Raw genomic sequence first — 288,358 nt, 5'->3', positions numbered from 1 at the left:
TAAATCTGAAATCTGTCCTTTACCCTCAGCTCCGCTGCCAATAAGCAGATCCACTATGAGACAATGCCCAGTGGAGTATCTCAACACCATGAGTCTAACAGCAGCCCCTAGTGGCCTCCATCTCTAACAACACTTTGAACCCTGCAGAGCCAAACAAATGTCAACAACCAACCACCAATACTATCAATCCTCATTCTTATCATTGTATCTAGGAAATAATATCTCTTCTTTCAAGCTCTGTCTATTTATCAGAAAATGTACTCTCAATGTTTTCAAACAAATGTCATAATTTCATAGTTTGTGCGTGTGCATGCGCGTGTGAGATAAGTGAATCCTGGAATCAGTCAGTGCTGCTGTCAACCATCCACACACTAGGGAGCCTAGAGGGAAGCAGCGTCACTGCAGAAGTGTATGTTTGTGTGTGTGTGTGTGTGTGTGTGTGTGTGCAGAGTGCAGAGTGTATTTGTTTTACCACCTCACATGCTCAGGGCACAACACACGCAGCCTTCTCGCCTCTAGCCTCTTGACAAAGCGGCAACATTCTTTTTCATTTGTGTGTCTTCCAGATGTCTTGTCCTCTCTGTCACCCCTTCCTTCCCCGCTCCGTTACCCCCCCCCCCCCCTCCCCCCTTCCCTCCTCCTCATCCTCCTCCACCACACACACACACACACACACACACACACAATCCGCCACCACCCCGCCCTGAGAATTGTCACAGCCACTAACCGTATCAGCAGCACTGCTAGATTGGAAATAATACAAGAGCTCTCCCTCCATCAATAGAGAGATGGGCAGAGAGAGGGGAAGAGAGAGAGAGAGAGAGAGAGAGAGAGAGAGAGAGAGAGAGAGAGAGAGAGAGAGAGAGAGAGAGAGAGAGAGAGAGAGAGAGAGAGAGAGAGAGAGAGAGAGAGAGAGAGAGAGAGAGAGAGAAATAATTAAGTAATGTATAGGTTAGGTACTACAGTGCTGTTTTGGCCACACTGTCAAGGTCAAAATGAACAGCCTTGATGGACTGCAAGGTCTCAGCAGTATACCTTTTGGTCTTTGTTCTACTTCTGGCTGCAGGTGTGCTGAAATTAGCTGTATCCCAGGGATTTCTATGAAATGCCTAATTTTGGTATTTTTGCATCTAAACTCCTACCGAGCAGAGAGCTGTAACACACTGGCCGTGTTAAAGCACCTGTAAAATGGGCCTATATAGGGAAACCCTCAGGGGGGTGGTAGGTAGCTAGCTATGAGACATAATGTGGTCTGTAGCAGCAAGCTGAAGGATGGGCTTGGAGGCTGTGCAGGTGTGCTAGCTTAGCTAGGTGTTTTGTACATCATATTATGAGTCCTTCTGAACCACATTACAAAGTGATTCCTTTATAAATGCACATGCACAGAATTAAACACAACACCTCTATATTCCCCTGTTGGATGCACTTGAATGCTGACTAATAGGAATAGCCTTGTAATAGTAAACACATATTATGTGTCATACGTCCAGTGTTTTTTTGGCATGGTTCATTCTCAGGTTGGCTTACCACTCTCTCCGTCTTCCCATCTGTTGATGTGCCTCTCTATCTCTCCTCTCTCCCACTTTCTCCTCCCTTTCTATCTGTCTATTTCTTCTCCTCCTATCTGTCCACCCTTGCATCTGTACATCAGGACCCCCACGTGCAAGGCTGCACATCTCTCCTTCTCCTTCTGCCACTCCCCATCCCTTTCTCCCCTCCTCTCTCTGTCTCTCTCTCCTCTTCCTCCTCCTGCTCGCTCTCCCTCTCTCTCTCTCTCTCTTCTCCTCTCTCTCTCTTTCTCTCTCTCTGCTGTGCTGTCTGAGTAATAGCCTTCCCCTCCTGGTGAACTCGGCTGATAATCCTGGGGAAGCAGTAAGAGCTCATTGATCAGCCTTGCCGACAGGCCCTCAAGCCTCAGCACAGAAACAACAAGCTTACAACATAACATACACACTGCTACAGGCTCTGCATGTATTGCATACGTGTGTGTGTGTGTGTGTGTGTGTGTGTGTGTGTGTGTGTGTGTGTGTGTGTGCGTGTGTGTGTGTGTGTGTGTGGGAGTTGAATCACATTGCATACATAAGTCTACTGATGTCTATGTTTGTAGTGCTTGTTTAATGTAACATGTCATCTGCAGGTCAGTAGACTACCGTAAGTCTACTGATGTCTATCTTTGTACTGTAGTCAAGTGCATGTTTAGTATTGTATGTCATCTACGGAGGTTAAAGGCAGGTTAATGCCTACCTTAAAGGAGCAATCTGCAATTGCTACATACATTTTTGGACTTTTAAATGAATGATACAGTGCCTTGCAAAAGTATTCATCCCCCTTGGCGTTTTTCCTATTTTGTTGCATTACAACCTGCAATTTAAATTGATTTTTATTTGGATTTCATGTAATGGACATACACAAAATAGTCCAAATTGGTGAAGTGAAATGAAAAATATTACTTGTTTCTAAGAATTCAAAAAAATAAATAACGGAAAAGTGATGCGTGCATATGTATTCACCCCCTTTGCTATGAAGCCCCTAAATAAGATCTGGTGCAACCAATAACCTTCAGAAGTCACATAATTAGTTACATAAAGTCCACCTATGTGCAATCTAAGTGTCACATGATCTGTCACATGATCTCAGTATATATACACCTGTTCTGAAAGGCCCCAGAGTCTGCAACACCACTAAGCAAGGGGCATCACCAAGCAAGCGGCACCATGAAGACTAAGGAGCTCTCCAAACAGGTCAGGGACAAAGTTGTGGAGAAGTACAGATCAGGGTTGGGTTATAAAAAAATATCTGAAACGTTGAACATCCCACGGAGCACCATTAAATCCATTATTAAAAAATGTAAAGAATATGGCACCACAACAAACCTGCCAAGAGAGGACTGGTGGAGTTATGTCGCACATGCAGCTAACAAAAACGTCTGCTCTACCCAAAATGTCTGCTCTACCCAAAATTACATCAAATAATTGCAGAATTAACGCAAAAATGGAAGAAGAGGGGGGGAAAGTAAGGAACTTGTCTGTCGGCCTTGCATTAAAGAACATAATTGGTTAAAGAAAACTGTGATAAACAAAAAAATATACCAGTTTCATTTAAGGACCAAAGGATTGACAGCAGTCCCATATAGATTGCAAAATAGTTGGGAAGAGATTTTTGACGTACCGATCCCATGGCATAGTGTTTATGAATTGATATGCAAAACGACGCCGGATTCAAAGCTCAGAATTTTTCAATTTAAATTATTACATAAAATTATTGCTACCAATAGAATGTTATTAGCAATAGAATGTTCTGCAGATTTTGCTGCGAAGAGACAGAATAATTAGATCATTTGTTTTGGTACTGTCCATTTGTAGCTTGTTTCTGGACACAGGTCCAGGAATGGCTAAAGGATTGCAATATTTACCTGGAGCTAACCCTGCAGATAGCATTACTGGGTGATCTGAAAAGTAATAGTCAATCGATCAATAATATAATAATACTTTTAGCAAAAATGTATATTTTCAATTTACAACCTGTAGAAACAATGAGAATAGAAAGGTTCAGAACTTTTGTAAAATATCACAGTACAGTTGAAAAAGATATGGCAAATAGAAATCCAATATGGATGGTGTTAAGAGATAGATGGGTGGTGTTGAATGGAGTTGAAGGATGGGACTAATAACAACTAACAACAACTAATAACAACAAGATAACTAATAATGTAAGCATAGTGTGTCCATAATAAGTATATAGGTTATAGGTTGAGAGCTTTTGTGAAAGAGCACAGTTAGAAAGATATGGCATATACAGTGGGGAGAACAAGTATTAACGGGCGGCAGGTAGCTTAGTGGTTAAGAGCGTTGTGCCAGTAACCGAAAGGTTGCTGGTTCTAATCCCTTAGCCGACTAGGTGAAAAATCTGTCGATGTGCCCTTAAGCAAGGCACTTAACCCTAATTGCTCATGTAAGTCGCTCTGGGATAAGAGCGTCTGATGAATGAAATGTAAATGTATTTGATACACTGCCGATTTTGCAGGTTTTCCTACTTACAAAGCATGTAGAGGTCTGTAATTTTTATCATAGGTACACTTTAACTGTGAGAGACGGAATCTAAAACAAAAATCCAGAAAATCACATTGTATGATTTTTAAGTAGTTAATTTGCATCTTATTACATGACATAAGTATTTGATACATCAGAAAAGCACAACTTAATATTTGGTACAGAAACCTTTGTTTCCAATTACAGTGATCATACGTTTCCTGTAGGTCTTGACCAGGTTTGCACACACTGCAGCAGGGATTTTGGCCCACTCCTCCATACAGACCTTCTCCAGATCCTTCAGGTTTCGGGGCTGTCGCTGGGCAATACGGACTTTCAGCTCCCTCCAAAGATTTTCTATTGGGTTCAGGTCTGGAGACTGGCTAGGCCACTCCAGGACCATGAGATGCTTCTTACGGAGCCACTCCTTAGTTGCCCTGGCTGTGTATTTCGGGTCGTTGTCATGCTGGAAGACCCAGCCACGACCCATCTTCATTGCTCTTACTGAGGGAAGGAGGTTGTTGGCCAAGATCTCGCGATACATGGCCCCATCCATCCTCCCCTCAATACGGTGCAGTCGTCCTGTCCCCTTTGCAGAAAAGCATCCCAAAGAATGATGTTTCCACCCCCATGCTTCATGGTTGGGATGGTGTTCTTGGGGTTGTACTCATCCTTCTTCTTCCTCCAAACACAGCGATTGGAGTTTAGACCAAAAAGCAATATTTTTGTCTCATCTGACCACATGACCTTCTCCCCTTCCTCCTCTGGATCATCCAGATGGTCATTGGCAAACTTCAGACGGGCCTGGACATGCGCTGGCTTGAGCAGGGGGACCTTGCGTGTGCTGCAGGATTTTAATCTATGACGGCGTAGTGTGTTACTAATGGTTTTCTTTGAGACTGTGGTCCCAGCTCTCTTCAGGTCATTGACCAGGTCCTGCCATGTAGTTCTGGGCTGATCCCTCACCTTCCTCATGATCATTGATGCCCCACGAGGTGAAATCTTGCATGGAGCCCCAGACCGAGGGTGACCGTCATCTTGAACTTCTTCCATTTTCTAATAATTGCGCCAACAGTTGTTGCCTTCTCACCAAGCTGCTTGCCTATTGTCCTGTTGCCCATCCCAGCCTTGTGCAGGTCTACAATGTTATCCCTGATGTCCTTACACAGCTCTCTGATCTTGGCCATTGTAGAGAGGTTGGAGTCTGTTTGATTGAGTGTGTGGACAGGTGTCTTTTATACAGGTAACGAGTTCAAACAGGTGCAGTTAATACAGGTAATGAGTGGAGAACAGGAGGGCTTCTTAAAGAAAAACTAACAGGTCTGTGAGAGCCGGAATTCTTACTGGTTGGTAGGTGATCAAATACTTTTGTCATGCAATAAAATGCAAATTATTTATTTAAAAATCATGCAATGTGATTTTCTGGATTTTTGTCTTAGATTCCGTCTCTCACAGTTGAAGTGTACCTATGATAAAGAAATTACAGACCTCTACATGCTTTGTAAGTAGGAAAACCTGCAAAATCGGCAGTGTATCAAATACTTGTTCTCCCCACTGTAGAAGCAAACCGGATGGACATCACGAAAATGATCGGAGAGGTTGAGGGTAGAGGAAGTTCAGGAGTAAAAACAAACAAAATAGAATTATTGTAAAATTGACTGTGTCCATAAAATGTATATAGTATGTATAAGCTGGAAGTAGAGGCCTAAGCATTGTTGTTCACTAGTTTACTCCAATTAGGGAAGGGGTGGTGGGGTTGGAAAGTAATAAAGGGAAATATTTTTTTTTTTAAAGGATATGTATATGTATGTGTATATATGTATGTATGTGTAGGTATGTATGTGTGTGTATATATATATATATATATATATATATATATATATATACATATTTGCGAGAGAAAAAAACATATGGGGGATTGGAAGTGATGCAGACAATTACATTGATGGAAGTTACAATCTATCTGCAATATTAAAGCTGATCTACCCCCTAAAAAAAAAAGAAAAAAAAAAAAGAAAGAAATAAAAGAGAGGGTCGCCCACCAAAACTCACGAACCAGGCAAGGAGGGCATTAATCAGAGAGGCAACAAAGAGACCAAATAATAACCCTGAAGGAGCTGCAAAGCTCCACAGTGGAGATTGGAGTATCTGTCCATAGGACCACTTTAAGCCATACACTCCACAGAGCTGGGCTTTATGGAAGAGTGGCCAGACAAAAGCCATTGCTTAAAGAAAAAAATAAGCAAACACGTTTGGTGTTCGCCAAAAAGCATATGGGAGATTCCCCAAACATATGAAAGAAGGTACTCTGGTCAGATGAGACTAAATTTGAGCTTTTTGGCCATCAAGGAAAACGCTATGTCTGGCGCAAACCCAACACCTCTCATCACCCCAAGAACACCATCCCCACAGTGAAGCATGGTGGTGGCAGCATCATGCTGTGGGGATGTTTTTCATCGGCAGGGACTGGGAAACTGGTCAGAATTGAAGGAATGATGGATGGCGCTAAATACAGGGAAATTCTTGAGGGAAACCTGTTTCCGTCTTCCAGAGATTTGAGACTGGGACGGAGGTTCACCTTCCAGCAGGACAATGACCCTAAGCATACTGCTAAAGCAACACTTGAGTGGTTTAAGGGGAAAAATGTAAATGCCTTGGAATGGCCTAGTCAAAGCCCAGACCTCAATCCAATTGAGAATCTGTGGTATGACATAAAGATTGCTGTACACCAGCGGAACCCATCCAACTTGAAGGAGCTGGAGCAGTTTTGCCTTGAAGAATGGGCAAAAATCCCAGTGGCTAGATGTGCCAAGCTTATAGAGACATACCCCAAGAGACTTGCAGCTGTAATTGCTGCAAAAGGTGCCTCTACAAAGTATTGACTTTGGGGGGGGGTGAATAGTTATGCACGCTCAAGTTTTCTGTTTTTGTGTCTCATTTCTGGTTTATTTCACACAAAAATATATTTTGAATCTTCAAAGTGGTAGGCATGTTGTGTAAATCAAATGATACAAACCCCAAAAAAAACAATTTTAATTCCAGGTTGTAAGGCAACAAAATAGGAAAAATGCCAAGGGGGGTGAATACTTTGGCAAGCCACTGTATGTAGCCATTTATGCTTGACGAATATAACTTAGAAACTGTCTAACCCCATCAGAACCCAAATATAAACTTGATTTAGGCCCTTGTTTGTAAACAATACATTTGTAAACAACACTGTAGGCTATAGCCTCAAAACATGGTTAAAATTATCATTTTGATATCATGTATGGTCAGCTCTGTCTATGAATTTGAGAGTGGTTACATTTCCCCATCCCTATCCCTCAGCTGTTTACCAAAACATTGTTTGGGTGTGCGCTTTGTTATTGTTTGAATTGCAGATTGCCCCTTTAAGTATACTAATGTCTATACAGTACTTAGTGTAGGGTCTATGTTTAGTTGTGTATGTCAGTGGCATGCTTAGCATAATGCTGTAGATTCCCCTCTATGTTCATCCCTCCTCCGCACATGATCTCCCCTCTATATTCCTCTCCTGCAGTGACGTGCATGTGTGTGTATCTATGTGCATGCATTTGTGACTACAGGGTTAATGTGTGTATACAGTAAATGCCAGGGTTCCCCAACCCACGGGCCGGATTTGGCCCGTGGGTGGTTTTATTTGGCCCCCCCAAGTTTTTTGAGCAAGAAATAAATATATATTATTTTTTTGTGTGTGGAATTTTTGTTGTACATAAAAGACTGCAAAAAACACCACCAGGAAATCAGCTCTAAGTGATTTTAATTTAAGAAATCTGTTCCCAAGTATTCCCACGCATAATAGAGAGACATGAAGTGATCGTATACAAATGTAAGCATGGTTTGAAATGATTATGTTTTAGTCAAACATTATATCTGTTTGGGCTTCTTGCGGTAAATTTGCAGTCTACAAATGATTTGTAATTATGTTCCGGCCCCACGACCATCCGCTCAAGAAAAAATTGGCCCCGCGGCTAAATCTAGTTGATGATCCCTGGTATATGCTCTGTGTGTTATGCTGCGTGTCTGAAATTCAGGGACTCGAACACTGGTCCAGCAACAGACAACACCTTAATCGTTACGCCAACAGATCCTAACCGCTTGACAATGTCGCTAGGTGTATGCTAATATCTTCTAGAACCCAGGAAGGAAAAGCTCATGCTAAAGTTAAACCTTTTGGGAGACCCAACCAAATTCATATAGAAATGTCTAAGAAATGGTAGATCTGTTCTATGTGTGCTATTTCTATGCTGACGGTTCTTAAGTTTCATTTTGGGGTCTTTTACTTTCGGTTTTTACACCAGCTTCAAAAAGCTGAAAACACTATATTTTTGGTTATAGAAAATATATTTCACAGCAGTTTAGATGGTACAATGATTCTCTACACAACGACTGCTATTTTTGTCACACAAACTGAAATTAGGCAAACTATTAGAATTTCAGCAACCAGGAAATGGCAGAGCGATTTCTGCCTATTCCATCTTTAAGGATGGTGACACTTTATGTAGCCTGCAGGTATGATGTTTTATTACTTGTTATAAGCTTGTCTGAGCCTTTAAAATGTCTTGTCATAATAATATGTTATGTTTCTGTGCCACTGGTAGAGCATGGCGTTTGCAACGCCAGGGTTGTGGGTTCGATTCCCACGGGGGGCCAGTATGAAAAATAAAAAAAGGTGACTCTCTGGTGTCTGTATTGGTGTTGCCCGGGATCCTACAACCTTTATAGTGAAATAAATCGTTTTCCATTACAAACCTGTGACACATAATACCTGCAGGCGTTAAAGTATTACCCTGATGATAAAACGCATCTGGGATTAATGAGAGGAAGCTGGATGTAATGACATAAATTAGGCCTATAATGTAGGTATTGTAGGCTACATATACACTGATCTATGCAATCCCATTTGTCTCTTTTTGGACACAACAATAAGCAGCCTTCATGACCGATCAGAGTTAGAAGGCAGACAGAATAGCCAGCTATAGGACTATTGTAAACTGTGATGCTTTTTCACTTAGGGTGTTTCACTTTTCATATTTTATAATGCATTATTTTGGTGCTGGTCTTTTTGTGAGTCGTCTTCTGATGGGATTTTCTCTGCTGCTTTGTTCCTAATGTACTGTACCATGCTGAGTTCATTAGGTCTACGCTGCCTGCAGCGAACACATTTATGTCCCTGTTTTCATTTTCTACATTTCATTTTGCCAGTGATACACCACCGCACTGCCGACAGTGTGCAAAATAAAGCCAAGTCAGTCAGTGGTGGCTCTCTCCTCCTTGTGAGTGAGGCCTGAGGCGACACCTTGTGGGACAAACAGGAAACTGCAACCACAAACTAACTGCCAAGAATTTCCTATGGAAATTCCTGTAAAGACTTACTGACACGTGGTGGGACAAACTCCCACCATTACTGTCTGTTTCCAACCAAAGTAATAAAGAAGACAAAACCACCCAGAATGGCGGTCGATGAAGATGCACTATTGAAGGCCCTTGAACACGTGAAGGTCACACTATAAGTCAAGCAAGGACCAATAGATTGAGTCTAACCAAGACAACATGGCATGACCACAAACTGACTAACCCTAAATGAAACCTGCAACGGGTATTTGTGGTATCTAGGAGGTATGAGAAGGTGTTTCTAAGTGGTGATTCTTCAAATTCTTTGAGTGTGACTTAATCGGAGGGTGCGTGTGCTTTCTTGCGTGTTTGTGTCTGCCTCCATGTTTGTGTTTTGTATGTGTGTCTGCCACGTGAATGCGTTCTATGTGTGTGCACCCCATGTGCTTACTTGCTTGCATCCTGGTGTCGGTTTGTGTGTTTTGCAAGAGTGAAGTGAAATGCAGTGTGGACATTGACAGATCACAGGCGGTTGTACAATTGCAGGTTGCTGCGCCCTGCTGTCACTGGACTCATCTGTCACTGAGGCAGGTTTAGCTGGGAGGAAGGAGCCTACTCCTCCTCTTCTACTCCTCCTTTTGTCTGTCTGTCTGTGTGTGTGTGTGTGTGTGTGTGTGTGTGAGAGTGTGTGTGTGTGTGAGAGTGTGTGTGTGTGTGTGTGTGTGTGTGTGTGTGTGTGTGTGTGTGTGTGTGTGTGTGTGTGTGTGTGTGTGTGTGTGTGTGTGTGTGTGTGTGTGTGTGTGTGTGTGTGTGTGTGTGTGTGTGCCAGGGACCAGGCCTGGTCTTGCTCCTGTGGTACCTTTGAATTGTGATCGTTCTCAGTCACTTCTTCAGTGAAATAACACTGTATCAAGACATTGATGAAAGAGAATAGAGAAGAATTGCCAGATGTGTAAGGGAAAGGAGACAATATATTTTATTGGCTTGGCCATGGTGTTGTACTGACTGGGGGATCTTTCTGGAGCTGAACTTGGCACACAGGAGACGACAGACAGAGAGCTGGATCATCTTCAGACGACTGCTTTATCCACCAGCACCTCCTTACAGACACACACACGCACAAGCGCATACACACACACACACACACACACACACACACACACATCACTACAGACCCTCCTTAGAAACACAACAACCCCCTCCTCCTCCCCTTCCTCTCTCCCTCTCGGTCTCTCCCTCCCTCCCTCTGCATCCCTCTCTCTCAATTCAATTCAATTCAATTTAAGGGCTTTATTGGCATGGGAAACGTATGTTAACATTGCCAAAGCAAGTGAAGTAGATAGTAAACAAAAGTGAAATAAACAATAAATATTAACAGTAAACATTGCACTCAGAAGCTTCAAAAGAATAAAGACATTTCAAATGTCATATTATGTATATATACAGTGTTGTAACAATGTGCCTCTCTAACCCTCTCAAACTACATTAGCAACGTCGCCCTCTGCAGGTAGTTCAATGTTCTGTTGATCAGCTGAGGACAGAAACAGGAAAAGTCAATTACACCAGTAATTAATCTCTCACAGTCTGACAGGAACACAGCACCAGAGAATGAATATATGACACAATATCATCAATTAAAACATCTCTCTATAACTAGCCTGTCACCTGTTATGATAAATCAGAAGTATAAAAGGAACGTATTTGAACATCTGGAAAGAATGAGATCATTTTGCGTTTAATTTATCACTTTATTGACTCTCTAGTTTAAAGCAACACAAATATGACACAACTTGAAACATTAAATATAATCTGTATGTAATTTGCCTTAAGTGTCAAACACGACTTAACTAAACGGAACAAAAATATAAACACAACATGTAAAGTGTTGTTCCCATGTTTCATGTGCTGAAATAGAAGATCCCAGAAAATGTCCATATGCACAAAAAGCTTATTTATCTCAAATGGGGTGCACAAATTTGTCTACAGCCCTGGTAGTGAGCATTTCTCATTTGCCAAAATAATCTGGCATATCAAGAAGATGATTAAATGGCATGATCATTACACAGAGGCACCTTATGCTGGGGACAATAAAAGACCACTCTAAAATGTGCAGTTTTGTCTTGTCACACAACACAATGCCATAGATGTCTCAAGCTTTGAAGGAGCGTGCAATTGGCATGCTGACAGCAGGAATGTCCACCAGAGCTGTTGCCAGAGAATTGAATGTTTATTTCTCTACCATAAGCCGCCTCCAACGTTGTTTTATAGGATTTGGCAGTACATCCAATCGGCCTCACAACCGCAGACAATGTGTATGGCGTCGTGTGGGCGAGCGGTTTGATGATGTCAACTTTGTGAACAGAGTGCCCCATGGTGGTGGTGGGGTTATGGTATGAGCAGGCATAAGCTACGGACAACAAACACAATTGCATTTTATCGACGGCAATTTGAATGCACAAAAATACCATTACGAGTTCCTGAGGCCCATTGTGAGGCCCATATTTTAAAGGTATCTGTCACCAACAGATGCATATCTGTATTCCCAGTCATGTGAAATCCATAGATTAAGGCCTAATGAATGTATTTCAATTGACTGATTTCCTCATATGAACTGTAACTCAGTAAAATCTTTGAAATTGTTGCACGTTGCGCTTGTATTTTTATTCAGTATAAAAATCAATGCTTGTTTGAAAAGAGAGCTCTACAATTTAAAAATATGATTTAATAAACCTTTTTATAAAAGCTCGACAACATCTCTAGAAGACTCAACAATTACAACTCCTTACTCCCTATAGGCTAGCAGCAGCCGTCTCACCCTGAGGGCTCCATTGCTATTGCAGATGCTTTATGACCGGCAATTTAGACTCAGCTGCTATCTGAGCCATCTCTGGAATGGACACACTAGAATCAAGTGCAATAAAGCACAGAATGCCACATACTGCAGAGAAAGAAGGGGGGGGGGGGACAAGCTCATCTGGACAGCCATTGACAAAAGGAGCGAGGTGGGGGGGTTCCAGAAATTCTCACACACACAGAGAGAGAGAGAGCGAGAGAGTGAGAGAGGGAGTGAGAGAAAAACGAAAACAGACAAACACACAGACAAACACACAGACACACACACAGACACACACACAGACACACACACACACACACCCTTGCCCCCAGCCAGTTTTCTCAGGCTCCAGGCTAGACAGGCGCAGCGGTTCCAGTATCTCAGAAACGTCCGGCCTCCTGGGCTATTCACGCATGACAGTGTCTAGGATTTACTGAGCATGGTGCGACAAATAAAAAACATCCAGTCAGTGGCAGTCCTGTGGGCGAAATCAGCTCGTTGATGAGAGAGGTCAAAGGAGAATTGCAAGAATCGTGCAAGCTAAAAGGCGAGCCACAAACAGGCAAAAAATGGTGCAGTACAACAGTGGTGTGCAGAACAGCATCTCGTAAAGCACAACTCGTTGGTCCTTGTCACGGATGGGCTATTGCAGCAGACGACCACACCAGGTTCCAAAATGCCACTGGAAGCAACGTCAGCACAATAACTATTCGTCGGGAGCTTTATGAAATGGGTTTCCGTGGCCGAGCAGCCGCACACAAGCCTAAGATCACCATGCGCAATGCCAAGCGTCAGCTGGAGTGGTGTAAAGCTTGCCACCATTGGACTCTGGAGCAGTGGAAACGCGTTCTCTGGCGTGATGAATCATGCTTAACCATCTGGCAGTCCGATGGACGAATCTGTGTTTGGCGGATGCCATGAGAATGCTACCTGCCCCAATGCATAGTGCCAACTGTCAAGTTTGGTGGAGGAGGAATAATGGTCTGGGGCTGTTTTTCATGGTTTGGGCTAGAACCCTTAGCTACAGTGAACGGAAATCTTAATGCTACAGCATACAATGACATTCTAGACGATTCTGTGCTTCCAACTTTGTGGCAACAGTTTGGGGAAGGCCCTTTCCTGTTTCAGCATGACAATGCCCCTGTGCACAAAGCGAGGTCCATACAGAAATGGTTTGTCGAGATCGGTGTGGAAGAACTTGACTGGCCTGCACAGAGCCTTGACCTCAACCCCATCGAACACCTTTGGGATGAATTGGAACGCCGACTGTGAGCCAGGCCTACTCGCCCAACATCAGTGCCTGACCTCACTAATGCTCTTGGCTGAATGGAAGCAAGTTCCCGCAGCAATGTTCCAATATCTAGTGGAAAGCCTTTCCAGAAAAGTGGAGGCTGTAATAGCAGCAAAGGGGAGACCAACTCCATATTAATGCCCATGATTTTGGAATGAGATGTTCGATGAGCAGGTGTCCACATACTTTTGGTCATGTAGTGTATCTTTATATTCCGGACTCAGACATCTCTCCTTCTGATATTTCTTAATTTCTTTCTTTTTACTTTTTGGATTATGTGTGTATTGTTTTGTATTGCTAGGTATTACTGCACTTTTGGAGCTAGAAACACAAGCATTTCGCTGCACCTACGATAAAACATCTGCAAATCTGTGTACGCAACCAATAAACGTTGATTTGATTTGACATGGTATGGTTGCATCGTTCAAGATACTCCAGAAGCTACACACTATCTTTATTTCCCGTCTCTCTGTCCCCCTCTCTCCCGTCTCTCTGCCCCCCTCTCTCCCGTCTCTCTGCCCCCCTCTCTCCCGTCTCTCTGCCCCCCTCTCTCCCGTCTCTCTGCCCCCCTCTCTCCCGTCTCTCTGCCCCCCTCTCTCCCGTCTCTCTGCCCCCCTCTCTCCCGTCTCTCTGCCCCCTCTCTCCCGTCTCTCTGCCCCCCTCTCTCCCGTCTCTCTGCCCCCCTCTCTCCCGTCTCTCTGCCCCCCTCTCTCCCGTCTCTCTGCCCCCCTCTCTCCCGTCTCTCTGCCCCCCTCTCTCCCGTCTCTCTGCCCCCCTCTCTTTCTCTTCACATACACAAAGTCCTAGTATTTGTGCCAGTGATAGGTAGCTGCTGGGACACAGACATCAGACTCCAGACAGTCCAGAGCTCTGCTGTGTTTGGAGCAGATGTATCACCACTACCTGCCTCCAGTACAACAGATAAGGGCCAAGGTCCCCCTCTCACTGTTTCGTTCTCTCTTTCTCTCTCCTTTCTTTTCTTGTCCCTTTATCTCTCACTCTCCCTCCTTTTTGCTCTCTCTCTCTCTCTCTCTCTCTCTCTCTCTCTCTCTCTCTCTCTCTCTCTCTCTCTCTCTCTCTCTCTCTCTCTCTCTCTCTCTCTCTCTCTCTCTCTCTCTCTCTCTCTCTCTCTCTCTCTCTCTCTCTCTCTCTCTCTCTCTCTCTCTCTCTCTCTCTCTCTCTTCCCTTCTCTTCTGCTCTCTCTCTCTCTCACTAAGGGCCCGCCACTCACCCACTTAAGGGAACAGAACGATACACCAGAGACCCACTCAATGTTGAGCAGGACAGAGACAGCCAGGGGGAGAAAGGACAGACAAAGGGGTAGATAGAGAAAGAAGACAACACTCACACTATAGACAGGGGCAACAATAGTAACAAATACAGGGAGTATGTAACCTGTTTGCGATCCATCACACCATGACAGGTCTGAAAGGCTGCCAACTGATACCTGAAGACCTGTCCTGAGGTGGCCTCAATGCAGTACACGTCTCTGTAAAACTCAATTACTATTATTACAAAATACTTCGGATAGAGGAACAGTGCAGACCTGGTTTCAAATACTATTTGACATCCTTTAAATACTTTTAGCATTTTCTTTAGCTTGCCTGAAGTGTCAGATGGGTAGGTTTGCACTTTTGTGACTATAGTATTGGTTCCATTGCACCAGGCAAGCTCAATGAAGTCCAGATTAAGTATTTGAAATTTTTTCAAATAGTATTTGAACCCAGGCTGGGTACAGCGCTGCAAGTCGGTTTCAAGTCGACTTTCTAGGCTGTGTTTACACAGGCAGACCAATTCTGATATTTTTTCCACTAATTGATCTTTTGACCAATCACATCAGATCTTTTCACATCAGATCTTTTCCAGAGCTGATTTGATTGGTCAAAAGACCAAAGAGTGAAAAAAAACATCACAATTGGGCTTCCTGTGTAAGCGCTGCCTTAGAGGCAGCTGTATATATAGCTTTTAGTGGGGCCTATAAAAACCTGTTAATGATTCTGTTGTTATGTCTGTAGCAATGGACTAGACTAGACTCAACCATGCTATCTCTAGATCTGTGTTGGTGGCCTCACCCCAAACCCTCACTGTTAGCCCACACACACACACACGCACGCACACCCACTTCTATCTAGCTTACACTTTCGTATGTTTTATTTTTATCTGACCTAGTATTGATTCTGTGCTTTTTGTCAAATATCTATACTGGATTTTCTTGATATTGAACACTAAATTGTTGAGGAAGAGCTTGTCAGTAGCATTTCGCTACTCTTCCTGGGGTCCACACCTGTTGTATCCTGTGCACGTGACAAATAAACTTTGATTTGATTTGATACACACACATAACATAACAGATGCACGCACACGTAAACACACACTCTTCCCTCCGTCTCTCTCAGAATGGCTCTGTGTACTTCTGATTTACTGCAAAGTAAATGCTTTTAGCTGCACATCTCACTCCAACACCTAAACAACTGACAGGCTACTCATAAATAAAGCTTAGCCAGAGCCTGCTGCATGGGTAATCTACACCTGCGCTATCTCTTAAACTAACATGTTACATGTCTCCACTCCATATTTCATCACCCAGGAGAGAGTCACTTGGAGGAGGGAAGATCAAGGAGCCAGAGAGGGTTGAGGGTCTTGGGTGTGGTTTTGAGGCCCGCAGGGGTGTTGGCTCCTCACAGACGGGGCCCATTGTGGGGCGGGGCAGGACTGTGGGAGCCAGTGGTGTGGTACAGGCCTGGAGCTGGGAGCGTCCCTAGCCTCTGGCCACAGTCATGTACAGACACAGACACAGTCACACACAAACCTGGCCACAGAACCAGGCAGCAGTAAACCAAGCGGCTGGAGAAAATCAAGGGAGGAACACAGCCTCAAGCTCTTCTCCCCCACTTCTCCCTCCATCATAAATCGCCCTTCTTTGTCTCTTATCTCTTTCACTGGGTAAAAACTTATCCTCTTCCATTAAGATTGATGGATCTCAGGCTCTCAGTGCTGTAAAAGAGCCTCTGGGGTTACTGGTCATTCAGTTAGATATCCTTTCTACAGAAAGCAGGAGGGAATAGCCTCCAAAAATATTGCCTCTCAAATCCTAAAGAGCACCCGCATCTATTTCTGTCCACTTCAAGCACTCTCTTCACAGAGAGCAGCAGGGAAAATGGCCTACACTTGACCTATACACTTTTTGTTTTCTCTGCCTCAGATCGTATCACGTTCAAACAAAAATTGAAAAAAAAAAGGAATAATTGAAATGATTTGGCTTGGACTACTTGTAACATTTGCATAGCTTGTGGCTGCATATAAAAATGAATTTACATAACCGTGGCTTTGTGTTTCCAACTGTAAGTAAATACGACGCAAAATGCAGGAGATGTATCTCAATCTAACTAGATTTGACAGCGTCTTGCTCCCTCTGGTGGGCATTTGTGGAATATTTCGAAATATGATTTATCAGATCTCTAACAAGTCTATCCAGTAGCCTACAATTGCACTGCATGAAAAATGCATTTTGATGACACAGCTGTAACACAAACACACCACTCAACATTATGTCCGACATTAATTTATTGAATAGTAATTTGAAATGCTAAGAAGAGTGAAGTACTGCAGCTAACTGGCTCTGATATGTTTGAAATTAATGGGAGAACAAAGTCTGGCAGAAGATGTTAGAGTTTGCACATGTTACAACAGCTATCTGAGTAGGTTACAACACCTGTGGCTATGAGTGTGTGCGTGTGTGTTGTAATGGGGCGGTGCAGCTGATCAAGGTGCTGTGACTGAAGGAGATGGATGGCTTTGCTTGTAGCGTGACACTCAAAAGAAATGGTCAGTGCGTTGTGTTCTGGTACTCACTTAACCAATCAGGGCTGAGGAATGTAGCCCGACCATTGGTGCTCCAACCTCCAACACAGTCCACTGGGGGGGGGATGCCCTCTGGTGGTGATATTATGATATGACAATGGCCAGAGCCCTCCTTCAGCAGCCTTGCAGGGTGAGCCAATCCTTTGAATTATTTGAAAAGTGATTCATCCACATTGTGTTAATACCCACTTCATGCTGAACCAACTCGAATAAATGATAAATGTGCGTGTGTGCGTGCGTGTGTGTGCAGGTATGTGTGCATGCAAATTTACGTACGTAGCCTACGGTACGTGTGTTCAGTCCATACATGCATGGTTCCAGTCAGTGTTGGGGATGCTAATCTGAAAATATAGTTTACCAAACTACCAATTAGTTCAAACTGGAAGAAATTAAGCTACACTGAAGCTACCATTAAAACCTGTTAAATATAAAGTCCCCTGTTTTGGGGACCTGCGTGGTTCTGGTACCGGATATGTGGACCCCATAGATCGAAATGCCTTGCATTAGGCACTGCATCTCAGTGCTTGAGGCGTCACTACAGACCCCGTGGTTCGAATCCAGGCTGTATCACAACCGGCCGTGATTTGGAGTCCTATAGGGCGGCGCACGGGTTTGGCCGGTGTAGGCCGTCATTGTAAATAATAATTTGTTATTAACTGACTTGCCTAGTTAAATAAAGGTAAAATAAAATAAATTGAGCGGTAGCCCTGATTCTCATGGACAAAAGAGAATGTATTTTCTGCTTGTGTAAGTCAGATGTGAAATCTGACACCACTTGAAGCTGGGATGTCCCTCCTACCATTTACTTCGCCCTTCCGACTGTCCATCAACTCCTGGCTGAACCCTATGTCACACCCACTAACAACGCAAATGCCTGGAATACTACAACTCAGCAATTTATTTTAAAAAATACCAGAACGGTGAGATTTTAACCTTTCTTTGAGTATGCAGCATTACTAGTTATTGTTTATGGCCCTCATGATAAATAATTACTTTAGGGGATTATGAAGATTACATTTATGATTAAATGTAGTTACGTTTAAGAGGTTAAAGGGGCAATCTGCGGTTGCTACATCAATTTCTGGACTTATAAATGAATGATATGTACCCATTGATTCTTGAAGAATATAACTTATAAATGCCTCATGAGCTTAGTTCAACTGTCGTACCCCATCAGAACACAAAATATAGCTTGTTTTACTCAAATGTTTGTAAACAAAGTAAATGTAAACAAATGACTTACAGCCTCAAAACATGGTTAAAACTATACTTTTGGTATCATGGATGGTAGGTCCTTGCATCCATAGTCCTGTTTATGAACTTGAGAGTGGTTACATTTATCCAGCCCGTTCCCTCAGCTTTTTACCGAAACAGGGGTGGGGAGCCCTCTTTGTTATTGTTTCAACTACTTATTGTCCCTTTAAGAAAATTTTAGTTTACTTAACTAACGTTACTTTGAAAGTAGTTCACTACATCCAAACTACTTGGTGAAAAATGATATGTAACTCTGAAATGTCAGACTACATATCGCAAGAACAGATCACTTTGGGGTCACATGTTAAGAGAGTGTGTAAATTAGTCTACTAAACACAAAAACTATATTTAATAGAAAATTAGGCAGGTCTGATGCTGAAAAAGAAAGGAAATTATTGCCTACTTCACCCATATTTTATTTTATTTTAGCTAAAGTAGGGTGTAGATCCAGTAGTTAGCTACACCGCTACATGGTAATGACAACAACAGAAACTACTGAAAACACTACCTAGATTTCAATTGATTTCAACTACCACCAAGCTACTGGAAAATGTAGTTCAATTACTAGTTGAACTACATGTAGTTCACTACTCCCCAACACTGGTTCCAGTGCACTTGTGCTGTGGGCACACCTATGGCTCCAATGCGCTCGTGCTGTGCTCCACCCACTGGACAGTGAAGGCACATAAATTGCAGGAGGGTAATAAAACAGCCATAAAATGCCAACCACAGTACATGAATCAATCAGCAGAGAGCGCAGGATGTACTGTGTTGAGCTGGAGGAGCTGGTTGAGCTGCTGAGAGAGAATTCATTTATAGGGTTTATCAGCTCAGTAGCTGCAAATCCCATGCTGAGGGCCAGGGGGCAGTGTGGGGCCGAGAGGGTAGGGCTGTTCCCTTCCCACCACTCATGAACCTCAGCAGGCATGATGTGATCAGCCCCACTGCCACTGTTATATTTTAAAGCTATGAAACAATGATTAATTCAAGCTATGATTAATTAATTTTCAGTGTACACTGTAATTTCACAATTGACAGTTAAACAAGCATTGAGTGGTAAAGTTATAGGCCTACTCTCAGCGGTGGGAATAGGGATCCCCCAGCTTTCAAAACATTGGCTTTTTTCTGCTGAATGGTGACTGGGGCATTTTAAGAACTCATAGCCCTTGCCTTCCAGCCCACACCCTCCATCCCCTCTCCTCCTGCCTCCCGCTTCCCTCCCTTCCTCCCTCTTCCATCCTTCAGCCTCCCTGTGGCGGCTGCAGAAAGAGACGCCTGTTCAGGAGCACCTGGATTTATGTAGGGGAACCAGACGCAGCAGGTGTTGTAAACCCAAGGCCCAGTGGGTTGGCAGTCAGTAGAATGGAGCAGCTTCAGGCGGGGCTGTAAGTATACCCAGTGGTCAGACTTTATTACAGACAGAAATACTCCTCAGCAATATCTCTCAATATCTCTCTCTCTCTCTCATACTCTCTCTTTCTCCCCTCTCTCAATCTCTCCCTCTTTCTTTCTCTCTCTCCCCCAGCCAATAGGAAACAGATGAGCTACTTAGTCCGAGGTGGCCCTCCTTTGCCCTTCCTGTCGTCAAGGCAACACATCTGACATACATTTTCACATAATTTGGAGTAAAGTCTCCTTTTTAGAGCTGATCGTTGTAAAGTAACAACACACTCTGGAGAGGAAGTCTATTCAAGTTGAAAATAACATGTTAGGATTACGTTCTTCAACCTAGATATACTGTTCAGTAGCTCTGAGATGTGAAAGTGGTGGATAATTCCCACCTTTTTACCTGGATCAATACTTAATCTCAGGGAAATAAAGCCTTAACCATCCATGTTGTATCACTGACCAGATAAAAGATGAAACCCTAGTATAAGGGGGTAATAGGCCTACATGCTTATGACAAGCCTTACAATGCATTATAACTGCATCATAATGCATCATAATGCATTATAATGCATCCTAATGCATTATAACTGCATCATAATGCATCATACCTGCAAGCTTTAGGTAAAGTGTTACAGATAAATTCAATGTTTCTTATTCTACTCTAGTTTAAACTGATCCTTTCCAAAATTGCATGATATATTGTACCTTTCCCATATGGCGTCTGCCTTTTTTACAACAACTCACTAAAACAAACCAGGTGGAGGCATGCCATAGAGGAGAGGTCAGTAGTGGAAACACATGATGCTGTCTCTCCTCTCTTTGCTCTTATCATGTCTAGTAGTTGGTCAAATGCTACGTGGTAAAACTGACCATTAAACCTTGCCGTATCAATATTGTAACATGTACAGTTGAAGTCGGAAGTTTACATACACCTTAGCCAAATACATTTAAACTCAGCTTTTCACAATTCATGACATTTAATCCTAGTAAAGATTCCCTGTCTTAGGACAGTTAGGATCACCACTTTATTTTAAGAATGTGAAATGTCAGAATAATAGTAGAGAGAATGATTTATTTCAGCTTTTATTTCTTTCATCACATTCCCAGTGGGTCAGAAGTTTACATACACTCAATTAGTATTTGGTAGCATTGCCTTTAAATTGTTTAACTTTAAATTGTTTAACCACCTTTCGGGTGGCCTTCCACAAGATTCCCACAATAAGTTGGGTGAATTTTGGCCCATTCCTCCTGACAGAGCTCGTGTAACTGAGTCAGGTTTGTAGGCCTCCTTGCTCGCACATGCTTTTTCAGTTCTGCCCACACATTTTCTATAGGATTGAGGTCAGGGCTTTGTGATGGCCACTCCAATACCTTGACTTTGTTATCCTTAAGCCATTTTGCCACAACTTTGGAAGTATGCTTGGGGTCATTGTCCATTTGGAAGACCCATTTGCGACCAAGCTTTAACTTCCTGACTGATGTCTTGAGACGTTGCTTCAATATATCCAAATAAATGTCCTTCCTCATGATGCCATCTATTTTGTGATGTGCACCAGTCCCTCCTGCAGCAAAGCACCCCCACAGCATGATGCTGCCACCCCCGTGCTTCACGCTTGGGATGGTGTTCTTCGGCTTGCAAGCAACACCCTTTTTCCTCCAAACATAACAATGGTCATTATGGACAAACAGTTCTATTTTTGTTTCATCAGACCAGAGGACATTTCTCCAAAAAGGACGATCTTTGTCCCCATGTGCAGTTGCAAACCGTAGTCTGGCTTTTTTATGGCGGTTTTGGAGCAGTGGCTTCTTCCTTGCTGAGCGGCCTTTCAGGTTATGTCGATAGAGGACTCGTTTTACTGTGGATATAGATACTTTTATACCTGTTTCCTCCAGTATCTTCACAAGGTCCTTTGCTGTTGTTCTGGGATTGATTTGCACTTTTCGCACCAAAGTACGTTCATCTCTAGTAGACAGAATGCGTCTCCTTCCTGAGCGGTATGACGGCTGCGTGGTCCCATGGTGTTTATACTTGCGTACTATTGTTTGTACAGATGAACGTGGTACCTTCAGGTGTTTGGAAATTGCTCCCAAGGATGAACCAGACTTGTGGAGGTCCACAAATTTTTCTGAGGTCTTGGCTGATTTCTTTTGATTTCCCCATGATGTCAAGCAAAGAGGCACTGAGTTTGAAGGTAGGTCTTGAAATACATCCACAGGTACACCTCCAATTGACTCAAATGATGTCAGTTAGCCTATCAGAAGATTCTAAAGCCATGACATCATTTTCTGGAATTTTCCAAGCTGTTTAAAGGCACAGTCAACTTAGTGTATGTAAACTTCTGACCAACTGGAATACAGTGAATTATAAGTGAAATAACCTGTCTGTAAACAATTGTTGGAAAAATGACTTGTGTCATTTACAAAGTAGATGTCCTAACCGACATGCCAAAACTATAGTTTGTTAACAAGAAATTTGTGGAGTGGTTGAAAAACTAGTTTTTATGATTCCAACCTAAGTGTATGTAAACTTCCGACTTCAACTGTATGCCAGAGTTGGCATGGGTTCGAATCCACCCCACTGCCCTTTGACTCACCCTTCCCTGTTTTTTTTAACACATCTCTTCAATAAAGCTACAAAATTACAAAAAATACTTTCAACATTTTGTTAAATGTATTATGGTCATGTGGCTTGTGCCACCTCTTCTCAATCACTAGAAATGAATGATCTGATGATGACACACTGTCTATGATCAAATACATTCTCAACGTAATCAAAGATACTTCCTACTTCTGTCCTCTTCTGATATAAAGGGCTTGGAACTGTTGTGAATGCATTATGCATGCACACAATCCGGTGCATGCAAATATCCAGAGCAAGAATGATTGGTAATCTACACCACACTTAACCTATGAGCATCAAAAGTCCACTGTGCTTCTTAAACCTGCTTCCTCTTGTGGAAAGGATTCTATTTTGAGTCAATGGCACTTAAACTTTTTTGCCAGATCCAACTCCTTGCTGAATCAATTAATATGAGATCGACATTTTGTGATGAAAGAAATATCTCAGTTGGAAATCCAGAGGATTCTACAGGCTCTCTGAACCCTAAGCCCCCATTGAAAGAGTGTGTTTCTTTCTAATGGCCACTTCAGTTATCGTCTGACAATCTCCAGTTGAAATTTATGAAGTGCAGACAGAGCAGACCTGGGTTCAAATAGTATTTGAAATCTTTGTGCATTCGATTGAGCCTGCCTGGGGTGCAAGATGAGCAGTGTTTGCACTTTTGGAACTTTTCCATTGGTGCCATTGCACCAGGCAAGCTCAGTCAAGCATAGTTAAATTCTTTGAAAGTAAAATCAAATCCTATTTGAACCCAGGTCTGGTGCATAGTTTAACATCAGACAGATGTGGCCATTTGTTTTTTCTCTCCACTGCCAAATGTGGCTTCTCAGTTCTACAGTCACAGCCGTGTTTTTCACTTGATCCCCGATAGTGAAACCTCAAGCATATAATACCATTCATTGAGAGAGTGTAACATTAGATACTTCATGGCGCAGAATTATGCTCGGATAGAGGGATACGCAGAAACGACTCTCCGCTTGGCTCTAGCATGCCTTGGTCAGTGGTGAGCGGTGAACATGCAGCACCCAGTCAGGGGTTTGGGCAGGGCTAAGAGCCAGAGAGCCAGAACGTGTCTGGGCTGAATGTGAGCGGATTAATGCTGACCACACATTCCACCTCTTTAGGAAATACAAGCCGACTTTTCAACGTAAAAGGGCGCCAATAAGTCTCTGTAGTAAAATGCAGGGACACATGCTTTCCGAAACGGCCCAATAGTCAGGCAGCCGTGATTCCTTTGGGCCAAGGGAGGACAGGGGGCGCAAAGCTGAGGGAAGAGGCAGGGGGCCTGAGGCTGGGTGATGGAGGATAGGATAGGGCCAGGGAGCACTTTTGGCTGTCCTTCCCCTTATCGTTTAAGCCTCAGAATATCTACACTGGCAGCTGTGTGTGTGGACTCACCAGTGAGGATATCATGGGATGCAGGTATCTGTTCAGTTTTCCACCCTGTAAGCACATCTCTATCTCCACTCTGGCTGATGCTCTGTTTCCTTACCCACCCTGAAACACTACTTAGAATTAAGCTATGTATTGGGCATGTATTCTAACTGCTATTATAAACTGGGTGGTTCGAGCCCTGAATGCCATATACCACAGGTATTTTTACTGCTGTAATTACGTTGGTAACCAATTTATAATAGCAATAAGGCTCCTAGGGTGTTAGTGATATATGGCCAATATACCACGGCTAAGGGCTCCGCATTGTGTCGTGCTTAAGAACAGCCCTTAGCCATGGTATATTGGCCATATACCACACCTCCTCTGGCCTGACTGCTTAATTCTAGGGTAGATATTGGACAATGCAACCTCCAAAAGGATCCCATTCAAATGGCTGATCTACATAGCCTGTTTGTGGTACTTCAAAGTCCCTGCTGAGAATGCATTTTTCACCACAAGGGAAGCTCATTATATTCCTTAATTAGCCTCTGAATCACATTGTGCAGCTGCTGGGTAACTTAGGCTTGTCTAATAGGAATTTAAACATGGCAAAGAGAGCTCCATCCCAGAGTAACTTCTTCTAACAGCTTCAGCTGTTGTTATAATGTTCAGGCAATCCATTGCGACAGTCCCAATCTCCATGTGTAATTTACCAACAGGGACGATAAAATTAATCAGGATTAATTTGGTTCTAGAGCTCTCCTCTTAACTGCTGCATTGTAAATCAGGAGGACCTGGATCGTATTCATTAGGGCACACTGTATTCAAGTTCAGGTAAATCTAGTCGTTAGTCCCTCCCTGATGAATACTACCCATGGTTCAGTAGTTGTACTGTGGTCAAGAGGAGTGCACTGAAAAACAAATTGGTCAATCCATAGTATTTGTTACAGTCCAAAGAGTCACACTATTTAATATGATGGATACCATACCTTTTCTTCTAACAATGTATTATGTTCTTATAATGTAGTGGTACAAAGAAACCCTTTTAGTTTATAACAATGTAATAACACTTGTTATAACAATGAGCTATTTTCAGTTATTTGTGCCTCTTATTTAGCTACTCACAAAATTAGAAATTTATCATCTGAAGCTTGCGGGAATATAAACTTTTGTTGTATTGGAATATTTTCATCAAATGATTCCATTATACAATTACTAAAACATTGGAATCGTTGAGTGTGTGCATGCATTGCATATCAATTCATTTTCCGCCACCAACCATGAACGGCATACTTAATGCTTTCAATCTTCTTTCTCTCCCATTCTTTTGTGCAAATTAATTTATGATGTAATTACCGGACAAACCAGAGTTACGAAGGAACACAAATCACCGTCCTTAACAAATGGCAGAGAAACAGAGCTGGATAATTGAAATCTAGAAGAGGATCAATATTTAGAAACCCATGGTTCCACTGAGTATGACACTGGCTGTATTAACATGGACATATCATGCAATATCGTATCATGCAACATCTTGCATTATATCCAGTAATTAGGCTAGTCTTTAATTCTTTGCTGGTTTCATGGGTGAGAAAGGAGAACTTGAATGAACCCAGTCCCACCACATGTAGGTTACTCAACAACAACATAACAAAGACATGCCCATAGGAACCTTTCCTCCTCATTTCTCCTTTACTGGATTCCCCCTCTTCTCTCAGGACTAGTCAGTCGTTTCACACTCTGCCTCCAGCATGTAACTCTAGCTAGCCTGTTTAAATTATATCTGCTCATAGGGGCCAAGCATTAGCATTTACATTTTATTGGAAGCATTGAGATTTAGAGCGAGGGATATATCAGCTCTGAGCAGACAGAATTAGTTAACAATGCATTACCTGCCTTTTATGGTAGCTATAACTCTCTGCCTTGGTCAGGAGAAGAGATGAAGGGAGGGAGGGAGGGAAAGAAGGATGGAGGAGGGAAGTGAAGGGAGTCGGTGGAAAAGGTTGGTCGCAATCCCGCCAGGGGAGGGGGACACAATGGTTGCGTCCCAAATGGAACACTAGTCCCTATATAGTGCCCTACACTACAATCGGAGAAGCTTTGTCTCTCTCTGCTGCCTTCTTAGTGCACATTAACCATGATAGTAAGTCAAATTAGAGCATCACGCTGCAATCACCTTCATACGGATCAGTGATCAGTTCTTTACTGCACTGTGCTGTGAGAAGCTGATGCCAGAGAATGGGTTCAAATACTATTGAAAATCTTTCAAACACTGAGCATTTGCTCTAGCCTGTGTGCCAGATGGGCGGGGTTTGCAGTTTTGGAACTATTTATTTGGTCCATTAAGCCAGGAAAGATCAATCAAGCACAGATAAGGTATTCAAAATTATTTCAAATAGTAATTGAACCCAGGTCTGGTTCTGTGCTGTGAGAGGCTGTTACAGAAGCCATCACTGACCCACAGAACAACAGCTGGAGGACAGCTGTGCAGACCTGATCAGAACACCAGTAAGACCACATGACATGGCATTGGTCTCAGAGATATTCAGACACACAGCCCCTATTGAAATACAGTATCATTATAACTTATACATTTAACAGCAAAATACAATAATATATTCTGTATAAATTCAGTTGCAGTGTGGGTGTTGCTGAACAGCCCAAGCAACATTGATCAAGCCCACTGCAGTCGTCCTTCCCTTCCCGACTAACAACCCCAGCTGCACAGTAGCCCCCTCAACACTCATGTGTGATGATGTGTAGCAAGACAACCAACCGCTTCCACAGGCAATGCCCTCTGGAACTCATTTACACTGAAAGTTACACAAACACACTTAATATACAGCATGGGTTATGCTTGGGGAGGCTGGCGCGCACGCTTTTAATGAAAGAAAGCAACCCACACACACTTAATAGTACCTGTGCTCAGTCAATTTGTCAGGTCTGCTCACACTCCATGACATCAATGCAACAATCCTCACCTGAAATCCATATATTGTATTTTAACAGTACACAACAGATACACACAATACTGGGGTGTAATATCAGTAATGTCAGTAATATTAGTGCCTGATTTAGCTAGACAACAAATTCTCGTCCGTAGTCCCTCCCTGATTGGTTTGATTCAACCCTCTCTAGAATGCTCATATTCTTCCAGAGACGCCTCAGCCTTGGGGCTTATTCACCATACACATCATGGACAGAGAAAGCTCCCCTGGTCCTGACTAAGGATGCCTTCTGATTCTCTACCCTTCTCCATAAGTGTGCACTCCTTCACTCCCCTTCATGCATTTGATTGGCGCAAGCATGGCTGGAGGGAGTTTCCAGTTTATTCCTTACACCAGTCATTCCATTCCTTTTAAATCCATAAAGGCAGGTGTACAAGTGCACACTTTGGGAGAAGAATAGCCAATCGGAACATAGAGTACTACAGATCCTCTCCCACTGCACCACTCCCAGTTCTTCAGTAGAGTGAGCAGACTCCTACAGGCTCCATAAAATCCCCTGCTGTTCACTCCCTCTGCTGGGTTTAATGGTCCCACAGGCTGGATAATTTACTGGTGACCTTTGCATTCCATTTGGAGTGGAAGAGCTTTTTCTTTTTTTTGCTTGGAAAATTCTACCCCCCTAAATGTAGCATTCTAAATAGATAGAGAGAGAGATAGAACCAACAGGCATGGGCGGATTGTCCATCTGGCAATTCTGGCAATTACCAGAAGGATTATATTTTAATAGGGTGGGCTGGCCCCCCCCAAAAAAATATACACTACCGTTCAAAAGTTTGGGGTCACTTAGAAATGCCCTTGTTTTCGAAAGAAAAGCTATTTTTTTGTCCATTAAAATAACATCAAATTGATCAGAAATACAGTGTAGACATTGTTAATGTTGTAAATGGCTATTGTAGCTGGAAACGGCTGATTTTTTATGGAATATCTACATAGGCGAACAGAGGCCCATTATCAGCAACCATCAGTCCTGTGTTCCAATGGCACGTTGTGTTTGCTAATCCAAGTTTATCATTTTAAAAGGCTAATTGATCATTAGAAAACCCTTTTGCAATTATGTTAGCACAGCTGAAAACTGTTGTGCTGATTAAAGAAGCAATAAAACTGGCCTTCTTGAGACTAGTTGAGTATCTGGATCATCAGCAATTGTGGGTTCGATATGTAGCCTAATATTTAAAAAAAGAGAAAGGGAGAGTCTACCAGTTCCTTAATGCAGCCGTTGGCTACAGCCAAAACATTAAGGAACTGGCAGTCTCCCTCTCTCGGTTATCTTCTATTGAATTATATGTAGCCTAATATTTAAACACTTATCTAAAGTGGGCAGGGGGGGACAATTGAAATATGTAGTTAGGCTGTTATATGGTATTATATGAGCAAATGGTTATAAGGCATTCAGTGATTTTCTTCTATGTCTAATATACAGTATGTGCTTATTCATTCACTACCAGGATGGGTAACACCTTATTTTAAAGGTCCATATTTTATAAATTGTGTGTTCACCATTTACTAATAATTACTCCCACATTAAACCATTTAATGATTACTAAAGTATTTTTGCAGTTCCTTGATTATTAAATGGTGAGTAAGCACTTTGTAAATGTTCGTGATCACCATGTAATCGAAGCAGGAATAACTCTAGGGCTTAGTTGAAGACTTCCCTATATACAGCTGTTTCATACAGGCCAGGTGGAAGAGAATATTCCATTGAAATAGTTCATATATATATATATATATATATATATATACACACAGGGTTGCATTAAAAGGAGTCAATATTCCATCTGTCGCCTACATTGCACTCTTGAATTAAACTGGTTTTTTTTTTAAGTCTGACTTGACAGCCTAGCCCATGAATAAATCTACTATTAGTATATCAATCATTGAATCTCTCGATAAGATACAATGCGTATTCTCTGTAATGTGGGCAATGAGATTAGATTACGGGCAATAAATACTCACAATAGGTCCATTTCAGGATTTCATTTCTGATATGGCCAGTGACATGCCAAATGGCTCCATCTACTGGTTCAATATGACTAGTGCACAGTACTCTAGTAGAAACATCACCAGTCCTTTGAATGTTGAAAACAGTTTACTACAATACATATAAAACCCAAATTTGCAGAGCATTTAAAAAAATTGTAAAATACACCAAATGCAGAACATTTTGAAGAAAAAAAACCATGATCAAAAATGGACTTCAAATGAAATCTGAGAGTAAATTTGTGAATAATAATAAACATGAAAAATGGACAACCGTTACATTTGTCCTGAATAGGGACGTTTCTGAAGAGAGAAGGATATCTTTCATTTGTTTCTATGACTACAGTGACAAGACAACTCAGGACTCAGTTGCTCCTATATAAAAATAAACATCACAAATTGAAAAAGAGTATATTTGACCACAATACACAGCAATCTGTCCATTATCAACTCAATGATATAGGCTCCACCAAATATACTGGAATACTTTGCCTCTATTCTGTGACTAAACAACCTTGCTCTTTGTTACCACACATTTGGATGTGATATCATGGGCAACTAAATATAAAACGTGAACACAAAAGCAAAGGCAGTGAATACAAACTCAAAGCTCTCGTTACTACATTCAACACAAAGACTGGATAGAATAGGTAGTTTAAAAAAATAATCTAATATGAAGCAAATTATGTGGATAACATTGTCTTCCCAATTTATTTTCATTATTTAGCATTAACAAGAAAGATAAAACTATAAATTCAGGTCAGGACAAATTATCTTTCTACAACTCCCTTTAAAATCAACTTACAGTGATAGCAAGTGGAACAAATACTCTGAAGGTTGTGTGGATTTCACCACTTAATACTCAAAAGCACTGAAAGGGATCTTAAAATGTTAAAAATAGATCGATAAGCATTCCCATGAAGGAACACTGTCTGGAAGTAAGCCCAGATCTGCCTTATCCCATTCTCCAACTCAGGGCACTGAGCAGAGCACTTTGGCTGAGCCATTTAGCCACAGGGTGGCATACCTTGATGAAATCATTCAGTATGCTGGTTTGGTTTCACTTTCTACTGCAGAGCATGTGGCATGCTGATTGTCAACTGACTTCTGAACTAAGGAAGGTTCGGGTTCCAATTAAGCAACGCTGTGATAACGTGTTTACTATATATATATATATATATATAGCAATCAATGGTCATTCACATTTGCAAATAAAGATGGCTTGAAACATTTGGTACAACTTTTGAAGTGGCCCGTCTGTGCATCTGTAATATTTGCTTATTTGTGCTTGTGATAAAATTGTTTGATAAAAAAAAAAAAGGTAATCAGAAGAATCCAATTCCAAGTTATGAAAAAGCAGATAATCTGACTAAATGTTCATGATCTTAGCAATGGAATCAGACCTACATGATTAGTTGACCAGGGGAAGATAAAAAACAGAAGACAATGGATAAAAATAAAATATTAAATATTGAAATGTAGGTGATACCAGCGAATATTTTGAGAAATAAAACAAGACATGGAGTCCTTACAGAGACCATATTGACCTTAGAACATCAAAGTTGGACTAAAACTACTGAACAAAAAAAGAAGCAGGGGAGATTATTCTACCAAGGGGTCCTAGTAGGTGATCTGATGACGATAAAACTGTATTTTTTCTACCGCATAACTACTGTTATGTTCGAGGTTTGTTAAGACTTGCAAGGCTGTCATCTTCCCTGGGCAAACATGTCGAGGGCTCATTCAAAGTTTCCCCAGAGTGCCTGATCCAGGATCTATTTTTTTACCTTTTAGATCACAATTAATAAGAATATATGGACAGGTGGGACCTGATCCTGGATCAGCACTCCTACTCCGATGAGACGCTTTGTGAATCCTCTATGAAAGTCCCACCTACTTCCTGGATCATGTCCCATACTGTTTTTGAATGGGATTCAAGAGTAGATCAAATTCATGAAAACACAGTCATTTAAGATGCATGTAAAATTATATTAATAGATTAATTTACTTCTGACTGATGGCTTTCATGAAGGTTTTTCAATAGTTTTTTTCGTAATCGAAAAAACTTAATAAAAGGCATTGGGTAGAAGTAAATTAATCCACTAATAGGAATATAATTTTAAATCTTAAAATGACCACGTTTCCATGAATTCAATGATATACTCTTGAATCCCATTAAAAAACAGGCCATGATTCAGGAAGTAGGCAGGAATTTTATACAGGGCACTGGATCATGCTTTTATAGACGTGGCCATTTTAACGTTAGCCCTCAGTTAAGACTACTACCTTCCAAGTCACCTTAAGATGGCTGCCTGTACCTAGACAGGGTACCACAGAATCTAGAATCGTACTTACACAATCATATCCCGTGGTGTAGTTTTTCAAACAGCAAAAATAAAAAGATATACAGAAAGGGAATAAAGCAAGAGGAAAGAAAAACCACAAGCGTCCCCAGTAGTGAGTGCAGCCCGCCTGTTTCACCACCTCCAAAACCCCAAGTCCTCCCTCATCTTTCTCAGTTTGTGTGTAAAATGGCTAGGTTGGGCTCTTTGTTATTCAGGGAAATTAACCTGTACATTGGGAAATGGAGGTGGGTATCATGAAGAAGTGGGCAATGTCCTCCATCGTTGGTTTGTGTGGTTTTTGTTATGGTCATTGCAAAGGGGTGGGGGGGTCAGTTGGTCCCAAATCGCTCCCAAACCATCCATTTTGCCATAAACCTTCAATGTTATCAGAGCTGTAAGGTAGAAGCAATGTGGTGGAAAAATGTACCACTACACTGCTTATACCTATCCAGACAAAAAAAAAAAGCCAACATATAAAGGTTAAGGCCAAGGGGAGGAATAGGGTGCGATTTGGTACTGGCTATATGAGTCTGTCTCTAGGTCGTCCCAGCAGAGTCAGGGGGGGGGGGGGTGACACTTCCTGCTTACATGCTTACAGTGCCCTTCTCCTTCTTGTCCCCGTCTTCGTGCCAGGTGAGGCGCTCTTCGTAGAAGGCTATGACGATCTGCGGGCACTTGTGATTGGCCTCCTTGGCCAGCACCAGATCTGCCTCATCAGAGTCCTTCCTGTAGCGAGAGGAAATAAACATGCTTTATTTACAGGCCTGTTACTATGATGATAGTGATGTAAAGATAATATGCTGTAGCAGACTGCTTAGGAAACAACGACAATTTAAGATTTGTCACAAGACTGGATCAGGAAAAGCAGAAAGTTCTTAAGACCCACTGTTTTAGAGGTGGAATAGTTAACAAAATCAACTTTAAGTGAGCAACCACTTCAGTTAAGCAGTTTCCGGTCACCATTTTGAAGACATTCTTAGTGGCATAATCTAGTGGACAACATATGAAGGCCAACAATGTCTAAGTACTCAACACTCACCACTTCATGAGGAACATGAGGTCTCCACAGGAGTCTGTGGCTCCAATAATCTTCTCTGGTTCCAGACCTCTCTCAAAGCCTCTCGCAATCAGGACATCATCCTGGAAGACGGGAGAAATGACCAATTATACCTCTGATCATCTCTGTTGTCATTACAAGTGAAACTTTGGCACCACAGCAGGAAACAAGCACAGAAACCAGAGAGAACAGTTGTATTTCACAAAGTCTTTGTCATTCTAGTGAAAGTTGAGCAGTTGGGTGTTGCTTACCATTTCAGTTTAAAATGAGCCATCTTCAGTTGGTTATAATTATGCAAATGAAGTTATCCAGGGAGATCAAGCTTTTGTTCTAGCCAACAATAACAATGCTGCAGCACTTGGCTGGACACCGAAGAGGTTGTTAAAAGTGTCGACTGACCTATCAGTGGGCTGCAAAAGCTGGAGAGGTAACGAATTGCAATGCAAATCACCCCCTTTCAGAACGTGATGATCTGGTTTGTAGAGTTGCATGTGGCAGTCAATTCGCATAGCTCTTATCTAGTGTAAACAACCTAGCATGGTCTATATTTTAAAAAACCCACCCTTGTTTTTGCACCAACTCATGCACTGGCTCTATGAACACTCACTGGACTCTACCCATGCATACTACACAGACCCTTCAACAAACGCACGTTCCATACGCTCACACGCATATCGACGACAGACACTTTCACACACACGCTGCTTCTGCTCTGTTTATTATCCTGATTGCCTAGTCTCTTTTACCCCACCTACATATTACCTCAACTACCTCGTACCTCCGCACATTGACTCTGTACCGGTACTCCTTGTATATAATTTCCTTGTTATTTTAATTGTGTTAGTTTCCTTTTAGCTAATTTTTCTTAGTTTTTAACTCTGCATTGTTGGGAAAAGTCTCGTAAGTAAGCATTTCACAGTAAAATCTACACCGGTTGTATTCGGCACATGTGGGTAAGGCTTTATCTACACCAATTCATGAGGTAGGGTACGCACCTCTTTTTTCCGTTTGGCCTTGTTGCTGCTCCCCTCCTCATCATCTTCAGAGTTCCTCCTCTTGCTGCTGCCTTCCTTGCTGCGGCCTGATGATCCCGCGCTGGACTTGGCACCTCCACTGCTGGGGGTGGTACCTCCGTTACCACTGCTAGGCTTCTTGTAGGTCTTCATGAACTCAGCAATGAGCTCAGGGCAGCCGAGATTCTTCTCTGGCTCCCATGTGTTGTGCTTTCTGCAAAGAATAATGCAATGTCAGAGCAAGTGCAACAAAATATTCGATAGGAGGTACACACTGCAGGGGGGGGGGGGGGGGGGTTTCTTCAGTGTAAATGTAGTATGTAGAAAATGATGGACCTATTTTAAAGAAGATCTTTGAGAACTAAAATAAAGACTATGATGAAACCATGCCCACCACCTAAGCCCCATTTTGACCCAGAAAACCCCCTGCACTGGCCGTTTCACGAGTTTCCAAATAATTTCTTTACACCCAACCCTCTGTGTGCACGAATCAGAGCGTTGTATAGAGCATGAAGGTAACCAAAACATTTCAACACTGGTTGTGAAACATACTGGAAGGCATGAAAAATAAATACCAATATGAATTGTTAGGGGTAGAAATGAGCTAGCTACTGCTACAGGAACCATATTCATGTTGCAAACATTTTTTCAAAGTAACAGCAACACGAAACTAGACCACCACAAGACCATTTTCTTTTGGGGATTTTCATCAAAATGTTATCCATGGAAGGGTCCTTTGGAGGAAGTATTGTTGACATATATTTGACATTTGTTTCTTAAATCATTATTGAGACAATTTCATTTTGGCCTTACCCAGGCCTCCTTTAAAGACGGCATGTTTCGTCTGTAGGTGCTACAAAGCAAAGTGTCAAATGAAGCTTTACGGCTTGTACTGTAACAGGAGTAGCATTTTCATTTGTTAATACTGAAAATATAAAACATGAATATTGAAAATATATACAGTACCAGTCAATTTTGGACAATTACTCATTCAAGGGTTTTTCTTTATTTTTTTTACTATTTTCTACATAGTAGAATAATAGTGAAGACATCAAAAATATGGAATCATGTAGTAACCAAAAGTGTTAAACAAACCAAAATATATTTTATATCCCCTGTAGCTCAGTTGGTAGAGTATGGCGCTTGCAACGCCAGGGTTGTGGGTTCGTTTCCCACGGGGGGCCAGTATGAAAATGTATGCACTCACTAACTGTAAGTCGCTCTGGATAAGAGTGTCTGCTAAATGACTAAAATTTAAATATACTTGAGATTCTTCAAATAGTCACCCTTTGCCTTGATGACAGCTTTGCACACTCATGGCATTCTCTCAAACAGCTTCACCTGGAATGCTGTGAAGAGGCGACTCCGGGATGCTGACCTTCTAGGCAGAGTTGCAAAGAAAAAGCTGTATCTCAGACTGCCCATCTTAACCTTTTCTTTTTATAGGCCAGTCTGAGATATGGCTTTTTCTTTGCAACTCTGCTTAGAAGGTCAGCATCCCGGAGTCTGTTGACATTGAGACTGGTGTTTTGCGGGTACTATTTAATGAAGCTGCCAGTTGAGGACCTGTGAGGCGTCTGTTTCTCCAACTAGACACTAATGTATTTGTCCTCTTGCTCAGTTGTGCACCAGGGCCTCCCACTCCTCTTTCAATTCTGGTTAGAGCCAGTTTATGCTGTTCTGTGAAGGGAGTATTACACAGCGTTGTACGAGATCTTCAGTTTCTTGGCAATTTCTCGCATGAAATAGCCTTCATTTCTCAGAACAAAAATAGACTGACGAGTTTCAGAAGAAAGTTTTTTGTTTCTGGACATTTTGAGCCTGTAATCGAACCCACAATTACTGATGCTCCAGATACTCAACTAGTCTCAAGAAGACCAGTTTTATTGCTTCTTTAAATCAGCACAACAGTTTTCAGCTGTGCTAACATAATTGCAAAAGGGTTTTCTAATGATCAATTAGCTTTTTAAAATGATAAACTTGGATTAGCAAACACAACGTGCCATTGGAACACAGGACTGATAGTTGCTGATAATGGGCCTCTGTACGCCTATGTAGATATTCCTTTTTTTTTTTTTTTTAATCAGCCATTTCCAGCTATAATAGCCATTTACAACATTAACAATGTCTACACTGTATTTCTGATTAATTTGATGTTATTTTAAAATGGACACTTTTTTGCTTTTCTTTCGAGAAAAAAAATGACATTTCTTAGTGACCACAAACGTTTGAACGGTTGTGTGTGTATATATATATATATATATATTCCACTTACCCTCACCTTATGCCCTTGGGGGAATACCCACAGCCATCTTTGCCGTCGGTCCAAACAATTAACCAAGCATGGGAAGTTGGCAACGTTAGCCGTTCAGCCCTCGTTTGTGATCGAGTATGCGAGTGTACAATTCTGTTCACTCCGGGGCCTGAAACACCCCATAATTAAAATTTAAGATGATCCACTAAGAAAAGTCTGCCAAAACTTAAAACCAACGTCAATATACAAGTGTAAGTAAAAACAAATGTAAATAAGTTAGAAACTGTGCTACTAATGCACATGACGGCACAAACATATCGTAAAAGTTTGTTTAGTTTGCTTTTGAAAACGTTAGCTAGCGCATACAACTTTCCCTGACATCACACTCATACATTATAATTTTCGATTTTCCTGGTACCATCGGATGCATAATATTCGATGTCCGCGGATGCGTGGTCTTCTAGCCAAGACACGAATTGCAATCATAATTGACTGTAGCGCATATAAAGCACACACAACAGCTACCGGTGGTTCCATGATGACTGAAAACACAACCGTGGGACGAACGAGTGACACATTTCTGCAAGTGTCAACTCATCTTACGTCATGATGCGTCATCAAAAGTGTCCATTTAATTTGTGGGTTGAGGGTGTGTCTTTTATGGGTTTGGAATGCAGCCATTGTTGAACATAACATACTATTTGCATATACAAGTTCCAGAGTAGGATCTCTGCTAGTTTTAAAGCTATGGCCCATAACTACTTAGATATGGAAAAAAAATACTTCACACGTGCATATTAATACACACTTTTCAGGCCTCTACAGCGTGACCATTTTACTCACATATGCGCCTAAATATTTTGCTGTGTGACCTGAAATTAAGGATTCTATCTTTATTACCTCAATTATCTTTCCTTGTGCTCCTAAATGTCTTTGTGTGCGCCTATGTGTGAAGTAGTACATATACAAGCACCCACCAAATTATTATATTATGTTCAACAATATATTGAAAAGTGAGCCAAATCAAGCAGTAAAGCTTTATATGACACCAGCTTTTGCTTTGTAGCACCCACTGATGGCCAAAAATGTCAAATATTCCAACTTCAATTAACCATTCCTCACTTATGCTTTAAGATACAAAACTCAAACATAGATCAACAATACTTTCTCCAAAGGACCCTTCTATGGATTTACACTTCGTGAAAATCTACAAAATCATGGTCTTGTTTTGTTCTAGTTTTGTGAGGAATCCCCCAGATGGACTTACTCTGAATAGCCTTTCCACTTAAGGAAGAATTCAACTCGGCCCTTCACCGTCCTTCTATCCAGAACCTTCTCCACAATAAATTCTTCCTCTTCTGAAGATGAGCCCGAGGCATCATCATCATTTTCACGAGTCTTCTTGCCCATGGTTTGGTAGCAGTACCTCAAATGAGTTAACAAGGGGCACGTCCCAACTTGGAAATGGAAAGTTTGAAATAAAACCTATTAAACATAGAAACAAAAGTTAAGAAATGCGTGCAATTTATATTGGTCAGCTGTTCATTGGTACTAGTTAGTTAGATAACTAGCTAGTATAAAACCATGATACAGCTAGATGATCGTCCGTTTAAAGCCAGGGAATCACTCGAATTAAAAACCATGCTAGGTTAACATTTGCTAAGTTAGCCAACACGGCTAGCTGGCAAGCATATGTTTTGCTTCATACAACACATGGCCATGTCCTCTAAAATAAATAGGGGTACATTAACTAGTTAGCTAATAGTTTTAATTTGTTCCAGTTCGCAAACGATAATGTAACATTTACAGAGAGGCATTCCAATCTAGCTAAATAGCCGTAAGCGCATGTACACTTGTGTTTGTCCCAACCCCCGCCCGGCTAACATTAAAATGAGATAGCTAGCTGTTCACCACCGGCTAAGTAGCTAACGTTAACAATTTATCAAGCGTTATCCTCAATACTTTTTACTTGAGTCTGATTGATTGCAATGTGTGTGTTGGTGGGGGGGTTGTAAGTAACTAAGATGAGTTAAGTAGCTAATAAATTGCTGTATGTATTTACTCACCCTTGCTAGCTTGAGCAGTTTGCTGGTTCGTTTTCTTGATGCTGTTGCTGGGCTTTTCGTTTCCCCTCCCCACACGACTTGCTTGCTTGCCTCGCTGTGCAAGAAAGCGAGCGCCAAAATGCACAATGGCAGAACGTGCACACGCACGAAACCGTCAAGCCAAATAACTAGAAGTTAATCAGTAAATGTTGTAGCTATGTTCGTTTAGAAATATGCTTACGTATTTTTGGTATTACTTCTATCAAATAACCTATTTGCTTATATTTATACAGACTTGCCTGGGAATGGAATTGTAATTGAAGTGACGTCTGCATAAAATGTTGATATAAAACGTAAGCCCAGACCCACCTCCGGCTGGTATCGTTTTGTTATTGGACATTGCTGATAATTGACCGCAAAATACCCAATCGGAGTTGCAGCGGAAGTGAGAAATCGAATGCAGCGTCAATAGCTAACCAATCGCTGAATCCAAGAGGTGTGTCCGTTCTATTTATTGTACTCTTTGTTTCAATTCAAGCGTCGTCTCACTCTGTCGCAGATAGTCTGTCCTCGAATAAGGCAAACGAATCGTAAGCTACCAGCCACAATGTCAAAGGAGGTACGTTTTTCCTAACGAGTATCTACATAACATTTTATGTGCTTTTAGCGTTTAATTTAACGTGTACGTTGACCAATCTAACCAAAATGGCTTTCCACTCGCGAGTATCTATTACAGCCATAGCTCATGTGGGGACGCCGCCATCTTGCAGGCCTCATGGCCTTTTATTGTTCGTGCGTTTTGCTCAGCCATTTTGCAATAAAGGACGTACCATTTCTCATTGTGTTGTGTTTAATGTTAGTCAAATCATGTAATCCATGATTCACCCATCGCATATTACCTCGTTTCTTGTTTTGGTTCACATTTGCCGAATGTACAACATGGCGCTGTCGACCCCATGTTAACGGCATCTGATATTACTGTTTGAACTCCCCAAAGTGTTTGTTTTGACGAATTTTAACTGCATGAAAATTGACCAACTGTTGGGGTAACCAATATTTCGAGTTCGCCACAATGTAGCGCTCGCTTGCTGATCTGCGTCTTTTGTTCTAAATATATATTTTTTTTTTTTCCCTCCAGGCCCCACGTGAACCCGAGCAGCTCCGCAAACTGTTCATCGGAGGTCTGAGCTTCGAAACCACGGATGAGAGTTTGCGAGAACACTTCGAACAATGGGGATCTCTTACAGATTGTGTGGTGAGTTTCTATATATTAAAATATAGCTAGCAATATTATTAACAGATGCAGGGAGAACTGTACAGGAATGGACTACAGTGGCACACTGGTTTCCATTGCTTGTGAATGAATGTTTGGTGAACCTAAATGGAACATCTGTCGATTTTAATAATATTTTGCGTTAAACTAAATCTCATCAACAGGTCATGAGAGATCCAGCCAACAAACGCTCCAGAGGTTTTGGGTTTGTCACCTACTCTGGTGTGAATGAGGTTGATGCTGCCATGGAAGCACGCCCCCACAAGGTTGACGGGAGGCTGGTAGAGCCCAAGAGGGCAGTGTCCAGAGAGGACTCTAGCCGTCCAGGTGCTCACGTCACAGTGAAAAAGATATTTGTTGGCGGTATCAAGGAAGACACAGAAGACTCCCACCTGCGAGACTACTTTGAGCAGTTTGGCAAGATTGAAGTTATAGACATTATGACCGACCGCACCAGTGGCAAGAAGAGGGGCTTCGCCTTTGTCACGTTTGATGACCATGATGCTGTGGACAGGATTGTCAGTAAGTAATTGTCTCAACACTGAATCTCTTTTGTATTGGAATGAAAATAGCTGACTTTCATGAGTTATCTGCTGGAATTTAACACAGCCATTCTATCTCCAGTCCAGAAATACCACACGGTAAATGGTCACAATTGCGAAGTGAGGAAAGCATTGTCCAGACAGGAGATGCAGACAACAGGAGTGGGAATGAGGGGTGGTAAGTACATTTGCACACTGAAAGGGACAGGAGTATTTCCTGCTTCAGGACATGTGGTCTGACCTGGAAAAACAAACACATTATAATGATGCGTCTTATTTGAGTACTGATCAGTCACTTTGCGTAATATAATTGGCAAGATTGATTTAGTAGTTCAATCATGAGTTGTTTCTATTGCGTTGAGCTGGTACTAATTGTTTGAATTTTCCTTTCCAGGCCGCGGAGGTGGCGGCAACTATGGCAGAGGTGGGGGATATGGAGGTAATGATTTTGGTCGTGATGATGGATACTTCGGTGGCAATGGTATGTTGTGGTCCTGCACCACTCTCTCCGCTTGAACCTGTAAGCTTTAACCCCTTGTGACTGTTTCAATATACTTTAGGTGATGCTGACTCGTCTGTTTCAGGAGGCAGAGGGGGTGGATATGGAGGAGGAGATGGTGGTTACAACAATGGTTATGGGGGAGGAGATGGTAAGATTTGGATTCTAGAATGGCCATTCAATAGCATTTATTTTTTATCAGGGTGGCAATTTTAGCTGGTATACAAGTAAACATGAGTCGTTACAGCAGGAAAAACCTACCACAACATACATTATATGAAAACCCACAGCAAGACTAGTCCATGTATATATTTTTTCAGATTGCAGTGTATTTAGACTAGAACTTTCCTTTCTATAGGTGGTTATGGTGGAGGCCCTGGTGGTTATGGCGGTGGTAACCGTGGCTACGGCGGAGGACAAAGTTATGGTGGAGGACAGGGTGGCGGCTACGGTGGTGGAAATGGTTATAACGACTACAACAATGGCAATGGTGGAAACTTTGGCGGCGGTAAGTCCATGGCTTCACCACAAGAAGCAGCCCCAGTTGGTGGTAAGTGGATGGCATCATAGGCTGAATTAATTCTCACACTACATTCTGTTTGGTAAAAGTATTGATCTGCTACATACTGTATGCAGCAAGCAACAAATGTTACCATACTACATCTTAGATTTCGCATGCTACAAAATCGTATAATTGTAAATTCAAATAGCCTACTAAATGGGAAGTAGTATGAGAACTCTGTCATGGCTGACTACGTTAAAGTGACGTACAAAATACACTTATATCACAGCTCTACATTTCCGTGGGCCTGTAATGTCCAGAGAACCAATTTCAGTATAAGTAATGTGGCTGTTGAAAATGTGTTGCAGGAAACTTTGGTGGCGGTGGTGGTGGCGGCAACAACAACTACAATGACTTTGGCAACTACAACAACCAGGCTTCCAACTATGGCCCAATGAAGGGTAACAACTTTGGAGGCAGCGGTGGTGGGAGCAGTGGTGGGAGCAGTGGTGGTGGTAGCAGCAGTGGCAGGAATAGTGGCCCATATGGAGGTAGGTGGCACCGACTGGCTTTAGACCAGGCACTGGTTATGAGCTGTTAACACATGTTGGTTTTGCACGCCTTCAGAGAACTTAAGTTATATAAGAATGCTTTGACTGACTTAACACACCGTAACTTGTACTTTCTGGTTGATTGTTCAGCCTTTGACCTTTTTTGTATGTTTTGTTTCCCTGTTCTTTTCAGGTGGATATGGAGGTAGCTCAGGTGGTGGTGGTGGTGGCGGCGGCGGATATGGCGGGGGCTCCGGTGGACGACGATTCTAAATGTTCAAAAGGTATGCATTTTAATGTGACAGTTTGCAACCATAACAACCAACGTGTGTAGCTGAGACTGGAGCATATTCTAGGATTTGTCTTTAAAATGTAGTGTTCAGAAACTGGGGGGCCATTCTTGTACCCTTTGATACATACAATCCTAGTAGTTGTGTTTTGATCCAAGTGTTACTAATGCTGGATCTCATGTAGTAGGTTCTGGTTAATCCTACAGTCAGTGCACAGTTTAACTTAATGTTGTTCCGTATTGTTCAACAGGACTCAGTACTTAGGAGAGGAGAGCGAGACAAATGACAGGGCAGCTGCAGGTTTACACCATAGATCTGCTCAGCCAAACAGTTGTGGCAGGTTACAGCTGCTACAAGAAGAGATGTGTACAATAGAGAAATCATGGAGGGGCTTCATAAATTTTTCTGTACTGTCAAACAGGATTCTTTCATGTTTCTGGAAAGCAAGCATTCCAATTAGGTTTTATGTAGATTTTGCGTCTGGTTTTTATTTGTGTAACTGCAACAATCAAGTTGAAATAAACCACCTTTCAGTTTTTTTAAACTGTTGTTCAGTCTTGTTAGCTTCTTTTAGGGGATTGGGTGGAAGGGGGAGGTTGTCTTCTGGTTTGTTTTAACACATTTGACTGTACACAAAACCACACTTGAATGATGAGGTCAATGACCATTCTTTAGAAGAAAGTACCAATGGAGACTCTTTCTAGCCCAATATGCTTTATTCCTTTTTACTTGAGACATTATTGGTCTGTTCCAATGCGCATACTACAGAATATAGAAAATCTCATCCCGGCACAATGGAAGGTTTGTGACAAAGTAGTGTTACCATAGCATTGAAGTCCTTGATGAACTCTAATGGATGAAGTTATGGTAGTACAAATACTCAGTCCACACAGAGCCAATCTCTTTGAGAACTGCACCAGAGACGTGAGTTGGATGGCTAGATCAGACTCGCCTGTCAGACAGCACAGCTTCCAGCAGAAGGCTAGCTTACATGATGCAGTCTTGAGGCTAGCCAGCCATGGAAGCCAGCTGAGGGAGAGACGTAGCAAACAAACCATCGCCTGGCAGGAAGGAGCAGTGTGAAGCAGGAGAGTGAGTAGCAAGAAGGCATGTGAGACTAGCAGACAGCAGCTACCAAAGCACTTAGATGCCGCCTGTAGGTAAGAAGACTTTTCCAACTACTGTTAGTTTGAATAACATGTTCTGTAGTTGGTACGAGCAAACACTGTAGTTTTATTGTAGAAATAATAGTATAGCATTAATGACCGTGTACATTTTATTTGGATGTGCAGAGTGTTTTATTAGAAACCAATGCCCCCTTCGTCTAATACAACGGCCTGGACCTTCTGCGTAACATGGTCTTTACCAGTGTCCCAATCTCATAATGCATGCTGACGTTTGCAGTCAAATGATGAAATATGATATCAGACTAACGCCTTTCAATGGTTTATCTTCTGTGATACTCATTTGTCTCCTTTTCCTCTGGTGCTTTCTAGGAAACTGACTGATCTGAAGGACTGCTACCAACGCATGATTAAGCTGAACACTGTTACGTTGCATAAAGTAAGCTACAATAACCTTTTGATAACTGTTTGGAAATATTAATAGAGATTATGTAAGGCTGTCCTGATTTTTAAACAAGGTTATGTTCTCTTCTAGGGCGACAGGAGAAAGATGCAATTGGTTATTTTTATACTGCGAAGACTGCTGTGCAGCATTTTAACCTGTTTTTACCCATTTCCTGTTTATCAATAAAATATTTTTTACAAACATCATACTTTTCCTCATTTTTATAAATACTTTTCAACTACCACATGGTAAACAATTTTCATGTTCTCTAATGTACATGGACTGTATAAAATTAACATGGAAATTTTTATAATAGAATTCCCAAATGTACATTTTGATTGAAATAAGCATTGTATCCAGAATGCGCATAGTCATATGACTGGTTCACTCGCGTCAGTGACTACAAAGTATTCACACACCCTTTTTCCACATTGTTACAGCCTGAATTTAAAATGGTTTAAATTGAGCTTGTCACTGGCCTACACAATACCCCATATCAAAGTGGATTTATGATTTTAGAAATGTATCTAATTCAATGAATTGCTGACATGTCTTGTCAAGTATTCAACACCACCCTTTGTTAGCGCAAGCTTAAATTTCAGGAGTGGAAATGTGCTTCGGTTGCATGGACTGGGCAGTAAGTAAAACAATTTTTTTTAATGATTCCGTAAGTTGAGCAGGGTATTTCAAAACTGATTTTTACCTCAAAGACCAGGGAGGTTTTCCAATGCCTCGCAAAGGGCACCTATTGGTAGATATTAAATTAGGAAAAGCACACATTAAAATTCCCTGAGCATGGGTAAGTTACTAATTACACTTTTGATGGTGTATCAATACACCAAGTCACTACAAAGATACAGGTGTCCTTCTTCCTCTCTGGCAACAGAGTAAGGGAAGCCATTCAGGGATTTCACCATAAGGCCAATAGTGACTTAACAGTTTAATGGCTGTGATAGGAGAACTGAGGATGGGGTCAACATTTTAGTTACTCCACAATACTAACCTAAATGACTGACAAGGAAGCATGTACATAAAATATTCCAAAACATGCATCCTGTTTGTAATAAGGCACTAAAGTAATGTGGCAAATTAACTGTCCTGGTTTTATTGGTGCTATCACAATGGTAAAATTATCAAAATTAAGCCTAATTGTTTTTACAATTCATTGTTCAAGGTCACATTTAATATTGGTATGGTCACTCAAAGTGGATATGGTGGTAGGATGTAATCAAAGACAACAGTACGTACTCATACATATCAGTGATATGGGAGTATACATTACATAATTAGGACAGAAATGACCATCCTGATTACCACTCCCAGTTTGTTTTGTAGAGCATTTCAGTCTCATTAGGATGCTGGTCTCTCTCTTCTCTGTATCACTGAGTGTACCATTCCTCTCTAAAACTCTGTGATTACTCTCCTTTAAGGAAAACTATGAAAACAGCCCATTAAGGATTTCCATACTCTTAACAGCTCTCCTGGGACGATTTGCATAAGTTCACATTTAACGTATGGGTTTAGATCAGTGAAGATTGTGACCGCAATTGCTTAGTAATCAAAACAGAGAACTTGACAGCCACTAGCTCTATAATAAACACCTGTTGAAGTCCAGAGGTCCTAGATATTCTCTTGAGCTTTTTCTGACCCAAATTGTTAGATAAAAAAAAAATGCAAAGCATTTTTCACACAGGTGTTTGCAGCAGCATCCTGGTAACACATGTATACCTATTTTCTTTCTTGTCAGTTCTTTTTCCTTTAAAGGGACACTTTGTCTTTTATTATACATCATAGTCCCTTGTAGCTCAGTTGGTAGAGCATGGCGCTTGCAACACCAGGGTTGTGGGTTCGTTTCCCACGGGGGGCCAGTATGAAAATGTATGCACTCACTAACTGTAAGTCGCTCTGGATAAGAGCGTCTGCTAAATGACTTAAATGTAAATGAATACAAAGCATTATGTTAGGGGCAAATCCAATACCATATTTTCAAGCATGGTGGTGGCTGCATTGTTATGTGTATGCTTGTCATCGGCAAGGACTAGGGAGTTTTTCAGGGAAAATAGCTGTCTAGTAATGATCAACAACCTACTTGACAGAGCTTGAAGAATTTAAAGTATAATGTGCAAAATGTATAATGTGCAAAGCTCTTAAGACTTACCCAGAAAGACTCTCCGCTGTAATTGCTGCCAAAGGGGCTGTAACGTGTTGACTCGGGTGTGAACACTAATGTAAATTAGATATTTCTGTATTTCATTTTCAATGCATTTGCAAACATTTCTTAAAACATGTTTTCACTTTGTCATTATGGTTTATTTTGTGTAGATGAACAAAAATATAAACGCAACATGCAAAGTGTTGGTCCCATGTTTCCTGAGCTGAAATAAAAGATCCCAGAAATGTTCCACACAAGTGTATTTCTCTCAAATATTGTGCACATTTGTTTACATCCCTGTTCGTGAGCATTTCTCCTTTGCCAAGATAATCCATCCACCTGACAGGTGTGGTATATCAAGAAACTGATTAAACAGCATGATCACCTTTTGCTGGGGACAATAAAAGGCCACTCTAAAATGTGCAGTTTTGCCACAACACAATGCCACATATTTCTCAAGTTTTGAGGGAGCGTGCAATTGGCATGCTGACTGCAGGAATGTCCTCCAGAGCTGTTGCCAGACTATACCAACGTCGTTTTAGAGAATTTGGCAGTACGTCCAACCGGCCTCACAACTGCAGACCCACGTGTATGGCATCGTGTGTTCGAGCGGTTTGCTGATGTCAATGTTGTGAACAGAGTGCCCCATGGTGGGGTTATGGTATGGGCAGGCATAAGCTACAGACAACGAACACAATTGCATTTTATTTTATTCTGTGCAATTTCAATGCACAGAAATACCGTGACAGGATCCTGAGGCCTTTTTATTTTTTATTTTACTGTATCTATTCTCAGTCGTGAAATCCATAGATTTGGGCCTAATGCATTTATTTTAATTGACTGATTTCCTCATATGAACTGTAACTCATATGAACGGTTGCGTTTATATTTTTGTTCAGTATATTTAATCAATTTTGAATTCGGGCAATAACAACAAAATGTGGAATAAGTCAAGGGGTATGAATACTTTCTAAAGGCACTAAGTATTGATTAGTTTGTATAACGGTGTCATTTTAGCTGCCATTTTATCTGATCTCTACATACACTGTTCCATGGTTTTGTATATAAATATACTTAATGGCACTTATTGTACTGTAGATTTATCAACAATTTCATATTGGTATATAAACTGAGGCAGTATACAATAACTGTCCAATAGATTTCATCTTTACATTATTCTCCATCCAACACTTCACTACGAGGCACCAAGTATACATTCCCATCAGGGGTCTGCTGTAGAGAGTAGTCATCTATAGAGTAGGGATGCCCATCCTCATCCCGGAGCTGAGAAAAGACTTCAACATACAAGTCTGTGAGGCGGTGTTTAACAATAGCCAGGTTGCGTTGGAAGTCCAACCTCTCCCTAGCCAGGTGTTCCCTCTGGGTCTGCAGCTGACCCAACTCCCCCTCCAGGTAAACAATGTTCTCCAGCTTCCTCTTCCTGCAGTTCTGGGCTGCCACCTTGTTCTTCCCCCGCCGCCGGATGTCCCTGACGAGGGATAGCTGGGTGTCCGTGAGGGTGTACTGTGTCAGGAGCTCGTTGAAGTCGTCCACAGGTAGGTTGATGATGTTCTCTAGTGGGAAAGGGATCTTGAGGGCGAGGGCTCTGCGTTCATCCCGGCTCAGAGGGACAGGAAGAGGGTTACCTCTGGGTTTTACATAGAACGCCTGAGGAGAGCTCTCTCTGGTGGCAGAGCTGTTAAGATGACGGTCGTTCAAAGCACTGGGTAAACCCTGTTTATGTTTCATTGACATGGGAGGCAGGAAGTGAGGCTGTGGTTGCATTTGGGATGGTTGCGTTACAGGGAAGTAAGAGGAGTGCAGCCCTGAGTAGTGGTAGGGGTGATTGGGATGCTGCTGATAGTCCACAGAGTAAAGGAGGCTAGCTCTCCTACCTTGCTCACCCATATTCTCCATCTCCCTGTGACTATAGTTCAGACCAACCTCTGTGCTTGAATAAGCAGGTACACCAGTAATGGCATCATCTGGTGAGGCTAGTGGTGGGCTGGACCCCAGAGATAGGCCAGAGTCAGACTCCAGATCATCTACAGTGCGTGGTGGGTGTTTGCTCTGCCCCTGACCTGTCCCTAGCATGTACTGACCCGGGCCCTGAGAGAGGCCAGCATTGTCGTTTCCAACAAGCCCCTCGCCACCGACACTCGGCAGATTCAAATGTTCTAGAAGGCTCATCGGCGGTGGCTGCAGAGGGTTCAGAACTCTGGGGTTCAGCTGGGCTCCAGAATGTCCGTACAGTGCCTCTTCTGCTGCTGCCCTGGTGGCCTGATGTTGGCAGGCTGGCATTACTTTAGAGTAGGATCCCTCATAAGCAGCATCAGGATTTGTCTCACCACCACATGGGAGGGGCTCTGTATGAAAGTGAGACTGAGCCATGCCATAACCTCCCAGAGAGATGGGCAGCTCCATGGGATGGTACTGAATAGTTTCATATGGGCTGTCATGTGGGACCTCAAACTCCTGAAATGAAAAACAAGGTAAGGATCATTGGCTGACGCTTTGTCTATGGAAAACTATGCATCATTAGTTTATCATTACTAAACTCAGCAAAAAAAGAAACGTCCTCTCACTTAACATGTGTAAATATTTGTATGAACATAACAAGATTCAACAACTGAGACATAAACTGAACAAGTTCCACAGACATGTGACTAACATAAATGGAATAATGTGTCCCTGAACAAAGGGTGGGGGGGGGGGAGGTCAAAATAAAAAGTAACAGTCAGTATCTGGTGTGGCCACCAGCTGCATTAAGTACTGCAGTGCATCTCCGCCTCATGGACTGCACCAGATTTGCCAGTTCTTGCTGTGAGATGTTACCCCACTCTTCCACCAAGGCACCTGCAAGTTCCCGGACATTTCTGGGGGGAGTGGCCCTAGCCCTCACCCTCCGATCCAACAGGTCCCAGACGTGCGCAATAGGATTGAGATCCGGGCTCTTCGCTGGCCATGGCAGAACACTGACATTCCTGTCTTGCAGGAAATCACGCACAGAACGAGCAGTATGGCTGGTGGCATTGTCATGCTGGAGGGTCATGTCAGGATGAGCCTGCTGGAAGGGTACCACATGAGGGAGGAGGATGTCTTCCCTGTAACGCATAGCATTGAGATTGCCTGCAATGACAACAAGCTCAGTCCGATGATGCTGTGACACACCACCCCAGACCATGACAGACCCTCCACCTCCAAATGGATCCCGCTCCAGAATACAGGCACATTGTCGCCGGTGATGTCTGGTGAGGACCTGCCTTACAACAGGCCTACAAGCCCTCAGTCCAGCCTCTCTCAGCCTATTGTGGATAGTCTGAGCACTGATGGAGGCTGGTGTAACTCGGGCAGTTGTTGTTGCCATCCTGTACCTGTCCTGCAGGTGTGATGTTCGGATGTACCGATCCTGTGCAGGTGTTGTTACACGTGGTCTGCCATGTGCAGGTGTTGTTACACGTGGTCTGCCACTGCGAGGACAATCAGCTGTCTGTCCTTTCTCCCTGTAGCGCTGTCTTAGGCGTCTCACAGTACGGACATTGCAATTTATTGCCCTGGCCACATCTGCAGTCCTCATGCCTCCTTGCAGCATGCCTAAGGCACATTCACGCAGATGAGCAGGGACCCTGGGCATCTTTCTTTTGGTGTTTTTCAGAGTCAGTAGAAAGGCCTCTTTAGTGTCCTAAGTTTTCATAACTGTGACCTTAATTGCCTACCGTCTGTACGTGTCTTAACGACCGTTCCACAGGTGCATGTTCATTAATTGTTTATGGTTCATTGAACACGCATGGGAAACAGTGTTTTGAAGCTCTGTGAAGTTATTTGGATTTTTACGAATTATCTTTGAAAGACAGGGTCCTGAAAAAATGATGTTTCTTTTCTTGCTGAGTTTATATGAGTTGACAACAAATAAAACAATTCTACAAGTTTGCAATTGAGTTTTAAAGAGCTGTGTGTATTTGTGAACATGCAAAAGTATATATCATAGAATAATTAATAGATCAGCTATGGGGAATGGTTGAGTGTACGAACTGAAGCTGCAAAGTGTATTAGTATGGTGTGGGGGGCCAGGCTACCTTAATAATAAGTCACCTGCTAGCTATAGCACACAGTTCACCTCCACCTTGGTATACCACCCATAACTCATGCAGGTCTCTCTTAGGTGTGTTATCAGGTTTCAAGTGGAAACAGGTGGTCATTGTACTGTGCAGGGAGCTGCCCAGATGCTTGCAGCGTACAGTACTGCGCTTGCCCCCTCCCCCTGCCTCTTTATCCTCCCTTCACTCAATTGGCCCATTCTTTTGTGTGTGTTATCTGAGTGTGTTACTTTTTAGGTGTGAATACTCAGCATTGCCTTAGATTAAATGTATATACATAAACGCGACGCTACTGTGGTTGGTTTGCAGCATTGTGTATATCGGTGTATTCTGTCTGTTTGTGGTTGCCTAATTCATCTCACACAGTAAGGATATCGTAAACAAATAACTATAGTTTTTCAATATGGGACAACCAGCTGGGTGATGTAAGCAGAAGATGAGAGAGAGCCTCAATCAAACTCAAATCAAATTTTAGCTATATGGCGACGTAATTGTCAGGTTATTGAATACTCATCCTCCTACCTGAAGCTCAGTGATGGCCATCAGTTCCTGCCAGGCCAAGTCCATCTCTTCGTCGTGTGGGTGGGGGGCTCCATGTGACCGGGCTCCAGGGGCATGGGTGGGCATCGACACCCCCCCACACAGCCTGCCAGGATTTGCCACGCCCTGGAGAATAAAAATGAACTTATAGCAAATCACCTTAGATATTGATAGTGGCTCATAACAATTTGTCCAATTTACGTGCCATAAGAAGTGGAAACGACAGGTACTTCCTGGTACTTGCTTCAAATAATTAAACACAATCGGTAACAACCTGTCATTAAATCATATGTACAGTCGTTGTCAAAAGTTTTGAGAATGACACAAGTATTGGTCTTCACAAAGTTTGCTGCTTCAGTGTTTTTAGATATTTTTGTCAGATGTTACTATGGTATTCTGAAGTATAATTACAAGCACTCCATAAGTGTCAAAGGCTTTTATTGACAATTAAATTAAGTTTATGCAAAGAGTCAATATTTGCAGTGTTGACCCTTCTCTTTCAAGACCTCTGCAATCCGCCCTGGCATGCTGTCAATTAACTTCTGGGCCACATCCTGACTGATGGCAGCCCATTCTTGCATAATCAGTGCTTGGAGTTTGTCCGAATTTGTGGGGTTTTGTTTGTCCACCCGCCTCTTGAGGATTGACCACAAGTTCTCAATGGGATTAAGGTCTGGGGAGTTTCCTGGCCATGGACCCAAAATGTCGATATTTTGTTCCCTGAGCCACTTAGTTATCACTTTTGCCTTATGGCAAGGTGCTCCGTCATGCTGGAAAAGGCATTGTTCGTCACCAAACTGTTCTTGGATGGTTGGGAGAACTTGCTCTCGGAGGATGTGTTGGTACCATTCTTTATTCATGGCTGTGTTCTTAGGCAAAAATGTGAGTGAGCCCACTCCCTTGGCTGAGAAGCAACCCCACACATGAATGGTCTCAGGATGCTTTACTGTTGGCATGACACAGGACTGATGGTAGAGCTCACCTTGTCTTCTCCGGACAAGCTTTTTTCCGGATGCCCCAAACAATCGGAAAGGGGATTAATCAGAGAAAATGACTTTACCCCAGTCCTCAGCAGTCCAATCCCTGTACCTTTTGCAGAATATCAGTCTGTCCATGATGCTTTTCCTGGAGAGAAGTGGCTTCCTCGCTGCCCTTCTTGACACCAGGCCATCCTCCAAAAGTCTTCGCCTCACTGTGTGTGCAGATGCACTCACACCTGCCTGCTGCCATTCCTGAGCAAGCTCTGCACTGGTGGTGCCCCGATCCCACAGCTGAATCAACTTTAGGAGACGGTCCTGGCGCTTGCTGGATGTTCTTGGGCACCCTGAAGCCTTCTTCACAACAATTGAACCTCTCTCCTTGAAGTTGTTGATGATCCGATAAATGAAAAGATTAGGTGCAATCTTACTAGCAGCAATATCCTTGCCTGTGAAGCCCTTTTTGTGCAAAGCAATGATGACGGCACGTGTTTCCTTGCAGGTAACCATGGTTAACAGAGGAAGAACAATGATTTCAAGCACCACCCTCCTTTTAAAGCTTCCAGTCTGTTATTCTAACTCAATCAGCATGACAGAGTGTTCTCCAGCCTTGTCCTCGTCAACACTCTCACCTGTGTTAACGAGAGAATCACTGACATGATGTCAGCTGGTCCTTTTGTGGCAGGGCTGAAATGCAGTGGAAATGTTTTTTGGGGATTAAGTTAATTTTCATGGCAAAGAGGGACTTTGCAATTAATTGCAATTCATCTGATCACTCTTCATAACATTCTGGAGTATATGCAAATTGGCATCATAAAAACTGAGGCAGCAGACTGTGAAAATTAATATTTGTGTTATTCTCAAAACTTTTGACCACGACTGTAGTTTTGCTTGTTTTAATGAATAAATTGTATATCTTTGTATGTATATGGTCTATTACACTACATGATGCCACAGCCCTCCAAAATAGGAAATATCCGAGCCAGGACAGTTTATTTCGGTTTAGCATAATAGTGTGAAAAGCGTATCCGATTCACCTCACTGTGTCTCCTCAATGGGAGCACATAGTTGGCTGCTGCACACATTCAGGACAGTCTGTGGTAGCAGCGCCCCCTCCTGGAAGAGACAGACAGTGACAAAAATTACCATCAGCTATTCAGCCATCAGAATATGTTGAACTCTAAGGATTCAATGCGTAGTTGTGAACAAACAAGGAAAACACTCATCTAGACGAAGTCTCCTCAAAGCAAAAACATTGCATGTTAAAATCATTATAGAAAATCATGCTATACTATTGTTATACTATTTGCCCTGCAGAAAGATGTACATACAAATAATAATAATAATAATAATAATAATAATATGCCATTTAGCAGACGCTTTTATCCAAAGCGACTTACAGTCATACAAAACTGTAGACCCACTGTGACATGTAACCTACTATATGAGTGTTTGGTTGCTATTCTGTGTTGAACTCTTTGGGACATGCGACGGCCAGGCACACAGAGTTCCGTTGGGCTGGATCCATCCTATCAGCTGAGCTGTGGTGCTGCTATGCCAGACACTGATAAGGCAATCTCCCGGGAGACAGCACAGCACAGCGTTCCCTCCGCAGCAGCAGCAAACTGGGGCTGGGGCCTAACCGCAGTCATGCTCCATATAGTAAAGTGAAAGTCAGAGAGGGCTTTATAACCTTTATAAAAGGTTTAACCTTAAGTCTGGGACAGCACATTAATAAGTCCTCATTTGAGAGTAGCAGACAGTACATTGTCCTGGTTTTTATAGTAATTATACCATGCATGAGTTCCATATTTAGTTATGTGGATTGAAGTTGGCACTATAGAATGCAAGGTATTGACTAAGATACTCTGGATGAAGAGAGTTCATGGTCTAACTTTTGCATCATCCAGCATTTGCTCTCATTCCTCACTGGCTTTGTTTGGATCTCAACAAATACTCAGGAACAGAGCAGGAATTCTCTGCAACAGCACAATTATGACCATTCCATCTTCCATGACCACAATTGTTTATTTACTTGAGGGGATCTTTCCTATTTTTTCACTTTCTATCTCCTCAGCAACACAAAATATTTTCAAGCAATCTGGATATGCCAAGTTTCCATGATTAAAGATCTTGGTGATAGAGCATATCATTTACAACATAGGATACATTGCTGCTTCAGAGTAGAACACTTCATGATGAATCACTTAGTCTCTCACACTTGCACTCCACTCTACATGTATCTCTCACAACTAGCAGGTGATGGCTCTCACCTGAACACTGTTGCAAAGATGTGACATTATCCCACAAAATACCCACTCACCTAATTCATCAAACCAACTACACGTTCATCCATCGTTGTATTTCTACTATGTGATCTGTAGCTACAGGTTCCCATGCATAGCGTAACCAACATGGATGGGCTTGTAACTCTCATCATATCCTGCCACAACCACTGTTATGTTTGTGGTGATGCTTCCTAAGGCTGTTTCCTCTAGTACTGAGGGGACAAGGTTACTTGGCCTGTCTAACCAGAACTCTTCTTACGTCAGGTGTTGCATAAACAAGAATATCAGTTGTGAGCACATTGGCAGGGAACCGGGATCCACTAGACTACATTTCATATTTTAAGAGAAAAATACATGTTCTATATCTGTATGCAAAACCCATAGACAGTAATGTGGATAAGATTAAATGATGTAATATGCTATTTGTATGGGTAATCCTTCTTAACAATGGACAGTGTGGTAACTTTAACATTAATTACTGAAGAGGGAAAAAAAAGGCTTGTGAGTCAATGGTTCACCAAATAAATGGCTACAATAAGTGCTCTGGCCCAAATGCTTTCTACTCTTGAAGATGACAGTTTGATTAGAATGATATAATATACCTGTCCTTCAGCTTGAGCATATGATTGTCATACTTGTTTGTGACTAGTTTTGAATTAGATATAATGGCAATTCATTGTCAAATGTATGTTTTCAATTAAGTTGCATTTGTTCTTTGAATAACCGCTTCTTAAGTTTGTAGGACCTGTTTTGTACATTAATATGACAAAGTAACAATGAGTGCATTCAAAACTGATAATATTTTACACTGGAAACAGACCTGAAAGAGGCAGCAAAGCAACCTTATCTGGCAATGAAAAAATATAAGCTGCTAAAAAGCTGTAGAGAAGGGGGTTGTGAAAGAACATACCTGAGCAACATGTCTCTGTGTCTTCAACAGGTGTTCAAGAGAAAAACATCTTCAGAATGACACATAAGAAAAATAATCCTGGTGGAGATTTTTTATTTTTATTTAAAAAAGTGAAACAGAATAAAAAAGTGTTTCTATTCAGTTTAGTGAGGACGTCCGTGAATTTGTCCTCTTTTAACCAACCATTATAGGGAGTGCATGTGATTTCACTCTCTCTCACTCTGTCTGTCTCTCTGTCTCTCTCTAGCTCTCTGCTCTGCTTCACAGACAACCCCCAGCATAAATGGGATGTCTCTGCCTGCAATGTAAGCAACCTTCCTGTAAAGCAGCAACCAATGTCCCTTATTTCCCCAAAAGAGAAAACCACAAACCAAGGGCTTGACAGACCCACAAGCAACCCGTTGAATCACCTTTTAAACCAAGGCAAATAGCTTAGCTACGATGAATAGATGTTTACATGTTGACTACATTCTGTGACAAATTAACCATTAAATGATACAAGATGATGCACAAATCTTTACACAAATATAGCAGGTCAGGACTCATCTTCCTATAACTAACCAAACCCTTACAAGAAAATGTCCCTGAAGAAGTCCTCTGAAAGGAGAGGTTTGTGGAGTGTAATTTGGAGCACCTGGAGTTAAACCAACCTGGTATTGCTGTTAGAGAGGGCCCTGTGCATGTGGGGGCAGGGGTGGGTTGCGACTTAGTTTAGTAGGGATGGAATGTACACCTCCACCAGGTAAGAAAGGCCACATTGTTCCTTTATCTGGCAGAGCAACCACTAAGGGGGAGAGAGGAGCAGGCAGAGAATGGAGGGAAGCGTGTCTTACATAGCAGGTGACCAGTAGAGTCCTACTCCAACACATGGTGTATGCATAAAGACAAGCCTAACCATCGTAAAACTAACATTAGCACTATAGACATTTCATTAGCCTTATCAATACACAACCAGGAGTTTGTAATAAGCCAATTTAACTCTTATAAATCATTTGATGAGCTTGGTGGAGTAGTTGTACTTCTGTGCAACAATGGATATACAGTCAAAAGGGCTGGTGTGATATTCTCATATTACAAATCTATATTCATAGTAATGACATGCAACATTTATGTTTATCCCTAAAACAACATGAAAGGGGAATTATATGATGGGTTTATAGAGGTGGGGTTCATATTTCAAAAACGTTGATTAAACAACAAAATACATCTAATGACTTTTAATCATGGGGGAGAGTGGGGTAAGATGAGCCACCCTTGTTTCTATGAAACCATACACAGCGTTTATAATTTGACCAAATATTTAGGAAGAGCCTGTGAAGGAAGAAACCATATGCAAAGTGGTAAGCAAGTTAGGTAATTTAAAAATATATATTTTCACCAAGTCAAATTAATGTATTGTGTTAGAGGTTTTAATGACACTTGTATCTAAACCAAAACATATACTTTTAAGATTGTTCTATACATCAGTTGGTGTCTCTATAAGCTTTAATATGAGGTCCTAAACCTAGCATCAAAGTGCATCATTGTAGCTGTGTGGGTAATACAGTAAGTTGGGTTGAGCCATTGGCAAGTTGAGGAAATTGAAATGTTTTCTTCCCAGGGCTAATGCAAGGCATTATTCGCTGGGATATGAGGTAACAGCAGGGCCTGGCCTATGTTAAAGTGTTAACAAAAGTACAAAGTGTTTGTTAGGTGTTAAGCCTGTGTTAAAAGATGCTTAAAATTATAAAAGACAAACAAGTGATTGTGATTGTGTTGAATTGTGCTTAGGAAATAAAAAATAAACAAGGTTTTAAAAGGGTAGTAGTAATATTTAATTCAGTACAGAAATGTGTAGGCGGCCTAACTTAGCCTGTCCCGCAGCTCAATTTACCCCATACAAGCTAAGTTTTGTGATGTTTACAATGATTTCTGATTATTTCCAGGGATACACAACATCCTGACATATATGTAGATACTGTATCTTTGTTAGAAAGAATACTGTATTTCCCTTGACAGTGATGCTGAATGTAAAAAAATGGCTCAACTTACCCCGTTCTCCCCTACACATAACATAACAAGTTTGAAAACGTCCTATTACAAAGACAGATCCCATCTCCAAGCCACAGCTTATTATGTTTTTGTGTTCTCTAAACATGGGAAGAGTAGGAGGCTGACAGAGTCAACAGAGGTGGGTGTTTACCAGGAATCAGAGAGAGAAGGGACTTCCCAACTTCCTAGCACCCAGACCCTTACTCACCCATCTCCTAAGGATGCCAGAGAGCAGGCTGTTATTACCCCGACCACAATGGTTTTCACTCTGGCTGCAGTTCCCAGCTCAATGTCCCCTCTCCATGGCTGTGTTTGTTTGCTGCAATTGGTCTTTGATATCTTGGGCAAGTACCTTTCAATTTGTTCTCTTAAAGTATCTCATCCATTCTCATGATTTTTACCACATCTCTGAGAATAATCCCCCAAACGCACTATTGTCTCTGTCCCCCGAATACCTAAGAAGTTCCTTGTAAAAGTAGGTGTAAGGACCAGATGTGCACCCTCAGCCTTTTGCATGGCACCCTGCCCACACTGCCCACATCTAAACCTGTATTCTCTTGACCTACAGAATATGGGCAGCAACCAGAGCCATTTATATACATTTATGGATATTCACAAAGAATGGTGTTTCTGACATAGCCGTATCCATATACACGAGTGTACAAAACATTAGGAACACATTTTTATCATTTAGCAGACACTCTTATCCAGAGCAACTTACAGTTAGTGGATGCATACATATATATATATATATTATTTTTTTCATACTGGCCCCCGGTGGGAAACAAACCCACATCCCTGCCGGCCAAACCCTCCCCTACCTTGGACCAATTGTGCGCTGCCCATGGGTCTCCCGGTCGCGGCCGGCTGCGACAGAGCCTGGACTTGAACCAGGATCTCTAGTGGCACAGCTAGCACTGTGATGCAGTGCCTTAGACCACTGCGCCACTCGGGAGTCAACACCATCCTAATATTGAGTTGCACCCCCTTTTGGCCTCAGAATAGCCTCAATTCGTCGGGCTATGGACTCCACAAGGTGTCGAAAGTGTTCCACAGGAATGCTGGCCATTGTTGACTCCAATGCTTCCCACAGTTGTGTTAAGTTGACTGGATGTACTTTGGGTGGTGGACCATTGTTGATGCACACGGGAAACTGTTGAGTGTGAAAAACCCAGTGGCGTTGCAGTTCTTGACACACTCAAACCGGTGCGCCTGACACCTTCTACCATACACCGTTCATTGGCACTTAAATATTTTGTCTTGCCAATTCACTCTCTGAATGGCACACATACACAATCCATGTCTCAAGGCTTAAAAATCCTTCTTTAACCTGTCTCCTCCCCTTCATCTACACTGATTGAAGTAGATTTAACAGGTGACATCAATAAAGGATCATAGCTTCCACCTGGATTCACCTGGTCAGTCTATGTCATGGAAAGAGCAGATGTTCCTAATGTTTTGTAAACTCAGTGTATATGGATACGGCTATGTCAGAAACACCATTCTTTCCACAGATAATTCTAGAATTAGAACTAGGAGTCAGGTGCATGTTCTACTAGTTCTACTCCATGATTAATACATTGCTTCTTTCTCGACAGGTATTTGTATTATTGTCACCATTTTGTAATTGAAGAAGTGTGGTATTGGAAGTAATGCCTTAACAACCTGAAAACATGATTTATACAATTTGAGCGGAAAAAATACCTCACCACCAAAAACATGAGAGAATTTGTTTCCCCTGGTTGTGGTCTTAAGAAGGGAAATTCTCTGAGCCAGTAGGCCCACAGCTGTTGGGAAGAGAGAGTAAGAGAGACTGCATGGACAGGGTGAAAAGTAGTAATAGTAGTAATAGTACTTTGTTGATACCATTGAAGGAAATGTATACTGAACAAAAATATAAATGCAACATGCAACAATTTCTAAGATTTTAATGAGTTACAGTTCATATAAGGAAATCAGTCAATTGAAATAAATACAATAGGCCCTAATGTATGGATTTCACATGATTGGGAATACAGATATGCATCTGTTGGTCACAGATACCTTAAAAAAAAAAAAGATAGGGGCGTGGATCAGAAAACCAGTCAGTATCTGGTGTGACCACCATTTGCCTCATGCAGCGCGACACATCTCCTTCGCATAGAGTTGATCAGGCTGTTGATTGTGGCCTGTGGAAAGTTGTCCCACTCCTCTTCAATGGCTGTGTGAAGTTGCTGGATATTGGTGGGAACTGGAACACGCTGTCGTACACGTAAATCCAGAGCATCCCAAACATGCTCAATGGGTGACATGTCTGGTGAGTATGCAGGCCATGGAAGAACTGGGACATTTTCAGCTTCCAGGAGTTGTGTACAGATCCTTGCGACATTGGGCCGTGCATTATCATGCTGAAATATGAGGTAATGGCGGCAGATTCCTGCCCATACCATAACCCCATGCCACCATGGGGCGCTCCGTTCACAACGTTGACATCAGCAAACCGCTTGCCCACATGACACACGTGGTCTGCGGTTGTGAGGTCGGTTGGACGTAATGCCAAATTCTCTAAAACGACATTGGAGGTGGCTTATGGTAGAGAAATCAACATTCAACTCTCTGGCAACAGCTCTGTTAGACATTCCTGCAGTCAGCATGCCAATTGCACGATCGTTCAAAACTTGAGACATCTCTGGCATTGTGTTGTGAGACTAAACAGCACATTTGAGTGGCCTTTTATTGTCCCCAGCACAAGGTGCACCTGTGTAATGATCATGCTGTTTAAATTTTTTACATTTTAGCAGACGCTCTTATCCAGAGTGACTTACAGGAGCAATTAGGGTTAAGTGCCTTGCTCAAGGGCACATCAACAGATTTTTCACCTAGTCGGCTCGGGGATTAAAACCAGCGACCTTTCGGTTACTGGCACAACGCTCTTAACCACTAAGCTACCTGCCGCCCCAAAATCAGCCTCATATCTTACATATTTTTTTATTTTAGCAGACGCTCTTATCCAGAGCAACTTACAGTTGGTGAGTGCATACATTTTCATACTGGCCCCCCGTGGGAAATGAACCCACAACCCTGGCATTGCAAGCACCATGCTCTACCAACTGAGCTACAGGGGACTTAATCAGCTTCTTGTTATGCCACACCTGTCAGGTGGATGGATTATCTTGGCAAAGGAGAAACAGGGATGAAATACAAATTTGTACACAACATTTGAGAGAAATAAGCTTTTTGTGCATATGGAACATTTCTGGGATCTTTTATTTCAGCTCATGAAACATGGGACCAACACTTTACATGTTGCGTTTATATTTTTGTTCAGCGTAATTATCACCACAAGCATCAGCAACGCATAATGTTCAGAGACAGGACAAGGGTCAATAGCAATAACAAACAGACATGTAAAGGAAAACATGTTTTTTTATGCTTCATCCAGCATCCCCTATCTCTATATGATGATGTTATTCAAAATATAACCCATTCCCATTCCTAAGTTAATATCGATGTGTGTTCACATTGCATGGTAAATGCAAGTTAGTGGTGACAGTAGTGGTGTAAAGTACTTAAGTAAAAATACTTTAAAGTACTACTTAAGTAGTTTTTTGGGGTATCTGTACTTTACTTTACTATTTATAGTTCTGACAACTTTTACTTTTACTTCACTACATTCCTAAAGAAAATAATGTACTTTTTACTCCATACATTTTCCTTGACCCCCAAAAGTACTCGTTACATTTTGAATGGTTCGCAGGGCAGGAAAATTGACAAATTCACACACTTATCAAGAGAACATCTCTGGTCATCCCTACTGCCTCTGATCTGGCGGACTCACTAAACACAAATGTTTAGTTTGTAAAGATGTCTTGAGTGTTGGAGTGTGCCCCTGGCTATCCGTAAATAAAACATGGTGCCGTCTGGTTTGCTTAATATAAGGAATTTGAAATGATTTATACTGTTACTTTTACTTTTGATACTTAAGTATATTTGAGCAATTACATTTACTTTTGATACTTAAGTATATTTAAAACCAAATACTTTTAGACTTTTACTCAAGTAGTAGTTTACTGGGTGACTTTCACTTTTACTTGAGTCCTTTTCTATTTAGGTATCTTTACTTTTACTCAAGTATGACAATTGGGTACTTTTTCCAAAACTGACGCCCAGTGTGTTAGTCCAGCATTGTGCAACGGACGGTGCAAGGCAGGGAGGATGGAGGGACAATGCGATAGCATGGGCTGCTCCCCTTCCCCATCTCATGGTAAAAACCACAGCAGTTAGCAGCTGCCTTCATAAGCACCCAATGCTGCTTTTATCAGCACCCAGCAGAGTTTCCGCTACCCAACATCCTCCCTTCTCTCCTGTCTTCCCTCTCTCTCTATCTCTCTCACTTTCTCTATGCATACACACACACACCACACTGCAACAATACACATTCCTGTTGCACTTCATTGAAAAATTCCAGATGATAAATGAAATCTCATTATTGTTATAAGATAGTCATAGAACATAGTCATAGAATAATTACTTTTCAAAATGTGAGGTTTAAAAAGGTGAAATACTCTGTATTGTGAAAGATCACAAGTAGGCTAATCTGAACATCTTATCATTGGTCATATTGAGGCATTAGCAATGAATGCAATGATAGTGCAGGTTTGTGTTCCTCATTTGCTGTTAGTCCGGTGTAACGATTGGTCAATGGTAAACATTTTACTCAACCGCAACACACCGTCTTCTGACTCTTCTGCAGAATCTCCATGAACATCAGGTTTGCCTTAATGATGAACATGATAGAACTACCAGAGAAAGAGGTTATTTGTTATACCAGTAAATGCTGTTGTTCAATTTAGTCAAGTCATATTGATTAAGCCGTTAATAAGCTTGAGCATACTTCAGAAGGGGGCATAATGCCAAAGTGTTGCCTTTTAACTTTACAGTGTCCACATCTTACGATTTTCCATTAATTACATGAAAACATTTGATCCTCTAGCTCAGGGTTTCCCAAACTCGGTCCTGGGGCCCACCATGGGTACACGTTTTGGTTTTTGCCCTAGCACTACACAGCTGATTCAAATAACCAACTCATCATCAACCTTTGATTATTTTAATCAGCTGTGTAGTGCTAGGGCAAAAACCAAAACTTGCACCCAGGACCGAGTTTGGGAAACCCTGCACTAACTCCCAATACAAAAAGTATTTTATTTTATTTTATTTGACAATTTAAAATACATAAATATGTTACACCAGGCAACAGATACATATACCAAAATTGCTGAGGATTATATACACAAAAAGTTAAAAGACTTGTTTCCATTGTGGTCCTTTATTGGCAGGCAAGGGATCTTCATTATATACTTCCTAAATCTAGTAGCTATGGTTATGGAGGTAGGCCCTCTTTCCTCTCTATTGAATGGAAAGGAAAACCCATTTGCCGATATTGTATAGAGGTAAATGATGAATACAATATGGGATTAGACATGTAAAGTGCTAACCGTCACTGTTGTCATGGTTATATTAAGAATAGGCTATACTGTAAAAACACAGGCATCAAGGATGAGAACAGAGGAATCTGTTAAAAATAAAATATTCTTATACTGCTATACTAAGTACAAGCAATATGGCATGCCAACATTATTCTGAGAAGCATTCAGCCTTTTGACTGTACAGTCTAAGGCTGCATATTGTGTTTCCTCTCAGACATCAAGGGTAATTTCGAAATATTTAGTGGTAAAATTGTGAAAACACACTGCTGCATTGCAAAATGTGTCGGTTAGCCACAGCACTGTTGCAAGTGAATGTTTTGATAATATGATCATTTAATGCAGGCTGTATAATATATAATATACATTTATATTTATATTTGGAAAAATACATTCTATGACAAAAACGAAGAACTTCAATGGCAATGTGTCTTTCCCCTGAAAACAATATCACACTCACAATACTCCTTGTAATAACAGACAGAATTGATGTTCCTAACCAAAATGGAGGTTGACACGTAAACATTGATGCCATTCTGAATAGAGGGGAAACTCCATCACTAGTATGGTTTTCCAGATTGAAACTTCCCATAAGAAACAACCAGGATAATTAGGTTGGTTAATGTGGGATGATTCTTTAAAAAAAACTTTTTCATACAACATGACTGACTATACTCAGACAGACAATAGGAATCAAAGGGAAGAACAGAGGAGATGAAGCCAGAGAGGAATACAGTTGGCCTACCTCCATTACTGTATGCCTACCATGTAGGTTATACTGTATAATGCTGTAATGTAAAAACCTAAGGTTTGCAGTGGTGAAGTTGAAGCCTTATTTCGGCTATGTGGGATCACAGAGCAAGCTAGTGATATACCACCACCACTGCTTGCTGGAAATGTTACTGCCCAACTGCACAGTCCCTCCCTAACTTTGTTTCAATTGGCACAGTCAACTCCTCCAACCACAAACGTTGGCCCCTGGCCCTCAGAATTAAATCCTGCATAATAAATGATATGAGCAGGTAACACAATTGTTTCATTTACAGTCACAGAAACATTACATTCAACATTTATTCACCTTAATGGTATATACTGGATGGCAAATGCCTTGTACCTTTGTACTCTTGTGCTCAGTCGAGAATGTGTTTTGACTGACGCGGAATATCATCCAATGGGAGATCACATAAATATTTAGCTAGGCTGCTAACTAGCTAGGAAGGTTGCTAGCTAGGAACTATTGGAAGAATATGGATACTGTAATGCTGGTAACGTTTATGTTTTTTTTAAATTTTATAATTCCTGATGTGACTTATTAAAGTAACTTTGGCCACGCCACGAGAGATAATGTGTTTGCTGCCTGTCGAGAGATGGGAAGGAGATGTTAGCTAGCTAACTCGCCGGATGTTTTAGCAAACTAACGTAGCCTTTACAACAGTGTAACGTTAGTAGCTAGCTAGCTAAATCAAAGACGGTACAGTATGTAGATTTATAAACTCTGTGGCTAAATCCTCTATCTCTGGTCACAGTGCTTAGTAATGACAAATGTTTCCCGTTAGCGAATGTCACAATTTCTTGCTTCCTTACCTGCTATCATAGCTAGTTAGCTAACTAGTTGCTAATGTTAGCTAGCTATCTAATTAGCTAGCTAGTGATGACGTGTAACCATAGACAGAGAGGAAGAGGCGAAGCGAGAGCCCAACTCGGCCAAAAATCTGTCTTCTCCAGCAGGTGGCGTTGTTTCGTTTCATTCGCTCACCAATTGAGGAGTTTTTGTCTGGAGGTCACAGTATCGAATTTGGTCAACAATAAATGGAATGGTTTATTTGATCGAATATACGTTTTGTATTGCTTAGGTTGTTACGAGGGTACTGATATAAGTAGGACATGTGACATCCCATAACTTTGTGAAAAAACATTATGTCGGAGTTGTCTCGAGCGGGCTATTCATGACATGAGGCTGGTAGCATAGCATCTCTCTCGATTGAATACAGGCGGTTGACGTCAACAACCCTATATTCAAATGTCTTCAAATAATTAGATGTATCCACCAATCCAAAGAGCGGAATAAGCGGGAGCTTGACAGCCCACCAATGCCGCTTTGTGGACAACGACTTCCATTGTTTGGGCAGAGAGACATGGATATTGCCAGTATATGCATCATCTTTCCCATAGAACAGGGATGGGAAACTCCAGTCCTAAGGGGCCGGCGTGCTATTGCACTTTTCCCCCATTCCTAGCAAACACAGCTGATAAAATGAATTGCATTCTAAACTAAAGATCATGATTAGTTGATTATTGGAGTGAGGTGTGTTAGCAAAAGTGTGACAAATCAGGCCCAGAGGACTGGAGTTGCCCATCCCTGCCATGGGGAGGCAGGTAGCTTAGTGGTAAAGAGCGTTGTGCCAGTAACCGAAAGGTCGCTGGTTCTAATCCCCGAGCCGACCAAGTGAAAAATCTGTCGATGTGCCCTTTGAGCAAGGCACTTAACCCTAATTGCTCCTGTAAGTCGCTCTGGATAAGAGCGTCTGCTAAATGACTAAAATGCAAATAGAGAATGATAGAGGCCTCTAGTGGCCAAAAGGCTGTTTTAGCATGGGCAGCGTCTTTGAGGGCTTCCACCATTTTAAAGTAGTCAACTGGGTGGGGATTCCTACTAGTGATGGGAAGTTCGGCTCTTTTTACAGATCATTTAGACTAATTTCGTTCATTTGAGTCTGTAATGCCCAGAGCACGCAGGACCCCCTACTGGCGAGCGATGATCTGAAAACTCGAAAGAGTCATAATAATAATAATAATAATAATATGCCATTTAGCAGACGCTTTTATCCAAAGCGACTTACAGTCATGCGTGCATACATTTTTGTGTATGGGTGGTCCCGGGGATCGAACCCACTACCTTGGCGTTACAAGCGCCGTGCTCTACCAGCTGAGCTACAGAGGACCACGCGTCATGATTATACGAGTCTCTCGTTCATGTTTAAACAATGTACAATTGTTGATTGCTAGGTATACAAATAAGATTATTTCTTGATACATTTGAAACAAGGTCTAGTTGTGGCCGCAATCAGACTAAATTGTGAACGACTCTTGGCGGAATGCATTGCTTGACTGCCGTGAGGATGATAAGTAGCTTGACGACTCACACAAAATTATTCCGTTGCTCTGTCATTCGTTACATACTTCTCATTGCTGAGAAGAAACTAATATCCGTGGGCGTGGCGTAGCATTTGCCCGGAGCAAGGAGGCTGGGTAGCCAGGCCTGGTGATAAGCACAGTCGTTCGCGAACTGCAAACCCCAAACGATTCGTTTTCAAGTTCGAGTTTGTTGAGCAGAGGCTGTGTATGTTTTGGTTCTACAAAGCTGTGTCTATTGAAACATTCAATAATCAATTAATTAACCTCCTGAGTGGCGCAGTGGTCTAAGGCACTGCATCACAGTGCTAACTGTGCCACTAGAGATCCTGGTTCGAATCCAGGCTCTGTCGCAGCCGGCCGCGACTGGGAGACTCATGGGCGGTGCACAATTCGTCCAGGGTAGGGGAGGGAATGGCCGGGAGGGATGTAGCTCAGTTGATAGAGCATGGCGTTTGCAACGCCAGGGTTGTGGGTTCAATTCCCACGGGGGGCCAGTATAAAAAAAATATGTATTCACTAACTGTAAGTCGCTCTGGATAAGAGCATCTGCTAAATGACTAAAATGTAATTGCAGTCATTCTTGCTCCATGCGATCAATTATCATGTCTATTTTCCTGTGTGCGTATGACAGACCATTGGTGATCGTAGCTCGTCTCTGGAGCCGCTGAGCCGGAGGAGTGTATTAATCCTGCTGTAGTACTCAGCACTAGCAGATCAAACAAACGACTAAAATGAAAGAGTCACTCAGAAAAATATGACTCTCGAGTCAGTAAAAAGAGTTGTTCAAAAATAATGAATAGTTTGCGAACTAGACATCACTAATTTCTATGGGTTGTAGTCTCAATGGCGCTGCCCATGCTGTCACAGACGTTATAATGGCACAGATATAAACATGAGTCCTCTATCTATCTCTATGTGTAACTTATCTTGCCACAGAGGAAGAGTATGCCCCCTCTCACTTATCTGCTACTCATGTCTGTGTACATCTGTCTAACAGGAACCATCTTTGTACACTGTGAAAGCAGTCCTCATTCTGGATAATGATGGAGAGAGGCTCTATGCAAAAGTAAGACTTTGATGATCAGGTGTGTTATACTGGGCTGGAACAAAAGCCTGCACACCCAGTAATTCAGGACCGAAGTTGGCAAGCACTGCTATGTAACTAATTATGTCATTATGTAATACCTAGCTGCATTAGCCTACCATTTGAAATGTACTAACAGGGTCAATCCATATGAATTCAATCACTTTTTGACAGCATCCCTTTTGATTTAAACAAAACTTTCCATACATCTTTGCCCATGGATGAAGTGGTCAGAAAGTGACTTGTTGGACCTGAATGCCAAAAAATTCAGGAGATAGAGGTGCTCAAAGTTTACCCATTTTGCATACCCCACCATACCATGAGACCTACATGTCTTCATCGCTGGAAAAAATAAACGGTTAAGTCTGATATCATTTAAAAGCTTACAAATAGGGTTGTCAAACTATTTTATTATTTCTTGAAAAATATTTATTTGAATACAAATTTAAATTGTTTAACCTTTAATGTAAATGATCTAATAACGCGTAAACTCCGATTTTTTTTTCTTCTTCATATTCGCATATGTAGCTTAGACCCTACTTTAAATCATCGGAGGTGTTTGTGATGTGCCCGCCATCGGTTGAGATACAACATGCTCTTGAATACAGGGTGGGTGGCATTTCTATCATAGAAATATAATTCATAGACTGTACCTATCCCTCCAGACCACTGCAATTTAGCTGGTACACCATTGACATTTAAATTGATTATAACAATTTTAACTTCTAATTACTACCACAAAGATGGCCGCCGGTCCACCCACCATTGAATGTCAACTTAAATGGTAATGTCTATTCTATTATCTATATTTCTATGATTTCAATAGGTTTCCTATGGAGGATTGACAGTATAATTTAAAACAATGGATATTCCCATTCAAGTCAACATTCTCTGATGTACCGCCGGTACCATTTGAAAGTAAAAATTTCAATTTTATTCCCATTTTAGGACACCCACCCTGTATTCAAGAGCATGTTGTGTCTCAACCGATGGCGGGCACAACACAAAAACTTCAGATGACGTAACATAGGGTCTAAGCTACAACAGATGTGAATGTGAAAAAAAAAGAGAAGATAGAGAAGACGTTTTTAGATAATTTAGGTGAATTTTTTTTTTTCAAGAATTCTAAATCAATCTCAACCGTTTATCTTTTCAAGACATGGATGTTTAATGGTATTGTGGGGTATGCACCTTTTATGTCATGAATGTTTTGGCATTCAGGTCCAAAAAGTCACTTTCTGAGCATTTCTACAATGGGCAAATATGTATGGAAGGTTACGATCAAATCAAAAGGGGTGCTGTCAAAAAGTGATTGAATTCAAATGGATTTACCCAACAACAAGAAATATTTGTGGTATCGATCCCCTCCTTCTATTCATGCTTTTAATGCTTTATTTACAGTATTATGATGACACATACCCTTCAGTGAAGGAACAGAAAGCTTTTGAGAAGAACATCTTCAGCAAGACACACAGGACAGACAGTAAGAAATGCATTTGAACACACACACGCACACACTAGTTATGTGCGGGTCAGCTTTGTTCACCCGCACCTGCCTGCAATTGCTAATAACCCATCCGCAACCGCCCAACTATATGTGATAAAGTGAAAAACTGAGGGCCGCACCTGACCCTAACCCACAAATATAGCAAATGCGCTGTACATTGACAGTGGGTGCAGGATTAGTTTTTACGCCTATTTTAGATAGGCCTATGTTTTGCTTATAATTTCCTACATTTTGGTAGGCTATTTGTCAGTCAACTTGTCTATAATTAGATACACATCTCTTCTGTCATTACTTGTTGCCCTAGAAGGCTAAATAAATCCTTGGTCACCAGAAAATTATTATGAGTCAACCCGCGCTTCACTAACACACACACACACAGGTCATTGTTTTACCTCTGTTTTGTTGTGTCTCATTGTCATGTTTCTGTGCCTACTCAGGTGAGATCGCTTTGCTAGAGGGCCTCACAGTCGTCTACAAGAACAACATTGATATTTTCTTCTATGTCATTGGAAGCTCACATGAAAATGAGGTCATCACATAATACATTAATTGTATGTTTCATTTCAGTGCACCCTGCCATGCTCTAAATAACTTTTTTGTTGTTTCTGTGTTTTGTTTCCCTCCAACAGTTGATGCTAATGGCTGTTCTAAACTGTCTGTTTGACTCACTTAGCCAAATGTTGAGGTGAGATCTAAAGCTTATTAAAGCACATATTTAGTCATCTATCATTAAAAGGCAAGCTTAAATTATTTCTCTGTTGTCTGTCTCTGTAGGAAGAATGTTGAGAGGAGATCTCTACTTGAAAACATGGAAGGTCTCTTTCTAGCTGTGGATGAAATTGTGGATGGAGGGTGAGTTCTATATCTTATACATTTACATTTGAGTCATTTAGCAGATCCTCTTATCCAGAGTGACTTACAGTTAATGCTTTCACCTTAAGGTAGCTAGGTAAGACAACAACATGTCATAGTAAGTACAACTTTTTCTCAATAAAGCAGCTAACAGTAAGGTCAGTGCTAGTAAAACAAGACAAGTGTGGGCAGTGGCGTGTATTCACGAAACAGCGCCCCTCTGTCTCTGTATGTGTAGGGCATCTATATGATGCTGTCTGGTCCAAAAGAGTATGACATTTTTGCCGCCCGTAGCATTGAATGCAATGGATGCCAGCGAGCATTTGGCGTCCTTTGATTAAAAAAAAGTATAAAATAATAGACAATCTGCGTTGAGCTAAACTGAGTGAGCTCAACAGTGAATGGTCCTGGCGCACCCAAAAAAAAAAGTGTCAAGGGAAGCCAGTTTGGATTTGGCGTCACTCCTATCGCATCGAGAGCATACCCCATTGACAGAAACAACTTGAATTGTTGCATCTCGTTGTGTTGTTGTCCTCCAGTTGCAGCTAGCTAAAATTGGCCCTTTCCTAAATTAGCCATGGATGGAGATAGGGATTTGGACTTGTGGTTTTAATTAATTAACCGTACTGGCCAATGATTATAACGGCGGTTCTGATCCAACCATTAATTCATACATTGCGCCCCTGGCCTGAGAGGATTTTAGTTCAATATGTAGTTATAACGTTGCCCATGAAAGGAAGTTAGGCTAGCGAGCAAGCATAACAAAGCAAAAAATAAAAGCGTGATAGACTGTTTCGTCAACATGAAAGAGAGGAGGATGGCATTGGCGTTTCTCTACAAGTAGGGTGAGTCAACATGTTTTTCTACTTGAAAGCACGCACATAAATCCGAAACATGGACAGCCAAATCATATTTAGCTGACGTTGACTGGACTAAATTGTTTTTGGTATGTTTTAGTTGTCAATGTATTAGACTAAGCAGAGGTGATTTGATTCTGTTGAAATGGTGCTGGAATAGTGGAGGCAGCTCCTGTTTTCTTTGCGACTTGCGGTAACTCTCGGTGGAATAGTTGTTTAGTGGTCCGAATATGTCGGAAACATTAACTTGCTTGACCATGTTGTAGGTCATGTAACTGTTTGTTACATGCAATATGCTTTGTCGACTTCACCGGACAGAGGTTTCTCTCCGGTTTTGTGATGAAACAAAGGTGTGGTTGAAGTTATTGTCTCGGCCTTTAGGCCTATATATCACGGTGGCAAGACATGAACTAACAGGTTATAGAGCAAACAACGCAATTATCACAACACAGGTTGTAATATGGCTTTTGTTTCTGGTTTCCCCAGTGATTTTACCCACACACCGCTACTGAGTGTGGGTCCAGTGTGGCCCTCTGTCTTTGCACAGTGTGTGAGTGATAACAAGCTTCTCCCTGCTGTTTCCTACAGAGTGATTCTGGAGAGTGATCCTCAGCAAGTGGTCCACCGTGTGGCTCTATGGGTAAGTAAAGGTCTCTCTCCTCTCCTCCCCTCCCTAGAAAGTACTCTTCACTCAACCTAGTGGACCCTAATGGAACATGTTCTGAGTATTGTTGCTGTTGTGTGACCAGGAGCTAAGGCCACCAGGGCCTAAAATGAACACCAGCCACCTGTGGGTAGATTTTGGCATCTTAATAGACATCTTAATGTACATTTCACCAGTCACATTGGCGGGTGGTCAGGGCTCCACAGTGCGAGCATTTCACCCGCATTTGTGAATAAAAAGTCAAGTATGATCACATTTATAGTAAAATAAATGCTGTAGTAGCTGTTTTCAAAGTATTTCTGCCGTTTTGTTTCATAGCTGGTAAATTAATCGCACAAAATCAAATAACTATGAATCCTATATAGCCTATCCCACCTTGCACTGCAACACTGCCTGGCTGGGGGCTGTGCGCAGGTGAAATGACATTTTACTGAAGTGAGACTGTCCTTGGTTTCTTGGCTATTTACATTGTTTTGTTCACAAGCTAGGTTGTTTTTCTATGTTTGAGTTTCAACTGCTAGGGAAGAGAAGACAATGCTTCTACTAGTCAGATGAAATTTCACAGGCACAAACATAACTTTTTTTTGTCTGATCTGTGATATTTTGGTTAAAAGACTCAGATCACAAAAAATAAACAATTATTCAATATGCCACATTAGTTACTTCTTACTAGTAATATTGTTTTAGAAACATTACAAAGCATGCTCATCCGTTTTGTTGGTATAATTTTAGCGGCAAAAAAATAGTGGTTGGTAGATTTTTTAAATCTACCTACCACAGTGGCTAGTGGACCAAAAAGTGAATGTTATGCCCTGAAGGCCACTATGTGTTGTGCTCTCCTACAGGGGGAAGATGTGCCTTACTCAGAGCAGACTGTCACCCAGGTAAGAAAAACAGCCCTAATTACCTCATTCATCTCAACATACTACATTGCTCAGTGTGGAATATGCTCCATTGCATTATTGACTCTCCACTCTCCTGAGACTTAAGGTGTGTCCCAAAGGGCACCCTTTTCCCTATGTAGTCCACTACTTTTGACCGGGGCCCATAGGATTCTGGTCAAAAGTAGTGCACTATATAGGGAATAGGGTGTCATTTTGGACACAAGCTTAGAGCGGGGCCCAGTGTCCTAGCTTGGAAATCCAGACTGAATCACGCTACATTTCACCTCATGTTTCATTTCACTAATTTAGTGACAATGGAGTGAAACAAAAACAAAAACTGTGCTGAATTCAGTCTGGATTTCCAGGCTACCAATGTCCCTCTCATCTACAATAAGGGCATGTTGATGATCAGCATACTTCACCTTCTCCAATCCTACTGTGTTGCTTTCACACTTCCTTAGTCCTTTTGGATGTAAACCACACAATTGGAAATGATTGGCTGGTGGTACGGTAGCCAGTGGCGGTTCCATCGTGTGCACACGCCTGTGTGTCTGAGTTTAGCTCCTCTCCTGATTAATGTTCTCATTTAAGAGGCCTGTGACAGGCTGCCATCCCTTCTCTCTCTCTCCCTGTCTACTGATTAATGGCTGGCTGTCTTATTCATGCTTTATGGTTATGGTTCTGCTTTCCTTCAATGAATTAAGATGATTAATTAATTCCTGCATATTTTCCTTTACTGGCATTACTCATCTTCCTCCATCCAGCCTTTGTGAAACGTTATGTTGAGGTCAATTTAATTATTGAATTTTTGGGTGAATCATATAGTCTCCCTCCACTTCCTTAAAATGGTCAATTGGTCTTCTTCTAAACCAAGGTGGATGGGATTAGATTAATTCGATGGATTAATTCGGTGGATTACATTCATTTTGTTTCGATAAGGACAGTCTCGTTTTGAAGTTCAATTTTTTAATAACTACTGTGTGTACAATGCAGGAGACGCAGCTGCTTGCACCAACGAGGGGTAGGGTCTACCCTATCCCTGTTCTAATATTTGTTGGCTACATCTGTGTGTCACCTTCAGCATTCAGATTTTTGTCAAATGGCTTTCGCAATATTAAATCATAGGCTTTATTAATTGAGGGACAAGCAATGTAATTTGCTGGGTCATTGTTACCAAATGCGCTGTAGAAAATTGTGTGTTTACGGGTGGCGCTGTGTATGCTACCGGAGTGGACACTTATATCTTGCTTATTGCACATCTAACTGCTGATTGGGGCTTTTCGATTGCCAGGTTCACCATACAAAATATTTTTGGTAGTTCTGCTTTAAACAGTCAGTGCATTTGGTCATTTACATGAACAGGGTAATGGTGTAATTTCATAACAAGAACAGCAATAATCTTTGCAAGCCTCACTGCTCTGAACTCTAGACAAGAGCAGCTCTCCTTAGTAAGGTTCCAATGGTCAAAACCATTTGGTTTTGAGATGAGGGTGAAATCCAAAACGGTTATATTAATTTCTAAAGATAGATATTGACATATTACTAGCTCAAAACATTTTAATATGCTATATGACAAGTTAATCAGTGGGTGATGAGGATTTCAGATTAAAAGTGTGGGGACAAAAACATAAATCCCCCCCCCCCCCCCAATCTGATTGTGGTAGATTCTCAGTCTGCCCTATGGCTCAGCTCACACACTACATCACACACACACACACACACAGGGCCACTCAAAGAAGTCAGCTCAGACAGATCCAGCTCCTGAGCTCCATCAGTATCAGATATTCATTTAGAATGGAAAATGAATGTGTTCATGCAACAATTGTTAGTGCGTCGACCCGAATCGCATCGATTCGTTCCACTAATCAAATCGCACCGAATTGTTTCAAACTAAACGTATTGTTCCTGTATCGTATCGGAGCCCATGTATCTAGATGCGTATTGAATCGTGCTTGTAAGGAGAGATGCACATCCCTATAAAATGGATGTCATAAACACATGTTGGAGGCTTATTACAAAAACAGGTTTGTTTGTATGTTTACTTGTGTTGGTATGATCTGTTTTATAAGGCCAGTTTTCATCCACAGGTGCTGCAGTCTGCCAAGGAACAGATCAAATGGTCTCTGCTACGATAGGACCTGTCGACTCCCCGGTTCAACTCCCCTCATCTAACACTGTACCACCATTATCCATGGCTCCTCTCTCTGTGATGACATCTCTTCCCCTGTGCTCATATTCACCATTCCTCCAATCAGGGCTGACGAGAGGATGATCTCTCAGCCAGTCAGACACTGCCAGGGCAAGGGATATCTTAGAGTTTTGTCTGTCTGAATCGATCATTTCTATAATTTGTGTGTCTTTACTGTAAAGGTGTATTCTTCTGATATCTAGCTGTAACGCTAGCTATGAGAGATATTGGATGGTAGTGTGTCCATACATTCCAGTTGCTTGGTTTGCGTTTTCTTCCACAGACCCTAACCATTTCAGTTGACAGCTTCATGCCCCTCATCTCTGATAACAATACATGTGTTAACAATAGTACAGACCATAGAAATAACTCCTTTCTAATTCTATGGTCCAGACATGTGGTCAGATCAGGCAACATCGTTGTTAGTCACTCTGTGCTCTTCAGAGTACTGTATAAACTCAGTCATTTAAATCTTTTGAATAAAAACATTTATAGACACTGAAGCTTCGACTACTATGATATTTTGTGGTTGGTTATGTTCTTGATCGCCCTATTGATCTTGTCACACATCGAAATATGTTAATGTAAGGTTTTTATAAAAACTACGGTAGCCACTATAAAATATAAATATGCTCCATTACACTGTATACGGTCTGATATACCACAGCTGTCAGTCAATCAGCATTTTCAACATTTACATTTTAGTAGACGCTCTTATCCAGAGCGACTTACAGTTAGTGAGTACATTCATTTTCATACTTTTTCATACTGGCCCCCCGTGGGAATCGAACCCACAACCCTGGCGTTGCAAACGCCATGCTCTACCAACTGAGCTACACGGGACATTTAAGGGCTCAAACCACCCAGTTTATAATACACTGTAGATTATGTGGAACTTCAGTCCACTTGAATCATGTACTGTTTCCTCAGTTGCAGCATTCCCATGTCAGACCATGTATTTCCAGAGAACTTGGCTAGCCACACAGGGAGGGACTCACAGCTAAAGCAAGGGCTCCATCTCCTGGTTGATGTGTCAAAACACATTCCTGAGGTAAGTTATTTAGATGTAACTGAATGCGTCTTTAATGAGACAATTTCAGGTAATGTTATGTATTTAGGTGCTGATGAATACTGTAAGACATGTTTTTACCTTGAGTTCCTTGGTACCTAGATTTCCCTTGGTAGTCTCACTGCACATCCAATCCATGTCAAATTGAGCAGTAGAGAGATTAATTGCATGGTTTATTTTGTAGAGCGCCCCCCCCCCCAACACTAATTTTAATGCAAATGAAAGATGCCCTCCAGAGAAATGGGTGTGGAATCAGGCACTATATCATGTTCTTTTAGTAGCTGCATTCCTCTAGCACTGCTGGGTTGTATTCATAAGGGCACGCAAATGAAACGTTGTAAAACTTTTCGCAATGGAAATCGATATTAAGAATTATATTAAGAAGTCCAGATGGTCCCTCCCTGTTTGTCTGTTTGGTGCCTATTGACCCTAGTGTAGTTACACGCGTTCTCAATCTGACTTCTATAAGGTATTTGATGCAAACTGAGATGTGCACCATGTTTCATAACTGGTTTACCATTTATGACCATGTCTAATGTGAACCGTATTGGATCAGTATATCATCAGTACGATAAGACAATGGCTTTAGTCTATCATATATATTTTTTTAAAGGCTTGAGAATGTTATAGATTTTCCCTCTGTGTCTTGAATGTACTCACTCACACAGCCTGTTGTATGTTGACGACCCCAGCGTGTACAGACACATCTTTAGGACAGAGAGCATGTACTGCTACTGCTAATGGACAGTGGATGGATGGCTGGATGAGGTTGCTGTTCACCTCGGGCTCCCTTATATTTTCGATTCTCTCTATCTTTAATGAGGATTTGGCTCAGATATCAAAGGCGGAAAGAGATGAAGAGAGAGAGAGATGAAGGGAGCGTTCAATTAATGTCCTAATATCCAGTCAGATCAGAGGAGTTTGACAATACCGACACTCACAATCTTCTTAAAGGAGAAGTAAAAATGGGGCAAGGTTGTGTTTCATAGAACAACAGTTCTCAAACCTGCTAGTGAGGTCTTATAAGCCTTTACCTAGACATAATTGTCCTTTTTGTTAAAATATTTGCTTATTAGACCTGCTCAGACACAATGCCACTGTTGTTGTCGATCAATTACAAGGCTCGAGCCCACCACACACCCCCTGACTGTTTTACGGCGTGTTATGTACAGCGTGTCAACCGTGGTGTTTCAAACTATTATACTCATTCCTGTATAATTAATATAAATTACCTCTATGGCGTTTTACGATGAAAGATAATTATCCAATGAAAGATAGTCATTGACTGCCCCAAGGTGCTGCCAGCCTGCCCGCCCGCCGGTGTAATATCTAGTTGGAAGTGAGCGGACGGCAGGACACATACTCAGTGACTGGGACATATAGAATATCTAGATGAAAACTATGTGAGTGAATGGCAGGACAGGAGGTACCAATGTGTGTTTGTGCGTGCTGGATCCATTTGAATTGTTTCCTTCCCTTCCTCCCCTGCTGGGCGAGGACACAGTGAGATGAATCGAAGCACTTACGGCAGTACTGCTGTCTAGATCTGCTGCTGTCTAACCTTGTCCTCTTTAACCTTCACATCTCCTGATTCCCCTCCCCTGAAATCACACACTGACTGGGACATATACTATAGGTTGAGCTTCAGTATCAGCAGACTGATTTGATATTGGAGTGAATAAATAGCATGGTACCAGTGATGGTAACACAACTGTCAGTCATGGCATCTTTGTATCCACTTCAACACAGTAAAGAGTGGTGGACTTGTCCTACTAGCAACACAATAGAGGATCTGACTGGAGGCCCGACAGTGGGTCCGCAGGTCAAAGCCCATAACTGTTTCATTACCTACACTTCCTCTTCCTCTCTCTCTATCACTGGTATACACCAACGCTCAAACATCCACTCAGCTGTTACTGCAGTGTCCACAATGTGATCATTCAGAAGACATTGTGTTTTATCATAGGATAGACAATGATGCATCACACAAACCAAACATTTGCACCCCTATTTGTCTGCCTTCAACAGAATAATGCAGAAAAATAGAGAATCATGAGCTGCATTTGCTCAATTTAAACCAATCCAAAAGGAATTTATTGGCACAGAGAGACTGTGTGAATGAGAGCAATAAAGGCTTGTGTGTATGCATGCGTGCATTCGTGTGTGTGGAGGGGAGCTGGTACTGAAAGCGTGGATGGAGGAGGGGTAGTAAAGAGGTCCTGGGCTGGTCTCTTCCTCTCCTCTTCTCAACAGCATCACATGCTTTATGGCTCTGGTCGCCATGGTGGCCCTCACAGGGCCTGTTTATGGATTCCCATAGAATAGAAAATCATTGCTGCTTTGCTCTGTGGAGTAGGCGGCCAAAAACAACAGCACCACCAGAGCACAGACCACAGCATTTTCTCTCTGCCCCGGTCTCCTCAGCCATAACTCAACACACAGTCTATGTTTTTGCGAGAGAAAACAATTATTGTATTAATATCAATGACATAAGATGACGATAAATCCCTGATGCAAATGTTTAATTCCGTGTTGATGTATGATGATAAATGTCACAAGGACTGCAGCTGGTTTATTAGCTGATGTTGATCCTTTCGGTGGGAAAGTTACACAGGTTTGTTAGGATAAAGCTATTTTTTTTTTCCATCATTGAATAACTTTGCTTTTGCACGAAGCTATTTATCCATCTTTCATCAAGTTTCATTTGTTTCTCAAACTGTCATATAAATATTCCAACACTTTGATAGGTTAATGACATGCATTATCCAGAGTGTAGTAAATGGACAAAATACTCCAACTTGGCTTGGCTTCTCTCCCTCTTTGTCCTTCCATTCCCCTATGCCTTTTGCAGTTCCTATGCCTTCAGCAGTTTACTTTTGGCAAAATGTTATTTCCTTGTTACTCACTGAAAGTCTGTTCTCATTTAATTTTTTTATAGTATGTTATGTCCTAACACGTGAAAAGTGTCATATGTGATGTGAACCCTCACATTTCATTCTGCACAAGGCTGTTGATGTGGGTAGAGGAGCTGGTAGAGCAGCTGGTAGTTTATCTCTGTCTCTCTGTCTCTCTGTCTCTCTGTCTCTCTCTCTCTCTCTCTCTCTCTCTCTCTCTCTCTCTCTCTCTCTCTCTCTCTCTCTCTCTCTCTCTCTCTCTCTCTCTCTCTCTCTCTCTCTGTCTCTGTCTCTGTCTCTGTCTCTGTCTCTGTCTCTGTCTCTGTCTCTGTCTCTGTCTCTGTCTCTGTCTCTGTCTCTCTCTCTCTCTGTGTGTGTGATTTAGAAGCATAATGAAATCCCTTCAGATCCAGGCCTCTGTCTTGCTGTGCTGTAGTACCCAGACAACAACCACTCTTCGTTTGGACCTGCTGACCGCAGACTGCTGCAGGGAGCTGGAGGAGGGACCACATCTGGTCAGCCAGAGGCCTCTCAAAGCAGAGCATGCACCTCACGGCACGCAGCCCCAGACCCTGACCCCCAGTCCCGGGGCAGTATCCGCCTGAGTCCAGCCTGCCTCCAGCCAGTCAGTCCCACTGTCTGCCCTCATGCCTCCAGCTTGTCCCACTGTCTGCCCACTGTTATTGCTGTTTCATGGCTATCAGAGCCTACAGTTTGGACTGGAGGAGTAGGCTAGTGATGCAAAGAGAGGGTGCTAAAATAATTCCCATAACTCATTTTCACTGCAGACATCAGACATACAGCCGTCCATGGTGGCAGTAAAGGTTTATGGGTGTTTTTCCTGGTGTTATTCAACTCCAGTACCATCCCTCGGGGACAGGGGGACGGACAGACATATGTTTCTCCTCTTTTGTGGCCGTGTTTGTCTTGTTTTACTCACATTCCTCTGTCTGCCTTCTCTATGCTCCTTACATTTTTTACTACGGTATGTTTTGGATGTGGCTTTGAACATGGCGTGGCTAAAGAATAAGAGAGGGAGAAAACAAGCGTTTTATTCTGTGGCATACCTCTGTAGCCTTCAGTTCACTCCCTCCCTCCCCTCCTCCCTCTGTCATCTATTCTTTCTCTCTCTCACTTTCTCCCCTCGCTTCCTCCCTCCCCACGGATTCCCCAACTACACCACGACCCCGTTAACAGACATACCCTTGACAGATTTACCGCAGCCGTCTTTCCATTGGCCGCCAGCGTGACGTGAGATTTAGTGCCGCGTCCTGATTGGCCCAGGCGTGACAGGGCAATTTATGGCTGTGCTGTGATTTGATGCCAGCTGCCTTTGAAGTGAGTTACAGCTCTGCCGCTTATAGGACACAGAAACAGTGTCAGGTTTCAGTCATAAAATATTATCCCTGAAGGGAGGTGGTGCTGCCTGCTGGATAACACTGCTGAGCTGACTGATGTCACCATAGGGGAGGAGGAGAGACCCAACCACTAGCCTACTAGTAGAGTCAAAGAGAGAAAGACCGATAAGAGGAGAGACCCACTACTACTAGAAAGAGTCACACAGAGAAATCAATATAAGAGAAAGTACAGGCAGCTCCAGTCACACACAAGTGCTCCACTATCATCATTGAATTGTGTGTGTGTGTCCTGTCTGTCTGTCTGTAGCGCCTTCCTCAGATCTTTATTTCTCCCACAGTAGAGACAGGTATCATAAGGATCAGTAACTGCCCCCTCAACCATCCACTCATCTTACCCCGTCTATCCCCGGCCCATACATCCTGTAATCAACGAGGCAGAATTATATCACTTATAATATATCAAAACCTATAATAAGACTTAAAGTGGCAGACTAAATCACTGTATCGCATAGCTGATCAACAGAAGCAAACTGCCAAAGTCATTTTGAATCCCTGTCTATCTGCTCACCGGTACAGTATCTCCTATCAGCAATAAATACAGTTTGCACACTACACATCATCTATCTACTGCCTATCTATGTCTCCATCAGCCAGACAGAAAGTCTATCCCGTGGAGATCCAAAAGAGCCCATGGCCTGTGTTCATAAAGCGTCTCGGAGTAGGAGTGCTGATATAAAATCACCCATCTCTCTGACTCTAATCTCTTTTATTTTTTATATTGAAACATACAATCTACCTGCAGTGAAGCCGCTCAACATTTATATTACATTCAGTCATCTAACCGTCTCCCGTCCAGAGCGACCCACAGGAGCAACCAGGGTCAAGCGCCCCACCCAATGGCACGTCGACAGATCTCCCACCAAGTCAAAATGGGGACCCGAACCAGTGGCCTCATCTTATTCATTATGATCCAAAAGACAAAAACGGATCCTGGATCAGCACTCACTACTCTGAGACGCTTTATAAATAAAAAATAATAGTATAAATAATAATAAATAAATAAAGTTATTCTAATTCTAATTTATGAATATGAGCCCAGAGTGCACTTCTGTACCGGCAGTGACCCGTGAATATCTCTAAGGGTACATAGCAAGGCCGGCCCTGTCTATCAAATCCCAAGGATTCATGCATCATTCACCCTGATATCAGATCCCTCCTCACTCCTTCACCTGACACTTATAGGTTAGGACAGTCTGCTCATGTCGGAAATTGCTGGAAAATAGAAAGAGAGAGAGAGTGAGTGAGTGAGAGAGAAAGAAAGAAAGAAAAACCCTGGACAACTGTAATGTAATTGCATAATTTCTTGAGAGAGGGAGAGAGACCGGGATATGAACTTGCTTAGATCGAGGTTAGTACATGGCAGATGCTGCGTTAAAGAGAGAAAACAGGCTCTGCGCCTAAACAGCATGGCTCCTCGCTTCTGTGAACTCATAACTGACATTATGACCACAGATGGGCAAAAGATACTTCTAAGTATCTTGTTACAAATACAAAATATCCGACAGACCAATGTATCAAATTAAAATAAGAGACTTTTGCAAAGTATTGTATCTAGATAAAATCCAAGAGGATTTTGCAAGCAAAGTATTTTATCTACATAAAATATATATATTTTTGTTGCTATTTTCATTCAAAATACAAAATATATAAACGTAGACACCTTAACTACAACATTCTCAGTAACGGTATCAAAAAAAAAACATTTTACTTGCTATGACTGTGATGTGTTTTTTAATATCTACCTTAGTTGAATGCACTCTGGATAAGAGTGTCTGCTAAACGACCAAAATGTAAATGTGAATGTAAAAATGAACAATTGCAAAGCACACTGGGTATTATAATTGGCCTTGTTTCGGGGGCGGAGTTCATTCGAATAATACCCAGCATGCTTGCAAGTGTTCATTTGTACATTTTAAAAAATTTTACATTTACATTTTTGACACTCATCACACCATGGTGCCATCAAACTTCTGATACCAATGCAGTGTGGAAGGGGGCCACAAAATTGTAAACTGCTATTTAAAAATAAAACATATTTTAGAAAATACAGGTCTCGAAAGTATCTTGTTACAAAATAAATTGGATTGTATTTCAGGCCGATGAAATAAAAATGACAAAATACTCAAAAGTAATTGAAATACGTATTTCAAATACACGTAACAGAAATACTGCCCATCTCTGATTATAATAAGACATTAACCTAATCATATCAAAAGCGTATAATAGTTATCAAGTGAGCATTAAAAAATATATATGTTGCCACTATGTGTAAGGTAAAGCGCTAAACCTTTTTAATATGCTGTTTTTGATCGCTCCCATCAGCCTCATTGGGTTAATATGCCATGATTGTATCATATCACCATGCGTATCGATTTCAGAAATGACTAAGTATGTCATAGAGGTTGATTACAAACAGGGCTGGAATATTGCTTTAATAAATCATCCACACGACTTCAGCGTGTCAGAGCAGAGCAGTCAAGTGATCAGACAGTCTCTCATACCAGGGCTGTGTCTCAAATGGCACCCTATTCCATATATAGGGCCTGGTCAAAAGTAGTGCACTAAATAGGGAATAGGGTGTCTTTTGGGATCAGCCCAGAAGTCACGCTGCTACAGCTGAGCCTAGAAGTTGAGCCTGGAAGAAGCCATGTTAAAATTCTCCTCTATGTACAGTAGGTGAGCACAGATTAAGGAGACTCATATTTCATGTGCAGCATATCTATGACCTGTACTATATCTTTCTTTAACTTTCTCTAACCTACTTCTTGGTCCTGACTCCTGACTTATGACATACTGTTGCTGTAACAGCTTTAGAGAGGCCCTTGGTGAACTCAGTGACAAAATATGTGAAGGGCCTCTTTAGACAAGCAAAATATGTGAAGGGATTTTTAGACCAGCAAAATATGTGAAGGGCCTCTTTAGACCAGAAAGATATGTGAAGGGACTTTTTAGACCAGCAAAATATGTGAAGTGACATTTTAGACTAGCAAAATATGTATTTAACTAGTCTTCCTGACTTATGACATACTGCACTGTAGCGAACAGGTTTAGGGCTGTATCCTGACTTGAGAGCCGGTGATTAGCCCAAGTCTCCAAATGAATGATTTACACACAAGTATTGCCTGTTTATCTCAACTCTAAATTGGGCCCTTGAGAGGCTTTGGAGATCTCAGAGTGACTTAGGTAAATACAGACTAGTTGTGCAGACTACAGCGTGCTGGCTGGGTGGCAGTGACACCCACCTGTGATGGCTTGGCTCGATATTCCCTGAAGAGGGACCAGCCCAGCCTCGCCGGCCTTGACGGGTCCCAACGAGCTGCAGATTAATGGGGTGGTGGTGGCGTGGGGCCATGGTGGGTTAATGTATCTGTCTGTCCCAGCTAAACGCCTATGACTCCCTCCGCCTCCTTCAGTCTGCAAGGGGCGGCAAACCACTCGCTGAGGCACCCACCCATGGTGTCTTGGCTTGGAGAGAAAGGAGGGCTGGGCGCCGGCCCGGATGTGGTGTCCATCCTATGCAAGGGATGTGAATGACTATCGAACCAATCCACCACCAGATCTCCACTCTCTCAGTATGGGGTGGACAGAAGGGGAAAACATGAAACTTTGTTCTAGTCTGTGAGTCTCATGGGTTAACACATGAATATGCATGATTTGGTGTGATAAACATGTAAGTAGGCCATTCGTGTGACTGTTTCTCGTTCAAATCCCTAGTCACTCATCATATGCTCTGATTGTGACAACTTCTCTCCCAGATTTGATCAGATGGGACAGGAGTGTTGAGGAATGGGAATAATATGCTTCAGCTAATTAATCTTCAGTGTTACAAAAAATGTCAAAAAGCAGCTTATTGGGTGGAAAACGAACAGTGTAAATTGGACGTGTCTCACATCTTTTGCTTATCGTCCCGTATAGAATCAATTCTATAGTATACGCTGCCAGGGGACTTTTAGTATGCTTTTTTTATCAAGTGATTGCCAATGCATAATAGAGCTGCTTGCTATCTGTTTTTAGTAGGCAAAAGATACATCTGAAACAGTGGAGGCTGCTGAGGTGAGGATGGCTCATAATAACCCATGTGTCTGATGTATTTGATACCATTCCAATAATTCCGCTCCAGCCATTACCACGAGCATGTCCTCCCCAATTAAGGTGCCACCAACCTCCTGTGATCTAAAAGTCTTGTTACATTTTTACATTTTGGTAATTTTGCTGATGCTCTCATCCCACCATAGTGCCATCAGAAGTCTGAAAGCAATGCAGGGTGAACGGGGGCAACAAAATTGTGAACCGCTGTAAAAACAAATGGTACACAAAATTATTTTTTCTTTTTGAAAATACAAATTACAGGTATCGAATGTATCTTGTTACAAAATACATGGGATTGTATTTTGGCCTCCTGTAGCTCAGTTGGTAGAGCATGGCGCTTGCAACGCCAGGGTTGTGGGTTCGATTCCCACGGGGGGCCAGTATGAAAAATGTATGCACTCACTAACTGTAAGTCGCTCTGGATAAGAGCTTCTGCTAAATGACTAAAATGTAAAACATTTAATTGTAGTTCAGGCTAGCAGTGAAATACAAAAGACAAAATACTCCAAAGTAATTGAAATACATATTTGACAGAATTACTGCCCATCTCTGCATTTACCCATGAAACCAAATTAATACAACTATTTGGAAGCCATTTTGTTTATCACCCTTATGCAGTAAGTCATATAAGATGGCTGCCATTTTAAGGGTCCATTCTTGCTTTCCTGTCCCAAGAGAGTACTTCACGCTCACTGACGTCTCAGGTCCTCCGAACAGTTATTTTATGGGTGTATTATGCTTCTGTGTTATATTGTGTATAAGGATTCATATATAATTAATTTCAGAATAATTGCATTCAGTATTTCAGAATATTATGTTATTTTGGTGTTCATTAAAAAAACATTGTTTTCACAATTTCTCTACGCAGAGCTGATGGGATTTCAGAATTTATGGAAAATGACTCCTTGTAATGGAAGTGTTTGGTATCTGTTTACTAATAGGCTGTAGTTTGAGAAGCCTTGGAAGGTTGTGGTTTACCTTGGGACCACATGATATAAACCATGCTTTACGAGTAGCTCCTCATTTATAAACCAATTGATCTATCACACTTTTAAGTGCCTAAACCTGAACTCTAGGTTTCAAGTGACAAGAACATTTCTGTATTAATATTTAATCACTGGGTGGCCACACCGCCAGTATGTACTAGGTAGTATTACCTGTGTGTGTAGAGGTGGTGTACAATGGGAGATGGGGTGAGGAGGAACGAGGAAGTTAATCTTTAATGAAGTGTGCACACACGTTTAAAAGGAACACCTAGCTCTGTCTGTATGCTGGCTTAAGTACCAGAGCTAATTAACACAGAGGTGGGCTGTCATGATGAATAGCAGGGAGGGAACACACACACACACACACACACACACTACCGCAGTGTTCACACAGAGCGGCTGTACTATTTATTAATCAAACATGAAACGAAGAGGAAAGGCTCTCTGGTCATGCACCTTGGGGTGAGGGAGATAGAGGGAGCTAATGTTGGGACAGAGGGTTTCAATCATATTGGCTGTGTGTGAGGTATTTGACCGTAGAGAGCAACCAAACCAGGGGTAAGTCAAGAGACAGAATCCTGGAAAAATACAAAATAACCACAGATATTTTTGTAACCTGAAAACCTCTTACAATAACAGAGACATTGACAGATTTACATTTGGTTATAGTTGGTCATTTGTCTTCAGACTATCCTTACTGTACAGGCCGCTAACAGAGCAATAGTAGCAGGAGAGGAGTGGCCTCTCAGTCAGGCCAGCCAAGCCTCACTCGTCTTGCTGACTGGGTGATAATGGATAAGAAAGCAGGTCTCACAGTCTGCGTCCCAAATGGCACCCTATTTCCAACATAGTGTACTACTTTTGGCCAGGGCCCATAGTGCTGTCTGTAGAATGATTTCAAACCTGGATGATTTCAACACTTTCTGTGATTATGGAGTGGTATCACCCCCTCTCTCCCCTCACTTAAGGCAGTCCAGTGTTAAGTGCTCTGGCCTGTGGGTGCTGTAAATCAGTGGTGGAGAGGGAGCCGATGTCTCCCCAGGGGCAGAGCACACACCCTGGACTGCAGCCTCCAGTTTAGGCTGATCTAATCCAGCTCATCTTCCTGGAGGTTTAACTACAAAGCCTGGTCAATAAGAGGTAAGGGAGGGGGAAGGACAGCTCCAATACGAGAGGAAGAGAGGTTTGGAGAGGAAGGGATGGCCCCAAACAAGAGAGGGGGAGCGGTATAGAAGGGACAGACCCAATACAAGACGGGCGAGAGGTATAGAAGGGACAGACACAATACAAGAAGGGGGAGAGGTATAGAAGCTCAGGATTTGTTCAGACAGTTGGTAGGCTACTCCTATTGTCTCAACACCTCTCTCCCATAATGTACAATGTTATTCTCACACAACCAACTAGGCCATCTATTCAATCCATGTAAGGGTGTTTCACTGTCTTTCCTCCCAAACCATCTCTGAACAAATGTAATAATCTCTAATGCTATCAGTACTAGATCATGTTGAGGATAGGATCAAAGCCTGACTGATGTTGGATTGCAATCATAGACATAATGGCTGGGGATAGAGCCTCCCCTAGTGGCGTCTAGCATGTATCACGGTCACAGCTATGCAATATCGTCCAGATATGATTTGGTGTCCAATTCAGATGAACCAGTACGCTATCTCCTGGCGAGATGGGTGAAACTACAATTCCCTAAATCGTATTAGAATGCGTGAACAGTACCCATATACAGTCATTGACAGTACCACATGTTTAAAAAGAGAAACACCTTTATTAAAGCTTGAGGCCCTAGTTCTTCATTCACTACAATGTCTTACTGGGTCAACAATGTACTTCAGTTTGCCTGTGGTGGGGACTAGAATCTTGATAATGGCAAAGTTATTATTTTACTTTAAAAAACAAAACCTAATATTATTTTTCATACAACATTTATACAATATCCCTTCATTTTGGCGATCACAAATGCATGCAAAACTACTAGTTATAAAAAGTTAATTAATTATGACTGCTACACTAGACAGGCACTAGTGGTAGTTCTGCCTCTACTCCTAATTGAATTTTAAAATATATATTAACTTAAATTCAGCAGTAGAAAACGAACTGCCTTTAATCTTCGTAAAGGGCCACAAACTCCTTTGACACGACTTACAGTCTGACAGTGATGCAATAGTAACTACTGGTCCTCTATCCAAAACCTTCTCGGTCTATACAGATAACTATTGTATCGCCTATATTTTGGGCTTCCTCAATCCAGTGTTTACAGATATAGAATGTCAATGATAGCTTGGTCCCAGATCTGTTTGTGCTGTATTGCCAAAAACCCCAGTGGAACTTCTGTTACCATGGATGTCCACTGAGTAGAAATATACTGAATTCCAAACCAACCCCTAGCACCTACTATTTAGCCATTCCTGTAGATCTGAGAAGATTAGACAGATGGTATTATCATAATACCATATTACCAATTCTCTCAGATCTACAGGAGTGCCTAGGTTGTAGGGGTCGATTTGGATTTCAGAAATGGTTATCTTCACTTTAGATGCCATAGGTGAATAAAGTCAGCTCCAAAAGTATTGGGACAGTGCCATTTCTGTTGTTGTGTTGCTCTTTACTCCAGCACATTGGATTTGAATTGATACAATGACTATGAGGTTAAAGTGCAGACTGTCAGCTTTAATTTTAGGGTATTTTCATCCATATTGGGTGAACCGTCTAGAAATTACAGCACTTTTTGTACATAGTCCCTCCATTTTAGGGGGACAAAAGTATTGGAACAGATTCACTTATATGTGTATTAAAGTAGTAAAAAGTTAAGTATTTGGTCCCATATTCATAGCACACAATGACCACGTTAAGCTTGTGACTGTAAAAACTTGTTTGTTTTGGATGTGTTTCAGATTATTTTCTGCACAATAGAAATTAATGGTAAATAATGTATTGTGTCATTTTAGAGTCACTTTTTATTGTAAATAAGAATATAATATGTTTCGAAACACATACATTAATCTAGATGCTACCATGATTACAGATAATCCTGAATGAATCGTGAATAATGATGAGTGAGAAAGTTAAGACGCACAAATGCTAACCTCACACCATTACAATAACAGGGGTGGTTAGCATTTCTTTGGGGGGGGGGGGGGGGTGCCTCTAACTTTCTCACTCATCATTATTCACAATTAATTCAGGATTATCCGTAATCATGGTAGCATCCACATTAATATACGTAGAAGTGTTTCGAAACATTCTATTCTTATTTACAAAAAAAGTGACTTCAAAATGACACAATACATTATGTACCATTAATTTCTATTAGGCACAAAATAATCTGAAACACAACCAAAACAAACACCAAATGCATCCAAGAAATGCGTAGTCACAAGCTTGATGTAGTCATTGCGTGCTATGAATATTGGGCCAAATACTTAACTTTTGACTACTTTAATACACCTACTGTATAAGTGAATGTCACAATACTTTTGTGCCCCTAAAACGGAGAAACTATGTACAAAAAGTGCTATAATTTTTAAACGGTTCACCCGATAAGGATGAAAATACCCTCAAACTAAAGCTGACAGTCTGCACTTTAACCTCATGTATCATTTCAAATACAACGTGCTAGAGTACAGAGCCAAAAAAACAAAAATAATTGTCACTGTCACAGCACTTTTGGAGTTCACTGTAGAAACATAACAAACATGGTATGATATTATAGAGGAAGCATTTGTTCACAAACTGTGTCAGAGCAGGTCAAAGTTGAGAGGTCAACTGTTCTGCTTCATATGAGATTACGCCTTCTTCAAAATAACACTAGAAATATTAAATATGACAAGATGGATCGACATACTCAGGACATTTGATAACAATGAAGGACAAAAAACTGTAGACACTCTTCATAGAGTCTGAATTAATATAGAACAGGCTTACATACACAGATGTCCTTTGGGAAAAAACACCTGATTATTCACTAAAAATACTACGAGATCACTTAGATAGAAATATAATACTAGAATGGACATGAGTAATTCTATTTCCATGGTCACTATCCCTAAACGGTAGCTATGAGAGGTTCTAGAGTTAAACAACATCTGACCAGTGTATCAAATATCTTTAAACGGTATTGAGTCAAACATAACAAGGACTGGAAGGATGTGTAGGACACTAACAATGGAGAACAAGAAATGTGCCAACAACCCAATGATCTCAACATCAAGGTAGGATCAGCTAGTTACACAGGTCTATTAGGCAACGGCCATTCACTAACAAGTCAGACCAGGAACTATTAAGCTAGTAGTAGTAGTAACAGAACCAACTTGAATGAATCTGAGTGGTTCAAGGCCACCAGTGTGTTCAACATTGTCCTTAAAATACTTAATCATGTCCAGAGTATGACGTGCTTGGCCACTGACCACTGAGGCTGCTTGTTGATCAGGAAGAGTGTCCTAGGTTACTGATCAGTATTGCCCAATGGTAAGCTTCCACAAACAATCAATGGTAAAAAAGCAAAGCCAGTTGTTCATATTGGTTTGACCAGACCAACCTCACATTTAAGGGCTTTCCAGGCAGGAAGCGCCGGCGGAATTTCCCATTAATTTTCAATGGAGCTAGGTGGGGGGCCAAATTCTATCCAGGCGGAGCGGTCAGCGGTGCACGTGAAAGCTGCCTAACGGAGGCGGAGATAATAGGAATCTATTTTGCCGAACTCCACTCCGAATTTCCACTTACTGTCTGGAAAGAGCTCAAGTCGCCATGGATCATTCCCAGTCAAAACATACTTGTCTTGAGGCTACAACATGTCAGTTTGTGAATTCACTATTGCCATAGTAATATGACAGCTTGCCCAAACTGCTCCGACCCCACCCTAGGTCTTCCCCTTCTGTTAAGTACCATGTACGTAACAATACAACAATTATTTTAAAAAGTATTACAAAAGTAGAAAATAATCCACTATCCCATCAACAGGATATGAGCTAGCTGGTGAGAACAACATAAGGTTTGGTGTCTTTGTCTTGTTTGTCTTAGCCAGGTTTATCTGGGCTGAGGCGGAGGGAGGATGCAGTACTGGTCTGCTCCAGTATGTGGCGCCACTGAGCTGAGGACTGCTGTCTGTGAGGGCGGGGGGGTGTCAGAGGTTAGAGGTCAGACAGCCAGACGGCTGTTCTGCTGCTGTAGGGGGCTCCAGGTGGCCGTGTGCCCAGGTGTATCCTGGGAATAGGCTCCTCCTCTGCCCTCGCAGGAGAATGACTGGTTCTCCTCCTTGGGGATGCTCCCCCCCGCCCCACACAGACGGCGATGACGTAGCAGACGGTCCGTCCGCGAGAAACTCTGGAACGGGGGCAGAGGGAAAGCATACATGTAACCACAAATGATGGGAGGCAGTGTAATGTACGTATTGAGCCCAAACCCTGGACCATGTTCAGTAGGCAAACGTTGTCGAATGTTGCAGATAGAAATGTCATGAATAGAGCTGACATGATTCCTTATTCTACATAACATATTTATATCTGAACGTTCCACAACGTTATGCCTTGCTGACAGTGCCCCAGGTGTGTGTGTACAGTGTACACAATGTATACTGAACAGAAATATAAACGCAACATGTTGTTTCATGAGCTGAAATTAAAGTTCCCATAAGATGTGTTCCATATGCACAAAAAGCTTATTTCTCTAAAATGTTGTGCACAAATTTGTTTACATCCCTGTTAGTGAGCATTTCTCCTTTGCCAAGATAATCCGTCCACCTGACAGGTGTGGCATATCAAGAAGCTGATTTAACAGCATCATCATTACACAGGTGCACCTTGTGCTGGGGACAATAAAAGGCCACTCTAAAATGTGCAGTTTTGTCACACAACACAATGCCACAGATGTCTCATGTTTTGAGGGAGCGTGCAATTGGCATGCTGAATGCAGGAATGTCCACCAGAGCTGTTGCCAGAGAATTGAATGTTGATTTCTCTACCATAACCTGCCTCCAAAGTAGTTTTTGGCAGTACGTCCAACCGGCCTCACAACCGCAGACCTGACTGCAGTTTTGGCGGCGTCACTGACTTCAGTAGGCAAATGCTCACCTTCCATGGCCACTAGCACGTTGGAGAAGTGTGCTCTTCACAGATTAATCCCGGTTTCAATTGTACCGGCAGATGGCAGACAGCGTGTATGGCGTCGTGTGGGCGAGCGGTTTGCTGATTAAATTTTGTACATTTCAGATTTGATGTCAACGTTGATGTCAATGTTGTGAACAGAGTACCCCATGGTGGCGGTGGGATTATGGTATGGGCAGGCATAAACTACAGACAATGAACACAATTGCATTTTATCGATGTAAATTTGAATGCACAGAGATACCATGACGAGATCCTGAGGCCCATAGTCCTGCCATTCATCCACCTGATCAACTCTATGCGAAGGAGATGTGTCGTGCTGCATGAGGCAAATGGTGGTCACACCAGATACTGACAGTTTTTCTGATCCACGCCACTCTCTCTTTTTTTTAAAAGGTATCGGTGACCAACAGATGCATATCTGTATTCTCAATCATGTGAAATCCATAGATTAGGGCCTAATGAATTAATTTAAATTAACTGATTTTCTTATATGAACTGTAACTTAGTAAAATCTTTGAAATTGTTGCTTGTTTATATTTTTTGTTCAGTGTAGATCTCTCTTACCTGATTGCAGCGATCACACTGGTAGGGCTTCTCTCCACTGTGAACTCTCTTGTGTCTGTCCAGGTGGTATCGCTGAATAAACCGCATGTCACACACGTCACATGCAAACGGCTTCTCCCCTAAACAACAACACAAAAACACTGTTCAAAACTTAGTGCTATAGATTTAATTTGATGGATTTTTACCTTTATTGTTGGGGGGCATCCACCAGCCCACCTCTTCGGAGGAAAAAAACTAATTTTCTTTCATTTTTTACAGCTTTTTCATTTTTGTTACATTCTACACACATGGCATTTTTTTTACACAGTAGTTACATAGCAAAATATTTATAGTTATTTGAGATACATTATTACATCTGGTTAGATAGAACTTAAATACATCCGGTATATCAACTCAGCAAAAAAAGAAAAGTCCCTTTTTCAGGACCCTGTCTTTCAAAGATAATTAGTAAAAATCCAAATAACTTCACAGATTTTCATTGTAAAGGTTTTAAACACAGTTTCCCATGCTTGTTCAATGAACCATAAACAATTAATGAACATGCACCTGTGGAACGGTCGTTAAGACACTAACAGCTTACAGAAGGTAGGCAATTAAGGTCACAGTTATGAAAACTTAGGACACTAAAGAGGCCTTTCTACTGACTCTGAAAAACACCAAAAGAATGATGCCCAGGGTCCCTGCTCATCTGCGTGAACGTGCCTTAGGCATGCTGCAAGGAGGCATGAGGACTGCAGATGTGGCCAGGGCAATAAATTGCAATGTCTGTACTGTGAGATGCCTAAGACAGCGCTACAGGGAGACAGGACGGACAGCTGATCGTCCTCGCAGTGGCAGACCACGTGTAACAACACCTGAACAGGTTCGGTACATCCGAACATCACACCTGCGGGACAGGTACAGGATGGCAACAACAACTGCCCGAGTTACACCAGGAACGCACAATCCCTCCATCAGTGCTCAGACTGTCCGCAATAGGCTGAGAGAGGCTGGGGACTGAGGTCTTGTAGGCCAGTTGTAAGGCAGGTCCTCACCAGACATCACCGGCGACAACGTCGCCTATGGGCACAAACCCACCGTCGCTGTACCAGACAGGACTGGCAAAAAGTGCTCTTCACTGACGAGTCACGGTTTTGTCTCACCAGGGGTGATGGTCAGATTCGCATTTATCTTCGAAGGAATGAGCGTTACACCAAGGCCTGTACTCTGGAGCGGGATCCATTTGGAGGTGGAGGGTCCGTCATGGTCTGGGGCAGTGTGTCACAGCATCATCGGACTGAGCTTGTTGTCATTGCAGGCAATCTCAATGCTGTGCGTTACAGGGAAGACATCCTCCTCCCTCATGTGGTACCCTTCCTGTAGGCTCATCCTGACATGACCCTCCAGCATGACAATGCCACCAGCCATACTGCTCGTTCTGTGCGTAATTTCCTGCAAGACAGGAATGAAAGTGTTCTGCCATGGCCAGCGAAGAGCCCAGATCTCAATCCCATTGAGCACGTCTGGGACCTGTTGGATCGGAGGGTGAGGGCTAGGGCCATTCCCCCCAGAAAATGTCTGGGAACTTGCAGGTGCCTTGGTGGAAGAGTGGGGTAACATCTCACAGCAAGAACTGGCAAATCTGGTGCAGTCCATGAGGAGATGCACTGCAGTACTTAATGCAGCTGGTGGCCACACCAGATACTGACTGTTACTCTTTTGACCCCCCCCCCCCCCCCCCCGATAACAAGTTCAAACAGGTGCCATTAATACAGGTAATGAGTGGAGGACAGAGGAGCCTCTTAAAGAAGAAGTTACAGGTCTGTGAGAGCCAGAAATCTTGCTTGTTTGTAGGTGACCAAATACTTATTTTCCACCATAATTTGCAAATAAATTCATTAAAAATCCTACAATGTGATTTTCTGGATTTTTTTCCCTCATTTTGTCTGTCATAGTTGACGTGTACCTATGATGAAAATTACAGGCCTCTCTCATCTTTTTAAGTGGGAGAACTTGCACAATTGGTGGCTGACTAAATACTTTTTTCCCCCCACTGTATATGTATCAAACCAGTTGCCGTGATAAGTTATTTGTTGTTGTGCACTCTCCTCAAACAATAGCATGGTATTTTTTTACTCTAATAGCTACTGTAAATTGGACAGTGCAGTTAGATTAACAAGAATTTAAGCTTTCTGCCCATATAAGACATGTCTATGTCCTGGAAAGTTTGCTGTTACTTACAACAGTCATTCTAATCACATTAGCGCACGTTAGCTCAACCGTCCCGTATACGGGACACCGATCCCGTAGAGGTTAAATAGAGAATGGAACGTTTACATCACTTCCTGTTGAACGCGGAACAAGGAAGAGCTCAGATTTGTTGTTTTGAAAGTGTATTGGGAAGTTCTTAGTAGCTAGCTAACTTTTTAGTTTGGATCCCACGACAGTTGGCATCAGTTGCTGGGATTGCTAGTCTCTGTCCAGTGATCCTGCCGACCAAGGACGGGTCTGAGGAGCTATTTGGCATTGCAGCTAGCCTAGCTGCTAGCTAGCAGGGTTTTCTTGAGGGCTTGAACGCAGCCCGCAACGCGGTTAGCCATTGTGGCTGGGACCGTGGATTGCCCCGGGTTTGTGGCTGTCTAGATCCCTAATGTTTGTTGTTTTCAATCTTCCCTGTGACCTGCCCTGTCTGGAAATTGAAGATGGACAATAGGAAGATTGAGGTGGAGCGCGCCCACAGGACTGGAAAACCCACCACCTGCCCAGGTGACAGGCCCAGGCCGATAGTGGTCAAGTTCCTGAGGTTCAAGGACAAGGTAGCTGTTCTGGAAAGAGCCAAGAACTTGAGAGGAACGTATATCTTTCTCAACGAGGACTATCCTGAACCTGTGCGCCAGAAGAGGAAATAACTTATCCCAGCCATGAAAGCTGCCAGAGCGCGTGGGGACATTGCTTACATCCGCTATGACAGGCTCATTGTCCATCCTACCTCCCAGAAGCCTGGGAGGGATGAGAGAGCCAAGCATATGGGTTCATAGCTTCAACCCCGCAGCGCACACACACACCAATTGATTAATGCTTTTCAGTATTATGTCTACAGTGGGGGAAAAAAAGTATTTAGTCAGCCACCAATTGTGCAAGTTCTCCCACTTAAAAAGATGAGAGAGGCTTGTAATTTTCATCATAGGTACACGTCAACTATGACAGACAAAATCAGAAAAAAAATCCAGAAAATCACATTGTAGGATTTTTAATGAATTTATTTGCAAATTATGGTGGAAAATAAGTATTTGGTCAATAACAAAAGTTTCTCAATACTTTGTTATATACCCTTTGTTGGCAATGACACAAGTTAAACATTTTCTGTAAGTCTTCACAAGGTTTTCACACACTGTTGCTGGTATTTTGGCCCATTCCTCCATGCAGATCTCCTCTAGAGCAGTGATGTTTTGGGGCTGTCGCTGGGCAACACGGACTTTCAACTCCCTCCAAAGATTTTCTATGGGGTTGAGATCTGGAGACTGGCTAGGCCACTCCAGGACCTTTAAATGCTTCTTACGAAGCCACTCCTTCGTTGCCCGGGCGGTGTGTTTGGGATCATTGTCATGCTGAAAGACCCAGCCACGATTCATCTTCAATGCCCTTGCTGATGGAAGGAGGTTTTCACTCAAAATCTCACGATACATGGCCCCATTAATTCTTTCCTTTACACGGATCAGTCGTCCTGGTCCCTTTGCAGAAAAACAGCCCCAAAGCATGATGTTTCCACCCCCATGCTTCACAGTAGGTATGGTGTTCTTTGGATGCAACTCAGCATTCTTTGTCCTCCAAACACGACGAGTTGAGTTTTTACCAAAAAGTAGCAATACAATAATATAACATATATAGAAGAGACAGAAATGCTCATAGGGGAGGTATTGCTGTATATATATATTCAGAGCCATATCCCTGTAATGTTTAAAGAAGATCTTATGTCAAGTGTTATTGAAGTGTTGTGGTTGCAGGTTCCCTGGCCACATCTAAAGCCTTTTCTGTTGGGGTGTTGCTATAGGCCATCAAGTGTGAACAGTCAGTATCTAAATAATGTGTGTGAAATGCTTGATAGTGTATATGTGATGTAAACAGAGAGGTCTACTTTCTTGGGGACCTGAATATTGACTGGTTTTCAACAAGCTGTCCGCTCAAGAGGAAGCTTCTCACTGTAACCAGTGCCTGTAATCTGGTTCAGGTTATTAATCAACCTACCAGGGTGTTTACAAACACTACAGGAACAAGATCATCCACATGTATCGATCACATTTTTACTAATACTGTAGAACTTTGTTCTAAATCTGTATCCTTGCCCATTGGATGCAGTGATCACAATATAGTGGCTATATCCAGGAAAGCAAAAGTTCCAACAGCTGGGCCTAAAATAGTGTATAAGAGATCATACAAATGATTTTGCTGTGACTCATATGTGGATGATGTAAAACAAATATGTGTTGGTCTGATGTGATTAATAAGGAGCATTCAGACGCTGCACTTGATGAATTTATGAAATGTCTTCTTCCAATTATTGATAAACATGCACCTGTTAGGAAACTGCCTGTTAGAACGGTTAAGGCTCCATGGATTGATGAGGAATTGATAAACTGTATGGTTGAAAGAGATGGGGCAAAAGGAGTGGCTAATAAGTCTGGCTGCACATCTGACTGGTTGACTTACTGCAAATTGAGAAATTATGTGACTAAACTCAACAAAAAGAAGAAGAAACTGTATTATGAATCGAAGATCAATGAATGAAGATATAAAGAATGATGGAAAAACACTTGGGAGTACTTTAAATGAAATTATGGGCAGAAAGACAAATTCAACTCCATCTTTCATCGAATCAGATGGCTTATTTATCACAAAACCATTTGACGTTGCCAATTATTTTAATGATTACTTCATTGGCAAAGTGGGAAGACTTAGGCAGGAAATGCCAACAATGAACAGTGAGCCATTGTATTCATGCATAAAAAAACAAATAATTAAAAGAAAAGCATTGCAAGTTTGAATTTTGTAATTTTGAAGTTAGTGTGGGAGAGGTGGAAAAATTATTGTTATCGATCAATAATGACAAACCTCCTGGCATTGACAACTTAGATGGAAAGCTACTGAGGATGGTAGCTGACTCTATAGCCACTCCTATATGTAATATCTTTAATCTGAGCCTAGAGGAAAGTCTTTGTCCTCAGGCCTGGAGGGAAGCCAAAGTAATTTCCTCTACCCAAGAATGGTAAAGTGGCCTTTACTGGTTCTAACAGCAGACCTATAAGCTTGCTGCCAGCTCTTAGCAAACTGTTGGAAGAAATTGTGTTTTACCAAATACAATGCTATTTCTCAGTAAACAAATTAACAACAGACTTTCAGCATGCTTATAGGGAAGGGCACTCACCATGTACTGCACTGATACAAATGACTGATGATTGGTTGAAAGAAATTGATAATAAGAAGATTGTGGGAGCAGTACTGTTAGATTTCAGTGCAGCCTTTGACATTATTGACCATAACCTGTTGTTGAGAAAACGTATGTGTTATGGCTTTTCAACCTCTGCCATATCGTGGATTCAGAGCTATCTATCTAATTGAACTCAAAGGGTTTTCTTTAATGGAAGCTTCTCTAATGTCAAACATGTAAAGTGTGGTGTACCACAGGGCAGCTCTCTAGGCACTCTACTCTTTTCTATTTTTACCAATGACCTGCCATTGGCATTAAACAAAGCATGTGTGTCCATGTATGCTGATGATTCAACCATATACGTGTCAGCAACCACAGCTAATGAAGTCACTGAAACCCTTAACAAAGAGTTGCAGTCTGTTTTGGAATGGGTGGCCACTAATAAACTGGTCCTGAACATCCCTAAAACTAAGAGCATTGTATTTGGTACAAATCATTCCCTAAGTTCTAGACCTCAGCTGAATCTGGTAATGAATGGTGTGGCTGTTGAACAAGTTGAGGAGACTAAATTACTTGGCGTTACCTTAGATTGTAAACTATCATGGTCAAAACATTTAGATTCAATGGTTGTAAAGAGATGCTCTGTTTTTTTGACACCACACTCCAAAAAGCAAGTTCTGCAGGCTCTAGTTTAGTCTAATCTTGATTATTGTCCAGTCGTGTGGTCCAGTGCTGCAAGGAAATACCTAGTTAAGCTGCAGCTGTCCCAAAACAGAGCGACATGTCTTGCTCTTCATTGTAATCAGAGGGCTGATATAAATACTCTGCATGCCAGTCTCTCTTGGTTAAGAGTTGAGGAGAGACTGACTGCATCACTTCTTCTTTTTATAAGAAACAATAATGTGTTGAAAATCCCAAATTGTTTTCATAGTCAACATACACACAGCTCTGACACACACACTTACCCCACCAGACATGCCACCAGGGGTCTTTTCACAGTCCACAAATCCAGAACAAATTCAAGAAAGTGTACAGTATCATATAGAGCCATTATTGCATGGAACTCAGTTCCATCTCATATTGCTCAAATAAACAGCAAACCTTGTTTCAAAAAACAGATAAAGCAACACCTCACGGCACAACGCCTCTCCCCTATTTGGCCTAGATAGTTTGTGTGTATGTATTGATATGTAGGCTACGTGTGCTTTTAACATTTTTTTATGTAGTTCTGTCCTTGAGCTGTTCTTGTCTATTAATGTTCTGTATTATTTCATGTTTTGTGTGGACCCCAGGAAGAGTAGCTGCTGCTTTTGCAACAGCTAATAGGGATTCTAATAAAATACCAAATGGAAGACGCTTTTCCCCGTGGTTTATTTTCATGCCAACCAGGAAGGCTATACTCCTGTTGTAAATATAAGCAATGTGCTTAATATTAGGAAAGTTGAGAAATAAATATAGTAGGCCTAGCCTGTAGAAGCTGATAGGATCCTCCTCTTTTTATTAGCGTCTATCACTCTGATTTCTCCCGCAATTGCATAGCCTATAGACATTTTGTGAAACATGAGCTCATGGGAACTCATGAAATGTTTGATTAGATTTCGAAATACATTTGCATTGATGTGCAGAGTGCTAAGTACCAGGCAGTTAGCATGTTTGTTAGGCTACTGGCTATGACCAGCAGCAGCATCAGAGCTTGGAGAAGCCTAATTACCGTGACTAAAGGGTCATGTGGAATTTGACTGCCTTCATGACTTGTGACCGCCGGTGTGGCGGTAATACGGTCACCGCAACAGCCCTAGTCACGTGGCCGTGGCTTTCTATATAAAGGAGGCAGTGGTGCGACAAACAACATCGTCAGCAGCAGTCCTGTGGGCGAAAATAGCTTGTTGATGAGAGGTCGAAGGGGAATGGCAAGAATCATGCAAGCTAACAGGCGGGCCACAAACAGGCAAATAACGGCGCAGTACAACAGTGGTGTGCAGAACAGTATCTCGGAACTCGTCGGTCCTTGTCACGGATGGGCTACTGCAGCAGACGTCCACACCAGGTTCCACTCCTATCAGCTATAAACAAAAAGCGTCTCTAGTGGGCACGCGATCACCAACACTGGACAATTGAGGAGTGGAAAAACATTGTCTCGTCCGACGAATCCCGGTTTCTGTTGCTTCATGCTGATGGCAGCATGAGACCATGGCACAATCCTGCCTGGCGTCAACGGTACAGGCTGGTGGTGGTGTAATGGTGTGGGGAATGTTTTCCTGGCACATGTTAGGTCCCTTGATACCAATTGAGCAACATTTCCATGCCCCGAAGAATTCCGGCTTTTCTGGAGGCAAAGGGGGGTCCGACCCGATACTAGATGGGTGTACCTAATAAACTGGCCGCTGAGATTATATTGTTTTTTCGGTCATAACTATTATAGATCATGGGCTTTTAAAAACCAACCCTCAGCCCATCCCACCTATCTCCGTAAACGACCCTCTTATAATATCCATTTGCCATATCTTTTTCAACTGGCTGTTGCACATACATTCTGAACCTTTCTAATCGCATAGTATCCACAGATTGTAAAATTAAAGATGAATATGTGTACTGTTTTCACTGGCACTTAAAATTATGACCAAATTCGAGCTGGCTCAAATGGAATTCTCAAATTCAAGCGGGGTCGAAGGAAACCCGGGCCAGCGCAACCCAGTTTCACAACTTGTGCCAGCTCGATTAGAATTCGGGCTGGTGACGCCGTTACTATGCAACCACCAAGCTGATCACAGCTGGACGCTGACACAACGTTTAGCTAGCTCGTCTGGGCTTGTTGCTGTTAGCTAGCACATGGACAAGCAGTACTGCAGTAGTCAGACATTAATAATAATAATAATAATAATAATAATAATAATAATAATATGCCATTTAGCAAAGCTTTTATCAAAAGCGACTTACAGTCATGCGTGCATAATTTTGATTTGTGTATGGGTGGTCCCGGGGATCGAACACACTACCTTGGCGTTACAAGCGCAGTGCTCTACCAGCTGAACTACAGAGGACCACAATTACATGAATTACCACCATAGCTCGATGCTTCATTCATTTTTGCACTACACAATCAACTTTTATGAGAACAGTCAGCCCTCAAATGCTAGCCACCAAACGTTAGTTAGCAAATCAGAGTTGAAACAAGCTTGCTAGCAGGAATTTTGGCTGGCCAGGTCGTATTGAAAGCTAGCTAGCTACATCATATCAAACCTGTTGTCTGGTTTGCTTGGTTAGCTAGCTAGCTAGCTAACAGCCAATGCCATGGCAAGCAAGGAATTAAGCTAGCTAGCCTGTTATGCTAGCGACGACGCTAACCTTTTAGCTAGCTAACGTCAACAAGCTAAATAAATGGCTCTGAGTCTGGCTGGCACTGGCAGGAGTATGGGGTAACGTTAGTTACAGCATGGTGAGGGTGAATTAAATTCTTCAACATCTTGCTAACTAGCTAGCAACATTAGTGAAGCCATTTGCAATCACATATTGGCTACCTAGCAACATGGCATTATTTCTCATTTCTGGAGGCAGTGGAAACGCAATATGAGCTAGCCCAGGGGTGTCAAACGTCCGGCCCACGGGCCGGATCAGGCCCGCAAACGGGTTTAATCCGGCCCGCGAGATGATTTTATAAAGTATAAAAATGAGCTGCAATTTTTCAATAAAATAAACTGATGTTCCAATTGCGTCCACTGGATGGCACAATAGCAATTGTGTTAAGCAAGCAAACTGTTTATACCGGGGCAGAGCAAGTAGGTCAAGCAAGTGCAGCCAGTCCGGATGAGCTACTTTGTTTTGCCCGCGATATTTATTACGGCTTCTACTTTTAACATTATGTGCTTTGGCACCCTCATTGCCCCAATATGTCTCTGTCAAAAAATAGAAAAGTGGACGCAGAGTGCAAAGTGTTCCATGAAAAATGGTCATCCTCCTATTTATTCAGGGCATTGAATGTGAAAGCTGTATGTTTGGTGTGTTCACAGCATGTTGGCAGTGCTGAAAGAATATAACCTTCGTCGCCACTATGTGAGTCTTCATGCCGACAAATATGACAACTTTCAAGGACAGCGGAGAAGAGAGAAGGTGAATGAACTGTTGGCGGGTCTGAAGAAACAGCAGTCTGTGTTTACTCACAGCCAAGACATCAGTGACACTGCAGTGAAAGGCAGCTACCTCATTGCTAATGAAATCACAGTGGCTTCAAAACCATTTAGTGAGGGTGAATTTGTAAAAACATGCATGATGAAGGCAGCGGAGATTGTGTGCCCTGAAAAGCGCCAGGCTTTTGCAAATATCAGCCTGACAAGAAACGCAGTTGCAGACAGGATTTCCGATCTTTCAGTGGATTTGGATAGCCAGTTGAAGCAAAAGGTAAAGTCATTTATTGCGTTTTCGGTTGCAATTGATGAAAGCACGGACATTACAGATGTTGCACAACTGGCCATTTTCATCCACGGAGTTGATGACACATTGACCGTCACCGAGGAGTTTGTGGAGTTGGTGCCGATGACAGCTACAACGACAGCAGCTGATATTTTCACCGCACTCGTCGGCGCGCTGGACAGGGTCGGAGTGGACTGGTCCTGCGCTGTCAGCCTGGCTACAGATGGTGCGCCCTCAATGATCGGGAAAAAAGCAGGCGTTGTGACAAAGTTCAGAGAGAAAGTGCAATCTGCAAATGGAGGACGTGATTTTTGGTCTTTTCACTCTATTTTGCACCAGGAGGCTTTGTGTTGCAAGTCATTAAAGATGGATAACGTCATGAAGGTGGTCATCCAAACTGTTAATTTCATCCGATCCAGAAGCCTGAATCACCGTCAGTTTGACAGCCTTCTCAGAGAGAAAGACCACATCTATGGCCTGCCATACCACACTGAGGTAAGATGGTTAAGCCGAGGTGCTGAGGCGTTTCTTTGATTTACGAGAAGAAATTGAACAGTTCATGGAAGAAAAGGGCAAACCAGTGTTAGAATTTCATTCCACAGAATGGATGCAGGACCTTCCATTTATGGTGGATGTTACAGAGCACCTGAATAACTTGAACAAACAGCTGCAAGGGCGCAACAAAGTTGTCACGCAGTATTATGACAGCATACGTTCTTTCAAGTTGAAGCTGTCATTGTGGGAGACGCAACTCGCCGGTGGTGATGCAGCTCACTTCCCCTGTCTGAAAAATGTGTGCGCGACCAAACATGTGGCAGACATGAAGCGGTTCAAAGATAAAATAACGGGACTGTTACGGGAGTTTGAGCAACGCTTTCAGATTTTTGGTGAACTGGAGAAAGACTTCAACGTTTTTTGCTCGCCATTCACCGTGAATCCCTCTGATCTGCCCGTCAGCATCCAACTTGAAATAATAGACTTGCAGTGTGACTCGGATTTGAAGGGCAAATTTGCCGCAGCTGGCTTGGACACATTTTATCAGAATCTCTTGCCAGGTTACCCCAACTTGACAGCCCTCGCTGCAAAACTGTTGTGCATGTTTGGAACCACATATCTTTGTGAGCAAGTTCTCTGTAATGAGCATAAATAAAACAAAGCTGCGCTCAAGGCTCACGCACAAGCACTTGAATCACATCCTGAAGTTGGCTGCCACTCAGGATGTGACGCCTGATATTGATGCGCTGGTGAAAGCTAAAAGATGCCAGGTATCAGGAGTCAAATAAACTATGCAACCCCACTTAAAGTGCTGCATGAGACACCCTGATATAGTTCTGTGATCTGTGATATACTTCTGTGAATCACTGAGGCATTGTGTGTTTGTGTGTTGTTTGTCCTCAGAATTTTCTAATAAGTTGATGTGTTTTATGATTAATAGTGATGTTGTGCTTTTGGACACACTGTCCTCAGGCTCCAGCTTTATGTTTATATGTTTTTATGTTGATGTGCTATTGTTTTTAATTTATTTTATTTTATTTGTATATTTAACCTATTCTTGACTCTGTGGTTCTTGCACTTGTTTGGGGAACAGGATTTCATTATTTTTATCTACATTTCTGCCTGAGAAATGACACCCTGATATAGTTCTGTGATCTGTGAAACAGTTCTGTGAATCACTGAGGCATTGTGTGTTTGTGTGTTCTTTTTCTTTAGAATTTTCAAATAACCTTGAGGTGTTTTATGATTAATAGTGAGGTTGTGCTTGTACTATTTTGGACACTGTCCTCAGGCTCCAGCTTTATGTTTTATGTTGATCGTATTAAAACAAAGAAAACAATCTGAAGTTGTTGTTTTTAAGTTATATATACCATGATTTTACCGGTCCGGCCCACTTGGGAATAGATTTTCCTCCATGTGGCCCCTGAGCTAAAATGAGTTTGACATCCCTTAGCTAGCCCAAGGCCAGCCCAACCTGGGTTGACTTCAAAGTGCCAATGGAAATGAGGCTTAAGAGTGTTATTATATTGTTGATTGATTGACTATGGCTTTCCAAATCTCCCAACAGTGCTATTTGTAGGGTTAGTTTCAGGTAAATGTTGTGATTTTTCAGCCACTTCTGAACCTGTGACCAGAAACAAGCTACATCGGGGCAATACCAGAAAAAGTTATCTAATGATTTTGTCCCTTCGCAGCAAAATCTGCAGAGCTGAGATGGTTGCATGCCCCACATACAGTTGAAATCGGAAGTTTACATACACTTAGGTTGGAGTCAATAAAACTGGTTTTTCAACCACTCCACAAATGTCTTGTTAACAAACTATAGTTTTGGCAAGTCGGTTAGGACATCTACTTTATGCATGACACAAGTCATTTTTCCAACAATTGTTTACAGACAGATTATGTAACTTATAATTCACTGTATCACAATTCCAGTGGGTCAGAAGTTTACATACACTAAGTTGACTGTGCCTTTAATCAGCTTGGAAAATTCCAGAAAATGATGTCATGGCTTTAGAAGCTTCTGAAAGGGTAATTGACATCATTTGAGTCAATTGGAGGTGTACCTGTGGATGAATTTCAAGGCCTACCTTCAAACGCAGTGCCTCTGCTTGACATCGTGGGAAAATCAAAAGAAATCAGCCAAGACCTCAGAAAAAAAATGGTAGACCTCCACAAGTCTGGTTCATCCTTGGGAGCAATTTCCAAATGCCTGAAGGTACCACGTTCATCTGTACAAACAATAGTACGCAAGTTTAAACACCATGGGACCACGCAGCCGTCATACCGCTCAGGAAGGAGACGCGTTCTGTCTCCTAGAGATGAACGTACTTTGGTGCGAAAAGTGCAAATCAATCCCAGAACAACAGCAAAGGACCTTGTGAAGATGCTGGAGGAAACAGGTACAAAAGTATCGATATCCAGAGTAAAACGAGTCCTATATCGACATAACCTGAAAGGCCGCTCAGCAAGGAAGAAGCCACTGCTCCAAAACCGCCATAGAAAAGCCAGACTACGGTTTGCAACTGCACATGAGGACAAAGCTCGTACTTTTTGTAGAAATGTCCTCTGGTCTGAAACAAAAATAGAACTGTTTGGCCATAATGACCATCGTTATGTTTGGAGGAAAAAGGGGGCCGCTTGCAAGCCGAAGAACACCATCCCAACCGTGAAGCACGGGGTGGCAGCATCATGCTGTGGGGGTGCTTTGCTGTAGGAGGGACTGGTGCACTTCACAAAATAGATGGCATCATGAGGAAGGAAAATTATGTGGATATATTGAAGCAACATCTCAAGACATCAGTCAGGAAGTTAAAGCTTGGTCGCAAATGAGTCTTCCAAATGGACAATGACCCCAAGCATACTTCCAAAGTTGTGGCAAAATGGCTTAAGGACAACAATGTCAAGGTATTGGAGTGGCCATCACAAAGCCCTGACCTCAATCCTATAGAACATTTGTGGGCAGAACTGAAAAAGCGTGTGCGAGCAAGGAGGCCTACAAACCTGACTCAGTTTCACCAGCTCTGTCAGGAGGAATGGGCCAAAATTCACCCAACTTATTGTGGGAAGCTTGTGGTAGGCTACCCGAAACGTTTGACCCAAGTTACACAATTTAAAGGCAATGCTACCAAATACTAATTGAGTGTATGTAAACATCTGACCCACTGGGAATGTGATGAAAGAAATACAAGTTTAAATAAATAATTATCTCTACTATTATTCTGTCAGGAATTGTGAAAAACTGAGTATAAATGTATTTGGCTAAGGTGTATGTAAACTTCCAACTTCAACTGTACATGACATTCTGTTCGTGGCAAGAATTTTGTATAATAATTTAAATAGGAAAATGTTAGGTTTTGAATCAAGCGTTGTTTTGTGTATCAGTTCATAAACTATGTGCCATGGATTTTTAACTTAAGAAAAATAAAACATCTGCTTTTAAATTGTGAGTCGTGCATGTTTCTCTACTAATTAATGTTTTTTCTGACTAGTGTTATAACTGTTACCACATTTTATGAGTATTCCTGTGCAATGAAGGTGAAACGTAAAGCGATACAAACCTGTATGAGTGAGGATGTGCCGCTTCAGGTGGTAGCTACTTCGGAACGCTCCATAGCAGTGCTCACAGATAAAGTTCTTCTGTACTTGTGAATTATGATCATCATCACCGTTAATATCCATCTCCACCTGCTGAGAAACACAATGAGGTTTCAGATTATTAGAACTTCTCATATTATACACACCATAAAAGTGTAACGCTACAGCACACACGCACACACACTTCTGTCCTGCAATTGTATCCATCATTGTACATTCCATCTTCCCACTCTCTCTCACACAAACACTACTTACCTCCACTTTCTCTCTCAGCTTGTTGGGTGTTGCTGATTTTCTGTGCTTCTTTTTTGTCGGTTGTATATTCTGGCTGGCCTGCATATCTTTCTCATCCAGCAGCCTGGGTGCATGAAATGAGTGTCCATCCTTTCTGATAAACTATTGAGGAGAGAGATGGGACAAATAAATTGGTGGGGGAAATGGTTGATAATTCATTTATTTCTAATATACTAACCAAAATAGAGCTACTGCTTAGATATGTATTCATATTATTATAATTTTTTTTATAGATTTACAATAATTACATGAATATAATTTCAGATGAATTGCCAAACCCCGAAATGTAAAGAGTCAAATAGCTTTCAAATAGGCACATCCTTTTCTTCTCCTCTACACTGCATTCCATTTTCTCTATAATATTTTTTTTGGGTTCAGTTTATTTTTTTTGTACACTAAAATAACAAGTACTTATAGAGAATCAACTAAATTGAATGTTCTGAGTCCATGGCACTGCATAGATCACATCGGAAGACAATTCTTTAGGTGTGGAAAAAATCTAAAACATTTAGATTTTTTTGGAGTAATTCCCCTTCCAAGTGCATACCTAGTGAGAGAGGAATGCCTTTTGGTAGCAATGTTTCTGTACTGCACATGAGGGCAGAGTTTTCTAAACAAATGCCCACCGATTGATAGAAATAATAATTATATTATTCTGTCAGGTAGGCCTACTTTGCAGTTAACATTTAATTGAGAAAACCTTTGTCTACCCACAAGACGGTTATCATAGGCATCGCTAACTGGCTATACAAAGTGATAGCCAAACGTGCGCATACACAGACGGGCAATATCGCTGGAAATTAATTGGCAGATATTGTGTTATGTTTGGCTTTTTAAGCCAATTGTGGCTAACAATGGGTGGGATAATGTCAATGTGGCTTTGATTGGATACTAGCTGGGAGCTTGCAATGTCTGATACAGTATTTGTGAGATTTGTTTATGACAGTTTGCGGTGGAACACATGAAAAATTTACTTTCAGCATTGTTCGGCGAGTTGCTCATAGGCGGGCTGCAAGCTAGTGGTAGCTCGCGATCTAGCTGTTGGGAGACCCTTGCCTTATAACGTTAGTGTGTCTCTGTTTCTCACCAGGGGTGGGCAGCTGACCCCCAAGGGCAGGACCATGTGGCTGTGGTGGGAGTGGGACTGGTGGTTGTTGTGGTGTCCATGGTGTGATTGGTGAGACTGCTGCTGGTGGCTCTCAGGGTTGTTGTTGTCCCTCTGGCCCTGGCTGTGCTGTGACATCATCTTCTTCTGTCCCCCAGACATGTTGTTGGCCTGCATCAGGGCCATGCTGGACAGCACCGCCTCACAGCCCAGCAACCAAGCCTGGAGGAACAACACAAACAGCAGTTCAGTTGGGACAGTAATATGGTGGCCTAGGATTGTCATCAACCCAGACTGTAGGAACAACACAGGACAAACAGCAGCTCAGAGTCAGCATCAGGGTCATAGTCAGGGCCACAGTCCCAGGCATAAAGGCTGACACACAGGGACTGCAGATGGTCGTCCACTGACTGTTTTTGGCCTGGTCTGTCAGGCCTCTAAGGGAAAAACTCAGAGAAAAAGTGAGGATGAGAGAAGGCCTCCAAGCCATGAATGTAATGGCATTGTGGCACAAAGATGAAAAACAAGAGGCTAAATAAATTTAAACCAAGATGGAAAGAAGGAAGGAGAATTCAACTGAACCATTTCATGTGGTCTCGAACTGAGTTGTTGGGATGGTGTGTCATTGCCGGTGCGTGGATTGAATGCGTGTGTGTTTATGCGTGTGTGTTTGGGGGTACAGGGGCGCGTCAAGGGGGTTCACTCAGGATGAGGGGTGTGAGAAGACTACACCCACCCAAAGCCTGGAAATAGAGGGTTATTGTGAGGCCAAATTATTGTATTTTGTTTATTTTTACTATGACTACTGGTATTCAAATTCAGGCCTAATATATCTCATAGAGTGCAATTTGGTTTAATTATCAGGGGTGCTTTTATAAATTTGGCATGGTCAACAAAGACCGTTTATATCAGGCTTGGAGACAGCAGCCCCAGTGGTTTGGTGCATGCCTCTTCTTCCCATGGAAAACTGAATAGATTCTTGTCAAATATTGTTGCAATGATGACAGAAATAAAGCTGGAGAAGGAGGACAAACACCTTCTGTTCATGAATATGATCTGGAAAAGGGGTTATGATTCGTGCAAGTTACTCAAAAGACCATTCAATATTGACCCAAATATAAGCTAATGATATGATATCACATGTTAGGAGTCAAGGACAAAAACAAACAGGTTGGCATAGTTTAGCCACACAGCTGATCGATCATCTTGTGCTCCCTTTACTCTAGTCTCCATACAAGTACTCTAGTCTCCATACAAGTACTCTAGTCTCCATACAAGTACTCTAGTCTCCATACAAGTACTCTGGTCTCCATACAAGTACTCTAGTCTCCATACAAGTACTCTAGTCTCCATACAAGTACTCTAGTCTCCATACAAGTACTCTAGTCTCCATACAAGTACTCTAGTCTCCATACAAGTACTCTAGTCTCCATACAAGTACTCTAGTCTCCATACAAGTACTCTAGTCTCCATACAAGTACTCTAGTCTCCATACAAGTACTCTAGTCTCCATACAAGTACTCTAGTCTCCATACAAGTACTCTAGTCTCCATACAAGTACTCTAGTCTCCATACAAGTACTCTAGTCTCCATACAAGTACTCTGGTCTCCATACAAGTACTCTAGTCTCCATACAAGTACTCTGGTCTCCATACAAGTACTCTAGTCTCCATACAAGTACTCTAGTCTCCATACAAGTACTCTGGTCTCCATACAAGTACTCTAGTCTCCATACAAGTACTCTAGTCTCCATACAAGTACTCTAGTCTCCATACAAGTACTCTAGTCTCCATACAAGTACTCTAGTCTCCATACAAGTACTCTGGTCTCCATACAAGTACTCTAGTCTCCATACAAGTACTCTGGTCTCCATACAAGTACTCTAGTCTCCATACAAGTACTCTAGTCTCCATACAAGTACTCTGGTCTCCATACAAGTACTCTAGTCTCCATACAAGTACTCTAGTCTCCATACAAGTACTCTAGTCTCCATACAAGTACTCTAGTCTCCATACAAGTACTCTAGTTTTCATACAAGTACTCTAGTCTCCATACAAGTACTCTAGTTTCCATACAAGTACTCTGGTTTCCATGCAAAGTGCCCGCTAAAGCTGCCTGGAAGTGAGGGGCTATCTACCTAGCTTGTTGGAGCTCACTTCAAATGCAGTATTATTCAGTGCCCTTAGACTGCACTGCTCTAGTTAAATACAATCATGTCTGAATACTGAGCCAGCTCAAAGTTAGAGAAGGAGCTAGCTAGCTACCTAATTAGCAAGCTAGCTGGCTAACGCTAGCTAGACATCCTCACTGAGTTTCCGAGGCCAAATACCAACAATAGCTATGGGGTAACGTTAGCTAAGATCATGAGTGAAAATATTGTTTAGTGAAATATTTTGTGAATTAGCGATCAATGAGGTAACTTATGGGGTAAAGCAAGAGTCCGCTTAAGTGAAGCTAGCGCAAGATGACTCACTGGTTGGGTACCCCCCCCAGACAACACAACAGCAGCCAGGCAGGGCGTGCGGGTTGAGCGCCGACTACAAATTGTCCTAACTCTCATTGCCTTAAAATTCTTGGAAATAACTTATGCATTGCAACTCTATGGTGGCTTTGTTTGGAAGTACATTTTAGAAATGGTTTACCTTTAGTTTTTTTGAGTTTGTAGATTAATATTTCTTGTCGGAGTTCCAAATTTTCTCAGTTTACAAACACAGGAAACTACACCGGAAGTGTTCCCCAGGGAGAGCTTCCAAATGATTTGAGAACAATGACGCATGATATCGGCCATGTTGGTAAGGGAAACATAGGGGGCTTGCAGTTGCGTCACAAATCACCTAGCAACCACACCAGGCGCCATGTTGGAAGACCAGAGTCAGTCTGGTGGAAGTCCTCCAATCATCCACATGGCTGGCTGCGTTAAAACTTCGCAAAGATTACCTATGAGCTAGCTAGCTACAGGAACTTAGTGTTCAGTCTAACTCAAATGAGCTGCTAAAGTAATGTTCGCTAGCTAGCTTTACATACTGTATAGTAGGGGTCACCAACAGTTCGATCGTGAGTTACCAGTAGCTCGCAGCCCACCTTCCAGTAGCTTGCCAAACAGTTCTGAAAGTACATGCAATTTTCAAGTGTTCCACCGCAAACTGTCATAAACCATTCTCACAAATATCAGAAACCACATGCTCCCAGCTGCTATCTAATCAACGCAACATTGACATTAAAAAGCCAAACCTAACACAATATCTGGCAATTAATTTCCAGCAGTATTGCCCCCTTCTGCCTGTTGAGGCCGCATTTGTTTATCACTACGTGTGTAACCATCTTGTGGGTTGATATAAATACTTTCCCCAAAGCCTTCTCAATTAAATGTTAACTGCAAAGTAGGCTTACCTGGCAGAAGTACTGTATATCATGAGTAAGTATATCATTTGTATCTATTATTTGTTAATTGCTAACTTTGCCATGAAATTAGCAGCAGCAGTACATAACCATTGCTAGACCGGCACATTAGATGGCACATTCCTCACTCCAGACCTCTTCTGATGTGATTTAAGCATTGACATGGACTCAGAACATGTTTCTCTATGAACAACTAATTTTAAGAGTCAAAAATAAAACTGAACATAATTTGGGAAAATATAATACATGATTTGGGGAAAACATCTGATTTCATAGGACCCCCTTAGTTGTTTATTAACCATTATTTTACCTGGTATATTGACAGAAAACTTTCTCTTGTACACTAAGGACACAGGAAGAGTTGCAGGGGAGAGAAGAGAAGAATGTGCCTATTTGAAAGCTATAAAAAGTAGATTGTGACGTTTCATTTTTAAAAAGTAGCTCTCATGCTAGAAAAGGTTGGAGACCCCTGCTGTATTGCTAGCAAAGTGAATTACATATCACCACCTAGCTAACTTCATATTAGACAGTGACAAAAATGTAAAGGCAGTAGCAAAACAATATTTAGGTAATGATGACTATCAGAGATCATTGCCTAGCCTCTCAATCTCATCTAGAAAGCAGATCATATCTTGTTGGGAGAGCTGCGGGGAGACGACTATCATGCGGAAGAAGTTGACTCGTCCACCCTGAGGCTGGTAGCTCACCATCATGGTCCCCTGCATCATACGCTCCTTGATCACAGGACTCACCTAGTGAGTGAGAAGATCGAATAATTATGTCAACCAGACAGACAGAAACTACACTGTATTGTCTCAAGTTGACAAATTGAGGTAAAAATATTATTGTCATCACAGTAAGCTACTTCATACACCAACCTCTGACAATCTGTTTTGATCATCTGGACTGTTCTCCTTTCCTCTCAAGCTGGGTGGTATGAACCAGAAACACACGTTCACAAACTCAGGCTGTTCAGTGGGACCAGAGCAGAAGACCTTGGTGAGATGAAAATGTGACAAGATTTTATTTATTTTTATAAATCAAATGAAATTGTATTTGTCACATACACGTGTTTAGCAGATGTTATAGCGGGTGTAGCGAAATGCTTGTGCTTCTAGCTCCGACAGTGCAGTAATATCTAACAATTTCACAACATATACCCAATACACACAAAAAAGTAAGGAATGGGATTCAAGAATATATACATATATGGACAAGCAATGACAGAGCGGCATGGACTAAGAGATACAGAAGAATATTATAGAATATAATACAGTATATACATATGAGATGAGTAGTGCAAGATATGTAAACTTTATTAAAGTGACTAGTATTCAATTTCTTAAAGTGGCCAGTGATTTCAATAGGCAGCAGCAGCCTCTAATGTGCTAGTGATGGCTGTTTAACAGTCTGATGGCCTTGAGATAGAAGCTGTTTTTCATTCTCTCGGTCCCAGCTTTGATGCACCTGTACTGACTTCGCCTTCTGGATGATAGCAGGGTGAACAGGCAGTGGCTCGGGTGGTTGATGTCCTTGATGATCTTTTTGGCCTTCCTGTGACATCGGGTGCTGTATGTGGGTAGTTTGCCCCCGGTAATGCGTTCGGCAGACCGCACACCTCTGGAGAGCCCTGCGGTTGTGGGCGGTGCAGTTGCCGTACCAGGCGGTGATACAGCCCGACAGGATGCTCTCAATTGTGCATCTGTAAAAGTTTGTGAGGGTTTTAGGTGATAAGCCAAATTTCTTCAGCCTCCTGAGGTTGAAGAGGCTCTGTTGCGCCTTCTTCACCACACTGTCTGCGTGGGTGGACCATTTCATTTTGTCGGTGATGTGTACTCCAAGGAACTTGAAGCTTTCTACCTTCTCCACTGCGGTCCCGTCGATGTGGATAGGGGGGTGCACCCTCTGCTGTTTCCTGAAGTCCACGATCATCTCCTTTGTTCTGTTGATGTTGAGTGAGAGGTTATTTTCCTGGCACCACACTCCCAGAGCCCTCACCTCCTCCATGTAGGCGGTCTCGTCATTGTTGGTAATCAAGCCTACTACTGTTGTGTCATCTGCAAACTTGATGATAGGGTTGGAGGCGTGCTTGGCCACGCAGTCATGGGTGAACAGGGAGTACAGGAGGGGGCTGAGCACGCACCCTTGTGGGGTCCCAGTGTTGAGGATCAGCGAAGTGGAGATGTTGTTTCCTACCTTCACCACCTGGGGGCGGCCCGTCAGGAAGTCCAGGACCCATTTGCACAGGGTGGGGTTCAGACCCAGGGCCTCGAGCTTAATGATGAACTTGGAGGGTACTATGGTGTTGAATGCTGAGCTATAGTCAATGAACAGCATTCTTACATAGGTATTCCTCTTGTCCAGATGGGATAGGGCAGTGTGATGGCAATTGCATCGTCTGTGGATCTATTGGGGCGGTAAGCAATTTGAAGTGGGTCTAGGGTGACGGGTAAGGTAGAGGTGATATGATCCTTGACTAGTCTCTCAAAGCACTTCATGATGACAGAGGTGAGTACTACAGGGCGATAGTCATTTAGTCCAGTTACCTTTGTTTTCTTGGGTACAGGAACAATGGTAGCCCTCTTGAAGCATGTGGGAACAGCAGACTGGGAAAGGGAGAGATTGAATATGTCCATGAACATATCAGCCAGCTGGTCTGCACATGCTCCGAGGACGCGGCTAGGGATGCCGTCTGGGCCGGCAGCCTTGCGGGAGTTAACATGCTTAAATGTCTTAATCACGTCGGCCATGGAGAAGGAGAGGCCACAGTCCTTGGTAGTGGGCCTCGTCAGTGGCACTGTGTTATCCTCAAAGCGGGCGAAGAAGGTGTTTAGCTTGTTTGGAAGCGAGACGTCGGTGTCGGCGATGTGGCTGGTTTTCTTTTTGAAGTCCATGATTGTCTGTAGACCCTGCCACATACGTCTTGTGTCTAAGCCGTTGAGTTGCGACTCCACTTTGTCTCTATACTGATGTTTTGCCAGTTTAATTGCCTTGTGGAGTGAGTAGCTACACTGTTTGTATTCTGCCATATTCCCAGTCACCTTGCCATGGTCGAAAGAGGTGATTCGCGCTTTCAGATTTGCGTGAATGCTGCCATCTATCCACGTGTTTCTGGTTAGGCTAGGTTTTAATAGTCACAGTGGGCACAACATCACCTATACACTTCCTGATAAACTCAGTCACTGTTTCAGTGTATATGTCTAAATTATTTTCGGAAGCTACCCAGAACATATCCCAGTCCGCGAGATCAAAACAATCTTGAAGCGTGGATTTCGATTGGTCAGACCAGCGTTGAATAGTCCTTGGCACGGGTACTTCCTGTTTGTTTCTGCCTATAGGAAGTGAGAAGCAAAATGGAGTCGTGGTCAGATTTGCCGAAAGGAGGGCGGGGGAGGGCCTTATAACCATCCCGGAAGTTTGAATAGCAATGGTAGAGAATTTTAGCAGTGCGAGTACAACAGTCGATATGTTGATAGAACTTCGGCAGCCTAGTCCTCAAATTTGCTTTGTTAAAATCCCCGGCTACAATAAATGCAGCCTCAGGATATGTGGTTTCCAGTTTGCATAAGGTCCAGTGAAGTTCTTTGAGGGCCGTCGTGGTTTCGGCTTGAGGAGGGATATACATGGCCGTGACTATAACCTAAGAAAATTATCTTGGGAGATAATACGGTCTGCATTTGATTGTGAGGTATTCTAGGTCGGGTGAACAGAAGGACTCGAGTTCCTCTTTGTTACTACAATTACACCACGAGTCGTTAATCATGAAACACACACCTCCGCCCTTCTGCTTCCCGGAGAGATATTTATTCCTGTCTGCGCGATGAACTGAGAACCCATCTGGCTGGACCGATTCCGACAGAATATCCCAAGAGAGCCATGTTTCCGTGAAACAGAGTATGTTACAGGCCTTGATGTCTCTCTGGAATGAAATCCTTGCCCGTAGTTCGTCGACTTTGTTAACTAAAGATTGAACATTAGCGAGTAGAATACTTGGAAGTGGTGGGTGGTGTGCGTGCCTCCTAAGTCGGACCAGCAGGCTGCTCCTAGTGCCTCTCCTCCGCCGGCGATGTTTTGGGTCAGCCGCTGGAATCAGTTCAGTTGCCCTGGGGAGAGCAAACAAAGGATCTGCTTCGGGAAAGTCGTATTCCTAGTCGTAATGCTGGTGAGTTACCGCCGCTCTGATATCCAATAGTTTTCCCCGGCTGTATGTAATGATGCAAAACACTTTCTGAGCTAATAATGTAAAAAATAATACATAAAAAAACAAAATACTGCAAAGTCGTGCTAGGATCACATCAAGAGTATAGAGTATACTATTTTGATAAAAACTTACCTTTCCTATAAGTTGAAACCCTTCTAATTTCTGCATCTCCTCTACCAGATAACTATGGGACAGAGAACACAAATGAGTCATTATATTAAATGTAAAACATTAATTGACATAGATTCTATTAAAATCTTTAATTGAGAGATCTATGATGAGGAGTTTGAGTTGTCTTATTTAGAATTGCAGCCATGGGGTTGTACTCAATACCCATGAAGATATAGCGTATAGGCTATGTGGTTGTACCTTGTATGGGCGAAAGCCCTGTCTACTCGCTCTGCCAAGCCATGTGAGCCCACCGCTTTCCACATCAACCACAGGTTCAGACAGTCAACTTTACGGCCACACTGTATTGACTTGTCCCCTGTGTCCAGACTCATGTCATAGAACTTATCCTGCTGGAACAGGTAGGTTGTATTTGCGCTGTGGCAATGCTTCAACAGGTTCTGTGGAAAAGGAGAAGACATGAAGAGGTTTCGCTAAAGAATAAGAATGAAGAGGAGACAAATAACATGGAAATATCCTGGTATCCTTGAGCAGAATGGCTGAACACTGCAAGCCCGTCAGCAGCATTTTGTGTGGATTCCAAGTCATTGAATCGGCTCTGATCACAAACACATTATTACATTCTGGACATTAGTTTGAATCCCAACTACCGTAGGCGAAAGTATGCACCTGACCAGACTCACACTTTTCAATTCCTCTCATGAGAAGTCTATGTTCCTTTGAGAAAAGGACACTCCCTCCCCAAGCTGCCTGTGTCAAACAACAAGAGAACACCAGTCTATTCTTCAACCCAAAATGGTCACCATCCAAAATTAAATTAGACTGTGGCACTGGATCTACATAACCGATGGCATCGGACGTGTACTTCATCTCAACATTAGATCACTGTTGTGTGAAAACATCTGCCAAAGTTTGATTGTAGAGTGAACCATCACGTTAAGAACTCACATCTACATGCATCCACAACCCCTGTCTGTCACAGATGTCAGCTATGGGCTCTAGTGGGTCAAAGGCTCCTTGTACAGTTGTTCGTGAGGTGGCATGGACCAGGAATGGGAATGCCCCCTGGTGGAAGAGAGGGGTAATGAGATGTCCTTACGTCTCTATTTCTGTTTTGTAGTGTGTACATCTGGGGCTCTTTCTCGATTAAGCTTTCATCCTCTGTCCGCCTCCTTCTCAAAAGGCATTGGAGAAGAGGTCCGAGGGGAGGGACCTTGGACCTTCTCCTCCAATTTGGTTGAGAAGGAGGCGAGGAGAGAGGATGCAAGGAAATGCAGAAAGACACATGGAGAAAGAGCCAGGGCTGCCCAACCCTGTTCCTGGAGAGCTACCGTCCTATAGGACAGTACAGGAGGGTAGCGCTCCAGGAACAGGGTTGGGCAGCCCTGGTGTAAATGATCTACTAGGATCTGTTGAGTTCATAGTAGTCTACTGGCAATTCCTAGTCTATCAGCAAACCACAACTATACAACTTTGCAGGCAGGCAAACTGACTCAGAGGGGTTGAGTTAAATGTGGAAGACACATCATTTTGTTGAATGCATTCAGTTGTACAACTGACTAGGTATCCCCCTTTCCCTTCACTATTCCTTTGTTACAAAACACACACTTGTGTTCTTATTTAGGGTTTTGTTTCCCTTTACTGTATATCACAGCACATAAATTTTCTGAATGTATTAACATTTCATGGTTAACAGTAAACTTGCTTGTGATTTTGCCAGCTCAATTTTCTCATCAAGGTCCTCTGGAATCATGCAACCCCTGTAGGACAACAGAGAACACTTGTTAAAATCTGTAAATTATGTACACGGAGTGTACAAAACATTAAGAACACCTTCCTAATATGAAGTTGCACCCCCTTTTGCCCTCAGAACAGCCTAAATTCATTGGGGCATGCGTTCCACAGGGATGCTGGCTCAGGTTGACTCCAATGCTTCCCACAGTTGTGTCAAGTTGGCTGTATGTCCTTTGGGAGGTGGACCATTCTTGATTCACACAGGAAACTGTTGAGCGTGGAAAAACCCAGCAGCGTTTTTCACACACCTGTAGCCCGGGGTATAACAAACACAAGAAACCCCTGAAATGGATGTCTCATGGTATGGTGGGGTACGCAAAAATCGCTCAACTTTGAGCACCTTTATCTCCTGAATATTTTGGCATTCAGGTCCAAAAAGTCACTTTCTGACCACTTCTTCCGTGGGCAAACATGTATAGAATGTTTTGTTTACATCAAAAGGGATGCTGTAAAAAAAAGTGATTGAATTCAAATGGACACAGTGCAGGGAACAAACAAGTTACATGTCAGACAGAATCGTCTTTTGACAGATGGGAGTCATTCTAAAGCAAACTACCAGTGCAGATGGTCGTTGTGCTATCTGGGGTAAGACAATGGTTAGACAGACAACTATATAAGGTGAAGATGGGATGTGAGACCTTCTCATTGACGTCTGTGCCCTTCCACAGCATTTCCTCCATGATGACTTTAAAAGCCTGGGTTAAGAAGAGCTGGCCCTCTCTGTGGTCCAGAAGAGGTTCATTCAGGTGCAGCAGATCATTGGGGGAAGGTTCTGTAGTTGTCCCATAGTCTAATGAAGGACGATAATGAGAGTTGAATAGTGACGTGGCAATCAGATGATAGTGATACGCAAAAAGACATGCACACACGAAAACCCTCAATAATGGAAATCAAAACGTTTTTTTGCACTACTATTCAGATGTTTTTATTTTACATCAAAATGTTCAGAAGGAAACAATGTATTGTAGATATTGAGTGACAGGTTGAAAACCCTGCACAATAAGGATGTGCCCCATCAGACAACACACACATTCCATATCACCTCGCTCTGAAACAACACTCAGATTCCTCCACCTATTGCGAGAGGAACGCCATCCCAGGTTCCAGAATCTCGCTAGTTGACGCATTGCTTAAAGCCTCAGTCTGTAAATGAGATGTACATACCATAAAGTATTGGTCAACAATGGAGCAAATGCATGACAATGTAATATGCAAAATAGCACTTGATTTATATATCTGTACTCTGTAGTAAAGTACTCGAAGAATACGATTTCCAGAGAGCAACATTACATGAGTCTAAGGTATAGCCTACATGATTCATTTAAACAAATCTCCTATGAAAACAAAAATCTTAGACTGTGGCTGTTAAAATGGTTACAGAAAAAACCATAAGATGAAGTTGTACAAAACATTTAAAACATACCTGGTAACAGGATATACAACACAATAGGCCTATGTCGTGAATGGCAATCTGTGCAAATCTCAGAAACTAAACTCTTGTTCACAATGAACATCACATAGCTAGCATTAGGCCCTTAAGAGTATGAAGTCTACAGTACAAAGTCTATATTCTTATCATGCATGAAAATGCAGTGTTGAGCTTGACCATGTTTATGGTTCAAGGGTGAGTAAAATTACACTACCAGAGTGAAACAATAACTAGATGAAACCACAAAGGACAAAGGTCATTATGAACAACATAAATATGATCAGTACACATAGTGGAATATATCATGTAATCTATTTTGAACATGGATTTTTTCCCCCACCATAAAATGAAAATTAAGATTCAGGAAGAGTGAGGCCAGGCAGGTAGAGTGTCTGGTGCCAGCCCGTTAATTTTTTTTCTTGGGGGGGCTCATCCAAGGAAACACTAAAGTATACAGCTATATAACTACAAAAATGTTATATATATATATATATATATATATATATATATATATATATATGTACATACATACACTACCGGTCAAAAGTTTTAGAACATCTCCTCATTCAAGGGTTTTTTCTTTATTTTTACTAATTTCAATACTGTAGAATAATGGTGAAGACATCAAAACTATGAAATAACACATATGGAATCATGTAGTAACCAGAAAAGTGTTAAACAAATCCAAATATATTTTATATTTGAGATTCTTCAAATAGCCACCCTTTGCCTTGATGACAGCTTTGCACACTCTTGGCATTCTCGCAACCAGCTTCATGAGTTAGTCACCTGGAATGCATTTCAATTAACAGGTGTGCCTTCTTTGTGGAATTTCTTTCATTCTTAATGCATTTGAGCCAATCAGTTGTGTTGTGACAAGCTAGGGGGGTATACAGAAGATAGCCCTATTTGGTAAAAGACCAAGTCCATATTATGGCAAGAACAGCTCAAATAAGCAAAGAGAAATTACAGTCCATCATTACTTTAAGACATGGTCAGTCAATACGTAAAATGTCAATAACTTTGAACGTTTCTTCAAGTGCAGTCGCAAAAACCATCAAGCGCTATGATGAAACTGGCTCTCATGAGGACCGCCACAGGAATGGAAGACCCAGAGTTACCTCTGCTTAGGATAAGTTCATTAGAGTTACCAGCCTCAGAAATTGCAGCCCAAATAAATGCTTCACAGAGTTCAAGTAACAGACACATCTTCATGGTTGAATTGCTGCAAAGAAAGCACTACTAAAGGACACCAATAAGAAGAAGTGACTTGCTTGGGCCAAGAAACATGAGCAATGGACATTAGGCTGGTGGAAATTTGTCCTTTGGTCTGGAGTCCAAATTGGAGATATTTGGTTCCAACCGCCGTGTATTTGTGGGACGCGTTGTAGGTGAACGGATGATCTCCGCATGTGTACCATAAAGCATGGAGCAGGTGTTATGGTGTGGGGGTGCTTTGCTGGTGACACTGTCTGTGATTTATTTAGAATTTAAAGGCACACTTAACCAGCATGGCTACCACAGCATTCTACAGCGATACGCCATCCCATCTGGTTTGGGCTTAGTGGGACTATCAATTGTTTTTCAACAGGACAATGACCCAACACACCTCCAGGCTGTGTAAGGGCTATTTTACCAAGAAGGAGAGTGATGGAGTGCTGCATCAGATGACCTGGCCTCCACAATTCCACGACCTCAACCAAATTGAGATGGTTTGGGATGAGTCGGACCGCAGAGTGAATGAAAAGCAGCCAACAAGTGCTCAGCGTATTTGTGGGAACTCCTTCAAGACTGTTGGAAAAGCATTCCAGGTGAAGCTGGTTGAGATAATGCCAAGAGTGTGCAAAGCTGTCATCAAGGCAAAGGGTGGCTATTTGAAGAATCTCAAATATAAAATATATTTTGATTTGTTTCACACTTTTTCGGTTACTACATGATTCCATATGTGTTATTTTATAGTTTTGATGTCTTCACTATTATTGTACAATGTAGAAAATAGTAAAAATAAAGAAAAACCTTTGACTGAGTAGATGTTCTAAAACTTTTGACCGGTAGTGTTTATATATCCTATTAAATATGAATAAAGATATATATTTTTTAACAAATAAAGAAGCAACAAAACAAGAGATGATGCAAAACAAATGTCTAAAAGATAAGAGATATGGTTTTTAAAGCTGATCTTGTAAAAAAGAAATAAAAAGAGACAAAAAAAAGAATGAAAAACAATAAAATAAATAAAAAAGTAAGACCAATTGTCACCCAGTCTGACCATGAGGATTTCCTCTTGGTCTAAGGGTAAAGACGTTGAGTTACCACGCAGAAGACCTGGGTTCACATCCCACCAGTTTGGTCCCTTTTCCACTAAGCCTCAGCCATGGAAACACAAAAGTCTGAGGCCAAGCACTGGGGTAAATCCCTGCAGTTGAAATTAGGGTTAGTAGTAAGGCCTGACTGCTAAGGGTCTCAGATGGTGTCCAGGAGAAAGTCTATGCTGTCTGGTGGCAGGGCCCAGTCGTCCTGGCAGAGCAGGGAGTGGAGATTGGCTGCCGTGGCCTCATGCCGCTTCAGTGTGCTCCAGTAGCGCAGCATGGCGAACACACGGTACACATGGCTGTGTGGATAGTTCTCCTGGATCTGCTCCAGCTTCACAGAGGGAATGTCTAGGGCCCCTGTACCAATCTCCCTCCAGGAGTGACCGATTCTTCGAGCCACACGCATCAGATCCTTCTCCACCACCATCTTAGTGCCTGCTTAGCAACAGAAGGGTCCAAAACAAAACACCAGACAGACTTGTCACCAGACAGTCAACATAATGTTTTGAGTTAAATTATACCCTATATTCCCTTGTTTCAAAAGGGTCAACTCACCATCCTTGCATGTCTGTTTAGCCGGAAGGTTCTCTTCAGACTCAACTGTTTGTCTTCTCTTTCTGATAACTTCATTTCCCCCTAGAAAAACAAAAATATATATTATTTAAACACGGCATAATCTTTCAGTACAGTCAATATGGTAATATAGAGGGGCGACACCATCCCCCAGATGAGTCTAAAGAGAGGTGTACTGTACCTGTACCCGTTTCACCTGCAGCTCTTTGATCATTCACTGGCAATTCCTTGAGGAACAGAAGGTTGGGAAATGTCTCCTGCATTTCTTTGCCCCTCAGGAGCTGCAGAAGCTTCTCTGCAGCAGTGGGTCCTTTGTGGATCACATGGTCCAGAAGGTCCTGGGCCTGTTTTGATGGGTTAGTGAGGGCTTTGACCTGCTTGTACTCATGCCGGGACAGTAGGCTGAGGGAGTCTGCATGCTGCAGCACAAAGTCAGGGTCTGCACTCAGAGTATCGATCAACTTCGGCTTCAGACGACGCAGTACCTGCTCGGTGTCACCTAGGGGTTCTTCTTCAGCCATGGTTGGCTAGCTATCCCTTATATCGCTGGACCTGAGAAAATGATGCATTACAGTAGCTATCATTAAATCTGCAAATGAAAGCTGTCATGCAAACTGGCATTCATTCTCATCAAATGTGGGCCTATAATTTGATTTAATTCATTGGAAACTTCGAGACAAAGTTAAATGCTTACAGAGATTGTGTATTTATTCCTTGTGTTATTATTTTTCTATACTTAACAAAAATATAAACGCAACATGTAAAGTGTTGGTCCCATGTTTCATGAGCTGAAATAAAAGAGGCCAGAAATGTTCCATATGCACAAAAAGAAAATTGCTCTCATATTTTGTGCACAAATGTGTTTACATCCCTGTTAGTGAACATTTCTCCATTACCAAAATAATTCATCCACCTGACAGGTGTGGCATATCAAGAAGCTGATTAAACAGCATGATCATTACACAGGTGCACCTTGTGCTGGAGACAATAAAAAGCCACTTTTTAAAATGTGCAGTTTTGTCACACAACACAATGCCACAGATGTCTCAAGTTTTGAGGGAGTGCGCAATTGTCATGCTGACTGCAGGAATGTCCACCAGAGCTGCTGCCAGAGAATTGAATGTCCCATGTTGTTTTAGAGAATTTGCAGTACGTCCAACCGGCCTTACAACCGCACACCACATGTAACCACGCCAGCCCAGGACCTCCACATCCGGCTTCGTCACCTGCAGGATCGTCTTACACCAGCCACCCAGACAGCTGATGAAACTGATGAGTATTTCTGTCTGTAATAAAGCCCTTGTGTGGGGAAACACTCATTCTGATTGGCTGGGCCTGGCTCCCCACTGGGTAGCCCTGGCTCCCAAGTGGGTGGGCCTATGCCCTCCCAGGCCCACCCATAGCTGCACCCCTGCCCAGTCATGTGAAATCCATAGATTAGAGCCTAATGAATTAATTTCAATTTACTGATTTCCTTATATGAACTGTAACTCAGTAAAATTGTTACGTTTATATTTTAATTTAGTACATTTATTCCTAGTGTTATTAGTTGTCTACTATTTATCTTTTTTTTCTCTTTGCGTTGTTGGGAATGACTGTAAGTTAGTGTTTCACTGTCTACACCTATTGTTTATGAAGCATGTGACAGTTAAAATTCGATTTGAAGTTGTCTAAAGTTGTCAACTGTGCCCTCCCTTGAAGCATGAACCCCCAACCCTCATTTGGCTGCCTGATTTGCATACTGATAATACTTTGGCCAGGTAAAAATGTATTTGATGTGACGATCTGATAATGGTAGCCTACTTTTTTGGCTTTAAATTGAGATTATAATTTTTTCATGGTTCTAGGTCGATTTTCAAGCATTTACTGATTTCTGATTTCAGCACCCAACTGATTTCTGCACCCAAAGAATAGCCTGCAATTACACACGACATTGTTCTGTGTAATTGCGGGCTATTCTTTGGGTGCTGATGCCGCGTCACGTGCTAGTCGGAACTAGGAAACTCGGAATTGTCCAACTTGCTAACTGCTTGAACGCGGCACTTGTATAACTACAACCAGTTAGCAAGTCTGACATTTCCAAGTTTTCTTGTTCTGACTAGCATTTGAACGCAGCATTAGTCGGCTACTCATCGAAAAGACTCGAAGTGCCCATCACTAAATAATGCAGTCTTGGCAGAGTGTTGTTGTTGTTGTTGATGTCTGTAAGCAGGAAGTCGCCCCACTATCTTTAACTTAAGAGCTAAACGCATTTTTAACGCACAGAACCAAAACATCATTAACTAAATGTTGTACCTAATCATGATAAAATACGATGTAACTTCTTACCAGACACGTTTGAATACACCGGAAGACCCTTGTAGCGCCACTAGTATCTTCTTCTATGATAAATGGCGGTCCGCAAACAAACGTTAAAGATGCATGCCGCCACCTACTGTGCTGGAGTGTGTGGTCAATCACAGTTTACAACATTTCTAAATCCTCCTACCTAACTCAGTACTTCTGAGAAAATAAAAAAAGAGCCCTACTAACTTGTAATAGATCCTTCCCATCCCTCAAATACCTTCCAAACCCATCCAACCTCAATGACCCTAAACTTCAAACTTTCCCTCTCTTCAACATACTTACCACAATATAACAACACATGCTCCACCGTTTCATCGACCATACACTCCAGACACAAACCATTCACATGCTTGCCTACCAGATGTAATGACGAGTTCAATGTACAATGTCCTATGCGCAATCGAGCAAACACCACCTCTTCCTTCCTAATCTGACCTTTGAATCTTGGTCCACCGACCTTTCATTGGAGGGCATATAAATGCTGGCCCTTGGGCTCAGAGTCCCATCTCTTCTGCCACACAAAATGGCTTTGATCTTACATTTGGCCTCACTTCTACCCAGTGGAACATTAATATCAATTATATCTTGTTTCAAAGCTCTTTTGGCTAACTGGTCTACAGTTTCATTCCCTTCCACACCCGAATGTGCTGGGACCCAGCAGAATCTCACTACTACACCCATTCTCTCAATTCTCCATAATAACATTAATACCTCCAATAGTAGGTCACTCCTATTATATTTACAAGATGATAAACTATTCAATACAGACAGAGAATCTGAGCATACTATAATTCTAACTGGTTGTACGCCCTCCACCCACTGGAGGGCAACTATTATCGCCAACAGTTCAACTGAGTATGCTGACAGTTCATCTGTTAGTCTTCTACATATCTGCACATCAAATTCAGGAATGTAAACTCCTGCTCCTGTGCGGCCAATATCTGGGTCCCTGGATCCATCTGTGAAAAGCGGTAAAAAAGCATAAACACTTCTACCAATGTAATTGTCAACCAGTTTCCCTATATCACTGACCTTTGACCAATCTTTCATTTTCTCTACCAAGGTTAGATCAAAAACAGGATCTGGGAGTAACCATGGAGGAACATCCCCTATCAACACAGAACGGCCAACCTCCAACTCCCTCAAACCACTCATCAGCAAACTTTCCAACTGTCCAACCAAAACCACTGCCTTGTCTACTAGTATATTCCCAACAGTCATCTAGAACAGTAGCAGTGGGATGCTCAACCTCACAGCCTTTCAACCTAACCCAATAAGTGAATGACAATTTTTTACGCCGTATATCCAAAGGCATCTCACCTGCCTCCACTAGAAAGGCACATACAGATGTTGATTTAAATGCACCAATACATATCCTTAAAGCTATATACTGGATTATGTCCAGCCTCTGAAGCCAAGGTTTCGCCGCTGTTCCATAAACTATACACCTGTAATCAATTGTTGTCCTGATCAGAGCTCTATAAATATCCATCAATGACTGTCTGTCAGCACCACATTCATAACCAGAGACCGAGCGCATAAGATTCACCACCTTCTTACACTTTGTTTCAACATTTATGACATGATCTTTCCATGTATATCGCTCAATTAACCATAGACCCAAATATTTATACTTAGAAACCCTCCTCATAGGCTGTCCATACAGAAACAACTGTATATTATCACTATCAGCAACTTTCTTCTTCAAGAAGAACATACAACAAGACTTCGCCACTGACAATTTAAAACCCCAGTCAATTGACCATCTTTCAACATCCACAATAGCTTGTTGAATAGATATGATCACGAGAGACATTCCTTCCCCCCTTCCAAATATGCTTGTTGAATAGATATGATCACGAGAGACATTCCTTCCCCCCTTCCAAATATACTATCTTCTTCTTCTTCTTCTTTGAGTCTTTACACCTACTGTACTGGAGTGTGAGGCCGGTCACCAACTGTCTATACCACTATATTCTCTTAATTAACCCTACATTTCGAACACATAAGGTTGGTGACAAATACATCAAACATATGGTTTCCATGTGTTTGATGCCATTCCATTTGCTCCATTCCAGCTATTATTATGAGCCGTCCACCCCTCAGCAGCCTCCTGTGATTTCAAACAAAATAAAACAATTCCCTACAAACCTCACTACTCCCATTACCCCCACCCAAAATACCACCCAATCCCCATTTCGACCTCTCTGACCCTGTCAAACAACCTCTCCCTTTCTGCATAATACATTTCACAAAATAATAATACATGTTCACCGTTTCCTCTACCATACAGCCATTACACATTCCAGAACCATGGTTCCTATCAATTTCAAAGAGGAATTCAATCCCATTCCCATATGCCCTAATCTCATCCTACACAACATAACTTCCTCCCTTCTGTTCCCATTTCATGACACTATATCCCATAAAGATTTCATTGTACTATAAAAATGTCTGCCCTTACTACTTTCATCCCATTGTCTCTGCCAACAATCTAACCCATTTTTCAGAATCAATATTTTAATTTCCACTCTACCAAACTGCACCTGTATAGAGTGCCACAGTATGAGTCATAATACCAATAAAACCTAGCGGTCAAACAAGGAAATGGTTCTAATCGTTTTTCCACCATTCATTTTTCCAATAGGGGATTTTAGAAACACTTGAAATAAGGCCTGTGTTTCATGTAGGCTTACCCTGGTGTGACGTTTTGATAACCGTGTAAATCTCTCTAGGACAAGGTGACTTTTATCAATATATTCGGGCTCTACATCCACAATATTATTTTTTACAGCTTTTTTTTGTTGCTATTATATCTACCATATTATTTCCATTAACTCCTGTATGAACCGGAATCCAACAGAACTGAATTTCAATACCATTTCTTTGTAAGCCCAACAACAGCATCATTATTTCTAAACATAAATCCTCACTTTCTGACTTTCCTAATCTTAAACTACACAGCCTACTATCTTCTTCGTCAGTGCTGAAGTGCATGGCTAGCTACTTAGTGCCACCTGCAGGATGGAGGGTGACTGCCGCACACACACTGGACTGTTGACAGCCGCACGTGTCAAATGAGTGCTGCATGGTTGACATTCATGAAGCCAGCTAGCTAACTCATTCTAAACGATTAGGTTACTCCTGTGTACTTTTTGTAAGTTTATGAAATTGCATCCAATTGCAAAAGAGTCGAGAGAAGTAACATTTTGAAGAGCAACTTGAACATATAAGGGATCAAATTCAGTGATGAGTTCTGTTGTTGTTTACTGATTGGCTGTGGAGGATGATGATCATTCATGGCCTAGGCTGTCACCCAGTTGGTAAACAGTCTGAGTTGTTGTTGATGAGAATTGGCTGGCAGTTCCAGCGAAGCATACACTACATGACCAAAAGTATGTGGACACCTGCTCATCGAACATTTCACTCCAAAATCATGGGCATTAATATAGAGTTGATACCCCCTTTACTGCTATAAAAGCCTCCACTCTTCTGGGAAGGCTTTCCACTAGATGTTGGAACATTGCTGCGGGGACTTGCTTCCATTCAGCTACAAGAGCATTAGTGAGGTCGGGCACTGATATTGGGCGATTAGGCTTGGCTCGCAGTTGGCGTTCCAATTCTGGTGTGTTTACGGACATATTCAATCTCTCCCTATCCCAGTCTGCTGTCCCCACATGCTTCATGATGGCCACCATTGTTCCTGTACCCAAGAAAGCAAAGGTAACTGAACTAAATGACTATCGCCTCTGTCATCATGAAGTGCTTTGAGAGACTAGTCAAGGATCATATCACCTCTACCTTACCTATCACTCTAGACCTACTTCAATTTGCTTACCGCCTCAATAGATCCACAGACGATGCATTCGCCATCACTCTGCACACTTCCCTATCCCATCTGGACAAGATGAATACCTATGTAAGAATGCTGTTCATTGACTATAGCTCAGCATTCAACACCATAGTACCCTCCAAGCTCATCATTAAGCTCGAGGCCCTGGGTCTGAACCCCGCCCTGTGCAACTGGGTCCTGGACTTCCTGACGGGCCGCCCCCAGGTGGTGAAGGTAGGAAACAACACCTTCACTTCGCTGATCCTCAACACTGGGACCCCACAAGGGTGCGTGCTCAGCCCACTGTGGCCAAGCACGCCTCCAACTCAATCATCAAGTTTGCAGATGACACAACAGTAGTAGGCTTGATTACCAACAATGACGAGACCGCCTACAGGGAGGAGGTGAGGGCTCTGGGAGTGTGGTGCCAGGAAAATAACCTCTCACTCAACATCAACAAAACAAAGGAGATGATCGTGGACTTCAGGAAACAGCAGAGGGTGCACCCCCCTATCCACATCGACGGGACCGCAGTGGAGAAGGTGGAAAGCTTCAAGTTCCTTGGCGTACACATCACTGACAAAATGAAATGGACCACCCACACAGACAATGTGGTGAAGAAAGCGCAACAGAGCCTCTTCAACCTCAGGAGGCTAAAGAAATTTGGCTTGGCACCTAAAAACCATCACAAACTTTTACAGATGCACAATTGAGAGCATACTGTCGGGCTGTATCACCGCCTGGTACGGCAGCTGCACCACCCGCAACTGCAAGGCTCCCCAGAGGGTGGTGCGGTCTGCACAACGCATCACCGGGGGCAAACTACCCTCCCTCCAGGAAACCTACAGAACCCGATGTCACAGGAAGGCCAAAAAGATCATCAAGGACATCAACCACCCGAGCCACTGCCTATTCACCCCGCTATCATCCAGAAGGCGAGGTCAGTACAGGTGCATCAAAGCTGGTACCGAGAGACTGAAAAACAGCTTCTATCTCAAGGCCATCAGACTGTTAAACAGCCATCACTAGCACATTAGAGGCTGCTGCCTATAGACATAGACTAGAAATCACTGGCCACTTTAAGAAATGGAACACTAGCCACTTTAATAATGTTTACAGTACCTTGCATTACTCATCTCATATGTATATCCTGTATTCTATACTATTCTACTGTATCTTAGTCCATGCAGCTCTGATGTCGCTCGTCCATAGATGTATATATTCTTAATTCATTCCTTACTTAGATTTGTGTGTATTGGGTATATGTTGTGAAATTGTTAGATATTACTGCACTGTCGGAGCTAGAAGCACAAGCATTTCGCTACACCCGCAATAACATCTGCTAAACACGTGTATGTGACCAATAAAATTTTATTTTATTTGATTTGGAATTCATCCCAAAGGTGTTCGATGGGGTTGAGGTCAGGGCTTTGTGCAGGCCAGTCAAGTTCTTCCACACCGATCTCAACAAACCATTTCTGTATGGACTTCGTTTTGTGCACGGGGGCATTGTCATGCTGAAACAGGAACGGGCCTTCCCCAAACTGTTGCCACAAAGTTGGAAGCACAGAATGGTCTAGAATGTCATTGTATGCTGTAGTGTTAAGATTTCCCTTCACTGGAACTAAGGGGCCTAGTCAAAACCATGAAAAACAGCCCCAGACCATTACATTATTCCTCCTTCACCAAACTTTACAGTAGGCACTATGCATTCGGACAGGTAGCGTTCTCCTGGCATCCACCAAACCCAGATTTGTCCGTCAGACTGCCAGATGGTGAAGCGTAATTCATCATTCCAGAGAACGCGTTTCCACTGCCCCAGAGTCCAATAGCGGCGAGCTTTACACCACTCCAGCTGACGCTTGGCATTGCGCGTGGTGATTTTAGGCTTGTTCTTCTTCTTGGCTGCTCAGCCATGGAACCATTTCATGAAGCTGCCGACTAACAGTTATTGTGCTGACGTTGCTTCCAGAGGCAGTTTGGAACTCGGTTGAGAGTGTTGCAACTGAGGACAGACTATATTTTACGCACTACGTGCTTCAGCACTCTGCAGACCGGTGCTCTGAGCTTGTGTGGTCTACCACTTCGCGGCTGAGCCGTTGTTGCTCCTAGAGGTTTCCACTTCACAATAACAGCACTTACAGTTGACCGGGGCAGCTCTAGCAGGGCAGAAATGTGATGAAATGACTTGTTGGAAAGGTGGCATCCTATGACGGTGCCATGTTGAAAGTCACTGAGCTCTTCAGTACGGGCCATTCTACTGCCAATGTTTGTCTATGGAGATTGCATGGCTGTATGCTCAATTGTATACACCTGTCAGCAACCGGTGTGGCTGAAATAGCCGAATCCACTCATTTGAAGGCGTGTCCACATACTTTTGGCTCAGATGCATCCAATTTCCTTTGATCATCCTTGAGACGTCGCTACAACTTGATTAGTGTTCACCTGTGGCCAATTCAATTGTTTGAAAATTATTTAGAAATAAACACATATAAGGTCCCACAGCTGACAGTGCATGTTAGAACAGAAACTATACCATGAAGTCCAAGGAACTGTCCATAAAGCTCCGCGATAGGCATATATCTGGGTATATATCTGGGAAGGGTAGAAAACAATTTCTAGAGAGATTAAAGTTTCCAAGAGCACATCATTGGGAAATGAAAAAAATATGGAACTACCCAGACTCTGCCTAGAGCTGTCCGTCTGACCAGACCTTAGTTAGGGAGTTGATCAAGAACCCACTGACCACTCTGACAGAACTACAGAGTTCCTTGGCTGAGATGGGAGAACCTGCCAGAAGGACAACAGTCTCTACAGCACTTCACTAATCTGGGCTTTATGGGAGAGTGGCCAGACGAAAGCCACTCCTGAGAAAAAGGCACATGACAGCACACCTGGAGTTTGCAAAAAGGCATGTAAATGACAGAGCATAAAGCAAAATATTATGTGGCCTGATGAGACAAAAGTGGAACTCTTTGGCCTGAATGCAAAGAGCTATTGGCAGACTAAATAGCCTTGGTTTCTCTAATGACTGCCTCGCCTGGTTCACCAACTACTTCTCAGATAGAGTTCAATGTGTCAAATCGGAGGGCCTGTTGTCTGGACCTCTGGCCGTCTCTATGGGGGTGCCACAGGGTTCAATTCTCGGGCCGACTCTATTCTCTGTGTATATCAATGATGTCGCTCTTGCTGCTGGTGAAGCTCGGATCAACCTCTATGCGGACGACACCATTTTGTATACATCTGGCCCTTCATTGGACACTGTGTTAACAAACCTCCAAACGAGCTTCAACGCCATACAACACTCCTTCCGTAGCCTCCAACACTAGTAAAACTAAATGCATGCTCTTACATTTTTTACATTTTAGTCATTTAGCAGACGCTCTTATCCAGAGCGACTTACAGTTAGCACATACATTATTTTATCGAACCCACAACCCTGGTGTTGCAAACGCCATGCTCTACCAACTGAGCTACATCCCCTGCTGGCCATTCCCTCCCCTACCCTGGATGACGCTGGGCCAATTGTGCGCCGCCCCATGGGTCTCCCGGTCGCGGCCGGCTACGACAGAGCCTGGATTCGAACCAGGATCTCTAGTGGCACAGCTAGCACTGCGATGCAGTGCCTTAGACCACTGCGCCACTCGGGAGTTACTCTTCAACCGAACGCTGCTTGCACCCGCCCACCCGACTAGAATCACTACTCTCGGCGGGTCTGACCTAGAGTATGTGGACAACTACAAATACCTACGTGTCTGGTTAGACTGTAAACTCTCCTTCCAGACTCACATTAAGCATCTCCAATCAAAAGTTAGATCTGGAATCGGCTTCCTATTTCGCAACAAAGCCTCCTTCACTCATGCTGCCAAACATGCCCTCGTAAAACTGACTATCCTACCGATCCTTGACTTCGGCGTTGTCATTTACAAAATAGCCTCCAACACTCTACTCAGCAAATTGGATGTAGTCTATCACAGTGCCATCCGTTTTGTCACCAAAGCCCCATATACTACCTACCATTGTGACCTGTACGCTCTTGTTGGCTGGCCCTCACTACATATTCGTCGCCAAACCCACTGGCTCCAGGTCATCTATAAATCACTGCTAGGCAAATCCCTGTCTTACCTTAGCTCACTGGTCACCATAGCAACACCCACCCGTAGTCTGCGCTCCAGCAGGTATATCTCACTGGTCATCCCCAAAGCCAACACCTCCTTTGGCCGCCATTCCTTCCAGTTCTCTGCTGCCAATGACTGGAACGAACTGCAAAAATCTCTGAAGCTGGAGACTCTTATCTCCCTCACTAAATGTAAGCGTCAGTTGTCAGAGCAGCTTACCGATCACTGCACCTGTACACAGCCATTCTGAAATTAGCCCACCCAACTACCTCATCCCCATATTGTTATTTATTTTGCTAATTTGCACCCCAGTATCTCTATTTGCACATCATCTTTTGCACATCTATCATTCCAGTGTTAATATGAAATTGTAACTATTTTGCACAATGGCCTATTTATTGCCTTACCTCCATAACTTACTACATTCGCACACACTGTATATATATTTTCTGTTTGTATTTTTGACTTTATGTTTTGTTTACCCCATATGTAACTCTGTGTTGTTGTTTTTATCGCACTGCTTTGCTTTATCTTGGCCAGGTCGCAGTTGTAAATGAGAACTTGTTCTCAACTGGCTTACCTGGTTAAATAAAGGTGATTTTTATTTTATTTTTATGTCTGGAGAAAACAAGGCACAGCTCATCACCCGTCTAACACCATCCCTACTCTGAATCATGGTGGTGGCAGTAGCTTTTCAGCAGCAGGGACTGGGAGACTGGTAAGGATAGAGGGAACAATGAGTGGTGCCAAATATTGGCAAATCCTTGATGAGAGCCTGCTTCAGAGTGCAAACGACCTTAGACTGGGGTGAAGATTTACGTTCCAACAGGATAATGACCCCAAGCATACAGCCAAAGCAACACTGGAATGGCTTCAGAACAAGAATGTCAAAGTACTTGAGTGGCCCAGCCAAAGCCCAGACTTAAATTTCATAGAAAATCTGTGGAAGGACTTGAAGATTGCTTTTCACCACTGCTCCCCATCTAACTTAGCAGAAAATCTTCAAGGAAGAATGGGAGAAAATCCCCAAATCCAGATGTGCACAGCTGATACAGACATACCCAAGACTCAAAGCTGTAATTGTGCCAAAGGTGCTTGACTCAGGGGTGTAAATACTTTATGTAAATTACATATTTCTGTATTTCATTTTCAATACATTTGCAAAAATTTCTTCAAACATGCTTTCACTTTGTCATTATGGGGTATTGTGTGTAGATGGGTCAGAAAAAAAATCTATTTCATCAACTTTGAATTTAGGCTGTAACACAACCAAATGTGGAATAAGTCAACGGGTATGAATACTTTCTGAAGGCACTACCTTTGACTGCAAAACTAACTAACTAAAATAAAATAAAAACCATGTTATTTCATTTATTTATTATTATTTGTAACTTTGGTCAAAAATCCAATGGGGTTTTCAAGTTTTTTTTCCTAATGTAATGAATGGGTAGGGCCAGGCGTTTTGGTAGATTTTATTTCTACCCCGCATGTTGATCATCTGACCCCGAGGCCAAATGTAATGTGTGCATACCATGATCACCTAACATAATTATCCAATTAGTTCAAAATAAATTCCTAACCATGTGGATTGACTTCAAATGAAATGTTTATCTTAAGGACATTATAAACATAAACATCTTCACTTATTCATTGTCTGTTATCAACATTCTATGGGAATAATAGGCATTTTATCTAAGAAACTGTAGCCTCTTTCCGAACAAAGTAGCCATTTTCATTCCCTATACATGTAAAAACGTAAATGCTGCAACTAACATCCCTCGAAAAAGTTGACAATCAAAATGCGTGCATTCATTAACACACGTGAAGAACGGAGGCGCAGTATGGTCGAAAAAACAGAAAGCATCTCCATAATAACGGACGAATCCACTGATACAAAACACCAATATGTTCTTCATATTTTGTAGGAGAGCTGGGTGAAAACGTTAAAGTTGTTCTGGCTGATACAGTGTATTTACAGGCAGTGAACTATTCAACACTGGCAGAATATCTTTCTGAGTACCTGCGCTTTTACGCGCGCTTTGTGGAGGCAGAGAAGCGTATCTCTCCAAATACTGCGGTCTAACATGGTTGGAGAAGTTGTTGGGTTGTTATTTCTATTGCGAATGAAAATAGGCTAGCCATTTATATTCTGAAAATAGTATACATTTCTCCTTCTACATTTTCTTATATAAAAATGCTTATCATACCCATATGTTAAGAACAGACAACGAATGCGTTGTGAAATATTTTTGTTGATTGGTGTTGTCTTGTTACGTAAGGATGATACTGTTTCGCTATATCCTCCACATCTTTCTAAGGTAGAAGCATTCTTCTGAGACAGCATAATGTTTTTCTTGTATTTTTTCAGATGTCTGTCTATCCAGTCTTTCCGTTTATAATCTAATGCTAAATTGCAGGTTTTGCAGAATATATTGTTGTCTGCAAAGAGCGTCCCAGCGGGGTATTGGCGTGCTCTTTTTTTCAAGAGATATTCTAATTTTGAATGTTGTTTTTTTTCTGGTTGGATTAATAGTCTCTCCCCTTTAACTGTCCTAATTGCCCCATTTTTATAACCCCAGATGATCAGGGGTTGAGTCTGTTGGAGCGAATCAGTTTGAGCAAAGTGAGGTGTAGAATCACCGATCTACAAATACTAGAATTGCAGAAAATGAGATTTTAAAATGATATTTAAAAGTGTGTGAACAGTATGCGGTCGCATGGGTCGCGAGGTGAGGGTTTGTTACTACGCCGATAAATGCCAACATCCATCCGGACCTTTGCCACCTAGGACATTTGTGTGACAGACCATCTCAAATAGTACTTGAGTACCCCTACTATAGGCCTACAACACATACATGGCTCCTAGCCTCCCATGCATAAGGCTACTTTCTGTCCCTAACACTAAAACTAAAACTAAATTATATAAAACTAAATAGAAATGGTTTTCAGCAAACTGAAACTGAATAAAAACGAGTAAATCAAGTCTAAAAAATTACTGAAACTAAACTGAATTTCAAATAAAAATAAAATAACGAATAGAAATTAAAACAAATAGAAAATCACAAAACTATAATAACCTTGCTCCAAAGACATACAGACCACCCAAAGTAAAAACAGAGAGTGTGTTTAATCCTAAAAATGATCCACACTGGGTTTTGGCTGTTACACAACTTTGTATTCTCTAACAAACTGTCTGCCATAGACATAGTTATGTGTCAGGTTTAACTTTAGGGACACAGAGCCCTCCCCTACACACACAGGGGAATCATGTGGTTTGGATTAGACTGTAGTGATGTGCCACTGATGTAGCCTAGACCCTGGTGCCACACCATCTGAAGCTTAGCAGTCCATTGTAAATTAGAGGGCACAATAACAGTTTCTTAAACATCTTAGACTAGGAACAACAAGGTATAGAGGATTTTTTTGGTATGGGTTTATTGATAGACAGACAGAAAGGCTGGCAAACAGACAAACATACAGACAGACCTTTTAAGGAGTGGAAGAGGGATGATAACATGGGTGATCTTTTGATCACACACACACACACACACACACACACACACACACACACACACACACACACACACACACACACACACACACACACACACACACACACACACACACACACACACACACATACAGCGTCAGTGGAGTTTGTCTGGATTGTGAATGACTCACATCCTCTCAGCCTTTGACCTCATGAGAAGGGATGTGGAGTTTTCTTCACTTCCAGGAATTGAGTTGGATGCTTCCCCTTCTGTCATACTGTAAGGAGGTGTGGTGTAGTGTAGACTGTATGTACCCACCTTGTATGCTTTCAGATTCACTATGAGGAACACAGTGGATTGGATGGGAGGGCGGCTTGTACTGTACTTGCCAGGTGGAAGTAAATGCTGCTATGTTAATGGTTGGAAAGAGTCTCATGGTGTTGATTTGCCCCCTCCCATTTTCCCAAGCAAACATAGTTCTATGAGCACAGCACATAGCAGTGCCAGACAGCAAAGTGTTACTGAGGAGATGTAAAAGAGGGAAGTTGAAACAAGCATCAAGAAACAAGAGAGGAGTGATAAGAAAAACTTGAAGGTATGTAATGTGCCTGAGCTTTCTATGGGGGTAGAGGTGATCATTTTTTAAAATATTTTATTGTGTAGAAAGGCTTATCCTAGTATTTAGAGATCTTTCTGGAAATACTGATTTGAAAGTCAGCAGGTATGTTGGATGCCCAATTTGGGTACAATCTTTTTAGTCTTTTGCTCAAGTCATTTCCTATTATTTAAATATTTGATTGTAGAGTCAGTCATACGTTGCTGGCAATTTCCAAAATGTGTTGTCTGAGGTGATATTTTGATTATATGTGTGTGGTGTTTGATCAGTGGACAAAGCAATAGAGAAAGTGTTAAAGGTACAATGCAGCCGTTTTTATCTCAATATCAAATAATTTCTGGGTAATAATTAAGTACCTTACTGTGATTGTTTTCAATTAAAATGGTCAAAAAGAAACAAAAATAAATTCTTAGCAAAGAGCTATTTCTGAAGCAATAATTTTGCTAGGACTGTCTGGGAGTGGTTTGAGTGGGGAGGGAGAAACTGAAAACTAGCTGTTATTGGCAGAGAAGTTTGAAACTCTCTTTCTTATTGGTCTATTAACTAATTTACTGCCTGGTGATGTCACCAGGTAGGCTAAAACTCCATCCCACCAAACATTCTGAAATTTCAGGGGCTCTTTTCAAACAGCTCTTACACTAAAAGGGCATTATTATCATTTTCACAAGTTCACAGTATTATTCCAACTTCATAGTTTATAAATATACTGTATATAAAACAAAGGAAAACCACGTTTTTGACTGCACTGGGCCTTTAAGGATAGCCTATATTCATTTACATTACATTTACGTCATTTAGCAGACGCTCTTATCCAGAGCGACTTACAAATAGGATCCAGAGCAGCATATTTGGATTAATGCCAACCTGCTAAATGGGGACTTTTTTTGCTGACCTCACTACTATTAACGTTATTCATAATAATGGTGGTTTATCTGCTGGTCAGGTGGATGTGTGCAAGGTGTCTCATATTTCTCATTACCAAGGAAAAGTATAGTCTAGGTCTACCTGTCTCACCATATCTCTGTTTTAAAAGGAAATTTAAACCAATAGGCTAGTTCGACAGTACTGTATAAGTTAGCTCATTAAACTGTACAGAACCCTAGAGGCTATTGCCTAACTAGAATCCTCAACATCCTCCACATAGGCTAATTGTTTTTGTACTGTGAACCATGTGTAATTCTGAAATGACAGTTGAAATGAAAGTGCATACTGTATAACAGTAAGGGTGAGAGTGAATGCAGGAATCTGCTTGCCCTGGCTTCCAGACAGAAAGGCTGTGTGACGTCCCAGGAAACAAGTGGGCACTTCACTGTCTCTGTATGACACTGAGAAAGATGACCAGGCAAGGCCTGTGTCTGCTGGGAGTAGCTTGGGGGATTCAAGTTCATGAGTTCAGTGTCTCAATGAGAGGCCTGAGTTGGATGAGTAACTGCTGTGTGCTGGCAACTGCCTTACTCCTTGCTGATTTATTCATCCACAGGAACCATGAGTCATCCTACACAATAGTGGCCTACTGTCACTCACTGCAGACTCCTCATGCCATAGACCTATGGCTCACACACATAGTCTTCTCACACATGCTGAGATACGAGAAGTATGATTGTCTAGGGTAGAATCTTCTTTTTGTTACTTTAATTGTGAGGTAAATGTAATATCCTATGTTTTTTTCTTCCTCTCCAGCCAGCTAGAGCAGTTTTTCCCTGAGAACAACCGAGATGGCCGTCGCTCCGTTCAGTCGCAAACAGTGGGCCTCCCAGTCCCTCAGAGTCACAGCTAATGAGTTGTCCATAGTCGGCACCAGAGGCAAGAACAATGCCATCGCTGAGCGCTTCTCGAAGTAAGTGGCATACAGTAGTATCAAAGATATGAATAACTAACCCAAGATAGTTCATCTGTGTCATTTACAGTGGGAGCAAATTAAAGCATAGTGGGCAGAATAAACAAGGAGGCGGGCAAAGCATAAGCTAGCGAGTTCCTATTGGCGCGTTGTAGTATTTATTTGCATATTTCTGTTAGGGAACGCCTCCTCTGTGAAGTGTGCACAAACTCAATTCGACCTTGCACTCCTAAACAACGCAATTTAAAAAAAAAGACTTTGGCAAAGCGTCAAGTCTATAAAACTTAGGGCACTGTGTTCGTAACAGATTCTAGTTTTGGGAACAGAAAACGGTATTGAGATCAGATGTTTCATCGAAGAGAAAACGAGCAGAATTTCGGCCCAATTTCACCTAGTTCCATTCTCTCCCACTACCGGACTTCCTCTCACTACCATATGCTTCAGTTTTATAGCCCCTGTGACTTGTCTGGGTTACCCTTTCGGTCTGTGGTAGTATTGCTCTCGTTCATCTTTACTGTTACTCACTTTCTCTTCTTGTTCTCTGATTCAATTACTCTTCACATGTAAAGTCACCCAGTTGTATATATTGCTCTCACTCTCGTCCTATTGTACATACGCTCGTACTTGTTCCAAGGTAGAAACGCAAATACTCACTTCAGTGTTAGGCTCCTACTGACCACTGATAACTTTTTCCATCCCAGTCCGTTCTGCTGCCTGAAACCATAGTATTAGATCACACACTCCCTCCCACTCAATGTCCTCTCCAGTGTCTTCTGGATCAGTACAAGATAAGAAAATTACACCAGCAATATTTTGAAACTAGATTTAATAACATTGCAGATTTTTTACTAGCCTGAGTGCAAGTCTGCTTGTGCTATCATGCCAACTCATTGTCACTCATTGTCATGGAGTAGCCAAGAGCACAAACAGATCTGGGACCAGGCTAGAGTTTTACCAGTTTGTCTATCCAAATGTGGAAACAGCACTGGCTATTACAGCCATGATACAGCCATTAATGTCGGAGATTAGATTGGTCCCTTCTCCATACCTCTCTGCTTTTTAACAGTTTTTCCTTTGTCATTTGTTTTTATTTCCCGTGTCTGACCACTAGGGGTCAGCGGTGCTCCATTGTTATGTGTATAGGTCTAGTTGCATTTAGAAGTGATCCAAACTCAGAAGTAATACAGATTACTTTGTTTCTCCCACCTTCATGGCAGCTTTGTTGAACTCTTAGCTATAGACAGGGCTGTAAACTGCACTGCCTATAAACTGATCTGCCTCCATTATGTAGGCCTCACAACCCCCTCTATCCTCTTCCAAGGTACCAACTGGCTGCAGAGGAATGCAACTCAGAGAGGAAGAAAGCAGTAAGTACCCAGTCAAGTTTGAAGGGACTAATATCTAACAAAGCTAGATATATTGGGATGAATCTCTCTCTCTCGCTCTCGCTCTCGCTCTCTCTCTCTCTCTCTCTCTCTCTCTCTCTCTCTCTCTCTCACTCACTCACTCACTCACTCACTCACTCACTCACTCACTCACTCACTCAGTCACTCACTCAGTCACTCAGTCACTCACTCACTCACAGGGCTAAACACCCACAGTCATGCCTGTCCACAAATTGCACTTGGAGGCTACACTAGTAAAGCTTTAATCCTTCTTCAGAGACTTTAATCTGAAGGTAGATAATACCCCACCTCTGTTGCTCCTAGTACCTCGCATCACTTCTGTGCTTCTGTTACAGACCTGATCAAAAAACACTGGGTGGTCACTCACTTCACAGGCATGAAGGACTACAATGTAATGCCAGATCCCACCTGGGCAATACAGACACTCTTCCTAGTGGTCTGTTGGCTGGGCCTGGGAATGTCACCTGCGGGGATATAAACAAACAGCAGGGAATTGAGTTATTTTCATTAAGCTTTTTAAATCCCAGGTATGTGTCTGGAATAAGTAGACTGTCAGCTGTTGTACTGTATTGAGAGCAATGCTTGAAGTATTGTTTGGGTGCCGGACGGTACTGTTCATATTTTTAAGCCTATATTCTATAAGAGGTACCGGTACTAAAGCATTAGAACATGTTCCAGCCCAATTCAATCACTGATTTATAGGGTGCATGTTCTGGGTGTTGGCCTAGGTAGAATTGAGTAATTTCAAGGTACTTTCAAGGTATTTAGTGCGAAAAACAAATTTTCTGCTACAATTATGTACATTGTCACCGTTAGCAGAGACTCAGGGCATTTCGAAGAACGTAACTTAAGAAAATCTGTTAGTCTTCACAGTTGGGGAGGGGACATGCTGCTGGTCTCTGTCATCAAACAGTTAATGTCTCCAAAATGTACAATTTCCTGCTTTCTCATTTTTGGAATTTTCCCCTTCTTTCAACAGACCTTTTCTGTTTCCGTTTTTTTTCTTCTCTCTCTTACTCCTCTCTCTTTCCTCTCTCTCTCTCTCTCTCTCTCTCTCTCTCTCTCTCTCTCTCTCTCTCTCTCTCTCTCTCTCTCTCTCTCTCTCTCTCTCTCTCTCTCTCTCTCTCTCTCTCTCTCTCTCTCTCTCTCTCTCTCTCTCTCTCTCTCTCTCTCTCTCTCTCTCTCTCTCTCTCTCTCTCTCTCTCTCTCTCTCTCTCTCTCTCTCTCTCTCTCTCTCTCTCTTCCACTCTGTGATCTCTATTTCTCTCCCTCCTTCCTTCTCTGTGTTTCTCTCATGCTCTCTCCTGGTGTAGGGGGGTGGGCTAGCTAGCTCCTTCATGCAGATCTTTTCTAAAGGCTCACATCTGGGAGAGTTTTTATAATTTCCACCCAACAGACACAGAGCCAACTGGATCTCCAGGTTACCAGGCTTTCCAAGGTTTTTACTCTTTTTCTTTGACAAAAGGAGACAGATGGTAGTGAAGGGAAAACTATGACTTTTAGTGTCCTTGTTTCTCATTCATTTTAATGGCTGTGAAACTTTTAGCTCCACTTATCTTACTTTTACGGTTTATGGTTGTTGTCTAAACAGAGGACAATGCCATTTGATGAGCATGAGAAACTGTGTAGTCATAGCCAGGTTGGGTTAACCAGGGAGAGGTCTGGTAGAAAGATGCTACTCAGGTTGAATGCTAACGGTAGCTGTATTAGTAGCTATGGAAGAAATCGGAGACCAACTCTTGTCTCCTGAAACAATTGATGTGGCTGTAACACTGGTATCTGTTCTGTATTTTTTCCCCTCCTCATCCTGTTATTACATAGCATTCCTCAGCTCTTCTATTTTAGACGACATAAAACAAAAAAAGTAATTATCGTCTCTTAAGTATCTAAGTTATGGATTCAGGCAGTTGGGATGCTTCTGGAATGTGTCAGTGATTATGATCTGTTAGTCAGACTGAGAATGTCTGTCTTTACCCCCTACTCCAGGCTGCAGAGCCGTTGCCACAGACTCTCCGCAGTTGCAACCTGAGTGTGTTGAAGAAGCATTGGGAGCAGTCTGACCAGTCAGCCACACCCTGTATCCCGCTACCCCACACTCAGCGCTTACTCCCCTCAGATCCTAAAGCCAAGCACCAGATCCAGACCCAGCCCCAGGCAACTCAGGCCCAGCCACCTCTCTCACCAGCCCCCAGCCCCAATACTAGTCCCACAGCCGTAGAGGACCAGGCAGGATCAGGTATGGAGAGGAGATGGCAGCAGAGAGACCCAGAGAGGCAGGAGAGAGGAGCAGCAGTAGAAGTGCCTTGTGTCCCCAGTGAGAAGCCCAACATACCCCTCAACAACCTCAAGATGATGTTTGAGAAAGGAGAGAACCGTCAGAACAAAGTAAGTCCAAACGTACTGATTTACAAGCTACATGCCCCCAATTATTTTAATAGGATACATTTTATTTTTCTGCCATTTTCGCCACATAAATGATAAGAAATTAGAATGGCTAAACAGGTACAAAGCTGACGAAGTACTGCAAAGTGCATCGTTTGTAAAAATCTTTTATTTTTATCAAAGTCGTTTGTTTCTTCAAATCTGTGGTTTCCACATGTATTTTGGAGAAACACTTGTATATTGTTTAAGTATTAGAAGTCCAGTGTAGTCATGTGGATCAGGATCAGGTGTTGTGAGGCATTCTGCTCTGTGACAGTGACTTACTTAAAAAAAATATATATATATTGGGGTGTAGATCAGCTTTAATATTGCAGATAGATTGTAGTTTCCATCAATGTAATTGTCTGCATCATTTCCAAACCACCATATATTTTTTGGGGAAATATATACAGTACCAGTCAAAAGTTTGGACACACCTACTCATTCAAGGGTTTCTCTTTATTTTTCATTGTAGAATAATAATGAAGACATCAAAAATATGAAATAACACATATGGAATCATGTAGTAACCAAAAAAGTGTTAAACAAATCAAAATGTATTTAATATGTGACATTCTTCAAATAGCCACCCTTTGCACACTCTTGGCATTCTCTCAACCAGCACTTGTTGGCCTTTTTTCCTTCACTCTAATGTCCAACTCATCCCAAACCATCTCAATTGGGTTGAGGTCGGGTGATTGTGGAGGCCAGGTCATCTGATGCATCACTGTCCTTGGTCAAATAGCCCTTACACAGCCTGGAGGTGTGTTTTGGGTCATTGTCCTGTTGAAAACAAATGATAGTCCCACTAAGCGCAAACCAGATGGGATGGCATATCGCTGCAGAATGCTGTGGTAGCCATGCTGGTTAAGTATGCCTTGAATTCTAAATAAATCACAGACAGTGTCACCAGCAAAGCACCATCACACCTCCTCCTCCATGCGTCACGATGGGAACCACACATGCGGAGATCATCCATTCACCTACTCTGCGTCTCACAAAGACACGGCAGTTGGAACCAAAAATCTTCAAATTTGGACTCATCAGACCAAAGGACTAGTGTCCATTGTTCGTGTTTCTTGGCCTAAGCAAGTCTCTTCTTCTTATTGGTGTCCTTTAGTAGTGGTTTCTTTGCATCAATTTGACCATGAAGGCCTGACTCAAACAGTCTCCTCTGAACAATTGATGTTGAAATGTGTCTGTTACTTGAACTCTGTGAAGCATTTATTTGGGCTGAAATCTGAGGTGCAGTTAACTCTAATGAACTTATCCTCTGCAGCAGAGGTAACTCTGGGTCTTCCTTTCCTGTGGCAGTCCTCATGAGAGCCAGTTTCATCATAGTGCTTGATGGGGCTAATTTCTGAATACCAGCACTACCTTGTCACAACACAACTGATTGGCTCAAACGCATTAAGAAGGAAAGAAATTCCACAAATTCACTTTTAAGAAGGCACACCTGTTAATTGAAATGCATTCCAGGTGACTACCTCATGAAGCTGGTTGAGAGAATGCCAAGAGTGTGCAAAGCTGTCATCAAGGCAAAGGGTGGTTACAACATGATTCCATATGTGTTATTTCATAGTTTTGATGTCTTCAGTATTATTCTACAATATAGAAAATAGTAAAAATAAAGAAAAACCCTGGAATGAGTAGGTGTCCAAACTTTCAAGGTATATATATATATATACACACACAGTGCATTCGGGAAAGTATTCTGACCCATTGACTTGTTCCACATTTTGTTACGTTACAGCCTTATTCTAAAATGGATTAAGTAAATTAAAAAGTAAAAATAGGTTTTTAGAAATGTTTGCAAATTTATATATATTTTTTAAACACTGAAATACCTTACTTACATAAGTATTCAGACCTTTTGCAATGAGACTCGAAATTGACCTCAGGTGCATCCTGTTTCCATTGATATACAACTTGATTGGAGTCCACCTGTGGTAAATTCAATTGATTGGACACGATTTGGAAAGGCACACACCTGTCTATATAAGATCCCACAGTTAACAGTGCATGTCAGAGCAAAAACCAAGCAATGAGGTCGAAGGAATTGTCCGTAGAGCTCTGAGACAGGATTGTCGAGGCACAGATCTGGGGAAGGGTACCAACAAATTTCTGCAGCATCGAAGGTCCCCAAGAACACAGTGGCCTCCATCATTCTTAAATGGAAGAAGTTTGGAACCACCAAGACTCTTCCTAGAGCTGGCCGCCCGGCCAAACTGAGCATTCAGGAGAGAAGGGCCTTGGTCCGGGAGGTGACCAAGAATCCGATGGCCACGCTGACAGAGCTCCTTAGTTTCTCTGTGGAGATGGGAAAACCTTCCAGAAGGACAACCATCTCTGCAGCACTCCTCCAATCAGGCCTTTATGGTAGAGTGGCCAGATGGAAACCACTCCTCAGTAAAAGGCACTTGACAGCCCGCTTGGAGTTTGCCAAAAGACACCTAAAGGACTCTGACTATGAGAAACAAGATTCTCTGGTCTGATGAAACCAAGATTGAACTCTTTGGCCTGAATGCCAAGCGTCACGTCTGGAGGAAACCTGGCACCATCCCTATGTTGTAGCATGGTGGTGGCAGCATCATGCTGTGGGGATGTTTTTCAGCGGCAGGGACTGGGAGACTAGTCAGGATCGAGGGAAAGATTAATGGAGCAAAGTACCTGCTCCAGAGTGCTCAGGACCTCAGACTGGGGCGAAGGTTCACTTTCCAACAGGATAACGACTCTAAGCACACAGCCAAAACAACCCAGGAGTGGCTTCGGGACAAGTCTCTGAATGTCCTAGAGTGGCCCAGCCAGAGCCCGGACTTGAACCCGATCGAACATGTATGGAGAGACCTGAAAATAGCTGTGCAGCGACGCTCCCCATCCAACCTGACAGAGCTTGAGAGGATCTGCAGAGAAGAATGGGAGAAACTCCCCAAATACAGGTGTGCCAAACTTGTAGCGTCATACCCAAGAAGACTCGAGGCGGTAATCGCTGCCAAAGGTGCTTCAACAAAGTACTGAGTAAAGGGTCTGAATACTTACGTAAATGATGTATTTCCGTTATTTATTTTTTAAAATAAATTTTTTTAAATGTCTAAACCTGTTTTTGCGTTGTCATTGTGTGTAGATTGATAAGGGGAAAACTTTAATCCATTTTAGAATAAGGCTGTAACATAACAAAATGTGGAAAAAGTCAAGGGGTCTGAATACTTTCCGATTGCACTGTATATCCTTTAAAAATATATTTTCCTTTATTATTTTCCCCTAATCCTACCACCCCTTCCCTAATTGGAGTAAACTAATGGACAACAACACTTAGGCTTCTACTTCCAGCTTATACATACTATATAGATTTTACAGACACAATGTATTTGACAATAGTTATCTTTTATTTGTATTTTAATCCCATCCTTCAACTACCCTCAACCCCTCCCATCTATCTCTTAACACCATATTTTTCAACTGTGCTGTGATGTTTCACAAAAGTTCGGAACCTTTCTATTTTCAGAGTCTATACAGATTGCAAACCAAAGATAAACACCTTTGCTAAAAGTATTATTATATTATTGATCGATTGACTAGGACATTTCAAATCACCCAGCAGTGACAGTGACTTAGATGTGTTTGCTAAGGAAAGGCCCCATGAAGCAGCCCTATGAATTGTAGTGCTTCAAATGACTTTTTCTGAATATGTAGCATTGTGGTTGAGACAACAGGTCTGTGTGTCGTCAATGTTCCTGTTCTAGAAGTAAAGAATGTTGTGCTGTGTGTTCTCCAGGGGTCAGAGCCCTCCTGGGGGCTGCTGCCAGTCACATGCACCACTCTGAGTTTTCTCATCTCACTACAGTACATTCCTACAGATGGGCTAGATATAACCATGCCCTGAGGCAGATAGGAGGGTAGGAGGGGGGGCTTCAAAACAACCACTGTCCTCCTCCTCACACTCCCTTTGGGGGTTAACAATAGAAAAGTGGATAAGCTTGTTTAAAAGCAAAGGATCCTTTTAACACTTTTTACTCTAGACTAATAGTCTATATTTCGTTTATTTTCCCTGGCTTGTATGAAATGTTAGGTGTTGGAAATGAAAGGCCAGACTTTCAATGGAACTTTCTTATGAGTTAGGGTTTTTGGTTGAGTGTTGATCAAGATTCAGACCTTCATTTTTTATTAAAGCTGTGGGTTAGCTAGCTTACTGGTCGGTATTTGAACATGGGCACCCGCCTGGACACCAGATCAGAGGATTGTTTTGTAGCGGCTTAACGAGTTGCCTCGCCACACCCCAGCTGGCTGAACTTTCCTTCCTTAAGCACATTAGCAGCCCTCTCTCGATCTCTCTCTTTCTATCTCTCTCGCTTTCTCTCTCTCCCAGCTGAAAGCCAGGAAGTGACCTGGGCTCGCCCCACATACCCCCACACCCAGACCTGCCCCTGGCCTCGACCCACACCTCCATACCCAGCCCTGTGCCTGGCTCCCTGCTCCTTGGCCTGTAGGCCTAGCCCCTCTCCTCCTCACTTCTCTTCCAGGGGTGGTGATGTCATGGGGCAGGCATTGCACATGACTGCAGTAGAGATGAGAAACTGAGCCTCCTCAGATAACTCTTCCTCCTCCCCTGGTCCTCTCTGGTTTATCAAAGCAAGGCCTTCTCCTTCTCCCCCTCCTCTCCCCTTACTCCCCCTCCTCTCGCTGGAGGAGACGGTCATGAGGGAGAGGCACTGTGAAATTAATTGACCCAACTTCATCCCCCCGTCACCCCCTCCCTCTTTAGCCCCCCACTCCCCTCCATATGCCCCCATGAAGGCCTTCCCTCTGCTCCTCTCTCTCTGTGTGACTGTGACAAGGCAGAAAGGAAGGAGGCACCAGTCCAGTCGTGGTCCCTGCTCTGCTCTGTCAGGCAGCCCAGTCCAGTGGAGACACAGTCTAATGAACACAATTGAGTTAGCTGCTGTTGATGTTCCAAACTCCTCCAGGACAGGTATGAGTGCTCCAGCGTTAACAGTCTTCTCCTCTCCTCCACTTGTGCTCCGGTCCGCTTCTCCCTGTAGCTCCTAGCGTTGCTTTGCGAGAGGTAAATATGTATATATTCTTTCTTTGTTTGGTCTCAAACCCCTCGACCTTGGACCTCCTTAAGCTCACTTTGATTATTGCGGCTCTGAAACAGTCTCCGCTTTAATATCTGGGGTTTGCTTTCTTTGCTTGTTGTTGGATTAGTATATTTGTATTAGGTTTATAACGCATTACGCTGTGGATGTAATCCTTTGATGGGAGGGCTAGCATATACACTGACTACACTATGGTTTATGAAAGTACTGCTCTGTCAGTGAATGGGGCTTTTCAAGGTCTTTATATGTTGTTGTCAATGGTGGTTTTGTGCTATATGTATCCTTGCCTACAACTCACTGATTTGAATTGGTATTTTTTGTTATTGTTCTGGGGCCCAGGCAGCCAGCCGGCAGGCGGTAGGCTTTAGGGAGGAGCCTCAGTCTGTCTCCAGGGTTTTTTAAATTGTCAGTGGGATTAGTTTCAGAGCTCTTTGCCTGGCCCGCTGATCAGTTCCTCCCTCTCTAAGGTCAGCTGGCTTCTTGACGTTTGTTTGTTTACATCCTCCTCCTGCTCCCCCATATTGTTGAGGCACCACCATGACCACCGTCTGGAGAGGATAGGAGAGGGGTTGAGTGGAGAGGGATCAGGCTGAAGAGTGGTCAGGCTTGGGAGGGGGCCTCCGGCTGCGTTAGAGAGGGGTCTCTCTGCCTGGGGTCCGTCTGGGCCAGCTGGGGTCTGGCTTCCTTAATCCACTCTGGAGGATGGAACAGCACGTATCACCCCCTTCTGCGAATGCAAATCTAAAATCCAGACTGCCACGAATGCACAACTCTATAAAGACTTTCCCCCTTTGCATTTCAGGGTTTAATCCACCCTTTGCCTCCTCATCTCTCTCTCTCTCTCTCTCTCTCTCTCTCTCTCTCTCTGTCTGTCTGTCTGTCTGTCTGTCTGTCTGTCTCTGTGTGTGTCTGTGTCTGTGTGTGTGTGTGTGTGTGTGTGTGTGTGTGTGTGTGTGTGTGTGTGTGTATGTATTATAAGGCTGTGCCCGGTGCTGTCCCAGCCGACCAGGGCTTTGTGGCACCCTGCTGCTCCTCTAATCTCTGATACTGATCACACACCGGCTTACAGACACAAGCGGTACAGACGGATAGGAGGCAGGAGACAGGGTGCGTCCCAAATGGCACTCTATTCCCTACATAGTGCACTACTTTTGACCAGAGCCCTGTTTGCCCTTGTCAAAAGTAGTGCCCTATATAGGCAACACGGCACCATTTGGGGCTCACCCAGAGGCTGTTCTTGCATTGAGCGGGTAGAGGCCAGGTGAAGCCAGGCTTAACTTGAGTCTCTGCTGCTACAGGTGTGCCAAGAACAGTATGTCTTCTCCTCTTGGCTTTTACCACTGACCTTTGCTCTATGAAATCCCTCTCTCACCGATGGCCTGATCGCTGAAACAAAAGTTGGTTGAAAAGCAGGCAGCCACTCTGTCCTGTCTTCAGCTGTGTTCAGAATGCGCTGTACTGTGTGTCAGGCAGGAGGGTGACAGGTGAGTCTTCTGTCTGTTGCTGGTGTTGACTGGGGTGTGTGACTGTGGACAGGAAGACAGACTGGGGTGTCTGCCTTGCCTTTTCTCCGTAAGGCTCTATCTGCCTCAGGCTCTAGCTCACTGAGCTCATAAGGGGATTAGAGTAGAGAGGGCTGGGCTGAGCAGGAGAGGCAGACAGCCGGGACGGAGGCTGGACAACAAGCCAGGCTGATACTGCAGCTGACGCACTGACTGACAGGCTGCCACACCTCCTCTCTCCACTCACCTATTTTCTTCTCATCTCTCCTCTATACTCCTCTCCACTCTTCTCACTGTCAGAGCACTGGGCTCAGAGCTGCCTGATGGGTGGCCCTGGTTCTCCCCTGCTGTGAGTTTATGCTAGCCTAGAGCTAACCACGTGAGCATCATATGGTTCTGTGTGCAAACCACGAGGCATGTGCTGCTGGCCTTATTCAGTATGTTCATAGCCTGCTCAATCTACAATGCAAAGGCTACCATAATGGAATATACTGTCCTGATAGTGTGGCTTGGTTCTGTGTTTCCAGGTGTCCAGAGAGCCTGTGAGGATTGGAGGGACCGGAGGCATAACTGACAACATGGATCAGCTACTTGGAGGTACTATTACACTGAGAGAGGACTCTCTCTCTCTCTCGCTCTCTCACACGGGATGGGACACCAGAGTTAAAGGTAGATGTACTGTTCTCCATGAGGATGCACATATTGTTTCACCAGGCTAGAGAGGAGTACAGACAGACTAAGCAGACTACTTCCTTCCTTTAACTGTACTGTATCAGTGGTAGAGACTGTAGCTGGCTCCTTTCTAAAGTGTCATGATCAGCACAAATCAGCAGAATGTCTCAGTGATTACAGGAAGAATGATAGTTACAGGAAGAGGGCTTTTCCCTTCTATTTCCCCTGTGACCCTGTGTTCCCGTCGCAGCCTGACAAACACCATGGGTGTGTCCCAAATAGCATCCTATTCCCTATATAGCACACTACTTTTGACCAAAGCCCATAGGTTCTGGTCAAAAAAAGTAGTGCACTATATAGAGAATAGGGTGCCACTTGGGACACAGCCATTACCCGCACAGTCTGCATTGTGCTGAATGGATAGTCTGCACTGTCGTCTCCATAGCTTATGAGAGGTGTGTGTATATGTGAATGTAACCTGTGCTTCTCTTTGTCTGTCTCCTAGATGCAGGGAACATAGAGTCCATGCCCCTGAGGGACAGGATGGCCATGTACCAGGCTGCTGTGTCTAAAACAGAGGTGTTATCCTCCTCAGTCAGCGTGAGTACCTGTCCTGTCCTTTACACTGTCCCGTACTCTGCTTCACTACCTGCCTGCCTGTGATGGAAGATCATGTAAGACTGACCATCATGTCCATGGTTGCACCTGACTGAACTTGACTAGCCTCGTAAGGTACACTACCGGTCAAAAGTTTTAGAACACCTACTCATTCAAGGGTTTTTCTATATTTTTACTATTTTCTACATTGTAGAATAATAGTGAAGACATCAAAACTATGAAATAACACATTGGAATCATGTAGTAACGAAGAAAGTGTTTATCAAATCAAAATATATTTTATATTTGAGATTCTTCAAATAGCCATCCTTTTCTTTGATGACAGCTTTGCACAATCTTTCCTTCTTAATGTGTTTGAGTCAATCAGTTGTGTTGTGACAAAGTAGGGGGGTATACAGAAGATAGCCCTATTTGGTAAAAGACCAAGTCCATATTATGGCAAGAACAGCTCAAATAAGCAAAGGGAAATGACAGTCCATCATGACTTTAAGACATGAAGGTCAGTCAATACGGAACATTTCAAGAACTTTGAACGTTTCTTCAAGTGCAGTCGCAAAAACCATCAAGCGCTATGATGACACTGGCTCTCATGAGGACCGCCACAGGAATGGAAGACCCAGAATTACCTGTGCTGCAGACAGGGGCGGTGTGTTCATTAGGGCAATATGGGCGACGCACTGCCAAACGGGAAAAGGAAGGGATTTTTTTTCTAATCAATTATATCACGGCAACAGTAGTTATCAGTGTTCTAATCTAGACGTCTGATCTGCCACTAAATGTCCAATCAGGCTAAAGTCGTGCTTCAAATGGCCCCGCCCCTTTTGGGGCGATTTCAGTCAGGTTGAAAATCGCCCCAGAAGTATCTCATAGACTCTCATGTAAAATCTTTTTTTTTCAAATATCAGAGCTTTCAATACAATCTCTATGGGTTTCTGAGGGCTTGCACTTACGCGCTTTCGTCATACGTAACATAACCATGAACGTAACTAAGAAAAGAGCGGGTAGCAGCGTCAATCAATTCACGTACTACTATCAAGATGGCTAGCGTTCAGTGCAACTCGATTGTCTCTTTGAAAGAAGTTCACATCAAAGACCATTCAAAACGAGCTACTGGAGTGTATGCTAGCGGTCATGAGGGAACATATTGTGGAGGAGGTGAAGTTGGCGAACTTCGTAGCTATCCAAGCTGACGAGACCACGGACGTTTCTACACAGACACAGCTGGTGCTTGTGCTGAGGTACATAGATAGCAACCACAAAGTGCAGGAGCGCTTTTTTGAGTTCCTTCCCATCTCGGAATCAACCTCAGTCTCAATCGCCAGTGTGCTTTTGGAGAGACTGAACAGTCTTTTTGCCGACGACGAGAAAGTCAAACTGTGGTGCACTGGCACTGTACCAGGTTCTCATGAGCTACAACCTCCAGGAGACGTTCTCTGAGACTGTGACTCTGTTGAACATCCTCATAACTACTCCCATGACAACAGCTGAAGCTGAGAGATGTTTCTCAACTTTGACACGAGTTAAGACATTCCTGCGAAATTCAATGGGCCAGGAACGTCTGAATGCACTGGCCATGCTTTCCATGGAGAGGGAACTAGTCCTCAGCATGCCTGATTTCAATGAGAAAGTCATTGACCGCTTTGCTGCATTGAAAGAGAGAAGAGAACAGTTTCAGTACAAGTAATGTAGCCTCTCTCTCTCTTTGTCCCTCCCTGTCTGTCTCTTTAACACACACACGCCCAAATCAGTTCACAGTTGATGTTGTTTAAAATAGTTATTTTTCATTTAAAAAAAAGTAAAAAAAATAAAATAATCTGTTCATGTTCATTTTTACAAATCTATACAATTGGCCAGAATATGGTTGTTCATATTTACAAATCTATACAATTGGCCAGAATATGGTTGTTCATTTTTACAAAGCCATACAGATAGCTGTGTTTACCTTTTCTAGAAATTATTTTCAAATTCTGTTTTCAGGCAAAATGTCTATCACTGTTCATTTTCACAAATCTATACAAGAGGGCAGAATATGGAAGTCTATAAAAATTTCTTATTACCAATAACTTGCATCAATGTTTTCAGTAGCCTCTATCAAAAGCTCCTGCTTGCTTGTTGTGAATTATGCTCAGGTGCACATATTTCCAATTCAACCATGAGGCAAATGTGGTAAAAGCTCTTGTTGAACCTGCAATCTGAACAAATACCAAGATGCTGTATTTTCAGCTGATATTTCATTTGTTTATGGAAATGCATATTGTTTATGCAGTGTTGAGGAATGTGAAAGAACACCCTTGATTATTTTTACTGTGATAACTTATTTTGCTTTTGTAAGCCAACACTTTTGAGATCAGTCAATAAATGCTTCTGGCATTGACTTATATGCTGCCCCTGTCTTCATGTTGTTGCTGGACATATCTTTTTTTTAAATGTGTGTAGGTCACCTAAATCATCAGAAAAATTACCCCCCTGAGAATTTTTTCAGGAGCCGCCACTGGCTGCAGAGGATAAGTTCATTAGAGTTACCAGCCTCAGAAATTGCAGCCCAAATACACTACTGTTCAAAAGTTTGGGGTCACTTAGAAATGTCCTTGTTTTCGAAAGAAAAGCAATTTATTTGTCCATTAAAATAACATCAAATTGATCAGAAATACAGTGTAGACATTGTTAATGTTGTAAATGGCTATTGTAGCTGGAAACAGCTGATTCTTAATGGAATATCTACATAGGCGTACAGAGGCCCATTATCAGCAACTATCAGTCCTGTGTTCCAATGGCACGTTGTGTTTGCTAATCCAAGTTTATAATTTTAAAAGGCTAATTGATCATTAGAAAACCCTTTTGCAATTATGTCAGCACAGCTGAAAACTGTTGTGCTGATTAAAGAAGCAATAAAACTGGCCTTCTTGAGACTAGTTGAGTATCTGGAGCATCAGCAATTGTGGGTTCGATTACAGGCTCAAAATGGCCAGAAACAAAGAACTTCTGAAACTCGTCAGTCTATTCTTGTTCTGAGAAATGAAGGCTATTCAACGCGAGAAATGTACAACATTAACAATGTCTACACTGTATTTCGGATCAATTTGATGTAATTTTAATGGACAAAAAAATTGCTTTTCTTTCGAAAACAAGGACATTTCTAAGTGACCCCAAACTTTTGAACGGTAGTGTAAATGCTTCACAGAGTTCAAGTAACAGACACATCTCAACATCAACTGTTCAGAGGAGACTGTGTGAATCAGGCCTTCATGGTCGAATTGCTGCAAAAAAAACACTACTAAAGGACACCAATAAGAAGAAGAGACTTGCTTGGGCCAAGAAACACGAGCAATGGACATTAGACCGGTGGAAATATGTCCTTTGGTCTGGGGTCCAAACTGGAGATTTTTGGTTCCAACCGCCGTGTCTTTGTGAGACGTGGTGTGGGTGAACGGATGATCTCCACATTTGTATTTCCCACCGTAAAGCATGGAGGTGTTATGGTGTGGGGGTGCTTTGCTGGTGACACTGTCTGTGATTTATTTAGAATTCAAGGCACACTTAACCAGCATGGCTACCACAGCATTCTGCGTGCGATACACCATCCCATCTGGTTTGGGCTTAGTGGGACTATCATTTGTTTTTCAACAGGACAATGACCCAACACACCTCCAGGCTGTGTAAGGGCTATTTTACCAAGAAGGAGAGTGATGGAATGCTACATCAGATGACCTGGCCTCCACAATCCCCCGACCTCAACCAAATTGAGATTGTTTGGTATGAGTCGGACCACAGAGTGAAGGAAAAGCAGCCAACAAGTGCTCAGCATATGTGGGAACTCCTTCAAGACTGTTGGAAAAGCATTCAAGGTGAAGCTGGTTGAGAGAATGCCAAGAGTGTGCAAAGCTGTCATCAAGGCAAAGGGTGGCTATTTGAAGAATCTCAAATATAAAATATATTTTGATTTGTTTCACACTTTTTCGGTTACTACATGATTCCATATGTGTTATTTCATAGTTTTGATGTCTTCACTATTATTCTACAATGTAGAAAATAGTAAAAATATAGAAAAACCCTTGAATGAGTAGGTGTTCTAAAACGTTTGACCGGTAGTGTATAACGATCCTGAAGTCTTGCGAGCTTACATTCTGTTTGAGAAACGAGAGCGCAGCGGGTCATGGTGGTCTTGGATCAGGCTAGAACTTACTTATTTTATTATTTTTCATTTTTTTACATTTTAGTCATTTAGCAGACACTCTTATCCAGAGCAACATACTTTTTTTTTTTCATACTTGAACCCAAAGTAAGAACATTGGGCCAGAAACTGTCAGTTGCGGGTTACATTTCCCAACTCTAAAACAAGTCCCTGTTTTTCTCTCTCTGACAGAGTGATCAGCTGGACTCTGACCTCTGCAGCAGCAGCAAACAGAAGGAGAATGTACCCCCAGACAGTGTGGACATGGTGAGGGATTGTGTTCTCCTGTGTGTGTGTGTGTGTGTGTGTCTGAAACATCTCTAAATCACCACCTCTCCCTCTTCTCTCAGGGTCTGGACTCAGAGCCCAACAGTAGGAAAGCCTCTTCCACAGAGAGCAATGGTAACTAATTTGGTCCTCCACTGCATTTAACCAGAGCTACAGTATATTCTTGTCTGTCATTATTTATGTCTCCTCTATATGTTTCAGTTTGTGAATGTTAGATCAGTATATTCATAACAGCTCCCTCTGGTGTCCAGTGTGTGCCATTATTGATTTTAGTCTCATCATATCACAGCAGGCTCCAGTACCGGCACCTCCTCTGTATCCTCGAACCAGAAGGATCAAGCTCAGCCCAAGACCTCCAGGGTGAATTCAACAGACCCTTTTCTGTATTTGTCTCAGAGCAATTGCCAAACCAACCATTCACTCTCCTAACCAGCCTTGAATGCCTCTCTTTATTTTGTGGTGTGTACAGAGCTTCTGCTTGCCTGCACGGGAGAGTTGTGTGTCATGTCAGAAGACAGTCTACCCTCTAGAGCGTCTGGTAGCCAACCAAAAGGTCTACCACAACACCTGTTTCAGATGCTCCCACTGCAACACCAAACTCAGGTGAGGGGATAGGACGGGACAGACACCATGCAGCAAGGCATTTTTTATTTGTTAAAACATCTGTTAATCTCACTATTAGTGGATTTTATATTGTCTTTAGGTCCACAGTCTTGTTCCTCTTGAATTAAGGATCAGGGTTTATGCTGCGCGATTCAAAATAAATATTGAATGTGTTGTTTGTCTCCCTCTGCTGGCCAGCCTGGGGACGTACGCCTCTCTGCACAGCCACGTCTACTGCAAGCCTCACTTCTGCCAGCTGTTCAAGGCCAAGGGCAACTATGACGAGGGCTTCGGCCTGCGCCCTCACAAGGAGCTGTGGGAGACCAAAGGAGAGAGTGGGGCTGGGGAGGAACACGGGACAGAGCAGACTAGCAAGGCCACCTCCTTCTCCAAAGACAAGCTGAAGAAGTGCGCCTCTACAGGCACGCTGTTGATCAGTCCAGCGGTAGAGGAGTCTCCACTGGCCAAGGTCAACGTGGTGACAGCCTCCCTGGAGACCCGCGCCCAGAGTTCAGCAGAGAAGGACAAGCCAGTGGAAACACGTCGGCTGAAGATTTCCTGGCCCCCCCGCACTGAAGGAGACGGAGAGGTTGGTAACATTGGGGCCAGCCCCACCGGGAAACCATCCCGTGCTAAGTGGCCCCCAGAGGGTGACTCAGCCTTCCCCGACCAAAGCCCAGAGTCCACCGAACGCTCCACGCTCTGCAGGAGTGCCTCCCTCAAGGAGCGTAGCCGACCCTTTTCATTGGCCAGCGCCTCCCATGCTCCCGCCCCTGCTGCCAGTCAGACAGCCAATCCTGAGCCAGAGCCACTGGAGAGGAGGAGCTCATTCGAGGACAGGGAGCCTGAACTGGCCTCCAGCCCTGAGGAACAGAGCATGGAGGACCGGGAACAACCAGACAGCCTGTCACCTGACTACCACACGCCTTCTGACGACAGCTACGTGGACGTCCACACCAGCTCTGAGGAAGAGGGGATGAAGGGGAGAGTCGCACCTCTGAAAGAAGACCACCACGAATTACTAGAAGCAAACCAAGAACAGGGAGCAGAGAATGACGGGGAGGAGAAGATGGAGGGAGAAGAAGAGGGAGCAGGGTTACTTTCTCAAAACTGCCAGACTGCCTCGTCAGAGATCGCCACGCCCCCCTCGTCTCCGGAGACTGAGCCTATGTCCAAGACCAACCACACGTCTCAGGATGTGGGCTTCTGGAATGGCGAGGAGGCCGTGTCTGTAGAGGAGATGATTAAGATGAACCGCTACTATGAGGACGAGGAGGACTGAAAGAGACTGGACTGCGGTTTATCATACCATGAAAATGATTAGACATAATCACCACTGTTGACTGTTAACATCCGCTCCTCTCTTTATTTCCCTGTTACTAAGGAACAGTGTCTGTCTGGCTGCGTTTGGTGCGATGTCAGGTGTTATGCTCTATTTGTGCCTCTGAACTATCACCTCAACTGGAGTGTGCAAGTCCTCAGAATATCTACATTGTTAGTTTTACATCATTTAGATTTATTGAAACACAGATCAGTCTTATGTTTGTGTGTCATTTTATGCTACTTTTAAGACATTCCATTATCTGAAACTACCTATTGTGATCATTTTTATTTCAGTCCATTCTACCTTAGCTCTGGGTTTGCCTGGAAGATGGCACAGTAAAAACCAAACGAATGCTGATGATACCAACTGAACCCAGTGAATGAGAGACATATTTGAGTCTGTATTTAAAAAGAGTTCGATGAATGTTTTTAAGGTGGATGTTTTTTGTTCAGAACAGCAGGAGAGCTCAGCTGAAAGGACAGGATGGGTTTCCACCATATTAATTCTGCTTGTTATCATTGTTCGTATAAATAAAGAAATTGATGTACAAAAAATATTCTGTAACCTCTAGTCTCATTCTACACATGTATATCAAACAATGAAATGTCAAACAATTGTAGTATGGAAATAACTACCTTTTAATACATATATTAATTAGCACCCTGCCTACTTCCAGCAGGCTGTCTTACTAACATTTACATTGAGATTATGGTTGCAAAATTCTGGTCATTTTCCCATAATTCCCAGGTTTTCCATCAATCCTGTTTGGAAGATTCAGCAGGGAGGAAAGAATCAGGAGGGAATATGCAGGAAATCCAGAATACTCCAACCACGATTTCTGGAAAACCTGAGAATTATGGGAAAGTTACCATTTTGCAACCCTAATTGAGATACTAGTACAGCCTTCTTTCTGCTGCTTGTATGTCAACTATGAAGAAGATCTATGAATAAGCATGTCTATGGTCTTCATGATGCCTGAACTGTAACTACAGAGGTGCTGCTGTGTGGATTAAAACAAGGCTCAAAATCTGGGATTGTGTCAACATCACGGGAATGAGGCATGTCCGGTTGACAGGATGCGTCCCAAATGGCACCCTATTCCCTTTATAGTACACTACTTTTGACCAGGGACTATAAGTGCTCTTGTCAAAAGTAGTGCGCTATATAGGGAATAGGGTGCCATTTGGGATGCAACCAGAAACAACCTCTCATTTACATTGGTGAGTTAAATCATACAAATAGAAATGCAATGTGGCTGATTGATCAGAATCCATTTGGATCATGGGGCACATAAGACACAAAAGCTGCCAATCCTTAAACATTTGGCATTGATCGGAACAAGTTTCTTAAACCTTATGAACAAATGACAAGAGCTCCATCTCTTACTCTGTATACATTTAGACAGACTCAGTCTCAAATGGCGACCTATTCCCTACATAGTGCACTACTTAGGGAATAGGGTGCCATTTGGAACCACACACAGGCATTCCTCTCAGATTGACCTGAACATGATCCTGATGGCGCTCTGCTGGTGCTACTGTGTACTACAGACAGACACCACCCTTATCAACTATTTCTAACGCGCTTGTGACAGAAGTATATTGTCAACATAATCATAATCTCTTGTACAGTTGATCTATTATCCTCAACCCAAATATGTTAATCTGTTTGATTGCAATGAAGATATGTTCATAAAAAATGGATCGGAACACATAATTAGACAATAAGTAACCACTTGTAAATTACATAGGGAGTGGATAGAGTACACTTAAAAAGTGCTTTGGATTTTTAACTAAACCCTCACCACCCATCCCCCCTATTATAAAAAGCCAACAGTCTCTCCCACATGTGACCAGCTCATGTCTTCAGTTATAGAATTCCATGTACAGAGAAATCTAGGAAAATAGATAGGAGATAATGAATCTATACAGTATATAATCTATACATACACTACATGACCAAAAGTATATGGGCACCTGCTCGTCGAACATCTCGTTCCAAAATCATGGGCATTAATATGGAGTTGTTCCCCCCTCTGCTGCTATAACAGCCTCCACTCTTCTGGGAAGACTTTCCACTAGATGTTGGAACATTGCTGCAGGGACTTGCTTCCATTCAGCCACAAGAGCATTAGTTAGGTCGGGCACTGATGTTGGGCGATTAGGACTGGCTCACAGTCGGCGTTCCAATTCATTCTAAAGGTGTTCGATGGGGTTGAGGTCAGGGCTCTGTGCAGGCCAGTCAAGTTCTTCCACACCGATCTCGACAAACCATTTCTGTATGGACCTCGCTTTGTGCATGGGGGCAAAGTTGGAAGCACAGAATCGTCTACAATGTCATTGTATACTGTAGCGTTAAGTTTTCTCTTCACTGGAACTAAGGACCATTATTCTTCCTCCACCAAACTTTACAGTTGGCACTATGCATTAGGGCAGGTAGCGTTCTCCTGGCATCCGCCAAACCAAGATTTGTCCGTCGGACTGACAGATGGTGAAGCGTGATTCATCACTCCAGAGAACATGTTTCCACTGCTCCAGAGTACAATGGCAGCGAGCTTTACACCACTCCAGCCGACGCTTGGCATTGCGCATGTTATTCTTAGGCTTGTGTGCGGCTGCTCGGCCATGGAAACCCCTTTCATGAAGCTCCCAACGAACAATTATTGTGCTGACGTTGCTTCCAGAGGCAGTTTGGAACTTGGTAGTTAGTGTTCGAACCGAGGACAGATTATTTCTACGTGCTTCAGCACTCGCCGGTCCTGTTCTGTGAGCTTGTGTGGCCTACCACTTCGCGGCTGAGCCGTTGTTGCTCCTAGATGTTTCCACTTCACAATAACAGCACTTACAGTTGACCGGGGCAGCTCTAGCAGGGCAGAAATTTGACGAACTGACTTGTTGGGAAGTTGGCATCCTCTGACGGTGCCACGTTGAAAGTCACGGAGCTCTTCAGTACGGGCCATTCTACTGCCAATGTTTGTCTATGGAGATTGCATGACTGTGTGCTCGATTGTATACACCCGCCAGCAACAGGTGTGGCTGAAATAGCCAAATCCACTAATTTGAAGGGGTATCCACATACTTTTGGCCATGTAGTGTATATATTCACACATTTCCATAATTCTTTGATAAGGGGTTACTTGATGCCAGGATGCCATCCATGTGATATGGAGAATATAATTTTTACACCCACCTAGCTCAGCTCTAGCCTGGTCCCAAATCTGTGTATACATGTTTGGCATGACAATGACCATAGGAGTTGGCTATACACTAACAGATATGTGGCCTAGCAAGCTCAGCTCCATGAGGCAGGTTAATGAGTACTCACAGGAGGGCACTACTCACTCAATCACACACAGAATCTGCCGGCGTCTCAAATGTCACCCTATTCCCTATATAGTGCATTAGTTTTGACCAGGGCAAATAGGGCACTTGTCAAAAGTAGCGCACTATACAGTGAGGGAAAAAAGTATTTGATCCCCTGCTGATTTTGTATGTTTGCCCACTGACAAAGACATGATCAGTCTATAATTTTAATGGTAGGTTTATTTGAACAGTGAGAGACAGAATAACAACAACAAAAAAATCCAGAGAAACGCATGTCAAAAATGTTATAAATGGATTTGCATTTTAATGAGGGAAATAATTATTTGACCCCTCTGCAAAACATGACTTAATACTTGGTGGCAAAACCCTTGTTGGCAATCACAGAGGTCAGACATTTTTTGTAGTTGGCCACCAGGTTTGCACACATCTCAGGAGGGATTTTGTCCCACTCATCTTTGCAGATCTTCTCCAAGTCATTAAGGTTTCGAGGCTGACGTTTGGCAACTCAAACCTTCAGCTCCCTCCACAGATTTTCTATGGGATTAAGGTCTGGAGACTGGCTAGGCCACTCCAGGACCTTAATGTGCTCTTCTTGAGCCACTCCTTGGTTGCCTTGGCCGTGTGTTTTGGGTCATTGTCATGCTGGAATACCCATCCACGACCCATTTTCAATGCCCTGGCTGAGGGAAGGAGGTTCTCACCCAAGATTTGACGGTACATGGCCCCGTCCATCATCCCTTTGATGCGGTGAAGTTGTCCTGTCCCCTTAGCAGAAAAACACCCCCAAAGCATAATGTTTCCACCTCCATGTTTGACGGTGGGGATGGTGTTCTTGGGGTCATAGGCAGCATTCCTCCTCCTCCAAACATGGTGAGTTGAGTTGATGCCAAAGAGCTTGGTTTTGGTCTCATCTGACCACAACACTTTCACCCAGTTCTCCTCTGAATCATTCAGATGTTCATTGGCAAACTTCAGACGGGCATGTATATGTGCTTTCTTGAGCAGGGGGACCTTGCGTGCGCTGCAGGATTTCAGTCCTTCACGGCGTAGTGTGTTACCAATTGTTTTCTTGGTGACTATGGTCCCAGCTGACTTGAGATCATTGACAAGATCCTCCCGTGTAGTTCTGGGCTGATTCCTCACCGTTCTCATGATCATTGCAACTCCACGAGGTGAGATCTTGCATGGAGCCCCAGGCCGAGGGAGATTGACAGTTATTTTGTGTTTCTTCCATTTGCAAATAATCGCACCAACTGTTGTCACCTTATCACCAAGCTGCTTGGTGATGGTCTTGTAGCCCATTCCAGCCTTGTGTAGGTCTACAATCTTGTCCCTGAAATCCTTGGAGAGCTCTTTGGTCTTGGCCATGGTGGAGAGTTTGGAATCTGATTGATTGATTGCTTCTGTGGACAGGTGTCTTTTATACAGGTAACAAGCTGAGATTAGGAACACTCCCTTTAAGAGTGTGCTCCTAATCTCAGCTCGTTACCTGTATAAAAGACACCTGGGAGACAGAAATCTTTCTGATTGAGAGGGGGTCAAATACTTATTTCCCTCATTAAAATGTAAATCAATTTATAACATTTTTGACATGCGTTTTTCTGGATTTTCTTGTTGTTATTCTGTCTCTCACTGTTCAAATAAACCTACCATTAAAATTATAGACTGATCATTTCTTTGTCAGTGGGCAAACGTACAAAATCAGCAGGGGATCAAATACTTTTTCCCTCACTGTATAGGGGATAGGGTGCCATTTGGGAAGCAACCTCCAGTGCTCACAGGAGGGCACTACTCACTCACTAGTGCCTATCACATGAACTGCCAACAGGCTCTCAAGACCTGTTGGACATGCATTGCTATGTTTAGGGCGATGACAAATGGAATAAACAAAGTGTGCCAGTAGACCTCATGAGATACATTTAAGGGGCTCCACTGTTTCAGAGCCCAGGACCAGGCAGGACTGACTATTTGCTTTGACAGAGAAAAAATGTGGCTTGATGAAAAAAAAAAAAAAAAAAAATTGCACAGAATTATCCAACAAAGGCTAAGCCTTTAGTTTAGCCACAGTGAGTCTTCATGGTAGTTTTGCCACAGTGAGTCCTGATGGTAGTGTTGCCACAGTGAGTCCTGATGGTAGTTTTGGTATTCGCTGGTCCGAATACCCGAGACAACAAGGTGAAAAAAAATCGATGTTCCCTTGAGCAAGGCACTTGACCCTAATTTGCCAAACTACCATGGCTGACCCTGTAAAACAACACATTTCACTGCACTGGTGTATGTGGCATATATATTATTATTATTATAATTTTGTTTTTGCTACAGTAGACATGATGGTAGTTTTGCCACAGTGAGTCCTGATGGTTGTGACCAAGGCCGGGGTTCTATTCAAGGTGCGCTACAGGGCAGCACCCTATACTGCCGACAATATGCCTTTTAACAGCATTTTCCCAGATGTTTGCAGAGATCAAATAAATGGTAAACGGTCAACCATAAAATACCTTTAAAAGTCAGTTATAGTACGCCGTGGAATGAATCCCTGCCCTAATTTCACTACTCCGCTGATCCCCAGCAAGGCTTGATGTGGTCACTTGTCAGGCGATGACAGGGTGCAGTGTTCTGTTTCTGGGCTCATCTCATCCACTAAGAGGATGCAGGTTGGTCAGGTTCATCCACTGAGGGGGTGCAGGTCCACCTTGACCTTTTCTCCGCTGCTCAGCATCCCCACAGTGGGGTAGAACCCCCCTGGGGGCACCACCACCTCACGGCGACCCATCAGCTTTCCGTTCCGTGTGAAGAACACCTGCCACACAGCCACAGGAGGGCGCCAAAAAGACATTCAGATTCACTACTGTTTACATTCACATTTTAGTCATTTAGCAGACACTCCAATCCACAAAGACTTAGGCCAGGATTCAATCAGAGGAGCATTGTAGACTACAGGCAATGCACCTTTGTAAGGCAATTTCCCGATGCTCGTGGAGATCGCTGTGGATGTCGGCTCAAGTGTAAATTGCCTTTAAAAGTCAAGTTCAATGCGATTTTCTAAAACGTACCTTTGATTGAATCCCGGCCTTCAACTGAGGTAGGTAAAACCACCACATCACAATCATAAAAGAACACCTGCATAACCACAATGGGATGCCCAAAGGCATTCCCTACAGTTACTGTAGCTACAGCTACATATCTCACTGACACTCACTCAAATCACATCACACATCAAATATTTACCCAATCATTCTAAAAGCAGCTCTTTATATGAAGGCATATTGAGTTTCATGTCTTTGATGAATGATATTTAAAAAATGTCAGAATGGCCATTTTGTCAATATTGCCTTTCTCATGTAGCTATGGCATTACTACACCCTTAGTGACTCCAGTGTGTGTGTGTGTGTGTTTTTGTGTGTGTGTGGTGCGGTACGTGCGGTGCGGTGCCAGAGTGTTCTGTAATGTCAAAGCAGGCTTTGTTGGTAATGTGTCACACTGAATAAATATGAACAAATCCCTGGATTACGGCTTGGCCAATTCTATTCTCACTCTCTAAGGTTGCAACAACAGCATAAATGGCACCCTATTCCCTACATAGAGCCCTGGTCAAAGGTAGTGCACTATGTGGGGAATAGGGTGCCATTTGGGACGCAGCCTACAGTCTCACTGACCCCTCGTTGCACAATGCAGCAGTGAGACTAGGGCCAAGGCATGGCAGCCATATGAGACGTGTGGTCTCTGTAAAGAATGCTGCTTCACCATTCCAGCAGCTACAGTCAATCAAAATAACAACAAACAAACACGATCAAACCACAACGCAGATTCAGTTCATGATTTTAAATCAAAGGATCTGCATGTGAGGAGGTAAGTGACACAAGTAACTTAGTCTAGATTATTGTGTTGTGTGTGTGTGACCAATGAGATGTGCTCACCATGACCTTCCTGCCGTCATGCTCCTGGTCCAGTTCGTCCCCCGCTTCCTCCTCCTCCAACTCTTCATCATTCAGGTACAGAACGTTCTGGATGCGCCCCTCGCCCTGCCTCAGCAGCACCTCCAACGGGTCCCACTCATCTATGTCATCTGAGGACAAAACACAAAAGGGCAAATCTTAACTCCCATTATTTCCATCAGGGGCGCAACGTTCACGGGACGGGAGGGACATGACCCCCCTTCATTCTGAAATTACATTACGTCTGCGTGGTCTCAGAGCCGTCAGGTAGGCTGTATTCTGGTTTCAGACGGCTGGATTTAGGACCGCATGGACACCACAGAGCAGAGCGTGCAGACAGGCTGTGTGAAGGCAAAGCTTCTGAAAGGCTACGGTGTAGGACCCGCATGGGAGAGATGAACAGAGGCAGCTGCTGTCTGTGTTGCGTTTTTCTTCTGAGTTTCAAAAGCAAGCAGAGCAGAAACTGGCTACTCTTTAGTTGACTGATCTAGCTGGCAAGGCAACTGCTGTTTGACAGAAGAAGAAAAAAATATTCCCAGTGCTGAGCTAGTAGTGTAACGTCAGCTAATGTTTCATCCCCTCTGGACTGAAGTTAATGAACTACTAGCAGCTAGTTAGCTAGCGAATAGCTACTACAGCCAGTTCAGCTCTAGCTAGCCTCTAGCTATCTGTCAGGTAGCAGTATCTAACAGCTGTTGTGTGTATGGAAATGTTTTGTCCCGTTTCAACAGAAGTAAATTTGATGATTTACCATTAGCTAGAGCTAGCCAAAAGTTGGCTAACGTTAGCTAGCTAGCTCACTAACTTTAGCTATAATTTTTACCTCAATCTCACTAGACCTGAATCAAGCGATGAAACCAGCAGCCAAACAATTGAACACCGATATGCTGACATTTCTTCAGCGCAATATGAGTTTTTATTACTCAGTAAAGCAATGTAACGTTATCTGTCAGTTTCCCTAGCTAATTCCCTACTTTTCACACTGACACGGTATTAACAGCTCTACAGGCTACACTGTCATGGTGCACAGTCAGTACACAACACTATGCTCATCATGTCTTAGCAGGATCAGATGGTGACAGGTGTCACTGCAGGGTCAGACAGCCAGGGAAGACCAGTCTACGGAGCTCAGGTGAATTTTGCAGTATATTATAACAATCAGTGACTGGATACAAAGTTCCATCTTGAGTTGATGGGTAGGCTACAGTCTGGGATCTGGGAATAATGGTCAATTCAATTATTGAACCATTGATTCTAGGATTGATTCAAGGGTTGATAGAGGCTTTTCCCGATGACACAAAACATGTCAAACAAAAATGTGACGAAGACCTGGGAGACGCTATTGATGATGATGAATGGATACAGATATGTTAGAATGCCCTGTCATGTTCATATAATCTCAGACATAAATTACTGCAGTTTAAGACCATCCATAGAACGTACTATATGCCAGTGAAACTGAATATCATGCTCTCAGAAATGTAATTATTCTGCTGGAGGTGTAAAACACACATTTGTACATATGTGCATATGTTATGGTCTTGTGAAGGCTGGCTGAATTCTGTCAAATAGTATGTTCTTTTATCTCAGCATGTCTACAGATTCTCCCTCCTCCCTGTTTTTGTTTGCTTGGAAATGTTGATACTGGAGACTTATCAGAGGAAACTGTGTAACCTAGCATTAATAGCGGCTAAGAAATGCATTGCCATTAATTGGAACGTTGGTTATCCTCCCACAATGAATGGAAGAAATGTCAAGTTATGTATCACTATATTTGATTTATTCCAAGATTAAGGATATACTGTGCAACTTTCATAAGGTCTGGATACCTTATATGGAATACTGTAGGACAAAAGGAGTCTATTGAAAACATGCCCTCGTCAGGAGAGATACCTATTTAGGCAATCCCTAGCTGCTGGGCTGCTCAGTCCTGACCCTGGGGGTCTGCCGTACTGTTGGTTGTCACTCTGGCCTTGGCCTAACACACCTGAAACCAATAATGAATGTTTAACTAAGATCCTAAAAGTTGAGTGGGGTGTGTTGGGTTGGGGCGCTGCAGGGCCGTGGACCCCTAGGGGCAGGACGGGGTGATCCAGCTATATTGTGTGCAAGTAAAAAGAGCTCTACTGTACTATTAGGCCTATGATATGAATTATATGGAGGGTGTACTGTTTCTGTGTTTTAATGTGTAGGTGTATGTGTGTTTTTATTAAACTTTTGTTTTCCAAACCTTTAGACATAAAAACCTTGAGACATAAAAAAAAAGATGGGAAGGAAGTTGTGTTGGGGAGAGTTTATGTATTGACTAGACTGGTGGGGGTCGGGCATGCAGGTGGCTCGGGCTGGCTGGGCGGTCTGGCTGAAATTTGATATAGAGGATGTCTTAATAAAGACAATCAAAAGTATTTATAATTTATTTGTAAGAGTTGTTCATTTGTTAGGCTATTGGTTAAAGGTGCAACACAATATTGATTATTGAATTATCATTGATCTAGTTTAGTCTTATCAATCACTTAAACATATTTAATAATGATCTCTTACCTAGCTTGATGACTGTGGGCGTTTTTGCTTACTTTTTGTTGTTCTAAATAGAGACTGCTAGAAGGGCCATGGGTCATATTAGATTGTGTAGAAATGCAGGAAATGAGCTTTAGATGCCCCCCAAAAATGTAGGACCCCCCCGCCAAGTTATGTACCCCCCACTTCTAAAGCCAAAGTTGTGCCCCTGATTTCCATTGACATCAATGTATGACTAAGTGAAAATTGGACAGAAGTGAAGATTCGCCCCAAACAGCTGAATCATCTAACGTTCACTCTCAACTCAGGCAAGTGTCACTACTTCTTCTTTGTTCTACACCACATCTGTAGGTTACAGGGAGGACCTGTCATGTCATGAATGGGAACAAGTGACAAGGGATTCTCCTGTAATTTTGTATACTTTTTAGCCAGTAGTTTTGAAAGTAGCCCTCACGAGCCAAAAGTGTTTCCCGAAAATGGCGTCCTACGTCACATGTGCAGATACTGTATGAGGACCACGCCATTGCTCTCTCTCTCTCACTCTGCTGTGTGTGGATCTTGCTTGGCGAGGGGCTGAAGCTCATTGGTTGAACTTGAATTGCTAGGGGGCTGGTCCACGTGGGTGAAAATGTATGGAAAATGGCACAGCTTCCAGAAAAACAGTTGCTTTCAAACAAGGAATATCATGAGACAGTAATTCTGCTCATAGATTATGCATGTATGAACTACACATTGACACATCCATCCCAAAGCGGGAGGTTTAAAAAATACTAGTCAGTTGCCAAAGTTCTGGAGCATGTCTTTAACTTCCATTACTGTAAACAAATTGCCATTCAGGAACAATAAAGATCTATTGAATTGAACTGAAAATGCACCCCCATCTTATTGTCCTTACCTTCACCATCCAATATGTAGTCCCGTGGGAACATGATGCCACAGCCCATGATGTCACCCTCGATACAGCGAGGACCAAACGGCTCCCCAACCCCACTACCATGGAAGATCTTCCCATCATCTGAGAGAGAGAGAGAGAGAGAGAGAGAGAGAGAGAGAGAGAGAGAGAGAGAGAGAGAGAGAGAGAGAGAGAGAAAGACAGAGAGGGAGAGATAGAGAGTGAGAGAGGGAGAGAGAGGCAGAAAGAGAAAGAGAGAGAGAGGGAGAGAGAGAGGGAGAGAAAGAGGGGGAGAAATGAGTCTTGTCACTGTGAGGACTGTTGATGTAAAAAGGTCTAAATGTGATTAATTTGTTTATTGATAGATAGATAGATAGATAGATAGATAGATAGATAGATAGATAGATAGATAGATAGATAGATAGATAGATGGATAGATGGATAGATTATCCTACTGTATTATGCTACAATGTTTTTGAACTTTCACCAAGAGGGCAACATTGTCACCTAATTGTTCTTCGCAAAAGCAAAAAAACATGTTACTAGAAACACTTGCAGTGGAATTTCACTTGAAACTCTTTTTTACATAACATTACTTCAGTATTCTTTCAGTAAAACAAATCCAATCTCTGGTGGAAAACAACAAAACAAGAAAGAGAGAGAGAAAGGACGATACAAAAAGAAAGAAAAACATTGCTAAAAGGTAGCCTGCAGACATGATCCTCTACGGTGCGCTGCGGCATGGTTTCTGGTAAATATTTGTGGAGTTGTCATGGGAGCCGTTCCCGGCTCAGGATACTGTTTAAACAATCTTTATCTGAGATTGTGTGTGTGTGTGTGTGTGTGCAGGACGGGGAGGGAGATGGAGACACTGTATCATCAGGGCTCCCATGTGGGCCCCTGTCACAACACACACAGCAAACACTGGTGCCACGACGGGGGAAGAGAGGGGGAGGGGGAGGAGAAGATGGTGAAGAAGTGGGGAGGAGGGAGAGGAGAGGAGGGGGGATGAGAAGAGGAGAGGGGGAAGAGAGGAGAGGGAGAAGAGGAGTGCGGCTAAAAATAGCTGTGTGGCGCGTGGATAGAGAGAGGACTCTGGCTAGAGAAGGCAAGGCATCTGGCACCTGAGACACCAGCTCGCCACGCCAGGAAATCTGGCTGAAACCTGGCTGACACCTGGCTGGAAGGCAGCTGAAGACCGGAGGGACGGAGGAAAAGAGAGGCGTGAACGAGAGAACAGGACCGGTTGGCGTTCGTAATACGAGAGTATGTCTGGAAAACACAGGGGCTTCCCTGAATCCCTCCCTGGCCTGGCCCAGGGAACTTTGACTCAACTGTTTCCTCAAACATGAACAACTAGAATATGTGCATGGATTTTAACACCACAGCCACTGACCTAGAAGATACATACAGTAGGTCTTTATTGTTAAAATGTGGCTATGGTGGTTGTAGGATAGGGCCTGTGACAGTTCGGCAAGGCGGTGGTGGTGGTAGGTGTAGGGTGGGGCCTGTGCCGGTGACAAAGACAATGGGTTGTGGTATGCCAGGTCTGGCTCTGCGGTTGGCCAGTGCCTGCCAGGTTAGGTAGTGGTGGTTGTTGTAGGGCAGGGCATCATGCTGGTGTTGAGTCAGAGCATGAGTCACTGATGAGGAGTGGTGATAGGGTCGTGCTCTGAAAGCATTGCGCCTGCCAAGGTGACAGGTTTAATGAGGCTTGGTGAGCTGCTGCCTCACTGGCTGCTACTAACAGGGCACCGCAACAAGCCGCACACACACACACACATAACAGGGCGCTGCTCAGAGCAGAGAAAATGGAACACGGCCCATCGACACAGTCAGCACCATCACACTGTGGCAACACACGGAATGGAGGTTCTCACTGTCTGTGCCAATATCCCAACAGTCACACTTGTGATTGATGTGAGTGAAATGATACGCTGGCAGCTGGCAGCCACTTGCCCTCTGGAACGCGAGGAGAACATAAAAACAGATATGGGCTGATTCCCAAATGGCACACTACTCCCTTTAAATGGGCCTCTGGTCAAAAGTAGTGCACTATATAGGGAACAGGGTGCGATTTGGGATGCAGGCATGGTTGTGAGCTAAACAGACGACTGAGGTGATAAACCAAACCAGACCTTTTCACAGTGTTATATCTTAGCCCGCCACTGTTTTCGTGTTGGTAAAAAAAAGCTAAACAGCAAGAAGCTCTTTCTCAAAACTCAGTAAGGCAAAAGACACAAATTGAACATCGGCCTTTCCTATTGAGAATCTGCTATGGCCATATGCTATATTGCCTTTACTATAATTATTGCATACATACTAGTTTGTCATGTGTGTGCATATTGTGAAGTCCTGAGTTATTGCGCTGCTGACTGTGTTAAAGGCTTGGATGGATGGATGGATGGATGGATGGATGGATGGATGGATGGATGGATGGATGGATGGATGGATGGATGGATGGAGAGGAGACCACTAAGAGGTTCTAATGGCATCTTGTTCCCTACATAGTGCACTACTTTTGACCAGAGCCCTCGTCAAAAGCAATGCACTATGTAGGGAATAGGATTACATTTGGGACGCAGAATAAGAGGTACTAGGAGTCCTGTTGATGTAGACTGAAGGAGCTGGACGGAGCCTGTATGTGAACCCAAGCATGAGAAGGCAAACCTCAGAAACAGCGTGGAAAACCACATACATCATCTTTGTCTCTAACAAATAAGATTAATGGGGAGCTGTGCTAGGGCGTGCAAATTCTTGTGGCGTCTTCCACACGCCAGCCAAACCAGAGGGGGAGCCCACATACAGAACGCAGTGGGACTGACTGTGATGCCCCAATCCATCCCTCAGTCAGCCCTGGTTGTATCATCTCCAGCCTTACTAGGGTTGCATCCCAAATAGCACCCTATTCCCTTTGTAGTGCACTACTTTTGACCAGGGCCCATTAGGGTTCTGGTCAAAAGTAGTGCACTACGAAATAGGGTGCCGTTTGGGAGGCAGCCTAGGACATAGTCAGATGGTGAGGAAAATAAACAGTAAAGTTGCGCACTACTTTGGACCAGATCCCTAATTGCACCCTATTCCCAGTATTTAGTGGACTACTCTGGCCAAAAGTAGTGCACTACACTGTATAGGCATTCGGGAATAGGATGCCATTTCAGACACACCATTAAGACACACCATCTGGCTGATGCCCTCTGACCCATTGACGATGATGGGTTTAACAATGAGGTCCTTCAGACTGGCCTCTGGGTAGATAACCCTCAGCACCCCCATGATACATTCTCCCTAGCTCTGATACAGTATCAGACCTAGCAGCACTTGATAGCTAATCTATAGTGATAGCTCTTCAGTAATAGATAGCGGTGGGATGCTGGAGGCTTTGGAATGGCAGATGCCTGGAGACAGAGAGATAGCAGCAGTTGGTAACAGGGCCTGTCTTCACAAAGGGCCACACTGAGCAGTTATACAACCGTAGCAAGATAACTGATTATCTGATTGGAGAAGGAGAGATGACTCCCTGAGGAATGAGATATCCTCCCCCTTTCTTCCTCAGACGTTTTGCCGTTCTCTTCTTTATCGCCCTGCGTGATCCTACTCTATCTTCCCTGGCCACCTCCAGCTGAGATGGTGCCCAGAGATGCTTGGTTTGAAAACTGTGTGTATCAGAGAGATACACAGGAAACAGCTCTGATCCATCAGCCACATACTCAGGGAATGAGCTAACCAGTAAGCAAGACAGGCCAGGAGAGGGGAGAAAGGCAAGACAGAAAACAAGTTAGGAAGAGCACAGAGAAATGTTGACGAAGAGCACAGAGAAATGTTGATGAAGAGCACAGAGAAATGTTGACGAAGAGCGCCGAGAAATGTTGACGAAGAGCACCGAGAAATGTTGACGAAGAGCACAGAGAAATGTTGACGAAGAGCACAGAGAAATGTTGACGAAGAGCACAGAGAAATGTTGATGAAGAGCACAGAGAAATGTTGACGAAGAGCACAGAGAAATGTTGACGAAGAGCGCAGAGAAATGTTGACGAAGAGCACAGAGAAATGTTGACGAAGAGCGCAGAGAAAAGTTGACGAAGAGCGCAGAGAAATGTTGACGAAGAGCACAGAGAAATGTTGACGAAGAGCACAGAGAAATGTTGACGAAGAGCACAGAGAAATGTTGATGAAGAGCACAGAGAAATGTAGATGAAGAGCACCAAGTCTCACCTGCGTGATAAGCCACTGAGCCTCGGCTCCAGCCTGGGTGTCTGTTCTTGGGGTAGTCCTAAAGACAGACAGATTCACAAGTTACAATCACAGCTCACTACACACATTCAAGTCCTCTCTAAAGACATAACTTTTCCCACAGGCTTGTCTTGGCTTTTATGTGTTCCCACATATTTTTTTTTCTAGTGTACTCCCCTGGTTAGTCTGTCATCCGGTTAGTGTTTGTTAAGTGTACTTTGTTAAGTGTACTTTTTATATTCTTGCTGAATGTATACTTTTATTGCTTTGTTATTAATCTCGCTGATTTATTATGTAAAGTGATGGTGTCTGATCCCTACACTCATTAAGTTTTTCTCCCTCAAGCAAACCAGTGTTTGTTGCCACAGTGTCTCACAGTAAAGTACACACAGGAAGAGGATACATCTTTTCTATACAGGTTCTCCATGCCAACAGAAACAATAAAAGCGCTAACTAAGGTTTGGATTAGATCAGAGTCAGTGTGACTCAGACTCAGAGAGTTAATCACCAGAGATGTTTTTTGTTTTCTATGGTTTACTCAACCTCCATAAGTACAGCCAACCATCCACAGCCCAAAGAGGAGGAAGACAACTCCTTTTCATTCCACCTTAAAGAAGAACATGTAGCAGAATTGCTAATAAAGAACCCCCAAAACATGTAACAGGTCATTATTGATTGTTGAAGCGGTTAAGAAAACACTACAACCCTTTACTCAAATGGACCACATTTCAGTGGAGATTAATGTACCTACAGACACAAGCTGTGTCTGAAATCTGGCTTGCCTACTACTTACTGAAACTGCATACTGTGTACTAATTGTCCTACATACTATTTAGAACGTACTGTTTAGTAACAATGAATGCAGTAAGCAATAAATATCAGCATATTAGGCTCATCCTACTGAGAATGTGTCATCATCTAATGCGCAATTGCGTTGATTCCCACCATTCGTTCATTTTGGTACAGCTCGTCCCTTCAGCTGATTATCAGCTGTTGTCAAACACACAAGTCTCAGAAGACGATTCTCTTCCTCAATAGTGTTGCAGCGAATTCTACTAGATGAAAAGCCAAAATGAGTATGACATCGTGGCATTTAAAACATACAAAATTGTCACATCCTATAAAACTATTTTTTCGTATACCCAAAATGCGTAGAGAATAGGATGCCATGTAGGATGCAGGCTCTGATCAATGCTTCGGATGGTGAAAGCAGAAAGGAGCACTTGGCTCATTTGATCTGTTCATCTAATTAATGTGGATCGTAAGTGATGGATTTACAGTCAAGCCACAGTGAAACCACAGACCTGTGTCTTAGCACAGATGAGTGATGTCTTTAATACCCCTCAGTTTAATTCCCAAACCCCTGGATCTCTGCCATCTACTTTATCATGTTGTTTTCTGACTGAGGCCTCTAGATATTATGGTATGCAGTTGAGCAATATTAAAGCAGCAGTAAGTGCCTAAATATTGACAGGACAAATTCACTCGAAACGTATCGTTTGTTCACAAACAAATACATCGTCAACCGTCTCCCTCGGTCTGTATAAATCTGCATAAAAGTTTATTCTGTTAACCCCGGAACCTTGGTCTACTACTTAAACATGAACTTTGGACCACATTGTTCTGCAGAAGCCATTAGTCAAAAACTAAGCCGCTTCCAAGAATAACAAACAGTAGCGTTCTGTCTGTTCGTAGCAGAGCCCTATCTGATCCTCAGGGGCTTTATCAGTGTCATTGGAGCTAGCCTGCATTTCCACACTGTGACAGAGTCAACAAGCTGGAGCTGCAGAGATGCTGGCCTTCCCTGGCCGGGCCCTGTTGGATTCATGGAAGCAGATACTCATCTCTCTCCTGAGTCCTCGGCTATAAATATCACCACAGGGATTACTGCAGGAGAAGCCAGGTGAGCATGTGTTTGTGTGCCCACAACCTCTCAGAGAGAGAGAGGGGTAAGGGTAAGGAGTGGTGGTGGTGATGCAGGTTTGTTTGTGTAACCCCTTGTCATCGTGTAAAAACCACCATCGTGAAATACCAGGGCAGAGAGATGGAGATCAGAGATCAGCACTTGATGGGAATGAATAGAACAACAGCCTGTGTGTGCCCTGTCTATTCTACAGTAAACCAGAGACAGAGAGGCCTTGGCTTTCACTCTCAGCTCCTTTGTTCAGCCAGATAGAACCTGACCTTAGTAGAGTCAACTTGTTCAAAGGCTCTGGTTCTGAAGTGCTGCATCAGGGAGCTTTCTCAGGGCAGTGAGGACACAGAGACACAGCCACAGGGCTAGGTCAGGCCGTAGTAAACACGCACACATATTAACCTGACCGGGCTGGAACTACAGTGCCTTCGGAAAGTATTCAGACCCCTTGACTTTTTCCACATTTTGTTACGTTACAGCCTTATTCTAAAATTGATTAAATAAAAAATTTTCCTCAGCAATCTACACACAATACCCCATAATGACAAAGCGAAAACAGGTCTTTAAAATGTTTTGCTAATTTATAAAAAATTAAAAACAGAAATACCTTTTTTACATAAGTATTTAGACCCTTTGCTATGAGACATGAAATTGAGCTCAGGTGCATCCTGTTTCCATTAATCATCCAACTTGATTGGAGTCCACCTGTGGTAAATTCAATTGATCGGACATGATTTGGAAAGGCACACACCTGTCTATATAAGGTCCCACAGTTGACAGTGCATGTCAGAGCAAAAACAAAGCCATGAGGTCGAAGGAATTGTCCGTGGAGCTCAGAGACACAGATCTGGGGAAGGGTATCAAAACATTTCTGCAGCGTTGAAGGTCCCCAAGAACACAGTGGCCTCATCATTCTTAAATGGAAGAAGTTTGGAACTACCAAGCCTCTTCCTAGAGCTGGCCGCCCGGCTAAACTGAGCAATCGGGGGAGAAGGGCCGATGTTCACTCTGACAGAGCTCTAGAGTTACTCTGTGGAGATGGAAAAATCTTCCAGAAGGACAACCATCTCTGCAGCACTCCACCAATCAGGCCTTTATGGTAGAGTGGCCAGATGGAAGCCACTCCTCAGTAAAAGGCACATGACAGCCCGCTTGGAGTTTGCCAAAAGGCACCTAAAGACTCTCAGACCATGGGAAACAAGATTCTCTGGTCTGATGAAACCAAGATTGAACTCTTTGGCCTAAATGCCAAGCGTCACGTCTGGTGGAAACCTGGCACCATCCCTATGGAGAAGCATGGTGGTGGCAGCATCATGCTGTGGGGTCGTTTTTCAGCGGCAGGGACTGGGAGACTAGTCAGAATCGAGGCGAAGATGAACGGAGCAAAGTACAGAGAGATCCTTGTTGAAATCCTGCTCCAGAGCGCTCAGGACCTCAGACTGGGGCGAAGGTTCACCTTCCAACAGGACAACGACCCTAAGCACACAGCCAAGACAACGCAGGAGTGCCTTCGGAACAAGACTCTGAATGTCCTTGAGTGGCCCAGCCAGAGCCCAGACTTGAACACAATCAAACATCTCTGGAGATATCTGAAAATAGCTGTGCAGCAACGCTCCCCATCCAACCTGACAGAGCTTGAGAGGATCTGCAGAGAGGAATGGGTGTGCCAAGCTTGTAGCGTCATACCCAAGAAGACTCGAGGCTGTAATCGCTGCCAAAGGTGCTTCAACAAAGTACTGAGTAAAGGGTCTGAATACATTTACTTATGTAAATGTATATTTCCGTTTTAAATTTGCTTTGTTTTTGCTTTATCATTATGGGGTATTGTGTGTAGATTGATGAGGGGGAAAAAACTATGTAATCAATTTTAGAATGAGGCTGTAACGTAACAAAATCTGGAAAAAGTCAAGGGGTCTGAATACTTTCCGAATGCACTGTATGTGGTACACCAACAATAACCATGCCAAACAAAGAAGAGGACAGTATCTTGCTTACGCAGGTGAAAGATATTTTAAACCAACAAACATAATTCTACAAGGAGCTGTTACAACTGCAGGAGAATAGCTTCAAAAGTTTCACATACGGAAAAAACATATATAAAATATAATACATGTGAGATGTTTAAAATTGGCCAAATATTTTTATTTTATTTTTTAATACATTTAAGATTCCTAAATGTATTATTTAAAATGTATATATAAATGTTATATATTTTATATACAGTGGGGGAAAAAAGTATTTAGTCAGCCACCAATTGTGCAAGTTCTCCCACTTAAAAAGATGAGAGAGGCCTGTAATTTTCATCATAGGTACACGTTAACTATGACAGACAAAATGAGAAAAGAAAATCCAGAAAATCACTTTGTAGGATTTTTAATGAATTTATTTGCAAATTATGGTGGAAAATAAGTATTTGGTCAATAACAAAAGTTTCTCAATACTTTGTTATATACCCTTTGTTGGCAATGACACAGGTCAAACGTTTTCTGTAAGTCTTCACAAGGTTTTCACACACTGTTGCTGGTATTTTGGCCCATTCCTCCATGCAGATCTCCTCTAGAGCAGTGATGTTTTGGGGCTGTCGCTGGGCAACACGGACTTTCAACTCCCTCCAAAGATGTTCTATGGGGTTGAGATCTGGAGACTGGCTAGGCCACTCCAGGACCTTGAAATGCTTCTTATGAACCCACTCCTTCGTTGCCCGTGTGTTTGGGATCATTGTCATGCTGAAAGACCCAGCCACGTTTCATCTTCAATGCCCTTGCTGATGGAAGGAGGTTTTCACTCAAAATCTTACGATACATGGCCCCATTCATTCTTTCCTTTACACGGATCAGTCATCCTGGTCCCTTTGCATAAAAACAGCCCCAAAGCATGATGTTTCCACCCCCATGCTTCACAGTAGGTATGGTGTTCTTTGGATGCAACTCAGCATTCTTTGTCCTCCAAACACGACGAGTTGAGTTTTTACCAAAAAGTTATATTTTGGTTTCATCTGACCATATGACATTCTCCCAATCATCTTCTGGATCATCCAAATGCACTCTAGCAAACTTCAGACGGGCCTGGACATGTACTGGCTTAAGCAGGGGGACACGTCTGGCACTGCAGGATTTGAGTCCCTGGCGGCGTAGTGTGTTACTGATGGTAGGCTTTGTTACTTTGGTCCCAGCTCTCTGCAGGTCATTCACTAGGTCCCCCCGTGTGGTTCTGGGATTTTTGCTCACCGTTCTTGTGATCATTTTGACCCCACGGTGTGAGATCTTGCGTGGAGCCCCAGATCGAGGGAGATTATCAGTGGTCTTGTATGTCTTCCATTTCCTAATAATTGCTCCCACAGTTGATTTCTTCAAACCAAGCTGCTTACCTATTGCAGATTCAGTCTTCCCAGCCTGGTGCAGGTCTACAATTTTGTTTCTGGTGTCCTTTGACAGCTCTTTGGTCTTGGCCATAGTGGAGTTTGGAGTGTGACTGTTTGAGGTTGTGGACAGGTGTCTTTTATACTGATAACAAGTTCAAACAAGTGCCATTAATACAGGTAACGAGTGGAGGACAGAGGAGCCTCTTAAAGAAGAAGTTACAGGTCTGTGAGAGCCAGAAATCTTGCTTGTTTGTAGGTGACCAAATACTTATTTTCCACCATAATTTGCTAAGAAATTCATAAAAAATCCTGCAATGTGATTTTCTGGAGAAAAAAAATCTCAATTTGTCTGTCATAGTTGACGTGTACCTATGATGAAAATTACAGGCCTCTCTCATCTTTTTAAGTGGGAGAACTTGCACAATTGGTGGCTGACTAAATACTTTTTTTCCCCACTGTATATATTTTCACATGTACTTATAAGAAATATATTGCTTTATTAAAAACATTTTTAAAATCATATTGTAACAAAATGGTGACTGTCTTAACAATTCAGCTTTAGTAGGGTGTCAGCCTCCTTAAAGGTCCAATGCAGATGTTTTTTTTTATTTTTTTTACCCCCTTTTTCTCCCCAATTTCGATCGTCTCATCGCTGCAACTCCCCAACCGGCTTGGGAGGCGAAGGTCGAGTCATGCGTCCTCCGAAACATGACCCGCCAAATCGCGGTTCTTAACACCCGCCCGCTTAAACCGGAAGCCAGCCGCACCAATGTGTCAGAGGAAACACTGTTCAACTGACGACCCAGGTCAGCCTGCAGGCGCCCGGCCCGCCACAAGGAGTCGCTAGAGCTCGATGAGCCAAGTAAAGCCCCCCCGGCCAAACGCTCCCCTAACCCGGACGACGCTGGGCTAATTGTGCGCCGCCCTATGGGACTCCCGATCACAGCCGGTTGTGATACAGCCCGGGATCGAACCCAGGTCTGTAGTGATGCCTCTAGCACTGCATGGTGTTTTGGCTTGGTGGCTAAAAATATGATCTCCATTGAAAAGTTATTTAAGAAGACAAATTAGCAACTACTTTGGCCACCCTGTAGACTAGATGTCATAGCCATGCATTTCTAGAATATTGTCAGGCATTACATGCATTTGAACAAAGATGCAAATGTACAGTAGAGTCCGAAATTATTGACAGCCTTGCCTTGATAAAGATTAGCAATAATGACTCTACAGGGCTCTAAAGTGCGACCAATTTGGAATATTTTGAAATATTTTGGAGAACTGTTCAACTATGAAAGAAATTGTGAATAATGTTAAGTGAGAAAGTTACAGAGGGTCAAAGATTATAGCCCCAAGATAAGCTAACCTCTCACCATTACCAATAACAGGGGAGGTTAGCATGTCTTGGGGGTATGATCTTTGACTCTCTGTAACTTTCTCACTAATCATTATTCACGATTCATTCAAGATTATCCATAATCATGGTAGCATCCACATGAATGTACAAGAGTTTAGAAACATATTATATTCTCATTGACAATAAAAGTGACTCCAAAATGACACATTATTTACTATGAATTTCTATTGGGCACAAAATGATCTGAAACACAACCAAAATGAACTGCAAATGCATCTAACAAGTTTGTAGTCACAAGCTTGATGTAGTCATTGCGTGCTAGGAATATGGGACCAAATACTACACTTTTGACTACTTTATTTATAAGAATCTTTAGGGGTGTCAATAATTTTGACCCCTACATTTTTTGAGAAAATAAGTATTACATGTTAAACACAATCTCATTCTCTGAGCAATTGTATTAGTATAAAATAATATAATTACCCATGTTTTTGGAGCATACAATATAGCTCAGTATTTGAATTGTGTATTTTATACAGTCATTATTGCTCATCTTTATCAAGGGTGTCAATAATTTCAGATCCCACTGTATGAACCTGTATCTCTGGAATAAGACATTACATGCATTTTAGCAAAGATGCAAATGTATCTACATGTATTTGAAATACATTTGATGTTTAGTTAAATATATTGTAACGTATTTGTATTTATTTTTATGGGTTTGTCCAAATACTGGTTGATTCAACAAACAGTTGAGTCTGAGGAGAAAGTGAGGAAAATGATTGATGATAAGCTGCAGATGGATCATAAGAAGATTGAGGTGGAGTGCGCCCACAGGACTGGAAAACCTATCTCCGTCCCAGGTAGACCCCGGTCGATGGTGGTCTACCTAGTAGCCTACTTAAACATTGCTTTGAACTGTTGAATGCTCAGTACTTATGACTGTGAAGTGTTGGAACACTGACTTGGACTGGTTTCAGGTCAATTTGTGATAGCTTTCTGATAATTGGTTGGAGGGGGTATTTTTCTTCACCTCTGCAAGGCAATCAGCAATCAGTGCTGAGAGGCGTGTCCTTCACCTCTGCTAGGAAATCAGCAATTAGTTTTAGTACTTCAGTCTCCCCTAGTTTTTCAGCGGTCTTGTCAAGCAGCGGTGTTGTCGGCCAAAACGAGAACTATCACTGAAACAAAGACGTCCTGCCGAGTTGTTCTGCCGAGTTGTTCGAGGAAGGAAAGAGAGGAAGGCTTCACACTACTCTCTCACTTGAGTATCTTACCTAGTTATTTTTAGATTCTCATTTTGCTCTTTGTAGCTTTGTCAAGTATGTGTGTGATTTCTATCCCAGTTAGCTCCTCTCCCTGTAGGTTTTACAGACGCTAACCACCCCGTGGCTGCAACCCTTCTAATCTAGTGTACCCTGCGCGTTAGGGTTGGGCAGTATACTGTATCCCGGGGTGTTTCCTTGGTATGATTTTCCAATACCGTCTTTTATAAATGTGAATATTTGTACTTTTAACATAAATACCTGCAGTCAACTTGTGCACTAGGTAATAGAAAAAGCAGATACTGTTCATCATTTTGCCCAATATATTTTTTTTCGTTATGAAGTTTACCGGTATTGGTTTCCTAAAACAGCTGCTTGAGCCAGTCGTGTATTTGTTTACAAAGAAGCACAATGAGCAAAACAGGAATTTTGTGAGGTAAGTCACTCCTGCAGCGCAACTTTACTGAGGTAATCAAGTTACACTTGTATGAAATTCATTTTTTACATTTTTAAATTTTTTTGTCATTTAGCAGACGCTCTTATCCAGAGCGACTTACAGTTAGTGAGTGCATACATTTTTTCATACTAGCCCCCTGTGGGAATCGAACACACAACCCTGGCGTTGCAAGCGCCATGCTCTACCAACTGAGCTACACGGGACCTCTACTACTAATGTTTGCCAGCTATATATCTTATAACTATTAAGTTAACCATCTAAGATGTGCCAAATAAATTCTCTCCAGCTGGGTTTTGCTAACGTTAGCTGAGTAGCTAACGTTAGCTTGCAAGATCAAGCTTTTGGTAACAGCAGCAGAGAGAGAGCTAGCTGCTGTCTAACATTTGTTTTGTGTGTGCTGCAAACTGCGTTTTGAGATACTTGCATAACTTTATGAGCTCGGTTGTCTTAGTAGTTAATGTTCGCATGCTCTCGTTAGCATCTGCTATGGGAATTCCTTAGTACTAGTTAGCATTTCTTAGCATTCCGGTTTGTTAGCATTCTGACGTATTTTTATAATTTGTTTTGTTTGAGAAAAACAAATAGCGCCCCTTGTGTGCACTGCTGGTAATACCGTATATCCCAGGATGGCACATACTAATTTCTCATACATTTTCATTATATTTTCCCCTTCTCTCACCTGTCTATCTCCTCATTGGAATTCCATGCTGTCACTGTCACTTGTCCACTCAAGCTTAACATTGTTGCCATCCATCGCCCACCAGGTGCCGTTGGAGAGTTCCTCAATGAGCTTGACACCTTGATAAGCAAATATCTGGATGATGGCTCACCACTCATCGTACTGGGCGACTTCAAATCCCCGCGCCTGACTGACTCATTTCTTTCCCCTCCTTGCCTCTTTTTACCTCACCCTCTCCCCGTCCCCTCCCACTTACAAGGCAGGCAATACGTTTGACCTCCTCTTTACTACAGGCTGTTCGCCTATTAATCTCACTGCAATCCCCCTCCAGGTCTCTGATCAATACTGTTTATTTCTTTCTCCCACTCTCCTCCAACCCTACCCACCCAGCCCCTACCCAGATTGTCACACGCAGTCTCAATCTTTGCCCTCTCTCCCACCATCTCTCCATTCTGCTAGATCCTTCTCCCTCCTGTCTCAGCCTCTTCGACCCAACTCTCCTCCCTTTCCGTCTCTTGACTCCCACTGTCCACTTTCCTACCGGCCGTCTCGACCCTCCCCTCCTGCTCCGTGGCTGAATGACTCACTGCATGCTCATAGAACTAGAATTGTCTAGAATGTAATTGTATGCTGTAGCGTTAAGATTTGCCTTCACTGGAACTAAGGGGCCTAGCCCGAACCATAAAAAACAGCCCCAGACCCTTCCTCCTCCATCAAACTTTACAGTTGGCACTATGCATTGGGGCAAGTAGCGTTCTCCTGGCATCCGCCAAACCCAGATTTGTCCGTAGGAATGCCAGATGGTGAAGCGTGATTCATCACTCCAGAGAACGCATTCCACTGCTCCAGAGTCCAATGGTGGCAAGCTTTACACCACTCCAGCCGACGCTTGGAATTGCGCATGGTGATCTTAGGCTTGTGTCCGGTTGCTAGGCCATGGAAACCCATTTCATGAAGCTCCCGATGAACAGTTTTTGTGCTGACGTTGCTTCCAGAGGCAGTTTGGAACTCGGCAGGGAGTGTTGCAACTGAGGACAGATTATTTTTACGCGATACGCGCTTCATCACTCGGCGTCCCATTCTGTGAGCGTGTGTGGCCTACCACTTCACGGCTGAGCCGTTGTTGCTCCTAGACATTTCCACTTCACAATAACAGCACGTACAGTTGACAGGGACAGCTCTAGCAGGGCAGAAATTTGACTAAATGACTTGTTGGAAAGGTGGCATCCTATGACGGTGCCACATTGAAAGTCTCTGAGCTCTTCAGTAAGGTAACTTTTGTCTATGGAGATTGCATGGCTGTGTGCTCGAATTTATACACCTGTCAGCAACGGGTGTGGCTGAAATATCAAAATCCACTCATTTAAAAGAGTGTCCACATACTTTTGTATATATACTGTATGTGTGAAATGCTTGATAGTGTTTGTGATGTAAAAAGAGGTCTACTTTCTTGGGGACCTGAATATTGACTGGTTTTCATCAAGCTGTCCGCTCAAGAGGAAGCTTCTCACTGTAACAAGTGCCTGTAATCTGGTTCAGGTTATTAATGAACTTATCAGGGTGTTTAGAAATACTACAGGAATGAGATGATCCACATATATTGATCACATTTTAACTAATATTGTAGAACTTTGTTCTGTTGGAAAAAATTGTTTGACCAAATACAATGCTATTTCTTTGTAAACAAATTAACATCAGACTTTCAGCATGCTTATACAGAAGGGCACTCAACATGTACTGCACTGACACAAATGACTGATAATTGGTTGAAATACATTTATAATAAGAAGATTGTGGGAGCTGTACTGTTAGATTTCAGTGCAGCCTTTGATATTATTGACCATAACCTGTTGTTGAGAACTTGTGTTATGGCTTTTCAAACTCTGCCATATCATGGATTCAGAGATATCTATCTAATAGAACTCAGAGGGTTTTCTTTAATGGAAGCTTTTCTAACGTCAAACATCTAAAGTGTGGTGTACTGCAGGGCAGCTCTCTAGGCCCTCTACTCTTTTCTATTTTTACCAATGACCTACCACTGGCATTAAACAGCATGTGTGTCCATGTAGTTCTTAAAGCCTTTAGCCGTATCCTTATTCTAGTCCTCCTCTGTTCCTCTGGTGATGTAGAGGCTAACCCAGGCCCTGTAGCCCCCAGTATCACTCCTACTCCCCAGGAGCTATCATTTGATGACTTCTGTAATCGCAAAAGTCTTGGTTTCTTGCACATAAATATCAGAAGTCTACTTCCTAAGTTTGAGTTATTCACTGCGTTAGCACACTCTGCCAACCCTGATGTTCTAGCAGTGTCTGAATCCTGGCTCAGGAAGGCCACCAAAAATTCTGAAATTTCCATCCCCAACTATAACATTTTCCGTCTAGATAGAACTGCCAAAGGGGGTGGAGTTGCAATCTACTGTAGAGATAGAGCTCTGCAGGCTATCATACTATCCAGGTCTGTGCCCAAACAGTTTGAGCTTCTACTTCTAAAAATCCACCTTTCCAGAAATAAGTCTCTCACTGTTGCCGCTTGCTACAGACCCCCCTCAGCCCCCAGCTGTGCCCTGGACACCATATGTGAATTGATTGCCCCCCATTTATCCTCTGAGTTTGTACTGCTTGGTGACCTAAATTGGGATATGCTTAATACCCCAGCCATCCTACAATCCAAGCTAGATGCCCTCAACCTCACGCAAATTATCAACGAACCTACCAGGTACAACCCTAAATCCTTAAACATGGGTACCCTCATAGATATCATCCTGACTAACATACCCTCTAAATACACCTCAGCTGTCTTCAACCAGGATCTCAGCGATCACTGCCTTATTGCCTGCGTCCGTAACGGGTCCGCGGTCAAACGACCACCCCTCATCAATGTCAAACGCTCCCTAAACCACTTTAGCGAGGAGGCCTTCCTAATTGACCTGGCCCAGGTATCCTGGATGGATATAGATCTCATTCCGTCAGTAGAGGATGCCTGGTTGTTCCTTAAAAGTAATTTCCTCTCAATCTTAAATAAACATGCCCCATTCAAAAAATACAGAACTAAGAACCGATATAGCCCCTGGTTTTCCTCAGACTTGACTGCCCTTGACCAGCACAAAAACATCCTGTGGCGTACAGCATTAGCATCAAATAGCCCCCGCGATATGCAACTTTTCAGGGAAGTTAGGAACCAATATACACAAGCAGTCAGGAAAGCAAAGGCTAACTTTTTCAAACAGAAATTTGCATCCTGTAGCACTAACTCCAAAAAGTTTTGGGACACTGTAAAGTCCATGGAGAATAAGAGCACTTCCTCCCAGCTGCCCACTGCACTGAGGCTAGGAAACACTATCACCACCGATAAATCTACAATAATCGAGAATTTCCAACAAGCATTTTGCTACAGCTGGCCATGCTTTCCATCTGGCTACCACTAACCCGGCCACCAACTCTGCACCCTCTGCTGCAACTTGCCCATGCCCCCCCCGCTTCTCCTTCACACAAATTCAGACAGCTGATGTTTTGAAAGCGCTGCAAAATCTGGACCCCTACAAATCAGCTGGGCTAGACAATCTGGACCCTTTCTTTCTAAAACTAGCCGCCGAAATTGTCGCAACCCCTATTACTAGTCTGTTCAACCTCTCTTAAATAACGTCTGAGATCCCCAGAGATTGGAAAGCTGCCGCGGTCATCCCCCTCTTCAAAGGGGGTGACACTCTAGATCCAAACTGCTACAGACCTATATCCATCCTGCCCTGCCTTTCGAAAGTATTCGAAAGCCAAGTTAACAAACAGATCATCGACCATTTCGAATACCACCGTACCTTCTCCGCTATGCAATCCGGTTTCCGAGCTGGTCACGGGTGCACTTCAGCCACGCTCAAGGTCCTAAACGATATTATAACCACGATTGATAATAGACAGTACTATGCAGCCGTCTTCATCGACCTGGCCAAGGCTTTCGACTCTGTCAACCACCGCATTCTTATTGGCAGACTAAATAGCCTTGGTTTCTCAAATGACTGCCTCACCTGGTTCACCAACTACTTCTCAGATAGAGTTCAGTGTGTCAAATCGGAGGGCCTGTTGTCTGGACCTATGGCAGTCTCTATGGGGGTGCCACAGGGTTCAATTCTTGGGCCGACACTTTTCTCCGTGTATATCAATGATGTCGCTCTTGCTGCTGGTGACTCTCAGATCCACCTCTACGCAGACGACACCATTTTGTATACATCTGGCCCTTCATTGGACACTGTGTTAACAAACCTCCAAATGAGCTTCAATGCCATACAACAATCCTTCAGTAGCCTTCAACTGCTCTTAAACACTAGTAAAACTAAATGCATGCTTTTCAATCGAACGCTGCTAGCACCCGCCCACCCGACTAGAATCACCACTCTCGACGGGTCTGACCTAGAGTATGTGGACAACTACAAATATCTAGGTGTCTGGTTAGACTGTAAACTCAACTTCCAGACTCACAAAGAATCTCCAATCCAAAGTTAAATCTAGAATCGGCTTCCTATTTCGCAACAAAGCCTCCTTCACTCATGCTGCCAAACATGCCCTCGTAAAACTGACTATCCTACCGATCCTTGACTTCGGCGATGTCATTTACAAAATAGCCTCCAACACTCTACTCAGCAAATTGGATGTAGTCTATCACAGTGCCATCCGTTTTGTCTCCAAAGCCCCATACACTACCCACCACTGTGACCTGTACGCTCTTGTTGGCTGGTCCTCACTACATGTTCGTCGTCAAACCCACTGGCTCCAGGCCATCTATAAATCACTGCTAGGCAAATCCCCGCCTTATCTTAGCTCATTGGTCACCATAGCAGCACCCACCCGTAGTCTGCGCTCCAGCAGGTATATCTCACTGGTCATTCCCAAAGCCAACACCTCCTTTGGCCGCCATTCCTTCCAGTTCTCTGCTGCCAATGACTGGAACGAATTGCAAAAATCTCTGAAGCTGGAGACTCTTATCTCCCTCAATAACTTTAAGCATCAGTTGTCAGAGCACCTTACCGATCACTGCACCTGTACACAGCCCATCTGAAATTAGCCCACCCAACTACCTCATCCCTATATTGTTATTTATTTTGCTCTTTTGCACCCCAGTATCTCTATTTGCACATCATCTCTTGCACATCTAGCATTCCAGTGTTAATACTATTGTAATTATTCTGCACTATAGCCTATTTATTGCCTTACCTCCATAACTTGCTACATTTGCACACACTGTATATATATTTTCTGTTGTATTTCTGACTTTATGTTTTTTTTACCCCATATGTAACTCTGTGTTGTTTTTATTGCACTACTTTGCTTTATCTTGGCCAGGTCACAGTTGTAAATGAGAACCTGTTCTCAACTGGCTTACCTGGTTAAATAAAGGTGAAATAAAAATAATTAAAAATAAAAATAAATAAAAAGTATGCTGATGATTCAACCATATACAGTGGGGGAAAAAAAGTATTTAGTCAGCCACCAATTGTGCAAGTTCTCCCACTTAAAAAGATGAGAGGCCTGTAATTTTCATCATAGGTACACGTCAACTATGACAGACAAATTGAGAATTTTTTTTCCAGAAAATCACATTGCAGGATTTTTTATGAATTTATTTGCAAATTATGGTGGAAAATAAGTATTTGGTCACCTACAAACAAGCAAGATTTCTGGCTCTCACAAACCTGTAAGTTCTTCTTTAAGAGGCTCCTCTGTCCTCCACTTGTTACCTGTATTAATGGCACCTGTTTGAACTTGTTATCAGTATAAAAGACACCTGTCCACAACCTCAAACAGTCACACTCCAAACTCCACTATGGCCAAGACCAAAGAGCTGTCAAAGGACACCAGAAACAAAATTGTAGACCTGTACCAGGCTGGGAAGACTGAATCTGCAATAGGTAAGCAGCTTGGTTTGAAGAAATCAACTGTGGGAGCAATTATTAGGAAATGGAAGACATACAAGACCACTGATAATCTCCCTCGATCTGGGGCTCCACGCAAGATCTCACCCCGTGGGGTCAAAATGATCACAAGAACGGTGAGCAAAAATCCCAGAACCACACGGGGGGACCTAGTGAATGACCTGCAGAGAGCTGGGACCAAAGTAACAGCCTACCATCAGTAACACACTACGCCGCCAGGGACTCAAATCCTGCAGTGCAAGACATGTCCCCCTGCTTAAGCCAGTACATGTCCAGGCCCGTCTGAAGTTTGCTAGAGTGCATTTGGATGATCCAGAAGAGGATTGGGAGAATGTCATATGGTCAGATGAAACCAAAATATAAAAACTCAACTCGTCGTGTTTGGAGGACAAAGAATGCTGAGTTGCATCCAAAGAACACCATACCTACTGTGAAGCATGGGGGTGGAAACATCATGCTTTGGGGCTGTTTTTCTGCAAAGTGACCAGGACGACTGATCCGTGTAAAGGAAAGAATGAATGGGGCCATGTATCGTGAGATTTTGAGTGAAAACCTCCTTCCATCAGCAAGGGCATTGAAGATGAAACGTGGCTGGGTCTTTCAGCATGACAATGATCCCAAACACACCGCCCGGGCAACGAAGGAGTGGCTTCATAAGAAGCATTTCAAGGTCCTGGAGTCTCCAGATCTCAACCCCATTGAAAATCTTTGGAGGGAGTTGAAAGTCTTTGTTGCCCAGCGACAGCCCCAAAACATCACTGCTCTAGAGGAGATCTGTATGGAGGAATGGGCCAAAATACCAGCAACAGTGTGTGAAAACCTTGTGAAGACTTACAGAAAACGTTTGACCTGTGTCATTGCCAACAAAGGGTATATAACAAAGTATTGAGAAACTTTTGTTATTGACCAAATACTTATTTTCCACCATAATTTGCAAATAAATTCATAAAAAATCCTACGTGATTTTCTGGATTTTTTTTTCTCATTTTGTCTGTCTATGATGAAAATTACAGGCCTCTCATCTTTTTAAGTGGGAGAACTTGCACAATTGGTGGCTGACTAAATACTTTTTTCCCCCACTGTATACGCATCAGCAACCACAGCTAATGAAGTCACTGAAACCCACTGAAACCCTTAACAAAGAGTTGCAGTCTGAAAGGGTGGCCAGTAATAATGATTATTGTCCAGTCATATGGTCAAGTGCTGCAAAAAAACCTTCAGCTGGCCCAAAACAGAGCCGCACATCTTGCTCTTCATTGTAATCAGAGGACTAATATAAAATAATATGCATACCAGTCTCTCTTGGCTAAGAGTTGAGGAAAGACTGACTGCGTCACGTCTTGTTTTCATAAGAAACATTAATTTGTTAGAAATTGCAAATTGTTTGCATAGTCAACTTACACAAAGCACTGACACACACACTTACCCCACAAGACATGCCACCAGGTGTCTTTTCACAGTCCCCAGGTCCAGAACAAATTCAAGGAAAAGGACAGTATTATACAAAGCCATGAGTTCATGGAACTCCCTTCCATCTTATATAGCCAAACTGAACAGCAAACCTGGTTTCAAAAAACAATGCCTCTCCCAAGAGTGTGCAAAGCTGTTATCAAGGCAAAGGGTGGCTATTTGAAGAATCTCAAATATAAAATATAATTTGATATGTTTAAAACTTTTTTTGGTTACTACATGATTCCATTTGTGTTATTTCATAGTTTTGATGTCTTCACTATTATTCTACAATGTAAAAATAAAGAACCTTTGAATGAGTAGGTGTGCCCAAACTTTTGACTGGTAGTGTATGTAAATTGTGAAGTATTTTGTCTGTAATGTCTTTTTGGTTATGTGTCGGACCCCAGTAAGACTAGCTGTCGCCATTGGCGTCGGCTAATGGGGATCCTAATAAATCAAATCAATAGCCTATAGAAACATTTTTCGACAAGTTTAAGCTCATTAGGAAAGAAATTATCCATGCAGTCTGGGAAAATCCTCGCATGCGAGGTTGAAAACCAAATGGCCAATAACCTATCGTCCTACTATGCCTGTCATAAAACCTATTAAAGGGACATCAGGATGTTGGCAATGAGGCCCTTTATCTACTTCCCCAGAGTCAGATGAACTCGTGGATACCATTTGTCTCTGTGTCCAGTATGAAGGAAGTTAGAGGTAGTTTCGCGAGCCATAGCTTACTAGCATTAGCGCAATGACTGGAAGTCTATGGGTATCTGCTAGCTTGAAAATCCAATTAACAACCCAAATAGCAGTGTAACAGTAATCCAAATGCAATCTATACATACATCGAGGGTACAAAACATTAGGAACATCTTCCTAATATTGAGTTGCACCCTCTTTTGCCCTCAGAACAGCCTCAATTCGTAGGGGCATGGGCTCTACAAGGTGTCAAAAGCGTTCCACAGGGATGCCAGCCCATGTTGACTCCAATGCTTCCTACAGTTGTGTCAAGTTTGCTGGATATCCTTTGGGTGATGGACCATTCTTGATATACATGGGAAACTGTTGAGCGTGTGAAACCCAGCAGCATTACTGTTCTTGCCATACTCAAACCGGTGCACCTAGCACCTACTACCATACCCCGTTCAAAGGCACTTAAATATCTTGTCTTGCCCATTCACCCTCTGAATGGCACACATGCCCAATCCATATCACAATTGTCTCAAGGCTTAAAAACCCTTCTTAAACATGTCTCCTCCCCTTCATCTACGCTGATTGAAGTGGATTTAACAAGTGACATCAATAAGGGATCATAGCTTTCACCTGGATTCACCTTTACAGACTTCAAGGAAAGAGCAGGTGTTCCTAATGTTTTGTACACTCAGTGTATGTACACCAGATGAATTTACACAAGATATACTAAGAATGATATGCACAGCAGTAGATATATTTGAGCTATGTCAATAATCCAGTATCTAAATAAATATGTGGTGTGTATAAACAGTGTAACTAAAATGCAATGTAAAGTAGTATGAATATTAGAATGAGCTATTTTGAGAATACAGTATTTAAATACACAGTACAAAACCCCACGGCAAAATTGACAGAATTGCAGAAAATTAGCTTCTGGACCAGAGTCCGGAATATAAATATATACAGTGTATTCGGAAAGTATTCAGACCACTTGACTTTTTCCTCATTTTGTTAGGTTACAGCTTTATTCTAAAATGGATTAAATTGTTTTTTTCCCCCTCATCAATCTACACACAATACCCCATAAGCCGAGGCAACAAACAATGTTGTTTTAGAGAATTTGGCAGTACGTCGAACCGACCTAATAACAGCATGCCATGTGTAACCACGCCAGCCCAGGACCTCCACATCCGGCTTCTTCACCTGTGGGATCGTCTGAGACCAGCCACCCGGACAGCTGAAGAAACTGTGGGTTTGCACAATCAAAGAATTTCTGCACAAACTGTCAGAAACCGTCTCAGGGAAGCTCATCTTGGTGCCCATCATCCTCACCAAGGTCTTGACCTGACTGCAGTTCAGCGTCGTAACAAACTTCAGTGGGCAAATGCTGACCTTCGATGGCCACTGGCACGCTGGAGAAGTGTGCTCTTTACAGATGAATCCCAGATCCAACTGTACTGGGCAGGTTTCAACCGTGTGGGCGAGCGGTTTGCTGATGTCAACGTTGTGAACAGAGTGCCACATGGTGGCAGTGGGGTTAAGGTATGGGCAGGCATAAGCTATGGACAACAAACACAATTGCATTTTATCGACTGCAATTTAAATGCACAGAGATACCGTGACGAGATCCTGAGGCCCATTGTCGCACCATTCATCCGCCGCCATCACCGCATGTGTCAGCATGATAATGATTTCCCCCATGGCGCAAGGATCTGTACACAATTCCTGGAAGCTGAAAATGTCCCAGTTCTTCCATGGCCTGCATACTCACCCGACATGTCACCCATTCAGCATGTTTGGGGTGCTTTGGATCGACGTACGACAGTGTGTTCCAGTTCGCACCAATATCCAGCAACTTCTCACAGCCATTGAAGAGGAGTGGGACAACATTCCACAGGCCACAATCAACTCTATGCGAAGGAGATGCATGAGGCAAATGGTGGTCACACTAGATACTGACTGCTTTTCTGATCCAAGCCCCTACAGGTATCTGTGACCAACAGATGTATATCTGTATTCCCAGTCATGTGAAATCCATAGATTAGGGCCTAATTCATTTATTTCAATGGACTGATTTCCTTATATGAACTAACTCAGTAAAATCTTAGAAATTGTTGCATGTTGCGTTCATATTTATGTTCAGTGTATTTGATACCATTCCACTCCAACCATTACCACGAGCCCATCCTCCCCAATTAAGGTCCCACCAACCTCCTGTGGTATATAGATAAAGTGGTTAAAGCAGTATGTAAACATTATTAAAGTTACCAATATTCAATGACTCTGTACAGTGCCTTCATTAAGTATTCATACTCCTTGACTTATTCCACATTTTGTTGTGTTACAGCCTGAATAAAAAAATATATATATGACAAACTGAAAACAGGTTTTTAGAAATGTTGACTCAAGATATTTCAGCTTTTAATGTTTTACTAATTTGTAAAAAAGTCTAAAAACATAATTCCACTGACATTATTGGGTATTGTGTGTAAGCCAGCGACAAAAATCTAAATTCAATCCATTTAAAATTCAGGCTGTAACACAACAAAATGTGGAAAAAGTCAAGGAGTGTGAATACTTTCTGAAGGCACTGTACACAGGGCAGCAGTCTAAGGTGCAGGGTAGAGTACCTGGGGGTAGCTGGCTAGTGATGACTGTTGAACAGTCTGATGGCCTGGAGATAGAAGCTGTTTATCGACCCCAGTTAGGAGAACATAGCAGGAGTGATACTTCGGTGCAACTTTATACAATTTAAGGTTGCTGCGTTCCCGTTAGGGAACATAGCAGGGTGCAACTCCATACGATTCTAGAGATTACATGTTACCCCAGGATACCCATTGCGGGCGGTAACTGTAGATGACATGGTAGCTTTATTCACATCAGGGGAATTTATCAAAACAACATTGATAAATTCCCCTGACGTGAATATAGCTACCTTGTTTAGCTAAATTCCCCTGACGTGAATAAAGCGGAGTGCGGTGCAACTCTATACGATTTCAAGGTTGCCGCGTTCACGTCAGGGAAACATAGCAGGAGTGAAACTTAGGTGCAACTCCATATGATATGTGGCTCTGTTCACGCCAGGGGAAATGAGCTCGAGTTAACGACTTCGGTGAAACATGATTATTGGATTTTCATTTTCGTGTGGTGCACTTGCATTCAGTAGCATCTATGAATCCCATGATTATTCATAGTACTGACATCAAATGGAAGAACCAAGGACAAGGATGGTTGCTGATGTTGAGGTATTTACAGAACAACTGGTGCTGTGAAATTAGGATATCAGGATTCAAGGATATCAGGACCTGCTTAGACAAAGCAATTGTAACAGTAGAGCAAAGGATCGCAATATATGGGAAATTGATTGACTGCAGTGTTGCCGTTATGAGTACTTGATGCATGGAATGCTAAGGCATAAATGTATGAAAGCGTGAATTCTTATTTTAAATATATGTAGTTCTGTCCTTGTGCTGTACTTGTCAATTAATCTAATGTACTGTATATGTAATGCTTTATGTGGACCACAGGAAGAGTAGCTGCTGCTTTAGCAGTAGCTAATGGGGATCCTAATAAAATACTAAATACACACAGTGGGGGGTTATGGAGGGGGGCTGAAACTCAGCCCGTGGGGACGGAAGGAAAAGTGCAGAGGAAAGGGCCGACGGGGAACGGACGGGAGGGGAAGGTCAGCCAGCAAGATAACGGCCTGCCACAGTAGCTCACACACACACACACGTGAGCCATGGCTGCTCAGGCAGGCACCATTGATTGCACCTCGCCATCCCTTTCTTTGTCCTGCACCTTAGCAACCAGTGTGTACTCCGGATGAAAGCTGAAGTGCTACCAAGCAGCAGACATACATCTAAACTCTTATCTGCAGAGAGAGGAAGGAGAGCCAGAGTAGAGGTAGCGCCAGGTCTAGGAAGGGGAGATCGTAGATTACGTCTCCCCCCAACACACACATACATAAACAAACATAAAAACAATCTGTGTGCCTCTACCTGGTCCCTAAAATCATATTGCTACTGAGCTAAAGCTTTAGCATCAGTGATTCGATACTTCCCAAACCGGTCATCAGCCTACTGGAAGGGTTATAGACTTTTTCCACTGGTGGCACTGGTGTTACCAACTTTTTTTAGTTGATGGCACCAGCATATGATTTGGTCGCACTGGCGATAATGACCTGACCTGTGTCCCATAATGTACCTGCATTCCATACAGAAACAGGCTAATAATGACTATCCATCTTTTAAATTAGCATGCCCTTGCAGTGTTTGACATTCAAGTAAATTTGCCAGTGGCACACTGGGCCAGTGCCAACTGAAAGCTACTGGCCAGAATGAAAATAATACTGGCCCACGAAAGCGGATGATGCCCGCATCATTTAAATGTTATCTTTAATTTGCGGGCTGAGCAAGTTGCCTATAGCCTCTAATGTCCTACCCTCCATACACAAAAAATTACATTTTAACTTGACAATATCAGATTTACATTGATTGTTTGGAGGGAAAAAATTAAACGGTTGCGCAAGCTCAAAGGGTGTGTAACAATGGTAAATGTAATAACTTTTCTATTTGTATTAGTTTTTCATGTAATAAACCCAGTAAAAGTAATAACTTGTCGGTAAACGCAATAAAATGTTGAATGGTAAACGTAATAACTTTTTCCGCTAAATGTAATAAGTTATTACATTAACCGCTGATTATTACATTAACTGGTGAGTAACAACTTTTACATGAATAATGTAATAACTTCAACCAAAATAAGAAATTGTATGTACTACGTCACTCAATTTGATGCACATACCCCCACCCACTGCCAACTACAACACAAACTTATGCACATAATACAGAAATACTCATACATTGACACTCACAAGCACACATTGAAATGTACACACATGCACAGCCACACACACACTGATAAAAAAAGACCTGAATGAATCTGTAGGCCCTAGTATTAAACAGCTAATCTGCATTAGTACCCTTCAAAAAATAATGAGTTAGGTCGTCCCCAGGACGTCACGAAATGGTCGCATAAAGTAATCAGGACGTTACAGTGGGGGAAAAAAGTATTTAGTCAGCCACCAATTGTGCAAGTTCTCCCACTTAAAAAGATGAGAGAGGCTTGTAATTTTCATCATAGGTACACATCAACTATGACTGACAAAATGAGAAAAAAAAGAATTTGGTCAATAACAAAAGTTTCTCAATACTTTGTTATATACCATTTGTTGGCAATGACACAGGTCAAACGTTTTCTGTAAGTCTTCACACGGTTTTCACACACTGTTGCTGGTATTTTGGCCCATTCCTCCATGCAGATCTCCTCTAAAGCAGTGATGTTTTGGGGCTGTCGCTGGGCAACATGGACTTTCAACTCCCTCCAAAGATTTTCTATGGGGTTGAGATCTGGAGACTGGCTAGGCCACTCCAGGACCTTGAAATGCTTCTTACGAACCCACTCCTTCGTTGCCCGGGCGGTGTGTTTGGGATCATTGTCATGCTGAAAGACCCAGCCACGTTTCATCTTCAATGCCCTTGCATTGGAAGGAGGTTTTCACTCAAAATCTCACGATACATGGCCCCATTCTTTCCTTTACACGGATCAGTTGTCCTGGTCCCTTTGCAGAAAAACAGCCCCAAAGCATGATGTTTCCACCCCCATGCTTCACAGTAGGTATGGTGTTCTTTGGATGCAACTCAGCATTCTTTGTCCTCCAAACACGATGAGTTGAGTTTTTACCAAAAAGTTATATTTTGGTTTCATCTGACCATATGACATTCTCCCAATCCTCTTCTGGATCATCCAAATGCACTCTAGCAAACTTCAGACGGGCCTGGACATGTACTGGCTTAAGCAGGGGGACACGTCTGGCACTGCAGGATTTGAGTCCCTGGCGGCGTAGTGTGTTACTGATAGTAGGCTTTGGTCCCAGCTCTCTGCAGGTCATTCACTAGGTCCCCCCGTGTGGTTCTGGGATTTTTGCTCACTGTTCTTGTGATCATTTTGACCCCACGGGGTGAGATCTTGCGTGGAGCCCCAGATCGAGGGAGATTATCAGTGGTCTTGTATGTCTTCCATTTCCTAATAATTTCTCCCACAGTTGATTTCTTCAAACCAAGCTGCTTACCTATTGCAGATTCAGTCTTCCCAGCCTGGTGCAGGTCTACAATTTTGTTTCTGGTGTCCTTTGACAGCTCTTTGGTCTTGGCCATAGTGGAGTTTGGAGTGTGACTGTTTGAGGTTGTGGACAGGTGTCTTTTATACTGATAACAAGTTCAAACAGGTGCCATTAATACAGGTAACGAGTGGAGGACAGAGGAGCCTCTTAAAGAAGAAGTTACAGGTCTGTGAGAGCCAGAAATCTTGCTTGTTTGTAGGTGACCAAATACTTATTTTCCACCATAATTTGCAAATAAATTCATTAAAAATCCTACAATGTGATTTTCTGGAAAAAATATTCTCAATTTGTCTGTCATAGTTGACGTGTACCTATGATGAAAATTACAGGCCTCTCATCTTTTTAAGTGGGAGAACTTGCACAATTGGTGGCTGACTAAATACTTTTTTTCCCCACTGTATGTTGCACATGCAGTTAACAAAAACATATGGAAATGTCTGCTCTACCCAAAATTACTACCAAATAATTGCAGCATTACCGAAAAAATGGAAGAGTAAAGTGGATGGGGGAAAAAGTAAGGAACTTGTCTGTCGGCCCTGCATTAAAGACCATAATTGGTTAAAGAAAATTGTGATAAATAAAAAAAGTACACCAGTTTCATTTAAGGAACAAAGAATTGACAGCCGTCCCATATAGATTGCAAAATAGTTGGGAAGAGATTTTTGATGTACCGATTCCATGGCATAGTGTTTATGAACTGAAACGGCGCCAGATTCAAAACTTAGAATTGTTCAATTTAAATTATTATACAAAATTCTTGCTACCAATAGAATGTTATTTATATGGGGGATACAATCTTCCCAGCTCTGCAGATTTTGCTGCGAAGAGACAGAATCATTAGATAATTTGTTATTGTAGCTTGTTTTTGGTCACAGGTCCAGGAATGCCTGAAGGATTGCAATATTTACCTGGAGCTAACCCTGCAGATAGCACTACTGGGTGAGCTGAAAAGTCATAGTCAATCGATCAATAATATAATAATACTTTTAGCAAAAAAAAAATATTTTCAATTTACAACCTGTAGCAGCAATGAGAATAGAAGGGTTCAGAACTTTTGTGAAACATCACAGTACATAAAATATATGGCAAATAGAAATCCAATATGGATGGTGTTAATAGATATATGGGAGGTGTTGAATGGAGCTGAAGGATGGGACTAATAACAACAAGATAACTAATGTAAAGCATACTGTGTCCATAATAAGTATATAGGTTATAGGTGGAGAGCTTTTGTGAAAGAGCACAGTTAGAAAGATATGGCATATGGCAAACCAGATGGACATCATGAAAATGATCGGAGAGGTTGACGGTAGAGGAAGTTCAGGAGTAAAAGCAAACAAAATAGAATTATTGTAAAATTGACTGTGTCCATAAAATGTATATAGTATGTATAAGCTGGAAGTAGAGGCCTAAGCGTTGTTGTTCACTAGTTTACTCCAATTAGGGGAGGGGTTGGAAAGTAATAAAGGGAAATATATTTTTTAAAAGGGTATGTATATGTTTTTATGTGTATATGTATGTGTATTTGTATATATTTGCGCGGGAAAAAACATTGGAAGTGGAAGTGATGCAGACAATTACATTGTCACGGAATCTGCCGAGGCTGCTGCTCCTCCTTGCTCAGGCAGGCTTCGGCGTTCGTTGTCCCCGGAGTACTAGCTGCCACCGATCTATGTTTCGGTGTTTGACTTGTTTTGTCCTGATTGTGTACACCTGTTCCCCATTACGTTGTATTGTATTCCCTATTTAACCCTCTGTCGTTCATTGTGTGTTTTTGTATTCGTCATCGGCAGTGTTCGTGTGCGGGTTGTTTTTCCTCCTTGTGTGAAGATTGTTTTCTTCTCTGGTTACTTTCAAGTAAAGTACGTTTCCAGTAAGCTCTGTGTCCTGCGTTTGACTTCGCCTACCGCATTTCACCGTCGCAGTCTGACAGAATAACCAAGGAGAGCACTGGAGGAGCGTGTAACCCAACAAGAGGCCATGATCCAGCACCTGGGCACCACCATTCAAGGGGAGTCCAGTGGGTACCACCATCTCCGGAGTCCAGTGGGATTCGGCTCTCGCTCCCGAGGGCTTATGATGGCCGGGTGTCAGGGTTTCCTACTCCAGGTTGAACTCTACCTAGCAACCATTCACCCGGCGCCCTCAGGATACGAGAGCGTGTCCGCCCTCATCTCCTGTCTGTCCGGCAAGGCGCTGGAATGGGCCAACGCCGAATGGGGTGGGATAGACGCCGCTACGGTCAGCTATGCAGAGTTCACCCGCCGCTTCCGGGCAGTATTCGATCATCCCCCAGAGGGTAAAGCGGCGGGTGAGCGTCTATTCCACCTTAGACAGGGGAGGAGGAGCGCGCAGGAGTTCGTGCTGGACTTCCGGACGCTAGCTGCCAACACGGGATGGAATGAGAGGGCCCTCATCGACCACTACAGATGCAGCCTGAGGGAGGACGTGCTGCGGGAATTGGCCTGCAGGGACACCAACCTCAGCTTTGATCAACTGGTGGACATGTCGATTCGCCTGGATACCCTGTTGGCTACCCGCGGACGTCCGGATTCGGGGCCGTCCATTCCATCCCCCAGCACTTCCGAGCCGACCCCTATGGAGCTCGGGGGTGCTGGTGCTAGGGAGACCAGGAGGGAGGCCGTCCCCTGCACCAACTGTGGCCGCAGAGGACACACTGCTGGTCGGTGCTGGGGAGGGTCTCCTAGGAATCGAGGCAGTGGGCGACGCACTGATGAGTCATTCCAGGTGAGTAGGCACCCAACTCACCCAGAGCTCTCTGCTGATCATATGTGTATTCAAGTGGTGTTTCCCGAGGTTTCTCCTCACTCCCCGCATAAGGCGCTAGTAGATTGAGGCGCAGCGGGAATTTTATCGATCGCCAGTTCACATATAAGTTAGGGATTCCTATCGTACCTGTTGATGTGCCCTTCCCTATTCATGCCCTAGATAGCGGCCCGTTGGGGTCAGGATTGATTAGGGAGGTCACGGCGCCTCTCCGGATGAAAACGCAGGAGGGTCATGAGGAGATAGTACGTTTGTATTTGATTGATTCTCCTGCGTTTCCCGTGGTGTTGGGGCTTCCCTGGTTAACAGCTCATGACCCCAACATTTCATGGCAGCAGAGAGCTCTCCAGGGATGGTCTGATCAGTGTACTGGGCGGTGTGTAGGCGTTTCCGTAGGGGCAACGACGGTGGAAAGCCCGAACCAAGTTCCCACCTTGCACATTCCACCTGAGTATGCCGATTTGGCTCTCGCCTTCAGTAAGAAGGCGACTCAATTACCACCTCATCGACAGGGGGATTGTGCGATAGACCTCCAGGTAGGCGCTGCGCTTCCACGTAGTCACGTGTATCCTCTGTCTCAGGAGGAGACGGCCGCTATGGAGACCTACGTCACCAAATCTTTGAGACAGGGTTACATACGGCCGTCTACTTCCCCTGCGTCCTCAAGTTTCTTTTTTGTGAAGAAGAAGGATGGGGGTTTACGCCCGTGTATTGATTACCGTGGTCTAAATCAGATCACCACCAAATACAGCTATCCTCTCCCTCTGATCGCTAGTATGACGGAGTCATTACACGGGGCGCGATTCTTCACAAAATTGGATCTCAGGAGCGCGTACAACCTGGTGCGCATTAGGGAGGGAGATGAGTGGAACACAGCCTTCAGTACCACCTCGGGTCACTATGAGTACCTCGTCATGCCATACGGGTTAATGAATGCTCCTTCAGTCTTCCAATCATTTGTGGACGAGATTTTCCGGGACTTGCATGGACAGGGTGTTGTGGTATATATTGATGACATCCTAATATACTCCGCTACACGAGCCGAGCATGTGTCCCTGGTGCGTCAAGTGCTTGGTAGACTGTTGGAGCATGACCTGTATGCGAAGGCGGAGAAATGTCTGTTCTTCCAGGAGTCCATCTCCTTCCTGGGACATCGGTTGTCTGCGTCAGGGGTAGAGATGGCAATTGACCGCGTTTCTGCCGTGCGTAATTGGCAGACTCCCACCACGGTAAAGGAGGTGCAGCGATTCTTGGGTTTTGCCAATTACTACCGGAGGTTTATCCGGGGCTTTGGACAGGTAGCAGCTCCCATTACCTCTCTGCTATGCTAAAGGGGGGGTCCGGTGCTCCTGCAGTGGTCAGCTGAGGCGGACAGGGCGTTTAAATGTCTGAAGGACCTGTTTACCTCAGCTCCGGTGCTGGCGCATCCGGATCCCTCTTTGGCATTTCAGGTGGAGGTGGACGCTTCCGAGGCTGGGATCGGCGCTGTGCTGTCTCAGCGCTCGGGTACGCCACCTAAACTCCGCCCCTGTGCTTTCTATTCTAAGAAGCTCAGTCCGGCGGAGCGCAATTATGACGTGGGGGATAGGGAGCTGCTGGCTGTGGTTCAAGCCCTGAAAGTGTGGAGACATTGGCTTGAGGGGGCTAAACACCCTTTTCTCAATCTGACTGACCATCGTAACCTGGAGTACATCCGGGCAGCGAGGAGGCTGAATCCTCGCCAGGCAAGGTGGTCAATGTTTCTTTCCCGCTTTGTATTTAAGCTCACCTATAGACCAGGGTCCCAGAACGCTAAGGCAGACGCCCTGTCCCGACTATATGACACAGAGGAGAGGTCCATTGAGCCCACTCCCATACTTCCGGAGTCTTGTTTAGTGGCACCGGTGGTGTGGGAGGTGGATGCGGAAATCGAGCGGGCGTTACGTTCCGACCCTACTCCTCCACAGTGTCCAGAGGGTCGGAGGTACGTGCCGCTCGAGGTTCGCGACCGTTTGATATACTGGGCTCACACGTCACCCTCCTCTGGTCATCCGGGTATTGGTTGGACAGTGCACTGCCTTAGTGAGAAGTACTGGTGGCCAACCTTAGCTAAGGACGTGAGGGTTTATGTTTCCTCCTGCTCGGTGTGCGCCCATTGTAAGGCAACTAGACACCTGCCCAGGGGGAAGTTACAACCCCTACCTGTTCCACAATGGCCGTGGTCTCACCTATCGGTGGATTTTGTCACGGACCTTCCTCCCTCCCAGGGGAACACTACGATCTTGGTCGTTGTGGATCGGTTTTCTAAAGCCTGCCGTCTCATTCCCCTGCCTGGTCTCCCTACTGCCCTACAAACTGCTGAGGCCCTGTTTACACACGTCTTCCAGCACTATGGGGTGCCTGAGGATATAGTGTCTGATCGGGGTCCCCAGTTTACCTCGAGGGCATTTATGGAACGTCTGGGGGTCTCGATTAGCCTTACCTCAGGTTTTCACCCCGAGAGTAATGGGCAGGGGGAGAGAGTAAACCAGGATGTGGGTAGGTTTCTGAGGTCATATTGCCAGGACCGGCAGGAGGAGTGGTCGGGATATATTCCCTGGGCAGAGATAGCCCAAAACTCCCTCCGCCATTCGTCCACTAACCTTACGCCTTTCCAGTGTGTGTTAGGTTATCAGCCGGTTCTGGCACCTTGGCATCAGAGCCAGACCGAAGCCCCTGCGGTGGACGAGTGGTTTCGGCGCTCGGAAGAAACTTGGAACGCTGCGCATGTCCATCTGCAGCGGGCCATCGGGCGGCAAAAGGCGAGCGCCGATCGCCACCGCAGTGAGGCTCCGGTGTATGCACCGGGAGACCGGGTCTGGCTCTCGACCCGAAACCTGCCCCTTCGCCTGCCCTGCCGGAAGCTGGGTCGGCGGTTTGTGGGGCCCTTTAAAGTCCTGAGGAGATTGAACGAGGTATGCTGTAGGTTACAACTGCCAATTAATTACCGCATTAACCCCTCATTCCATGTGTCTCTCCTCAGGCCGGTGGTGGCTGGTCCACTCCAGGAGAGTGAGGTACGAGAGGCTCCTCCGCCCCCGTTGGATATCGAGGGGGCTCCGGCGTACTCAGTCCGTTCCATCTTGGAATCGAGGCGTCGGACGGGGGGCCTGCAGTATCTCGTGGAGTGGGATGGGTACGGTCTGGAGGAACGGTGCTGGGTCCCCAGGAGGGACATTCTAGATCCCTCCATGTTGAGGGACTTCCACCGGAGTCATCCGACTCGCCCTGCTCCGCGTCCTACTGGCCGTCCCCGAGGCCGGGGTCGGTGCACGGCTGGAGCCGCGCGTCCGGGGGGGGGGGGGGGGGGTACTGTCACGGAATCTGCCGAGGCTGCTCCTCCTCCTTGCTCGGGCAGGCTTCGGCGTTCGTCGTCCCCGGAGTACTAGCTGCCACCGATCTATGTTTCGGTGTTTGACTTGTTTTGTCCTGATTGTGTACACCTGTTCCCCATTACGCTGTATTGTATTCCCTATTTAACCCTCTGTCGTTCATTGTGTGTTATTGTATTCGTCATCGGCAGTGTTCGTGTGCGGGTTGTTTTTCCTCCTTGTGTGGAGATTGTTTTCTTCTCTGGTTACTTTCAAGTAAAGTACGTTTCCAGTAAGCTCTGTGTCCTGCGTTTGACTTCGCCTACCGCATTTCACCGTCGCAGTCTGACATACATTGATGGAAGTTACAATCTATCTGCAATATTAAAGCTGATCTACCCCTATTTTTTTTAAATACATTGTGATGAGTAAACAGTGATTAACCAGCCCTTCAATTATTGGCTTTATCAGGGAGGCCATAATGTCTCTGTAAACAAACACAGATGCAGAGAGACTGAGGGGGACAGAGTCTGAAGGGGAGGAAATGTTAGGGAGTTAGTTATCACCAACAAAACATCCTCCTTTTTTCAGAGTGGGAGGGCGGAGGAGCAGGTCGGTCTGGTCGGCAGACCTGGGTTCAATACTATTTGAAATCATTTCAAATACAGTAGCTACGATTGAGCTTGCCTGTTGCAATGCACCGATAGAAAAGTACCAAAAGAACAAAAACTGCTCACCTGGAATTCTAGGCAGGCTAAAGCAAACGTTCCAAAAATTTAAAAGATTAAATTTTTTTATTGAACCCAAGTCTGGTTGGTCGGACCCAGTGACCTTGGCTTTAATCAACCCTTCCTTTCACAAGACAAGACGAGTTTCAGTCTGCGGTCGCCGGTCGGTTCAGGACCTGAGAGTAATTAGTCTCTGTTGCAGTGAGCCATGCCCATGGCCAAAGAGAGATCAGAGAGAGCATGACAGGACAAGGCAACTCCACGTAGACCAGGCCTTGGGTTTTGGCTGGCGTTCATTACACCTCATGGCTGATGTTCCTAGGTCAGACCTACACAGTCAGTCCCAGCCCTTTTTATCCTCTACAGACAGTATGTGCAATGCAAATGGGTGATATAACTCTGTCATTGAGCATCTCTCTGTCTATCAAGACCTGGCCTTCCATTGATACCTATGTATATTATGGATGCATCTCAAATGGTACCCTATTCCCTATATTGTGCACTACTTTTGGCCATAGGGGCAACCTGTATTCTTTTTGCTCTGTTCCAGTCTACATTGGTGTAAGACCAGATGTTGCTCCTTGTTTTGATCAGTTCCCGTACAGCTGTTTGTTGTGTTGGGCTTCAAGGCACATAGGTTATTATGGGAAGTCTAGCAGCTCCTGTCCTATGCTAACATTAGATGGGAACCGCATGTGCATTCTTTGGAAAAAGAGATGAGGGGTTTGAATTAGTCGTGTTAAAATGTCTTTCATTGTTTTTTTCCTCTTCATCAAGCACACTGTGTTCTATTCCTACAACAAAGGTGATGAATAATGAGGGAAGTATGTATGTACAGTGCATTCGGAAAGTATTCAGACCCCTTCCCTTTTCAGCACTGACTTACCACTCATGTATGTAGTAAATAAGTAGTGAAACACGTATTATTGAGTAGAACTTGTAAGATAGTGATTAAAGTTTTTATTTATTTTTTCATGAGGTTGTGGCGATATACTGCCTTCTGATGGCGACTACAAACAATTGCATAATAGGAACTATTACAAATTGATGGTCCTTGAAAATAAATATTAGTGCTTGAAAAAGTACTTGAAAGTCCTTGAATATGACTTGCCATTATCTGTACGAACCCTGTACTGTACCTAAATGTGTTACGATTGTACTATTACTTCCTCAACTTCAAAACAAGCAGAATCTGACTAAATAAACGGCACCTATACTTCTCTGTAGTGCTGATGGTTAAAAATAAAAAAACATACAGCGTTATGAATGCTTACCCTTAGGCTATGGCTAGACATAGATTTTGTCTCAGAAAATTACAGATTAAGCCAATGGTTTTTCAATGGGAGTCATCCGTTGACAGATGATGGATAACGGAGATCATTGCCAGACAAAAAATGGCCAAATTGTCTGTCTTTTCACGCATGCAACTCTTCCGAAAATAGTTGACTTGAACTTTTGACATACAAAAATTGACAATTGATGAATGCATGTGATTTAATCTGTGTTCATGAGTCTCTGTGTGGCCGTAGATTTACTGATGTGCAAATGTGCTGCGTACACTACTTGTACAGTGCTTACCCTTCTGGCCAGGCCCAGGGCGATGTAGCACTTCTCTCCAGCGTCCACTATCTCCACCTCAAAGTAGTGGCAGCGTGTGCTGAGGGGCTGCCGGGCCTGGGCCTGACCCACGTCCAGGATGCTCTTCCCCTTCCCCACGTACTGTAGGAGCTGCTAAGGGGGAGGAGGGGGGGAGAGGGTCAGTATTCATATACAACATGCTGTGGTTTTGACTAAATTGGTCTTTCGAGAACATGCCTGGAGTATTCAAGAGACAGACACACCTATACCCTACACGATTTGGGCCCCGGAAATCAAATATGCTCTTGTAGTGTGAGATGTGCAACGACAAGTTTTGAGAATGGTGATCAGCAATAGCCAATGAGAGCTCGCCAGAGAAGATGCCAGTGAGATGATGACGTTGTATCGCATCACCCAGAATGTGTAGACTCTTGAGCAGGAGCCATGACTACTACTAGTAGCCTATGCGTTTGTACTTGCAACCAGTGTCAAATAGTTACAGCTCTGAACTTCACAAGCAAGGTTATTCAATAAAAAATGCAAAGCAAAGTTATTCAATTAAAAATGTATTGCCTAGATATTTCAACTCTGTATGGCAAGCGTGAACGTCAGACTGAAAAGGTTTGAGGCTGGTTTGAGCTACAGCTCGTTCTAGCTACGGTAACAATCTAATCACATCATCACATTGTTTTGGCGAGACAGCGTGGTATCGAGAACCCTCACGACCAAGTGAAGAATCTTGTAGTGTGTGGCCCCATGTCTATGCTACATCGTTTAGTGTGCGCACCACTACGTTGGCAAGACAAAAAACTACAGGAAACACAGAGGCAAAGCGATGTTAGGATTTGGGAAGTCGTGTAGTGTACATAAGGAGGAAGTTATCAAGTACAGACTAGGAAATGTACTAAATAGGGAATAGGGTGCCATTTTGGGACGCACCATGCAGTCAAACTCCCACTGTAACAGGCCCGCGCCCATGTTGATCATGCGTAAATAGACTCGTCAAATATTCCACTGATTGAACATTATAACAACTTCTCCATGGAAGGCTTAACAGATCCTATAGGAAAAACACATTACTAAGCCTCAGAAGAACAGGTTACTATGGGAAGGACAAGTAGGTGGGCAGCTAGGCAACCAAGTGCTGCTCCTATTTTTCCATCCAGTGTGTCAGAGAATAGAGAGAACGAAGGAATGCCTTCAGTTTGAAGTGGAAGAGAAAAGATGACAGACAAAGTGGGGGTGGACGACTCTAATAAGCTTGTGACAACACCTGGGTGCGTTAAGGTAATAGGCCTACAGCGGTTTTGAGTTCTACTTCAAAGGAAAGGTTCCTTCAATTAAATGATGATGAATGTTGCCCGGTATCCATCCAGTGGAAATAAATAACTTCCTAACTAGGTCTCAGTCAAGAAAATATAGTTTTCTTTCAATTATTCTGTGACAGATTGAATGAAGGACCAATCCAGGTATAGTGTTACTTGCAGTACCTGGGCATACTACCTCACACCCAAAATACACTACCAGTCAAAAGTTTAGACACCTACTCATTCAAGGGTTTTTCTTTATTTTTACTATTTTTTACATTGCAGAATAATAGTGAAGACATCAACACTATGAAATAACACATATGGAATCATGTAGTAACCAAAAAAAGTGTTAAACAAATCTAAATATATTTCATATTTGAGATCCTACAAATAGCCACTCTTTGCCTTGATGACAGCTTTGCACACTCTTGGCATTCTCTCAACCAGCTTCATGAGGTAGTCACCTGGAATGCATTTCAATTAACAGGTGTGCCTTCTTAAAAGTTAACTTGTGGAATTTCTTTCTTACTTAATGCGTTTGAGCCAATCAGTTGTGTTGTGACAAGGTAAGGGGGTATACAGAAGATAGCCCTATTTGGTAAAAGACCAAGTCCATATTACGGCAAGAACAGCTCAACTAAGCAAAGAGAAACGACAGTCCATCACTACTTTAAGACATGAAGGTCAGTCAACACGGAAAATGTCAATAACTTTTAAAGTTTCTTCAAGTGCAGTCGCAAAAACCATCAAGCGCTATGATGAAACTGCCTCTCATGAGGACCACCACAGGAATGGAAGACACAGAGCTATCTCTGTTGAGAGGATAAGTTCATTAGAGTTACCAGCCTCAGAAATTGCAGCCCAAATAAATGCTTCACAGAGTTCAATTCAAAGACACATCATAACATCAACTGTTCAGAGGGGACTGTGTGAATCAGGCCTTCATGGTCGAACTGCTGCAAAGAAACCACTACTAAAGGACACCAATAAAAAGAAGAGACCTGCTTGGGCCAAGAAACATGAGCAATGGACATTAGACCAGTGGAAATTTGTATTTTGGTCTGGAGTCAAAATGTGAGATTTTTGGTTCCAACCGCCGTGTCTTTGTGAGACGCGGTGTGGGTGAACGGATGATCTCCACATGTGTAGATCCCACCATAAAGAATGGAGGAGGAGGTGTTACGGTGTGGGGGTGCTTTGCTGGTGACACTGTCTGTGATTTATTTAGAATTCAAGGCACACTTAACCAGCATGGCTACCACAGCATTCTGCAGTGATACGCCATCCCACCTGGTTTGGGCTAAGTGGGACTATCATTTGTTTTTCAACAGGACAATGACCCAACACACCTCCAGGCTGTGTAAGGGCTATTTTACCAAGAAGGAGAGTGATGGAGTGCTGCATCAGATGACCTGGCCTCCAAAATCCCACAACCTCAACCCAATTGAGATGGTTTGGGATGAGTCGGACGGCAGAGTGAAGGAAAAGCAGCCAACAAGTGCTAAGCATATGTGGGAACTCCATCAAGACCGTTGGAAAAGCATTCCAGGTGAAGCTGGTTGAGAGAATGCCAAGAGTGTGCAAAGCTGTCATCAAGGCAAAGGGTGGCTATTTGAAGAATCTCAAATATAAAATATATTTTGATTTGTTTAACACTTTTTTGGTTACTACATGATTCCACATGTGTTATTTCATAGTTTTGATGTCTTCACTATTATTCTACAATGTAGAAATAAATAGTAATAAATAGTAAAAATAAATAAAAACCCTTGAATGAGTAGGTGTGTCCTAACTTTTGCCTGGTACTGTACATACTCCTTACATCAGCAATATCAAGTGAGAAAGGACAAACACAGGTCAGGACCAACTTTGTCAAACAACATAAACTATCAACAATACAGTGCTTTCGGAAAGTATTCTGACCCCTTGACTTTTTTCACATTTTGTTACGTTACAGCCTTAATCTAAAATAGATTTTAAAAAATTAAAGATCCTCAGCAATCCGCACACAATACCCCATAATGACAAATTGAAAACAGGTTTTTAGACATTTTTGCAAATTTAAAACAGAAATACCTTATTTACATAAGTATTCAGACCCTTTGCTATGAGACTCAAAATTGAGCTCAGGTGCATCCTGTTTCCATTGATCATCCTTGAGATGTTTCTACAACTTGATTGGAGTCCACCTGTGGTAAATTCAATTGATTGGACATGATTAGGAAATGCACACACCTGTTTATATAAGGTCCCACAGTTGACAGTTCATGTCAGAGCAAAAACCAAGCCATGAGGTCGAAGGAATTGTCTGTCGAGCTCCAAGACAGGATTGTGTCGAGGCACAGATCTTGGGAAGGGTACCAAAACATTTCTGCAGCATTGAAGGTCCCCAAAAACACAGTGGCCTCCATCATTCTTAAACGGAAGAAGTTTGGAACCACCAAGACTCTTCCTAGAGCTGGCCGCCCGGACAAACTGAGCAATCGAGGGAGAAGGGCCTTGGTCAGGGAGGTGACCAAGAACCCAATGGTCACCCTGACAGAGCTCTAGAGATCCTCTGTAGAGATGGGAGAACCTTCCAGAAAGACAACCATCTCTGCAGCACTCCACCAATCAGGCCTTTATGGTAGAGTGGCCAGACGGAAGCTAAAGTAAAAGGCACATGACAGGGCGCTTGGAGTTTGCCAAAAGGCACCTAAAGACTCTTAGACCATGAGAAACAAGACTCTGGTCTAATGAAAACAAGATTAAACTCTTTGGACTGAATGCCAAGCGTCACGTCTGGAGGAAACCTGGCACCATCCCTACGGTGAAACATGTTGGTGGCAGCATCATGCTGTGGGGATGTCTTTCAGCAGCAGGGACTGGGAGACTAGTCAGGATCGAGGCAAAAATTAACGGAGGAAAATACAGAGAGGTCCTTGATGAAAACCTGCTCCAGAGCGCTCAGGACCTCTGACTGGGGCGACGGTTCACCTTCCAACAGGACAACGACCCTAAGCACACAGCCAAGACAACGCAGGAGTGGCTTCGGGTCAAGTCTCTGAATGTCCTTGAGTGGCCCAGCCAGAGCCTAAACTTGAACCCGATCAAACATCTTTGGAGAGACCTGAAAATAGCTGCGCAGCAACGCTCCCCATCCAACCTGACAGAGCTTGAGAGGATCTGCAGAGAAAAATGGGAGAAACTCCCCAAATACATTAACATTTAGCAGACGCTCTTATCCAAAGCGACTTACAGTTAGTGAGTGCATACATTTTCATACTGGCCCCCCATGGGAATCGAACCCACTACCCTGGCGTTGCAAACGCCATGCTCTACCAACTGAGCTACACGGTGTGCCAAGCTTGTAGCGTCATACCCAAGAAGACTCGAGGTTGTAATCGCTGCAAAAGATGCTTCAACAAAGTACTGAGTAAAGTTTTTTTTTTTGTGTGTGTAGATTGATGAGGGAAAAAAACAATTTAATCAATTTTAGTATAAGGCCATAACCTAACAAAATGTGGAAAAAGTCAAGGGGTCTGAATACTTTCCGAAGGCACTGTATAATCTGGAGTGGCCCTTGAGACGGCGTTTTCCGTCACCATCAACAAAACACCAAATTATGGAATTTATTGTGGAAGAATGGTGTCGCATTCCTCCAATAGAGTTTCAGACACTTGTAGAATCTATTCCAAGGTGCACTGAAGCTGTTCTGGCTCGTAGAGGCCCAACGCCTTATTAAGAAACTATGTTGGTGTTTACTTTATTTTGGCAGTTACCTGTATAATACTGCTGACGACCCAGATGCTACAGTCTGGAAGGGAATCTGCACATGAAACCTATATTTAAAGTGGACAGGGATCATGAAAGTTGATGATCTGTAATTGTTAATTTATTGCCAAATACTTTTAATCTTCCAAGTTTCAATCTGTTTATTACACGTGCTAAAACTCAGACATGAAAGACATCTTGTCAGCATCTGACAAAACTAAAATCTTCTCTTTAAAAGAACACAATTCATTATATTACTGTCTCTGTCTGGACAATTGCAAAAATTACAAGAAGTGAGTGCCCTGCCCTGTCTTGTCTTGTGTGTCCTCAACTCACAGACCTGCCCTAAATTAATGGGTACCCACTTCTTTCCCATTTTATTTTTAGACTGTTCTTTCTTGTTCTCTCGCTGCTATCTTCTCCTTCTCCTCAACCTCTTCAACTTTCATGCCTGCACAGTAGCTGTTCTTTTGAGGGAGGGAGGGAGGGAGGGAGGGAGTTGCAGCGAGTGTGTTGTCACACCTTCCTGCCTCTGTGATGCTGAGTAATGGAGAGAGAGAGAGAGAGAGAGAGGGAGAGAGAGCAAAAGGAGGTTTTAATCAGCTCTCCCTCCCAGAGTGCTGACAGATGCCTGCAGTCATTCTCTCTCTCCTCTCCCTTTCGCTCTCTCTCACTCTTCATCTCTCCCTTTCTCCTTCTTTCTCTCTGATCATGGCACCATCCGGGGTGGTGGTGGGAGGGGTAGTGTGTGGGGGGTGCTCCGTCTTCCCAGTTTCCTGTCACTCCTGGAGGCATTTGGAAGAAACATAGGAGATTAGGGAGCCTCTCCCTCCCAGCCAGCCCACTTGGACTTGGTACCTGTCTGGCTGCCACTGTGTGCTGCCTGTGTAAAATGTTCTACTGCACCCCAAATGGCACTATATTCCCTATTTAATGCACTACTTTGACAAGGGCCCAGGGCTCTGGTCAAAAGTATTAACTACACCAAATAGGGAATAGGGTGCCATTTGATTGACCGAAACACAACCAACTGTCATTTTGATGCAGACCATTGAAAGCTTTCTGTCAGTAGTGTTGTGTATGGCCGAAAAGCTGGCATGCACTCTGTGCTGAAGCAATACAGATGTACCTGAACGTGTGTAATTGAAACTGAGTCAACATACTGTATAATGAAAACACACTCCAAAAATAGAAATAATCAATCACTTATTCCTTCACTAGGTAAATAAACTCACCCCAGATGCCAAATTCTGAGGAAATGTTTTGAACACACACTGGGGTGAGGCTGTGTGTGTGTGTGTGTGTGTGTGTGTGAGTGAGTGAGTGAGTGAGTGAGTGAGTGAGTGAGTGAGTGAGTGAGTGAGTGAGTGAGTGAGTGAGTGAGTGAGTGAGTGAGTGAGTAGAGTGAGTGAGTGAGTGAGTGAGTGAGTGAGTGAGTGAGTGAGTGAGTGAGTGAGTGAGTGAGTGAGTGAGTGAGTGAGTGAGTGAGTGAGTGAGTGAGTGAGTGAGTGAGTGAGTGAGTGAGTGAGTGAGTGAGTGAGTGAGTGAGTGAGTGAGTGAGTGAGTGAGTGAGTGAGTGAGTGAGTGAGTGAGTGAGTGAGTGAGTGAGTGAGTGAGTGAGTGAGTGGAGTGAGTGAGTGAGTGTGTGAGTGAGTGAGTGAGTGAGTGAGAGAGAGAGAGAGAGAGAGAGAGAGAGAGAGAGAGAGAGAGAGAGAGAGAGAGAGAGAGAGAGAGAGAGAGAGAGAGAGAGAGAGAGAGAGAGAGAGAGAGAGAGAGGAGAGAGAGAGAGAGAGAGAGAGAGAGAGAGAGAGAGAGAGAGAGAGAGAGAGAGAGAGAGAGAGAGAGAGAGAGAGAGAGAGAGAGAGAGAGAGAGAGAGAGAGAGAGATGAACTGTAGCCTACATCGCAGGTGGTGTGGAACATAGAAATATAATGACATAGGGCATAGACTTGGAAGGAAATGACCATTCTAGTCCTTCTATGTCTATGGTGTGTGATGTAGACAGTGGAGTAGGCCTAGATAAAAGCAGAACCTGCAAGAGGACATGGATCAAAACACAGCCTTTGTTTACCACAATATAGAAAGCAACCCTAACTTCCTAGCCTATAGTATGGCCTCCTACATCCATCTCCTTCCTGTGTATCTCAACTGCCTGCCCAGCTACCCGGCACTTAGCCTACAACCAATATCAAGCCAAAGCAACACAGTCCCATTTAAATCATCCAGCTCCCCCATGCTTTCTTTGAAAACGAGGAGAACCACTAGAGCATTGCATTTGACACCTCATCACTTACTGGGCATGTGGAGGTTTTCACCACCTTTTAATAGAGACAAGTTTATGATCGCCATTATGTCTGCAGGCCAGGGTGGATGTTGCCTAACCAGACTCTGCGCTCCCAGCCCAACCCACCGCCACTATTGATTTACAGTGCCTTAAGAAAATATTCAGACCTCTTGACATTGTCCACATTGTTACGTTACAGCCTTATTCTAAAATTGATTAAATTGTTTTTTCCCCTCATCAATCGACACACAATATGCCATAATGACGAAGCAAAAACAGATTTTTAGAAATGTTTGCTAATTTATTAAACATAAAAAAACGGAAATATTACATTTACATAAGTCTTCATCCCCTTTGCTCAGTACTTTGTTGAAGCACCTTTGGCCGCGATTACAGCATCAAGTCTTCTTGGGTATGACACTACACGCTTGGCACACCTGTATTTGGGGAGTTTCTACCATTCTTCTCTGCAGATCCTCTCAAGCTCTGTCAGGTTGGATGGGGAGCGTCACTGCACAGCTATTTTCAGGGCTCTCCAGAGATGTTCGATCGGGTTCAAGTCCGGGCTCTGGCTGGGCCACTCAAGGACATTCAGAGGCTTGTCCCGAAGCCACTCCTGCATTGTCTTGGCTGTGTGCTTAGGGTCACTGTCCTGTTGGAAGGTGAACCTTCGCCCCAGTCTGTAGCTCAGTTGGTAGAGCATGGCGCTTGCAACCAGAGAATCTTGTTTCCAAATCATGTCCAATCTATTACATTTACCACAGGTGGACTCCAATCAAGTTGTAGAAACATCTCAAGGATGATCAATGGAAACAGGATGCACCTGAGCTCAACTTCGAGGCTCATAGCAAAAGGTCTGAATACTTATGTAAATAAGGTATTTCTGTTTTTTATTTTTAATAAATTTGCAAAAATGTCTAACAACCTGTTTTTGCTTTGTCATTATGGGGTATTGTGTAGATTGCTGAGGAAAAATTGTTATCCACTCCCATCCCTTTCATGAAGACTCCTGCATGGTTTCCACTTTCCACCATTAATCTCGTCCTTCCACTTCTAAGTGGAAGTTTAGTCGAGTAACTTTCCTTCAAAAGAAAAGAAGCAGCTGTTACCTAAAAGGAGTTTGGAAAGTAATTATTACACTTTGTGACATAATAGTCACATATAAGTCTCACATAAGAGTGAGTCAGTGTAAAAAAGAAAAAAAAAAGAACACTCCCAGTTGGGGCCAGGGATGACCTAGATATAATTATTCCACTGCACAAACACACACAATCAAGTGTGCACACACGCACGCACATACACACAGCGCTACTCCCCACATGATGTGATATTAAGACCATAATTGCCTGCAGCAGAAGCCTCTTGCTGCCCCCCACCCCCCACTGATAATCTCTGGTTAGTTAGCTCCAGGGAAGGAGGGGAGGGGAGTGAGAGAGAGAGGAGAGAGAGTGTTAGTTACCTCCAATGAAAGAGAGGAGCTTCTAATCGCTTTATATGGTGATAGCTGGGAAACAAATTAACTCTGTCACTGGCCAAGTGTTTTATTTCCTCTGCAGAAAAACCGAGAGAGACGAGACCTCCCAGCCTTCGTTGTTTTTCTGGTCACCAGCGTACCAGCATCAAGTCACATTATGCTGGCTTGCAAAGTGATGTCTAATTCCTATTGGAATCCAGCCCCAAGTGGGGATATACAGTGCCTTGCAAAAGTATTCATCCCCCTTGGCATTTTTCCTATTTTGTTGCATTACAACCTGTAATTTAAATGGATTTTTATTTGGATTTCATGTAATGGACATACACAAAATAGTCCAAATTGGTGAAGTGAAAAATTGTTTAAAAAAAATTGTTAAAAAATAAATAAATTACGGAAATGTGGTGCGTGCATATGTATTCACCCCCTTTGCTATGAAGCCCCTAAATAAGATCTGGTGCAACCAATTACCTTCGGAAGTCACATAATTAGTTAAATAAAGTCCACCTGTGTGCAATCTAAGTGTCACATGATCTGTCACATGATTTCAGTATAGTATATATACACCTGTTCTGAAAGGCCCCAAGAGTCTGCAACACCACTAAGCAAGGGGCACCACCAAGCAAGCGACACCATGAAGACCAAGGAGCTCTCCAAACAGGTCAGGGACAAAGTTGTGGAGAAGTACAGATCAGGGTTGGGTTATAAAAAAATATCTGAAACTTTGAACATCTCACGGAGCACCATTAAATCCTTTATTAAAAAATTGAAATAATATGGCACCACAACAAACCTGCTAAGAGAGGGCCGCCCACCAAAACTCACGGACCAGGCAAGGAGGGCATTAATCAGAGAGGCAACAAAGAGACCAAAGATAACCCTGAAGGAGCTGCAAAGCTCCAAAGCGGAGATTGGAGTATCTGTCCATAGGACCACTTTAAGCCGTACACTCCACAGAGCTGGGCTTTACGGAAGAGTGGCCAGAAAAAAGCCATTGCTTAAAGACAAAAATAAGCAAACATGTTTGGTGTTCGCCAAAATGCACGTGGGAGACTCCCCAAACATATGGAAGAAGGTACTCTGGTCAGATGAGACTAAAATTGAGCTTTTTGGCCATCAAGGAAAACGCTATGTCTGGCATAAACCCAACACCTCTCATCACCCCGAGAACACCATCCCCACAGTGAAGCATGGTGGTGGCAGCATCATGGTGTGGGGATGTTTTTCATCGGGCTTCCAAGTAGTGCAGCGGTCTAAGGCACTGCAACTCAGTGCTTGAGGCGTCACTACAGATCCCCTGGTTCGATTCCAGGCTGTATCACAACCGGCCGTGATTGGGAGTCCCATAGGGCGGTGCACAATTGGCCCTGTGTCGTCTGGGTTTGGCCGGTGTAGGCCGTCATTGTAAATAAGAATTTGTTCTTAACTGACTTGCCTAGTTAAATAAAGGTTAAATAAATAAAAGAAATTTAATAAAAAAATTGTCAGGGACTGGGAAACTGGTCAGAATTGAAGGAATTCTGGATGGCACTAAATACAGGGAAATTCTTGAGGGAAACCTGTTTCAGTCTTCCAGAGATTTGTGACTGGGACGGAGGTTCACCTTCCAGAAGGACAATGACCCTAAGCATACTGCTAAAGCAACACTCGAGTGGTTTAAGGGGACATTTTTAATGTCTTGGAATGGCCTAGTCAAAGCCCAGACCTCAATCCAATTGAGAATCTGTGGTATGACTTAAAGATTACTGTACACCAGCGGAACCCATCCAAGGAGCTGGAGCAGTTTTGCCTTGAAGAATGGGCAGAAATCCCAGGGGCTAGACGTGCTAAGCTTATAAAGACATAGTTTTTTTATATCAGTTTTCTGTTTTTTTGTCTTATTTCTTGTTTGTTTCACAATAAAAAATATTTTGCATCTTCAAAGTGGTAGGCATATTTTGTAAATCAAATGATACAAACCCCCCCAAAATCAGGTTGTAAGGCAACAAAATAGGAAAAATGGGGGGTGAATACTTTCGCAAGCACCTGTATCCAACAACTTAAACTTTTATTCACCCACAATCTGCATTCAGAATGACTGCCAGGGTTAGAAAGATTAATACATGACTACCTAAACCATCTAAACTGGAACAACATCTTTATCACCAAGAACATACACTCAGTGGCCAGTTTATTAGGTACACATATCCAGTACTGGGTCGGACCCCCCTTTGCCTCCAGAACAGCCTGAATTCTCCGGGGCATGGATTCTACAAGGTGTCAGAAACGTTCGTTGCTCAATTGGTATCAAGGGATGTAACGTGTGCCAGGAAAACATTCCCCACACCAGTACACCCCTGCCACCACCCTGTACTGTTGACACCAGACAAGTCCATGGACACAATTTGCTTACCCCAAATCCTGACTCTGCCATCAGCATGACGCAACAGGAACCAGGATTCGTCGGCAATGTTTTTCCACTCCTCAATTGTACAGTGTTGGTGATCGCGTGCCCAATGGAGACGCTTGTTTTTAGCTGATAGGAGTGGAACCCAGTGTGGTCATCTGCTGCAATAACCCATCCGTGACAAGGATCGACAAGTTGTTTGTTCAGAGATGCTGTTCTGCACACCACTGTTGTACTGCACCGTTATTTGTCTGTTCGTGGGCCGCCTGTTAGCTTGCACGATTCTTGGCATTCTTCTTCGACCTCTCTCATCAACGAGCTGTTTTCGCCCACAGGACTGCCGCTGACTGGATGTTTTATTTATTTTTGTCACTGTCTGTGGGAGCGATCAAGTTCGTGAACGGGGTGGTGTGCCTAATAAACTGGCCATGTATATCCACACTGAAAATTAGTGTACAGTGTTGTTCCCTGGGGTACAAAACAGTCAAAGGTACACATAAGGTACCTTCAGAGGTACACAGGAACGCACATGGTTACTTTTAGGTTGTGTGGATCATCTAGTAATATGGTCAGGGCTCTAAGTAAATACAAATTCATTGGTAGCACTGGTGCTTCCAACTTTAAAAAATTAGGAGCACAACATGAAATTTAGGTGCACCAGAAAATAATATGTTTTCAATTGATTGAGATACAGCCTATATTGGGACTATATCAGGGGTCTTCAACCTTTTCTTGCCCAGGGACCCCCTCCCAGGCAAACCGGCGACCGAGGGACTCTCATCATAGGTTAGCAAAACAATTATAATAACTCACGTCTTGTCTTATCATCAGGTGAATGATAATGACAAGTAATCAACATTTTTAAATGAATAGGTTTGGTAGGTCGTTTTTTTTTAACCCCTCCCCCCCACATTATAATTGGAAGAGGAAGTGTAAACTCCAACTGCCTATTAGCTAGAAAGGTACATTTCTGATAAGAGCAGCTGTTTAGCTGGTTAAACAAAGGTTAGCCAAAAATGTATGTCCAAGTCAAGAAAGCTTACCAGCAGCACATTTTCAAAGCCTATGTCAGATACTCCAGTGAGTGTAATTGACTCCAATGAGTGAGTGTCATTTGCTTAATATTAGGAGTTGAGAAATACAGTTGACATCACATTTTACATTTGTCATTTAGCAGATGCTCTTATCCAGAGCGGCTTACAGGAGCAATTAGGGTTAAGTGCCTTGCTCAAGGGCAGACAGATTTTTCACCTAGTTGGCTCGGGGATTTGAACCAGCAACCTTTCAGTTACTGGTCCAAAGCTCTTAACCACTAGGCTACCTGCCGCCCATCATTAGAAAGAAGATATTCTCCTCTTTTCTACTGTAGGTATATAATTCAACATTTGTTTATTCTGTTGTTGCTAGCGATATTTATAAAAACATTGCAATAAAATATTTTTTATACCACTTTTTTTTATTTTTTATATATATATATTTCCATTGACCCCCTGCAGTACCTCTGTGGACCCCCGGTTGAATACCCCTGGCATATATGAATTCTAGCTACATTTGAACCACATGTTGTGCCCTAGAAACTAATATGTAACACTGTAACTACATCGATTTATTATAAAAGCGAAAAATGTTGATACAAATACCTGTCATTGAAATTACAAAGTCCCAATGTACCAAGATGGCATAGCAGTGCGGTCGTGTTTTCTGTAGTGTCCTCATGTAAATAGCTTGTTTTTAGTTTTTGTCTTTTTCGTATATATTTCTCAATCTCACTTTCCATCCTTTAACTAAATATACTTTCCTGCAACCCGCCTCACCCAATGTGGAACAGATTCTGTTGTTTCTTCATACATTTTTATCCAGAACCTCTGGCTGAAACTAGCCAGCTAACTAGCTACTTGCTATTAGCCACCGTTAGCGGTCTTCACCATTGTCCGTGGCCGTGGCCTGCACTACCTACCAGCCAGCTCTAGCCTGGACAATTGTCGGCCAGTCTGCACAGTCTGCACATCACGCTATCGAGCCAGAGCATATCGGATTTTCTGCCGGAATCCCTGAATCACCTTAATACCGGATCATCGCAACTTGCTAGCTGCAACCGAATGGGTGTTGTCATTGTTGGCAAATCACCACTGTCCTGAAGCTAACCCCAGTTAGCCTTGAGCTAGCCTCGAGCCAGGCCCATCTCCCGGCTATCTACCTCTCTGTCAACTGGACGGGACCTCCTGGTGTTGACACGGAGCCCCGCCGATCCATCACGACTGGTTTGCCGATGTAATCGTCTGATGTGGTTTCAACAGGCTTACCGTTGCGACGACCACAAAGATCCATCTGCTAGCCCCGGCCTGCTAGCACACGCAATCAACAGCCGTGCCTCCAGTTCACCTGTAGCGTAGAAGCCACTGAACAGCTCCCGGTCTTACTTATTGCTGTTCACTGGACCTTATGATGACTCAGCTACACAGCTGATGCCTGCTGGACTGTTCCTTTATACGGTACCCCGTCCTGTTTAGCCTCAGCTCAAACTTTCGGTGCCATTACCAGCTGTTGTCTTAGCTCTCTGGAATAGCACCTGTGACTGCTTTATGCCTCTCTCCCATGTCAATATGCCTTGCCTATTGCTGTTTCGGTTAGTTCTAACTATACTATTTTGGCCCATTCCTCCATGCAGATCTTGTCTAGAGCAGTGATGTTTTGGGGCTGTCGCTGGGCAACACGGACTTTCAACTCCCTTCAAAGATTTTCTATGGGGTTGAGATCTGGAGACTGGCTAGGCCACTCCAGGACCTTGAAATGCTTCTTACGAAGCCACTCCTTCGTTGCCCGGGTGGTGTGTTTGGGATCATTGTCATGCTGAAAGACCCAGCCACGTTTCAACTTCAATGCCCTTGCTGATGGAAGGAGGTTTTCAGTCAAAATCTCACGATACATGGCCCCATTCATTCTTTCCTTTACATGGATCAGTCGTCCTGGTCCCTTTGCAGAAAAACAGCCCCAAAGCATGATGTTTCCACCCCCATGCTTCACAGTAGGTATGGTGTTCTTTGGATGCAACTCAGCATTCTTTGTCCTCCAAACACGACGAGTTGAGTTTTTACCAAAAAGTTATTTTGGTTTCATATGACCATATGACATTCTCCCAATCCTCTTCTGGATCATCCAAATGCACTCTAGCAAACTTCAGACGGGCCTGGACATGTACTGGCTTAAGCAGGGGGACACGTCTGGCACTGCAGGATTTGAGTCCCTGGCGGCGTAGTGTGTTACTGATGGTAGGCTTTGTTACTTTGGTCCCAGCTCTCTGCAGGTCATTCACTAGGTCCCCCCGTGTGGTTCTGGGATTTTTGCTCACCGTTCTTGTGATCATTTTGACCCCACGGGGTGAGATCTTGCGTGGAGCTCCAGATCAAGGGAGATTATCAGTGGTCTTGTATGTCTTCCATTTCCTAATAATTGCTCCCACAGTTGATTTCTTCAAACCAAGCTGCTTACCTATTGCAGATTCAGTCTTCCCAGCCTGGTGCAGGTCTACAATTTTGTTTCTGGTGTCCTTTGACAGCTCTTTGGTATTCGCCATAGTGGAGTTTGGAGTGTGACTGTTTGAGGTTGTGGACAGGTGTATTTTATACTGATAACAAGTTCAAACAGGTGCCATTAATACAGGTAACGAGTGGAGGACAGAGGAACCTCTTAAAGAAGAAGTTACAGGTCTGTGAGAGCCAGAAATCTTGCTTGTTTGTAGGTGACCAAATACTTATTTTCCACCATAATTTGCAAATAAATTCATAAAAAATCCTACAATGTGATTTTCTGGATTTTTTTCTTCTCATTTTGTCTGTCATAGTTGACGTGTACCTATGATGAAAATTACAGGCCTCTCTCATCTTTTTAAGTGGGAGAACTTGCACAATTGGTGGCTGACTAAATACTTTTTTCCCCCACTGTATAGCCCCGCTATATAAGTTCAGAACTAAGAACAGATATAGCCCCTGGTTCACCCCAGACTTGACTGCCCTTGACCAGCACAAAAACATCCTGTGGCATACTGCATTAGCATCGAACAGCCCTCGCGATATGCAACTTTTCAGGGAAGTCAGGAACCAATATACACAATCAGTTAGGAAAGCAAAGGCTAACTTTTTCAGACAGAAATTTGCATCCTGTAGCACTAACTCCAAAAAGTTTTGGGACACTGTAAAGTCCATGGAGAATAAGAGCACCTCCTTCCAGCTTCCCACTGCACTGAGGCTAGGAAACACTGTCACTACCGATTTAAATCTACGATAATCGAAAATGTCAACAAGCATTTTGCTACGGCTGGCCATGCTTTCCACCTGGCTACCCCTACCCCGGCCACCAGCTCTGCACCCTCCGCTGAAACTTGCCCATGCCCCCCCTCTGAAAGAGCTGCAAAATCTGGACCCCTACAAATCAGCTGGGCTAGACAATCTGGACCCTTTCTTTCTAAAATTAGCTGCCGAAATTGTCTCAATCCCTATTACCAGCCTGTTCAACCTCTCTTTCGTAACGTCTGAGATCCCCAGAGATTGGAAAGCTGCCGCGGTCTACCCCTCGTCAAAGGGGGTGACACTCTAGATCCAAACTGTTACAGACCTATATCCATCCTGCCCTGCCTTTCGAAAGTATTTGAAAGCCAAGTTAACAAACAGATCACCAACCATTTCGAATCCCACCGTACCTTCTCCGCTATGCAATTTGGTTTCCGAGCTGGTCATGGGTGTACCTCAGCCACGCTCAAGGTCCTAAACGATATAATAACCGCGATCGATAAAAGACAGTACTGTGCAGCCATCTTCATTGACTGTCAATCACTGCATTGTAAACTCTCCTTCCAGACTCACATTAAGCATCTCCAATCAAAAGTTAAATCTAGAATCGTCTTCCTATTTCGCAACAAAGCCTCCTTCACTCATGCTGCTAAACATGCCCTCGTAAAACTGACTATCCTACCGATCCTTGACTTTGGCGATGTCATTTACAAAATAGCTTCCAACACTCTACTCAGCAAATTGGATGTAGTCTATCACAGTGCCATCCGTTTTGTCACCAAAGCCCCATATACTACCCACCATTGTGACCTGTACGCTCTCGTTGGCTGGCCCTCACTACATATTCGTCGCCAAACCCACTGGCTCCAGGTCAACTATAAATCACTTCTAGGCAAATCCCCGCCTCATCTTAGCTTATTGGTCACCATAGCAACACCCACCCGTAGTATGCGTTCCAGCAGGTATATCTCACTGATCATCCCCAAAGCCAACACCTCCTTTGGTCGCCATTCCTTCCAGTTCTCTGCTGCAAATGACTGGAACGAACTGCAAAAATCTCTGAAGCTGGAGACACTTATCTCCCTCACTATCTTTAAGCATCAGTTGTCAGAGCAGATTACCGATCACTGCACCTGTACACAGCCCATCTGTAATTAGCCCACCCAACTACCTCATCCCCATATTGTTATTTACATTGTTATTTATTTTGCTCATTTGCACCCCAGTATCTCTATTTGTACATCATCTTCTGCATCTATCACTCCAGTGTTAATATTCAATTATAATTGTAATTATTTTGCACTATGGCCTATTTATTGCCTTACCTCCATAACTTACTACATTTGCACACACTGTATATAGATTTTCTATTGTGTTATTGACTGTACGTTTTGTTTATTCCATATGTAACTCTGTGTTGTTGTTGTTTGTACCGCACTGCTTTGCTTTATCTTGGCCAGGTCGCAATTGTAAATGAGAACTTGTTCTCAACTGGCTTACCTGGTTAAATAAAGGTTAAATAAAAAATTAATAAAAAATAGTGGAATATTAGGTTTCTACATTATGTAAAAGCACTATTTTCCTATTGAGATGCATTACACTGAAAATGGTACACGGTTTCTTAAAAAACGTCAGGTTTGTGATGACGACATACAAGAGTTCTATCATTAATTCATTGCTATGATCTTTGATCTCCTGAAGAAAGTATTCCTTTTCCTTTATTCCTGCGCCCCCAAATGTTTGTATATACTGGTAAAGTTACCAGATTGTTAGATAGCTAGCCAATGAGGTAACAAAGTGTAAACAAATGGTTAACGACGTCGACACGCGAGTAGTTTTAGAACGGCCCACGACATGGTTTATGAATGTAAAATGCGGCCCCTGTGATCCGCTATAGTAAGCTACAAATATTGCGGTGGTAATATTGGTCAGATCTTTCGACCTGGTTGGGCTGGAAGCAAGCTGTTTTTGCTGTAGTACTAGCTTGTTTCTCTAGGGCACTCAGAAACAATGGTACAGCAAAGCCTTATCATTACAACAATTATTATCTTGGAGATTTTGCTCCCAAAATAAAACTCCTGGTCGCACAGCAAAATATTTTGTCGCATATGCGACCAAATTGGTCGTACTTTAGAGCTCTGATTATGGTAAATTTTTCTACCGAATATTTTGAAAATAAGGTACAATCATCACTGCGCTTTGAAATGCACCAGGGTACATTAGCATATTTGGGGGCGTGATCTAATATATGTGCATTTGTGCCAACCGTCAGTGGAAGTGTTATACCAGTTTAAGTGGTTGATGGTTATGTTGTCAAAGGTTGAGCAACTCGTCACTGTCATTTCTGCAATCTTTGTAAGAGCATGTGACATTAAAGAGCTGCACTGTTAAGAGCACACTTGGGCCCCAGCCTCACCTAGCCTTAACCTCTTGGTTGGCAGCAAACTGACCTTCCTGCCACACCATCAGGTCAGTAAGCGTTTCAGAGATCACCCACAGTAAGTTACAGCAAGTAATTGAAAAATAAACATGAACTTCCTGTTGACCAACTGACATTAAGTTACTAGAAAATGCACAGTAACCTCTTAACAGTGCAGCTCTTGATTGCCACAAGCTCTTATGATTGTAAAACTGGGAGCAGACAAATGAGGTGATCAACCTTCATCAACATAACAATAAAAACTGGTACAACACTAAAACGGTTGGCACAAATACAACATATTTTAGACCATGCACCCAAATATGCTATTGAGCCCCCGCCAGCACATTAACCCCACCTATATTTCAAAGTGCAGTGAAAGTAAGATAAACAACTAGTCATTTTATAACAATATTTTTACTGCAACTCAGGTAACTTTTAACAGTGTGTACCAAGCACATCTGAAATATCCTGTAAGTATAACTGTAGAACCTGTCATTGGATCTACCTGGAACCAGAGGGTTCTAAATGGAACTCAAAAGGGTTCCCATAAAGGGCCAAATCACAGGGTTCAACGTGGCACCCAAAAGGGTTCCCCCATAGGGACACATGACAGAATGTCTATTGGTTCTAATCTTTTAACAATCTGTATCATACCCACAGATCCAAGGCGTAGCAGGAAATTCAGAGGTTATGAGTTCAAATCCCAAGTGGGGCGGCAGGTAGCTTAGTGGTTAAGAGCGTTGTGCCAGTAACCGAAAGGTCGCTGGTTCTAATCACGAGCCAACTAGGTGAAAAAATCTGTCGATGTGCCCTTGAGCAAGGCACTTAACCCTAATTGCTCTGGATAAGAGCGTCTGCATAAAATGTAAATGTATCAGAATTTTGCTGGTCTGCAAAACCATTCCCATCATTATATATTTCCCAGCATACTCTATTGCAGTTTTTTACCTCTGAAAAACCCAACCCCTTGTCCAAGTCGTGGGAGCCAGAAACAGTTAATTGCCAGACACGTCAACTGTAGTGGCCCTATGTTCTCCAAAGACCAAAAGGGTTTAAAGGGAAACATCACCACTAGACACTATTTGTGATGTTTTTCCTAATTCTGAGTGATGAGAGGGTTTCAGACAATTATGCACTATAGCGGTATTTTTACATTTTCATGCCGGGAGACATCATTGGTTGATTGATCCTAAATCTAATGTAGCCTAAGCCCTGCTCAGCAGGTAGGCTATAGCCAGATGAGATGTGTCTCCCCAGTGGTAGCTTAAGCTACTTCATTCCAGCAAAACACAATTTTCAACAGAGCATTTGATAACAATAACCTAGCAAATTATATTGGTTGATACTTACCTAATAAAGCCAAATATTGCGCAAGCCATTTTACAAGGTGACACGTGGCCTACCTCTCGTTCGTCAGCGCGCGAAGCATAGCACAGCGCACAGTTTGACTACTGATATTGCCTGGGGTGGTTAGGCAAGCAAAATGGCTTGTTGATCAATGACTGTCAACGCAGTTACATGCTCGACACTGAAGGAGAGGACGCATCAGTTGTCACAAAAGATGAGGCATTTTCAGAAGATAATATGTAATATGAGCCAAAAATGTGAACCAGTGATTTGCAACGTTGGAATCAATTTTCTGACCAATGCATGCTACATTTGGATCTGTTTGGGGTCCCATAACAACAATCTCCCCTTGCATCAAAGTGACTCCGAACGCCTCACTGCATCACCCCAACACACCATATGCAAGTATTTCATATATTGCAATAACTGTTCCTGCATACTGCTGTGTAAACATACCTCGGTCTCATTTTACATTTACATTTTAGTCATTTAGCAGACGCTCTTATCTAGAGCGACTTACAGTTAGTGAGTGCATACATAAAAATAAAAAAATCATACTGGCCTCCCGTGGGAATCGAACCCACAACCCTGGTGTTGCAAGCACCATGCTCTACCAACTGAGCTACACAGGGCCCAGAGCAAATAAACGTTGTCTTGAATATTAGCCATGTCTACTTATTTGCTATATTGACAGACTTATTTATTGTGTTATTGAAACATGTTTACTTGCCAGCAAATGAAAGTTTTAATGATACACCATCTCCCTGCATCATTTGTTTTAGCAGTAAGATTGTAGCTAGTTTATCCAAATACATTTCATGAACATCACGATGAATTGATCCAGAAGTTGAAGTCAACACTTTATTGGTTTCTGATGGAGCTGAAATCATTAAGTCATAAAGTTGATATAAAAAACCATTACATACATTGCATTCGGAAAGTATTCAGACCCTTTGACTTTCTTCACATTTTGTTACGTTACAGCCTTATTCTAAAATTGATTAAATTGTTATTTTCCTCATCAATCTACACACAATACCCCATAATGACAACGCAAAACAGACTTTTAGATTATTTTGCAAATGTATTAAAAATAAAAAACAGCAATATCACATTTACATAAGTATTCAGACCCTTTACTCATTACTTTGTGGAAGCACCTTTGGCAGCGATTACAGCCTCGACTCTTCTTGGGTATGACGCTACAAGCTTGGCGCACCTGTATTTGGGGTTCTTCTTTGCAGATCCTCTCAAACTCTGTCAGGTTGGATGGGGAGCGTCGCTGCACAGCCATTTTCTGGTCTCTCCAGAGATGTTCGATTCGGTTCAAGTCCGGGCTCTGTCTGGGCCACTCAAGGACATTCAGAGACTTGTCCCGAAGCCACTCCTGCGTTGTCTTGGCTGTGTTCTTAGGGTCGTTGTCCTGTTGGAAGATGAACCTTCGCCCCAGCCTGAGGTCCTGAACACTTTGGAGCAGGTTTTCATTAAGGATCTCTCTGTAGTTTGCTCCGTTCATCTTTCCCTCGATCCTGACTAGTCTCCCAGTCCCTGCCGCTGAAAAACATCCCCACAGCATGATGCTGCCACCACCACGCTTCACCGTAACGATGGTGCCAGGTTTCCTCCAGACGTGACGCTTGGCATTCAGTCCAAAGAGTTCAATCTTGGTTTCATCAGACCAGAGAATCTTGTTTCTCATGGTCCGAGAGTCCTTTAGGTGCCTTTTGGCAAACTCCAAGCGGGCTTTCATGTGCCTTTTACTGAGGAGTGGCTTCCATCTGACCACTCTACCATAAAGGCCTGATTGGTGGAGTGCTGCAGAGATGGTTGTCTTTCTGGAAGGTTCTCCCATTTCCACAAAGGAACTCTAGAGCTCTTTCAGAGTGACCATCAGGTTCTTGGTCACCTCCCTGACCAAGGCCCTTCTCCCCCGATTGCTCAGTTTGGCCGGCCGGCCAGCTCTAGGAAGAGTCTTGATGTTCCAAACTTCTTCCATTTAAGAATGATGGAGGCCACTGTGTTCTTGGGGACCTTCAATGCTGCAGAATTTTTTTGGTACCCGTCCCCAGATCTGTGCTTCGACACAATCCTGTCGCGGAGCTCTACGGACAATTCCTTCGACCACATGGCATGGTTTTTGCTCTGACATGCATTGTCAACTGTGGGACATTATCTAGACAGGTGTGTGCCTTTCCAAATCATGTCCAATCAATTGAATTGACCACAGGTGGACTCCAATCAAGTTGTAGAAACATCAAGGATGATCAATGGAAACAGGACGCACCTGAGCTCAATTTCGAGTCTCATAGCAAAGGGTCTGAATACTTATGTAAATAAGTACTTCTAAAAACCTGTTTTCGCGTTGTCATTATGGGGTATTGTGTGTAGAATGATGAGTACATTTTTAAAATTTAATTTATTTGAGAATAAGGCTGTAACGTAACAAAATGTGGGAAAAGGGAAGGGGTCTGAATACTTTCCGAATGCACTGTTTGTACAACAGCTAGCAATATTTATACCACAATGCAGTTGTGCGCATACTAGGCATTCTATATTTTACTACAACATCAGTCTAACTGAATATGGATATTGTGTTGGTTGAATGTTCCAGGCAGGCTCGAGAATGTTCTTTAGCTGGTGATCCTCTTCTTGTGTTGGGTAATTATATTAATGGCATCTGGTTTAGCAGACTTTGGGCTGTGGCGATGTTGGCAGGGATTTTGGGTTTGGGGAGCTGTGACTCTGGCTCCTTGTAGACAACCGTCTGGTCCTTTCTGCACTCCACAGACAGGTGGACAAGCCTCTCCCTGAAGAGGTGGGTTCTGGGCTCTTTCTTCACCACCCACTGCTTGCAGAAGATTGGTTTGTAGTGCAAGTCTCCTGGAAAGACATGAAAACTGATCATGATGATGTATATCCATACAATAAACCATATTAATCTGTAAACAAAAAAAGGGTACAGTAGACTTGTATGCATTTTGTTACACTCAGTCAATAATTAGGCATTGAGATGGGCTGTTAGCAAAGATGTGACAAGTTTGAGGGGCCTTGACTTGTAGACAGTTCAGTGTTTTGATGATTTTATTTTCTTAACAGGGTATTGCGCTTTCATAAATACCTTTGGCTGTCCTGGCTTGTTTCAGAGTCAGATGATGTTGAGCTTGAGCTTATTCCAGTCTGAAAGCATTCATCCAATAGGTCTACAGGCTCTGTACTACTAAAGCTGGTGTCAAGGTCATCGTCATCAGCAGCAAGATTAGTCTTTAGGTCGCACAGTAGTCAGAGATTAGACAACATTTTACTACTTTGTCCCCATCAATACACACTCAAACAACGTACAGTGGGGAAAAAAAGTATTTAGTCAGCCACCAATTGTGCAAGTTCTCCCACTTAAAAAGATGAGAGAGGCCTGTAATTTTCATCATAGGTACACGTCAACTATGACAGACAAATTGAGATTTTCTTTTCCTGAAAATCACATTGTAGGATTTTTTATGAATTTATTTGCAAATTATGGTGGAAAATAAGTATTTGGTCACCTACAAACAAGCACGATTTCTGGCTCTCACAGACCTGTAACTTTAAGAGGCTCCTCTGTCCTCCACTCGTTACCTGTATTAATGGCACCTGTTTGAACTTGTTATCAGTATAAAAGACACCTGTCCACAACCTCAAACAGTCACACTCCAAACTCCACTATGGCCAAGACCAAAGAGCTGTCAAAGGACACCAGAAACAAAATTGTAGACCTGCACCAGGCTGGGAAGACTGAATCTGCAATAGGTAAGCAGCTTGGTTTGAAGAAATCAACTGTGGGAGCAATTATTAGGAAATGGAAGACATACAAGACCACTGATAATCTCCCTCGATCTGAGGCTCCACGCAAGATCTCACCCTGTGGGGTCAAAATGATCACAAGAACGGTGAGCAAAAATCCCAGAACCACACGGGGGGACCTAGTGAATGACCTGCAGAGAGCTGGGACCAAAGTAACAAAGCCTACCATCAGTAACACACTACGCCGCCAGGGACTCAAATCCTGCAGTGCCAGACGTGTCCCACTGCTTAAGCCAGTACATGTCCAGGCCCGTCTGAAGTTTGCTAGAGTGCATTTGGATGATCCAGAAGAGGATTGGGAGAATGTCATATGGTCAGATGAAACCAAAATAGAACTTTTTGGTAAAAACTCAACTCGTCGTGTTTGGAGGACAAAGAATGCTGAGTTGCATCCAAAGAACACGATACCTACTGTGAAGCATGGGGGTGGAAACATCATGCTTTGGGGCTGTTTTTCTGCAAAGGGACCAGGACGACTGATCCGTGTAAAGGAAAGAATGAATGGGGCCATGTATCGTGAGATTTTGAGTGAAAATCTCCTTCCATCAGCAAGGGCATTGAAGATGAAACATGGCTGGGTCTTTCAGCATGACAATGATCCCAAACACAACGAAGGAGTGGCTTCGTAAGAAGCATTTCAAGGTCCTGGAGTGGCCTAGCCAGTCTCCAGATCTCAACCCCATAGAAAATCTTTGGAGGGAGTTGAAAGTCCGTGTTGCCCAGCAACAGCCCCAAAACATCACTGCTCTAGAGGAGATCTGCATGGAGGAATGGGCCAAAATACCAGCAACAGTGTGTGAAAACCTTGTGAAGACTTACAGAACAGAAAACGTTTGACCTGTGTCATTGCCAACAAAGGGTATATAACAAAGTATTGAGAAACTTTTGTTATTGACCAAATACTTATTTTCCACCATCATTTGCAAATAAATTCATTAAAAATCCTACAATGTGATTTTCTGGATTTGTTTTTCTAATTTTGTCTGTCATAGTTGACGTGTACCTATGATGAAAATTACAGGCCTCTCTCATCTTTTTAAGTGGGAGAACTTGCACAATTGGTGGCTGACTAAATACTTTTTTCCCCCACTGTATATATCCACCCACCCCCCTCATGTCAATAGATTTACATTTACATTTTAGTCATTTAGCAGACGCTCTTATCCAGAGCGACTTACAGGAGCAATTAGGGTTAAGTGCATACTAACCTTCACACACAATACCCACCCCCAATAGACACCAGTCAGTCACCTCCTTTTCTCAAATTTGGACTTCATGGCTTGCATGAACAATCAACTAAGCCTCCATAACACAGAGAAAACTACAGTATAATTTGTAGCCTACTTGTAACACACCAACTATGACCAGAGACAGGCCATGTTTATTCCTAGCTCCAGTATACACTACCAGTCAAAAGTTTGAACACATCTACTCATTCAAGGGTTTTTCTTTATTTTTACATTGTAGAATAATAGTGAAGACATCAAAACTATGAAATAACACATATGGAATCATGTAGTAACCAGAAAGGTGTTAAACAAATCAAAATATATTTTATATTTGAGATACTTCATATATCCACCCTTTTCCTTGATGACAGCTTTGCACACTCTTGGCATTCTCTTAACCAGCTTCACGAGGTAGTCACCTGGAATGCATTTCAATTAACAGGTGTGCCTTCTTAAAACTTAATTTGTGGAATTTCTTTCCTTCTTAATGCATTTGAGCCAATCAGTTGTGTTGTGACAAGGTAAGGGGGTATACAGAAGATAGCCCTATTTGGTAAAAGACCAAGTCCATATTATGGCAAGAACAGCTCAACTAAGCAAAGAGAAACGACAGTCCATCATTACTTTAAGACATGAAGGTCAGTCAATACGGAACATTTCAATAACTTTTAAAGTTTCTTCAAGTGCAGTCGCAAAAACCATCAAGCGCTATGATGAAACTGGCTCGCATGAGGACTGCCACAGGAATGGAAGACCCAGAGTTACCGCTGCTGCAGAGGATAAGTTCATTAGAGTTAACAGCCTCAGAAATTGCAGCCCAAATAAATGCTTCAGAGTTCAAGTCACAGACACATTTCAACATCAACTGTTCAGAGGGGACTATGTGAATCAGGCCTTCATGGTCGAATTGCTGCAAAGAAACCACTACTAAAGGATACCAATAAGAAGAAGACACCTGCTTGGGCCAAGAAACACAAGCAATGAACATTAGACCGGTGGAAATGTGTCCTTTGGTCTGGAGTCCAAATTTGAGATTTTTGTTTCCAACCGCTGTGTCTTTGTGAGACGCGGTGTGGGTGAACGGATTATCTCCACATGTGTAGTTCCCACCATAAAGCATGGAGGAGGTGGTGTTATGTTGTGGGGGTGCTTTGCTGGTGACACTGTCTGTGATTGATTTAGAATTCAAAGCACACTTAACCAGCATGGCTACCAAAGCATTCTGCAGTGATACGCCATCCCATCTGGTTTGGGCTTAGTGGGACTATCATTTGTTTTTCAACAGGACAATGAACCGACACACCTCCAGGCTGTGTAAGGGCTATTTTACCAAGAAGGAGAGTGATGGAGTGCTGCATCAGATAACCTGGCCTCCACAATCCCCCGACCTCAACCCAATTGAGATGGTTTGGGATGAGTCGGACGGCAGAGTGAAGGAAAAGCAGCCAACAAGTGCTCAGCATATGTGGGAACTCCTTCAAGGCTGTTGGAAAAGCCTTCCAGGTGAAGCTGGTTGAGGGAATGCCAAGAGTGTGCAAAGCTTTCATCAAGGCAAAGGGTGGCTATTTGAAGAACCTCAAATATAAAATCTATTTTGATTTATTTAACACTTTTGTGGTTACTACATGATTCCATATGTATTATTTCATAGTTTTGATGTCTTCACTATTATTCTACAATGTAGAAAATAGTAAAAATAAAGGAAAACCCTGGAATGAGTAGATGTTTCCAAACTTTTGACTGTATTTATTTGCTGATCATAGAGTCATGGAAAGATTTAGCAAAGGTGACTTACACTAGTTCCTGGTTCTGAACTTGATGTTGATGCTGCTGCAGATGTTGATGGGATCGGACTCTAAATGGAACACACAGTCACATTAGCCTCTGCGGTAGTTAGTTAGCTAGCTAGCGGTTAGATACAGTCCGGTAAGCTGTAGCTAATGTAACCTAATGAAGCTAACATTAGCTTGCAAAGTTACACATCACATCGCCAGATAGCAGCTGGCTATTTACATTGATTTGCTTTGAAATGTCTAGCCAGCGTATTATGAAAGCTAGCTAGCTAGATTTTAGTTTAGATAAACACATTAGCTAGTTAGCTAGCTAACATATCTACGTTACCTCAGCTCGATTTCTTTTCTGCTGTGCTGATGATGGCTGATCAGATGCTTTGAAGTGAAGTGGAAAATTGATGGAATAGCATAACTTTTCAACGTTCGACGATCTGGCAACCCCATCAGTTGAGACAGTTAAACTTCGAAATCCTCTGGCTGAAAGTGGTGTTTATAAACAAAGATGTTTTGAGATTTCTTCACATCAACTGGATCAGAAATCTGTATATAATGATAAGGTGTTCACATCTCCACCCTAACAATGGGAGTTGTTGTCCAAAAGGCGAGAAGGCAGGCGACAAGCTTGGGTCCAAAATAAGCCCATAGAAACGCATTGGGCTTATTTTGGACAGATTTTGGTGAGAGTGAAACCTTTGGGCTTTGCCTCTTCCTCTCTGACTGGATCCCCCCACACCGGGGCGGTACTATGTCCAGAAATCGCAAAGAATTCTATATATTGTGGTTTGCTTACAAGAGGAAAATGTAGATGGCCCGTTTTGACTGGTGAAATGCAGAAATGCTCATATTTGCCTGTAGTGAAATATGTTAAAGGGATACTTCGTGATTTTGGGAAATGAAGCCCTTTATCTAATTCCCCAGAGTCAGATGAAATCGTGTATACCATTTTTATGTCTCTGTGTCCAGTATGAAGTTAAGAGGTAGATTCGCGAGACAATGCTAACTAGCATTAGCAGAATTAATGGAAGTCTATCGGAATGCACCCGTTACTGAAATGGTTGTTCCAGTTTAAATGGTTTAGGTCAGGGATGGGCAACTTTGATGGGGTGGGGGCCACAAAGATTCTGGGGGGCCATAGTGGCTCGCAGGTCTGCGTAAGCAAATCCATACCCACACATGCAGTCATAGCCGGCCCTAGCCTTTTGGGGGCTCTAAGCGAAATTTGGTTCGGGCCCCCCCACCTTGCAAGCAAAACATTTTAGCGGCTCCCCTCTTGACAGCGGAGAGAAAGACTTGACGTTTTAGAGTTAATTTCCTGCAATTCTACACATTTTGCCATGGGACGTAGCGATCATTTTGCAGTTTTAAAGCAAGTTTGCGACAAATCTACACATTGTGCCATGGGATGGAGAGAATATTTCGCAATTTTATAATTAATTTCATGCAATTCTATTCATTTTGCCATGGGGTGGAGAGAAACATGTGCAGTTTTACAACTAATTTCCTGCAATTCTACACACTTTGCCATATGTTGGAGAGAAATGTTTGCAGTTTGTAATATATTATCTGAGTGAGAGGGACTTAAAGTCAATGGGGCCCCCCGGTCGGTTATTCGACCGCAATTACTACAAGTTTAGATAGCTGGACACTAGACTAACTTAACAATCCAAAATAAATGTAACTGACATAGGCTAATTGAGTGACTGACATAACATGATAAAAACTGCTGATGCACAAACAAATAAAAAAAATGGCAGCAGAACCAGCTAGACCATGCTGGTCAGAACAGCTTGACCAGCATCCGCCCAGCAAAGACCAGCTTAAAATGTATGCTGGTCCATGCTGTTTTTTTCAGCAGGGCTGAAGAGAATAAATGGAACATACGAGAAAAGAAACATCTCTATTGTCAGTGGTGCATCCCAAATGGCACACTATTCCCTATATTTACATTTTACATTTTAGTCATTTAGCAGACGCTCTTATCCAGAGCGACTTACAGTTAGCACATACATTATTTTATCGAACCCACAACCCTGGCGTTGCAAACGCCATGTTCTACCAACTGAGCTACATCCCCTGCCGGCCATTCCCTCCCCTACCCTGGACGACGCTGGGCCAATTGTGCGCCGCCCCATGGGTCTCCCGGTCGCGGCCGGCTACGACAGAGCCTGGATATATAGTGCATTCCTTTTGATCAAAACCCTAATGACCAACAAAAGTAGTGCACTATATAGGGAATAGGATGCCATTTTGGACACAGGTGTGTAGAACAGCTCAACTAACTAACAACTCGGCTGAACTATGATGAACCAGAACCAATATTTTGAATATCATCAAGAGTCACACAGTCTTACTTTCAACTGTAGCTGGCCATTTAAATCAATACAAGTCTTAATCTGTGTCACTGTCATTTGTGTGAGATATCATCTCTCGCCATCTAGGAGATTTTTCAGAAATGATGCAGACTTAAGCGGAAATGTTCAGTGAGCCGTCTAGTTAAAGAAGCAGGTTGACCCGGCCTCGCCTAAACCTCCCACATGCAGTATTCATCAGAGCTTCCTTTCATACTCACACACACTTTCTCACGCTGTTCTGTTCCCATCGTGGAGACAGTCAGAGGACACTCCGGTCGGTGCCACTGCCTATAGTGTCTGCCTGCCGGCCTGCCTAGTGGTTCTCAACAGGGGAATTACACAGTTTATGGGAAACTGATGAACTTCAGCAGATCAAACAGTATCATGATGGGACGCATGACAACTGTTCCTCCAAGGAAGGAACCAGGAAACCTTAGAAGGGTGTTTGCTCCTCTAGCAAATGGAAATAACATGACTGGTGGTTCAGACAAAACTCTACGGAGAGGTGCATGTGTTGGCTGGAGACCAGCACACATGATAATATAGTCTTTGTGCTGCTCAAGTTTAAGTGGGGGAACGTGGAAGGGGCAAGAGGACATGATGATTTGATCTTTATAGGTTAATAGACACACTAAGAAGAATAACTTGGGATTTAATACTAGAATTGTCAAAGACTCTAGTCACCCAAGTCATAGACTGTTCTCTCTGCTACCGCACGGCAAGCGGTACCAGAGCACCAAGTCTAGGTCCAAATGGCTCCTTAACAGCTTCTACCCCCAAGCCATAAGACTGCTGAACAATTAATCAAATGGCCACCCGGACTATTTACATTGACATTCCCCCCACCCCCCTTTGTTTTTACACTGCTGCTACTTGCTGTTTATTATTTATGCATAGTCACTTTACCCCTACCTACATGTACAAATTACCTCGACTAACCTGTACCCCCGCACATTGACTCCTGTATATAGCCTCGTTATTGTTATTTTATTGTGTTACTTGTTGTTTTTTTACTTTAGTTTATTTAGGAAATATTTTCTTAACTCTATTTATTGAACTGCATTGTTGGTTAAGGGCTTGTAAGTAAGCATTTCATGGTAAAGTTGTATTCGGCGCATGTGACAAATACAATTTTATTTGATTAGAACAGTCAGGCCATTCATTATTATTTTTATTTTAGTAATTTAGCAGACGCTCTTATCCAGAGCGACTTACAGTTAGTGAGTGCATACATTTTCATACTGGTCCCCCGTGGGAATCGAACCCACAACCCTGGCATAGCAAGCGCTGTGCTCTACCAACTGAGCTACACGGGGCCATAACTTCAGGAGGACACGTGTGTGTGTGTTTTTGGTTTTTCTATCCTTGTGGGGACCATAAGTCCTCACAAGGTTAGTAAAACAAGGACAATTCTGACAAGCGGAGACATTTCGCCAGTCCCCACAAGGAAAAAGTATATTTTAGGCTTAAGGGTTAGGTTTAGGGTTATGGTTATAATTAGGGTTAGGGGTTAGGTTTAGGGTTAGGAGTTAGGGTTAGGTTTAGGGGTTAAGGTTAGAGAAAATAGGAATTTGAATGGGAATCAATTGTTTGGTCCCCACAAGCATAGTCAAACAAATGTGGGCGGCAGATAGCCTAGCAGTTAAGATCATTGGGCCAGTAACATAAAGGTCGCTGGTTCGAATCCCCAAGCCGGCAAGGTGGGAAAATCTGCCATTCTGCCCTTGAGCAAGGCAGCTACCCCCAACAACAACTGCTCCCTGGGCGCCGATGATGTCCGATTAAGGCAGCCCCCGGCACCGCTCTGATTCAGAGGTTTTGGGTTAAATGCATTCAGTTGTACAACTGACTAGGTATCCCTTTTTCCCAATCCGGCCCGCGGGCAGTAAGTGTAAAAGTGTCTAGCCAGTGTATTATGGGAGGGGGGGAGACACAAACTCAATATACTTTGAAATGACTCAAACCAAATCGAAACTGTGTAGAAATTATAATGGACCTACATTCATACAGTTCCTTGACTGTGTCCAGCTCGCTAATAATCACCGAAATGAAAGCTAGAGAGTCAGGGAGCATAGAAAATTGTGTTATGTTGGTGACTACAGAAAGACAGGGGCAGCCATGCAGGTGTATGTGCATGCATGCATGTAAGCGCATTCATACGTGTGTGTGTGTGTGTGTGTGTGTGTGTGTGTGTGTCATTCCAGCAGCAGACTGTGGTGCTGCCCAGCCCTCTGCAGCACTATGCTGGGATTAGCTTGGTGGGCACAGCCGCTGCTGTGGCAACAGGGAGAGAGGGATTGGCTGCTTGCATTTGTATCGAGCAGCACGTACGCAGAACAGCCAGCCAAATGCCTCCTCACAAAACAAACATACAGGAGCAAGAGCATGGTGGCGGACAATACAACTTATAACATTACCTAAGTCTTATTTCAGTTGGGAGTTTAAGTCAATTAGTCAAAACTGATTTATATGGATTACACAATACGTGTTCTGTCTGTTTTGTGTACCTTCCATTAAAAACCATGACAAAAGGAGTTCAATAAATCAGTAATAATGTAATATTATGACATTAAGGTCATATCTGTAGCTCAGCTGGTAGAGCACGGCGCTTGTAACGCCAAGGTAGTGGGTTCGATCCCCGGGACCACCCATACACAAAAAACAAAAAAAAATGTATGCACGCATGACTGTAAGTCGCTTTGGATGAAAGCATCTGCTAAATGGCATATTATTATTATTATTATTATTATTAAGGGAATTGAGCAATCCATTTTTATATATATATATATATATATATACATATATACATACAGTGGGGAGAACAAGTATTTGATACACTGCCGATTTTGCAGATTTTCCTACTTACAAAGCATGTAGAGGTCTGTATCATAGGTACACTTCAACTGTGAGAGACGGAATCTAAAACAAAAAAACAGAAAGTCACATTGTATGATTTATAAGTAATTAATTTGCATTTTATTGCATGACATAAGTATTTGATCACCTACCAACCAGTAAGAATTCCGGCTCTCACAGACCTGTTAGTTTTTCTTTAAGAAGCCCTCCTGTTCTCCACTCATTACCTGTATTAACTGCACCTGTTTGAACTCGTTACCTGTATAAAAGACACCTGTCCACACACTCAATCAAACAGACTCCAACCTCTCCACAATGACCAAGACCAGAGAGCTGTGTAAGGACATCAGGGATAAAATTGTAGACCTGCACAAGGCTGGGATGGCCTACATGACAATAGGCAAGCAGCTTGGTGAGAAGGCAACAACTGTTGGCGCAATTATTAGAAAATGGAAGAAGTTCAAGATGACGGTCAATCACCCTCGGTCTGGGGCTCCATGCAAGATCTCACCTCGTGGGGCATCAATGATCATGAGGAAGGTGAGGGATCAGCCCAGAACTACACGGCAGGACCTGGTCAATGACCTGAAGAGAGCTGGGACCACAGTCTCAAAGAAAACCATTAGTAACACACTACGTCGTCATGGATTAAAATCCTGCAGCGCACGCAAGGTCCCCCTGCTCAAGCCAGCGCATGTCCAGGCCCGTCTGAAGTTTGCCAATGACCATCTGGATGATCCAGAGGAGGAATGGATGTGGTCTGATGAGACAAAAATAGAGCTTTTTGGTCTAAACTCCACTCGCCGTGTTTGGAGGAAGAAGAAGGATGAGTACAACCCCAAGAACACCATCCCAACCGTGAAGCATGGAGGTGGAAACATCATTCTTTGGGGATGCTTTTCTGCAAAGGGGACAGGACGACTGCACCGTATTGAGGGGAGGATGGATGGGGCCATGTATCGCGAGATCTTGGCCAACAACCTCCTTCCCTCAGTAAGAGCATTGAAGATGGGTCGTGGCTGGGTCTTCCAGCATGACAACGACCCGAAACACACAGCCAGGGCAACTAAGGAGTGGCTCCGTAAGAAGCATCTCAAGGTCCTGGAGTGGCCTAGCCAGTCTCCAGACCTGAACCCAATATAAAATCTTTGGAGGGAGCTGAAAGTCCGTATTGCCCAGCGACAGCCCCGAAACCTGAAGGATCTGGAGAAGGTCTGTATGGAGGAGTGGGCCAAAATCCCAGAAACAAAGGTTTCTGTACCAAATATTAAGTTCTGCTTTTCTGATGTATCAAATACTTATGTCATGCAATAAAATGCAAATTAATTACTTAAAAATCATACAATGTGATTTTCTGGATTTTTGTTTTAGATTCCGTCTCTCACAGTTGAAGTGTACCTATGATAAAAATGACAGACCTCTACATGCTTTGTAAGTAGGAAAACCTGCAAAATCGGCAGTGTATCAAATACTTGTTCTCCCCACTGTGTATATATATATATCTATATGATTCCTTTTCTATTACATTGATTCTATGAGTTTGTCTCATAGTTTATGTCAAGAATATACACTATAGCAGCAATGTACATTTGAAGATGGAGGATATAGCCAATGTTATTATAGAGAGAAACTTGTGGCGGATGGGTTTAGGGTTTTGCTAGACAGGCCTGATGCTGACAGTTGGCATAGAGCTGGGATCTGATACCCACTTATCTAAACAGGAGCGCCCGTCCCGCCGACTGCAATGTAAACAGTGTTCAAAGACAAGGACTCCACGGAAGGCAAGTCAGTGCCATCACCATTGTACTACTCTGCATTCTATGGCTTTGCACTTCTCAATTCAAGCCCCAGAAAGTATTCATACCCCTTGACTTATTCCACATTTTGTTGTGTTACAGCCTGAAGTCAAAATGGATTTTTTTCTCACCAATCTACACACAATACCCCATAAGTGAAATTCTGTTTTTAGAAATGTATGCAAATGTCTTGAAAATGACATACAGAAATATCTAATTTACATAAGTATTCACACCCCTTTGCTATGACACTCCAAATTGAGCTCAGGTGCATGACATTTCCTTTGATCATCCTTGAGATGTCACTACAACTTGATTGGAGTCCACCTGTGGCCAATTCAATTGTTTGGACATGATTTAGAAAGAAACACCCTGTCTATATAAAAGGTCCCACAGTTGACAGTGCATGTCAGAGCAGAAACTATTCCATGAAGTCCAAGGAACTGTCCTTAGATCTCTGAGATATAATTGTGATGAGTTATATATCTGGGGAAGGGTATAAAACAATTTCTAGAGTGTTGAAAGTTTCCAAGAGTACAATGGTCTCCATCATTGAGAAATTAAAAAAATATGGAACTACCCAGACTATGGCTAGAGCTGGCCGTCCAACCAAACGGGCAAGAAGGACCTTGGTCAGGGAGGTGACCAAGAACCCAATGACCACTCTGATAGAACTACAGAGTTCCTTGGCCGAGATGGGAGAACCTGCAAGAAGAACAACAGTCTCTACAGCACTTCACCAATCTGGGCTTCATGGGAGAGTGGCCAGATGGAAGCCACTCCTGAGAAAAAGGCCCTGGAATATGCAAAAAAGGGATGTGAAAGACTGAGATCATAAGGCAAAATATTATGTGGTCTGATCAGACAAAAACGGAACTCTTCGGCCTAAATGCAAAGCGCTATGTCTGGAGAAAACCAGGAATAGCTCATCACCCATCTAACACCATCCCTACCGTGAAGCATAATGGTGGCAGCAGCTTTTCAGCAGCAGCATGAGAGCATCAGCTGTTCCGGACGACTGTGTGATCACGCTCTCCGTACTCCGAGCATGCGCTGACCAACTTGCAAGTGTCTTGAGTGTCTTTTTCAACCTGTCCCTGACTGAGTCTGTAATACCAACATGTTTCAAGCAGACCACCATAGTCCCTGTGCCCAAGAACACTAAAGTAACCTGGCTCAATGACTACAGACCGGTAGCACTCAAGTATGTAGCCATGAAGTGCTTTGAAAGGCTGGTCATGGCTCACATCAACAACATTATCCCAGAAAACCTAGACCCACCCCAACAGATCCACAGATGACGCAATATCTATTGAATTCCAAACTGCCCTTTCCCACCTGGACAAAAGGAACACCTTCAGTACCAGTTAAAAGTTTGGACACACATTTTACATTTACATTTTAGTCATTTAGCAGACGCTCTTATCCAGAGCTTGAGTGCATTCATGTTTTATTTTTATATATACTGGCCCCCCGTGGGAATCGAACCCACAACCCTGGCGTTGCAAGCGCCATGCTCTACCAACTGAGCTACAAGGGGCCCATACTCATTCAAGGGTCAAAACTATGAAATAACACATATGGAATCATGTAGTAACCAAAAAAGTGTTAAACAAATCAAAATATATTTTATATCTGAGATTCTTCAAATAGCCACCCATTGCCTTGATGACAGCTTTGCACACTCTTGGCATTCTCTCAACCAGTTTCACCTGGAAAGCATTTCCAACAGTCTTGAAGGAGTTCCCACATATGCTGAGCACTTGTTGGCTGCTTTCCTTCACTCTGCCGTCCGACTCATTTTACATTTGACATTTTAGTCATTTAGCAGACACTCTTATCCAGAGCGACTTACAGTTAGTGAGTGCATACATTATTTTTTCATACTGGCCCCCAGTGGGAATCGAACCCACAACCCTGGCGTTGCAAGCGCCATGCTCTACCAACTGAGCTACACGGGACTCATCCCAAACCATCTCAATTGGGTTGAGGTCGGGGGATTGTGGAGGCCAGGTCATCTGATGCAGCACTCCATCACTCTCATTCTTGGTAAAATAGCCCTTACACAGCCTGGAGGTGTGTTGGGTCATTGTCCTGTTGAAAAACAAAATGATAGTCCCACTAAGCCCAAACCAGATGGGATGGCGTATCGTTGCAAAATGCTGTGGTAGCATTAAGTTTGCAGACGACACAACAGTGGTAGGCCTGATCACAGACAACGATGAGATAGCCTATAGGGAGGAGGTCAGAGACCTGGTCGTGTGGTGCCAGCATAGCAACCTCTCCCTCAACGTGATCAAGACAAAGGAGATGATTGTGGACTACAGGAAAAGGAGGACCGAGCACGCCCCCATTCTCATCGACGGGGCTGTAGTGGAGCAGGTTGGTGTCCACATCACCAACAAACTATCATGGTCCAAACACACCAAGACAGTCGTGAAGAGGGCACGACAAAGCCTATTCCCACTCAGGCGACTGAAAGGATTTGGCATGGGTCCTCAGATCCTCAAAAAGTTATACAGCTGCACCATCGAGAGCATCCTGACTGGTATGGCAACTGCTCGACCTCCGACCGCAAGGCACTACAGAGGGTAATGCGTACGGCCCAGTACATCACTGGGGCCAAGCTTCCTGCCATCCAGGACCTCTATACCAGACGGTGTCAGAGGAAGGCCCTAAAAAATTGTCAAAGACTCCAGCCACCCTAGTCATAGACTCTCTCTGCTACCGCACGGCAAGCAGTACCAGAGCGCCAAGTCTAGGTCCAAAAGGCTTCTTAACAGCTTCTACCCCCAAGCCATAAGACTCCTGAACAGCTAATCATGGCTACCCGGACTATTTGCATTGTCCCCCCCACCCCACCTCCTCTTTTATGCTGCTGCTACTCTCTGTTTATTATCAATGCATAGTCACTTTAACTCTACCTACATGTACATATTACCTCAATTACCTCGACTAACATGTGCCCCTGCACACTGACTCTGTACCGGTACCCCCTGTACAGTGGGGGAAAAAAGTATTTAGTCAGCCACCAATTGTGCAAGTTCTCCCACTTAAAAATATGAGAGAGGCCTGTAATTTTCATCATAGGTACACGTCAACTATGACAGACAATCACATTGTAGGATTTTTAATGAATTTATTTGCAAATTATGGTGGAAAATAAGTATTTGGTCACCTACAAACAAGCAAGATTTCTGGCTCTCACAGACCTGTAACTTCTTCTTTAAGAGGCTCCTCTGTCCTCCACTCGTTACCTGTATTAATGGCACCTGTTTGAACTTGTTATCAGTATAAAAGACACCTGTCCACAACCTCAAACAGTCACACTCCAAACTCCACTATGGCCAAGACCAAAGAGCTGTCAAAGGACACCAGAAACAAAATTGTAGACCTGCACCAGGCTGGGAAGACTGAATCTGCAATAGGTAAGCAGCTTGGTTTGAAGAAATCAACTGTGGGAGCAATTATTAGGAAATGGATATACAAGACCACTGATAATCTCCCTCGATCTGGGGCTCCACGCAAGATCTCACCCCGTGGGGTCAAAATGATCACAAGAACGGTGAGCAAAAATCCCAGAACCACACGGGGGGACCTAGTGAATGACCTGCAGAGAGCTGGGACCAAAGTAACAAAGCCTACCATCAGTAACACACTACGCTGCCAGGGACTCAAATCCTGCAGTGCCAGACGTGTCCCCCTGCTTAAGCCAGTACATGTTCAGGCCCATCTGAAGTTTGCTAGAGTGCATTTGGATGATCCAGAAGAGGATTGGGAGAATGTCATACGGTCAGATGAAACCAAAATAGATTTTTTTTGTAAAAACTAAACTCGTCGTGTTTGGAGGACAAAGAATGCTGAGTTGCATCCAAAGAACACCATACCTACTGTGAAGCATGGGGGTGGAAACATCATGCTTTGGAGCTGTTTTTCTGCAAAGGGACCAGGACGACTGATCCGTGTAAAGGAAAGAATGAATGGGGCCATATATCGTGAGATTTTGAGTGAAAAACTCCTTCCATCAGCAAGGGCATTGAAGATGAAACGTGGCTGGGTCTTTCAGCATGACAATGATCCCAAACACACCGCCCGGGCAACGAAGGAGTGGCTTCGTAAGAAGCATTTCAAGGTCCTGGAGTGGCCTAGCCAGTCTCCAGATCTCAACCCCATAGAAAATCTTTGGAGGGAGTTGAAAGTCCGTGTTGCCCAGCGACAGCCCCAAAACATCACTGCTCTAGAGGAGATCTGCATGGAGGAATGGGCCAAAATACCAGCAACAGTGTGTGAAAACCTTGTGAAGACTTACAGAAAACGTTTGACCTGTGTCATTGCCAACAAAGGGTATATAACAAAGTATTGAGAAACTTTTGTTATTGACCAAATACTTATTTTCCACCATCATTTGCAAATAAATTCATAAAAATCCTACAATGTAATTTTCTGGAAAAAAAAATCTCATTTTGTCTGTCATAGTTGACGTGTACCTATGACGAAAATTACAGGCCTCTCTCATCTTTTTAAGTGGGAGAACTTGCACAATTGGTGGCTGACTAAATACTTTTTTCCCCACTGTATATAGCCTCGCTACTGTTATTTTACTGCTGCTCTTTAATTATTTGTTTTTTATTTATCTATTTTTTACTTAACACTTATATTTCTTAAAACGTCATTTCATTGTAAGGTCTACACCTGTTGTATTTGGCGCACGTGACAAATAACATTTGATTTGATAGAGGGAACAATGAATGGTGCCAAATACAGGCAAGTCCTTGATGAGAACCTGCTTCAGAGTGCAAACGACCTTAGACTGGGGTGAAGATTTACATTCCAACAGGACAATGACCCCAAGCAAACAGCCAAAGCAATGCTGGAAATGGCTTCAGAACAACAATATTAAAGTCCTTGAGCGGCCCAGCCAAAGCACAGACTTGAATCGCATTGAAAATCTGTGGAATGACTAAGATTGCTGTTCATCGCCGCTCCCCATCTAACAGAGCTTGAGAAAATCTGCAAGGAAGAATGGGAGAAAATCCCCAAATCCAGAAGTGCAATGCTGATACCCTAGACAACTCAAACCTGCAATCGCCGCCAAAGGTGCTTCTACAAAGTACTGACTCGGGTGTAAATACTTAAGTAAATTAGATATTTCTGCATTTTTTAAACATTTGCAAAAATATCTAAAAACATGTTTTCACTTTTTCATTATGGGGTATTGTGTGTAGATGGGTGAGAAAAAAACAATTTAATCAATTTTGAATTCAGGTTGTAACAACAAAATATGGAATAAGTCAAGGAATATGAATACTCTGAATATAATATATTAATAATATGCCATTTAGCAGACACTTTTATCCAAAGCGACATACAGTCATGTGTGCATACATTTTTACATATGGGTGGTCCCAGGAATCGAACCCACTACCCTGGCGTTACAAGCGCCATGCTCTACCAATTGAGCTACAGAGGACCAAGGCACTGTATCTTTCTTGCGGCATCATGATTATTTTTCTACCATCTGTTAGGACAGTTATCATTCAGAATCAGAATAGTTATGAAAGTTTTGAATAACACATAAAAGTACAGTATTCCATTGTGTGGCAAAGTTTACAAATGGTGATGCTGACAAAGTAAACGACGCCAGGCAAGAATACGGTAAACTAACGTAGGCCTAAGAGAGACAAAATGATAAGACGCCCATCCGTGAAACAAACTGTAGAGCTATGTCATAAGAACATTTCACTGGAAAGCTATGTTGCATAGCTACAGTACATGTGAAAGAGGGATAATATTTGCATTGCTTCTAATTACTATACATCAGATTAATACTCTCAATCAACGGAGGGACTAACATGACAGAGGGGGAGGGAAACACACACACGTCTGACGCACGCACACACACTGTTTAGACAACTATGAGCCTAGCCAGGTGTTTTTTATGGAACAATTGTTAACATACCATATGAGAGAGGTTTGCTTCTCACCAAAAGAGACAAAAGGTTGAAGTATTGGTTTTCATTTGCTGAATGTTGGAACTAAAACCCACAGAGATCCACCCAGGGCAATTAAAGTGCAACTCTAACGCCCTGATATTCCAAGTAGGTTATTTAGATAGCCAGATAGGCAAGATTTGCACTTTTGGGACCATTTCATTAGTCCCATTGCGCCAGGCAAGCTCTGTCAAGTGCAGCTCAAAGTATTTGAAATTAAACAAATACTACTCAGAAACACTTACATTGTACTAGTCTTCCTGTGAAGAGAATGATTGTACTGTCCTGTTAAAAGACCTAAGAGATCAGTCTCAGATCCCCACCCGAGAAGACCTTGGGCTTGTCGAAACTCGCCCTTATCTGTTTCCAGCATCAACAGAACCACCATCATCACCCTCTCCTCATGATGCTGGTGAGGGCTACTCTACTCACTTGCTCCTAAAGTAAGATACAAAAAAAGAACTAAACAAAATGGCCACCTGCAGGACACACACACACACACACACAAACACTGCTGAACACCCCAGCTGTGAAAACCTCCGACCACATGAGACGGAGTAAAATATTCCTTGGAGTCCCGTTACTCCCCTTATTGAATTTTTACAACCTGGTGAGCTGCCAGGCCTTGGCTCGTACCATCCCGTTCCGTGCCACTGCCAGCCTTCAGTCCAGGAAAGCAGAGCACAGAAATAATTTGTCTTAACCCGCAGACCCTCTTTTATGACCTCAGTCTACCCTCACTACTTACAGATGATGGTCTCTCTCAGTCGTCTCAACTGGAGATGTCACGACCTGTGGATGAACACATCTGTCACGCAACCCGTGTGTGCGTGTATGTGCATGTCTCTAGTATCAACATATATAACCTGGATTCTTTGAATCTCTCTGTATTAGAGATGGGGGGGGTCCGATCTACGTACCCACAACCCAAACATAACCTAGGATGTTACTTTCCTAAACACTGCTGGGAAACTTACAGAGACAACAGCAAACATCCATCCTGACCCCCACTACTGTCTTTCGCAACCAACGGTATCTTGGCACACAAATGCACACATGCAAGTGGAAAGGTGCCAGCTAACAACATCACTACTGGACACAGTTTTACGGTAAGCCAAGAAGGTCTTGTGGAGTCAAGAAGCTAGGGCAGGGAGGGGTCATAGTCGGGGCAAAACCTCTTCTCAAATCCCCATTCCTGTAACATTTTCACATTTACATTTTAGTCATTTAGCAGATGCTCTTATCCAGAGCGACTTACAGTTGTGAATTCATTATTATTATTTATTTTTTTATACTGGCCCCCCATGGGCATCGAACCCACAACCCTGGCGTTGCAAACGCCATGCTCTATCAACTGAGCTACATCCCTGCCGGCCATTCCCTCCCCTACCCTGGACGACGCTGGGCCAATTGTGCGCCGCCCATGAGTCTCCCGGTCGCAGCCGGCTGCGACAGAGCCTGGATTCGAACCAGGATCTCTAGTGGCACAGTTAGCACTGCGATGCAGTGCCTTAGACCACTGCGCCACTCAGGAGCTTCCAGTAACAGCCTCCAGATAGCTACATGTCTAAAACAATGTTCAGTCCTCTGGAAAAAGGCTTGCTGGCCAAAACTGTTAACTAACACTTCATTTGCGAGTGCTGGTCGTCTTTTTCATACATGTCAGTCCTCTGTTGGCCATGCATGTTCCTCCAAAACTGCCCATTCAGTAGCTTGTGCCCTGTTGGTTGTGTTATGTTGAGGTGGCTATAGAAAGACAGGGACAGCAATGCCAGTGTGCATGCATGCATGTAAGCGCATGTGTACATGTGTGAGAGAGCTCAGTCATTCCAGCAGCATGAAAAGGGAGTGACAGAATGACAGAGGACACTGTTCTGTATCACTCCTTACCGTGCCAGTGACCCTGATGTCGTAGAGACGTCCCCAGTCATCCTCGTGGCTGTCCACCATCATGACGCTGTCGTCCTCCTCCATGTCCCACTCTGCCTGGAGGTCAAGCCTCACTTCCTCTCCCAGGGAGTGCATCCCGATGGCTGGGAACAGGCCCTCCGCCGCTACCGGGACCACCACCGAGCCAACCTGGAACAAACACACGGAGGTCGGACGCATGTACGCACACACAGATGCGCGCACACACACAGACATGCAGGCGTACACACACACACACACACAGAAGGATGTCTTAGCTCTTCTTCTCAAGGATGTTAGGCTTAAAGGGGAACAGAAGCACTAGGTTCTAGAACGCCAGCTAACTGCAATTGGAAATTGCCTTTCTTCATATTATTATGTCACTGAGTAGAAAAACATTTTAGAATATGATGGCCTGTAATGCTTGTTTCTCAAGTGGTTTGCAGGTCAATTCTATTTGTCTAATGGTTGTAAACTCGTGGATCTTATTTTTCATAGTAGGGCTACTGGTCTCTGCCTGTCCGGTGCGTCCTTCAAATGTGATCACACCATTGTGCTCTCTCTCCTTTAAAACTTTTCCCCACCAGTCAATTTTAAATTAAGCAAGCAAGAGCAAGGTTGCTTCTGTCCTAGAATATGCTAACAGTAAAACCATCTTCAAAATACACTACATGACCAAAAGTATATTGACACCTTCTCGTCAAACATCTCATTCTAAAATCATGGGCATTAATATGGAGTTGATACCCCTTTGCTGCTATAACGTCGCTCTGGATAAGAGCGTCTGCTAAATGACTAAAATGTAAATGTAAATGTAATAACAGCCTCCACTCTTCTGGGAAGGCTTTCCACTAGATCTTGGAACATTGCTGCGGGGACTTGCTTCCATTCAGCCACAAGCGCACTAATGAGGTCGGGCACTGATGTTGGGCGATTAGGCCTGGCTTGCAGTCGGCGTTTCAATTAATCCCAAAGGTGTTCAATGGAGTTGAGGTCAGAGCTCTGTGCAGACCAGTCAAGTTCTTCCACACCGATCTCGACAAACCATTTCTGTATGGACCTCGCTTTGTGCACGGGGGCATTGTCATGCTGAAACAGGAAAGGGCCTTCCCCAAACTCTTGCCACACAGTTGGTAGCACAGAATGGTCTAGAATGTCATTGTATGCTGTAGCGTTAAGATTTCCCTTCACTGGAACTAAGGGGCCTAGCCTGAACCATGAAAAACAGCCCCAGACCATTATTCCTCCTCCACCAAAACTTTACAGTTGGCACTACGCATTCGGGCAGATAGTGTTCTCCTGGCATCCGCCAAACCCAGATTTGTCAGTCGGACTGCCAGATGTTGAAGCATGATTCATCACTCCAGAGAACGTGTTTCCACTGCACCAGAGTCCAATGTCGGCAAGCTTTACACTGTGCATGGTGATCTTAGGCTTGTGAGAGGCAGCTTGGCCATGGAAACCCATTTCATGAAGATCCAGACGGACAGTTCTTGTGCTGACATTGCTTCCAGAGGCAGTTTGGAACTCGGTAGTGAGTGTTGCAACCGAGGACAGACGATTTTTACACGCTACGCGCTTCAGCACTCGGCGGTCCCGTTCTGTGTGCTTGTGTGGCCTACCACTTCGCGGCTGAGCAGTTCCTGACGTTTCAAACTCACAATAACAGCACCGGGGAAGCTCCAGCAAGGCATAAATTTGACAAACTGACTTGTTGGAAAGGTGGCACGTTGAAAGTCACTAAGCTCTTCAGTAAGACCATTCTACGGCCAATATATGGAGATTGCATGGATGTGTGCTCGATTTTATACACCTGTCTGCAATGTGTGTGGCTGAAATAGCCGAACCCACTCATTTGAAGGGGTGTCCACATACTTTTGTATATATAGTGTATGTGACCAACAAGTTGTAGCCTAGTTTTTCCTGGGACTCAACAAGACCTTAGGAATAGCTGAAAGGCCTGCTGAGAGGCAAGCAGAGGTGTGTACTTGCGCAGGAGAACAGTGAAGATAGATAGGCTAAAGACCATGAACCTATTTAGAAGCTCATTCATAACCATAATATAAGGCCTAATACTACAGTGAGTTAACCACCCGTGTTTTGCAAGACAGAACAAATCTCAAAAATAATGGAGTAAATGAGGGATACAAAGTATCTAAATTACTGCCTCTTCGATTCTAGTGTTTTAACAAGGCTTAGCGACATTTGACCTAGCTTGTAAAACGCTTCCATTCCCCTTTAAACAGCGGTCAAGAGCACTGAATTTAAGCCCCAATTCTTTGGGGGTCTCTTATTGCAGAATGTGGCCAAAAGCAAGGAGCCACTCACTTCTTTGCCATTCTTGGTGAAAAAGACTGTGGTCAACCCAGCCTCAATGGTATCACAGTATATTCCACAGCCAATCCTGTCACTACGGTTGCATTTGGGCCCAAACTGCTGGCCCACAGGGTTTCCATTGTACAGCCTATAGATGGGGAAGAGGATAACAGTGACTCATTGAGCCTTATTCACACTGGACAATGCTGTAAGATATTATCATGGCTGTGGTGGGAACTTATTTTTTTGTGTAGTTCCCTTGTAAAAGAGACATTGGTCTTAATGGGACTCCCTGCTAAAATAATGGTGAAATAAATACATTAAAATAAAGGTCCATAGCATCTCTGAAAGTCCCCGCAATTAGCCTACATTCACAACAAAACATCTTAGAGGTCAAACTGAGGAGCTGGTATGACTGAGGCCTACTTACCGCCATCTGCATGGTGTGAACATGTGTGTGTGTGTGTGTGTGTGTGCGTGCGCCTGCGTGTGTGTGACTTACTTGCCGTCATCAGCGTGGTAGGCTATAGACTGTGGCAGCCAGCCTGGCTGATGGTCCAGCTTGTAGAACTGTGGCACCAGGCCTACCGCTATCGTCCCTCTCACCCCTGTGTCCATTATGGTCACCTAGGTCAAGAAATAAAGGCGGCGCACCCTTAGGTAAGGTGCTGACTAATGGAGGATTAACGGAACAATTCAAAAAGATAGTAACACTCATCTCTTCTTGCTGTGGATTTAGGCTATTTGAACATAACACACAGTCCACTGTAACAGCCAGAAACAATACCTACATGATTCATAACAATTCACCTCTGTAAGAAGACACAAGCATGATAAATAATAAGTAGCCTATTCAAGAAAGTAAAGTTGTGGAAATAATGGGAAAGATTATTAATGCATATGTGGCCAATGTTCCCTCAAATATATTTTCGTCACTGAGCAAATTTCAGGTCTGCTGAGCGCAAACTTGAACATTGTGAAAATTCTGTGCAACTTCTGCCGCGCGTTTACTGTGAACACTGAGGCTGTACCCGCTTTATGTTACAGTTATAACAGTGGCCAAGTAGGCTACTGTGGCTATTTGATCATAATGTAGGCCTATGAGAGTGGCCTACCAAAAAAAACAATGAATAAAATACATCCCATAACATTTAACATGGAAATAGCTGTTCTATCATTCAGCCTACAGTAGCAGCCAATGTGTTGTGTTCAATGTAGGTCTACATTCCATGAGACTTTTGAAAAAAACATGTAGGGATTGACATTTACCTGTTTATCCACTTGTCCTTCAGTGTTCATACAACACTGCCTCAAACAAAAAGCTCTTAACCTGACTTGCTTTTCAACGATGGCTAGAAATGCACACGTTTTGTGCTTTTGTAGGAAGCAACCACTCCCCCATTGCTGACTAGAAATGTGCTATAACTGGGCTAATAACTCAACTTACTAGCAAAGAATATGAACAAATGTACACACGTGGCTACATGCAGCTCTTGCTTTGATCTCAAAACAAGCGCATCTACTCGTGACCACCCATGCTGTAAACACAGTCCAGGTCAAATTGAATGGCACAGATCCATATACGGCAATGGTTAATTTGCATATGGGGATATTGCAACTCTGATTGGTTATGGCGCACCGGTCTATGTAGAGTATGGGCCAGAGTCGTGCCTATCAATGCAATAGAATCCTACTCCAATGCACTCTGCCTACAAGAAAATATGTTGTTTCTGTATGTTGCATTGAAAGTGGCTAATATTGCGTTGATTCGATCACAATTCACACAGTAGAGGGAAACATTGATAGTGTTAACTAAAAGGAAAAAAATAGAAAGTTGAGTGAAGTTCAATGTCGTGCTCTCTGTGCGGGCTGATATTTCTTCTGCGCGGCAGTCCCGGGGAGCTGTGGCCCACGCACGTAGCTTAGAGGGAACATTGTATTTGACACATACCCAGGTGTGTGCCACAATGCTGATGTTTCACAATTAGATCAGGGAGGAGTGAGACGTATAGGCCTAACAGAAAATTGAACAGTCAACAGTTAAAGTGAGAACTTCACTGAGTCACAACTTTAAATGGAAAACTGCTATTAAATCATTGACTTTTCAACCCCAGCCTCTCTCGCTCTCTCACATACACACACGCACACACGGCCTGACTGGCCGACTCCCTACCTGTCTACAGCCTCCCCACTGCTCTGGGCAACCACCCCACTCTGCCTTCTCAGCAGGCCAGGCAGGGAGAGAGAGAGAGAGAGCTACAGTTACAGCCAACGGCCGGCAGTACAGAGCCAAGCAGAATTAGGTGAAAGGTGATCCAGCCCATACAAGAGGGGGTAGTCCTCCTGTGCCTCTGGCTGCGAACCTGTCCAACACTCTAGCTCTCTGACACAGAGTGGAAGTCTCTCTAGCGCAGTGGAAGTCTTGACCCATTGTTCACCAGTCTTGGGATACCAGAGTCAAATGGCGACCCATCTACCTCCCAAGAGAGTTTTCAGCTGTTATCGTGACTGCTGTATGTATTCCACCTCAGGACAAGAAAAACAACAAGCTGGCACTTAAACTGTAAGAGGTTATAAACAAGCAGGAAATCTTGTACCCAGAGGCTGCGTTTCTTGTTGCCGGTGATTTTAATTCTGCGTCATTAAAACACGTGATGCCTAACTTCCATCAACAAGTCTCCTTCGCCACTAGGGGCAATAAAGTCCTAGACCACTGTTACTCTATTCACAAGCAAACATACAAGGCATTCCCTCGTAGCAGAAGCTCCTAGCAGAAGCTCAGACAGGAAGTACCCGTGACGCACAGAGGATATGTTACAGGACTGCTTTGCTAGCACTGACTGGAATAAGTTCCGGGACTACGCCGATAGCGTCGATGAGCTAACCACCTCCGTTGCATGTGGCAGGGGATACAGTCCATTACAGATTATAAAGAAAGACCCAGCCATGATCTGCCCAACAATGCCTCTGTACCAGACAACCTCAATACATTTTATATAGCGTTTTCCTTGATGGCCAGAAAGCTCAATTTTAGTCTCATCTGACCAGAGTACCTTCTTCCATATGTTTGGGGAGTCTCCCACACACCAAACGTGTTTGCTTATTTTTTTCTTTAAGCAATGGATTTTTTCTGGCCACTCTTCCGTAAAGCCCAGCTCTGTGGAGTGTACGGCTTAAAGAGGTCCTATGGACAGATACTCCAATCTCCGCTGTGGAGCTTTGCAGCTCCTTCAAGGTTATCTTTGGTCTCTTTGTTGCCTCTCTGATTCATGCCTTCCTTGCCTGGTCCGTGAGTTTTGGTGGGTGGCCCTCTCTTGGCAGGTTTGTTGTGGTGCCATATTCTTTCAATTTTTTAATTATGGATTTAATGGTGCTCCGTGGGATGTTCAAAGTTTGATGTTTTTTTATAACCCAACCCTGATCTGTACTTCTCCACAACCTTTCAGAACAGGTGTATATATACTGAGATCATGTGACAGATCATGTGACACTTAGATTGCACACAGGTGGACTTTATTTAACTGATTATGTGACTTCTGAAAGTAATTGGTTGCACCAGATCTTATTTAGGGGCTTCATAGCAAAGGGTGTGAATACATATGCACGCACCCCTTTTCCGTTATTTATTTTTTAGAATTCTTTTAAACAAGTTATTTTTTTTCATTTCACTTCACCAATTTGGACTATTTTGTGTATGTCCATTACATGAAATACAAATAAAAATCCATTTAAATTACAATAATAATAATAATATTAATTAATTAATAATAATAATAATAGTAATGCAACAAAATAGGAAAAACTCCAAGGGGGATGAATACTTTTGCAAGGCACTGTACCCCAAGAGACTTGCAGCTGTAATTGCTGCAAAAGGTGGCTCTACAAAGTATTGACTTTGTGGGGGTGAATAGTTACGCACACTCAAGTTCAGTTTTTTTGTCTTATTTCTTGTTTGTTTCACACACAAAAATATTTTGCATCTTCAAAGTGGTAGGCATGTTGTGTAAATCAAATTATACAAACCCCCAAAAAATCAATTTTAATTCCAGGTTGTAAGGCAACAAAATAGGACAAATGCCAAGAGGGGTGAATACTTTCGCAAACCACAGTACATGAAATCAATAATTTGCTAGTAACAGATAACATTAATATTCTGACAATCTCTGAAACTCACTTAGATAATACCTTTGATGATAAAGTGGTAGCAATACAAGGTTATAACATTTACAGAAAAGACAGAAATGCCAATGGGGGCGGTGTTGTGGTCTATATTCAGAACCACATTCCTGTAAAGCTTAGAGAGGATCTCATGTTAAATACTGTTGAAGTAATATGGCTACAGGTTCAGCTGCCTCTCCTAAAGCCCATTCTGGTGGGAAGCTGCTATAGACCACCAAGTGCTAACAGTCAGTATCTGGATAACATGTATGAAATGCTTGATAATATATGTGATATCAATAGAGAGGTATACTTTCTGGGTGATTTAAATATTGACTGGCTTTCATCAAGCTGCCCACTCAAGCGAAAGCTTCAAACTGTAACTAGTGCCTGCAACCTGGTTCAGGTTATCAATCAACCTAACAGGGTAGTTACAAACAGTACAGGAATGAAATCATCAACATGTAATGATCATATCTTTACTAATGCTGCAGAAATGTGTTTGAAATCAGTATCCAAATCCATCAGATGTAGTGATCACAATATAGTAGCCATATCTAGGAAAACCAAAGTTCCAAAGGCTGGGCCTAATATTGTGTATAAGAGGTCATACAAGAAGTTCTGTAGTGATTCCTATGTTGTTGATGTGAATAATATTTGTTGGTCTGTGGTGTGTAATGATGAGCAACCAGACGCTGCACTTTAAACATTTATGAAATTGCTTATCCCAGTTACTAATAAGCAAGCACCCATTAAGAAAATGACTGTAAAAACTATTAAATCCCCGTGGATTGATGAGGAATTGAAAAATTGTATGGTTGAGAGGGATGAAGCAAAAGAGATGGCAAATAGGTCTGGCTGTACAACCGATTGGCAAACGTACTGCAAATTGAGAAATCATGTGACTAAACTGAATAAAAATAAGAAAAAACTACACTATGAAACAAAAATAAATGACAAAGAATGATAGTAAAAAGCTTTGGAGCACCTTAAATAAAATGTTGGGCAAAAAGGCAAACTCCGCTCCATCATTCATTGAATCAGATGGCTAATTCATCACAAAACCCACTGATATTGCCAACTACTTTAATGATTTTTTCATTGGCAAGATTAGCAAATTTAGGCATGACATGCAAGCAACAAACGCTGACAGTACACATCCAAGTACACTGCTCAAAAAAATAAAGGGAACACTAAAATAACACATCCTAGATCTGAATGAATGAAATAATCTTATTAAATACTTTTTTCTTTACATAGTTGAATGTGCTGACAACAAAATCACACAAAAATTATCAATGGAAATCAAATGTATCAACCCATGGAGGTCTGGATTTGGAGTCACCCTCAAAATTAAAGTGGAAAACCACACTACAGGCTGATCCAACTTTGATGTAATGTCCTTAAAACAAGTCAAAATGAGGCTCAGTAGTGTGTGTGGCCTCCACGTGCCTGTATGACCTCCCTACAATGCCTGGGCATGCTCCTGATGAGGTGGCGGATGGTGTCCTGAGGGATCTCCTCCCAGACCTGGACTAAAGCATCCGCCAACTCCTGGACAGTCTGTGGTGCAACGTGGCGTTGGTGGATGGAGCGAGACATGATGTCCCAGATGTGCTCAATTGGATTCAGGTCTGGGGAACGGGCGGGCCAGTCCATAGCATCAATGCCTTCCTCTTGCAGGAACTGCTGACACACTCCAGCCACATGAGGTCTAGCATTGTCTTGCATTAGGAGGAACCCAGGGCCAACCGCACCAGCATATGGTCTCACAATGGGTCTGAGGATCTCATCTTTTGGCGAATTTGCCAATCTTGGTGTTCTCTGGCAAATGCCAAACGTCCTGCACGGTGTTGGGCTGTAAGCACAACCCCCACCTGTGGACGTCGGGCCCTCATACCACCCTCATGGAGTCTGTTTGTGACCGTTTGAGCAGACACATGCACATTTGTGGCCTGCTGGAGGTCATTTTGCAGGGCTCTGGCAGTGCTCCTCCTGCTCCTCCTTGCACAAAGGCGGAGGTAGCAGTCCTGCTGCTGGGTTGTTGCCCTCCTACGGCCACCTCCACGTCTCCTGATGTACTGGCCTGTCTCCTGGTAGCGCCTCCATGCTCTGGACACTACGCTGACAGACACAGCAAACCTTCTTGCCAAAGCTCGCATTGATGGGCCATCCTGGATGAGCTGCACTACCTGAGCCACTTGTGTGGGTTGTAGACTCCGTCTCATGCTACCACTAGAGTGAAAGCACTGCCAGCATTCAAAAGTGACCAAAACATCAGCCAGGAAGCATAGGAACTGAGAAGTGGTCTGTGGTCACTACCTGCTAAACCAGTCCTTTATTGGGGGTGTCTTGCTAATTGCCTATACAGTGATCCCTCGCCACTTCGCGGTTCACTTATCGCGGATTCGCTATTTCGCGGATTTTCATAATGCATTTTTTTTTTTTTTTTGGTGCATTGTGCTCTGCATTCTGATTCGCTAAAAACTCACTCCCGCTTCTTGTATCAAAACATGCTACGAATTGTGCTATCATTTTGTCGTCTCGTGCAGTTATGTGTACGTACATAAAACAGCTTGGCAAATTTACATTAAGTTGGCCAAATTATCTTGTAATTTCGAACATCTTCTAAACCCATAATGTCGACGAAACGGCCTACACGTGAGTCACTGTATTTGTATACATGTAATAGTTGCTAATTGTAAATAAAAAAAAGTTTTCTATTTCGCGGATTTCACTTATCGCGGGTCATTTTCGGAACGTAACCCCCGCGATAAACGAGGGATTACTGTAATGTCCACCTGTTGTCTATTCCATTTGCACAACAGCATGTGACATTTATTGTCAATCAGTGTTGCTTCCTAAGTGGACAGTTTGATTTCACAGAAGTGTGATTGACTTGGAGTTACATTGTGTTGTTTAAGTGTTCCCTTTATTTTTTTGAGCAGTGTATATCTGACCAAATTATGAAAGACAAGCATTGTAATTTTGAATTCCATAAAGTAAGTCTGGAAGAGGTCAAAAGCCACCGGGGTCTGACAACTTGGATGGAAAATTACTGAGGATAATAGCGGACGATATTGCCACTCCTATTTGCCATATCTTAAATTTAAGCCTACTAGAAAATGTGTGCCCTCAGGCCTGGAGGGAAGCAAAAGTTATTCCCCTACCTAAGAATAGTAAAGCCCCCTTAACTGGCTCAAATAGCCAACCAATCAGCCGGTTACCAACCCTTAGCAAAAGTTATTCCCCTACCTAAGAATAGTAAAGCCCCCTTAACTGGCTCAAATAGCCAACCAATCAGCCGGTTACCAACCCTTAGTAAACTTTAGGAAAAAATTGTGTTTCACCAGATAAAATGCTATTTCACAGTAAACAAATTGACAACAGACTTATAGGGAAGGACATTCAACAAGCACAGCACTTACACAAATGACTGATGATTGGCTGAGAGAAATTGATGATAAAAAGATTGTGGGGGCTGTTTTGTTAGACTTCAGTGTGGCTTTTGACATTATCGATCATAGTCTGTTGCTGGAAAAACGTATGTGTTATGGGTTTACACCCCCTGCTATATTGTGGATAAAGAGTTACCTGTCTAACAGAACACAGAGGGTGTTTTTAATGGAAGCCTCTCCAACAAAATCCAGGTAGAATCAGGAATTCCCCAGGGCAGCTGTCTAGGCCCCTTACTTTTTAAATCTTTACTAATGACATGCCACTGGCTTTGAGTAAAGCCAGTGTGTCTATGTATGTGGATGACTCAACACTATACACATCAGCAACTGAAATGACAGCAACACTTAACAAAGAGCTGCAGTCAGTTTCAGAATGGGTGGCAAGGAATAAGTTAGTCCTAAATATTTCAAAAACTAAAAGCATTGTATTTGGGACAAATCATTTACTAAAACCTAAACCACAACTAAATCTTGTAATGTATAATGTGGAAATTGAGCATGTTGAGGAGACTAAATTGCTTGGAATAACCCTGGATTGTTAACTGTCATGGTCAAAACATATTGATACAACAGTAGCTAGGATGGGGAGAAGTCTGTCTATAATAAAGTGCTGCTCTGCATTCTTAACAGCACTATCAACAAGGCAGGTCTTACAGGCCCTTGTTTTGTCGCACCTGGACTACTGTTCAGTCATGTGGTCAGGTGCCACAAAGAGGGACTTAGGAAAATTGCAATTGGCTCAGAACAGGGAAGCACGGCTGACCCTTGGATGTACACAGAGAGCTAACATTAATAATATGCATGACAATCTCTCCTGGCTCAAAGTGGAGGAGAGATTGACTTCATCACTACTTGTATTTGTGAGAGGTATTGACATGTTGAATGAACCGAGCTGTCTGTTTGAACTACTGGCACACAGCTCGGACACCCATGCATACCCCACAAGACATGCCACCAGAGGTCTCTTCACAGTCTCCAAGTCAAGAACAGACTACGGGAGGTGCACAGTACTAGATAGAGCCATGACTATATGGAACTCTATTCCACATCAAGTAACTCATGCCAGCAGTAAAATTTGATTAAAAAAAACAGATAAAAATACACTTTATGGAACAGCGGGGACTGTGAAGCAACACAAACATAGACACATGCATACAAACACACAATTACATACATGTACACATGGATTTTGTGTTATAGATATGTGGTAGTAGAGTAGAGGCCTGAGGGCACACACTTAATGTTGTGAAATCTGTTATGAATGTATTGTAATGTTTTAAAATGTATAACTGCCTTAATTTTACTGGACCCCAGGAAGAGTAGCTGCTGCCAAGGCAGCAGCTAATGGGGATCCATAATAATACAAAATACAAATACCATCATTCCTGTTCCCAAGAACTCGAAGCCTACCTGCCACAATGACTACCGCCCTGTAGCACTCACATCTGTAATCATGAAGTGCTTTGAAAGGCTGGTTATGGCACACAACTCAATCATCCAAGACACCCTACACCAGAGATCATCAACTAGATTCAGCTGGGGGATGATTGTTTTCTTAAGCAGATGGTCAGGGGGCCGGAACATAATTACAAATCATTTGTAGACTGCAAATTGACTGCAAGAAGCCCCAGGGGTCGCGTTAAGTGTCAAGAAATCTGCATTTTCAAAACGCAGAACATAAGAAAATCTGCGCTTTAATCCATTTCACCTGTGTTTTATATTGAAAGTCAACCGTGTTTTCTTTGCTTCAACAGACTGATCAGGGGCATGCAAACTATAGTTTTCGTTCACAGAAAATACATTAGTGCACCACATTCAGCAGAAAATAGCTTCATTTTCATCAGATGACAACAGAAGTGCAACGCTATTTAGCTAGCAGCCACACAAGTCAATTAGCTTAAAATTAAAAAGCAAGGTATTTTTTCGCAATGATTATGCATGGCCATCATATTTCTAATGTTCATTATAGAAAGAATACAGCCAGCTACATTGACCGAGTGTTTTGCTTTAAGTTAATTTTACATATTACTGGAGAAAAGCAGGCTACACCGAGAAAAGTAACAGAGAAAAATAGAGTGCCTTCAGAAAGTATTCACACCCCTTGACCTTTTCCACATTTTGTTGTGTTAGAGCCTGAATTTAAAATGGATTAAACTTAAATGTTATGTTACTGGCCTACATACAATACCCCATAATGTCAAAGTGGAATTATGTTTTTAGACATTTTAAAGATGAAAAGCTGAAATGTCTTGAGTCAATAAGTATTCAACCCCATTGTTATGGCAAGCATAAAAAGGTTCAGGAGTGAAAATGTGCTTAACAAGTCGCATAATAAGTTTCATGGACTCACTGTGTGTGCAATAATATTGTTTAACATGATTTTTGAGTGACTACCTCATCTCTGTACCCCACACATACATGTACAATTATCTGTAAGGTCCCTCAGTCGAGCAGTGAATTTCAAACACATATTCAACCACAAAGACCAGGGAGGTTTTCCAATGCCTCGCATTGGTGGCTGCATCATGTTATGGGTATGCTTGTCATTGGCAAGGACAAGGGAGTTTTTTGGGGGATAAAAATAAACAGAATAGAGCTAAGCACAGGCAATATCCTAAAGAAAAACCTGTTTCTGTCTGCTTTCCAACAGACACTGGTAGACAAATTCACATTTCAGCAGGACAATAACCTAAAACACAAAGCCAAATATACACTCGAGTTGCTTACCAAGACGACATTGAATGTTCCTAAGTGGCCTAGTTACAGTTTTGACTTAAATCGGCTTGAAAATCTATGTCAAGATTTGAAAACAGTTGTCTAGCAATAATCAACAACCAACTTGACAGAGCTTGAAGAATTTAAAAAAGAATAATGTGCAAATATTGTACAATCCAGGTGTGCAAAGCTCTTAGAGACTTACCCAGAAAGACTCACAGCTGTAATCGCTGCCAAAAGTGAGTCTAACATGTATTGACTCAGGGGTGTGAATACTTATGTAAATTAGATATTTCTGTATTTCATTTTTTGTTTGTTATTGTTAACATTTCTAAAAACATGTTTTCACTTTTTCATTATGGGGTACTGTGTGTCGATTGGTGAGAGAAAAAACAATATTTAATCCATTTTGAATTTAGGCTGCAACACAACAAAATGTGGAATAAGTCAAGGGGTATGAATACTTTCTGAAGGCACTGTAGCTACACATCAGTCAGAGCCCTGTATGTTGATAGAATGCCCATTGAGAAGTGCAACTCAAGTGCAACTGAAGCACCAAATTAGTCTGACGCCGAGCAGAGATTACAATAACTGTTTACAAAACTGAGCAAGATATTTCTTACGCATTTTATATATTTTTTTCTGCGTGAAAAACACATAATTCTGCGTTAACACGACCCCTATGCCCAAACAGATAAAATATTTGACTTACATAAATCTTTTCAAAACCACATTTACATACAATCACATCTCTCTATTATGCGTGGGAATACTTTGGAAAATATTTCTAAAATAAAAATCTCTTGGAACTGAGTTGCTGGTGTTTTTACAGTCTTTTATGACTAACAATTATTATATTATTTCATCAGTTGAGGAACCCTGCCCCTAGACCCACTCCAATTTGCATACCGCCCCAACAGACCCATAGACTTCGCAATCTCAATTGCACTCCACACTGCCCTCACCCAACTAAATAAGAGGAATACCTACGTGAGAATTATTTTCAATGACTACAGATCACCATTAAACACCATAGTCCCCGCCAAGCTCATCACCAAGCTTGGGTCCCTGGGACTGAACACCTCCCTCTGCAACTAGATCCTGGACTTCCTGACGGGCCGACCCCAGGTGGTGAGTGTAGGCAACATCACATTACATCACTGGGGCCAAGCTCTCTGCCATCCATTACCTCTATATCAGGCAGTGTGAAAGGAAGGTCCAGAAAATTGTTAAGCCACCCAAGCCATAGACTGTTCTCTCTGCTTACACATGGCAAGCGGTACCGGAGCAACAAGTCTGACAACAACAGGCTCCTGAACAGCTTATATCCCCAAGCCATAAGACCGCTAAATAGCTAACAAGAAATTGGCTACACGGACTATCTGTATTGACCCTTTTATTAGATTTTTTGCACCGACTCTATGCACACTTACATGACTCTACACACTCAATCACACACACTCACTTCATTTGCTCTCTCTCACACACACACACACACATTCATACTGACTCTACACACACAGTATGACAGCGAGATGTTTTATTATCTCGCAGTCATGCTGTGTTCAACCGTGTCCGATCTTGCCTAGCCCTCTTGTTTCAGGAGGACCACAATGGAAATAAGTCCCAAACTTTGTGTTATTCTCAATGATTTTACTCATGTGCATGTATGGCTTTTTCAAGTTTTATGTGTGCTTGTTTTTTTTTAATGGTCAAATTAATAAACTAAACACTCACATTCAATGATCATATACACTGCTGCTACTCTGTTTATCATACTGTACATCCTGATGCCTAGTCACCTTACCCCTATACATACAGTATCTACCCCTATCACTCCAATATCCCTGCACATTGTAAATATGGTATTGGCACTGACCCTGGAACTGACCCTGTGTATAGCTTACTTCCTTTCTCGTGTTCTTATTTCTATTTCTCATTTTTGTTCTACTTTCCAAAGGCTGGGCCTAATATAGTGTATAAGAGATCATGCAATACGTTCTGTAGAGATTCCTATGTTGAAGATGTAAATAGTATTTGCTGGTCTGTTGTGTGTAGTCCTCTGTAGCTCAGTTGGTAGAGCATGGCGCTTGCAACGCCAGGGTTGTGGGTTCGTTTCCCACGGGGGGCCAGTATGAAAATGTATGCACTCACTAACTGTAAGTCGCTCTGGATAAGAACGTCTGCTAAATGACTAAAATGTAAATGTAATGAGGAGCAACCAGACACTGCACTTGACGCATTTATGAAATTGCTTATTCCAGTTACTAATAAGCATGCACCCAATGACTAAAAACTGCTTAGGAATTCAAAAATGGTATGGTTGAGAGGGACAAGGCAAAAGGAATGGCAAATAAGTCTGGCTGCACAGCTGATCGTCAAATGTACTGTAAATTGAGAAATCATGTGACTAAACTAAACAAAAAGAGGAAGAAACTGTATTATGAAACAAAGATAAATTACATAAATAGGCTGGGCGTTATACCGTATTTGACTATATAGCGGTATTGATGCACGGACCAATTTAGGTTTTTACTTTACCTTCTATTACGGAATTTAAATGTTTGGTTTGATAAATGTGTGTGAAACATCCATTTTTATAATTTACTCCGCTACTCGAGTCATCCCTCTCTTTTCACACAGACCTAGCCCCGCCCCGTCACTCAAGGAGCGCATTAGTTGTTGCTCACCATGAGACAGTTGTGTTCAGTCTGCATGGTCAATGCAGCACAACAATGTTGACGACAACGATGCTGTTCCCACTATGCATCTTAATATACAGTGGGGAGAACAAGTATTTGATACACTGCCGATCATTTATCATAGGTACACTTCAACTGTGAGAGACGGAATCTAAAACAAAAATCCAGAACATCACATTGTATGATTTTAAAGTAAAAAATTTGCATTTTATTGCATGACATAAGTATTTGATACATCAGAAAAGCATAACTTAATATTTGGTACAGAAACCTTTGTTTGCAAGGTTTCGTCCATCCTCCCCTCAATACGGTGCAGTCGTCCTGTCCCCTTTGCAGAAAAGCATCCCCAAAGAATGATGTTTCCACCTCCATGCTTCACGGTTGGGATGGTGTTCTTGGGGTTGTACTCATCCTTCTTCTTCCTCCAAACATGGCGAGTGGAGTTTAGACCAAAAAGCTCTATGATCATCTGGATCATCCAGATGGTCATTGGCAAACTTCAGACGGGACATGCGCTGGCTTGAGCAGGGGGACCTTGCGTGCGCTGCAGGATTTTAATCCATGGCGGCGTAGTGTGTTACTAATGGTTTTCTTTGAGACTGTGGTCCCAGCTCTCTTCAGGTCATTGACCAGGTCCTGCCGTGTAGTTCTGGGCTGATCCCTCACGATCATTGATGCCCCACGAGGTGAGATCTTGCACGGAGCCCCAGACCGAGGGTGATTGACCGTCATCTTGAACTTCTTCCATTTTCTAATAATTGCGCCAACAGTTGTTGCCTTCTCACCAAGCTGCTTGCCTATTGTCCTGTAGCCCATCCCAGCCTTGTGCAGGTCTACAATTGTATCCCTAATGTCCTTACACGGCTCTCTGGTCTTGGCCATTGTGGAGAGGTTGGAGTCTGTTTGATTGAGTGTGTGGACAGGTGTCTTTTATACAGGTAATGAGTTCAAACAGGTGCAGTTAATACAGGTAATGAGTGGAGAACAGGGGGGCTTCTTAAAGAAAAACTAACAGGTCTGTGAGAGCCGGAATTCTTACTGGTTGGTAGGTGATCAAATACTTTTGTTATGCAAAAAAATGCAAATTAATTACTTAAAAATCATACAATGTTATTTTCTGGATTTTTGTTTTAGATTCCGTCTCTCACAGTTGAAGTGTACCTATGATAAAAATTACAGACCTCTACATGCTTTGTAAGTAGGTAAACCTGCAAAATTGGCAGTGTATCAAATACTTGTTCTCCCCACTGTAAATCCACAAGCGTTCTATAATTACACTATTAGTTTGTGTTTCTTACATCTGCAAACATCTAGTTTGTCTTTTCTTAGCAAGCTGTGGCTAAATCGTGTTAGCCACTAACGTTAATCGCTAGTTAGTTGGCTAGCTAAGAAATGTACTAAGTCAGAGCAAATGTAGCTATCTATACAGCCTGATACCAGTGATGGAGTAGGCCTAAATCAGCATGTTATTTGTACAACAGTATCTTCTAAACCAAAGACGATTAGGAGAAGCATGAATATGTTAGCTACATGAAGTAGCTAAAAGAAAACATTTAATGTAGCCAAAGATTATAGGGTTCCCTAGGAAACACTGACCAACACTTTGGTTCCTACCCTGTCACAATAACTCCTCCCTGGCATTTTTATTAATTGTCATGTCAAACAACACTGTATTCAAAGTGCCCACTATTATGTTCTAACTATATAATTATAATCATTCCATTTCCATGATTCCAACAGTTCACCCAAGTGTTTTGATCTAAATCACAAATCGCAATTGCAACATTTGGTTAAAAATAAGACATAGATCTTTTTCCAATATCGTGCAGCCCTACGTGGCAGTGTGGAAATAATCTCAAATGAGTGTAGGAAATGCAGAAATTGATAAAAATGCTGAAAATAATTTTTGGTTGAAGTTTAATTGAACAGAATAAAACAATCAGAATGGAGAAAGACACATTGGAATCACTTAGACGGTATGTGTTTCCACCCTAGGGTCACGCACTACTCATAAAGCAAATGTTGAATTTGTATTATTCAAAAATATAAAATACCGTCATACCGTGATATTATATTTTGGCCATATCGCCCAGCCCTAATAAAGAATAATAGTAAAAAGGTTTGGGGCACCTTAAATAAAATTTTGGGCAAAAAGGCAAACTCACTCCATCCTTCATTGGCTCATTCATCACAAAACCCACTGATATTGCCAACTATTTTATGATGTTTTTAATTGGCAAGATTAGCAAACTTAGGCATGCCATGCCAACAACAAACTCTGAACCTACACATCCATTCATAACTCACCAAATTATGAAAGACAAGAATTGTAATTTTTTTATCCATAAAGTGAGTGTGGAAGCGTTGAACAAATCATTGTTGTCTATCAACAATGACAAGCCACCTGGGTCTGGATGGAAAATTACTGAGGATGATAGCAGACTATATTTCCACTCCTATTTGCCATATCTTTAATCTAAGCCTACAGAAAAGTGTGTGTCCTCAGGCCTGACAGGAACCAAAAGTAATTCCGCTATGCAAGAATAGCAAAGAACCCTTTACTGGCTCAAACAGCAGAACCATCAGCCTGCTACCAACCCTTAGTAAACTTTTTGAAAAATAAATGTGTTTGACCAGATACAATGCTATTTCACAGTAAACAAATTAACAGCTGACTTTAAGCATGCTTTAGGGAGGGGAACTCAACATGTACAGCACTTACACAAATTACTGAGGATTGGCTGAAAGAAATTGATAAGACACTTGTAGGAGCTGTGTTGTTAGACTTCAGTGCAGCTTTTGACATTATTGATCATAATCTGCTGCTGGAAAAATGCATGTGTTATGGCTTTACATCTCCTGCTATATCCTAGATCGAGAGTTACCAATTTAACAGAATACAGAGGGTGTTCTTTAATGGAAGACTCTCCAACATAATCCAGGTAGAGTCGGGCATTCCCCGAGGAAGTTGTCTAGGCCCCTTACTTTTTTCAATTTTTACTAATGACCTGCCACTGGCACTGAGTAAAGCCTGTGTGTCTATGTATGCTGATGACTAAACATTATACACGTCAGCTACTACAGCAAGTTAAATCACTGAAACACCTAACAAAGAGCTGCAGTCCGTTTCAGAATGGGTGGCAAGTAATAAGCTAGTACTACATTTTTCAAAAACTAAATGCATTGTATTTGGGACAAAACATTCACTAAACCCTAAACCTCAACTAAATCTTGAATTTAATCATGTGGAAATTGAGTAAGTTAAGGAGACTAAACTGCTTGGTGTAACCCTGGATTGTAAACTGTCATGGTCAAAACATATTGATGCAACGGTAGCTAAGATGGGGAGAGGTCTGTCTGTAATAAAGCGCTGCTCTGCTTTCTCGACATTGCTATCAACAAAACAACTCCTACAGGCCCTAGTTTTGTCACACCTGGACTACTCCCCAGTCATATGGTCAAATGCCACAAAGAGAGACATAGGCAAATTACAGTTGGCACAGAACAGAGCAGCACAGCTGGCCCTTAAATATACACAGAGAGCTAACATCAATGACATACATGTCAATCTCTCCTGGCTCAAAGTAGAGGAGAGATTGACTGCATTGTTGGTATGTTTTTTGTGTGATGTGCCTTAATGTGCTTGGAACCCAGGAAGCATAGCTGCTGCTTTGGCAGAGGAACCAATGGGATAGTCCGGCAATTTAGGAGAGCTCAATCACATTTAAAGTTTTTTAAAGAAAACGCTATTTGAACGCAGATTCTGGGCTGGATCCCACGTGATTATTCACAGTCTGAAACTGAACTCCTTGGGTTTCTCTGAGTGAAAGTCCAGGTCTCATTCACCTGCTCTCCTCTGCACTCTTTCGAGAATCTGATCAGTTCAGTTCAATCTCTAGACTTTTACAGTACTGGCTGTACTGCACTTGACACTTGACAGGTTCAAATACATTAGTAGAAGGTCCTTAAAAGCTTATAAATGTCTGAATGAAAGATTCACAGATGCACCTAGGCTTAGATAGGCTGATGAAATTGGAATTTGGAATGGACTTTGAATGGATTGAAATGGAATTCAAATAAATGTTGAAATAAGTGGAATGCCACAGATCCCAGATGTTCTTCTGCTGGATTCACAGAAGACAGATAGGCCTAGATTTTAGTGCACAGGGGCAGTGTCTGACGAAGGTGAAATGATTTCCTTGTGAAAGCATAATGAGGAAACATGAGGATACTAGTGACGCATATTTTGACAGGCACATGACCTTTATGGGAAAGAATGCCCCCAAACTTTCGAGATCTGGGGAAATTTCACAGGATGTGCGTCACGCCAACTGAGAATTGAGAACCGCATCACATAAAGTATGGACGTGGAGTTCTTTAATGATCACTCTAAACTTCTAACTGTAAATGTCAAACTCATTTAATCTAACTTGCAGATAGCCATCAGACTCCAACTGTGACTAGCATTTGAGAATTATTTTGTTACCCTTTTCTTTGATAAAAAGGGATCCGGTTCTGAGAAACTCTGGTATCTTGCTTGGAAAATGGCCTCTAGCTTGCGCACATACGCATCTCATATAGGTCAGGAGTGTGAGGAACATCCCTTTCAACAAAATGTCAGCACTGACGCTACTATGAATATCTTTATGCATACAATTACACTGCACTGTTATAATATTCTCAAATTAGGCTAAGTTTACAACATAAGTTTAGTATGGTAACATGTTACATACTTAAAAGGATTTATAAAGGGATTATAAACAGGCCTAGCATATGAACAATAAATAAAACTTAAACCCTTTATCCTTAATGTATACCTCATGGCTCATGGATTTTATCGCTTATTTGCTAGATTTTTTTAGAATTTCCGGGCAATTTGGATAACTAGGGCCACTATCAACTTGCTGTGGAGTCGTGGAGATAAGCTGGGGAACGTTCCTTTAAGTGTTACCAGTACAAGTTTGAGCTGCTGTGTTGCTCTTTTCCACTGAACCGGAATGAAAAGAAACCAGTGTCTACCCATTCCTGGAGAGCTTGGGAGAGGTTTGTGTGCATAGCCCAGCGCCAGGCAGGATAATGTAAGCTGGATAATGTTTCGTTTCCAACTCTAAAACCCAGGAAAGGAAGTCCATCAAACCGGCTCAACCTGCCACGAGAAGAAAACATGCCACTACTTCTCTTGCCTGCCTTACTTTCGCTTCCACATTCGTCTAGACAGCTCTGTAGTGTGGTCTCATAAATTACCGCGCTGAAAACCTTCTACCATCCCCTAATTTACGACTGAAATTTAGCAGGCTTTCCTGTGCTAAATCACAAGGACACTTTTTATGCAAACTGGGTTGTATCATGGAGAGGAGGTAGCTGTTGGACAGGCCAAGGTTGGACAAGCCTACATATGAGCGCATCAGCTGATTACATGCAGAGCAATATTCTCGGACTCAGTTGAATAACAGCGACTGCATCTTAGATCAATCTCAGGCAGCAGAGATCTTCAGCAAGCGATGACTGCCACTAGACCACCACTAGCCCACTTTCACCCCCCTATCACACACACACACTCACACGACTGGGACATTTTTAAGGTAGTGGTTTCACACTGATGAACAGGGAATGTAATATGAAGTTTACAAAATTGTCAGCAATAAGATTCCAGGAGGATAAGATTACTGAGGATGGATGGAAAAGCAATATTGGGCACGAACAAGAATTATGGTATGTAGAGAGAAACCCTTTATCGTGCTGTGTGTAATCCCCAACGTTTCAAAACATATGATAGGGAGAACCAAAATATTTACTACATAAATGCGCATATTGAAATTCCCTTCTGGTCGAGTGGTCGTTGGACAACTCTTTGGATGCATGAATGAATGGCAGATTTTTATTTTAGACATACTCCAGGTACACCCTACAAACATGGTTTATCTATTTAAGTGATAATGGCCGAGAAGCCGGTGTTTGGAGGATATATTGGCACGGGTGTTGTTAGGGCCGAGACGAAGGGCCAGCAAACCGTGCCAATATATCCTCCAAACACCGGCTTCGAGGGCCATTATAATTTAGATAAACCATGTTTGCAGGGTGTACCTGGAGTATGTCTAAAATAAAAATCTGCCATTCATTCATGAATCCAAACGGGTTACCAACATATTCAAATAATGATTTACATATTTTCATGAAAAATGTTATTTTGATTAATTTATTCATACTATTTCATCCTTCCACAAGATATAGTCCCGACACAAATCTAGGGTTGCTCTCCAAGCTGGCTGGTCGTTCGTTCTATCGGTTCGGTTGCCAAAGACGCGACCCAGTCGTTGAGTCTTTGTTCTGTATCTATGGACAGTCAGAGGAACTAGCCAACAACACAGCTAACACAATCACGTCAAACTGAAACTGGAAAGACCGCAAACTAGCTGCACTTCGTTTTGTTTGACCTGTTTTCTATTGATATTTCTTTGTATATATCCATAAAGATTAGGCTAATTCATGATTTCGACTGGCTGAGAAAAGCTGCTTGCCTATCTGTCTCATCCTGACTCGTTCATTACTATGCGAAAGCTGGAGATCGAATTTGAATATTGAAACAATGTTGCAAATGTTTATACAAATCTCCGCTGTTGAAAACAAAATGTTAGTCTAAAAGAAATGTGAGGTAATGTCTAGATGCTTTTTATAGTGGAGATCAAGTTTATAAATTGCCTGGCTGGGCTGAGACAGTGGATTGCGCTGTCAGATGGAACAGAGTAAATAGGCATTTTTAACGTCATAGCTTTAGCCGGTGGTAACTTGTGGAATAGATGCGGTTTTAACCAATCAGCATTCAGGATTAGACCCACCCATTGTATAATTGAAAATAATAACTGCTTAGAAGCGTGCAAGGCACACACATTTCAAAGATAAGGCTATCTTCATCTAAGGCTACTAATCAATAGTTAAAATAAAACAGGTGTTAACGCTTACCTCAAAGTAGCAGTTTCCCTTTGATAAGGGACGGGGAGCCACATAGCAGCCAACCTCATCAGAGTTCCCTTGATAGCTGAAGAGAAATAAAGAAAAACACTTCCACTCAGACATCTGCCAATTATCAGGGGAACATCTTAGTTTGAGATAAGAGCCAGGGGCACCGATCTTAAAAAGCACCGAAGTAAAAGTGATATTATAGAACATGGATGGGCAACCGTGATGGAGGTGGGGGCCACACATGTAGATAGAGCAGGCCCTAGCCTTTTGGGGGCCCTAAGCAAAACATTGTTGTGGTATAATAATAGTCATAATCAATTTATACATTCATTTTAGGAGAAGGGGGATTCAACTTTATATTCAAGTAGATATAGTTTACCCAATAGCAGTTTTTCCATTTTCACAAGCAGAACGGCACGGTTGGGAGAAGCTTCATTTCCAAAAGTTCTAAACGGTCAAAACCATTCTTTTTTGAGACAGGGGTGTCACCAAAGCTGTGTTGTATTCATTAGGTATGTCTTTCAAAGATACATTATGATGCATTACAAGCGCAAAACATTTTTCAACAAAAATGACAATAACTGTGGCCATTTGCATGCCAATTCATAGTTATTTCCATAATCCTCACAGCCCTAGTATGGAGTTACTGTTCTAGCTAATAGGCTATGTTAGAGTTTACACTTCTTCCAATTATAATGTGGGGAGGTCAAAATAATGAAAAATGATCTACCAAATCTATTCATTTTAAAATGTTGATTACTTGTTCTTGCCATTATAATTCAGCGGATATGACGTGGGAAAAAGCATGTTTTGCTAACATGGAGGTCCCTGGGTCGCCGGTTTCTCTGGGCGGGGGTCCCTGAGCAAGAAAAGGTTAAATACCCCTGGTTTAGATAGCTGGCTCAACCAACTTACCAATCCAAAAAAAAAAATGCTGACATGAGCTAATTGAGCGACTGTCAGTGACTGACCACATTTCAAAATGTCACCTTGTGTTTTCTACTATTCTAACTTTCAACAGTAAGTTGAGACCACGACGGAGTTCCCAGAACATTTTAAATAACTTATTTTTATTTTTGCCGCCAGTTGCTCATCCCTGTTATAAAGCACCATCTGTTAATTCAAGACTACCAGATAGGCCTACAAGCCAATACTTTCATAAAGCTTAAACACATTCAATAAAACAACAATCAGGAATCTTTAAAGCACCATGCAGTACATCAAACATAGTGATCATAAACGTTGACACTTTATATGACATGAGTTTTATGAAATCAAATCACATTTTATTGGTCGCATACACATATTTAGCAGATGTTATTGCAGGTGAATGCTTGTGTTCCTAGCTCAAACAGTGCAGGAATATAAAATAAAATACTAAATACTGCAAAGTTGCTTAGGAGCCAGGAACCAGGCGACCATGTCTATCGGCGCCATCTCGTCTATGATATGGAAATGTTAAGTGTACATTTGGACTCACAGGTGTATGGCTTGCTTGTACAGACATCAGTGGTATTTATTAAAATCTTAAAGTCTCATCTTTCAAAATACATAGAGTCCTCTTAATGTACAGCATTTCCCTCACTCAGACAACAAAACAAAAGTTGCCCAATTAGCGGGAGGGATGGGGGCAACTTATTGTCGCGCGAGGTGCTCAAATTCAGAACAGCTTTCAGTCAAAACCCATACAGCGCTGTGAAGCACAGAGCCAGAGCTCTGACGTCATGTATAGCATGTTACTGTATAGCCACTGCGTTCCAATTTAGGCGTTTATAATAATAATTATAATAAATTCATTAGTGTTCTCAAAGCTCTACATAGTCAAAAATAATGATAATACAATTCTAAAATACAACATACACATCATACATTTAGAATCAAGGCAGGAAATAGCAATACATCCTAAAAGGACTTTCCAGATTAGGACTATTCTAAAGACCGTCTGTAGAAATGTGTTTTAAGGGTTTTAAAAGTTCTGATTGATGGTGAGGCTCTCTGATGGTCAGGGACAGCATTCCATAGGCGAGGGGCAAGGGAGTAGAAGGCTCGGTCCCCCATAGTACGGAGACGTGTCTTGGGGACTTGAAGAAGTAGTTGCTGGAGAAACTCCCTACTTTCTATCATTGATCCCCTGCTGTTTTGTACGTTTGCCCACTGACAAAGGCATGATCAGTCTATAATTTTAATGGTAGGTTTATTTGAACAGTGAGAGACAGAATAACAACAACAAAAATCCAGAAAAAACGCATGTCAAAAATGTTATAAATTGATTTGCATTTTAATGAGGGAAATTAGTATTTGACCCCTCTGCAAAACATGACTTAGTACTTGGTGGCAAAACCCTTGTTGGCAATCACAGAGGTCAGACGTTTCTTGTAGTTGGCCACCAGGTTTGCACACATCTCAGGAGGGATTTTGTTCCACTCCTCTTTGCAGATCTTCTCCAAGTCATTAAGGTTTCGAGGCTGACGTTTGGCAACTCAAACCTTCAGCTCCCTCCACAGATTTTCTATGGAATTAAGGTCTGGAGACTGGCTAGGTCACTCCAGGACCTTAATGTGCTTCTTCTTGAGCCACTCCTTTGTTGCCTTGGCTGTGTGTTTTGGGTCATTGACATGCTGGAATACCCATCAACGACCCATTTTCAATGCCCTGGCTGAGGGAAGGAGGTTCTCACCCAAGATTTGACGGTACATGGCCCCGTCCATCGTCCCTTTGATGCGGTGAAGTTGTCCTGTCCCCTTAGCAGAAAAACACCCCCAAAGCATAATGTTTCCACCTCCATGTTTGACGGTGGGGATGGTGTTCTTGGGGTCATAGGCAGCATTCCTCCTCCTCCAAACACGGCGAGTTGAGTTGATGCCAAAGAGCTAAATTTTGGTCTCATCTGACCAGAACACTTTCACCCAGTTCTCCTCTGAATCATTCAGATGTTCATTGGCAAACTCCAGACGGCCCTGTATATGTGCTTTCTTGAGCAGAGGGACCTTGCGGATGCTGCAGGATTTCAGTCTTTCACGGCGTAGTGTGTTACCAATTGTTTTCTTGGTGACTATGGTCCCAGCTGCCTTGAGATCATTGAAAAGATCCTCCTGTGTAGTTCTGGGCTGATTCCTCACCGTTCTCATGATCATTGCAACTCCACGAGGTGAGATCTTGCATGGAGACCCAGGCCGAGGGAGATTGACAGTTATTTTGTGTTTCTTCCATTTTCGAATAATCGCACCAACTGTTGTCACCTTCTCACCAAGCTGCTTGGCGATGGTCTTGTAGCCCATTCCAGCCTTGTGTAGGTCTACAATCTTGTCCCTGACATCCTTGGAGAGCTCTTTGGTCTTGGACATGGTGGAGAGTTTGGAATCTGATTGATTGATTGCTTCTGTGGACAGGTGTATTTTATACAGGTAACAAGCTGAGATTAGGAGCATTCCCTTTAAGAGTGTGCTCCTAATCTCAGCACGTTACCTGTATAAAAGACACCTGGGAGCCAGAAATCTTTCTGATTGAGAGGGGGTCAAATACTTATTTCCCTCATTAAAATGCAAAACTGCAGCTGTTTTGAAGAGTGATGGTATCGCATCGGTCAGCAGAGACTTGTTGATGATTAGCAGGTTTTGAGTAGGGATGTAGGGATAGGGTCAAGGGAGCAAGTGGTGGCCTTCATTTAAAAGATGATTGACTGCACAGCAGTGGATGTGATTTCTGTGAAGTTGCTGAGGGAGGGGCAGTCTGCGTTGGGGGCTCAGGAGGTGGGGTGCAGGTCATCTTAGAGGCCATGATGTTTGTTCTAATGTTGTCAAATTTACTCTTGAAAAAAATCTGAGAAGCGATTGCACTGCTCAGATGAGGCTGCAGGAGGGCATGAGTTTGCAGGGTTGAGAAGGCGGTTGATGGTTGAGAACAGGGTTCTGGGGTTAGCTTTGTTCTTGTCAATCGCAGTAGATACTGCGAGTAGAAGACTGATCCTGCTGCTTTTAGGGAAGCAGAGTAGCTTGCTTGGTGGTCGTTGTAGGCCAGTAGATGGACAGTGAGGCCATCCTTCCACCAGCGCTTTTCAAGCTTACGGCCATGAGTCTTTATTCTGCACAGTTCATCAGTGAACCAGGGAGAAGAGCGTTGGGCGGTTACTTCGTGTTTTTTCGGGAGCAAGAATGTTCACGGTAGTACTCAGAGTGCTGTTATACAGGTTGACCATGTTGTTGAGGGCCAGCTCACTGCAGTCAGACTCAAAGGTGGGCTGGATGTGTTCCAGGAAGAGGGATGAGTTGTTTCATTAATTGAATGGTCCTCTTTGGGCGGTGGAGAGGAGTGGGAGCTGTCAGAGACAATGTCACAGCCTTGTGGTCAGATACGCCATGTTCGAGGACATCCAGGTCAGAGGCAGGGACATATCCAGTGATAATGAGGTATAATGTGTGTCCACGGTTGTGGTTGGGAACATTAATATGTTGCACAAGGTTTAGACAGTCCAGCAAGTTGAGGAAATCAGCAGCCATAGAGCACTGGGGTGAGTCAATACGGATGTTAAAGTCACCCAGAATCACATTGGAGAGGGTGGGGCATACATATAGGTTAATAGTTCAGAAAACTTAGAAATAAAAGAGGTGTTTGTCTTGGGGGGGGGGGGTCGGTAAACGAGGATAACAGTGAGAGGATTTGGTTGTTTACAGTTAAAAGCAAGGCACTCAAAAGACTGAAAATCAACAATAGTCAATGGGTTTAAAATAAAGCAGTCTCTGTATAAAACAGCAAGGCCTCCACCGCGTCCGTGGCTGCATGCTTTTTAAATGTATTTATATCCAGGCGGAGCTACCTCATTTAGATGGTAAAAGTCCCCCTCTTTGTGCCATGTTTCAGTGAAGCAGCTCATGTCAAATTCATTATCTGAAATGAACTCATACAAAAGAGGAGAATTGTTTATTAAGGATTCAAATCAAATCAAATTGTATTGGCCACATGCTTACTTACAGCCCTTAACCAACAGTGCATTTATTTTTAACAAAAAAGTAAAAATAAAACAACAAAAAGTGTTGAGAAAAAAAGAGCAGAAGTAAAATAAAATAACAGTAGGGAGGCTATATATACAGGGACATAGTAGAGTGCAAATTGTTGGAGGCATTGCTGGAAACAGTTTCATTACATGTTGGTTGGTCAACTGCGCTCTGTAGGGACTGTATTGACTTGGAGTGGGTGATGTCATTTGCCTGAGGGTCAGCCTGCAGAAATGGCTGTGTCCTTTATCATCCAACTCCGGTGCTGTACTGCTCTCAATGCGAGTGCACACAATAGACTTTAGTTTGTTAATAAGTCTCCTACCACCTAGTCGTCTGCATGTTTTCCGTAGGAGCCTGTATTGAAAGAGGCTGTTCTTAAACTCCTTACACAGGGTTGTTTTAATCTGTGTAAAACTTCTGAGGAATCCTTCTGTGTGTAGTGAATGAAGGTTGCTGCTATTTCTGATATTGTGGTCCAGCCTTTGGTCCAGTAGATGGTAGATGAGGATCTAGGAAGATCTAGCTAGGCTGGTATTTGAATCCAAACTATTTGCTAGTTGATTGGAGAGGTTGGAGAAGTAGCTAAATATACTAAATATACTAATTTAACATTGATGATTTTTAAAAATAAACTTGATTCCTGTGTTCTATACTTGATAAGCTATCAAAAAAACTAAAAGGTTGATTAAAACCCTGCGCATAAAAAAAACTCTTAAAACTAATATTTATGGATAGTTTTGTAGGAATAAACTACCAAGGCAGCCTCTAGGCACCATGGCAACCATGAAATCCCATATTTGTCATCTTGTTTATCAGTACCCAAATCTGCCATATTCAACTCGTATACGGATACGAGTGTAAAGGACTAATGAAAATGACTCCAAAAATATATTTTTTATCATTTATTTCCCTGAGCCTCCTTTGGCCCTTGAAATGCTCAGTCTGATTGTATGGCCATTAGGAAACTAATTTGAAGAGATGTACATACACAGCCCTGATTGGCAGATAGGATGTTCTAGAGCCCACCCCCTTACCCAGATGAACTGTAATTTGTCTATTATGATAAAATCACATTGTGACATGTTGATGTGAGCCAAAAGGTCCATCCCACCTGAACAGGTTGAAATTCCAGGCATTTATTTTCAAACAGCTCTTACACAAAAAGGGAATTCTCATCATTTTCACAATTTCAGTGTTATTTCAATCCCATAGTGTGGAAATATAATAAAAGAAAAACAGGAATATCTAGTTTTTAACTGCACTGCCCCTAAATTATAGTGAGAAGTTTTTCCAATAGACTTGGGGATGGGGGAGAGTTGATGTATATGGCGTGCATTTCATCTTTGCTCTCTGACCTAAAAACATGTCTTCCACCACTGACAATCCCTGAGATTATAATTGTTCCAATCAGTGGAGTTGAGAGTCAGGTTTGTTTGGGTTTTTGGTGGAGGCTGATCGCCCCACTGCACGCATACATCATGCCCTTCACTCGCCAGTGTATTAGAGTCTACCTCTATTAGAGTCTACCTCCCTGTCATGCATGCTGCATCTAAGACATAGCCCCTAGACTGAGTCCCAAAAGTCACCCTATTCCCTATGTAGGCTAGAGCACTAGTTTTACCAAGGCCTATAGGGAGAGGGCTTGGGTCAAAAGTAGTGCACTATATAGAGAACAGGGTGACATTTGGGACGCAGTTAGGGGCTGATTCAGACTTAGGAATTTTACACCTTTCCTACACACGCCTTTCCTACGCACATCTCAGTATTTGGTATTCAGACTTACCTTATTCAGTTGCGTAACGCGCTCTGCAGGTGTGGCTACCTTGCGCGCTCCGAATACATTTCATTCAACCGCTGAAAACCCTCCCACTTGCTGGCCAGAATATTTTCTTGTGGAGTTCATTTCTTAGGGTTTTCAGTACATTTTTCTTAAGCCATCCCTTTAAATACGGTGTACCTTTAAGTTAGAATTCTGTCGACAGACTCACTAGAATATTTATCGAGAGAACGGGTTCAGAATATTAGTTATCAATAAAAGAAAGCCATCTAAATACACTATACAAAAGTATGTGGACACCCCTTCAAATTAGTGGATTCGGCTATTTCAGCCACACTCGTTGCTGACAGGTGTATAAAATCGAGCACACAGCCATGCAATCTCCATAGACAAACATTGGCAGTAGAATTGCCTTAGTGAAGAGCTCAGTGACTTTCAACGTGGCACCGTCATAGGATGCCACCTTTCCAACAAGTCAGTTAGTCAAATTTCTGCCCTGCTAGAGCTGCCCCGGTCAACTGTAAGTGCCGTTATTGTGAAGTGGGGATGTCAAGGAGCAACAACGGCTCAGCAGCGAAGTGGTAGGCCACACAAGCTCACAAAACGGAACCGCTGAATGCTGAAGCACGTAACACGCATAAATCGTCTGTCCTCAGTTGCAACACTGAGTTCCAAACTGCCTCTGGAAGCAACATCAGCACAAGAACTGTTCGTCAGGAGCTTCATGAAATGGGTTTCCATGACCGAGCAGCCGCACACAAGCCTAAGATCACCATGCGCAATGCCAAACTTCGGCTGGAGTGGTGTAAAGCTCGCCGCCATTGGACTCTGAAGCAGTGGAAACGCATTCTTTGGAGTGATGAATCACGCTTCACCATCTGGCAGTCTGACGGAATAATCTAGGTTTGCCGGATGCCAGGAGAACGCTACCTGCCCCAATGCATAGTGCCAACTGTAACGTTTGGTGGAAGAGGAATAATGGTCTGGGGCAGTTTTCCATGGTTTCGGGCTAGGCCCCTTAGTTCCAGTGAAGGGAAATCTTAACACTACAGCATACAATTACATACTAGACAATTCTGTGCTTCCAACTTTGTGGCAACAGTTTGGGAAAGGACCTTTCCTGTTTCAGCATGACAATGCCCTGTGCACAAAGCGACGTCCATACATAAATGATTTGTCAAGATCGGTGTGGAAGAACTTGACTGGCCTGCACAGAGCCCTGACCTCAACCCCTTCGAACACCTTTAGGATGAATTGGAACGCCGACTGCGAGTCAGTCCTAATCGCCCAACATCAGTGCCGACCTCACTAATGCTCTTGTGGCTGAATGGAAGCAAGTCCCCACAGCAATGTTCCAAGATCTAGTGGAAAGCCTTCCCAGAAGAGTGGAGGCTGTTATAGCAGCAAAGGAGGGACCAACTCCATATTAATGCCCATGACTTTGGAATGAGATGTTCGACGAGCAGGTGTCCACATACTTTTGGTCATGTAGTGTACAGTGCATTAAATTGTTTTTTTTCCCCTCATCAATCTACACACAATACCCCATAATTACAAAGCAAAAACTGGTTTTTAGAAATTGGTGCAAATGCAAAAAAAGCGTCACATCTGGAGGAAACCAGGCACCATCCCTACGGTGCAGCATGGTGGTGGCAGCATCATGCTGTGGGGGTGTTTTTCAGCGGCAGGGACTGGGAGACTAGTCAGGATCGAGGCAAAGATGAACGGAACAAAGAACAGAGAGATCATTGATGAAAACCTGCTCCAGAGTGCTCAGGACCTAAGACTGGGGTGAAGGTTCACCTTCCAACAGGACAACGACCCTAAGCACACAGCCAAGACAACGCAGGAGTGGCTTTGGGACAAGTCTCTGAATGTCCTGGAATGGCCCCGCCAGAGCCTGGACTTGAACCTGATCGAACATCTCTGGAGAGACCTGAAAATAGCTGTGCAGCAACGCTCCCCATCCAACCTGACAGAGCTTGAGAGGATCTGCAGAGAGGAATGGGTGTGCCAAGCTTGTAGCGTCATACCCAAGAAAACTAGAGGATGTAATTGCTGCAAAAGGTGCTTCAACAAAGTACTGAGTAAAGGGTCTGAATACTTATGTAAATGTGATATTTCTGTTTTTAATTCATAATACATTAGCAAACATTTCGAAAAACCGGTTTTGCTTTGTCATTATCGGGTATTGTGTGTAGATTGATGAGGAAAAAAACAATTTAATATATTTTAGAATAAGGCTGTAACCTAATCAAATTTGGAAAAAGTCAAGGGGTCTGAATACTTTCCGAAGGCACTGTATATATTTTACCAACTGTTAATAATGATCATCAGCAACAACCACACGGCCGTGATGGCATTTACAGCGGAAGCAAATTAAGGTAAACGAAACAATGGAATTAAATGGAATGATAATGTAGGCTATACTAACTGTAAATTGGCAATTGAATATGTGTGGTTATTAGGCCTACTGATGGTCGATACAAATAGTGGCTAATATTTAACATGATAGAAATAGGAAACAGAGAAAGTCTGGATCGCCTATAATAAATAAATTTGAGAGTCCCCATCCCTGCAAGTTAAAAGGCCGTACAATTTAAATGCTGCATAACGGCACAGCGTTTCATAAACTTTAATGTAGGAATGTTGATATGCTTCAGTTTGCTGCCATATGACTGATTCCCATTTGTCTCTAGCGATTATAAGGTAAAATAGATCTAAAACAAGTGTCATTTATATTTACAATTCACGTATTCAAAACAGATTACTCATTTACCTAGCTCTTATTAATATCTCTTATCAAGTTGTAAATTAAAGTGCATGGAGAATGGTGTTATTTCTAATTGGGAAAAAATCAAGGAGCTCCTTTTTCCACTTGGAACCGGTAGGTTCGCTAGGACCTTATGGTTTCCTCTCGCATTAAAGGTGGTGGAATTATTAGGGAATTAAGTCAAGGTCAGAATACAGCGTATCTGTAGACACACCTCCGCCACACCTTAATATATTAGATTGCCGCCCCCAAACGAATAGCAGGTTAATAGCATGCTATTCTCATGCTTATGTTCAAGGTCAGAATACGAGTAGAGAAAAGTACATAGAAAGGGAATTACATTTAATTTACGCACGCTAAACTTGGGTCGGAATTCCCCCATATAGCCTATCTGTACCATCTTTTCATAGGACAACCCTGTTTTTACTGAGTTGGCATATTGATTTACAGAACTGTACCTTTTCAGTGTTTTGTGAAAATCGTGTTTTGTGAAAATACCAAAGCATGCAGATTGAGCACATGAATACTACAACTTGCCCGTCTCCCTCGTTGTCATGAGACAATTTCCATCAGTGACATGCATGGTAGGCCCAACCTCATCCCCAGACTATGGCGCACAGCTTGGGGAGGAACCCGGTTTCTGCCGAGACAGTATAATGATGCATTAGCCTAACCCTTTGATGAACTGCATTATTGGCCAGGTGGTCCCAGCTCTGTTTGTGCTCTTGCCAACTCTGTTGCTGTCATTTGTCATCTTGTTTTGTTCAAATACCAGAGCATGACCATATCAATATTACTATGCTTCGGTCAGTAGGACATTCATTGTTTTTGGGGGTTGAGTCAAATGTTCAGATCACATGCTAGAAATGAGTTAGTGGTGTACCGAGTATCCCCTAAAATGTTTTCAATGATTTCAATCACTGTGTATCATAACATGAATGAACATGAACAGAAGTGACACTGAAATTACGATAACACTTTACTTGACACCCAGTATCATAACATGTTATGACACGGTCATAACCATGTCATAACAGCTGACATAACAGCTGACATAACTTGTCATAACCTGTCATAATATGGTCATAACACTGTCATGACCCATATTCAGGGTGCGTACAGACAGTGGCAAGTCAAATTCAAATACTTTTTCCAGCACTAATATTTATTTTCAAGGACCATCTATTTGTAATAGTTCCTATTATGCAAATGTTTCTAGTCGCCATCAAATGGCAGTATATCGCCACAACTTCATAAAAAAAAACATAATACCTAACAAGTTCTACTTAATAATATGTGTTTCACTACTTATTTACAATATACATGAGTGGTAAGTCAGTGCTGATGATGTTGACCGATTAACTTATATGAACTGTAATAACTCAGTAAAATCTTTGAAATTGTTGCATTTATATTTTTGTTCAGTGTACATAATAATATTAAATTGTCTTTATATTTCACAGAACTTTAAGTCCCACAAGCTGTCCCAACACATAATAACATGAAAGTGAATTCTGGCAGGCCCTTAGTTGACTCTAAAATGTTGTATTCTATACCCATTTGAAGAGAAACAAGTTAATGTGTTTGATAAGATTAAAGATTCTCTCAGGGGACCCCATTTACATTTTAGGGGACCCCACATGGGTCCTGGACCCCAAGTTTGGGAACCACTGTACTACTAACCTCTCTTCCTGCTTTCTTCAATGCTTCCACTCTCTGTGTATCTCCTTTGCCTCCTTTATTGAAGCCTGAAGGCCAAATCAAAAGAAACGCAAACGAGCGAACGAGCGTGTACATGCAGGAATTAGAATGCACTGTAGTGAATGACAGAAAATAGATGTGCCGCGAGCGTCAACTCCGTCAAAAACGTCATGTTCTTCAAATTAGAAAGGAAGTCGAATTTTCTCACCACTCACTGTAAAGAAAAAGTATTTTGTTATGAGAATTTATAGTAGCCCATCTTTTGATTATAGCTAGCTTAATTTCAGTCAACTGCTCCTGCTGAGGTCAGGCTCCGTTCAACGTTAGCTTCTAACTTAATCCGTCTAGCCTAGTTACAGCTAGCTACCTGGCTATCAGCCAGAGCCCTTGAGCTACCTAGCTAGCTAGACATCTGACTAAAATATCAGCAACTATTTACCAGTTGTACACTAAGTCTCCGAGAGTCAGGGGGGTTTTGTTAGGGGGATGTCTGTTGACATGGCAGGAGTCGAGGGATGTAAAAATAATAATAATCCCACTGTCAGCGGCGTCTCTCTGCCACTTGCCACTGTAGTTCGTTTCACCTCTCGGCCTATGTCGTGGGCCGAGTTTCCAGTCAGACAGAGTAGTGAGTGAATGCGCTGCTAACAAAGCAAGACATAACGAGCGTACATTAATTATTCATGTTTCCACTTGTTCGCAAAGGTAGGCGCGATTAGAACTCATATCAAGAAGCCTTCTGAGCATTGATCACCGCTGGGAACACAATAAGTGGGTAAACGATAATTAACTAAATAGGCGAGTAAACGCTATTTCACAAATAAAAAGGTGCGTAAACGGCATTTACCCTCTACATCCCTGGATGGGTCTGGCAAAACCATTCATAAACATCAATATCCTACCAGGCAGGTTTGAATCTACATTTGCCCAGCATTTTAGCTATAGATGTGACGTTTGGCGGCGCCTAATCAGTCAGTTATGTACCTGCCTGGCTGAGTGGCAGTGTGGGTGGAATGAGCAGGCTTGCCTGGCAACCAGAGCACGAAACACGTGAGGAAATAAAACTCAGTAGTCTGCCTGGAAATTAATTCGCAAGACAAATACATTTTTTCTAATATTTTTCATATTAACATATTTGATAATTTTTCATTGATCTGTTCGCCTCTCATTTTAATTCAAGTACTTTTCAAATACCAACTTGAGAAAATGTCAGATTTTCAAGGTATTCCAGTTCTTGAATTTCAGAGTGCCAAATTCAAGTATTTTAAGCACCTTGTGCGAACCCTGCATATATGTACACCTGTTGTGACATATATTGCGTTATTTTATGGCTGGTTATGACACCTATATAAGAGTGTCAACACCTACATTCATTCAAATTAGTTTTTTCCATGCCAAGAAGTTTCCTTTCCCTTGTTGTTGTTTTTTTCATCATATTTTAAATAACTTGTAGAAAATACACTTTATGACACTGTCATGAAGCATTATGACCATCCTGTGTCACTTCACTTGGACTAAGAAAATACACTTTATGACCATCATTATCCCATAAGCCAGATAGGCCTATCATGTACATTCCCTTATATCAGTCCAGTCAAAAACAGGGTGTCTTGTCCTGCTCCTGAAATCTGCTTCTGCATTCATCCCATTCATCAGCAACAGAGTATTGGGGTAGGTGCATGTCTGACATCAAGGTGTGCACAATTACAATTATAATTTAATATGGTCAATTTCAGAAAATGTTATATAACATAAACATACCGTTGACACATAGGCTATGGTGTAATGGATTATTTTGCCTTGGGTGGTAGGTTTTGTGGGTTTTGACACTCTTATGTAGGTGTCATAACCAGCCATAAAATAACTACAGCGGTAGGTTTTGTGGGGTTTTACACTTATGTAGGTGTCATAGCCAGCCATAAAATAACGCAATATATACTGAACACAAATATAAACGCAACATGCAATAATTTCAAAGATTTTACGTAGTTACATTTCATATGAGGAAATCAACTGAAATAAATAAATTAGGCCCTAATCTATGGATTTCACATGACTGGGAATACATATGAATCTCTTGGTCACAGATACCTTAAAAGAAATGGGCCTCACAATGGGCCTCAGGATCTCGTCACGGTATTTCTTTGCATTCAAATTGCCATTGGTAAAATGCAATTGTGTTCGTTGTCTGTAGCTTATGCCTGCCCATACCATAACCCCACCGCCACCATGGGGCACTCTGTTCACAACGTTGACATCAGCAAACCGCTTGCCCACAAGACACCGTACACGTGGTCTGCAGTTGTGAGGCCGGTTGGACGTACTTCCAAATTCTCTAAAACGATGTTGGAGGCAGCTTATGGTAAAGAGATTAACATTCAAATATCTGGCAACAGCTCTGGTGGACATTCCTGCAGTCAGCATACCAATTGCACGCTCCCTCAAAACTTGAGACATCTGTGGCATTGTGTTGTGTGACAAAACTGCACATTAGAGTGGCCATTTATTGTCCCCAGCACAAGGTGCACCTGTGTAATGATCAGCTCATGAAACATGGAACCAACACTTTACATGTTGCGTTTATATTTTTGTTCAGTGTATGTCACAACAGGTCTAAATATATGTGTCATGACAGTGTTATGATCATATTATAAGAGGTTATGACAAGTTATGTCAGCTGTTATGACATATTATGACATGGTTATGACCCTGTCATAACGTGTTATGACACTGGGTGTCAAGAAAAGTGTTACCGAAATTACCTTAACATACAGTGCCTTCAGAAAGTATTCACCCCACATGAATTTTTCCACATTTTGTTGCGTGTTACATAGGGGTGTAACGATCCATCTACTACATCGATGTATCGATTTATATTCCTATGATCCAACTACATCGATCTGTGCTCGGCGAGTTGGCCTTTTGGACAACATATATCAATCTAACATCGTTTTAAAATGTAATAAATCGATTGTATCGATACTAGGAAATAACCCATTGGATTTAAGCACGTCAGACTTTATATGGATGTTTTTTCTTAGCACTTTTAATGATAAAGGCTTTAAACATTACTCGATTCAGTCTGCCTATCCGTGACGTCATCGCCCCGCGCCAGCAGCAGCGCAAAGGCGCAAAGACAACAAAACATAGCATGGCGGACGACAGAGGAGAAGCCGACGAGCGAGAAATTATCAAGCCACCATTGCGGTCCTTACAAGAAACAGGAATCTAGGAAACTTCACCTGCACTGTCCAGTATCCAGGTATTTATTTCAGTCACACTGGTTGAATTTTTGGCTAAAAGGTTACTGAATCGATTTCAAGTCACTGAATCGTTTCGGATCGTATCGTTCTAAATGAACCAATATCGTCCTTGAATCGTATCGACAACCACGAATCGTGATACAAATCGAATCGTTGTTAAAACGAATCGTTACACCCCTAGTGTTACAGCATTAATTAAAAATTGATTTAAATTGTGATTTTGTGTCACTGGCCTACACATAATACCCCATAATGTCAAAGTGGAATTATGTTTTTAGAAACTTTGACAAATTAATTAAAAATGAAAAGCTGAAATGTCTTGAGTCAATAAGTATTCAACCCCTTTGTTAAGGCAAGCCTAAATAAGTTCAGGAGTAAAAATCTGCTTAACAAGTCACATAATTAGTTGGCATGGTGAAATCCTTGAGTGGTTTCCTTCCTCTCTGGAAACTGAGTTAGGAAGGACGCCTGTTTCTTTGTAGTGACTGGGTGTATTGATACACCATCCAAAGTGTAATGAATAACTTCACCATGCTCAAAGGGATATTCAATGTCTGCTATTTGTATTTTTACCCATCTACCAATAGGTGCCCTTCTTTGCGAGGCATTGGAAAACTTCCCTGGTCTTTGTGGTTGAATCTGTGTTTGAAATTCACTGCTCGACTGAGGGATCTTACAGATAATTGTATGTGTGGGGTACAGAGATGAGGTAGTCATAAAAAAATCATGTTAAACACTATTACTGCACACAGAGTGAATCCATGCAACTTATGTGAATTGTTAAGCAAATTTGTACTCTTGAACTTATTTAGGCTTGCCATAAAGGGGTTGAAATACTTATTGACTCAAGACATTTCAGCTTTTAATTTTTAATTAATTAGTAAACATTTCTAAAATACATAATTCCACTTTGGCATTATGGAAGGCACTGTATGTTAAGGTAACAGGCCAGTGGAAAATAATCTCAATTTAATCCATTTTAAATTTAGGCTGTAACACAACAAAATGTGGAAAAAGTCAAGGGGTGTGAATACTTTCTGAAGGCACTGTAAAAGTGTAGCCTAATACATGGGCTTGGGTAGAGTTGTAATCTTCAACCAGTTTACAACCAGAATTGATTGAAATCTTGTTGCGATGACATTTCAAACTAGTGGATCCGCTGGGAACCCTCTTGCCACTCATAACAGGCTCACCTGAGTGTGTCTCCATTCTTCAGCATTCTTTTGTAGCGCTCCTGAAAGCGTACAGCACGCACATCTCTGATCCTCCTCCGCCAGTTCAGGAACCTGTAGTGTAGGTTGATGTCATCCATCTTGACTTGAGGCTCAGGTCAGGATTGGCTAAATCCGGTGTGTTCAGGTAGGGCTAGTGTAAAAACCAGCACACTCAGTAGCTTTCCAGAAGACCGGTTGGTTACCCCTGTATTTGAGGGAGGGATAAAAGGGTGAGTCAAATTCTCTACATGGAAGCTAATTGGTAGAAACCTAGGTGAGCAAGGTGCAAATTACGGGGGAGCCAGGGGGGGCTCAGCTGCCTGAATGAGACGTTAGCGCCTCTAAATGCAACAAAAGTCAAACTTTGGGGGGTCTCTAAATAATGCTAATTTAACCATTCCCCTATTTGTTTAAAATGTAGTGGTAAATATGTAGTACAGTGGTAAGTATGAAAATAAAAGCTTCTAAATGAAACGAACACCCCCACCTCTCTGTCATGGTTTAAACCATTTATTTCTATGTGGTGACGCTGTCCACTCAGTAGTGCTGAATTTTGGCCTCAGCTGAACTCCTTTATGCATCTTCATTTTCGCCATTTGTTTGCCATGCCTCCTTGATAAAAAATAGGCTTTATTCCAATGTATTAGATGTATCTGTTGATTTATCATTGCTTGCTTTTGTCAGTCAGATGTTTAGAGCGATCATTGCTTTGCCAGAAGTAGTAGCTTTATTATTTTCTATCAATATTTGTTTTCTTTCCTGGATCAGCTGATGGTTGAAAAATATCACTAGACAACTAGCCTACAGCTAGACACCAATTTTCATCCAATCCATACAACAAGTAGGCTATACGTTAATGACAGTAGGCCTATACGGTGACTCTTTCGTTTAGAAGAGGTTTTAATGTTCGGTTAGAAGCATTCAATTTTGAAATGGCATAGGCCTACGTTATTTGGGATTTGTGTTCCCATGAGAACTGTTTTCACAGCAAAACATAACAAAATGTTACGTAGGCATAGTTACACTTACAGTGCATTTTCCGAGATCTACAAGACCCATGATTCATACAGGGTTTAAGTTCAATGTTCTAATTAAAATTGTTAAATGCTTAATAATGACAAATAACACTGTCATAAATGTTATAATAAAGGTAGTGTTTTATGTCACACGATCTGTGAAGACAAAACATTAACTCATGAATTATGGGCAACTCATGAACTAGAGTGTAAAACATGTTTTGATTCAATTCATGTATTATATTGAATGTAGGCTACCTGTTCTGCATGTGTTCATGTGTGTAAAATTGCCTCGGCTGAGAGGGTAGCCTACCGGCAGTGGTGTAGGCCTAGCGGAGGGTAAACGCAAGTAACCGTGTTTACCTACCTTTTCTGAAAAATGCATTGAACGTATAGGGAGCATATTTTTTTTTTTTTTTTTACCGTGACCAGCAATCAGAGTTTACCGTCTACATCACTGGCTAACGGTAGGCCTATTTGAAGTTCATGGTAATATACATTGTAGACTACTAGTCTAGTAAGTTGTCCATATGTGTTGTTAGGGTGTCCATCCTGTTTTCCTGGGACAGTTTCTGCCCCATTTCAGGTGTCCCGACTTTTCAGGCTACAAAAAAGGTACATTTGTCATACAATACGCACCAATTAATGTAGGCCTAATCAATGGCAATCACTGAATGTCATTAGGCACACTTTTTAGTGCTTTGTAACAGATGTCTATTTCCATTCATCAAATGGTGCGAGTATAGGCTACATGCAGTTTGGATGCTGGAATTATTTTGGAGTGGACGAACATGCACAGGTAGCCTACTTTTTGAAGTGATTTGTTTGACAATCAGATGAAAATATCACGACTTGTTGTGTTCATGCCAAGTGCGTGCACTCTATTGAACCCGAATGTCATGGTGTAATTCGCACTCTGTAGGTGAGTGTTTTATCGTTAACTAGTACAGTAGTACAGGGGCGGGGGGGCAGGACCGAGTTTGGGAAACCCTTAGCTCTTGAAAACTTTTGCAGGCATTCTGCCTTCTCCCTACGGTTCAGGCATTAGGGTCGCCCACGACTAGCTCATGTGAACTACAATCCCAACGCGTTGCTTAACTTTTAGAAATGTAAATAATCATCCCTTGCGATATGGCTTTCGAAACATATGGCCCTTATCTTTCATTACAAGAAAGAATCCTTCAAATAAAAGATGCACTTAGTCTAGTAGTTTTGCACAGGTACATACAGCTATGGGTGCCTCCATCCATCCAACAAAACTAAACTTCCCAAGTTAAACTTGCACACAGGTGTTAGATAGCTAGATAGCTAACTAGCAGAGATGGTCGTCTAATGTCTTCCGTAAACAAGAGCTGTAACATGGAGATATGGCTGTGTGGGAACACTAACCCCAGAAAGCTGTGTATCAATTTAACCTTTCGTTTTTTAAATGTATTTTCTGCTGATATTAAAGATAAGGTCCTTATGCTTTCGAAAACGTACCGCAAGCGACGTGTGTTAATGTTCAGATTGAGCGTCGGGGCTCTTAACAAAACTCCCCTGTACAGAAGACGCCTTTGTCCAAGGACTCTTATGTGTAATGTAATGGAACTGAGAGTCATGCTCAAGGGCTAGGAAACCCTGAACTAGTAAACACAATTCGAAAAACAATGCATGACATGCAAACCGTCTTCAAAAGATTTAACTAGCAAAGTTGGCTAACTTTCATTGACGTTAGCAAAATATTTCAGCCAATGTGGCATTAAAAGTCAGTTAGCTAGGAAATAGTCTAGTAATAAGCTATTTAGCTAGTGGTACCTAACGTTATCGATATTAGCAAAACAATTTGAGCAACGCTTCAGTAGCTAACGTTACCTAAGTAGCATGCTAGCTAGCTCATTTCGGACAAATAGATTCACTATCCACCTTGCTAGAGCGGTGACTACACAGCATACCACTATTCTTGTGAAATGCTTACCATTTGTCCAGTATGTTATTAATTAATTATTTCAAAAGCACTTGTGTTCATTTGGTAAGACTCCAAAACTCTACAGTAGAAAAACTTTGTAGACGTATGGCGCTTCCTAGTGACATCAGACACCGGTAACTTCAGTGAGCCAATCAAAGCTAGCCATGAGAGAGACTGACGAGCTGTGAAACCAATTCCATATCAGAATCATAAAATCATATTTTGTGATATAGAATAGGTCTGTCTGTGTACAGAGACGTGTGTCCAGAGGCATTGGTGCTCCCCGATAAAGGGAACCAATGAGATATTGTAATTGGTTATTCCCACAATATGAATTGTCCTGGACACAATATGTCACTATATGAGCTAGTGACAACTTTTGCCCTTTCTTTACCCTATGGGAAAACTGTTTGCTACAATAGGCCTTGGACACAAATGGAGTTTCCCAGATACTGTAGCATTGGGTGGTTAGAAGGTGTGGAGGGCATGCAGTCATATTTTGTGAGAAGAGGAGAGGAGGACATAATAGGAGTAGCCTATATCTGACTCAATAGAGACCTAAAGGGGGCGGGGGGAGAAGGAGGGAGGAAAAATGAGTAATCCAGGGAGTGTGGAAAAAGAGAGCCCCCATTGGTCTGGCGTGTCTCTTGGAACATTCTCCTGACAGAACATTTGGAAACAGACTAGGTAGGGCTGTAGCTGATGTAGCTAGCATTGATGGGAACACAAGACGGCAGGTGATTTCTGTTCTTAGTGCCAAGATTAATCATTCCTAATAATAACATCAGGCAGCTGACAACCAAGAAGGTTTTCACCAAGTGGGGTTTCGGAACTATTCGATGTAGACTAGTCTGTGTGTTCCAGAATGTCTGTGGGTTCTGGAGCTTTGGGAAGCATTGAGCTGTCGCTGTGTTCTAGATAGAATTTTGCCCACAGATGCAGCAGGTGATCCAGCAGCTTGGTCAAGAGCCAATCATGCATATATGTGCCCTTATTTTAGTGGTGCGTTGCCATTACAAGTTCAATGTTGTTAGATCAACATATTTTTATATCCTGTTTAATGCTCTCTGAAATGCTAGTTTGTCTTTTGATATCATTATGTTGATGTTGCCTCATGACAACAGTTTATTGTCCTTACAGGAGCCTCCTCCATGGTAGTAACCTCAGACAAACTATAGCACCCAACACTATGAGATAGATGGCCTAGATAAGAGGAGTGGATTTCTAACCTATTGGGCTCTAACCCTTAGAAACAGAATTAGCCATTATAATTCTATGGATTCATTAGAGTCATTCTAATTATAATGCATCAATCTAAATATATGCTCTATGATCCTCCAGCTAAGGCTGGCTTATCAAATTAACTGTAATATACGTTATAGCTCCATCTCTATTGTTATTCTATGCCTACTATAATCACAACTCTAGAAACACATAGATAACCTTTTTTTTATTCCTTCAACCATGGAATAATGAAATTCAGATTCAGCCATGGCAGAATTACAGAACAATGCAATGGAACTGTAAGTGGTATGAAGTATGAAGAGGTTTGGGGCTCAGGATGGGTGAGAGTAAGTGATCTCTTGAAGATGGCGCCCGTGAAGCAAATCTTGAACAGTTGAGTGCATAGATGGATTGCATTATTAGCAGCTGCCTGCCTGGCACAACCTTTCTCTCTTACAGTCATTATGTACATTCCAGCTACAGCAAGTCCTCTTTAATTATCCAGTGGATGCCTCTTCCGATGCAAACAATGGCAGCATGGGCAACAAAATCTGAATCTACCATCTACCGTCCCCTCAAGACTGCAAAACTTCTTTATATGATTTAGTCCACACATAGTCTCGAGTTTGTAAAAAAGACTGCTGAGAAATCAAGACAACTTTTTATGAAACTTCACTAAACTACATTATATGAAACTATTTTAATGTGTTAAATACCCAATCCTTCCATCATCAAGACCTGTCATCCCTGGTCTCAACTCACATTCATTATAGTTTGGCAGGAGGCGGGATAATCCCCCTAGTGGAGCGATATCAATCCATCAACATTGTTTGATCTGGAAAAAGTCCAGCAAACTCCAATGGGTTATAGTTATGCACATGTATTACACAAAGTAGTACATGATACGCCAGCTTCTGAAACATTGTGTTTTTCATGGCAATCAGTTTACATTCAAACACTTCTACTTCTGGAAACCTTTCTTGACTAACATTTGGCACACATCTGTGTAGATCATTATTACATTGTACTTAGCTGGTAAAATAAGGTATTTTAACTTTCACCTTTCTTCTGTACATTGACAGTTCAATATCTGTTTAATTCTTTGCAATTGGATCAGTGGTTGTAGTTTTAATTGATTTATCAGTAATTTTTTCATTTAGTACCTATTTTGCGAGATCCAAGCAGTATTCTATATTCTTCTCTGGTCAGGGTTGACAGAGTATTAGAACAACTCCTATAAAGCTAGACATTGCAGTCAGTATAGTTGAATGCAATGCAATACCTTGCCATAATTGTTACCATGGCAAATATGATCAGAATGGTATGAATGACATCAATGCATAATGGGGAGAAAGTGAATATATTGTAATGTATACTGTTTGTACATGTTTAACATTACTAGAGAAAGGAGTCAGTCTATGGGGGTGTGTTGATATACAGTAGGAAAAAAAGGGGTGGGGGAGATTTTGATAATTTCCTAAAGGAAAATAATCCACCCCCCCACCTCTCTCTACTCCCTCTCTGCCTTCCTCCCTCTCTCCCTCCCTCTCTCTCTCTCTCTCTCTGAGTCCCAGCCCCTGAAGGTGTCATAACTGTGCTCTCTCTCTCCCTCTCTATCACCGCCTTTCAGATCTTTAAAAGCTGCTGCTTTGCTGTGTCTCTCTCGATCTCCATTTGTCTCCTCTTGCACTGCAGGGGACTCCTGGCTGCCTAACGATTGAACCGACTAAGCACCAAGCAAAACTGAAGAGACGGAGAGAGGACAGAGAGAAAGAGATAAATATACATCCAGAAATAGCATCAGCCACATTTGACTGACTGAGAGAGAAAGAGAGAGAGAGAGAGAGTGTGTGTGGAGCTGAACCTGAGACCTGGACAGAAAATGCCTCTCCTTTCTAACTTAACGACTATTGTCTTGTTGCTGATTGCTCACTGCGGATCTTGGATTCTGGCTAACCGCTTGGGCCCCTACAAGGGTTGTCCCTCCTGTAGAGAACCTTTGGGGGCAGGTCGGGCCCCCAGAGACCATATTGGGCAAGCAGGCAGCACATCCATGTTGGCCCAGGGAGAGCCCTGTGGTGTGTACACCCTGAGCTGTGCCAAGGGGCTGCGCTGCGTGCCCCCTCCACAGGAACACAGCCCTCTCCAGGCGCTGCTGCAGGGCAGGGGCTTCTGCACCAAGCACAGCAGGACCAGTCCCACAGAGAGGCCCCACCCCACAGGTAAGACTGAGACACACACCACTGGCACGTCTAATAGTATTCAATTCAGCTCTGTGTTGTCTGTGTTTGTTAAGGCAATTATACCTACAGCTTAGCTTATGAATCATTGGAAGTAAGATACACACTCTCCTATCATCAGTGTGAGGATTGTATGTGATGTTGGTGTGCACCAAAAAGAAATGCTAGTACTGTTTTATTATAAGAGTATGACATTTAGTGTCAGATACATGACAGGCTCCAAATATGGATGTGAAAGGGCTGCATGGTCTTGATTTCTATACTGCAGTGCCTCTGCATGGTGTCTTGTGACAAAAATCTCATTTTAGGGACTGTAGGACTAGAAGTCTCAAATGTTGGATTGAGCAGCATATCATCAGTCATGTAATAAAAGGATTTAGTCAACACTATGATGCACAGACACTTGAGGCACTCTTTAGGTGTATTGGTACATTGCAGCTTGTGTAAGTATGTGTGTGCAAGTATGTGTATATATATATGCATGTGATGTGTATGGTTATGGTACTGTACATGCATTTCAAAGAGAGGGTGTGATCTCTGTGTGTGTGTGCATTTTATTGACAGCACAGAATGTGTTATACTGTCACCTACAGTCCGATAAGGATGCTTTTCATTGCAAGGGGTCTCCATCTACTGTTCAGACTAAGCCACTGCGATTCCTTAGGAAGGACATGCTACAGAAAATATAAATTCAGAGCTGAATCACTGTATCCAGTAAAGATATAGGGTCTTCATTTGAGCCAGTTTGCTACAGCAGGAAAATAATCCTGCAGCAACAGGAAATGTGATTTTATATGTGGATCATAATTAATGGACATTTTTGTAGTGGTTGATACATTTTTTGTAAGGGAAATTACAAACTTCAGAAGCCTTTTCAAACCTCAAATACAATACAAGTTTTACATTTCCTGCATTGCACCTGTATATACTTGATGCTTCATGTCTCGCAACAGCTTGAAACAAAACACTTCTAACTTATATTTTGATATCAGAGATGGTTTAAGGTTCTTAGTAATGCCCTGGTTTAATGTATTATTGTTAATGTGATGCTCTCTCCTATAGGTCCACATCCTTCACAAAGTGGTGAAATAGAAAAGGTAAGTAATATCCAAGTATGGTATCTGCTTAAGCCACTTGATGCAGTAAGCTAATAATGATTTCTACTTACATTTACCCACATCTGCTTAAATCAGAAAAATATGTAGAGCTGCTTACATAATGCATTCATATTCATACAGATAGATAGTGTATGATGGAAGGAGTCGGGGAGAGAGAGTTATTACTGAAGCTGCTGTGCTATCTGGGTGATACAGCGACAGCAGTACCACATATACTGCTCTAAAGCCATACATTATGGTGCATGATGTGTATGCCGCTATGCGGCAGAACTAATAGACCATGATGTGAATCAGTAAAGTTTAGACTCGACTGTGGCGGCCTTGGATTTTTCACTTTACGAGGAGAGGAGAGGAGGTGGATCTGCAATGAAACACAAACCCAACATAGAATTGATTTCTACAATTTGACAGATACTGCCTACTTAGTCACACAGTTGCTTCAAACCACTCTAAGTGACCTGAAAAAGCACAGTCCTTGTGTAACAATATCATTATATAATGACATGATATTATGTGACATATAATATGTTTTGCTTCTGGCTTCATGCTGCATCACTGACCTCCATCTTCTATGATATCCACACGTGTTGTAGCTACTCTAATAGGCTACTAATGGTTTTCTATCATCATAACCATGGGCTTCTCTGCACTTCCTGTCATTTAAAATGTAGGCTCTCCCCTTGTATACAGTAGTTACTGTATTTATCAATGTATAGTTGCTGTATTTATGACTGTATAGTTTCTGTATTTATCAATGTATCCTCTTTTTAGGCACCCTGCCGTAAGCTGCTCAATAGTGTTCTGCGGGGTATTGAGCTCACTATCTTTCAGTCTGATCGTGACATCTATATCCCCAACTGTGATACTCGGGGCTTCTACAGGAAAAAGCAGGTAGATATAGAGCAGCACGGTTGTTGACGTGAATATCTGCCTGTGTATGAATAGTATATGTGTTTATGAGATCAAGAGAGTGGCATGCTATTCCTCTTTTCAATTGCATGCTATCTCTCTATTCAATTCAGCCGAAAAATGTCTCCATGGCCAGAGGCTCTGGATAAAGGACACTTTGCTTCCAGGCCCTCTGGGCTGTGGGCATGCTGACAATAGTTATATGGTATGATGACATATTATCATTCTCTATCCTCTCACACAACACAGTGTCGCTCCTCCAAGGGCATGCAGCGTGGCCACTGTTGGTGTGTGGATGAGCTGGGTACCGCCTTGCCCTCACGTGCCAGCGAAGACGGCACTTTACCATGCGATGGAGAGTGAGGGAGGTCCTTGTCCCAAAACTTTGAGCCTGGAGGAGGGGGAGTAAGCGGAGGAGGAGGTGGTGGATGTGGAGGATGAGGATGAGGAGGAGGAGGAGGAGGCGGGGGAGGAGGAGGAGGAGGAGGAGGAGGAGGAGAGGGGGTTTAGCTTTAGCTTGTGCTAGACAATGCCTGGACAGGAGACACCAGGGATTAAACCACTTCCTATGGAAATTACTCCAAATTAGCTTACTGTCCTCTAGTCAAGAAACAGCCAAACAAAGACACATACCTACAGTACTACAGTAGCAATTCCCAGCTGAATGTTCAACAGTTTGCAGCTACAGTACTAGTCCTCTGAATCATTCAGTGTGACAACGTGCAGTAGCTTATCTATCTCACATTACCGCTTTGTTACGAACTGCCTCAACTAACTGATATCAAAGCTGTATTTCTCAATATTGAATTCCCTGGCTCTTGTCCTGGCTTCGTCTGTTTGTATGTTCGTTGTAGATTTTCTGTTTTATAGGATAGCTCACACTGCCTGTGTTTGTTATTAAAGGCCCAATGCAGCCGTTTTTATCTCAATATCTAATCATTTCTGGGTAACAATTACTGTGATTGTTTTCAATTAAAATGGTCAAAAAGTACAATAGCTTCTTAGCAAGAGCAATTTCTCAAGCAAAACAATGTCTAGGACTGTCTGGGAGTGGTCTGAGTATGGAGGGAAAAACTGAAA

The 288,358-nt window shown here is 42.7% G+C and overlaps 10 protein-coding genes across 21 annotated transcripts; 4 read left to right on the top strand and 6 right to left on the bottom strand.

Moving 5' to 3' along the window:
• Positions 1 to 29,086: 29,086 nt before the first annotated feature.
• cbx5 (chromobox homolog 5 (HP1 alpha homolog, Drosophila)) lies at positions 29,087 to 38,039 on the bottom strand. The gene is made up of 5 exons (XM_084187534.1): positions 37,726 to 38,039; positions 36,927 to 37,144; positions 33,388 to 33,619; positions 32,375 to 32,475; positions 29,087 to 32,061 (listed from the first exon to the last, which is right to left on the bottom strand). Exons 2-5 carry the CDS (start codon positions 37,067 to 37,069, stop codon positions 31,920 to 31,922), a joined length of 618 nt encoding a protein of 205 aa, XP_084043660.1. The 5' UTR covers positions 37,070 to 37,144; positions 37,726 to 38,039; the 3' UTR covers positions 29,087 to 31,919.
• Positions 38,040 to 38,203: 164 nt separating this feature from the next.
• On the top strand, positions 38,204 to 43,136 carry hnrnpa1b (heterogeneous nuclear ribonucleoprotein A1b). Of its 8 annotated transcripts, none has more exons than XM_084187518.1 (11): positions 38,204 to 38,323; positions 38,843 to 38,959; positions 39,142 to 39,499; positions 39,602 to 39,697; positions 39,914 to 39,958; positions 40,080 to 40,169; positions 40,377 to 40,526; positions 40,889 to 41,071; positions 41,265 to 41,355; positions 41,612 to 42,924; positions 43,021 to 43,136. In XM_084187518.1, the coding sequence occupies exons 1-9, from the start codon at positions 38,312 to 38,314 to the stop codon at positions 41,342 to 41,344; spliced, it is 1,131 nt and encodes a 376-aa protein (XP_084043644.1). In that variant the 5' UTR covers positions 38,204 to 38,311; the 3' UTR covers positions 41,345 to 41,355; positions 41,612 to 42,924; positions 43,021 to 43,136. The 8 variants fall into 8 exon arrangements, with proteins under 8 accessions (XP_084043644.1, XP_084043642.1, XP_084043640.1 ...); XM_084187516.1 differs by having other exon boundaries at positions 40,377 to 40,568; positions 42,858 to 42,924; XM_084187514.1 differs by having other exon boundaries at positions 40,377 to 40,568.
• A 78-nt stretch (positions 43,137 to 43,214) lies between these two features.
• Positions 43,215 to 54,111, bottom strand: nfe2 (nuclear factor, erythroid 2). 3 transcript variants are annotated; one of them, XM_084187506.1, is made up of 4 exons: positions 53,895 to 54,111; positions 51,734 to 51,812; positions 49,702 to 49,845; positions 43,215 to 47,557 (listed from the first exon to the last, which is right to left on the bottom strand). In XM_084187506.1, exons 2-4 carry the CDS (start codon positions 51,779 to 51,781, stop codon positions 46,256 to 46,258), a joined length of 1,494 nt encoding a protein of 497 aa, XP_084043632.1. In that variant the 5' UTR covers positions 51,782 to 51,812; positions 53,895 to 54,111; the 3' UTR covers positions 43,215 to 46,255. The 3 variants fall into 3 exon arrangements, with proteins under 3 accessions (XP_084043632.1, XP_084043634.1, XP_084043633.1); XM_084187508.1 differs by lacking the exon at positions 53,895 to 54,111 and adding an exon at positions 53,020 to 53,071; XM_084187507.1 differs by lacking the exon at positions 53,895 to 54,111 and adding an exon at positions 52,138 to 52,293.
• An 8,432-nt stretch (positions 54,112 to 62,543) lies between these two features.
• Positions 62,544 to 73,061, top strand: copz1 (COPI coat complex subunit zeta 1). Its single transcript, XM_084187535.1, has 9 exons — positions 62,544 to 62,652; positions 65,520 to 65,588; positions 67,008 to 67,089; positions 67,551 to 67,642; positions 67,743 to 67,798; positions 67,888 to 67,965; positions 69,411 to 69,462; positions 70,332 to 70,370; positions 72,458 to 73,061. Exons 1-9 carry the CDS (start codon positions 62,635 to 62,637, stop codon positions 72,503 to 72,505), a joined length of 534 nt encoding a protein of 177 aa, XP_084043661.1. The 5' UTR covers positions 62,544 to 62,634; the 3' UTR covers positions 72,506 to 73,061.
• A 13,504-nt stretch (positions 73,062 to 86,565) lies between these two features.
• znf740b (zinc finger protein 740b) lies at positions 86,566 to 107,690 on the bottom strand. Its single transcript, XM_084187528.1, has 6 exons — positions 107,636 to 107,690; positions 104,976 to 105,215; positions 103,850 to 103,990; positions 103,558 to 103,687; positions 89,692 to 89,810; positions 86,566 to 88,345 (listed from the first exon to the last, which is right to left on the bottom strand). Exons 2-6 carry the CDS (start codon positions 105,177 to 105,179, stop codon positions 88,160 to 88,162), a joined length of 780 nt encoding a protein of 259 aa, XP_084043654.1. The 5' UTR covers positions 105,180 to 105,215; positions 107,636 to 107,690; the 3' UTR covers positions 86,566 to 88,159.
• Positions 107,691 to 108,973: 1,283 nt separating this feature from the next.
• Positions 108,974 to 115,057, bottom strand: csad (cysteine sulfinic acid decarboxylase; the record flags this gene model as incomplete). The annotated part of the gene is made up of 9 exons (XM_084187159.1): positions 108,974 to 109,144; positions 109,271 to 109,360; positions 112,726 to 112,777; positions 112,963 to 113,162; positions 113,239 to 113,320; positions 113,408 to 113,472; positions 113,671 to 113,787; positions 114,428 to 114,482; positions 115,020 to 115,057. The coding sequence occupies 9 exons, from the start codon at positions 115,055 to 115,057 to the stop codon at positions 108,974 to 108,976; spliced, it is 870 nt and encodes a 289-aa protein (XP_084043285.1).
• A 2,923-nt stretch (positions 115,058 to 117,980) lies between these two features.
• Positions 117,981 to 121,215, bottom strand: LOC311150190 (uncharacterized protein). Of its 2 annotated transcripts, none has more exons than XM_084187531.1 (4): positions 121,159 to 121,215; positions 119,012 to 119,382; positions 118,813 to 118,893; positions 117,981 to 118,695 (listed from the first exon to the last, which is right to left on the bottom strand). In XM_084187531.1, the coding sequence occupies exons 2-4, from the start codon at positions 119,349 to 119,351 to the stop codon at positions 118,409 to 118,411; spliced, it is 708 nt and encodes a 235-aa protein (XP_084043657.1). In that variant the 5' UTR covers positions 119,352 to 119,382; positions 121,159 to 121,215; the 3' UTR covers positions 117,981 to 118,408. The 2 variants fall into 2 exon arrangements, with proteins under 2 accessions (XP_084043657.1, XP_084043658.1); XM_084187532.1 differs by having other exon boundaries at positions 118,153 to 118,692.
• An 11,764-nt stretch (positions 121,216 to 132,979) lies between these two features.
• On the top strand, positions 132,980 to 153,727 carry LOC311150172 (LIM domain and actin-binding protein 1-like). 2 transcript variants are annotated; one of them, XM_084187499.1, is made up of 11 exons: positions 132,980 to 133,212; positions 134,914 to 135,070; positions 136,392 to 136,437; positions 138,463 to 138,861; positions 146,023 to 146,092; positions 146,673 to 146,767; positions 151,149 to 151,223; positions 151,307 to 151,358; positions 151,534 to 151,604; positions 151,714 to 151,847; positions 152,046 to 153,727. In XM_084187499.1, the coding sequence occupies exons 2-11, from the start codon at positions 134,949 to 134,951 to the stop codon at positions 153,127 to 153,129; spliced, it is 2,148 nt and encodes a 715-aa protein (XP_084043625.1). In that variant the 5' UTR covers positions 132,980 to 133,212; positions 134,914 to 134,948; the 3' UTR covers positions 153,130 to 153,727. The 2 variants fall into 2 exon arrangements, with proteins under 2 accessions (XP_084043625.1, XP_084043626.1); XM_084187500.1 differs by lacking the exon at positions 138,463 to 138,861.
• A 4,508-nt stretch (positions 153,728 to 158,235) lies between these two features.
• spryd3 (SPRY domain containing 3) lies at positions 158,236 to 281,888 on the bottom strand. The gene is made up of 11 exons (XM_084187509.1): positions 281,797 to 281,888; positions 278,803 to 279,028; positions 263,102 to 263,177; positions 243,611 to 243,735; positions 243,121 to 243,256; positions 240,775 to 240,963; positions 199,774 to 199,926; positions 168,054 to 168,111; positions 163,842 to 163,961; positions 160,412 to 160,560; positions 158,236 to 159,294 (listed from the first exon to the last, which is right to left on the bottom strand). The coding sequence occupies exons 2-11, from the start codon at positions 278,919 to 278,921 to the stop codon at positions 159,160 to 159,162; spliced, it is 1,260 nt and encodes a 419-aa protein (XP_084043635.1). The 5' UTR covers positions 278,922 to 279,028; positions 281,797 to 281,888; the 3' UTR covers positions 158,236 to 159,159.
• A 2,990-nt stretch (positions 281,889 to 284,878) lies between these two features.
• igfbp6b (insulin-like growth factor binding protein 6b) lies at positions 284,879 to 287,641 on the top strand (the record flags this gene model as incomplete). The annotated part of the gene is made up of 4 exons (XM_084187540.1): positions 284,879 to 285,233; positions 286,314 to 286,348; positions 287,141 to 287,260; positions 287,528 to 287,641. Exons 1-4 carry the CDS (start codon positions 284,894 to 284,896, stop codon positions 287,639 to 287,641), a joined length of 609 nt encoding a protein of 202 aa, XP_084043666.1. The 5' UTR covers positions 284,879 to 284,893.
• Positions 287,642 to 288,358: the final 717 nt, after the last annotated feature.

Source organism: Coregonus lavaretus (genome assembly GCF_964263955.1).
Source record: "Coregonus lavaretus genome assembly, chromosome: 22".
Taxonomy (NCBI): Eukaryota; Metazoa; Chordata; class Actinopteri; order Salmoniformes; family Salmonidae; genus Coregonus; species Coregonus lavaretus.
Note: the sequence above shows the minus strand (reverse complement) of the source record. Positions and strands in the feature narration are given on the sequence as shown.

What these genes read in the sequence shown, in the direction of transcription:
- LOC311150190 (XM_084187531.1), bottom strand. Translation starts at nt 119,351, where the DNA reads ATGGCTGAAGAAGAACCCCTAGGTGACACCGAGCAGGTACTGCGTCGT. An exon ending in TGCAGGTGAAACGGGTACAG is followed by an intron (nt 118,894 to 119,011) that starts GTACAGTACACC and finishes TTGTTTTTCTAG; the next exon opens with GGGGAAATGAAGTTATCAGA. An exon ending in TAAACAGACATGCAAGGATG is followed by an intron (nt 118,696 to 118,812) that starts GTGAGTTGACCC and finishes TCTGTTGCTAAG; the next exon opens with CAGGCACTAAGATGGTGGTG.
- LOC311150172 (XM_084187499.1), top strand. Translation starts at nt 134,949, where the DNA reads ATGGCCGTCGCTCCGTTCAGTCGCAAACAGTGGGCCTCCCAGTCCCTC. An exon ending in CATGGATCAGCTACTTGGAG is followed by an intron (nt 146,093 to 146,672) that starts GTACTATTACAC and finishes TCTGTCTCCTAG; the next exon opens with ATGCAGGGAACATAGAGTCC. An exon ending in CTCAGCCCAAGACCTCCAGG is followed by an intron (nt 151,605 to 151,713) that starts GTGAATTCAACA and finishes TGGTGTGTACAG; the next exon opens with AGCTTCTGCTTGCCTGCACG.
- nfe2 (XM_084187506.1), bottom strand. Translation starts at nt 51,781, where the DNA reads ATGTGTGCAGCAGCCAACTATGTGCTCCCATTGAGGAGACACAGTGAG. An exon ending in CATTGAGGAGACACAGTGAG is followed by an intron (nt 49,846 to 51,733) that starts GTGAATCGGATA and finishes TTTATTCTCCAG; the next exon opens with GGCGTGGCAAATCCTGGCAG. An exon ending in TGGCCATCACTGAGCTTCAG is followed by an intron (nt 47,558 to 49,701) that starts GTAGGAGGATGA and finishes TTTTCATTTCAG; the next exon opens with GAGTTTGAGGTCCCACATGA.
- hnrnpa1b (XM_084187512.1), top strand. An exon ending in TGGATACTTCGGTGGCAATG is followed by an intron (nt 40,001 to 40,079) that starts GTATGTTGTGGT and finishes AATATACTTTAG; the next exon opens with GTGATGCTGACTCGTCTGTT. An exon ending in AGAAGCAGCCCCAGTTGGTG is followed by an intron (nt 40,569 to 40,888) that starts GTAAGTGGATGG and finishes AATGTGTTGCAG; the next exon opens with GAAACTTTGGTGGCGGTGGT.
- copz1 (XM_084187535.1), top strand. An exon ending in GATGAAATTGTGGATGGAGG is followed by an intron (nt 67,966 to 69,410) that starts GTGAGTTCTATA and finishes TGTTTCCTACAG; the next exon opens with AGTGATTCTGGAGAGTGATC. An exon ending in TCCACCGTGTGGCTCTATGG is followed by an intron (nt 69,463 to 70,331) that starts GTAAGTAAAGGT and finishes GCTCTCCTACAG; the next exon opens with GGGGAAGATGTGCCTTACTC.
- znf740b (XM_084187528.1), bottom strand. Translation starts at nt 105,179, where the DNA reads ATGGCCCTGATGCAGGCCAACAACATGTCTGGGGGACAGAAGAAGATG. An exon ending in AGCTGAGAGAGAAAGTGGAG is followed by an intron (nt 103,688 to 103,849) that starts GTAAGTAGTGTT and finishes TGTGTTTCTCAG; the next exon opens with CAGGTGGAGATGGATATTAA. An exon ending in GCACATCCTCACTCATACAG is followed by an intron (nt 89,811 to 103,557) that starts GTTTGTATCGCT and finishes GTTGTTGTTTAG; the next exon opens with GGGAGAAGCCGTTTGCATGT.
- spryd3 (XM_084187509.1), bottom strand. Translation starts at nt 278,921, where the DNA reads ATGGATGACATCAACCTACACTACAGGTTCCTGAACTGGCGGAGGAGG. An exon ending in AGGGAAACTGCTACTTTGAG is followed by an intron (nt 243,736 to 263,101) that starts GTAAGCGTTAAC and finishes TTCTTGACCTAG; the next exon opens with GTGACCATAATGGACACAGG. An exon ending in CTCAGTGGCTTATCACGCAG is followed by an intron (nt 163,962 to 168,053) that starts GTGAGACTTGGT and finishes TCTCTCTCTCAG; the next exon opens with ATGATGGGAAGATCTTCCAT.
- cbx5 (XM_084187534.1), bottom strand. Translation starts at nt 37,069, where the DNA reads ATGGGCAAGAAGACTCGTGAAAATGATGATGATGCCTCGGGCTCATCT. An exon ending in AAGTGGAAAGGCTATTCAGA is followed by an intron (nt 33,620 to 36,926) that starts GTAAGTCCATCT and finishes TATTCTTTGCAG; the next exon opens with AAAGCACAACACATGGGAGC. An exon ending in CTCATGTTCCTCATGAAGTG is followed by an intron (nt 32,062 to 32,374) that starts GTGAGTGTTGAG and finishes CTCTCGCTACAG; the next exon opens with GAAGGACTCTGATGAGGCAG.